Genomic DNA, 288,358 nt, shown 5'->3' on the forward strand with positions numbered 1-288,358 from the left:
AGTTCTAGAAGAATTTAAGCTATAGATGCATCCACATCAGTAAACAGAGAGTCCAAAGTGGACCTTGTTTCTCTCCACTGATAAAATCACAGGTCTGGATCTCTACCCCAAAATTCACATAATAACATATGCAGGTATATAATTCAAAGACTATGGTATAAAGATTGTATTTGGCTCTCCCCTGATTGTAACAATGAAGGTACTTAGTTCTTCCTTGATTGTAAGATTAAATTGTAATCCCCTGTCTATTTTTAGATTTTAATCCCCAAAAATGTAAGCACAGTACTTAAAGTTGAATATGAAGATCTACCCATTTTGGATTTTAACCACAAAAAGATATGAACACCCATTTCATATACTGAGTGGGAGGTCTGTGACCCATGTGTAAAAGAGTGGGCAATCCTAGAGTGAAGCATTGGCTATGATTAGTAGATGTACAAATTTAGGGGAAGTGGCACAAGAGAAAAAGGTCTTTAAAAGTGGAAACAGAGATACTTGAAGGGAGTTACTTGGAATGAAGACACTTGGAGTGAAGAGAGACTTGGAGTGAAGAGGGACACTTGGAGTTTGAAAGAGACACACTTGGAGTGGAGCCTGCTGGAGTTGAGGGTGATAAAAGAATCTGCTGAATAAACTGACAATGTGGTGAGTGTAAAGGCTGACTTTCTTCCTTGCCCTTTCTGGAGGCCTGAGCCTCCGGGAAAGGCCCGTTGTCTTGAGACTCCTTTCCCCTGGGGCCTTAGAATTTCTACTTGGCTCAATGGAAGCTGGAGCTTGCTCTCTCTCTCTCTGTCTCTGTCTCTGTCTCTGTCTGTCTGTCTGTCTGTCTCTCTCTCTCTCCTCTTTCTTAATATTTTCCCTCTATTGTAAAATAAACTACCATAAATTCCATTTGAGTTTAGTAATTTATTTTTGGGATTTAGTAATTAAATCCCTGGCAACCAATTAAATATTCAGTGCAACCATAAATTTAACACTATGGATATCCTGATATGTCCTGTAAAGTACTTAATTTGGGGGAGTGGGGGGCAGGGGGAAGATCAGTCAGATGAGAAGTACTGGGCAGAGAAACAATAGGCAAGAGTTTTATTGTTTACCAGTCTATAGGGATACAGAACAAAGACAAAGGTTTGGGATCACCAGCTTCTCTCCCTACTTGTTCTTTCCATTAGCTTGATTTCCATAGTCACCAAGAGCACTAAAGGAGACCAAAGGGGGAAACTTCATCACCCAAGTTCCATGTAACTCCAATGAGTTTTGTTGAGTAGGGTCTGAAAAGTGGTTTAAGTACATGCAGTTTGACACTCAGGGCTTTAATAGAATCATAGAATTATTGCTTTAGAGCCAAAGGGGACCTTGAAGGTCATGTCTTCCAATCTCTTTCTCCATACAGATGACAAAACTAAAGACCAAAGAAATTAAATGAGTCACCCAAGTGTATATAAGAGGAAAATGGTAGATCCAAGATTGACTGATAGCCAGGTTCTATGGTTGCAAATCCAGTGACCTTTTCACTGTACCATATTTTTTCCAAGTTAAAAGGAATTGTCTAAAACCTTGGTTAGACTTTTAATCAGTTCAGAAAAAGCTGGAAAGATCTGCAGGAACTGAGAAAGAATAGCAGAGAGAAATGTGCAGAACCGGGAGAACATTGTAAACAAAAGCAATATTGGACAATGGCCATCTGTGAAAACTTGGCTACTCTCAGGAATGCAATGATCTGGGACAATCCTGAAAGACTTGTGCTGGGGAATGCTATCTACCTTCAGAGAAAGAACTGTTGGGATCATCTTTCACATCAGTGTATTTTTGGTTTTATTTTGGGGTTTTGATTATATATGAGTTTGCTCTCATAACAATGACCAATATGGAAGCGTGTTTTGCATGACAATTAAAAAATGAAAAAAAAAATCCTTAATCTTAGTCCAAGGCTTTTTGCTGGCTTTTTCTGGCTGCCTGGCTAAATATGGTGACAAATAAAACTATGCTATTCACAGAAATATTTTTTTACACTCCTCTCTGCCCTTGCCAAGATTTACTTGTTGCTATGCTCCCAACTGATCTTAGGACATAACAAGAGATCTGAATTGCTGAAAACCAAAAGGTCACAGCAGAAAATAGTCCAATGACCAATAGAACATCAGGGGAGCCCAGAAGAAATTGATTAATAGATAAGAAGGATGAGACACCCATCAGGAAGCATCAGAGGAATACTCAATCACATCACCAGGGCCTATTGATGCCTCTATAGCAGAGATGTGAGTTGCCCTGATCACCTGTGCTCCTGGAGGGGACTCATCATGCATGTTCCCTAGCCACATTGTTCCTTACATATGTAGCCTGCATGTATGTTCCCTAATTACTCATGTTCAGTGTGTACATGCCCTCTCCCAGTGAAGGTATATAATCTGTGGAAGTCTGTTCCATATTGTGTGTATGACAGGGAGAAAATCTTTTCTTGTCGTTATGTTTTTTGTTTAAATGTATTTCACTTTGAATTCATGTATTCATTAACCTTGCAAAAGTAAAAACAATGAGGGGACTTCTGAATTATGGCTGTTGGTGGATAATGATCCATAAGGTACCTTGAACCTTGAATAACCTCAGGTATTACATTTTTGACATTGAATATTATGGTCCCTCAAAAAAAATTGTATACCATATTATCTATCCCCAAATTTATGAGGACTCTAATGGGATGGGATAACTTCTTTATTTCATAAAAATGTCTCCATTTTGAGCAGCTAGGTAGTACACTGGATAGAGTGCCAGGCCTGGAGTTGGGAGGATCTGGATTCAAATCTGACCTCAGGCACTTTCTAGCTATGTGACCTTGGGCAAGTCACTAAACCCCAATTGCCTAAGCCTTACCATTCTTCTGCCTTTGAATTGATACTAAGAATGGAAGGGTTAAAAAAAAAAAGCCTCCATTTCTCTAGCCACTATTTCATTCTATGCTCTCACTCATTTTCAGCAAAGCCATTAAATACATCATTATTGCCATCTCGACTCTAAAAGAGTTGCTGTAAATTAGCAACAGATTTAAATTAATCTTATTTCTTGAACTAAAAAAGATGTCTTGGTGAACAAAAATTCATGATACATACATATATATATGACAACACATAAAGATATTCATATCCTTGATCTTTCCACAATCCATGTTTCATTTCATGTTCATGAATATGAAATTGCTTAATCTGATCATATTCATTAAAAACATCTCATCTTTCTCTTTGCCCTGTGACCTTAAACTCTTTTCTCACTGTGACTTCTAATTTCTCCACACCACAGTTTTTTCCACAAGCCATCACCTCTTCACTGGCACCTCTCTTCCCTTCCTCATCTCAAGGCCTTGCTGAATCATTTCAACCCTAATTTCTTGAGAACCTTGCCTTCTTACCCTGCCACTCATTGCTCTTGCCCTGCCAATCCCCAATGTTGCATTACTTCCATAATACACTGCCTTAATTCTTATTCATGAGCTGCTGAATTAAAGGCAAGAAAAATCAGGAAATCTTGCTAACTAGATCCACAACAAATTCATCTTACAAAGACTCAATTGGGCCCTCACGGCAGTAAAGCAACCCTCTTATATCTCTCTAATGCCACTCACTATAGACTTTCCCAAATATTTTCAACTTCTTTCAAAACCTTCCAAGGCTCTCTCACAACTCTGTCAGTTGAGAACTTTATCTTATATTTCGCTGAAAAAATTGAATCTGTTCATCAAGAACTCCCTTTTCTCCCATTCTCCTCATCTCATACACCCAGATGACTTCCCTCATTATTTCTTCCTTTGCTTTTGTCTCATATAAAGAGGTGGGAATTCTCCTTGCCAGCGCAAACCACTCTACATGTGCAAGTGATTCCATTCTACCCCTCTTCTCCAGCACTTGGGCCACTGGTCTTTCATCTCTACTTACTTGCTGCTTCTCTACTGCTACATCCCTACTGCCCACAAACACGTACATATGTATCTTTGTCATTCTCAAAAATCCTCATCTATCCCTGCTCTTTCTCTCCTCCTTTTTTGGGCATAGATTCCTTGAAAAGACCATCTCTAATAAAGACCTCCCCTTCCCTTTCATTCCTCTCACTTTCTCCTTAACTCTTTGTAGTCTGACTTCCAAATTTATCATTCAACTGAAACTGCTCTCTCCCAAGTTACCAACATCATAGTTGCTACATCCAATGGCCTTTTGTCAGTCTTCTTCCTTCTTGATCTCACTGTAGCCAATCGATCTCTACTCCTTGATATTCTCTTCTCTCTAGGTTTCTAGGGCACTGCTTTCACTGCTATTCTTCCTATTGGCATTCCTGGAAGCTTCTCAGTTTTTAATGATCTTAAACCAGGTTATGACTCCTAACCATGAATGATCATCAATGTTCTGACCTGGATCCTCTCCTCTTCTCCCTCTATACTATTTTGCTCTGTGATCTCATTAGCTTCTATAGATTCAATTATCATCTTTAGGCAGATGATTCTCTGATCTATCAGTAATCTCCTTTCTTATTTTCAATATTGTATCTTCAACTACAAATTGGAATGCCACGAGCATTTTAACTGTGCCTTATGTGGGGCAGGCACAAGTTTTGTGTTTCATTCCGCCTTTACAACACACATATGAAGTCATCTCAAGCTACCTCGTGCCTTGTTAAGACCCTGGGCCTCCTCCTTTAAAGGGCTGCAAAGATGGGTCTCCACATGTCTTTAAATCCAGTCCCAAACTCTATTTTCCCAGCAAAGTAAATTGAGAGTATCCCCTGCCAGTTCCTGCCCTATTTCTCACATAGGAGATGCCCTACTCAGGGTAAGCTTTTTTTAAAGAAGAAACTCTAGTATATTTTTCTAATAAATACCTCTAACGGCAGAGAAAATCTGGTTCTCAGGATATTTTTTTCTTTTGTGGTCTAAAATAAACATGTCCATTGCTTTATAGTTTCCTGTAATGATGACATTCAAATGCAATTGCAAATTCTTATGACAGGCGCAAATATTTTTACTGTCTGCAATGATCTATAAAGTTCATTTGTAAGCAAGAGCTTGGAAAAGCCACTCTATGAGGACATGAGTATAAAGGAAACAGTAAGAGGCCCACTTTGGAAGATGAGGTAAACTCCTAACAGATATTAAGAGTTGGAAGCATTAGAATTTTTTGCTTAATGCTGAAAGGCATCTCAGGCCCACATTGAGCACCTATGTGAAGTCAATCAGAGGAGTTTTGTTGAGGATGGGGCTTTTGCCAACTGGTTAAATCATTTAGGCAATAGCTTTTTTAATGAGTGTTGAGGGGAAAAATGTACTTTGGGCAAAGCATTTAACAAAGTCAGTCAGAATCTAGGTAGCCAAGATGATTTAAATTCACTAGATAATGACTCAAAAGTTCACTTCTACTGAGTAGTTCTGGCCTAGTGGCTTTGTAACCATGATTGATACGCAAATAATGGCGAACAGAGACCTGTTGTATAGCTGGACAACAAATGGGATAACTTGGGGTCGGGTCAAGGAAGGGATAGAATTGAGATATTGAACAGCTAAAAAGAGTCTGTGATTGCAAAACCACACAACCAAATGGAGACGGAGAGAAAGACATCGTAAAGCACCACAATTTAATCACTATGGTAACTCGCAAAGTATTTTTGCAGAGCTGTTCTCACAGCTCCCCCACGTACAATCAAAACAAATATGCTGAACACTAAAATTTAAAGAGAATTGGTCATTTTATGTGTTGTATTAACACATTTAATAGTGTCATTGTACATAATGTGAAATTTATGTTAAATCCATATAATGTTATAGTAGTCAAGGCTACTTTTGTTTAATTTAATGAGCGTGTATCCCAACATAACATGACTCTAAACAATGTTTGTCATGATGCAATATAGGTAATATGAAAGAACACAGGAAAATATAAAGCAAATATCCCTTTCTTGGAAGAGAAAATTTTATATAGTTGTTTTACAAAAACCATGATCACACATATAAGGCCAATTCTTTTAACTATTCAAAAGCATTGAGTAGCACACCTTTTTGGAAGATATGACTCCAGAGTTATAATGATTCTCATAATAGCCCCATTTTGGAATCTTTTAAGATGTTTTCCTCCCCAAATTCTTTCTTGGGTGAAATTTTCCATACTTTGTTTCCAGAAAACTGAAAATGGTAGAAGCATTAAATTTTTTCTTTTATTTTTTCTTTCTTTTGCTTTATAAGTTATAATGTTTTTACTAAAACAAAAGATGTGATAAATTCTCAGGCCAGAACTTGATTTTTGTATTTCTGAAGCTCACTTGTAGTTATATGTCGATAATATATAGGTTTTCTAAAAATGTTTCCAGGTAACTGGCCCTAGAAGTTAATGGGAATCATTGGGAATCATTGGGAATCAATGAGAATCAATGGGAATCATGGGAAGGCAGTATAGAGTGGTGAACAGGATGCCAGACGTGGAGTCAGGAAGATACAGGTTCTAATCCTGCCTACAAGATTTAATTCCTATGAGACCCTTGCCAAATCACTTAGTTTCACTGAATCTGATTTTCTCTTCTATAAAACAAGGAGATTCTGATGGCTTCACAGGATCCTTCCATTTCTGAATCTGGGATCGTATGATAAATCTCCACTATAGTCGTAATCCATGTTATCAAAATAATCTGCTCACCATCCTCCCATATTCATCTTCACTTCAATGTCTCCTTATATTATTCTCTCATAATCATTTTGGAAAGCATTTTGAAATTATACAAATGAAGTGACTAAAACATTCTTATCTTTGGATTCAGAGATTTTACTACTGGATGAAGGGTTTGTTGTTAAGTCCTTGTTTGCACCAGAATAATGACAGCAGCATTTTTTTTTGGTAGCAAAGGAAGCAAAGTCAGTGCCCATTGATGAAGGAATGGCAAAACATCCTATGGATATGAATGAAATGCTGAAAGAAACTATATAGAGAAACATGAAAAAAATTACATCAACTGATGCAGAGTTAAGTAAGCAGTCATAAAAATGACAGACAGGATGACTACAATAATGTACCTGGAAAGAACAATAATCACAATGTAATTAGGAGAGAATTCTGGGGCAGCTAGGTGGCTCAGTGGATTGGAGTCAGGCCTCTAGGTCTTGGGTTCAAATCTGACCTCAAACACCTCCTAGCTGTGTGACTCTGGGCAAGTCACTTAAACCCAGTTGCCTAGGTCTTACCATGCTTCTGCCTTGGAATTGATACTTAGTTTTGATTTAAGACATAAGGTAAGAGTTTCAAAAAAAGAGAGAGAACCTATTACAAAAATAGAGAATAAACCCAAGGAAGAGATATAGGAAGATATTTCCTCCCCTTCCTTAGCAGAAGAAGGAAGTTCAGAAGCATTGAATATATTTCAGATTTTGTTGATATGTTGATTGGTTTTGTTGATTTTTTTCTCATTTTCCTGTCATTTTTTTAAATGTCACTAAGGATAACTCTACAAAATGGAGGGGTGGACAGGATAAAGGAAAGGTGATTTAGGCAATATAAAAACAAAAAAAATCAATAAAAATTTTAGTTAAAAAATAAGGACCCAGTGAGGAAATGATATTTTGGTCAGACGTTATTTGGAGACATTACACTGTTGAATTTCTGAGAAGGGACATACCTTCTGCTTTCTTTTGTAACTCCAAAGCACCTGGTGTTTACCATAAGTACTCAATCAATTTTAGTCAAAAGAATTTTAAATGCACAACTAGTTGTATGCCATAGAAAATCTTATTAGGTTTCAGGATACATTCTTATCCTGTGACCTTGAGCACCTCACTTCACTTCTAGCATTATTTTCCTCCTCTGTACCATGAGGGGATTCTTTTAGATGATTTCTAAAGACTCTTCCAGTTTTCAGATTTTATTCACTTCCATAATGATCCTATCAGAGAATACACACAAGGACAACGGAATTGCCACTGTGCTCCTGGATTTTCCACATACTTAAGGAGTAAGCCTTTGTGCTAGAAGTAAAATTAGGGAGTCCGTCCAGGTTTGTAGAACTACAACCTATATATTTCCCACTTAGAGTTCTTAACCCCAGGGCAATCACATCACTGCTATACATGGGATTTCCATCCTCAACTGCCTTCGTGTATCTCCCCTATGCTTGACATTTCCTTGGAACTTTGCAAATGGAAACTCTGCAAACAGAAAAACCTTATGCAAATAGCAGGAGTTCAAAAAGGAAGGTGAGATATGAACAAATGAAAAAAACAGCAAAAGACATTTCATTTCCTGACTATATAGAGACTAGTTAGCAGATTGTTCCTCAGCAGATAACCAGAAAAGGAAGAAGATTAGCCCATAATTCCTGGATTTCAGGTTACATGAGAGCCAGCAATAAGAGTAGAAAAACAATACTAATAATGCACCTGAATGTTTTGTCAAAAACAGGAATTCTGCAAGACCAGATGCCAAAAGAAAAGAAGTTCTATTCTGAAGTTTCCTGAAAGGCATATTCCTGTCCACTGGTGTTTTTCCTTTATAAACATGGAGGAGGAGTCTTTCTTCTCACTTGCCCTACTTTGTTCAAGACATAATGACAATCCATATTCTTGTGATGTGTTTGAAAAGTTCATCAAATAAAATAGAATGATGCTGGAAAGAAACACGGAGACATAAATGACAACATATATGTGTAATAATCACTTCATGGGGTCCAGAACACATTACAGACATGTCTCATTTGAACCTAGTGGCAATCCTGAGAAATAGGTAGTGCATTCATTCCACAGATGTGGAAATTGAGGCTTAGAGATGTTGAATGATCTGGCCCAAAGTCATGATGGTAGTAAATGGCATTTATGAGCGGCATAAATTCTAGCTCATAAATCCAGACAGAGAACAATACTGGAAAGAAATGCACATGCCAAGACTCTCTCAATGAACAAAAAGATAATGGGAGGACTTGTGGTGGAGATACCTAAGTAGCAGCATACTACCCACAAAGGTTTGAATATGAGAATGCCATAAAAGATATCAAGGTTACATATGTGCCCAGGAAAGAATCCTAATTAGTAATTTCTACATCTGAGGCAAGAAGCATGCAATCTACCCTCAAATAATATTTTATGACATGATTTTGAGAGAAGGGGGGAATTTCATTGTCTAATCATTGTTGTGTCTGATTCTTCTTTACCCTATATGGTGTTTTCTTGACAAAAATATATATTTTGGGGGGTTTGCCATTTCCTTCTCTGGATCATTTTACAGATGGGGAAACTGAGGCAAACATGGTTAAGTACCTTAATGAAGGTCACACAGCTAGGAAGTGTCTGAGGCCAAATTCAAGAAGAGGAATCTTCCTGACTGCAGGGCCTGTACTCTATCCACTGCAGCATCTAGTTGCTTTAGAGGAAGGGAGGAAAGGATCTCTCAGATGTCATATGGTCTCTTCTGAGGGGTACTCCACTAGAAGGTAGGGGGAAAGGAGTGAGGTTTAGAGCTGCTAAGGACCTCAGAGGCTATATAGGCCATTGCCCTCATTTTTTACAGTTGAGGAAAATGAAGCCCAAAGAGATTTAGCCACTTGCTGGGTTCAGAAAGAAACTCTATTGAGTTGTGACCAGTGAGCAGAAAAGTGCTATTTGATAAAATCTTATTTTAACTAAACATTCTTGTTATCCGGTGTTTCTGCCTACTTTAAATGCTGTTAGCACCTTCTGAGCTTAGGTGCCCAGGGATAAAACTCTTAATATCTCATACGAATTAAAGCTTTTTGTTGGGCTAAATCAGAAGGTGCGCTCATAATGTGGTAAGAATGAGGGACAGGAGAGGGGATACTCCAAAAACTACATCCTATCCTCATAATAGTAAAAAAAAATTAACTCAAAACATATTGAAAGGCCTCTATTGGAATATGCATAGAAAGACATGGATGATAAGAGTTGCTATTTAGGTTAATGGATGAAGGGAAGGAGAAGCCATAAACAGGAACTCATTGGTTATCAAGTAGGTGGTGTAATAGTGAGATTTGGTAAGGGAATGAACAAGAAGGAAACATAAAAATCAGGTTTATTTTTTGGGAAAGGGAGTAAGGAAAAGAGGTAAGGAGGATTATTACAATTAATCTTAAACCCTAATTTCTATAAACCTATCTTAACCTAACTTATTTAAGCTAAAACAGTAAGTTTTCCCAACACCAAGTCTCACAAGTGGAGTCCAATCAAATGGGCCAGGATCTTCAGATGAAAATTGTCCAAAGCAGGTCCAGTGGAGAAGTGGGTCCTCAGTCCTCTGTTCTAGCTGCCAGCAGCCAGTTCAAAAGATTCCTGTCTTCAGTTGGTATCACCAAAAGCCAGAAACCTGTTTTCAAACCTCCAACCCAAGGTCCTTCAGGAGAGACGTGCCAAGACTGTTGGGACCTTAGAATCTTTACCCAGGTCTTGACCCTTAGGCTCCCATGTGACTCTCTGTTAATCACTCTAACGTTTGCATTACACAGTTCTTTTGCAAACGTCCTCTCCCTATTACAGTGGTAGAGCAAATAAAACATCCACCCTGGAGTTAGGAAGACCTGAATTCAAATCCAGCTTCAGAAACATACTAGCTTTATGACTATGGGCTAGTCATTTAATCTCTATTTGCTTCAGTTTCCTCGTCTATAAAAAGGGGATAATAACAGAACTATCTCCTTAGGGTATTGTAAGGATCAAGTGAGACAGTAATTATGAAACTCTTAAGACAGTGCCTGGCACATATTAGGTGACAATAAATGTTAGTTATTATTATTAATCATCTAAATAATAACATTTATATATTGCTTTAAAGTTAATATGTATTATCTCAGTAGAACATCAGGAATATCCTGAAAGGTAATTAGATAGCCTGAATATTATCTTTATTTTACAGAGGAAGAAACATGGACCAAAACAAGTTCAGTAAACTATCTGAGGCCACATAGAGAGTAAGTGGCAGATCTAAGGCTTAACTCAAGGATTCTTATTTTAAGTCCAAGGATCTTTCCCCCTACACAAAACTGCCACATACAAGGGGTTGGGTGGCAGAAGAAAACCAAAAGTCTCACATAAAATAATACTGAATAACTTTTTTAAAAATTGGCTATCTCTAGAAAACACCTGGCATTAGCATCAAGAAATGTCTGGTTGTTAGGATAAGACCTTGTTAACAAGCCCAGTGGAAACCTGTTAAAGAAGTAGGGTTGCACCAAACTTTATTTTTTTAACAGGTCAATTATTTTTGCAGACATTCATTTTCTTGGAGTCTATTTCATTGTCCATTTTTTTTCACTCTACACACTAGGAGAGTTCAAAGTATCCAAACAAATAGTCCCTAAAAGAAAGTTGGAGGTTGCAACTTAAACAGACCAAACCAATTATCTCAGTTGAAGAATCCTTTTGCCATAAGGCAAAGTCCTAATGAATCACATCCTTATGTACTGGGGCACGTTTCAGTTTGTACTTAAGACACTCCAAATTCCATTTTTTAAACTACCCACCTGTGCATTAAAAAGTAATTACTTATAGGTGAATGGGAAAGAATATTAATTTCATCTTTTTCATCTGTGATAGCACATCACCAAAGACAATTGGAAATCGAGAATATTTCCTAAATTTGAGAGACAGATAGTGAAAAAAATTTGAGAGCTAGCAATTTTTAGCACCTTTCTAAAACTATCATAATTTAATCTATTAATATGTCACTGAGAATATTTTAGACTTCCCACTAACAAGTATAAAAACCACCACTTATTACAGAGCAAAGCCATTATATAATGGAAAGAGCAATTGATTTGGAACCAGAGATTGGTGGTCCAAATTCTGACCCTGCTACTATTTAAATAACCTTATACAAGTCTTCTAATAGAAGTCTTCCCTCTCCCCTCTTAATTCTAGTGCCTTCTTTCTATTAATATTTCCTATTCATCCTGTATGTAGTGCTCTATATGTATATATAAACATGTGTATATGCTCTCTCTCTATATATATATACATATAGAGCACTACATACAGGATGAATAGAATATATATATATATATATATATATATATATACTTTTCTTAGGTTGTCTCTCCCAGTAGATTGTAAGCTCTTGAGGGCAGGGACAACCTTTTGCCTCTTGTTGCATAGCATGATCTGGCACCCAGTTAGCATTTAATAAATATTGATTTATTGATACTGATTTTCAGTTCTCCAGAAACTATTCTATTCTATATCTCATGGATATACAATACTAGTAGAACATGAAGATTTTTTTTATATGAGCCTTTATTTCCAGGAGAAGGCTATGGTCATTAAAGAAGCTCTACAGTTTCCCAAAGGGAATCTAGCCCATCGTCCTCCTCCTTTACAGAGAGATAAACACCATAGGCTATCTGTTCAACTATATTTTATAATATGGGGAACAGATATCCTTTATCTACTTTGTCTTTCTTGTGTGGATAATCAAAGCAAACTCCTCTGAGAAGATAAGGAGCTTCCTCCTCTTCCAGGAAATTGCAATGTATTAAACCTTGATACAAGCAGAAAAATGTCATCTTTGAAATGGAGCATTATGAGGACCTCCCAATCCAAGGGAATCCATTTTCAATTTAGAATTTGTTTTAGATCTCCTCAGTTACAGTGCAAAACACCTGCATCTCCATGTTTCGGGCATCATCTGATATTCTGATCAGAAGGTGGTTGAACAGAACTATTTCTATCATATCTTTTAGGCAATCTTGAATGACTTTAATACACAGATGGGAGATAACAGATAGATGGGAGAGATTAACATATCACATTCTCAGTGGCATTAATAGATTAAATTAAGATAATTTTAGAAAGGTGCTAAAATTGCTTATCTTTGTTGGATGAGATATTTTAAGGTGATGTTCTGTTCTACCACATCAATGGACCTTATATTACTGATAAAAGACCAACAAGGGGATATCAATGATTGGACTCATATAATTATTTTCCCACAACTAGAAAATCCTTATGGGAATAATATATGTATATATAAAGGAAAACATTATACACATAGACATATATGTGTATATGTCTAGTCAAACATACACATGTATACACATATTTAATGACTTAGAAAAGAGGCTCTCTTCCCCCAAAATACCTCAACAAAGTCATTAATGATCCAGAAAGACATATTAACCCAGTTGTTAACTTTTTAACGCCTTTCCACTTATGTTCTTGACAGTGTATCTAATAAAGGACTCCACACAAACAGATAGTTGATTAATACTTTTTTGAGTGATGTAATGCTCTACTCTGATGCTTCATTATGCTCATCATAGTCTGAAGCAGGCCGTGTGGTTTTGAGGATGACATCAGCAGATTACAAACCCTGATGGGCCCTGCCAAGCTGGAAAGGCTTCAAATATTGGCTGGTGATAGACTATGTGCATCTGTTTTTGAGAAGCAGCCTCGCTGAGTGTGGAAAGCCTCAGTGCCCGAGGTTGGTCAAAACTAAGACCTTATACTAAGCCAGTGTTATGTTTTCTCCCAGTGAATGGTGTGCCCACACTAATAAAATCACAGACTTTTAAAACACTGATATAAATAAAAGTATAATCCCACTGCCTCAAGCCCTTACACTTTAAAGAATAGATAGTCTTCATAAGCTAGAAACTTTATATGACATATTAGAAGACATTACTTACAACTTCCAGGGGTCAAAAAAAAATACACCCAAATAGAAGGAAAGCATGAAAAATTAGAGGTTTTGTTTGCTTAAAAGAACCTTCCCATCTCAATTTATATTTATTACTTCCCAGATCCTTAAATTAAATGACATCATATAGCTATGAGAACTCAAATATTACTTGAAAAGTCAAGAAAAAAATAATAAATATAAAGATGTTAATAACAATCAAAATATATGCTCATCCTCCTCCCCTGAAGAATGGAGTATAAAACATCATCTGGGATAGAATAAGTGAAACATGCTTAGATACATTTGAAAATGGCCTGCTACTTAAAAAAATGACCTCAAAGGTCTCTTCTGGCTGTAAATCTATGTTACTATGATGCTATTATTCTATTGAATTACAGTCGAAAGGATAATTGACCTTTTTGATGGTGAGTGCACTTGGTTTTAACTCTAGACAATCAACTTTCTGGCAGTCATTTCTTCTTGTCAATGTCCACATTTTAATGGATAATTGAGGATTTCAAATTGCATACTCAAAATGATGAATCATGATTGACACAGTCCCAACTGCTCAAGTTTGGATCAATGGCAAATTTATGCTTCTGCACTCATCAAATATAGTTCTCTTATACAAAATATCTTCCCTCCTCTCCCCCCCCCCTAAAAAAAATTGAAACTTCTCTTCTTTATCTTACAGCACAAATGTACTTTTTGAATAGACTTGTATATTTGGGACTCTAAATGGTTTAAATGAATACCTGAATAAGTTAAGTGGCCATGCGCCTTACACACTCAATGAGGGACAGGAACAAAAGCACAAATGCTCTCCTTTGCATTTCCATAAGGAATGAGATATTGAGTATTCTAAAAGAAAAGAAACGGTCTATTCACAAAAAGAAACAATAATATCCTGTGCATTTTTATTTCAAAGAAAACTAACATCACAACAGCAAATGCAATGAACTAACTAACATTAATGAAACATAGCCTGACCATTGCTGAGCTGGATTAATCATTTCTAATGAGAGATGCAATATTGAATGACCTTCAAGATGGTCCTTTCCAATTCATTTTCTGCACAAGCATTATCAATAACAGATAGGAAATCTTATTTAAATGAGAGTAAATTTCAGTTGAAAAATAAATAAATCATTACTGTATGGAAAACTCCATGAGACAAACATGCATTTCCAGGAAGCCAATGATCACAATGACCGGGTTTGGTATACCTGAAATTAAATGCTTTGTAAGTGCTTGTTTTTTTTTTTTTTAAACCAAAAAGGCATATACCCAAAATGCTATTTTAGAATCAAAGAAATCTGTTCTGAATCTCATTTCACTATTTAATAGCGCAGCTGAAAAATGACTTAAAGATGTGGCCATATGGTGTGAAAATCCAGAATCAAGGAAAGAATGAAATACTGTAAACATGAACCTAATGTGAAATTTGAAAAGGCAATAAAAGAAGGCACCTCCAGGTTTGGTTAATGAAAAGCTGATGATGGAGATTGTCTTTTATTGATTACATTTGAGGACAGTGACTCACTGGTGATTTCCAAAACATGAATCCTGAATTTAAAGGGCCATTTAACATATTTCAGGGAGGTTCATCTGAATATGTTTCACTCAGCCTGCAATCACTTGTGCAGAAAATTCTACCCACGAAATATTGCCATACTTTCAAGCACAGCTCATCTAACTCAAAGACACAGGCAGGAAAGAGCTCCAATCTGGTAGCCTCAGACTAGAACCTGGCATTTTATTTGCTTAAACATTTTAGGGCATTATTATGCTGCATTAAAATTAAGGGTTCTAGAGGGAGCACAATAGGATGAAGTGTGAGGAGCCTAAAATGACATTCACTTTTGACTGCTGGCTCTGCAGGACGCCAGAATCATATGTTTTCATTTTGGAGACATTTTACAGGCTGTCTTTGTATGGAATTTTTTAAAGCATTTTTTTTTTCTTTCCATAAATGCTCTTTTAAAGATGAGCTGGTTTCAATGAAAAAAAAAAAAGAATAGATTTGAACCTTCACCCCAACCTTAGGTTAAGCCTACTTTTTTCTGATCTTCAGAAATTCTCCAAGGCCCTAGCCTCTCTCTCATATAGCTCTTTCTCTGATTTGATAAATATGATGTACAGCTAAGCACAATGCCATATGTAAGTACCTGGGCAAATGACCGCCTTCCATACCTCAAGGCAAATCTTTTTCTGGCCCAAAATCAGCATTTCAATTCAAATTAGGGAAGTCTTACATGGCCCAGTTCCAGGGAATAGTAATAATTAATATTTATCTACTACCAGGGAAGCCAGTGATATAATGGATACATCCCTGTGCCTGGAGTCAGGAAGATGAGTCTTCCTGAGTTCAAATTCAGTCTCACTTAACTTACTAGCTGTATGATTATGGGCAAGCCCACTTCCCCCTCTTTGCCTCAGTTTACACATCTGTAAAATGAGCCAGAGAAGGAAGTGGCAAAACACTCCAGTATCTCTGCCAAGAAAACCCCAAATGGGGTCAAGAAGAGTTTGACAGGACTGAAAAGACTGAACAACATTCTAGTGCTTTGGAATTTGTAGATCACTTTTACATGTTCTCTTAGGTAATTCTCACAAGAAACTTTTGAGGTAGATGTTACAGATGTTATAAATCTATTTTATACAGAAACTGAGGTTCAGAGAGGGTAAGTGGCCTGCCTTTATTTTCCTCATGGGGTCACAAATGGGTCCACAAAGATACAGATGCAACTGAAATGGCTGAACAACAATGAACCCAAGTATTCTCTAAGAATTTAAGCTATAGATGCATCTGCCTCGGTAAATGGAACCCAAGTCTTCTGGATTCTATCTTCAGTGCTCTAACACCACTACACCATGCTATCTCCAAACTCATTTCTTTGGAATATTTTAGAGAGACGCTTTCTTTGAGACAATCTCTTTGTCCTCTCTGAGTCTTAGAGGTCTTCTTTTCTCTTCATATTGTGTAGGTGGCGACAGACAGCCAAGTGGTATGCATAGCTTTGGGGAAGCTTCAGCTCTGTTCTGTGCCCTTTGACTGTCTCTATCATGTGGCAAGACAACAAAAAAGGAAGAATTATGTTAACAAACTTGAGGATGGCTCACACATTAACAGCTAGCTGCTACCCTCCAATGCACATGGAACCCATAGTCAAAGAAGTCAATGCTTGTAGAAGCCAGGGCAACCACATGTTAAATGCTGGTAGCTCCAAGGGCCATCAGTGATGGGTTCCCACAATTAAGTGATATCCTCCCAAACACTGAGTGCTGAAAGCACTGAGTGGCTGTGAAGATGAGCCCTGAACGATGAGTCCGTACCACAAAGAGCAAGAAAAGGATGCCTGAAGCAGCTGAAAATGTGTCAGGAAGCCCTGTCTCACCAAACTAATGCACAAGTCTCCAAGTCTCCTGACATTGCTTTCAGCCCAGATGCTCCATACTCAATATGGGTTTTTCTGGCCCTTTTCCAGTGGCAGTGCCCTAATGTGCTTCATATGAAAATAAAACAAAGGGCACCATTCATCATATTTTTCAACAACTACTTTCTTTTTCTAGATTGAAAGAAAAACTTGGCAATCGCAACACTAATTTTTTTTTTATATTTTTCCCTCAGATGTCAAAGTAAACTTAAAGAGGAAAGAAAATAGTCCATTGGTAAAGGAATGAAAATACACAAAACCCTTCAGGCCCAACAGGGGCAAACTCTTTCATTCATCTGACACCACACAGAGGAATGTATCACTGTGAATGTCTGGCAACCCAGAGAGACCTACTGCTTTCTGCTTCTGGAAGATGTGGCTACTTTGGGAAGCTCATTTTGGTTCCATGTTAACAGCTCTGCAGATTGGCATCACCCAAAGTGACATTTCCCAGATGGTGACATCTAGAAAACTTCTTATGAACTAAGGAGGGAAGAAGAATTGAGTCCTTAGACAATACATGCAAATAGAAATTGAATACATGTAGGTCTTTTCCTTAAGACGACCCAGTATCTGAAAATACTAGTGTAGGTAACACATATCCACATTCATCTTGTAAAGAAATTAATAATAAATGAGGACAAGAAGATAATAATTATTCACTAGTAAGTAAATAGACACTAGAAAAATGGCTAAGTTGTACAGACTTTTTTCCTTTTAAAATTGATTTCTTTTTAATTAATTAATTAGTCACATTAAAATTCCCAGGCATCTCCCACCCATATATATACATATATACATATATATGTATATATATATAAAACAATATAGATATTTTTTTTCTTAAAGAAATGGAAGAATGTGATAGTGATTCAATCAGGTATGTGATATCACAGATTATAGAAAGCTTACCCTTAAAGGGCCCAAAAGTAATAATCTGTGAAGATTATGTTAGAAAAAGGTAAAAATAAAAACTATTTAATGTATTATTTCAGATTATAAAATTTTAGCACCTACTAAATATCTAAAAAGATACAATCAAGTGGCTAGATGTTTACTACCTTTCATAAACAAGAAGACAAATCATCATATTAAATACTGAGCTTCCACTATCCTGAATAATTCAACAACAACAACAAAAATATCACAAGTTAATACCCACAACAACCCTAACCCAACACATATCCACATACATTTATTAGCAATGTTTTTAATAGATGTCACTATATAGGGACCAAAGTCTCATAATCTACAAATTACATAGAAAGAAAAGTTCTCAGAAAAACATACCTGGTAAAAAAAAAAAAATATATATATATATATATCAAAGCCACATTGGAATAGGAGGAAGTACGTATCATCCCTATCATCTTTTCTGTTACTGAAATTATTCCAAATGTACTTCTGTAAGCCCTTGAAATAGGACTTTACAACCCAACACTTTTATTATGTTAAGTTAAAAGGTGATCATTAATCAAATGAGAGTTTGCCAGATATAGAATAATAGTGGCATATCAATATGTCCCAGGCTTGTGTCACCTGAACGTTGTCAAATATGAGAACTAAGACACTGATAATTGGCCTTTATATATGACCTAAGACTTCTTGAATTGCTTTACCCAAAACTCATTTGATGTTCACTTATATTGAGGAATCATAATTAATTGATAATTATCCCAAACACAGAGATGGTTTATCTACAATGCTTAATTTTAAAACCTCACCATTTCTCTCCCTAAGAAAAGAGTTCTTATCCATTTCCATGTCCTGGCCAATTTTGGCAGTGCTATAAAGACTGACACTTTCTCAGAATGTTTTCAAATGTATAAAATACATAGGGTTATAAATGGCACTAAAAGTTAGTGAAAAGAAAGAGGCATTTTCCCCCCATACAAATAGACAGATAACCCTGAAATCTATCTACAGATCCATTGGGATTCCCAGGTTAAAAACCTCTGCACAAAGAGGAATATTATTATTCTATGCATATTCTTGCCTTAATGACTCTTGAGTCAAAAAAAGAAGTATGAAAGTATCCTTCAGCTAATGAAAATTGGTAGCCTAGAAGCCTTCAACTAGGTTCTGATTAATTCATAAGAGGCATCAAAATGTGTTAATTTTTCAACCCACCTAGACGTAATTCATGATTATATCACAACCTGTCTACTAGGTCAAGACCCTGTAACAAGGCATCAAATCACCATCAAATCATCAAGGCAACTCTCACCTGTGGCTCCAAGAAGCTGGAACATGAACAGCAGCCACATCCAAGCAATGCCAGGTTGATGATAACCATTGGGTCCCAACCCTATGGGTAACTATCTCCAAGCATGTGAAGACTTTGCTCTGATGGGAAGAGTGGATGAGAACAATGTGTTCCAATGGCGATGAAGGTGGTTGAAACAAGTGTTATGTGTGGAGCACTTAAAGCTGGGTCAGATATCGAAGATGCCAAGTTTATTCACTGTCTCTCAGGCCATCTTAATCATCCTGACTTTTGCTTGCCACTGGACTTCCATGATTGGTAGAGAGAATAAGACTGATGACTTTTTGCAACTCTGACTCACTAAAGTCCAATTCATATTTAAGTCAAGACATCACCCAGGGGTGTCTTAGCTCTTCTTCAAAACTGAAGGATGCATGGCAATTACCATAACAATAACAATTAAATCATATGGACCTTGAGCACTGGGTCTTGATACTGCCTGACTCATGAAAAGCTTTTGGAGAAAGGAAAGAGGCTTGGTGAGCAGGAGAATACTTCTCCAATTATCCCTGACTAACAATATCACCTACCCTGAAAGAGTGAACAAAGGAAAGTGTTGGCTAAGAGAACTTTAAATCCATGAGAACAGCTAAAGAGATGCCTGAGAAAAGCATTTTCTTCAACTACAGAGCAGGGAGGGGAGAAGCATCAAAGAGGGAATGGTTATTCTGTTGAACAAAATAATTCTAGTCACCTGGATAAGCTACAAAGGTATAGTGAGAGAACAATGCACTTTTACCACTTTGTCATGATATGAGAAGCCTGTGGAAGAATGATAATCCATCTGACCTCTCCTTGTTCATAGAGCCTGGGCTTTGGCATGGATAATAACTAAGGGGATACAACTTCTACTGCTGAAGAATTAAAGGGCAGTTAGATGGTGCCGTGGATAGAGCACTGGGCTAAGAGTCAGGAAGACTCAATTTTCTGAATTCAGATCTGGCCTCAGACACTTCCTAGCTGTGTGAACCTGGGCAAGTCACTCAACATTGTTTGCCTCAGTTCCTAATCTGTAAAATGAACCAGAGAAGGAAATGTCAAGCCATTCTAGTACCTTTGCCAAGAAAACCCCAAATGACATCATGAAAAGTCAAACACAACTTAAATGACTGAACAACAACCAATTATTTATAGCTTGCTACACATAAAAATAAATAATGAAGATCTAGACCAAAGCACTTTAGGAAATTAAACTGATGTGATGTTACTTGCCTAGTAATAAACCAGTACAGCTTAGCCTTGGGTTTTCATTATCTCTAGATAGTCCCTTTGGACCTTGTCTTGATTCCTTATTTTGATTCTGCTTCTACTCCCAAAACAACCTTACACTTGTGTCTCTTAGTTCCTTACTCATCAGATTGGCTCTTGATATTTGTTTGTGGACAGTACAATTCTTACCAGCAAGTACCTCCAACCCCATCCCCACCTGTCAAACCAGAAAGTGTTCAATCATCACAATTAGCACTATTCAATTAAAGCCTTTTATAGATCAGGGGAATATTCTAATTCCAACTGGCAGGGTTGGGGATGAGTTATCCCTTCTCCTGAGTTGAACAACTAGAAAGTTGCTAAGGGACAATTACGGAAATCTGTTTTATTTTCTTGGGATACTTACTTAAAGTAAGTAGCAGGGGGCTGTTAGGTGGCTCAGTGGATTGAGAGCCGGAGAAGTCCTGGGTTCAAAACTGTCCTCAGACATTTCCTAGTTGTGTGACCCTTGATAAGTCACTTAACCCTCATTTCCTAGAAAGAAGATGCTTATTTAAGAAGTGAAAGTTAAGTTTTAACTAGGGAGAAATAGATTTCTGAAGATTTTTGTCTTTTAAGTTACAAATGCCCAATGTAGTTTCATTCTTCCTTTCCTTTGACAGCATGCAGTTGCACAGCAAGAAAATAAGGGAATCTGAGATCAAAGTCAACAAATCAACAGACAAAAGTGAGCTATCCTTTCTGGATTGTAGTTCCTTTTATAGGCAGCAAGTGAAATTTGGAGGAGCAGACGTCTCATTTCGCACTCTGCACTCATTTGGGGCCACTTTAGTGTCTCCTGCCATTTCCTAAATAGAATCATTACTGGGAAATCTCATCATCTTGAAAGATCCTACTGACTTTGTCACCTGTACCTCACATCAGTACCTTCTGCCCTCTGATCACAATAAGAAGCCATAAATTCCTCTATTCGAGTAGGGAAACAAAACAGACATCTCCTCAGATATCTTGTTTCCAATCAGCTGTACTTTTTTGGATTTCTGCGGCTCTTTTCCAAAGGACCTTTTTCAAATTCCCACCCCAGGTCGTTTTTTGCTTTCTTTTGTGTGTTTTAACTTCTGGGGGCCACTAGATGACATAGTGGATGAAGCACTGGGCCTGAAGTCAGGAAGTCTCTTCCTGAGTTCAAATCTAGCCTCAGACACACTTAGTAGCTGTGTAGCCATGGACAAATCACTTAACTCAGCCTCAGTTTTCTCATCTGCAAAATGAGCCAGAGAAGGAAATGGCAAACCATTCCAGTATCTTTAAAAAAAAATGGGATCACAATAAGTGGGACATAACTGAACAATAAAATTCCTATAACAGGTATCCCTTCCACATTGGAACTTTCCCCATAGTGGTTTAAATATATCATGGGTCAGCATAAGAAATTAAATAGAAAAATTTTGGTGGGGCAGGGGGATTCGCTGAAGCTACAGATGACATGCAAAGGCCAATAAGTGACACAGGAAAAGTTTAGAAACTCAAAAATGCATAAAATATATGTATAGTACTTTAAATAGCCAAGAAAGAAAATAGACTTGTCTAATAGGAAGGTAGGACTGAAAATTTTTGTGTGAATTTTCTACATCTCAAGGGGACAGGTATGAGGAAGAGGCAGGATGTGGAAGAGATCCTTGAGGACAGGAAAGGTCTTTTTTGTATTTGTAACCTTAGCACTAAGCACAGTTCCTGAACATAGAAGGCATTTATTAAATGTTTATTCATTCACTCAATTGGTTTTATTTTTTATACTTAAGACTACCCCTATTTCTGCTTCTATTGGAACAAAACTTCATAATATCTGAAGGACAAAAGAGAGACATTCACAGCAAAGCAGCATGGGTGTTGCTGGGTGTCTTGCTTGTGTGTGTGTGTGTGTGTGTGTGTGTGTGAGAGAGAGAGAGAGAGAGAGAGAGAGAGAGAGAGAGAGAGAGAGAGAGAGAGAGAGAGAGAGAGAGAGAGAGAGAGAGAGAGAGAGAGAGAGAGAGAGAGAGAGAGAGAGCACAAAAGGAACTGCTTGTCCAGCAATGACACCTGGAGACTGAGGCAGATGTTGGTAGTGAATGAATCTATCACAAAGCAGCAAAAGCTCCATCCAAATTAGAGTTTTTCCTTCTTCCTTCCAGTGTTTAAATTTCATGGTTTCTGTCGAAGAGAAATGGAAAGATGTCCAAGAGAGCCCTGGAGGAAATAGAAATCATGTGGACAATTCTGAAGGCAATGTGCCTCAAGGCAACAATGGAAAGAAATTGAAAAGGCTTTTGACTTCAATCTATGCTATAATCTAGAGCTCAGTCACAGGTGAAATTTTACTCCAGATTGAGTTGATAAAAAAAATATTGTAATCAAAATTTGGTTGGCACAAAGGTTAAAATAAGTTGTGACCGACAATACTTAAGGTTTGGCAAAAATAATACTGGGATCTCATTTTCTTTTTAAAAAATTGCTCTCTATAAATCATCTTTATACAGTAGTGCTTGGTAGTATTATTTAAGTTCAGCTGTATTAATAAAGGAGTGTTTATTTTTAAAAGAATGAGTAGAAAGTTAAAGATTTAAATCTAGCTATAAAATAAAATATGTGTCTTGTGGTTGGGCAATGGACCACATGAAAGAGGAATGGCTCCCACCTGTTGGCAGTGTACCATAATTTCAGGAAAAGTACTTAATGGGGGGAGGGAAGCTGGATTTGCAAGCCTGAACTTAATAAGTTATAGCAAACGTCCTGGATATGGCGAGTCATCAGTAAGAATCTCTGTCAGAATGATAACCAGTTAACAAACTGTTAGTAATAAATAAATAAATATAATCCAGTAGTAAGCAAGATTTTACTCATTTTTCCAGAAACTAATATATAAGCACATAAATACATATATGTATGTATATATATATATATATACCCACATATATATCACAAATTACATCTGGAATCAGAAAAACTGAATTTAAATGGTGAAATGAAGAGACCTCTGGATGTGGAATCAGAGGACTTGGGTTAGAATCTCTTCTCTACCACTTGCTGCCCATGTGACCTTGTCAAGTCATTTAACCTTTCTAAGCCTCAGTTTCCTCATCTGAAAATAAGATAATTTGACTACATAGCCATGAGGTTTCCTTGAATCTTAATCTAGACTGCACTATTTATCAGCTATGAGGACTTAGGTAAGTTTCAGTTTCCTCTTCTGGAAAATGACCTGAGAAACCTTCTTAATACAAATATTATCAAACTATAAATATGATGATTCACTTTACTAACTCCTATTCCATTTATTAAATCCCATGATTAACACCTATTTACTGTCTCTTCACCCAATGGTTTAATAATTATTTGTGTCTTGCCTATATATCTTATGTCTTGTTTGTGTCTTGTCTTTAGGTCTTATTTTAATAACTAAATTCTGAGCCTCCTGTGGACCAAAACTATGTCCCATATACCTTGTATAGTATATAGAATAGTGTTTGATACATATTAGGGACTAAATAAATTTCCTCATTGACTGGTGAACCAATAAGCATTTACTAAGTGTTTATACTATACAAACCACTGAACTAGGCACTGGAGAAACAAAGACTGTAAAGGTTCATTTCGATTTTCTTTTACTTTTGCTTTAGCTCTTTTTTCCCCTCTCTCATTTGAACGCTCTGGCAAGGGTAATGTGAAGAAGAGACAGGTTGGGGAAAGCCATGGTCTTGACTTTGCCTGCTTATGAGGCACACACACAGTGCCTCACACACTTCTAAGGGACCGGATTACGGTGATGAGTCACCCCTCACAGCAGCAAGGGTGGTATCCACATCAACTTCCCCAGCATTTAAGGACCAGTAACTTTCTACTGAATGAAGATGGAGATATGGAATTAGAAGAAGACACAGGGCTTGCTCTGGGGCAGCTAGGTGGCATAGTAGATAAAGAGAAGTCAGGGAAGACTCATCCTCCTGAATTCAAAACTGACCTAAGACACTTATTAGTTGTGTATGTCCCTTAGCAAGTCACTTAACTTGTTTGCCTCTGTTTCTTTCTCTGGAAAATGAGCTGGATAAGAAAATGGCCAACCACTCCTGTATCATTGCCAAGAAAAACCCTAAAAGGGTCACAAGGAATCAGACATGGCTGAAAAATGACTGAACAGGGCTTACCCTAGCATTGTAGCTAGCTTCAGAAAAGACTGGATAAAGAAAGACAAAAGTATATGGATAGGAAAAGATGGGTGGAAGGCTTGGGGAAATATTTGAACCAGATTAATGAGGCTCTCCTTATTAACAAAGTGAGAATGCATCCAAAAGAGAAAGCTAGTAAAGGTTTCAGTAGACTGATGGGTTGATTCACAGGGCATTTTTGACACTACATGGCTATATCAATGAACACCTCAAGACTGTCCATTTGGAAGCCCTTTAGGCAAACCTCCATCAATATTTCTCCCCCTTACCTGAGAGAGAGAGAAGTCAGATACTGGATGGTTGAAAGGTTTGTAAAGACACAGATGAAGTGAAGAGAGAGACTGATAAAGAAAACATAGAAGGTAATGGGAAGCTGATGAAGAGAACAGACTAGTTGTCTGTCATTTATTAGGGACTCTGCCCCTATTTCTGTGTCTCTGCCCTCTCTGCTCAGACTGCTGGAGGGCTTGTTCCCATGCCAAGAACCTTGGAGGATAAACACTTTCTGGTGTTTAGGTCTCTGTTCCAACTTCCAAATCATGCTAAACTAACCTACATCAATGCTTTATGGGACCAAACCTTAAAATACACATAAATGAATAGGAAGCATCAATTGATCAAAATTCAAATGAGGTGCTCTGGGCACATCCCACATGCATAGAAATATTTGCTTTAACCATAGCTGAATAGTTACAGATGTTTTATTAGAAATTGTTCTTAGTAATTGTTCATACCTATGAAAAATAGATTTTCTTAAAAGCCATGTGCAGGCTTGCTTAAAACAATAAGCCTTTCTAATCCCCAGAGCACAACATGATATGGTTGTACAGTCTGGATTCTTATCAGACAAATTCTGTGCTATGCCCTGAAGTTTCTGTGGAAGTACAAACAACCAAGTCAAAGAAATGCTTTACAAAAGCGAAGGATTGGAGCACGTAGCCTGTCAGTGAGATCCTCATATTCCCACAAAGTAAACAGTAACACGAGAATATTTATACTAAACAAAACTATATATCAAGCCTGCCTTTGCTCAGCCAGAGGGAATGATAAATTCCTTGCAGATCTCTATTATAGTGGTCCTTTGTTGACCACGGACTCCACTTCCGAGATGGTAGAAACTAATTACAGTTCAAGGCTTTCTTTTCATGTCAAGCAAAGACGATCACTCCCTCCCATTTTTTTTTTGGCCTTTTTTTACAGCTACATTTTACTTAGCCTACCTTTCATTGAAGTGTTTTTATTTCTTATGATCCAATTCCAAAGTTGTTAGGGGAAAAAAATAGCACCCACAAAATATTTATCACTCCAGAATTTGCTTTCTTTTTCCTTGGTCTTCTTAAAAGTAATGGAAGTTTAAAGTTTTAAATTTGGCAGGGTAAGAAACCCCAAGCAGTTGATAAAGGGTAAATCCTCTATTTTGTCCATGTCAATTTGATTTTGTTCTGGCATGGGCACCAGTGATAGCAAAATGACCTGGGAGGCATTGGGAAGTAAGTGGGATGATTCCATCCTCCATATAATACCCATTATGTGCCCAAATGAAAAAAAAAAAACCAAAACAGAAGACTTAGGTCTACAGCTATTTTCACCTTTTATATAAGCAGTTAACACAAGATTGGGTATATATATCAAAGTTTAGATCATTTCAGCAGATTTTCTCCCATAATCACAATAATTGCTAAATACCAGACCAAGTAGGATGATCGTGATGGTAAACTCATCCCACCCCACCCAACTCCTTAGCATCATTGGAGGCTTTTGGGGGGGGGGGGTCAGATCTCTGTGGATAGACCTGGTAACATCTGTATCCAACTGAATGAGTCAGAGACAATGGAAAGTTGGTCTAAGGAGACTTGATAAAGAAACATAGTGAAGAGAAAGACAGGGAAAGGAAAAGAAGAAAAGAAAAGGAGGACCTGGGGGTACTTAGTTCATGTAGTTTATAAATCTACTAGTTTTGCAAAAGTTCTACTAAGAGGATAGAGAGCCAGGCCTACTGACTGGAGGTCCTGGGTTCAAATGTGACTTCAGACACTTCCTAGCTGGGTGACCCTGGGCAAGTTATTTAACACCAATTGTCAAGTCCTTGCCACTTTTCTGCTTTGAAATTGATACTTATCAATTCTAAGTCAGAAGATAGGCTAAAATAATAAGCTAATACAATATTTAAATGTACATAATCACCTCAAATTTTCAATTTGATGCAGAGAATGTATGTTTGTTTAGAAAAAATAACAAGTACAACTAAAACTTGCACACAGAGTGAAGTTAACTTAAGAGATAAAAGTAGAAAAAGGAAAGCTGATTTCTTTTGTCCATCTGTATTTATATGATTATATTTTATGAAGGAAGGATACATAATTTTATTAATAAAATTCCCTTATTTGCCATGATATGGTCCAACTGGCCCTGCTCAACAACAGCAACAACAACAACAACAACCAAAGGCAGTTTGGCATGCATTGATGTGGGATACCCAATCAGAGAGTCTGAACATCAATGAAAGATATCAAAAAGCAAATCAACTCCTACACAATTTGATATGATTTTTATACTTTTTAAATACCCAAATAAATTATTTTAAATACTGAGGGGAAAGGTCACAGCTCTAGAATAAGACAGCAAAGATTTGCTAAAAGAAAGGAAAATTAGGTACCACTCTTCCCCATATGTTACACCCAGAGGTACACTGGCCTATTGGGTCAATTAAAAAAGACACTTCATTCCTCACAGCTAGGAACACAAATTATTAACACATACATTTATTACATGTATATTAAATCATATTACAGTGTCATATATCAAATTTATGTTTAAATAATTTATCAAGGAGCTTTTATTTTTTTTATGTAATGGTCCCAAGTATGAACCCTCAACATAAAACAACATATATTCCCAGATACCATGACTGATCCACTACTTTTCCTTCCTCTTTTTATTTATAATGATAAATAATCAAAAGAAGACAAAATCACAATTCTGGCAAGAAAACCAAGTGGTTGGGTCCAAGACTTAAATACAAACATACTGAACATTAGGGTAAATAATAAGACTGTCTAAGGAATAAGTGAGTTCATCTTCTTTTGTAGTCCCTTCAAACAAATTCACATCATGTGCTGTTAGCAGACAAGTTCATAATCTTTCTTGTTAAACAAAGGTGATCAAAAAGTCTATGGGGAAATTCCATTCTTTTATGACTAGACAGGAGCACCATGGAAAATCGTGGGTACAATTCAATACAAGTTCTATGTATTTACAGACTCTCTCCAAGGATTTCAATACAAGTTCTGCCTATTTACAGAATCTCTCCAAAGATTTCAAAGCACTTTAGAGACACTAATTGTCACAAGAAGATGCACTCCACATGTTGGCTCCTTTCTCCTGAAATTTCTTCCAACAAATGCCATTCTCCTTACCCAAGAGCAATGCATTACTTCATCACTCAGATTTCTCATTTATATACTCCACATCACTTAAAATCAATCAATCAATCAATTAACAAACCTTTCTTCAGCACTTACTACATGCCAGGTATTGTGCTAGACATTGAGAATACACATAGAAAGAATGAAACAATCCCTATACATAAGCATAGTCTGTATGAGAAGCAGTATAGCTTGATGCCATCAATCCTGAGCATCAGAAGAACTAGATTTTGCATCAGCTCTGATGCTTCTTCACTGTAGGACTAGGAAGAAGTCACTTAACTCTCAGCCTCAGCTTCTGTACCTGTAAAATGGGGAAAATCAGACTTATTCTACCTATCTCACGTAGTGATGATGAAAAAATGTTTTTAAATTCATTTCATCCATAATCACGTATTGAGCTGTAAACTTTAAATCATTTATATTCATTTATAGAGGAGCTGTTTTGTTTTTGACATAATAGCCCCTAGGATGAACCCTCAACATAAAACAAACCCTGCTCTCAAGATTACCACCAGAGGACCCAAAATGCTATGATGAAGGACAAGACAAACATGAAAATAGAAAGTGGAGTACTCTTTTTTATAACTCTCCCAACCCCTCAATTATAAAATTACAGAGTTGGAATGGAGGGACCTCAGAAGTCATATAGTCCAACCTCTCCCCAAAGCCTGAGAATCCTGCCTACCACATCCCCTGCCACTGTTAGGTTATGTTAGGTTACACTATTCAGTGAATCACGTTTTTTAGTCTGTGAAAAACTCTCTCTATTCCAATGGTTTCTGCATAGAGTTTGTTTATTTTAGTATCTATCAGAACAAGATAATCACCTACCCTACAGATGGCCTGACTTACTCCCAGTAACCTGATAGGCATTTAGGTGGCATATATTGTCTGCCAATAGAGTACTGGACCCAGAGTTGGGAAGACCTGAATTCAAATCCAATCTATTAGGGGCTATTAGGAAGATAAAATAAAATTTTAGTGTTTTGCAAACCTTAAAGAGTTACAAATGCTAGCTATTGTTACTTCATTATTATGGGCATGAATATAGTTCACTTAGTGCCTAAAGATAGCAATAATAGCCAAGACTTTAATTTGTATAGGATAGTCAGGGATTTTATTCCTCCTCAACCCTATCTTCTTCCTGGAGAATACGAGTTTTTTGAGATCAGAAAATATATCATTTTTGTATTTGTAGCTCCAAAGACTAACAAGTATTAATAAAAGCCTGCTAATTGATTGCTAAACTCTACTCCATCCCAGATGTCTCACTGCATGTTATCTCACAACTCTTTGCCTTTTCATTGGCTATTTCCCTTGCCTGGAATGTTTTCCCTTCTGTCCATTGCCTCCTGGCTTTCTGGAAAACTCAAGTTAAATCTTATCTCCTATAAAAAAGTCTTTCTCAGTGCCCCTTCTTTCTTTATCAGAGCCTACTTCTCATTTAATGGCATCTATTTGCCATTATATATATAACCAATAATTATCCTGCCATTAAATATATTATACAATGTATAATTATACTGCCATATAGAATATATAACATGCTCTATTATGCTCTTTATCTGTGTATGTATATATTCTATATACTTAATTGCTTCCATGTTTTCTGATTTATTAGAATGTGAATCCCTTAAGGGCAGTGACCATCCATTTTCTTTGTATCCCAGCTATATAGCATAGTGCCTGGCATACAATAAATGCTATTATTGATGGGTGGACCGACTTTCACAATCTTTTCACCTTCTGGCACTTATCAAAGCCTGGCTTTTTCTTGAACATAGCACATCTTTGAAAGGTTGTCTGTTCTTTTTACCACAGCTCCTCTCATTCAAGGTTAGGAAGAGTGGTTGACATATTCCCTTCTCACAGTTTTGGACCCTCTTTCTGCCATCAGAACTCAGTTGTCCCTTTTCCTCCCTTAAAGTTTACTGCAACCCACATGTGGTTATCACTCTCATGCCTCCAGATTACCGTCTCTTCAAGAGTAATTCCAGTATGTGGCTTAGTCTTATTTTCTACCCCAATCCACCCCAGAATCATAGTTCTGACTCCTCAGTTACCATGATTTCTATAACCAATACTTCTCAACCACAGCAGTGGTCAAACCTGAGGTACCTCCAGTCCTCACTCAATGGGCCACTGATGCTGGAATTCTTAGTTATAGCTCTTATTTATGTAGTTTTTAAGGCACATTTCCTTCTTTTCCCATTTTTATTGTTGTTACATCACTTTAGTCATGTCTGACTTTGGGACTCCATTTTGATTTTTTTGAGCAAAGGTACTGGAGTAGTTTGCTATTTCCTTCTCTGGTTCATTTTACAGATAAGAAACTGAGGCAACTAAGGTTAAGTGATTATCCAGTCACACAGCTAGAAAATGCCTGGGAGCAGATTTGAACTTAGGAAGATGAGTCTACCTTATCTCAGCCCATTGCTTTGTCCACTGTACCACCTAGATGCCCACATAAAGTCACACAATTTTAAGGTTCATAAAGTGTTTTCCATATATTATCTAATTCAAGCATTACAACAACCTTGTAAAGCAGGTATTCTATTGTGTATTATTACCACTATTTGATGGATGAAGACTGTGGCTCACACAATTTAGATGATTTGTCAGTGGTCACATAGGAAATAAATGTCAGATGCAGAATCTGAATACAGGTCTCTCTTGTCTCCAAGACCAGCACTTAATCCACCACTATATTCAATGCTAAGAAAAATCAAGAACCACTGGAAGCAGAAGGTATTATCAAATTTTTAAGTGTTTAAGAATGAACAATTACATAACAAATAAAATCTATATTTGCCTTTATTCATTTCAATTGGTGATTATATTTCTATACATGATACATTTTTTCTTCTTCAAGGATTGATGGGGGGGTAGTTCTGTCAAGATTTTTCATGACTATCACACTAGCTACTAGCTACATGTTTCTAATAATCAAGGCCATTTTTGTCAATACTGTAACAGATACAATTTTTCTATCACGGCTGCAGCACAATCTCTGTGCATCTTCTTTTCATCCTTATTGAATAAAGAAAAGATTTTGGTAGAGGCTGGTGCTTTACATTAATGCAAAGAGAGCATTTGCTGGATTCACATGAAAATGCCCTCTCGTTTCTTCCAGAATTCTCCAATCTTTTCCCTTAGAGCATATTCAGCACAGTCTTTACACTCCTGGGGTGTAAAGCCAACCAATGCTGTCCCAATAGTGCCAATTCCCTGATCATGAGCCACTTTTTGAATGTGAGTTTCTAGAGCTTGAGGGGAAATATAAGAATAACGATGACCAAGAATACAATATGTCACATATTTTGTGTTTGCTAGAGTTTTTTGGTCTTCAAAACTCTCCACATTACATGCGATTTCTATTTTCCCATCATGGGGAAAAGCCATAGCCTGAACACCCTTTAGTCCATCCACATTGGAGCCTCTGATCGCATTTGCAATTGTTTTTCCTGTAGATAAGTCTTGAGAGTCAATCGTCACATTGCAGTTCATCACATATGGGCTGGCACCAATACCTACAACCATTAAAAAATTATATTAGTGAATAAGAACAAGTTTCTATTTGAAGTATTCCAAGAATCTTCTCTTTAATCTTTAATGATCATCAACAAAACATTTTCTTTAGCCTGATTTCACCATGAAATAATAAAGTATGCTACCATTAATATTCTCTCTTTTCAATGACTCACAACTTTCTAAAAGATTGTCTTTTTTCGTAATACCTGAGCAAAGTTCACGTAGCTTTTTGAGCTAACATCAGGCATAAGGAAATTAATTAAATTCATTTTAAAAGTATTTGATGGGCTTTTTCTTTCTAGATAATCATAAAACATGGGATACTTTCCAAAGAACTAAAGCAGGGATTCTTAGCCTGAGATTAACTGATACCCTAAGGGGTTAACAGATAAATTTTAAGAATCTATGAGTTTGGATGGGAAGAAAATGAAATAACCTTTGTAATCCTACGCATTTTATTTCATGTATTTAAAAATATGGTTCTAGCATCATCAAACTGCCAAGTGGGTCCATGTCACAAAACAAAAAAAGTTTAATACTCTCTTCTTTTTGTTGTTCAGTCATTAATTTTTATGTTCAACTCTTCATGACTTCCTTTGGGTTTGTTTGTTCATTTTGGCAAGAATATTCCAATAGTTTGCCATTTCCTTCCCCAGCTCATTTTACAGATAAGGAAACTGAGTCAGAGAGGATTAAATTACTTTCTCAGGATCATACAGCCAGTAAGTATCTAAGGCCAGTTTTGAACTCAGGAAGATGAGCTTTCCTGACCTCAGCCAGGCACTCTATCCACTTAGCTTCCTACCTGTCCTTGAGCTAAGGACAAAGGTGTGCCCCCCCCCACCTTGAATCTCTCTCCTTTCTAATCTATCCTCTACACAGCTGCTAAAGGGAGATTCCTAAATAATAATTGAAGTCACCTCCCCATTCAAAAGACTCCAGAGGCCCCTTGAAATATCATCAATAGCAAACTTTGACAAAAAGTTTAACTGTTTTGTCAAAACATCAAAAGTCATGTCTATGTGTGATTTTGAATGGAAAAAAGAAGTCATAGGAAGATGGACCATTACTGTGGATAAGGGGAGGTAGACAAGAATTTTGCTTTGGTTATATCTGAAGGTGGGTTGACTGCAGGTATATAAACTTCAGATAATCTATTCCTTATCATTGTTGATAAAGCTAACTCTTTCCCTGATTCCTGAGTGAGTCACTGCCCCCATACCAGCATCAGTCAGTCAACAAGTATTTTATGAAACCTAATGGATATTAGGCACTGTGTTAAGCTCTAAGTATACAAAGCTGGGTGGCACAGTAGATAGAGTGCCAGTCTCAGAGTTAGGAAGACTAATCTTCCAAACTTCAAATTTGAGCCCAGACACTTATTAGCTGTGTGACTCTGGGCAAGTCACTTAACCCTATTTACCTTAGCTTCCTCATATACAAAATGAGCTGGAGAAGGGAATGGCAAATCACTCTAGCTCAGAAAACTCCAAATGGGTTCATGAAGGGTCAGACATGACTGAAAACAACTGGACCTACAAAGAAAGACTTTCCATAGGATTTAACTCCTTCCTACAGGTGTTAACATTCTAATGGGAGAAATAATGTACAAATAATTAGGTATAGATGGAAAGGAATCCTGGAGCAGAAGGTAAGATTCGAGTTGAGTTTTGAAGGAAGCCAAAGGAACCAAGAGAAAAAGGTTAAGCAGGGAAAGCATCCAGGTATGGGGATCCAAAAGCACAGAGACTGTTATATATGATGAATAGCAAGTAAACCAGTATGGCTAGACTGAAGAGAACCTAGATGGGAGCAAAGTATAAGGTAGGGAAGGATTAGATTATGAAGAGCTATAAATGTTAAGCATGGAAGGCTTACATGAACTGATGCAGTGAAGTTAGCTCAGTCAAGAAGACAATATACACAATGACTACAACGATATAAATGGAAAGAACCACAAGATAATCAAATGTGGATATTACAAAATTACTAAGAACAACCTGGCACCAAAAAGAGATAGGAGAAGAAATGCTCTCTACCACCTTTCCCTGCCAATCTATGTAGTGAAATGGTGTAGATCTTTAGATTTGGGAACACTTGTGGATAAATTCTATTAATACAAATAAGTAAAATTGGCTACCCAGAACTGAAAAAATCTCTTTATATATGTTGTCAGATATTTTTGATGTATTGATTAGTTTTACTCCTTTTTTCTATTCTTCCTCTTCTTTTATCTTTTAAAAATGTTCTTTGTTATATGGGATGATTTCTGATAGGGAGAAAGAGAAGGGAAAATTATAAAAACAAACATATCTCTATAATTTTTTTAAACAGAGAGGAGAAAGTATCCAGGAAAAGAAAGTAATCAACCATATCGAATTGCAGAGGCCAAGAAGAATAAGGATTGAAAAAAATATAATTAAGAAATCATTGGTAACTTTGAAGAAAGTAATTTCACTTGAATGATGAAATTAGAAAACGGACTTCAGAGGGTTTAGAAGAGAATGAGAGAAAATCAAGTGGCAAAACTAGTATATAACTAGCTTTCTCAAGAAGTTTAACAACAAAGAGAGAGAGGGGTGAAAAGATAGCAGGGAGGCTGGGTTCAAGTAAAGGTTGTTTTATTTTGTTTTTAAGATGTGGAGACACGAGTGTTGTTAGGCAGTAAGGACAAAGTCAGTAAATAGGGAGAGAATGCTGACAATAAAAAGTGGGGATAGTAGTGGCAATGCTAAAGGGAAAAAAGAGAGGATGTAATTAAACACAGAGTAGATCTCTGAGTGATGAGCAAGGGAAATGGGAGAGCTCTTAGTGAATGGCTTCTGTGAGGTATATGTCAAGGCCCTCAGTTGAGAGTATTCAGGGAGAGATGCCCTAGGAGGCTTGAGAAGAGATTTGGAACATAAATCATGGAGCTTAGAATGTACTCTTTGAATATTTCTGCTTATAATGTACAGACAAAATATAAGTTAATGGATCTACAATCTTACATATTCCTCCCACCAAACTAAAACTTTCCCTGCCTTCTTGGCTTATAGGATTTTCACTTATTTCCTTCTGTAAAATCTCCATTAAGGATCACCGCAATATGAAGAATGCCTACTCTATTTCTTTTAAAATATTATGGATTGTGGTTGTTTAATCACTTTTCAGTAATGTCTGGCTCTTCATGATCCCATTTGGAGTTTTCTTGGCAAAAATTTTGGAGTGGTTTGTCAATTCCTTCTCCAGTTAATTTTGCAGATAAGGAAACTGAGGCAAACAGAGTTAAGTGACTTGTCCAGGGTCACACAGGTAGTATATGTTTGTGGCTGTATTTGAATTCAGGTCTTCCCAACTCCAAGCCCAGCCCTCTATCTACTGTGCCATCTAGCTGCCCCTATCTCATAGAATACCAGTGTTAAAACTACTGGATAAATATTGATAAAGATTTTAATATCTTAATCTGTCCATATACTCTCTTTCACTCTTCCTACATGATTGACCTACTATCTCTTCCAACCAGGTACATAGTTGTTAAAGTTTTCTATATACTTTTTGTATGCAAGTCAATTTGGAACTCAACTTCATGAGTTCAAAGCCAGACTTAGATTTTTACTAACTGTGTAAACTTGGACAAGTCACTTTTCCCTATTTGCCTCAGTTTCCTAATCTATAAAATGATCTGGAGAAGGAAATGACAAACCACTCCAAAGTCTCTGCCAAGAAAACCCCCCAAAAGGGGTCACAAAGAGTTGGACATGATCAAAAAATAACTCAACAACAACATTTTTAGTAATCTGCTATACCCATGCCCTTTGGGTACTGTGCAATTTTGATTTTTCTGAACTCTAAACACAGGGATTCTAAATATATAGTTTATTAGTTGGTTAAGTTAATGACAACATAATAAGCCTCAATTTTTTATGTTTTCATTTGGGAATATTTCTATTTCTAACAGTAAAACTTTCTAGGGGGTTAGTGAGGGTATAAGAAGGGTAAGTTAGGGGGAGTTGCACTTAACAATTCTTTAGTTGTTACTGATGGCTCATTTTGCTGTCATTTCTTCTTCTTGCTGCTTTCAAACATATTACTTGTGATATCAGTGTCCACCAGAGAGATGCCCACTGTGTTTTTTTAATATACTACTGAGATCTGGGTTTGTTTTGGCTTTTTTTTACTCACTGGATTGGCTACTCTCATAGTAATGGTCTCTTTACATGCTCAGAAAGACAGGCTTTACTGGAACCAGTTAAACTATTAAATAAGACACATTTCCTTCTTTTCCCACACATAGTCACAATGAGACATTTCAACTCCCACGAAAAAAGCAGGCCCCTTGGTACTGGGACTTCTGTAGGCATGAATCATATTACAGTATGTCTCTATACTGCTGATTTCACAAAAAATAATACATTTCCTAACAGTCAATAGATCTCTCTCTCTCTCTTCAAATCACACACACCAATCACCTACTCCAAATATCTGCGGGAAGTAAATCATTGTAACATTTTACAGAGTGCAGTTAGACATTCCTTTTACATGCATAAATCCTCATATAGTGTTGTTATGTGTGAACTTTGTATGGGCATCTAAGTATGGTACAGAGGCAGCCCAGTGCAGTATAATGAGGACTGGACCTTGAGAAGGGAGAGACTTTGCTTTATGTTTTGCTTTGGACACTTGTGAGTTATGGGATCCTGAAAGAGTTATTTTAACTCTCTGAGGCTCAGTTTCCTCATCTGCAAAATATCTGTAGTATGAGGTCGTTCTTTGTTTTGTTTTTATTTGCCTATTTAATCTGTCAACAACTTCACAAGCCTCAGAACACTTAGTAAACATCAGCTATTTTTATCATGATGTTTGTCTTTCTTTCTCTGTCTGTTTTTCTGTTTCTGTCTGTCTGTCTGTCTCTCTCTCTCTCACACACACGATATTCCATCTTTGTGTTTTCTTCTCCCGAAAGCTGATAGCCACACTGAATTTCTCACTCAATATTTTACTCTTGATTTTATATGAATCTAGAACTTATACAAGACCTTCTTACCATGCCTAATTAGGATATTAAACCTTAGAAGGATGTTTGTTTGTTTGTTTACTCACTACCACCAAGTTACTTCATGCTAGTAAGTGAACAAATGATCTCTAAGAATTCCAAATTTCCATTGTAAGAAGGAATTTACTCCACAGCAGACAATAGCTCTTTCCTCCAACAACAATAACAAAATATCTCTTCTTTTGCTTCAAACTTTTCCAGATTCTAGCATTCCATCCTTCACTACCAACAATGAGTGATAGAAATCAAATATCAATGAAACGGATCCTATACATGGACAGAATTTGGCCCTCTGTGCTCATGGGAACTATGTAAGAATTGTCAATGAAAAGAGGATAGCTGATCCCACTATATCCTTTAGTTAAGGCTGTCTAATTCAAATAACCCCATTCTTGTTTGGAAACTTGAAATCAGATGTGAACGTTTTCTTTTCAAGTTATAGCTTCACTCCCCTACTAAAGTCTACAACAGAATGGTATTCAGATGTTCTGATGGCAGAATGCAACTCTTTGCTGCATGGTTGAAATCACAATTTTATTCCAACACAACTGTCACAATGCCCTGAAGCAAGAAGGGGGGAAAAACTCTGCTATGATTTCATTTTCCATGTGTTCTTTAATGAGAAAATTTATCATTCTAAATATTGGTGTTTACTCCTATTTAAATCCTTTTTTTCTAAAAAGAAAAAGAAACTGAGATTGAGTTGCTATTATGTAGCTTGGAAATATAACAAGCCTGATGTTTTCCTGACAATTCTGCTATTTTCTTGTGTGGAAACACTGTATTTATCATATACTGTACGGCTGGTGAGTCAGATATTGTAGAGACCTTATGGTTAACTGATAGTGATATAAACTCTTTATGCCAGATTGTTTAAGCAGAAAAAAAAAACCCCAAATGCACTTAATTAACATCTGATGTGTAGCTTTTTCAAACACAAATGCAATATTTGTGTTTGAGCACTGGCAGTAATGACTGTGAACTCTGCTATTAATGTCTGGTTGAAAGACGCTTGTGGCAAGATCACGTCTGAAGCAACACAAATAAAAACTTGTGTTCAGACAAAACAATGGTGAAGAAAGAGCCCATTAGAAAAATAAAGAAGCAGCCATCAGAAAAGAAACATGCAATTTTTTTCTCCCTTTAGGAACATACTCACATATCAAAACTACTCTCAAGAATGGATCCAGAAACCATCATTTTCAATAAATCAAAGGTGAAAAGATTCCGTATATTCTTCCCCCTTATGCCCTTTTCCCCAAATAAGCTTAAATTTAATGAGGTTGGAAATTCTTTGGGAGTTTCTCTGTTAGTTTTCTTACTAGCCTAGGCATCTTCTTGAGTAAATTGATGAGCTCAGAGGATCATAAATTCAGAGCTAGAATGGACCTTAGATACTATATAGTCAAATTGTCTTATTTTTAGATGAGGAAACTTAATCACAGAAAGGTTAAGTGACTCATATCACACAAGTAGTAATTAACAGTGGTGGAATTTGAACCAAACTCCTATGACTCTGCTCTTTCCACTGTACCATGCTGAGAAAGGCAAGGATATAAAGTATTTAGCATCTTCTTTCTCAGGGATTCTTAGCCTGAGCTCTATAGATCCCTGATTGTAGATAGATTTCAGGAAGTCTTTGAACTTGGAACTTTTAATAAATGATCAATTAAACTAATTAATCATTTTATCAATAATCATCCATTTCTCAATTAATGACTATTGAATGAATAATTGATTAACTTGGGAATTTTTTTTAATATTTAATAACAGTAGTTCAATATAATTGCTTTCCTTTGTAATCCCATGTCTTTTATTTTGGACATTTAAAATCATTACTCTACAAAGTCCATAGGTTTTGCCAGGCTGCCACAGGGGTCCATGACAAGTAAAGTTGAAGAACCCCTGTTTTATCTACTTGAAGTAAAGGTTCCAGATAATAGGTTCTGTTTCAATTGCAATCTGATCACCAGATAAAATCCTGGAAATTTTTACCAAACTAGGACAAACACTAATCCTTGCTTCAGAGAAGCTCCCAGGGTAAGAGTGGCATCTGGGTACCTACATTCAAGTTTATGAGCAAAGAGTGAGTTATCACACTTGGTATACTAGTCATGAATACTTCAAAAATTGTAAGTGCATCCTAAAAAAGCAGAGCAACCACAGAGAATTTGATTAGACAATCAATATGACTCTATGCAGCTAGGAGGTGCAACAGATTAAACACTGGAATCAGGAAGACTCTATTCATGAGTTCAAATTCAGCTTTGGATGTGTGTGACCCTCGGCAAGTCACTGAACCCTATTTGCCTCTATTTCCTCATCTATAAAATAAGCTGGAGAAGAAGATGGTAAATTTCTCCAGTGTCTCTTCCTAGAAAACCCAAAATAGGGTCACAAAGAGTCAGTACAACTAAAACAACTAAATAACAACAACATGACTCTAATGTAATTAGAAAAGCCAAATATTGCCACAGAGGGAATGCAGGCTATCTACCCATGTCACTGACATCAGAGGTAAAGGACTGGTTAGCAAGAAGACAGACGCAGAGATGTTAGCAGAATCAAAGAAAGAAATATTCTAGTATTGTAGCCACTGACTAAGTATTGCTTTGATTGGATTGGGTTTCAAATTTAGTTCCTGATGTAACTCCCTGTATTTCTAAATAAAAGAAAAATAATATTCTCCTACTACAGAATAATTGTGAGTTCTAATCAATTAAAGACAGGGATTTGGGGAGGAATATTTCTGAAGGTGGTAGATGCTAGAATTAAATGATCATTATTAACATTAAAAATAGCATATTTATATAGTATTTCAGGGTTTGTGAAGGGCTTTATATATGTAAATATGTAAGTGTATATATATATATAAATATATATATATATATATATAAACATTGAACCAATGCACCAAAATTTGGGAGATATCATATATACATACACATTTATATAGAGTTATATATACATGTATATATATAGAGAGATATACATGTATATATACATATACATAGATACATACATAGATAATATTTGTGCACGTGTACATTATAAAATTTAAATTATATTTATAATAATAAAATATTATATTTTATTAGGTTTATTAAGGATTATTAGAAATCAAGGATACAAAATAAAAAACCACATGCCCATGGCTGATTAGCCCATTCATAATCCCCAGGCTTAGTTTACCACTACTCTTGCTACATCATTGCAATGGCAGAGAGGAGGTGTTACTGCCAGTTAAATACCAATTGTGATCTCACCAATGTGGAGACTCAGGTGAGATTATAGGGAATTCTGGGAAATACCAAGGACTTCTGGGGATTGAAGTCTAGGGTTCAAAATCTCCATTTTTACAACATATACCTAGGTATACGTACATGTGTGTACAAACACATGGATTCAAACATACATGTATAATTAAGGACTGAGTACCATGGAATGGATTCCAGAAATATTTGAGGACATAAATATGGACACATAAATATGCCAAAACTCAATTTTTTTCTAGAAAGTACAATTGTGCTCTTTTCTACTTAGCCCTCGTAGAGATAGTTCTCTCCTCATCTCCTCGAGTTTACAGTTGAAGTACTTAAGACACATTGAGTTTCAACACTTTGAAAAATGCTACTTTTCAGAAGATCAACTTGACTGAACAGTTAAGTGCAAGTAATGATGAAATGTGCTCCTTGAAGCAAACTTCTTTCTACAAATGGTAAATCATTTTCTAAGACGGGGCCTCAAGCTTCGAGAACACTTGCAGGTATCTCAAAAGAATCCTCATAGGAAATTCTTAGTGTGGGGTCACGAGGCACTATATACATCAGTTGGGTTTCTTGATGCCAAGAGCACGATTGTCTGATATGGGACTTCCTGTTTACAGTGGAGGGAATTGAGCAGGAGCAGATCTCAGTAACCCATTTAGAGAGCTAAATAGAAAGTCCATGATTCCAAGACTGCCATTACTCTTATCTATGACTCTTAAAACATCATATAAGATTAGAATTCAAAGAACACTTTTCTTCTATTTTTTAAACAATTATACACACATGCATGCTTTTCATACAACAGAGCAGACTATAGTGTTTAAATTACCCCATAAATATTTAGGCTTTTTTTTTATATGGTGTTTATTTATAGTTCTTAAACTATCAACCATTATTGCTCTATCCTCACTTACGTTCACAACAAGCTGGCCAACCAAGAACTTTTCAAAGGAATTTGGCTGAAAAGATTTTTATGTATTTGGCAGAGGCTGAGAATGTTAATCATCCCTGGACACAGTTTGTTCTCTCTTGTTTATAATATTCTTAAGGAACTTCAAGTTAGAAACCTGTGTTATTATTGATTCTGGTACCATTCTGGTGACTGTGTGAATATATTTGTCATTCTGGAATGTTGACATCAAGTGCTGACTTGATAGCAATGCTAATATTGTATTCAATTTTTAAAAAAAGAAATCAACATGGCAACAAGGTGTTGTTGATACTGAGTGGTGATAGAGCAGGAGAAGAATGCTAAGATTCCACATTTGTGTAACTTGAGATGAGTTGGGGACAGGGAATATTATATTTTAAATCTAAGAAACATAAAAGTATTACCATTATATGGATCCAAATTTATTCAAATGATAACTAGAGCTGATATATCTTCATGTTAGCATTATAGTTTTGAAGATGGCATTTTTTTAATCAGATTATTTCTGGCAAAACTAGATCAGGTTTTTTTATCCTAATTTTATTTTAAAATGAGATAAAATATAGTTAAAAACTAACCTGTACTTGAAGTTTACTATGAATCAGAGATTCCATTTATATTCTGATCTGGTATATATTAGAAGCTGGTAATTTATATAACTTTAAAAATTATTTTCCATTCACCTTTGAAAAACACTTTATTTGCTTGCTACCCAGTACTTGCACTGGACATGTTAAATGGATTGCTATTTTGGAATGGCCCTATCTAAGATTATGGCAAATTAAGCTTGGAAGCCCTTGCAATTTTCAAATTTCCTGGTTAAGAGAAAGTTTATACTGCTTTCAGGCAAGATTTATCAATAAGTACAAGAAACACCATGAGAAACGGTCTAGGTCCATTTTTCTTTTCTTTTTTTTTTCTATTACAAAAATATTTTAGATCTTCTCTCACTCCAAACTTCACTGAAATCAAAACCTAACTTTGAAAAATTCCAAACTGACTAATTTTGAGGAAAAAAAAAACTTTAAAAATAGAGGATAAATAAGGGAAAGATTTGTGTAGAAACCAATTTCTTAGAAGAGCTGAAGACCACCTCAACGTTCTCTAGATATATTTTTTAAACCCTTACCTTCCATCTTGGAATCAATACTGTGTATTGGTTCCAAGACAGAAGAGTGATAAGGGCTACGTAATGGGGGTCAAATGACTTGCCCAGAGTCACACAGCTAGGAAGTGGCTAAGGCCAGATTTGAACCTAGTACCTCCTGTCTCTAGGCCTGGCTCTCATCTCTAGATCTTTCTAGAGAGAACTGACATTCATGTAAAATAGCAAAGAAGATTTAAGAAGGTGGAAAATGAATTAACAAAAAACTAAGGATTTGGGGCAGCTAGGTGGCTCAGTAGATTAAGAGCCAGGCCCAGATAAAGGAGGTCCTGGGTTCAAATTTGACCTCAGATACATCTTAGCTGTGTGACCCTGGGCAAATCGCTTCACCCACATTTCCTATCCCTTACCAGTCTTCTGCCTTAGAACCAATAACACAGTATTGACTCGAAGAGAGACAGTAAGGGTTTGTTTGTTTGTTTTAATTAAGGAATAAGGAGGAAAGGCAAAAATATTCTTAATAAGATATATATTTAGAATGAGAATGATAACATGCATACTGTATTAAAGCAAAAACATTTCCTTCCTTTTTTGAGATTGGCCAAACAAGAATAATAAGATTAGTGTTTAATTTTTAGGTAATGATATTTAGCAAAAAAAGCTTGATGTTCCTAATAGGTAATTCAATTCAATCCAAAAAATATGCATTTAGTACATATCATAAGCAGGCGCTGGGGGAGATATAAAGCCCCTCATGAGATTGACAGTCTAGTGAAGATCTTACACTGTTAATGTCATACACAATAATATGTGGTAAGTACATTAAAAATGGGGAAATGCTCTGTAAGAGGTCCATGAACAAAGAGTCACTCACTCACTCTCACAGAGCTATGAAAATGAACAATTCAATTACTTATCCAGATATGTGGTCTACATGATGCTAAACAACTGATTGGACTATATGGTTTATTGAACTGACTGGCTATTTTGGCAACATGTAGATACAAGTTCAATCTGCAAAGCAACTTGAGTTCAAAGCGGGGATGAAGTTTCTAAAATTTTAACCATTAAATATATATATATACTTGCTCACCTGTGAGTTTAGTTTTGAGACAGTAAGTAAAGTATAAATAGGTTTCAGGAAGATAGTTCTTTCTACCAATCATTAATTTATTGAACTTATTCATGTACTGAAAAAGAAAGCATATTATCTTTTAATTCTGTGAGTTGTACATGTAAACATGATTTAACATTTAAGATTTATCATTTCTAGCACACGTGACCAAAAGTAAAGAATAAGACAGTATTAGCTGAACTTTAAATAGAATTTTCATGTTTATAGGCATACACACAAATATAAAACATATTTGTATATATACATACATACATACATATTTATATACATTTGTATGTATCTTTGATATGCCAGGTCATGAACCAAGAAGAGAATGAAAAAGTCCTTATTTTTTTATTCTTTTGGATAGTTTAGGACTTCTCTAAGCAAGGTACAAATTCCCTTTTCCTGAGTCTTTATTACCTCATAAGAATGGCCTTTTATTTGTAACTAACAATAAAATTCTTAAGTAAGGAGTTCTACCAGCTAGCATTTTTATCTTACATTGACAATTAAGCTTATACATTTAATCTGGGCCTTGGAAAATCCTGCAAGAGTCAAAGAAATAAGTCTATAGTGTTTGAGTTAGAGGTGGTAGGGTTGATAAATTAAGCAGAAGTCCATCTGATTAGCCGACTCAAAATTTTAGCAAAACTTTTTTTTCTTTAAACTTACTGAATGGTACCTAAAAAGAATATGCATATTTTTCAGGGTTCAGGCAGCTTTATAACAATTCACCGGAGAGAAGATACAAAGAACTCATAAATATAGAAAGGCAGAAATATCAAATACTTTCTTTAAAGATTGAAATGAAATTAAAATTTTAATTAATAAAGGGAAGTTTATAAAGAATTTTGAAATAAAGTTTAAATGATTCAGTCCAAAAAAGAGTCCAAAGAACCAGAGAAATAAATAATTATATCAAAGAAAATAATAACAATAAGAAAATCATAAAAAAATGTACAGAGTACAGCCAAAGCAGTTGATATAGGCAAAGTTATATCTTTAAATAATTATATTATCAAAACAGAGAAGGAGGAGATCAATGAATTGAACTTCCATCTTGGAAAATTAGACCATCAACAAAATAACCATCCATACAAAAATAGAAATTGCAAAAAAAACTTCTGAAAATAATCTTTAAATAGTTAAATTTGTTCAAACGAAAAACATAACAAATTAGATAAATCATTAGTTAATTTAATTAAAACAGAGATAAGGAGCCCAAAATTCAGGGAAGAATTTCCCCAGGCTATTTCCAATCATGCTTCCAACAAAGAGCTTTTCTAGTTCACTTCATAGTAAAAAGATTTCTTATAGGAATGACTCATAAATAGCCTAAACATGCCCTGCTTTCAGAGAACCAACACCCTTCTCCCAGGAGAGGGTTAAATGAATAAAACTGATCCTTCATCTCCACGCTACCAGGAAAAAGGGGGCAGGGGCGATTATGTTTCTAACCTGTCAAGCCACATCTTTTGTTAGGTGTAGTTCCTATATCAGGTTTAAGAGAACTGAATTCCCTCCTTGAGAACCAGCCCAGCTCCTTCCGTCTTTGGACAAGGCTTCGTTTCTCCGGTTGGTCGGCTTCCCCAAAAAGAAACACACTGCAACCAGGCACTTGAATTGTCAGCTTTTCAGCTAAGCCTAAGGAGAAGGGGGAGGAGATGGAGATGGAAGAAAAAAAATAACAAAAATCAGAATCCTTAAAATGTTCCAAAGTAGAGATTGCTGCTCATGAAATTCCATTTGGCTTTGGGAAAAGATAGAAATTTCTCAACAAGGCCTTGAAAGCCCTTTACAATCTTGCTCTAAAGTTTTGTCTAAACTGTCATTCCAGACTTGTTTCATCTTTAATACATTCTAAATCCTAGCTAAATTGACTTATTTGATGTTCCTTTTTATATGACACATCTTCACAATTCTTTACCTCTTCACAAACTATTTCCCATTCCTAGAGTACATAATCTTGTCACTTTTACTTCCTGAAATCCATAGTTTCATTCATATAATCATAAGTACTATATCCTGTTTCCTGATTACTCCACACACATCCACAATTATTAATGCTCCACCTACAAACATTTGCTTTGTATACATTCTGTATTTACTTATATATGTATGTCTTCTTCCTTCCCCCCTTCCAACCCAAACCCTGGGGGAACAGAAATCTTTGAGAGAAGGCAGTTTCCATTTTTTTCTTTGTATTCCTTGGATCACCAACAGTGTTTGAACTCAATAGACGTTGAATAAAGATTAAATTGAATCTGCAACAGAACTACCATTGTCTGTTTTATATGATGTGAGCTGTTTATTAAAAATAAACTTTTAAAATTTACTATGATTTTTCAAATATATAACTCCCGGGACACCCTCACATGTGAACTCCTAAAAAGCTGCCCCAAGTTTTAGTTTCTCTATAAAACAATACCAACTCAAAACTATGGCTCATGAGCCCCTGCAGATGTGTACCCTTTTTTAAAAATTATATATATATGAGGACAGGACCTACTTGTACAAAATTATTTATAGTAGCCCTTTATGTAATGACAAATAATTGGAAAGTAAGTGGATGTCTTTCAATTGGGGAATGGCTGAACAATTTTGGTACATGTTGGTGATATTGTGCCATAAGAAATTATAAGCAGAATGATTTCAGAAAAAGCTAGAAGGTGGGACAGCTGAGTAGCTCAGTGGATTGAGAGTCAGGCCTAGAGACGGGAGGTCCTAGGTTCAAATCTGACCTCAGACACTTCCCAGCAGTGTGACCCTGGGCAAGTCACTTGACCTCCATTGCCTCGCCCTTACCACTCTTCTGTCTTGGAACCAATACCCAGTAATTATTCCAAGATGGAAGGTAAGGGTTTAAAAAAAGAAAAAGAAAAAAAGAAAAAGCTAGAAGGATCTGCAGGAACTGATGCAGAGTGAAATAAGCAGAACTGGCAGAACATTGTACCAGTAATAGTAATATTGTATGAAGATCATCTGTTAAAACTTGACTACTTTAGCAACGTAATGATCTAGGTCAATCCTGAAAGACTTAATGATAGTGAATGCTCTCTACTGCAGGAAAAAGAACTGTTAGAGTCTGATGGATGTGTTATCAAAGCATAGTTTCTTTCTCATCAGTGTATTTGTGGTTTTATTTGGGGGGGGGGGGTTGATTATGAGTGTTCCCTTACGTCAATGACCAATGTAGAAGAGTGTTTTACATGATAATAAAAATTTCACAAGATAACAAAAATATATAAGAACAGATCACAGAATTTCAGAATTGGAATGGACATGTCCTTTCCAAGATGTCCTCAGGAAGGACATATAAGTTCAAAGTAAAAATAGTTACTCAAACATAACAAATTAAGTGATAAGAAATGCTCTCCACAATACCCATTGGGACAAAGTGTCCATAAGCAAATTATATCACCAGATACATATTACAATGTAAGTTTTTTTGAGTATAGAGACTAGCTTGCCTTTTGTATTTATATCCTCAGTAGTTGGCTCCTTGCACATAGTACTTAAAAAAATACTTTTTTGTTCATTCCCATACACAGAGAACATTCACTCAGCAGCAGACAAGTTTATTAAGAACTTAACAAGTGCCAGGCATCCTGCTAAGCCCTGAGGATACATTCCCTCCCTCCTTCTCTCGCCCTCCCTTTGTTCTTCCTTCCATCCTCCTTTCCTTCCTTCCTTTTTTCCTTTCTATTTCACTGAGGGGTGGAAAATTCCTTTGAACTTTTTCAGATCCCTGATGATCGGTCTATATCCCCTCAAATGATTTTGGAGACACCAGCCAACAAAATCACAGGGCTGAACAAAAGTTATCTATGAATGTCACTGCCCTATCAGTTTCCTCCTTAGATCCTTTCTTTTAAATCTGCCTTTATTATTTGTCTTTATTACTAGCAATAAAATCACTAGTCTGCTTAGTATTTCTGACAGCAACAAACCTCTCTAGGACCCCTGAAAATGCAAACTGAAGAAACTTTTGTGTCTAATTCATAAAAATAATATACACGTCTTCTGGAAGACAGACGTACTATATGTCTTAAGTTAGAAGTGAGAAGACCTAAATTCTAATCTTAGCTCTAATACTGACCTTGGGAAAGTCAATTCCTCTCTCTGATCCTTAGTTTCCTCACTTGTCCATGACCTATAGGTTTATAAGGAATATTTTCTTTCTCTGGGATTCCTCACAACTTATTTCTGGCTCAAATCTTCACCCAGAGTTTACTTTCAGAATACCTTGCCCCTGCCTAGAGATTCCCCACCAAATGTCATCATTTGGCTCACTCCTAAGCTATATAGGAAAAGAAAGAAGAAGGGGGGGGGCTCCCTTTTAATAGAAGACCAACAATAAAAGAGACCTGGGGGAGAAAAAAGCACAAAGGATTAACCCAATCCTACAGAGAGTTCAGATACCTCCCCAAACACTTCTTGTGGGCCTCTCCTTTCAGGTACCAATTTATAGTAGTCCTATGAGGAAGGCTACAACTGCTCTCACTGAGATCTCCTGACTCCTTCCTGCATCAACCTCCCATCCCCCAGGGAAAAGCACTCAGAACACCACAGAGTTAGCCCTTTTGTATTAAAGTGCATGTTTTGATCCAGCAATATCATTATTGGGTTTGTTTCCCAAGGTGATCAGGGTCAAAGGAAAAGAACTCATGTCCTTTAGTATTTATAGCAACTCTCTTTGTGGTTGCAAAACTAGAAATTGAGGGAATGCCCACCAATTGGGGACTGACTAAATAAATTATGGCTTATGATCGTGATAAAAATAATCAGGTTAATTTTAGAAAAGCATGGAAATGGGGCAGCTGGGTAATTTAGGAAATAGAGAGTCAGGCCTGGAGAGAGGAGGACCTAGGTTCAAATCTAACCTTAGATACTTCCTACTTGTGTGACCCTGGTAAAGACACTTAACTCTCATTGCCTAGTCCTTACTATTCTTCTGTCTTGCAATTGATTCTTACTATCAATTCTAAGAAGATAAGGATTTTTTTTTAAAGAAAGAAAGAAAAGCATAGAAAGACTTACATGAAATTATGGAGCAAAATAAATAGAATTATCAGAACATTCTATATAGCAATAGAACTATTCTTTGAAAAACGACTTACGTATATCTACCTCCAGAGAAAGAATTGATAAACAGAGAGCAGCAACATGGTTTTATCTATACATGTATCTTTTTAAAAATGGTGTCTTACCAAACCAGTCTGAGGAAATATGTGAGATACTTGAGAATTGTAATGTAACAAATAGCCAAATGAATTTTTTTAAACTTTAAAATAAAAAGTTAACCCTTTTCAATGGTCTTGCGCAGCTCCCATAATTCAGAGTACTAGTAGAGGTCAAGAAGCAGGTTCATTTCTCTCCATTATGGATTTGTCTCTTTTTTTGCAACAAGCATTTTTTAAGAATTAACTCTTTGCTGAGCATTATACTAGGCAGTGATAACAAAAAGATAAAAATGAGAGTCCCTGACCCAAAGACCCTGTAGAGGAAAAAATGTGCACAAAACTAACCAAATGTAAAGTATATAAAGAGTAAATATAAAAGTCATTCCAGGGACAAGGACAGGAGCAACTTCAGGGATCTAAGTAAAACTTGTAGAAGAGGTGACATTTGAGCTGAAGCCTGAAGGAAGCTAGGAATTCTTTGAAACCTCTCTGAGAAGAGAGTCCACTTCAGGTAGGGAGGCCAGTCTGTGCAAAATGCCCAGAGGTGGGAGATCATGTAGAGAAAACAAGTAGGATAGTTTGACTAGAAGACCAAGTGCATGAAGGGAATTAAAATGCACTGAGCCTGCAGAGGTGGGCTAGAAACAGATAATAAAGGGCTTTAAATGCTAGATGAAGGAGTTTGTATTTTGTCCTAGAGGCCAGACATAGTTGTGTGGACTTTTGTCAGCAGGGGAGTCACACTGCTATATTTGTGCTTTAATAACATCAATTTGCATGGAGGATGGATTGGATAGGGGTGACACCAGAAGCAAGCAGATGAATCAGGAGCTTCTCTACGTCTCTGTTCTTCCTGGAGTCTCTAGTCCTGTTGATACCACATGAAAGATGATTGATTAATCACACATAGCCTATGTGAACGATATGGCCATGGATTAATCAATTGTCTTTCATGTGGTATCAACAGGGAAATCCAGGTCAAAGAATTTGCAGTGATGAACCAGGACATCCATTACATATAAAATGAGGGGTTACACTGGATGATCTCTTTAGGTTCTTTCCAACTCTCAATTCTATTATTATTCTTTATAGCAAACATTTCATCAAATCTGCCAATAATTAACTAGTGGCTACAGTCCTCTCTGATGTATATATGCATTTTATTATATTCAGTCACAGAAAATTAAATGATTGAGTGAGGCTAAACTTTTTTAAAGCAGGTTGCTTTGAATACTTTCAGAGAATAGGGATTTAGGGATAAACATTGATGCCTCAAATACTTCTCCATTTTTTAACTCTGTCCAAACTGTGCAGATGTGTGAAGAAAAGAGATGTTTATTAAATACCTAGTGTTCCAGCCACTATTTTAAATACTAGAAATATAAAAGGCAAAAACAGGGAATATAAAAAGCCTTCAAGGAGCTTACCATCTAATTAGGGGAGATGACTTGCAAACTAATAATAAAAATAATAATAACAATAAATAACATTTATCCAGTGCCAGACTCTAGGCAGATGCTGGGAAACCTATAGTACACATGCCAAAAGGGGTGCTCTCCTCCTGCTCTTTACCAAATCTGAGGACATTTATCATGTGACCCATCACTCTGCCCAGAAGCCCAATGAGAGCATTTCTTCCCTCCCCTGTCTAGGGTTAGAGGGTGGCTCACATGTGGTATGAGGGTGCAGTTTGGGCACTCAGTCTTTAAAAGATTTTCCATCACTGCACTAGGCTAAATACTTTATAATTATTATTTCATTTGTTTCTTACAAAAACCCCTATAAGTAGGAAAATTCATAAATGAGGAAACTAAGGCAAACAGATACTAAGTGATTTGCTTAGGGTCACACACTTAGGGTCTGAGGTCAGATTTAAACTTGGATTTTCCTGACTCCAGAGCCAAAGTTCTCTCCACCACACCCAAAGCTGTCTAACTAGAATTTAGTTTCAGTATTTTTTGGAAAAGCAAATTATGGAATATTCCATCACAGATGATATGATTATCCAGTAGGTAAAGGGATCTGAGTGATGTGAGATGAGAAGGACAGAAAAGGGAGTTTTTAGCAAATGACTTCAATTTTTTCACTGAAATATGTCAAGATTCTCAGCTGAAATTGTGGGGAAAAGGAATCTATGAGAGGTTTCAGGAGGAATTTAAAAGTTTGAAAAAGTTCCTGTGGTGAATGGGATCAAAATTTGCAGATAAAGAATATTAACAAAACAAAAATTAGGTCAAATATTATCAACAGCATGTCAAAAGTAGCTATTTAATAAACTTTTTCACCTTTGTTTTACTTGGTCAGGTCTCTTAGGAATACTAGTTTATATCTTATTACCCCAAGTTCACCGTATAGTGTTGATATGCAGTCATTTCAGTTGTCGGACTCTTCATGACCCAATTTGGGGTTTTCTTGAAGAAGATATTGGGGTGGTTTGCTATTTCCTTCTTCAGCTCATTTTACAGATGAGGAAACTGAGGCAAACAGGGTTATGTGACTTGCCCAGAGTCACACAGCATAGTGTCTGAGGCTGGATTTGAACTCAGTCTTCCTTACTCCAGGCCCAGAGGTTTTTCCACTACACCATCTAGTTACCTGACCTCTAGTTCCTCAGCTCCAAAATAAAGGGGTTGTACTAAGGAGTTTCTGGGGTCCATGTTAGCCCTAGATCTATGATCTTATAAGTCTATGTCCATATGTTTCCCCATTATTGTCAGGGCTGAGGATCCCTCTCCTCTTTCCAGCTATATTTTTTAAGTTGATATCAATGCATTGACTGAGACTTTGAAGAACATATCCCATATAGCCAACCGGCTGCCCTCAGCTCCCCTTAGAAATGATTTTCTTTATCTACTCATACTCATTTGTTTTATGATGTTATTCTGTTTCAACTTTAGATATTTATGTAATGAGCTTGGCAATTTCTCTTTTTCAAAAAAGAAGAAACTAGTTTGAAATGAAAGGCTTGTTTATATAACAGTTTCAGCTTGATATTGTTATCACAAGTGTTTTTCTATAAATGTATACCAGACATGACTATGGTTGCAATGTAGTATTTTATAGAGAATTTACAGTAATAAAAGTAGTACATACGGATTGTGTTTAAGAATTGGCTTAATTGATTATATTTGCCTGCCTTGCTTCTTGTGTCTGGAGTATCACTTAAGATCATTCTTTTCAGGGGCAGCTGGGTATCTCAGTGGATTGAGAGCCAGGCCTAAAGATGGGAGGTCCTAGGTTCAAATCTAGCCTCAGACACTTCCCAGCTGTGTGACCCTGGGCAAGTCACTTGACCCCCATTGCCTAGCCCTTATCACTCTTCTGCCTTGGAGCCAATACACAGAATGGACTCCAAGATGCAAGGTAAGGGTTTAAAATATATGTTATATATATATATTTCTTTTCCCTTCTATTTTTCTTACTCTCAGAAATATTTAGGACTGCTAACAAGAACAGGGTGAAACTTTTACTTTTTTCCCCCTTAAACCATTGGAGTGGTACTGGGGCAGCAAAAAGAGCATAAAATGATAAATTCAGCTTTGTTTAACAGCCCTGTACTGGCCAATATGTATAGCCAAAAGGCAATTCCAACCATCTATTGCTTGTCCCCTATCCCCTGGGAAGAGGCAAAACAAAGGCTGTTTCCTCTGACATTCTAAAAGTAGCTGTGGTTCCCAATAGTTATCTCTAGCCTTCTTTACCAGATCTTTGATGATGCTCAGAGAAAACAGCACATCCTCTTGCTCTTATGTGCAAAGCAAGATTTTCTGCTCCTTTCACCTCATATTCGAAGAAAGAAATGTACCATATCCTTGAAACAAACAATAACGGTATCAGACCTGAAATCTAGGAAAACCAGGGCTTAAACTGAATCTGGCTCTAATGTAGGGTTCAATAACAGCTTTAAAAATATGTATATTTTGATGAGTGTATTTTATAATAACTGGTTTCTCTTGTGTCCTATGTGTTTTATTTCATGCAGTTAAAAATATTCTTCTGAGAAGGGGTCCATAAGTTTTACCAGACTGCCAAAGGGGTCCATGACAGAGGAATGATTAAAAATCTCTGGTCTGAAGGATAGTTTGGGGCTTTTAAAGGCAAAAGTTAAGAATTTCTACCAGGAGACCTAAAATATCCTCAGGTTACAAAGTATCTTTAAGCCTTTATTCTATATAAAATGTGCCCTGATCTTGTTTATTGAGATTTAATTCATTCTTGGTCTTTATGCTTTAATAGAAATTTTTCCTACTTGTTTGAAAGAATTATATGTGACAGAACTTTGTGGAAAGGAGATACTCAGGACTTTCCCCAAAAACCTCACAGCAGATTGTGAGGGAGTTTCCTAAATGACCAGATAACCATTAACAGATTGTGGACTATTTCTGTTTTCTAATCAAATTGAAAAAGTTCCTCAATCTACCTGATAGGATTATTGGAAATTAGCCATCAGATGAACGAAATTGATGAGAAATAGACTGTGTATGGCTGACTTAAGAACAACCCACATCTCTGATAAGATCCCTTATAAGAGTCAACTGTAAGAGAAGTTCAGCCTTCACTTCTTCCCTTGTGATGCTCTTGGAGAGTACAGAGTCTTGCCTCCTGGACATGCTTCTCGGTATAGAAGAGGAAAGATTCAGAATTTTCTTGACAGTGTGATCCCTGAACCTAGACATCTAGCAGAAACAAAGGAGATTTCTAATGGTGGTTGTGAAGTGTATTTGAGTTGGCTGGGTATACATTACCTGGAATAGAAGTTCTGTTCAAATGACAAGCTCCACAACTGCAGTGCTATTAAGACTCAGAAAGTTCTCATCACCAAAGTGCTTGTTCAACATTAGAAACTGATAGGATTTTATCAGTGGAAATAACATTAAAGAAGAGCCATTGCCACTTCTTTTTTGCTGCACCCTAAGGACTATGGCACCATTCCATCTGACTCATAGCTGAAACCTTTCATATATGTTGTTTCCCCAACTACAATGTGAACTCCTTGAGAGGAGGAGCTATCTTACTTTTCTATTTGCATCACTGGCTCTTAGCATAGTGTTTTGCACATATTAAGCATTTAATTATTGCCTTCATAATTTTATTTTTCCCAACTATATGTAAAAACAATTTTCACATTTTTTTTAATTCTAAGTTCCAAATTCTCTCTGTCCCTCTCTCCACCTTCCTTAAGAATGTAGGAGTTTGATATAGGTTATATAGATGCAGTCATGCAAAACATTTCCATAAAATAGACCAAAATAATTAAACAAACAAATAGATAGATGGGTAAATGAATAGATGAATGTAAAATAGAGTATGCTTCAATCTGCATTCAGACTCTGTCAATTCTTTCTTTGGATATGGAAAGCAGTTTTCATCATAAGTTCTTTGGAATTGTCTTAAATCTTTGTATTGCTGATCATCATAAAATACTGCCATTACTATGCATAACATTATCCTAGTTCAGCTTACTTCACTTTGTATCAGTTCATGTAAATCTTCCCAGGTTTTTCTGAAAGCTTAATGCTTATCATTTTTACAGCACAATACTACTCTGTATCAATCATCTACTGCAATTTGTTCAGCCATTTCCCCAATTGATAGGCATCCCCTCAATTTCCAATTCTTTGCCACCATGAAAAGAGATGCTATAAATATTTTTGTGCATATAGGTCCTTTATCTTTTTTAAAATCTCTTTGAGACAGACCTAGTGGTGCTATTGCTGGGCCAAAGGTATGCACCATTTTATAGCCCTTTGGGCATAGCTCCTAATTGCTCTTTAGAATGGTTTACTCAGTTAACAACTACCAACAGTGCATTAGTCGCCCAATTTTCCCACATGCTCTTCTACATTTGTCCTTTCCCATTTCTGTTATATTAACAAATGTGATAGGTATGAGGTAGTACCTCAGAGTTATTTTAATTTGCATTACTCTAATTAATCATGATTTAGAACATTTTCACATAATTATTGATAGCTTTGATTTTTTCTTCTGAAAACTGCCTATGCATGTCTTTTGACCATTTATCAAAGGGAGGACTAATCTCTTATAAATTTGACTCAGTTCTTTATATATTTGTGAAATAAGGCCTTGATCAGAAAAACTTGCTACAAGAATGTTTTCCCCAGTCTCCCTTTTTTTCTAGTTTTTTTTCCTAGTTTTCCTTCAAATCTTGGCTGCATTACTTTTTCTTGTGCAAAAACTTTTCATGTATTAATAATTGCTTTTTAAACCCTCTAGCAGTCTGGTAAGTCTATGGATCCCTTCTCAGAATAATTTTTTAAGTGGAGAAAATACAAAATAAATAGAATTATAAGAGAAACTAATTAGAATAAAATAGTCATATATATGTATATATATGCATATATACATATACACATACACACACACATATATATATAAACCAATTCAAAAACCTCTTGAGATCTTTCTATGGATTTCCATGATGGTTCCCTGGACCCCAGGTTAAGAGATCCTGGTTGTTCCATTTTATTAAATACCTTTCCTTTGAGCTACTTTTATCCTGTGGCTGACTATCAAGGGGCAAACATATTTGGAGAAGAGGGTTGTCATAATCTATAGTAATAGGAGTACAGACCCAAAGAAAACCTTGAACCTGGGATAATTACCCACAAACTGACAATCTGTGAATGTAAATCCTAAGCATAGTTGAGGGAGGAACTATACATATACAGTAAAATATTTGTAGCAGCACTTATTGTGGTAGCAAAACAAAAAACCAAAACCAGAAGCAAGTTAGTGTCTGAGTATGGAACAGCTGCATAACTTGTAGTGTATGAATGTTATGAAATATTATATTAATATAGAATTATAGAATAATGTACTATAAGAAATAGCAAGTATGAGGTATTCAGAGGAACAAGGTAAAACTTGTATGAACTGATGCAGAATGAAGAAAATGGAATCAAGAGAACAATCTGTACCAATGTCCATGATAATATAAAGGAAATAAACACAAAAAGATATCAGAATTCAGATTAAATGCAATGATCAATCATAGTTTTAGAGGACTAATGATGAAACATCCTTTATCCTTCTTGTTCATGGCATAATGGATTACAGGTTGGGAAATATTCATATGATATTAGATTCATTTGCCATGATAGTTGGGTTTTCTTGACTCTTTCTCTATAAGAAAGGATTCTATGGGAGATGGTTAGATTAGGAAATGATAAGAGTGTAGATAATAAAAATCATCAATAAAAACTTTTTTTAATACATAGCCACACACAAGTTTAACACTGCTACTCTCTACCTATTTCCTTTCCAATTAGGTTCCTACTACTGTTGCTTCCTGCATTATAAGGACAATTGAACACATCTATAGCACATATACTCCAAAATGCTTCAAATACAGATTTCTACTTTAAAAATGAATGCAACAGAAAGGAAGAGATTGCTACATTGCTGGGAGGCCTAGAGGCCAGCTCTTTGGGCATGTCAACATATTCAAACATCTATCAGTTAACTATACTATAGAACTTATATCTAATAGTAGAGATGTAAAACAATAATAATGAACCAACTTGCATAGGTATTTCGTGTTTTGATTTATTAATACGATTGGCTATGCATGCACATATGTATATACTCAAAGTATAACACAATACAGTAAAGAAAGACTAGATTTACAATCCAGAATATCTGGATTTGAATCACACCTTGGACACTTACTAGCTATGTGACACTGAGAAAACCTCTCTCAGCCTCAATTTCATCATCTGTAAAATAGGTTTAAAAATATCTATATTTACCTCATCCAGTTGTGGTAAGGATCAAAAGTGAAGATAATGCTTTTAAAGCATTTGCAAGCCCTGAGGCACAATTTAAGCATCTGTTATTATTAAACCTCAACTAAGCTCTTATTCCACTTTGCTACAATACTTCAAAAAAAGGACCAATATTAGAAAATAGTTTAAGCAATATGACAGTGAAAGTTTAATCAGTTTCAAATTTTGGAAGGCTGTACATTAAAGAAATAACAAGAATATAGCAATACTTTTAATCTTGGGAAATTACACAGCATTTTTTAAGGTTGCAATGTGGGGGGCAAGAGGGAAAGTTCTCTCTTTGAATGTCAAATTTTTCAAAAGATAAAGCATTACTTTTTCAATGTCTTCATTACACAGAGCTGTTAAGTATGGTCCCCCAATCATCCCCATAGAGTACAAAGCTAACCAGTATTCACCCCATATGCTCAGCTTTGAAGTGTGAAACTGTGACCATCCCACTAGTCTATGACTACCATCAAAGCCATCTCATTACGCCTCGTACTGTGAGTTAAAGCACAGGGCCCTAACCACTCCAACACAAACACCGCATTAACAAAGCAACCGCAATATTCCTCCCCCACATTACTCGAACTCAAAGAAATTTCTACCATATGTACACACACATGAGATATGAAAATTTATTGTGCTAGAACATCATTGAGAAGTACGTTAAGCATGTTGACTAAAAGGGGATGTTATTCTAAGGAAATGGAAAAAAAATAAAATGCAGCTGATCTTTATGATGAAAGAACAGAAACATTAAACTGAAAAATGAGATTAAGCACAATTCCTAAATTGCCTCTCTTCTGACACATTCTCCTGCCTGGTTTTTCTTGTGGGAGTGGAATACAATTTAAAGGGAGAAAACAAAACACTGTCACTCCATGCTGGGTGCTACTGTTTACTCTATCACATTTTACTTCTAAAATACAAATAAAGATACAAATAAAGATAAGCTGATAATGTCTTTGATTCTAAATGAACAGCCTTCTTTCTCAGGCAAGTAATTTCATTGGTAAGTCATGTTTTCATTTACCCTGCCAGCAAAAATAAAATAAAACTGTATAGTTATCTATAGAAATTATGAAGAATTATAAGATGTTAATTCTGATAGAGTATTTAATTAATGGGAGTAGAGAGGGAAAATAAATGCATTTGTTATAGCTGTGAATTCTAGTGAGGGTCTTAATCTATAAATTTTTTATGGAGACTGCCTTATGGAAATCTTACAAGTATAAATAAGGTTACAATGTACTGTCCTACCTCTCCTACTTACTCCTTAACTCCTCCTAAACCATTTCTTCCACCTACTTCTGTGCTACTGTTCCTAAAAGGCACAATACTGCTGAAAAAAAAATCACAAAAGCATTGATTAAATTCTCTATCAATTTAAGCTGGTTAATCTCTACTGGGTTTTCACAGGTTTATAACAAGTCATTCATTTATCTCTTATTGGATCTCTACCACATATTGGATAGTGACTTTTCTCTTTTCTATTCTCTTCGAGCCTCCAATTTTAATGCTTCCTTTCTTACTTTCAAGACAACCATTCCTCTTACTTTAGTGAGAAGATCAAAGTCATCAGTCATGAATTTTTCCATCTCCCCTAAAACTATACCTTCACTCATTCAATCACCCTTTCTTCCAGTGTCAGAGGATGTGGTGTTTCAACCTTGTCAAGGCTAATCTTTCTACATGTATCATTGATCCCATTCCTTCCCACTTCCTCCATGAAGTGCCTCCCTATTCATCTTAATCTTGCCCTCAACTTGAATTGATTTTCTATTATTCTTCTACTGCCTCTTTCCCTTCTACAGTGCCAGGATCTCATGAATATCTTACAGATTATATTATCTAACAGACACACCTGTAAAAATATCAGAAGATATCGCATGCGACAGTGTCTTTCTGTAAGGTCATCATCACCTAGACTTTTGATATGTTCCATGCCAAAGACTTTAAGCAGTTTTCCAGATAGGCTAATGTAGAAGACTTTTTCCGTGATCCAAAGAACACAAGGGACATAAATACAGACACACACACAGAAAACGATTCAGTTCTCATTGTGTTCTCTTGCTCTTCTTCCTATCAACACACTCCACCCTCAGTCCCAGTATAAGGGTATACTTATACACGGTATAAGAGACACCTGAGATCTTAACTGTCCCTGCTTTTCTGTGTTTCCTATATTCTACTGTAGAGCATGAGAGAAACTGAGATCTTCAGTAGGGAATATTGGTAGCTTCTGCTTTCTTGTTCCTGCCACTCAGCTGCCCCTGCTTCCCTGACTGTTGTAACACTAGCCACAAAAAAGTTCAGGTATACTTTGTCCTAAAAATATAATGACTGACCACTGACCCTGCATTCCACTCAAGCTATTTCCCTTTCACTTTTTGTCCTCCTTGCCTCTGCCATTCACTTCTTAATCCCTGCATTACTATTTTCCTCTTTACCACTCTACTTAACCCAGCCTATCTAAGGTTATCAATGCCCTCCTTATCAGCAACCAGAAGAGTATAGAACTTAAGTGTATAAAGAACTTTAAAGCTCATCTCATTCAAAAGACAATAAGGAACAGTGTTGTGTCATGGAGAGAGTTCTAGATTTGGGGTCAGAGGTTGTGGGTTTGGGTTTCAATTCAGAAAGCAAAAATTTTCATTTCTTACTATTTGTGCATGTAATATTGTGCAAATAACAAACTCTCTAGGTCTTGGTTTCTTCATCCATAAAATTAAGGGTTTGGACTAGATGATCCCTGGGTTCCTTGTGTAACAGAGGAAGTCAAATTCAGCATGCAAGAAAAGCAACCCAAGTTGGGGAGGAACAAGGGAAGACAGAGAATTCTGGGAAAGAACAGAAGAGCTGAGAAGATTCAAAGCAGTTAAGTTACTTTACTTCTCTTTGGGAACTCCTTCAGAGAGGTTGGTCTAAGAGAACTCTCTCTGAGCCTTGATCATCCTTCAATGAATCCAGACCCCTTGAATCCAGTGGAAGATAACAGGAATGGATAGGACTTTATCATAAAGCTATCCACTCAAGGAAGATTTCCTCTCTATCCCCTAAAGTGGTCCTTTGAACTTCATATTATATCTAGGACAAATTGAAGACAGGACAGCTTCCACAACTGACCCGTAATGGTCAGGCAGTCAGCTTGACCCTTCAGGATTTGGGGAGGGGGTCAATTGATAGTCTCTTAGGGACTTCCTATATCCAATTTTCCCATTGCCTTACCCAACAATCCCTCCTAAGAATAAATAGCTGTTTCTTTAGATCAAGTGCCTGCCTCATAATATCTAGGGAAAGAGACCTGAAGCTTAGGGAGGAGACCTAGACTTTCTCCTCAAAGAGGGAGAATCAGTTCAGTCCTGGACTTTACATCCAACCCAGTCTCTGAAGAAAAATAGTCTGTAACTCTGAAGACAACTAGTGTGGATTTTACTAAGGAAAGGGGGGGGGGGGACAATCTATTCCCCCTCTCCACTTTCTTACTCCATTCCATCTCTCTCACTCTCTAGCCTCAAATTAAACATAGGGGGTAGCTCCATTCCCCCATCCATTACACTTGCTAGCCCTCAATGTAGGATTCTATGACTTTATTTTTCCATCCTAATTTCTTTGACCCTCATTTCACACTCTTGGTTAACTGTTTTTCTTGATATTCTCTTTCCTTGGCTACTGTTTTACTGTTCTTATATTGTACTCTCCAGTCACTCATTCTTCACTAGCTCTTCTTTGTCATCTCATCACTTATTATTGGACATATTCCAAGACCCTGTCATTGTACCTCTTCTCTTCTCTTGCTACACTCTCTGCTTTGATTTCATTTAGTTCTATGCTTTCAATGATAACATTTGTTGTTGGTGCTCAGTCACTTCAGTTGTGTAAGACTCTTTATGACTCCATTTGGGGTGTTCTTGGCAGAGATACTGGAGTGGTTTGCCACTTTCTTCTATGGCTCATTTTATAGATGAGAAAACCGAGGCAAACAAGGTTAAGTGACTTGCCCAGGATCAGTCAGCTATTAAGTGTCTAAGGCCAGATTTGAACTCAGAAAGATGAGTCTTTCTGACCCCAGGGCCAGTACTATTAACCCCCATGCCACCTAGCTGTCCCACACAACTGCCACCACAATTATCACATAGTAGACACCTAATAAATATTTATCTATGATTTACCTTTTTTTCTAGAAATATATTTATGTAGGAAAATCCTTCAGTGTTGTTACTGACAAGAATGTTAAATAAACAATAACAACCTTGTTGCTGGCAGGTATGGATAATAAAGGCAGGAATGTAGGACAAAGGATGTAAGGCAGAAACTTGGCTTAGTTGTTTTGTTTTTGTCCAAATTTTTCATGGCAAAAAGAATCATTATGGGAACTAAGAAGAGGTTATAGTCTCAGTCTCACATACCTTACTTAAGGCATTTTTAGGGGGCATCTTTGCAATGGTTTGAGGGATTACAGATTTACAATTAGGATTTTGATGGGAGTTGAAAGGAATTTTCTAAGTCCAAGTCAGATAGTTGGCTGGGACCAGGGACTTTGAGCCAGCAGTAAAAGATGTAGCCAGATTGGATTTAATCTTAGCCTGAGGCTTCTCCTGGTTTTCATTTGTTACCTAGCTGGGTATGTTGGTCATTGCATTATATAGACTAAAAGAGCTTAACCCTCCCTTGCCTGGGAGGGGTTTACTAGCAACTAATATTCCAGATTCCAACAGGCTGTAGCAGAATACTCTTTAGGAACCTGGAGGCTCCCAGCAGATGACATGATACCCCCTAGAAGGCTGAGAAACAATGGCTACCAGATGGTAGCAGAGAGTGGCACAATGAAGGGACCAACATTGGTTCTTTGTAGTATCAGAGGTATGAGTTACCCCATTTACACATATGCCTTCCCATACATGTTGCTATATGTTTGTGACTTCCACATAGGAGCCTAGGTCATATGTGCTTTCTGTATGTATGCCCCTTCAAATGTCCTCCCTGTAGATGTGCCCATTCAAGTTTGTTCTCTATATGTATTTACAAATATGGCACAGTGGATAGAATGTGGACTTGGAATCAGAAAGGTTGATGTTCAAATCTCTGGCTCTAGGTATTTAACTAATGGTGTGACTCTGAGAAAGTCATTTGACCTCAGCCTCAGTTTCCTCATCTGTAAAATGGGAATAATAATAGCACCTATTTCAAATAATTGATGAGAGAATTAAATAATGTGCAAAAAGCTTTGCAAATTGCATGTTTAGAATTTTGTATGCCTGGACTTCATTTCCCAGAATCCTACTTTCATTCTCATATTGTATCCTTACCTTTTGTAGATAAAAATTTCTGTAACTCCACACTGTCTCTTCTTCCTCTGTTGTGGTCCAGGTAAGCTTCTCTTTACTCAGGCTCTTACTTTTCTCTACTTCAAGTGATTATTGATAAATCTTATAAAATATAATACTTGGAGTGATTGGATATTAATTTTTAATCTTGAAAAATGTCAAAGCATTCATCATAGTCACCATTATTATTATAACTATTTTTAAATCCTTACTTCCTATCTTAGTATCATTTCTAAAACAGAAAAGCAACAAGAGCTAGGCAATCAGGTAAGTTGCCCAGGGTCCAGAAGCTAGGAATTTGAGACAAGATTTGAACCGAGTCTCCCATCTCCAGACCTGGTGCTCTATCTACCATGCTACCTAGCTTCCCCCACCATTATTATTATTAGGAGGAAGAGGCTGGATAGCCATCGGGCATGTTGCAAAGATATCTTCCAACTCAAGGAGTCTATGATTTTTATGTTTAAATCTTTTTTTCTAAGCTTGACCACAAGTTCCTTATAGTTAAGAATTGACATTTAGTCTCCAGTATTCCTTAAAACACAGAGCACAGTGTGAAGAGCATGTTAAGTATTCAATAAGGACTTGTATTAGAGTTGTGCTCTTCATAGTAGTGTGAATGCTTGGCAGTTTGCTCAAGAAAGGACCTCAGTGCCTGATACTTTATCTTGTTGGCTGATTTTCAGAATCTTCCTAAGACAATTCAAATGGAAATGATTTCATTTCTGGACATGGGGCAGGTATACTGTCCAGCTTCCACAAGCATACAATCATGAGGTCAGTACAATGGCTCTGTAGACCTTCTGTTTGGTAGGCAGCCTGTGAAGATGGGATTAACTCTCTCCTGCCCATTTTTAGATTTAATCACCAGAAGTCTATATACCCCACTTATCCTTCAGTATGGGGAGATCTGTGACCCACATGAGTGACAAATCAAAACCCACTGACTGCTCCCTGGGCAGTCCTAAGCAAAGCTAAAGCTGCAATTGGTCCATGTAAAGTGGAAGGAAGGCACAGGAAGTGACAAAAGGAAGAGTCTTTAAAAGTGGGAGAAACTTCCTGTGACCAGCTCTTTTGCCTTTGAACTTGGCCCTGGAGGAGCTCCAGCTGGGGACTTCAAAGTGCTCTTTGATTTTCCCTTAGAACTACCACATGAGTGAGTGGAAAGACTAACTCCCTTTCCTGGCTTTTCTGGAGGTACTAGCCTCCGGAGAGGCCCCTTTTCTTGGAGGAGGCCTTGTGGCTAGAACCCTTGTTTAATTTACCTCTGGACTCCCTTTGCTGGGGTCTCTGAAGCCCTCCCTGCTTGAGACCTGGCCAGAGTAATTATCTACTCTCTGATTTACTGATTTTCCCTCTTTCTCCTTTCGTAAATAAACTACCATGAAAAGTCATCCTGACTTGAGTAATATATTTTTGGCAACCTCATTTTTATACATTTAGTCCAACTTTTTTATTTTAACCCTTACAAGCCTAATGCCTCTTCTCTTCCATACGTTCCTTCAGAGCCTCCCAAACACTGAGTTTGCTCTGGCAATGAGTGCATTAACCTCGTCTAGCCACTTTGCTCCCATGCCAAACATACAAAAGATTATTTTGTGGAAAACTTACACAAGGCAAGCACTCACACGGAAGACAGAAGAAGCAATGCAAAGACACTCTAAAGATCTCTCTGAAGAACTTCAGTATTGATTGTGAGAAATGGAAAACACTGGCACAGGACTGTTCTGCATGGAGTTCCCACATCAAAAAAAAAGATGTTGTATTCTGAGCAAAGCAGCATTTCAGCAGCTCAAAAGAAACAAAAGATGCACAAATTTAGAGATATTTCCATTCCAAATGTTCATATGGGCTATTTGTGCCCACTCTATGGTAGAGCCTTCCTAGAATTAATCTGATCAGCCACATTTGGGACATACTACACATTGACCCTGACAGAATGATGTCATTTTGGTCTTCTTCAAGTACCAAGGACAACCTCAAAGGCCAGCAGATTTGTTTCATTTACCCTCATGATGTTACTGTGTGCAAGAGAGGCTATTATTTAATATTATTTATTACTTAATACATAATATAATACATATTATATCTAATATAATATAATATTATTAATATATTATTTAATAGATAGAAAGCCAAGTCAAGGAGGAGTTGTTTGTTTGAGATAATAAAGGTTTTAGTGCTAGAGATCCCTATAGTAATCCAAGCCTCTGACTGTTCTATGCCTTGATCTAGCACTGAAAATAACTTCCATTTAAGAACCTTTATTCACCTCTTAAACCTCTCAACAGAAGGAAGAAGAAGTGGAAGAAAATTAAGTGCAGGAGAGTTTCAAGATAACAGACAAGTTTCAGGTAGTCCTACACAGTAAACCTGTTGCATCTCCCTCCTAGAGAGAGGAAGAAGGATAGTCAATGGAGTGCAGATAGACCCTTAGTAACATTCTTTTCACTTGGGCAGTTTCCCTATATCTGCTTTATTGATCTAGAATTGATGTTCTCAAAACTTTTCATATTATCACATCTTTCTCCATTTCTCTAAGGACTTTTGAATCCCAAGTTGTTGTTTGTCCTTTGTTTTCAGAAATGACCAGTGACATCATAGAACGATGTCTTATACACAAATTGGATTTAAGTGAGGCAGAGTTGCACAAACTTGTCATCCTCTTTCTCTTTCAGTCAAAGAAGTCCAAAAATAAAACAAAAATCAGAAATACTGATGATGGCCCAGGATTCAATGGCATCTGCCCAAGCTCCAAATGTTCCACAGCACCTGCTTCAGCAACCTTCATGGTTGTTGGAACAAATTGTTCTCATTTGGCCGTTCCACTAGGAGAAATCTTTACATGCTTGGGGTAGACACCCCTCCTAATTTACCGAAGGGTTGGAGATCTGTCAGTTACCTCAAGCCTGTCTGCTGAGACAGTTTTACCAGAGTTGGGTGAATGATAAGAGTGTATGGGGTATTCAAGGAGGACTAGTACCTCTAGGAGGAGGTTTTGCTGAGCCCTTTTCAGGGCTGCTCTTCCACCTTTGGTGATCACTTGAGTCCTAAATTACCATTCTACCCAATGAAAAAAATCATGTGGGCCAGATCAGTATCAATGGTTTCCTTACAGCAACTCAGATCCAATCTCTTTGACACTAAGGTATATCATAAACTCTAAGATGGAGCACAGGAGATATTCCTGAGATAGAAGAGGCTTGCTCGTCATATTTATATAGCCTGTTGTTAAAGACCATGAGCACTAAACTTCCTTCCATATACTTGTCTCTAAAACAGAGCACAAGAAAGCATCTCAAGGGAAAAATGAGGAAGTCAAGGAATCATCAAGGGCTCATCACTGAATTTATAGACCATTAAAAACAATCCCTTGGCTCAGCACCTTGGTGCTTTGATTCATTTCTTAAAAAGACAAAGGAAATTTTAGCTGTTGTTCTGGTTTTATGTTTTATTTTCTATACTTTAAACTTTTCATGTTGCTGACACTATTCTCTAAGAATGTCTGGGAATCTAACAAAGTTCAAACTCAATTAAAATGACTTGAAACAAAGAAGCTGATGTAAGCTTTGGATATTGCAGGGCTTCCATTGTAGGTCAGAGTTGGTGAAAGATGAGGAGAGAGTATCATTCTAATAATCCTTACTTTAAAACAGAGTATCCTATGAGGCCTCCATTGGGTAAAAGGGTAGAGAAGATGGGGACAGGAGTCAAACAACCATTTTTCATATGGAAATGAGTTTAGTAAGGAGAAGTATTTGAAGAAGTGTACAGAGTAAAGCAGCATTTAGTTGAATCAATTTGCTTCAACTAATTAGCAAGATGTTCCTAGTCAGTGGAAAAACACTTCTAAGTCACTTTCCATAAGGTAAGAGAAACAGTAATTCATGACTGGTCTGAATAGCCGAGAATTTCTAATTGGCAAGATTAGATTAATGAAAATAAAAATTATTACTATTAATTATATAATGCTTTATATTTTGCAATGAGCTTTATATACATTATTTCATTTGAGACTAAAATTGGTTGGCACAAGTAAACTGGAACAACCTCCAGGAATTGATGCAGAGTGAAGGGAGCAGAACCAGGAAAACATTGTACAAAGAGACTGATACACTGTGGTACAAATAGAAAGTAATGGACTTCTCTACTAGCAGCAATGCAATGATCCAGGACAATTCTGAGGGACGTATGAGAAAGATCCACATCCAGAGAAAGAACCATGGGAACAGAAATGCAGAAGAAAAACATATGATCGATCATGTGGTTCCACGGGAAAATAATTAGGATTTTGATGTTAAAAGATCACTTTACTGCAAATATGAATAACATGGAAATAGTGGAACTGCTTGTCAGCTATGGGAGGAGGAGGGAAGAGCAAGGGGAGGGTGGACAGAGATCATGAATCACATAACCATGGAAAAATATTCTAAATAAAAAAAAGTTTTTAAAAACTTTATGAAAACTTTATGAAAAAACTTTATGAAACCTTATGAAAAACTTGAAAAACATATTAATAAAGTGAAAACCAAAAAAAAAAGAAAGAAAGAAATTGATTGGCACTTTGGTTTTCTATTCTGCCTATTTCTCTTCCCTGTTATTAGCATCTTATTTTCTTGAAGTGGTAAAGAAGTTCTTATAGACGTCAACAAGCCTGCAGCAATTTGTACTCATTCGCTATCAAACAAGTTATCCTTCATGACTATTAAATCCTCCAAATTGATTAAAAACCTACCTCCATCACAAAATGATAATCCTATAGCATTTTGACATAGTGAAAATGGCACAGGGTTGGGACCAGGAAATCTGGCTTCAATTCCTTACTAGCTACTAAATTGGGTTTATAGTCATGTGGACCTCCCAAGGCTTCAATAGTATCTTCTTTAAAACATGGATGATAAACTTTGTCCTAACCAGGTCCCAGTGTGGCTATAAGAAATATGTCTTACAAAGTACAAGGTGCTATATAAATAGGAGATATTATATCATTTCACTCTATTTTATAGCTCCACTTAACTTTTGACCACTTTTTCAATATCTCCTATGGAATGTAGTACTCTCTGTTATAGGCTAAAATTAAATTTATCTATATGTCAAGTAAACCATTGTTTTCAGAAGTGATGACCATAGCATGACTATGGAAAACAGGAAAATAAAACAAAACCCAGACTCCAAAAATACCAAAACCTCCTATCCCTAACCAAATCTGAGGCTGCTTTCATATGACCATCTCCATAGCAACTGGAGAAGCAGAGTACATTGAAGCCTTGAAGTGAAAAGTTGTTCCTGATTTGCCAGATCAGCCTATGTTTTGACAATCTGTAATAGGTATTCAAAGGGTACCGAGACTACCATGAAATAGTGTTGATGCCTTGTGAATCCATGATGGCATCTTTCCTCTCAGCCACAAAAATACAAAAAGCACCATCCTCATTTTCTCCTATGGATGTTGATGACTGCTAATCAAAGTCATTGATATTATGTGTAGGTGTGTGTTGCATATTTTAACTGGATGGAGAACTCAAAAGTGAATATGGAGATACAGGCATCTTCTCTTTAAATGCCCTAGAGAGCACCTGGTCTCTCTAGCACTGTAATATCAATTCCATAAACCAAAAAGCAAATCTCCATGTGGTTTTATAAAACACATGGCTGTGCTACTGAGCTACCACTGAGAATTGTGCCCCTACAGTTTTGCATTTGGAAAGGGTTCACACATGCAGGAGCATATTATTTGCTGACAAGTGTTGTCAGATGGGAAAGGGATTAGATGCATTCTCTTTGGGCTCGTAGTGAAGAACTACAAATGATATGTGGAAGTTACAAAGAGAAAAATTTGGATTCGACATGAGGAAACATGTCCTAATAATTATCCCTTGTTGGAGATCTCTATAAGATTAGATGACCATTTGTTGAATAGGGTAGAGAGGGCATTCTTGTTCCAGAATGTGTTGGATTAAATGGCAACTGAGACTCCTTCCAACTCCAAAATCATGTGAGTCCATGATGCCATGGAAACTTTGAATGGGAGAGAATGGGAAAGGGTATTGTGCGTTGTAATGTCCAGAAAACCTTCAGAAAGTTCTCTGGAAATTTACAAAAGCCTACTCACAAACCCAGAGATTTAGAGGGATTAGTTTCAATTAATGATTTGGGTGATGGGCTAGAAAAAATATTGGGAAACTATGCTAATGATATCAAGAGAAGCTCCTGGGAGAAAAAAGTGGCAATTAAAAGTTTCTCTGAAAAATCAGAGAAGAAGGTGAATATAAATAGAACTATTATGTATTGGGAAATAAAAGCAAACTGCATAGAATTGGGATGTAGGGGTGGGCACTTTTGCAAAAGGTCAGTAATAGAGACTGTGAGAGAATGGAAAGAGCTTTAGATCTGGAGTGGGAGGATCCAGTATGGAAACCTAGGTCTGCCTCTCTTTTTGTGTAAAATCTTAGGTGAGTCAATATGGTACCTTTCTCATTGGTAAAACAGAGGGGCAGGAACAGATAATCTCTAGGGTTGTTTCCAGTTTTAAAATCTGATCCTGTAAATATACTATAATATTTTTGTCATTAAGAAACAACAGAGCAACACTTCAAAAGAGAATTAGGAACATGACATATGGAAATCATAACATAAACTTCCACTAGCTTCTGCTAGTGGTCAGGGTTTGCATGTTTTTTGTGTGTGTTTTTTAAAATGCTGTAGCCAGTTTGGGGTCCCTTAACTTGAGATACACAGTATTCACAGAGTATAAAAAGAACAACAAAAATAGCTTAAGGCTTGGGAATAGGACATATGAGAAAAAAGTGAAAGAGACTATCATTACTTAGCCTAAGGGAGAAAAAGACAAGAAAGAATCAAAGGAACACCGAATTTTAGAGTTAGAAGGGACCTCAGTGGCCATCTAGACTAACTTATGCCCCTGACATAATGCCCCCTTTCAATACACCCAATAGGTGGTCATCCAGTCTTTCCTTGTAGATGTCTAGTCAGGGGAAACCCACTATCTCCAGAGAGAGCTCATTTTCATTTACAATGGCAGTAATTAGGAGGAAATTGTTCCTGGAACCCTAAATTTCCCTTTTTCGGTCATGTTCATCTACTGCTCCTAGTTCTGCCTTCTGGGGACAGAAAAGTCTAATCCTCTTCCACATGATAACCTTTCGACATGACAACTTTTTTAAATGGTGTTAATATCCCCTACAAATCTTCTCCTATCTAGTCTAAATATAACCAGTTTCTTCAATTGATCACTTATGTTATGGTCTCATGCCTCTCCCTATTCTAATGGCTTTCCTTTGCTCATTTTCCAGCTTATCAAAAAGCTAAAATTGATCACAATATTCTAGATGTTATCTAACCAAGTAAGCATACAGCCAGAAAAACAATCACTTGAGATTATTCTCTTTTTTTGGCTGTCAGATCATAATGTAATTCATATTGAAACTAAAAACCCTAGATCTTTATCTCTTTTTTAACTATTTATAAATTATATATAAATTTATAACAACTCTTTGAGTCCAGCCATTCAGCTGGTTCCAAATCCATCTAGTTGTACTGAATCTGCATTTAGAAAGTATCTCTCGAAAATCTTTTTTTCTTTTTGTTATGTACTGTTTATTTATTATTATAATCAATTCTAAGCAAAAATTATGTCTCTGTTTGCATTATCTATGTGTGCCCATTTGTTCCCATGGGCATAAGTCATGTGACTAGAACCAATAAAACAGCAGAAAAAGGGCTCAGTGGGGTTTCATGTGGGTAGGGGATCGGGGATATTCTGTAAATTCACAACGACCATGCCCCTACTCTAACCAAAACAAGAGCAACCACTAACGAAGAAGCAGAGCTGAGAGATAAAAGGTCTCTTGGAACCAGGTAAAGCATCTCCAATTTCTTGCATGATTTAGGAATCTTGAGTAGTCAGTTTGTGGCTTCTTCTGGAATGGACCCAGTGTCCCATTTCTCATCACCATTGCATGGGAGCAGCACTGTTCTCAGGTATCAGAGTTGATTCCAACTGACATGCTTCTTTGGAATCTCCAAGGATTAAGATTTGCCACCAACAGTTTCAAAGTGTCATATCCAACCTGTTTCTTGTTATATAAGTGGCTTATTTGATAAGAACATTCATTTCCATGCTTAACTTATGGTTAGGAAAACCAGCTATGAAATACAGCCTCTTAGAGTTGTGCTACTCTGGCACCAAGAGGCTGTCTTGCTCTACCTCCATTCTTTCATTCATTTAGCCATCCACTTATTCCATAATTAATTCATTCACTAAACTCTCACACTTAGCTCTGTGATCACAGTCTAAGGGTGATTTTAGGGAGCTGGGGCCAAATTGTTGTCCAACTATGTCTTTCCCATATTTTATTTGTAAAGTCATTTTTATGAACCCAAATGCAAAATAATATAGAGGAAAGAACACTAGCTCTGGAATCAGAAAACCTGCATTCATATCTTGCCTCTGACATTTACTACTGATATTACCTTGATCAAGTTATTTAATCTCCTTGGGTTTCCTTTTCCTCATCTATAAAATGAGGAACTTGGACAAAATAGCCCATGAGATCTCTTCCAATTCTATGATCCTACATTCTATGACTCAAAATCAACTATATATAATTCTATTAAATCCATACTATTAGGTTGTATGTTCTAGTCAAGATTTATTTTTCATCCTGACTGTGTCATCCAGTGTATTAGTTATCCATTGTTGCCTTAGTTTCATCAGCAAATTGTACAAGGATTTTGTCTTTGCCTTTATCCAAGTCATCATAAAAATGATAAATAGCACAGATCGAAGCATAGGTGCTTAAGACTTTTTATTAGAGATTTCCTACCAAGATGAGATTTAAAAAAATTAAAACTACTCTTTGAGTCCAGCCATTCAACTGGTTCCAAATTCACCTATAGCCAACATCTCTCCATCTTTCTTACAAGAAAATCATGAGATACTTTTTCAAGCACTATGTGAAAATCAGACTATATCTACAGCATTCCTCTGTTCTATCCTTTAATAACAGTTAAAAATGAAATAAAGTGATTCTGGAATGATCTGTTTTTGCTGAAGTTAGACTAGTCTTTTATTATCACTTCTTCATTTTCTTGATGCCACTAAATAACATCCCTAGAATTTCCCCAGAAATTGAAGCAAAGAATAGCCTATAATTTAAATATTCTATTTTTCCATGGAAAAAAATCAGAACTTTTTCCTTTTCTAATCATTACCTTTCCTGTTCTCCAGGATCCTTTAAAAAATCACTACCATATTGATGATCCATGGACCCAATGAATTAAATCCATCAGAGGCAGGTAAGAACTCTCTTAATTATCATTTTACTTTTATTGGGTATCTATATCTTGTTAGTTATTTTTGTTCTGTCCTGTCCAAAAATCTAAAATGTAGCTCAGCCAAAAAAAAATGTATAGACAACTATAAAAATAAGAATAGGTAGATTTATGGAAGTAGGTTCATGGTGGTACTTCTAGTATTTTATGCCTGTGACAGGATATTCCCAAAAGAAGAGTGAATGTGCTTAAACTACATCAAGAAAGATTTAAGTTAAACACTAGAAAGTCTTTTATAACAATAAGCATATTAAAACACCAAAGTACATTGTCATGGTCAATTATAAAATCTCTTCTTGATATTTTGTTCAGAACTAGATTTTTAAAAATGTCTTTTCTGGATATAAAGGCTGCATGTGTTTTTAAGATCTCTTCTGGTATTATAATGTCAGACTTTCTCCTAAGATAGCAAGATTTTCTAAGTCATTTGGCAAATAATCAGATTTGTAAAACATAAGTACTCTGGTTTAATCTAATTTGGTATTAATATGCCAAAATCTGAACAATTTAGAGGAATTTTAAAAATCAGAGATTTATGATCAACCAGTTTTCAGTAGATATGTTACTCATCTTGCAGAGGAACATTTCTATACACACTTTGTGTTCTGTTCAATTTTATCATCCACAAGTATTTTTTAGGCTTTATTTTGCTCATGGAACCAAATTAAGCTATAGACATTTATAAGAAAAGATAATATAAGAAGTTTCAACTACAAAGCAACATAACTGATAAATAAGCTTTGTGTATCTAAATGACCACTGTCCCTTCCAAGTCATCTGCTATTGAGGGTTTAGAACTGAACAATGCTGCCATGGTTTGGAGCATTTTTTTTTAAATTTTTCTTCAGAATTGCCTTCAGAGATTATACTATATTATTTCAATATCCTCAATTGTATCCTCATCTTCATCCATGGGAGGTCGTTTTAGTTTTTGGAAAACAACCTAAAGGCATTCAGAGCCAAGTGTAAAAAGTAAGTTTAATAGTCATGCCAGGTCATGCTATTTTTTAAGTTAAATATGAAGTACAACTGTAATAAAGAGACAATTTTTTTTTGGTGAGGTTTAGAAGATGGCTCTGCAGACAACTGCCAAAGAAGAGTTGCAAAAAAACTGTTTGGAAAAAGATAAGCAGCATCTGAATAAGAGTATATCATTCAATAGTGATTACTTAGAGTGATGGCACTCATTTGGTGAAATAAGTTATAGTGTTCATTAAAGAAGAATGTCTCATTATTTTATAGCCAATATCCTATAATTACAGGATCTATTAAAGCTGGAAGAGTCCTTCCAGATCATCTAGTCTAACCCCTCTCATTTGCAGAAAAGGAATTTGGAACCAAAAGAGGGGAAGTACTTTGTTCAAGATCATGAGCTAGTTAGTACTTAAAGTATAATGGTAGTGATAAGAGAGGAGGATAGTCACAGTATTAAAAAGCATAGGACAGCTGGGTTGCTCAGTGGATTGAGAGCCAGGCCAAGAAAAGGGATTTCCTGGGTTCAAATATGGCTTCAGAAACTTCCTAGTTTTGTGACTCTGGGCAAGTCATTTAACCCCCATTGCCTAGCCCTTACCATTCTTCCTCCTTGGAACCAATATATAATATTGATTCTAAGATGGAGATGGAAAGGCTTTTTTTTAAGTATATACATACACAAAGCTATACATATGCACATAAATACATTATCACTAAAGCATAAATGACATCAAACCTCTACACACAGAGACAATTCATACACATGGAAGACAAGTCACGTTTGAAGGGCGGAGGAGCAAATACAGGGCAGATTTTATAGGACACATTCTTCTGAAGTCAAGAAGACTTTATATAATGAGTGAGATGTACATTGGCCTTTAAGCAGCAAAAGGATCACAGTTTGGCAGAATGGAACACATAGGCTTGGTTGTCTGCCTTTATCATCGAAGCAAACATAATTCAAACCAAAAGGTTCCTTCATATCATGTCCAGTAATGTTTCTATGCAGCACAACAGCAACGAGCATCTATTATTAAGAAAAAATGTCTAATAAATGTCAGGCAATGTTTCTGAGATGCAAAAGCTGGGGGTGGGAGGGACCCATTCCTGCTTTTAAGGAACTCATATCCTAGTGGGGAAAACAGTATGCACATAGAATATTAAATGCAAAACATATACAATGTAAATACAAAGGAATTTTGGGTGGAGGGTGTCACTAGAAGTTAGGGGAAATAGAACAGGTTTCCTATAGAGAATAGTGCCTAAGCTAAGCCATAAAAGAACCCCAGGATTCCCTAAGACAAAGGAGAAGAAAGAGGGTATATCCTAGGAATGAGGTATGGGAAGGGTTCTAGAGAGGCAAAGTCATGTATGGAGCACAGTAAGTAGGTTGATTTGTTTGGAACCTACGGTCCAGGAAAGAGAATAATGTGAAATAAGAGAGGAAAGGCTGGAGTCAGATGGTAAAGGACTTTAAAAAAACAAACAAAAGTTTGCGTTTTATTATGACAGTAAGTTTTGCCACTGGAGCTTCTTAAGGAGGAAATAACAAGTTCAAACTTAAGTAATTTTTAAAAAGCTATTGGAATTTTTATTTGGCAGCTACTTATAGGACATATTAGAAAGGAGAGACTGTGTAAAGGTTATTGCAATCATCCAGGTGAGAAGTGATGAGGGCCTGAACCAGTCTGGTGGCTGCATGAGTGGAGAAAAGAGTTCAGATGGGGATATATTCCAAAAGAACAATCAACAAAAATTGTCAACTAACAGGATATGTAGAGTGAGGAAGTGGAAGAGTAGGAGATTACTACGAGGTTGCAAAACTCAGTGAGTAGGTCGGTGGTGCCAGCATAAAAAAAAAAAAAAAGAGGGGTGGGTCTGGGGAAAGAAGAGTTCTATTTTGGACATTTTGAGTTTCAGATTCCAATAGGATATCCAGTTGGAGATGTTCAACCCACAATAGGCAATGGGGGTGGGGGTATAGTCTAGGACAGCAGTTGGCAAAGTATTTGCATGTGTGAAGCACCCTACTCATCCCCCTCTTCCCCCCCCCCCACTTCATTCCCATCATTCCAGTGCCAGAGGACATTTTTTGCATGCCTCCACCCTCTGTCAAGCAGCCCAAAGCAAGCACTTCCTCCCTTAGCTCTCTCTGGTAATGGGGGGATGGGAGGGAAGGAGAAGGGGAGGAGTCTCACAGACAGCTTGAATTTGCCCTTCACCAACCCTGGTCTAGGAGAAAGACAGACACTTGCAGTGTAGATACAGGAATTGCCTGCTTAGAGTTGGTAAGTAAACTCATAGATGCTGAGGAGACCACCAAGAGTATGGTAATGAGAGACAAGAAGGTTCAGGACAAAGTCCCAGAGTACATTTGCATATTGGACATAGATGTGGACATCTAAAGAGACTGAAATGGAACAACCAGTTAGTAAAAGGTTAGGAGAAAACAGTGGCAGACAAACCCAGAGAAGAGACAGTGTCTAGGAGACGGTGATTTTGTTAAATCCTACAGAGGTCAACAAGAGGATTGAGAAAAAAACATCAGAACTGACAATAGAAAAATCATTTGAATGTTATAGGAAGAAGTTTTGATGATAGTGCTGCAAATTGGGTTGCAAAGTGTTAAGAAATGAGAGGGGAGGAAGCAGAGACATTAAGTTTTTGGTTTTGTTTTTCTTTTTTTTCCTAGGAATTTGGGTATAAAAAGAAAAGATAGCCTAAAGGCACGTTGGGTCCAGGCAAGGCTTTTATAGATGAGGGAGATCAGGGCACATTCTTAAGAAGTAAAGACAGCACATTAGGAGAAATTAAAAATTACAGAATCAGAGGCAAGCTTACTGAGGAAATGGAACAGAATACAATCAAGGGCACAAAGAGAGAAGCAAGAATTTACAAGAAGGGCTACCTCTTCCTATGATATTGCAGCAAAGGAGGAGAGAGTTAGAACTGAAGTATATACACTATCTAAAGTATAGAGTTGGGAAGAAGAGAGACTTTGAGACATTTGGCCTTAAAGTCCTCTGCTGAGGGGATGATGTACTTGGTTTGAAAAGAGAAGATTTAGAATATATGCTAAGAGATGTGTGATAGAGATCAAATAAGGGAAGAGAAAAAGAATTAATGTTCAGTAATGAAGAGCCCGCTGAGATGGATAATGTAAATTTGTGGGGCCCTCAGCATATTTGTGTGGCTTCCTCCACTGACGTTCAAAAGCAAAGGAGCAGAACACAGAACTGAAGGTAAAAGTAATTTAGAATTAGTGTTTAAGAAAGGATGAGTGATGGTAAGACAAGGAGTCAAGAGATTCAAGGTAGAAGTCAGTGTTCAGTTGAGCTGGGTAACTATATGGGGTCAAGATTAAAAAAAAAAAAAGAAAAGGGAAACCAAGCAAAATGACCTTGAAAGGAAGGGACAGTTAAAAATACATTAATGAATGATCAAACTTTTAGCAATCCACCAATGATTTAATGATTCATGAAAATTCCCCTCTCCTTTTTTACCTCTCCCCTTCAAAATAAAAAGAAACAACACCCACACCTAATCACCAGTTTAAATGCTATGGTTGATTTCTTCCGGAAGGCTTTCCCTCTAAGAGCTGAAAATATCCTACCACTTCTCTGAGAACTTAAGTATTGTGGAATTTGAATAGCTCTGCTTTGTGAACATGCTGTTACCAAAAAATAAAAATTAAAAAAATATTGGAAGATATTAGTTGAACAGCTGTGTAGAAAGGGGAATGTAAAAATAAAAACTGCATGTTGGAGCATCAAAATAGTAACCGTGTACAGTATACGACTGTTTTTAATCAGAGGAAGATTGAAGCTATTACATTTCAAATCAAATGTTATAAATTAGTTCAAGAATGCAGCTGAGCTCTCATTTAATTAGAAATGTCCATGTTTAAATCATGAGGTACAGTAGCTGCCAACAAACCAAAAGGGTGAGGGAGGGGAAAAATACTGTAGCCTGGTCCTATGATACACAACTGTCTTCTATACAGGAAGAACATCTGGGGAGGCCTGGGCCTGTTGTAATGAAGTCCTTCATGTGTTAGCTAATTTGAGGTTTAATGTAATTGTCTATCATTGATTTGAAGACAATTAAAATCATTATCTGGTCTGGACATTTCTGAACACTTCCTTTTACCTCCTAAAAAACTTTCTTTTCCCATACTGAACCTTAACTCATTGTTATATTAAAAATGAAGTCAACACTGGCCCAAGTTTCCCTGGGAAATGGCTTCTCCAATCATCAGGTCACATTAAAATGCAGGATAAGCTGTGAAATGTTCTTTTGGAAACATAATCACGCTTCCTATTTGTAGCACTCGATGTATCTGTTACCATTTGTCTCATCTAAATTCCAAATTTATAGCCAAAATGTTAGGCAATTCATTATTTTAAAAAGAGAAAGAAAACATAATAAAAAGGAGATATGCCATTCCTACTGAAGTCATACTAAGAAGAATGCAATTATCCATAGACAGAATTTCCCCCAACTGTTATGAGCCTGTATATATTGTAATTAACAGTAGTTCAGCTAGACAGTCCAAGCAAAGGATCCTTTCCCCTCCAATTTACCTAATTCAAAAACACCTCAAGTGACATGGCTCAAAATTTCCAAATTAAACTCACCCCTGGGGCAAAAGGAAAGCATTTGACATTTTAGCTCCAAAAGAAATCTTACTGAAGGCAGTGGGTAAGTGAAAGCGAGAAAATCAGAGGCAAGGGAGGAGTTAAAATCCAAGTGGCTTTTTCAACCTCATCATTACCCCCTCTCAAAGAAAATAAGACACAGATGGGCAAAATACACCACCATACTGCCTTAATAGTTTAAGGAACTCATTAGAAACTACCGTTGTTGCCTCATTATCTATGGTGAGGCTTCTATGGGGAGGTAGGAACCCAATTTTTAATGGTCTTTTTGCCATATATTGCTTAAGTATCTGAAGTTGTACAACATCATAGAGAAGAAAAGAATGAGCTCCCCCAAAATGGATATAAGTGCTGCATGCAATCAAGGAGAAATACCTTGTCACAAATTATGGTCATATAATTCCTTAAAGCCCTCCTTTTCGGAGGGAGTCCCCAAGTGATTATTCTCTGCCACACAAGCTGTTTCGGTTTGGGAAACCTGTTTACATTTGGGAATAACACACAAGCCCAAACTTTTACTTACTTCTGGCCACCATTCCACACTCTTCTACTCCTACCTCCGAAAGAGGGTAAATGGGAATGAGGTCCACTGCTCCAAGGCAAGGGTGAATTCCTTCTTGAACCTCCATGTCAATCACCTGGAAAGCTTCCACACATGTAGCAAGAACAGCGCTGCCTAAAAAATATAAAATTGAGAATGATACTTAAATTGCTCCTAAAAGCTTAATTACTAGTTATTTTTCTCCAATAGTCTATTTATGAGTTGCCTCCATCCCACAGTAATTGAAAATAAAAGCCCCAACAAACATCACCCCACCCTCAGCTGTCATGAGAGGTTTTTTTAACTTTTTTACTCCAGGAAGGAGTGGGGGTGGGGGTGGGGTGGAATCATTTGATTTATCTGTCTAAACACTTACTCCATTAATAATAATAGATTTCTTTACATATTCCCCTGTTTGGCTAAATCAGGTAAACTTGATTAAGATTTCTATTATTCTTATGATGTTTATTTTTACAAAACATTTTAATAAATATGATGCAAGCCCTGGTCAGATAAACAATTTTTAAACTTTAGCAGCTTTGTAGTATAGTAGACACAAAGTCAAGACCTGAGTTCAATCCAGCTTCAGATATTTACTAACTATATAATCCAGAGTAGGTCATTTAACCTCTGATTGTCTCAGTTTTCTCAAATGTAAACTAGGAGTAATAAATAGCTCCTACAACCCTAGCTGTGAGGATCAGATGAGCATATCTGACACATAGTAAGTACTATCTAAATGTTAAACTATTATTATGAATTATTTCATTGGATCACACTTTTAGGTACCATAGATAGCCATTTGGTTGTTAACCTTTGTACTCATCTACAATCTAGTATGGTAGCATGTTAGGAGAAGTAGACAGGGAACTTGTTCCTTTTTCATAAAAATAAGTGTAATATGCTATTCAGAGTTATGAACTATCTTATCAAGATAGCACTTCATTTTTAAGGAAAATCAGCCAAGTCTAAAATTAAGTTTGTTAGGGAAAGTATATATGCACCCACACACATATCTGTCCTTTGCCAAATAATAAAACAACAGTATTTTTATCACATTTTTTTATTTCTAAAAGCTTGAACTGATTTGCAAAAATCTCTATCAACAGTGCTTGACACATAGTAGGCACACAATAAATATGAGTTGACTGAAAACATAAAACAAATATACTGTCCATTCACAAACTGAGGACAGTAAATCTCAAGCTACCAGCACAACAGAAGATGAAATTCCTGGTTTCTGCCTCCCATCCTGGGCACAAACTACTAAGCCTGCTTCATCCATGTCTGCTGAAATAGATGAAACAATAAAAATAGGAATAATCATTTTTATAAGTCTATCTCAAGCTCTTTATTCAAAGGCAACTATTAGCCACCATCAGTCTGAGACAGTCTTTCACATAAGAAAATCACTAATCTTAGACCCCTAGAATAAATTGTAAATAAAATGTAAACCATAAAATGTAAATTGTAAATACAAGTAAAATGTAAAATATAAAAGGTGTGATTGTGGGACCCTAGGCAAAATCACTCAACTTCCCAGTGCTCTAGCTAACTCACTAAGACTATTTATTTTATTATATATATATATAATAATAAGACTATTATAAGACTATATAAAATTACAAAGAAGGTAAAGATCTGTTTTAGTAGAGGGAGTTTCTTCATCCAGGAGTTTACTGTATCAGCTATCATAGATCCAGTCCCTATCCCTAACCTAGTATCTTGGAAATCTTAGGAAATACTAGTTTATTTGTTTGTTTGTTTATAGAATTGACTCTGTTTTAATGGAAAGAAATAGTATTCTTTCTCAAAGAAAGTGTACTCCACATAGTACACTAAAGAGTTAAGCAGGCAATCAGTGAAGAACAGTCAACCTTCTGTCTTCCATGGAAATACATCATATGTGTATTAAAAAATAATAAAAACTCTTACCCAGCTTCTCAATTGTTGCTGCTATTGTAATAACTGATCTGTTGTAATCATGATCAGAAAATATATTGAGCACTGTAACTTCAGAATATTCTTTTCCTTTGGGGAGGAAAAACACAGACTCTTAGAAATTATTTTAATGCTTTAAGAAAAAATAAAACTCAACATGGCATACTTTTTGACCCCTTAATTTTTCAAGGAATATATTTAAGAGAATCAACCAATGGGGAATTCTGGGATAAAAAACCTGGAAGTGACAACCTTCTGAGAATGAAATAGGTAGAAAATAAGCAAAACATGCTTTTTTGACTTGAGGAGCCAGATTGGGGTACTGTACTTCATTCAGTGAGTCTAAGATCTGCCCTTGGATTCCCTACGCAGTTGGTTCAAATTCTCTTAGCTCAAACTGAGACAATCTCTGGCTTTGATTCCAAAATCCCACCACTCCAACTGCTCCTTATCCATCTCCACCCTAATCCATATCTCTCAACCTCTGTCACAATCTTTCCTTGTCCATATTTCCCTTTCTTCTGACACCCTCAACTCAACTAGTCTGGGTCAGACTCTGACATCTGGCAAATCTGAAGCTTGCCAATTAGTGGTCTGTGTGATGTATGCACCTGTCCATTAGAGACAGGCCTGACACCATCAGCTCTTTTCAGAGACCACCGAACAGCCTTCAGATGTTAATGACTTCCAGTTTCCAGAGTAGCCACTGCTAGTGACTCACTTGAATGTGTGACCTAGAGGAGAAAGTTGCCACATCCCCTTACCAAAACTTTCAGCCACACAGTCTCGGTCTCAAAGTTATTTTGGAAGTTTACAAGCCTGAGTAAAAGTCTCTCTTAAGCCTACAAAAACAAATTCAAAGTGAAGGACAAAAGTTTTAGGCGGTAATTAAATCTTTAGTTCTTGCTATTATATACCTTGTCCCTGTATCCTCCTGGCAGCCTAACAATTAATCTTTTCAGAGCAAGGGAAAAAGAGGTTACACCCAGGAACCACAGTGCCTAAGGCAGCACTGTACACTTAATTTTAATAATGTGAGAAGATAAACATATGTCATTCACTCATAGCCAGACAAACATGCATAGAGCACTGCTTCAGTGATGAGTTAAGGGTTGACTTTTACAACCTGGGGTACTTTACCTAAGACCTTCTAAAGAAATGGAAATTTTCTTATTTTCCCTTAATTGGAAATTTCATTTTAAAAAGACCCCTTTAAAAAAAAAAACACTTTAAAATGCATGCTAGAAAAATGTTGAAAAACAATAGGTTCACTGTCTTATTTAATTTCATGTTTATTTATCAAAAACATTTAAATGGATAGTATATATGTTAATATTTATGGAAGCTAACCATCCATTCCTCCCTTTGTAGTAGCATTTTAAAAATATATTCTATCTTTTTGTGAGAGAAAATTATTTTATTTTTCATCCTCAATTTTTTCTGAAAAGCTTTCATTCTCAGTTTCACATGTTTCAATCGAATAAAATGCTGAAAGAATAAAACACTCTTTCCTGCAATTTCTTAAGCATACATATAGAAAAAAATTACTGCTGGCAGGATGAGCTGTCAGTATGAATCTCAGCAGAAGTAAATTGTTTGGTATTTGTAATGGAGCATAATAGCTATAATTCCATTTGAGCTGTTGCCACTAATAAGCTGATAAAAACTATGAGTCAAGACCTGGGCATCCATCAGTGTGTGGCTTCCACAAATTTCTTTGCATATTCACTTAATCACAGAGACAGGTAACTCAATCCCATTAAGTGTTGCTGCTTCTGACAATGAGGAGCCAGAACTGGCTCTTAAAGCAAAGAGAATGAAAAAGCACAGCTGCATACCAACTCCAAAGGAGTTTTCTTATCAGCATTTAACAGGTGTTTTCATAGATAGCCCCCATCTTCTGCCAGGATTCAAGACAGTAATTGAAAATGCATTGATAGCTAAAAACAGCTTAAAAAAAAAAAACAACCTCACATTCTGTTTAAATCAATACAGAAAACAAATGACTCCATTCAAAGACATCGGTTTAAGCATTATCTGGTGATGATGGCATTAATGCTCTTCTAGTCAAGGAGTGGCTGATTAATAATAATGTTATTTTACTATAAATCACTTTCAAAAGACTTGAAGTGTTTTAAAATATAAAACTATGATGAAATACCCATGCAATGCTGTATCTTCATAAAAATAACTCGATAATGTTTTTTGGAGGGCTTTTTGGGGGCGGGTTGTTTTGTTTTATGTTGGGTTTTTTTTTTAAGAGTATCATCCTTGAAGGTATTAAATTCAGGCTTTGGAGGTGAAAGATTAAGTCTTGTTTGTAAATTCTGCCAATGAATTGTTGGGGATCTTATATCAGTCATTTAGTTGCAAGGGCCTGAGTCCTTTTATAAAAGAAAAAAAAAAGGAATTAAAAGTAATACATCCTTCCCGTCCAAGAATTCTTTGAGAAAAAGCTGATTTATAAAGATTCTCCAACTCAGTGAGTAAAACATTCTATGCATACACCCTTCTATTAATGAGCAATCAGGAGACTAAAAAAAATGTCATCAAAAGGCACATTACACTAACATTAAGTCTCAAGAGTAAAGATTTCATCCTTCTGCACTCCATCAACATGCTATACAGTACGCTTTTCAGAAATATGGGAATTACAATGTCAGGGGTAAGTAGGCATTCTGAGAAGAGAGTACACTTAAACATATGTGTAGCTGATTTGTCTCAGTCTCCTGGAGTCCTGCATAATAAATCAGCTAGGAAAATACCAAAAGAGGCAAAGAGAGTGAAAGGAAGGAAAAAATTAAGCAAAATAAATGTTCTGCAGTTATTGTTTTCAGAACAGAAAAATATTACTAATAAACTACAATACTAACCTAAGATGATTTTTTTCTTACCATTTTCTTCAAAAAGAGCAGCTTTTGCTATTTTCTCAACTAAGTTTTTTCTTCTGGCTTCAGAAATGTTTAGTAAACAGACAGCCAAACGGAGCCCCAGTCTGCTAAAAGACATTGTAATTTCTTAAAAGAGAAAAATACAAATGATTATTCAGTTTCAATCCCTATGGATTTATTCACATTCTTTTTTCCATCTCTAGCTTTCTTTTACATGCTCATTCTTTCATTTTTTTCTTGTACAAGATGATATACATATATCTATATATCACATATATGCCAAAATACATATATATATTTACATAAACAAGGAAATAAAATTGCAATTATTATAGAATTTATTTCTGATGGTTGTTTCAACCTTGAAAAGCTACAAAATTATATAATTGTGAAATCAGTAAAGGTATTGATAAATATCTAGTGTTAATCCAGTTAAATAAAAAAAAAGTGTGTGATAATAATAAAGCCCTTTTTATAGCTATAATCACCTTCTTACCCCAGATTCAGCTATGGCAAGCAGAAAGGTAGTACTGGAGGTTATAGAATGGACATTATATAAACAAATGATTATGCTTTATTGTAACATTATTTTTGTATTAGATTTGGATATTTAAGTGAACAAACCTATCAACCCCTACGGTTTCTAAATCATTCTATAACAGTTCCAGGTGACTCTTTGGGGATCAAAGTACTTGGATACATATGGCTATTGTTCTTTATGGCCACTTTGGGGGCTCCTTTTGAAAGGATTCCATCTTTGAAGGCACCCTGACTCTTTCAGGGCACCAAAGTAACTAAGCCATTTCTTTTTTCATTCTAACAAATGATACTTTAATGGTATGAAGAACTTAAAATATCTCACTCAAAAATTAATTCTCTTTTCAATATCAGGCCATTATTTCATCTTGGCACCTCTTCAACTCTAGTGAGAAATGCATATGCTGTGAATGAATAATTATCTCTTCTTGGACAAAACGTAAATTTACAACTTTAAATCAAGCATGCTGTCTGGGGCAGGGCAGGGACTTCACTGGACATATCTGCCATATTTTGGATACTAAAACTGTATGTTGACCTAATCAACTTAATCTGGAGCAGTTCTGGAGCTTTGGGTCTGTCTTAAGTCTGTAGGCAGATCTTCACATTCTGACAGCCATCTCCTAATTGAAAATTCATAAAAACATAGTTATTAGATTTTATAGACATTAATAACATTGTTGTAATAAAGCCTCTCAGACCTCTCTAGTTACTATGTAAACAAAAAATTGCTTTGCACAAGGGGTGTAGGCGTCTTCTGGTTTTCATTTGTTTTCAGTGTGTTTATGTAGCTTAATTGTCTCATCAGGCACTTTCCCAACATAATTATGCTTTTTAACAAATGGTGTTTATGGCAACCCCTAGCAGTGCACAAGAAAGGATTAGTTTCATCCTCTCATTCCACATTTGGATTCCCTGTGGACAGCTAACTTACAGAAAGATGGTGTGAGAAAATCCACCTCCCCAGCAAAGACTTGGACTTGGTTATTATGCCAGGCATAGAGGAGACCCAGGGAGAAGTACTTGAACATGTGTAACCTAGTCATGTCTTTCCCTCATCTTCTATCTTACTGACACTAAATACTTTTGTGTCACCAACATAGCACTACGATTGTGTACTTTGTGGTTTTGAGGTTCACCTGCCTGGTTCACACATGCCCTTTGGGCCACAATCAGCCATGTTTTAAATGGTTTTTGTCAGTCATGCTGAGAAACCGTCTTTCTCCATCCTCGAAGGTGGAATCAAAGTGCTACTAAATGCCTGACATAGTGGACATCATGGAAAGAATCACAATGAGTCTCCTGACTCAAGTTATTGAACTGCTTTGGTTCTTAGTTTGCCATTCTGTCAAATGGGCAGGGTAAATAAATTAGATTATATTTTAAAGCTCCTTTTTGGAAGTCCCTTGGTATAGTGTATAGAGACCTGGTTAAAGGCAGGAAGACCTGGGTTCAAGTGTCACCTCCAACACTTACTGGCTGTGTGATCCTGGGCAAATTATTAAACCTCTCTGGGTTCTAGGCAATTCTAAGGCTGAAAGTTGAAGAGAAGGTGCTGGTCTGCACTTGTTTTATAGAAAGTTTTCTCACCTGGTTGTTGATTATATTAATGAAATCAGAGATCCAGTCCCTATGTTAAATCATCGATCCTAGAATAATCTAGTTGGAAGAGACTAAGAGATCAGTTATCCTGCCCTCATTTTACAGAAGAGAAAGAATCAGTCCCAGAGAGGGCAAGCACCTTGCAAAGTCATCTAGGTGCTAAATGACTGGAACTTAGGTCCCCTGATGCCAAATCCAGTACCCTTTCCACTACACTACCCAGGGTCCTTCCCACCAGTTACAGTGGTAGTCAGAGATCTGGGGCAACTTACAGTCAAAAATCAAAATCCTTTATCTAAGTAGAAGGAAGATAGCCTTTTCCCCTAGAAGAGAACTAAGAAAGCCAGTCTTGGTCTGGGAGCTAATAATCACATTTCAGATTTAAGGTTTTTAGCTGCACATGGCCTTGCCCTCCATTCATTTGGCCCCTTAGGTGTAAGCCACATAAAAGGATTCCTTACACTCCTTTCCCCAAGGATTTTTTATTCCTCTGGTCCCTAAAGCAGGGCATGAAGCCAGCCACAGCTGCAGTTAGGAACCAACAGCCTCCTCTTATGTCCATATCATTCCCAGGACAGCAGCAGGGACAGAAGCAGCAGCAACCTAAGTTCTGTCTGCCAAGACGCAGGAGAGTGCAGGCAGCTCAAAGGCATTCTGCTCCACCCTGGCTCTGGGTAGTAGAGCTCTACAGCTGTTCTCCAACCTTAGATTCTGCACTTGGGAGAGCCAGGAGCAGAGCTAAAGAAGGAGGGATGGGGTGGTAAACACACTGGATGCTGACACAGACCAAAAGACAAGTCTACGACATTTCCAAACTTGGCTTCCAGGTCTTTCTCAATGTCCTGGAAATTGATTGACCTAAACTGTAGGTCATTCTTTTTGCATTTTCACCCTGAGCCACTGAGCTTCCTGGAAACTCACAAATGAAGATAGTTTCTTTTTTCTTAGCATTTAAATTTTTGGTTTTGGATTTGCAGTTTTTCTCTCTTTTCTCCATTCTCATCTCCGTGTTTCTTTCAGTTTAAAAAATTGACCATTTTTAAGGTTTCAGCTCTCACCCATTAGTTGTACACCAGCAGGGGGCTCATTTCCCAACCCAGATTCCTAAGCCCTAGTTGGGGGAGAGAGGATTAATTAATGTCCCCCTGACTATAGTACCACAGCTGGGAAGGACCTGTATTTAGAAACACTCCCTTGTTACTACTTAGAATCAATAGGTCCCAGGTACAATCCAGACATGGATTTTCAAAGCCCAATTTAGTCCCATGAAGTTACAAAGGACAGGAAGCAAGTATTGCTTTTTCCAGGCCACTGTTGCTGGTACTCATTTGTGCTCTGAATTTCTCTTTCATTTTTCAGCAAGGAGTGAATGACACCATCTTGATAAAGTTCCCTGCTTGAAGTAATATAACCAAGCAGCAACTTTGAAAAGAAGAAATTAATTTTTAAATCTATTTTTAATTTCTAATTATAATTTTTTTTAAAAAAAACACAGATTTGGAGAAAGTAACATTTATGTGGACATTTGGTTTCTAGCCTAATGTGGCATAAAAATAAGTAACATAATGAGTGTTAAAAAAAATCAGGTTCATGATGCTTCTCACATCATCATCATTGTGCTTAGATGTCACAACAGTATTATGTGTGATTATGTCAGATTCAGCCTTCTCCATCTCTGAGTGTTGGCAGGTAGGAGGGCTGTTGGCAAGAGGAGGGGTGTTAACCTCAGGATCCTGGACTGATTCCAAGTCTGGTAATTACATTCTGCCAGCCAAAATTCATCCCATAATTTTAATTGGATAAATCCTTCCTGGCCTAAGCTACTGCTCTGCCTGTCAAACTGTTGCCACATTTCACCCCAGAGGTGTCTATGTTTCAGTGGTGAAGGAAGCAATTCCTTTGTGGCTTACATATCAGTTTAAATCTGCAAAATGCTTTGAGATCCCTTGGAATGAAAGAAACTATTTGTATATGTATGCCTTATACTGTATCTGCATACATAAGGCAATATATAGAGACATATTTCTAATGGGTGTACAAGTAGATGTTAACAGCAAAAAACTAAACTCCAGATAACTGTGACATCAGCCAGAGAACTCTGTAAGCTCCCACAGGTCACTCATGTTCTTTCTCCATGTACAATGCTGAATTCAGATCTAATTTCCCATTGCCAGAGATCATCTCATTGTCACAAAGAAAGTTCCCATGGTAGAGCACTGGAACTTTACTGCTCTATATGATTTCTTTGATCAGAGAATGGAAAACGAAGAGAATCGCTCATTTTCCCATTCTCCTGAACCTCCTCCTGCTTCCATTCATTTCATAATCATAGATCCAAGAAGAAATAAAAAGAAGAACTAGGGATTGCACTGGTCTTGGGTTAGCTATTGTCTCAATTAAACCTACTTCTCAATCTTTATTTTTTACTCCACACGCAATTCCAGTGGTGGAAAAGGAAACATGATATTCATCTCTTGACAGAGAGATATTTTTTAACTCAGTAAGTAGTATGAAACATATTTTGGGCAAAGCCCATAGGGGAATTTGTTTTGATTGACTATGCACATTTTTGTTTTTCCTCATATTTCAGTGGGGTTAGGTAAGAGGAAATAAGTCCTTGTTGATTAAAAATAAGATAAAGGTTTTTAAGAAAGACTATGATTCAAGGGGAAGCAAGGCCTTCCTTGGCAGAAAATACTGTTTTGCTGCTTGGACACAGCAATCAGATCATGCTGGAGAAAGAAACGAGAGAAAGTGATACCAAGTACAGTTTTAGCAATAATGTTAAAAATATGTACCTGTTCTCTACTAGACTGAAGGGCTATTATCAATATTCCCATAAATTCAGCTTTAGTGCATATACTATTACCAATGGCATAACTTCAGAAGATTTACACATTATGTCACATGTATATTTATGAATTAAACATGTTTTCTTTATTTTAAGCACTTTCGTCAGAAGGACTTACTTTCTGAGGCTGATTCTTAATAGTACAGGAATGAGTTACTTGGTTTCTGAATTATTTCCTGATTTCTGTTCTTTGTGTTCCTTTTGTTCTTATTTCTCTGATTATTGCACACATCCAAAAAGAAAGTAGGTGAGAGCAGAAAAAAAGAAATAAAACTTAGAAGTATCAATAACATTAGATATGATTGCTATTTTCTAAGGAACCATGGATTCCTTATGAAAACAAGCATATCAGAAAGACAGTTTTCTAGAATCTAAATTTCAATTTTTGTAACTAGGCGATGTTAATTCTTTGTGTAATGATCTTCACTAATCCAAATGAGTGGAGGGGAATGAAAAGAAGGGGGTGATATATTCTCCTGGGGTTGCATGAATCTACTATATCATTGACCAAAGGTGATGGTTGTGGTCACTCTCATTTGCAAATCCACAGTGTTTCTCACATAGAGATAACAAGGTCCCACTCTGTTCTACCAGGGCTCTCCCCTCTAGGTCACCAACTGGGTAGGAATCCTAAATTCTAACAGAAAAAGGGGGAACATTTTCTTTTTCATCATTACTTTGGAGAAAAGAGCATCCTGCTCTAAGGAAATTATTTCTTCTCTTCTTCAATGTATGACACATGTATCTAACTTATTCCATAGCATGGCCAGGCCTGATTAGAACTACAAAAACAATCTAGCCTATTTGTAAGTTCTATTTTTTCAGCAAAATAATGTTTTTTTCTATTATGCATGAAAAATATTTTAAAGGATTATATAATTTAAATGGGAATTTTAACAAATGCCCTTAATCAGTTTGTTCACATATTTGGCCACAAATAATTTTACTATCTGTATTTCAGGAAAATTTATAAGGCTATACTTATTTTAACTTGATATTGTCTGTATTCAAGGGAAATAACACATGAAGAACCATCCTTGGATAAGGAAAAATCAGATTTGTAGTACAGTTTTCATATATATCAATATTTTATTGATTTTTTTGAAAATGTATTCTGTCCAGAAGTTTACTTTTTCAAGAAACATCAAATCATGTATTCATTTATATAGAAAGTCAATCTGAAATATGACTGAAATTTGTTTTAAGTGGTCTTGGTTGGCATTTTAGGTTAATGTGGTGGAGGATGTTTGAAAAATGTGGGCTAAAGTAGAAGTAAAATATTTGCTTCTTTGCTTTATGTAGTGATAGGAATTCCATGTTCTGTTTGGACTTTGTTATAGTTAAAATTGCTTTCTAAGATAATGAATAGTTTTCAATGCTGCCTTGTTTAGTCGTGTGCTAACCTATTCATATTAATTAAAAAAACAAACAAACAAGGGTTTGTTGCCCATCAAGAGTGTATAACAAGTAGCAAGAACAGGACAAAGTAGCTTACGCACATGTGCCTTATTCCTGGCTGAAAAATGAGCTCTTTATATTTGCAGGTCTTGGTGAATAAGGACAAAACCAAAATGTAAAATAATATAACAAAAATTTATGAAGCATTTGCTGTAAGCAAAACACTACGTACAGTTTGGGGAAAGATATAAGGTTTAGATTAGACATGATCCTTGCCCTCAAAAAGCCCATTGTTTTTTGTTTCATTTTCAGTTGTATCTGACTCTTCATGACCCCATTTGGGGTTTTCCTGACAAAGATATAGGAAAAGTTTGCCATTTCTTTCTCCAGCTCATTTTACAGTTAAGGAAACTGAGGCAAATAGGGGTCCATAAATCTCACAGGATCACACAGGTAGTAAGTATCTGAGGCTGGACTCAAACTCTGTACTACCAGATTCAAGGCTCCCACATTTTTCTACTGTAATACCTAACTGCCTTAAACTTACAATCTGGTAGAGAGATAAGATACCAACACAGATATTTATAGTACAAACAATTATCTAAGTACATTAGAAAACTGCAAGGCAAAGTGATACAAGAAGTCTTTGGGAAATGTCATTATTTACTATGAACAGTAGAAAAGACATTGCAAAAAAAGAGTATTAGTTGAGGTTGGTTTTAAAATGACAGAGAAAACTTAAACAGATGAAGAAAAAGAGGAAAAGAATAGAGGCATGAGTGTGTAATTATGAGACAGAATAATACAGCTTGGCTACTGTCACTTCACCCTATTTGCCTTGGTTTCCTCATCTGTAAAATGAGCTGGAAGAAGAAATGGTAAATCACTCCAGTATCTTTGCCACCAAAACCCCAAACAAGGTCACAAAGAGTTGGACATGACTGAAACCGAACAACAATAACCCTGTAAAGTGTGGAGGAAAGTACTATGAATTAAGATTGGAAAGGCTAGGTAGCACCAGAATGTAGAGAGGCTCAAATGTCTAGTAAAGAGGTGTGAACTTAACACAGAAGCTAATAGGGATCCACCACAGATTTTTGACCAAAGGACATTTCCAAATCTATACATAGAGAAGATTGACATACAGGACAGACCAGAGAGGAGAGTGTTATGATGGAAAGACTCATAAAGAAACTATGGCAACTCCCTCAAATGCAGTTAATAATGGCCCCTACCAGATTGGTGGCAGTGGTAATTCTACAAAGGAAACAAATGTTAGAGACACAACTAAGTCCCTGAATTGAATGATCTTCTTTACTGGTAGTTTTTCCTCCCCTAGACTGCCTTCTTTATTATCTTACACCAATACAAGCATATTGTAAATGATTTCTGTCATAAACAGTCATTTTTTATATAATTGTCACTACCTCTACCCTTTCTTCTTGATACCACCAAAATACTGAAACCACAAATACAATATGCATTATAATATATATTATATATATATATATATATAATATATAATAGAGAATGACTGTGGAAAGAGCATGGAATCTCAGTCTGAAATGAACATGTAGTAAATGGACTAGGAGAAGCCGGGTGTACAGGAGGGGATCATCTTCCATTCTTTGTGGGAGATTCCCTTCCGTCTCAACCAGGACATCTTAAATGTAAGTTGGGAAAAAAAAATATCAGCTTCACAAGTGGAAGATGGGAAAGGCATGGCTAGATAGTATTTGTGTGAAAGAAAAAAATTGTGGGGGTTTTAATGAATTGAAAGCTCAATACAATAAATCAACAGTGGGGTATAGGTGGCAAGAGAGGAAAAGAGAGAATTTAATCCTAGGCTGCATTAAGAAAGAAATATGTCAGGGTCTGGAGGAGTGAGAGACCCTCTGTAATTTGCAATAGGCAGAATACATCTGGAGTATTATGTTAAATTCTAGGAAATGCATCAGAAAGGGATGTTAATCCTTTTGAAGAAAGACTTAGAGGAGCTTAATAGCTGTATTTAAATATTTGAAAGACTATCACATGGAAAAGGGATTGGATGGGGTCTGTGAAGTCCCAGAGAACTAAACTAAGACAACATATGAATGTTGCAAAGAGGCACATTTAGACTTGACTTAAGGGGAAATTACTTCCAACTGTTGTTAATGATATGCCAAAGTGGGAAGGGCCATGTTCAGATCACAGATCTACAACCCGAAGTATGTTTAGAGGTTACATAGTTCAGCCCCTTCATTTTGTAGATAAGGAAAGCAAGGTTGTGATTTGCCACAGGTCACACTGGAATGACCCAGTCAAGATTGAAAGTCAAATTCAGAACTCTTTCCACTGCAGCACACTGCCTCAGGTAAGATGTCTCCCTCAATGGAGGGCTTTAAGCAAAGGCTGGATAATCATTTGTCAGATATGTTGCATGAGATATAATTTGGATTGGACCATCTAGGTGACACACAGGGTGGGGAGCCAGACCTGGAGTCAGGAGGATCAGGGTTTAAATCTGGCCTTAGATACTTACTAGCTGTGTGACCCTGAGCAAGCCACTCAACCTCGTTTGCCTCAGTTTCCTTATCTATGAAATGACCTGGAGAAGAAAATATAAACAACACCAGTATTTTTGCCAAGAAAATCACAAATGGGGTCACAGAGAATTATTCTATAAAAATTCAAGAACAAACTGGAATTTATGAGGGAACATCATTTTCTTTTCATCAATGCTACTGGAAGTTCATATTGTCAATCACTTTCAAGCCAACCGCTAACAATTTTAATTGCTTGCTATGCCATTACTGGTTGGACTGATTTACATTAACATCCCAGTTAACCAGTGAAAGAAAGAATATTCAAGAACAAATGCTATACTCAGTTTCTTCCTACTCCATCCACTAATAAAGTACACAAAGAAAGTCTCAAATAGTCTAAGAATGTAAAACAATCATAGTCAATTTGGAAAAATATCGGATCAATGATACATTAATATATCTTTAAATTGATACTTTCTGCCTAATCTCATAAGCTAGTTGGTCAGGGTTTCATCTAAAAGCTGGGCCTTCCTAAATGAAAAAATGATCTGTTATGATTGCAGCCCCCTTGAAAAGACAAATTTAAAAAATATATTCAAGAATCTTTTCAGTAACTATTGCTTAGAATTATTATAAGCAGACATATTCAGTGTTGAGAAAATGTATGGATTTTGTTTTAAAAATGAAAAAGTAATATTATATGCAGGGTTATTAACATAATGTACTTTTCTCCCTCTAAATTGTGAATAACTCTGAAATTAGATATCTGGACCACCTAAATTAAGTTACAGAAATACCAAAGCAATCTATGGGAAGGTATACTAAAATCAGCATGGAAATTGTCAGAAACATCCAAGACTAAGATTGAAGAAGCGCTAAAACTTTGTCTAATTTTGTTAGTTCCATTTGACAGGACACAAAATTAATGAGCCAGTGGATGCTGTTGTTATAAGAGAAACTGAGAGACACAGTCAAGAGAGTGCCAGCCCTAGAGTCAAGAGGATCTGAGTTCAAATATAACTTCAGACACTTACTGGCTCTGTGATCCTGGGCAAGTCACTTAACCCTGTTTGTCTCAGTTTCTCATCTGTACAATGAGTTGGAAAATGGCAAACCACTCTGCCAAGAAAACCCCAAATGGGGTGACAAAGAGTTGAACACAACTAAAACTACCAGAAAGCAGTGGTAGATGATTTTTTCTTGATAGATCAGTTATAGAATTATTTTATTTATAGTTAGAAAATACCTTTGTAGATCATCTGGTCAGTCCAACCCCTTCATTAAAGAGATGAGAGAACTGTCCACAGAGTCCAAAAGTCCATAGAGATTAAATAATTATAACATCATCTGTGTAATAAGGGACAGAACTAGGATTCATTCTCAGAATTCCTTACTTCAAATACAATAGTCTTTCTGATTATCCATGTGGTATTTTCTCCATTTCTTCCTCTGTAAAAGCAGGGGGTTGGACTAGAGGATCATTATATTTCTCCTAATTCTAATCCTAGTTTCAATCTTATTCTCGGTCTATATTGTTTCCTTACTTTTATCCTTCCTATCTCCCAAAGCTAAGAGAATGAGATGAGCAGCTAGGTGGTACAGTAGATAAAGATATAGATGTGGAATCAGGACTATCTAATCAAATACAGTTATCAACAGTGTGACCCTAAGCAAGTCACATAACTTCTGTTTGCTTCAGTTTCCTCATCTGTAAAATAAAGATAATAACAGCATCTTCCTCCCCGGGTTGTTGTGAGGACCAGATAGCCTTCAGCACAGTACCTGGCATATAACAGGTGCTATATATGAATGTTAGCTATTGTTATGACAATTATCTGAATGGACTAGGACTGTCAGTATTGCTAGGAAAACAAGTCATCAAGTGTCCCTTGGCTGAGATTAGCTGCACCATTTTAGAGTAGAGATGGCACAACCTCATCACTTCCTGCGGCAGATGAAAGACCACTGAATTGACAATCAGGTTCAAATATTGGCTCTTCTACTAATTATGTGACCTTGAGAAAATCATTTTGATTTTCTGAACCCGTTTCTTAAACTATATGCTTCAGGGATTAGACGCTCGGATCTCTTGGATTCCTTCCCACTGTAAATTCTATCATACCATGACCAGAATGGGGTGAGAGAAAAGGGATAAATCTGCCTGTGTATTTTTTCATGGCACTAGTAAAGCTATGTAAACTTTTGATTAAAATAATCATTTTAAAATTTCCCTCCCATCTTACATTCTCCTTTCCATCTACAAATGAATGTTAATACCAAATGGAACCTAGAAGGGAAAGATGAGCTAGGTTCAACTTCTATGTGAAAGTGAAAGTTTTATGAGAATCAGAGACATTAAGTAGACTATTAAGTTTTCATATTTTAAAATTTAAGTGTCTAGAGGGTCCCTCTTGTTTTGAAAGAAATCCGGGGCAGCTAAGTGACTCAGTGGATGGACAGCCAGGCTAAGAAATGGGAGGTCCTGGGTTCAAATCTAGACTCAGACACTTCCTAGCTATCTGTCACTGTGTCATCAAGTCCCATTGTTGAGATTTTACTGTTCTTCTGCCGTAGAACCAATACTTAGTTAGGTAAGGGTTTTTAAAAAGAAAGAAGAAGAGGATCCCTTTCGGTTATTCACAAATTCCCTCTATTTTAAGGAACAGACCCTTTAGCATAATCACTTCTTTGGGTATGATAGCAACCAAAATATCATCTATCCCCCCCCCCCAATATTTTTTTTAAACCCTTACCTTCCGTCTTGGAGTCAATACTGTGTATTGGCTCCAAGGCAGAAGAGTGGTAAGGGCTAGGCAATGGAGGTTAAGTGACTTGCCCAGGGTCACACAGCTGGGAAAGGTCTGAGGCCAGATTTGAACCTAGGACCTCCCATCTCTAGGACTGGTTCTCAATCCACTGAGATACCCAGCTACCCCCACTCCCCAATATTTTAAACAGATTTTTGATGGACTTTTCCTTTAAATTTGCCCTGCAAATGACTTTTTCTTTAGGGGCAGAAAGGGAATTAAATCCATTTCATTTAAATATCTTACATACATGGAATCTTCTCTCATTTTCTCAGTATGTTAGTACATTGAGGAAAACTGAAAGAAAAAAATTAACTGAGACCCAAGATTGACAATGCTCCCATATTCCACGAGTACTAGAATTTATATTACCTTCCAAAGAAATAAGTGACTTTAAACCAAATGGATATATTTCTGTAGAACATATTAAATTAGAGATACATTACTGATTGTTCAGCCTAAAAATATTACCTGAGAAAAACTGGTACAGAGACCAGATTTGTCAATTCCATTGAAAAGCAGGATTGGAAATTAGATAATTATATGGAAAAAACAATTAAAGTTAAGAATGAAGAGAGTTTCAGGAATAGTGTCTTTAACCAGGCAGTGTGATTATATCGCATTCCTATATCCCTCTCAGTTGTTGTCATTTACTATATCAGCATTCTTAGTACTGTATTTTGGAGAGTAGTATATCCTACCTACCAGTTATATGGTGCTGTTCCTCTAGGGAGATTTCTTGGTTTATCTATTGTGTTTTGTGAAATACTATTTTTTTTCTTGCTTCCCTCCATCCCCTTGCCAGTCAGATCTTTTTTATTTCCATTTTTCTTCACCCAGTGTGAGCTGGGAGTTTTTATATTCTGTATTACACTTCGGCTCTTCCAGATGGAATTCTCTTCCTTCAGTTGGTGACATTTGCAGTTATAGGTCTGCCTGTAAAAGTGCTTTTGATTCCTCTGTGTTTTTACTGCTGAATATAAATATGACCAGTGTGAAATACCTGTTTTACTTCTTTAAATCTAAACTCAATTTCCATTTTATGTCCTTTGGTTGCTTCTAATAACTTTGCTGTCCTGAAATATGTGCAAGTATTTAATCTTATAGTTTCCTCACAATTTGGAAAAAGAATCTCTAAAGTTAAAATATTTTCATTCCATTAAAATGTATGTTTTTAAAGGCAATAAAAGGTTACCTTGAATAGCAAAACCAATTAGCTCTTCTTACTGATTAATGAAAATATGAATAGCAGAAAAGGCTAGAAAAATCTTGCAGAATAAAAGTATCCTTCAGGCAATCCCATGACCAAATGCTCTTGAGAATAATGAGTTCCTTTTTAAGTAATCAATATGTTAGTAATTACTGTACAGAAGTACTTGATCTTCTAATCTTATAGCAAACTTCAAATAATGCTATTTAGCAATTTGTTCTTAAGAAAAATAAAGAAATGCTTGAACCAATAGTTTGAATATAAATATGCATATAAATTCTATGTGGATTATTAACATTTTCCTAACACATATTCACATATAGGAATCATTCTTTCTTCCCTCATATATGTATATTGTGGTTTTCATTAATATTTATAATAAAAACACTATTTTTAAAAATAATTTTTTACTTTATAGTTCTTATCCTTGCCAATTGTATGAGAGCAGCATTAGGTCAAGAGAACTGAAGTCTCAGCTCAGTTCCTTTGCAAAATGTTGGAAACAAAAGCTGGGCTCACCAAGGAGTTAGTGAAGTAAACATGTCATAGGCAATATATGAGAAGGCACTGCCCATCTCTACCCAAATTCTATTGTCTTTTAAAATCATCACTAAACTACGAGGGAAAGTCTATGATTTTATGTGGTCATGTACTGCCAATTCTAGTACAGAATAGCTTTTCTAGATTCTTGTTTAATAAAGAGGTTCCTGGAAACAAGCATATTGGTATGATTAAATATGATCTAAACTCCACTTGACAGCACCATCTTGTGGCTCTTTGAGGAATTTTTTGCTTATTTCATTTTAGGTATATCTAAATAAGAATTCACATTTATGTACAAATTCGAAGTCTGAAAAGCACATTCTTCACAACAGCTCTAAGAAGTGGGTGATGATGCAAGTTAAGTTAATGATAAAAAAAGTATAACACTACAAAAATTGGAAATGTTCTCTACTTGTGTACTATGAAATTCTACCCTTGTTCTGTGGAATGAAGTGTTTCCTAATAACCTATTCCTGGGGAGAGTACCACCATCCTTCTAGTCACTCAAGTTCTCAAGACTGGAGTCACCCTCAGTTCTCTACTCTTGGTCGCCTCCCATACCCAGGTAGGTTTCCAAGTCTTGTAGATTTTTCTGACACAATATCTCCTACTTCTATCCACTTCTGTCCACTAACACCTTTACAGCTATTTATTTCGGATCTTCATTATCTCTTACACAGGCTATTGTAATATCTGCTTAATTTGTCTCCCTGACTCCAATCTTTCCCTTCTTCAACTGATCTTCCACATAGGTGCCAAAGTGATATTTCTAAATTTTTCTAATATATCTGACCATGCCATTCATGCCCCTCCTCAAGAACCTCATGTGGCTCTCTGCTTCCTCTAGGATCAAATGGGGGATTCTCGGTTTGGTTTTCAAGTTTCTCCATAACCTGGTTCCAGGTTACCTACCTAGGCTTACTGTACATCACCTCTTTCTATGCATTTTTGGGCCCAGCTAATTTAGTTTTCTTGTTGTTCCTTACTTCTGTCTTCCATCGCTGAGCCTTTGCACAGCCTGTCCTCTTTATCTGGAATAAACTCCCTCTTTAGCTTCGAAGAATCTCTAGTTTCCTTCAAAGCTCAGCTCAAGCATCACCTCCTTCATGAGGCCTTTCTGATTCCTCATTGGCTGATAGTGCCTAACTCCCAAATTTAGGCTGTATTTTGTTTATATATACTTATGTGGGGGGGGGGGGGGGGGCAGCTGGGTGGCTCAGTGAATTGAGAGCCAGGCCTATAGACAGGAGGTACTAGGTTCAAATCTGGCCTCAGACACTTCCCAGCTGTGTGACCCTGGACAAGTCACTTAACCCCCATTGCCCAGCCCTTACCACTCTTCTGCCTTGGAACCAAAACACAGTAAGACAGAAAGTAAGGATTTTAAAAAAAATACATACATATATATGTATGTGTGTACAAGTTGTGTTGTTATTTTTCACTCGTGTACCTTTCATGACCCCATTTGGGGTTTTATTGGCAGAGATATTAGAGTGGCTTGTCACTGCCTTCTCCAGCTCATTTTATAGATGAGGAAACTGAGGCAAACAGGGTTAAGTAGACTTGTCCAGGGTCACACAGCTGGTAAGTGTCTAAGTCCAGATTTGAATTCAGAAAGTTGAGTCTTCTTGACTCAAAGCCTGGTACTCTCTCCATTGAGCCACCTAGCTACCCTGTCACTTTATACTTTAAAAGGGTCTTTTCTATGCATTACCTCATCTGAACCATCAGCTTTCTGGCTGGCTATCCGCGCTCCCATGAATTATACTATGCACGCTGGGAAGTATGTCTGTTATTCTCATCCTGACTTTCTCTTCCCATAACAAGGTGCCTTGGGGTATCTGTTAACATTGATCTTTGCTTGAGTCTTGCATTTGTCATGCAATAACATGGGAACATTGTGTATCATTCTTGCCATTTCTCCAAGTGATTAAAGGCTTCTGCTTTGTGTATCTTGCTCCGGATGCTAATCCTGAAGCAATAATCATCACAGAGAACACAATGAAGTTGCACATCTCTATCTTTATGCACACATCACTCTAGGGAAAGAAGTAATGTGCATCGAAGGCTGAAAAGAATTCAGTCCTCCTCCTTGTGTCTTTTGACACATTATGTGTTCGTGCTGTTATTCTGATGGAATTCAGTTGGCTTTTTTATCCCATCCTAAGCCCCCCTTCTATTTTCTCTCCTCTTTTATTCTCTCATACACACAGAGCCTGATCATCACCCCTATTCCTTTCTTACACAGGGAATATCAGGAAGCGCCCAACAATGACCCTGTTATAAGATAAATTATCCATCTAGTTTGTGGAATAATGTTGTTTAGAGAAAAGTCGGATGGCATAGTGGATGGAGGGCTTAGGAAGACCTGGGTTCAAGTTCCATCTCTACCAAATATTGGTAATATGACAAGTCACTTCCCCTCTCAGTGGCCCAGGCAACTCTCTAAGACTCTACATTGCAGAGAAGGTGTCCATCTTCATTGGTAGAGAACACAGGAATTCTCTGTATTTGTGAAATTACATTTCTGAACCATTTCCCCCCCCCAAAAAAAAATAAATGCATAAAATAGAGCTATTAATGGTAGATTGGGTCCCTTCAATCTGACTCTCAGACTACTGAGTGAAAATAGATAAATTCTAAAAGCCTTTGGACCCAATTCTAAGTCATACGACTTAAAAGAATCCTGTCTTTATATCCTTAATGCTTAGTGCGCTGTCTGGCACTTGTGGTTGTTGTTCAGTTGTGTCTCACCATCTATGACCCCATTTGGGGGTTTCTGGGCAAAGACACTAGAGTGGTTTGCCATCTCCTCCAACTCATTTTACAGATGAGGAACCAAGGCAAAGAGGGTTCCGTGACTTGCCAACAGTGACATAGCGAGGAAGTGTTTGAGGCCAGACTCGAGGCTCATTGCTCTATCCACTGTGCCACCTACCTGTCTCCTCTATGTCTGGCTCATAGTAGAGGATTAATAAATGTTTGTTTATTGCTTGATTGGTTGACATCTTGGGTAAACATGAGAAAGTACTGTAGTAAGAGCTGAGAATCTAGTCCTGACTCCACAACTGTGACGTTTCTAAGTCTTTTGATTTCTGAGCTTCCATTTTCCCATCTATGAAATGTAAAGGTTTGACTAAATGAGCTCTCATATAATAATAATGTGCAGAACTGGACAGCTGAGTACTGAAATGCTACCAGGAAAAGATCTGTTCCCATAGAATAAGGAGCCACTGAGCATGAGACATAGAAGAATGTGCAATAGAGAATTTCATCACAAAATGAAATGGTCAGAGTAAGGACCAGAAGCTCCCTGCAATGTTGGAGTAAGAATGTTTTGGGTTTTTTTTCTTAATCTAGTCTTAACACAAACCACTGACACAGAAATAGTGTACCAAGTTCTGGAAGCAGAATGGATTGGGCTTAACAAGTGTGTCAAACAAAAGTCAATGACAGCAGATGTAGTATTTAGAATCAACATTAGTTGTAATTTGGATTTTAACTGTAACATTTATGATAGAGAAATATCATATATATAAATATAGGTATATGATATATTATATGTTTCATGTATATGTTATATATAGTAAAAGTTACTAATATTTTATTCAATTTATAGAATATACTTGATTTTCCCCTATAGGTTACCTTAAATATATGCATATTAAATATAAGATGCATTTTATATAGAATGTGTTGATATATTTTTGATATATTGATATAAATGTGATATATTTTATTCATGTATAATCTTTCTGCAGTTGCCATTGTATATTTAAAAATTCACATAAAGTTAACTTAGTAATATGGGTATCAAATGTAACATATACATATATGTTCTACATATATTTTACATTTAATATGCATATACCTGAAGCATTTCTCTGTATACATATGTATGCATATTTTTACATATGGATTACATTTAATACACAACTACCTAATACAACTTATAAAGAAAATCAACTATAATCTATTAAGTGACTAAAATATTAATAAAGTTTAATATAAATTATCATTAAAAACTGATTGGGCAAAATATTGCCAGTAACTATACATTAATTGATACAATTAAATGTCATCCCAAATAATTCAGCATTTTGTACCATATAATCCTGATAACTTCCTTATAATAAAGAAATAATTTCATACTAATCAATATTTTCTCACTTGGCCATAAATCTATAATATTTATCATAAAATATTTACATATTAAAATTTTATTAGGCTCCCAAATCTATTATTATTATTATTAGATAAATTTAAAAAGTCTCTAATCAGTTTTTTTTTTTCTAAACCCTTACCTTCCATCTTGGAGTCAATACTGTGAATTGGCTCCAAAGCAGAAGAGTGGTAAAGGCTAGGCATTGGGGGTCAAGTGACTTGCCCAAGGTCACACAGCTGGGAAGTGTCTGAGGTCATATTTGAACCCAGGACCTCCCATCACTAGGCCTGGCTCTCAATCCACTGAGCTACCCAGCTGCCCCCATCTAATCAGTTTTTAATATTTAAAATGAGAAATAATTTTACTCAGAAAATAGACAATTTATAACCAAAAAAAAATTTAGAATAGTATCTCTTTTAAATAAGTAACGCATACTTTCTTCCCCTCCCTATCCTCCAACAAAGTGAGTTATTTTTAAGTTATTTTTAAGATTATATTTAAGATTAAGAAAACTATTTTTCTTATTAAATGTCAAAGCAGAATATGTTTTATATGTATAAGCAGTAAAAAAATTCTAGTTGGACTGAATATTTAAGAGTTTGGTCTCCAGGAATTCAATTACTAAAATTCCCAATAAATTACTCAAGTCAAAATGGCTTTTATGGTAGTTTATTTACAAACAGAGAGAAGAAAGTAAGGAAAAGGAAAAAAAGAAAAAGAGAGGGAGAGAGAGAGAGAGAGAGAGAGAGAGAGAGAGAGAGAGAGAGAGAGAGAAGGTAGGAATTCAGAGGCCCCAGTGCTGGGGAGGGGGGTCCAGAGGATTAATTTATCATGGCTTCTAGCCACAAGGCCTCCTCCAAGATGAGGGGCCTCTCCAGAGGCTGGTGCCTCCAGAAAAGCCAAGAAAAGGGAGTCAACCTTTTAACTCACCACGTATCAGTCCAAAGGGAAGCAGTCAGAGATCTCAACCGAAGGTTCTTCAAGGCCAGGTTCCAAGGCAAAGACCCCCCTCACAGGATGTGGTCACCTCAAAGCCTTCCTTCTACCTTTACCTGTACCAATGGGGTCTTAAAGTTGGCTTTGGACGGCCCAGGGGGCAGTCAGTTGTTTCTGATTTGTTAATTGCTAGCACACCTGGGTCATAGATAGACCTTCCCCCATCCACACTTAATCCTTAAATTGGGGTGTATGCATTCCTGGTGACTAAAAATCTAAAGAATAAATAGGGTGGAGTTATACCCATTTTCACAGATGAAGAATCTCTTTGCAATCACAGCTTCTAAGGTAGGGGAAACAAACTCTTTTTAGCTTAAATTTTACTTCGAGTCAAAATTACATTTCTTAGTCCCAAAAGAAAAGGATGATGATAAACCTCTTTTAAGTAGATGGGTTTCTGGCCTAGCTGGAAAAAAGTTTTTTTAGATCCCTATGGTATATTGTATACATACTTATGTTAAAGTGAGTTTTTAAATGTAACAAAGTTTGCTTAATTTGGAACTCTTTCCATTACAGCAGATGGTCTGCTCATGGAAAAATAGTTATATAATTTTTATTGTTCTCTTAATTCTAATATTTTAAAAGGTATAAGTTTAGCCATATAGGAAACTCAAACTATCTTTTCTTTCCCCCTAGGGAAGGCTGCACAAAGCAATAGTAGTAATAAATAATCTTTATTGTCTGCTATGTACAAAGCCTGTCAATTGAAAAGATAACTAAGATACTCTTTTTACCATCAAAGATTTTATGATTAAATATATCTATTTCCCATTAAGTTCTTTGCCAATGATTCATGACATTGAATCAGTCCTTAAGTTCTCACTTGAAAAAAGCTATCATCATATCACTCATGACAAAAACAAAAATGAGCTAATTTTAGATTAGTCATGTAATATCTGCTAGACATTACCATTATAGAAGCATAGAATGTGAAGAGACTCATAAAAGTCATGTGGTTTCTTCTTCTGTCTCTAGCAAGGCCAGTGTATATATGGGAGATAACTTTTATGTTAGAACTTTCTAGAATAAAGGCCACACAAGTTCTTTTGATAACTTATTCCAATGATAATCACAGGATCATAAGTCATAAAGCTTTAAAAAGAGCATTAGAAGTTATCTTATCTATTATCATTTTACAGATAAGGAAACAAGCTCATAGAGATTAAAAGAATTACCTAAATTTATATAGACTTTAGTAGGAGGCAGAGCCCAATCAGATGGTTTAGCTTAACTTGGAATGATTTAAACCTATTTTTTTCTTGTTTAAGTACCCTAACCATTTGCACAGAAATTATTCCTGGGTCACTTTCACAAAAATTCTCTTTAAACCTGTTCCTCCTTACTTTCTTTTTGATTGCTCTTCTTGAGACATTTTCCAGTATTTCTACATTTTATTTCAGACAATAGACAATGTTCTTTAAATTTAGGTCTGAATGACTTCATGGCTGAAGACAGTGAGAAGATTATTTCTGTGTATGTGGAGATCCAACCATAATGTATGTATAAAGTGAGGATTATAGTTTTTATACCTTATATTAAGTTTGATCATTAACTTTGTGTTAAGGAAAAAGTCACATTTTAAAATGAAATTTCACAAGGCTCCAAACCAATAATAGAGCTTCAATTATTTGCAGCTTTTCCAGCAACTTTAAAACAAGTAATACTGAGAAGTAAATGATTGGAAGCCATTACAAAATATTTTAAAATAAAACCACAAAGGTTGGCCATTGTTCTATACATTTCATCAGTTTTGTTCAAGATAGAACAACTAAGTATATATACATGTAAAACAAATAGCTAATTCATGATTAACCAAAGAATGTATCAAGAAATTATGATAAATTTTTATCATTTCCTGTACTACCATCTGGAGCAGTTCAAATCTAATCACAATGTGTCAGGAGTTGAAAAACTCAGATATATACAAGAGGATAGGATATTAGAATATTTTGCCATTTCATAGTACTGTCATATATTGGTAGCTGCTACCCAAGAATGGTTCTTTCTCTTTAACTATACAAGACTTGGACCAAGCAACAGGGACATTAAAAGATTGATGAGCTCTATCTTCTTCAGGTGTTGGAAGATTAGAACAAATTTATTTTGTTTCTCAATCTTAGAATTGAAAAAAGTACCTACCAAGAGTAGACGATATCCCCAAATCCAGCTTGCACATTCCCATAATGTTAATTCATTACATAGAGTTTGAGGAATCAACAGATAACTGATGTTCTTTTTATCTTAGAAAAGAGCAGGCTACTCAATGAGTCAGGTTACCCTCTGAGCCAAACTAACCCAGAGCCTATCCATGGACCACTCTTAAGCATCTTCAATGTATATTCTTGCTATAGCACTCCACTAATGACTAGCTTCCCATAATGGCGGGTCTTCAATATTTCTACAGCTATTGTATATTAGACAATCAGAACCAAGAAGTATCTGCTTTTTTCCCCTTAAATCACAATACTTTCTGGCATTACTGTTTCTAGTCTGATCTTATTGTGAGTTTTGAATCTACTTTTTTTTTTCATTCAATTGAGCTTATTGAGCACATATTGTGAAGTGTGAATCAGCCTTGCTTTGTCTAGCATCAGCTACTTTAAAATCAATCAACCAAAACTGAAAATACCCCTACTTAATACTTTGTAAGCCATCAAGTAATAGAATTCACAAGTCACTTACTTGGAGAAGTAAGAGAATTCACAAGTCACTTACTTGGAGAACTCCACCCTTTTAACCCAATCAATCAGAAACCTGATAAAAAGTTGACACCTTCAGAAGCCTACGATAAGAGTTTACACCTTCAGAGGATGAGAAGTGGATCCAACAGGCACTGTACCCCTGGGCAGTGCTAGGCAATTTGGAAGCTGTGATTGGCCTCTGTGAAGAGGGGAAGGGACAGGAAAGGACTATAAAAGTCCTGAACTTTTTTGGCTAGAAGTCGTCATCTTTGATAGTCATCCTTGACTGATGACCTACCTCTTGGAGGTAACTTGGGACTTGGACTGCCTCTTGGGTGAATGATTATCTGGCCTTCCTTTCCTGGTGTCTGGAGAGAGATTAGTTTTAGAGAGACCCTCCCTTCTTGAAGGAGGCCATTTGGGTGGAACTCTGGGTCCTCTGATTGAGGGTTAACAAGCCCTGCCGGGTTGAGCCTAGCACCAGAACAATATTTAGTGTGATAGGCTAGATATCTATCCTCTTTTTTATTTCTCTACTTTCGTTCTTTCCACCCTTTTGTAAATAAAAACTATTAAAAGTCATTTCGACTCGACCTATGATATTTTAAATCAGTGACCTCAAGATTATTTTAGAATCCTCTACTTACAATATTCTATAAAAGATTAATAGGTCACAGTGGGCCAAAAGCCTGCCTCAGAACCAGGAGGACATGGGTCCAAGTCTTGCCTCTGACACATTCTGTGGTGTAACCCTGGGTAAGCCAACGTCTCTATGCTTTAGAGCTGAGCAATTCTTTAAGATAGCAAAAAAGATGCTGGCCAACACTAGTAAAAAGAATTCCCTTCCTGCAGCTCCTAATATGTATGAAATAACAAGTCCTGTTCCAAATCCTATATGAAAGACATTGTGCTGGGTGACAAAGATGCAATGACAAAAATTAAATAATAATCATCCTCAAAAGCTTATATTCCATAGCTGGTGTTTGGGAGGAGACTGTTAGTTTCCACAGCTATAGTGTTAAGACAAATAAATGCAAGGTAATTTAAAGAAAGGGAAAGTATTAACAATTAGAGGTGTCCCACTTTTGTCTCTGTGCTCCCAGTGTCTGGGATGTGATAGGTCTGATGGCCTGTTCTAGCACTCATTCATCTGGACCTCGCTGCAGTATTTGCTAATAGGGACCACACTTTCCTACTGAAAACATTTTATTCATTTTGAAATAGACAAAATAGGATATGATTATAATAGTCCAAGATGCAATTGATAAAGACCTTAATAGAGGCAGTGGTCATGGGAATTAAGGAGGTAGATGGATATGAGATGTTATAGAATAAATTGCATCGGGTAACTGATTGATAGGGGCAGTGAAGTAGTTAGAAGAGTTAGGATGTCTCACAGGTTATGAACCTGCATAACTATGAGGAAAGAGGGTCATGTTGGGGCATCTCCACAATGCAAGAAGGCAGAAAGTGAAGCTAGAGGAGAATGTAGCCGTTACAAAGCAAGCCACCAAAGTCTTGATATTTTCTCCCTGGAAGACACTTGAATTCATTATCAGATTGGAAGTCCATTGAGGAAGACTCTAAAAAGCCCAATGCCCGACATTCTCTAGGTCATCCTGGGAAATACATGTCCTATCCGATCTAGCCCAAGAGAAAAAAGAGACTGTTCCTAACAAGATAGTTAATTACCATTTGGGAATTATAGCTAGCTTCAAAAGGGAGAGCAGCCCACAGCAGTAAAGCAATGATACTGTGTCCAGGCATAGTTCAACCAGATCTTCCAGTATTTAAAGAGGGAAAATACCCAAGAAGGTACCCAGGAGAATCTACTCATTAGCATTCCCTTAAAAATTTTATTTTGATATATTTACTATAAAAATTTTTATTTTATTTGCATTGATATCTTTATTTTTTATTTTGAATATATTCTCCCTCTTTCTCTATCTAGCAAGCCATCCCCTATAAGAAAAATTTTTTAAAAAGAAAAAAATCTGTTTATTTAAAAAAGTACAGTCAACAATGTTGGCATACTCAACAGAGAAAGGAAAGTTTCAAGGTGGAGCAGGTCCCTTTTCACAAAATCCTACCTCAATAAGGAAATCAATTAAAAATGGCTCTCATAAGGTCTTCTGTTATAACAATATGCCTAAAAAGGGAACTTTGCCCAGTAGACTCACTGAAAAATTCTAAGACTCACTCAAAATAAATATGCTGAAAAAAGAAAGCAAAGTTACCATTTAACTAAATTCATGGTTTTAGAATGAAATTTCCAAATAATTAGATGACAGCATTCAGAATATATGTATAAATCCCAAACATAAGACTGGCATATAATTTGGTGAATATCAAGATGTTATTTTCCCAAAATGAATAGTCATAAGACAAAATTAGTTCTCTCATATCAATCACCTTACAAAACTGAACTCTAGAGTTGCAAAATGTATTGTGGTTTTGCTATTGTTAAAATAACATATAAGATTAAAATTCCTTTGAGAAGTCCATTTTCAGTACTTTCAATTTTTACTTTAAGTTAAAACTAACATTCTACTGAAAAGGAACATAATATGTATAAAAAAGTAAAAATCACACAATAGGTATCTGCTGTAACAAAACTTTTAAAAAAGATAAATGATTTAAAAGGCTGTGTTTTATTAAGATGATTTACTACCTTGTCAGCATAGACTGTTTATTTTTTAATCCCTTAAATCAAGAGATGGCTTTTTAATATGCCACAATATAAGACACTTTCCTTCTTTATCTCTTTTGTGGAGGGTGGAGAATAGGAATGGTTTCTAATTTTGAAGATCCAAAAGACTTAATAACTGGATGAATTATATCTTAACATTCCCATTAATTTGTCCTCCAATAGGAAAAACCCACAATTTTGAGAAACTTATTATTATGGGAGGAAAGGCCCTGATGTATAATTGTAACCAAATATGAAAGCCCAGATTTTCTAAGCTAAATATTGCATGTTCTTCAAAAGATTTACAAATTCTCATAGACACAGAATTTGGAGAATGAAAAGATTATAATTTGACAAATTATAGATTTCATTGTTTCTTTTTTTGATGTGTGAAACCTACAAACAAATATCAAGAGATTGCATTGCAAGATTGAAAATCTCTTGTTTAGCTTTGCAAGGGACAGTGTCCTATGTGGCTTGCAACCCTGCCTTAAAAGAAAATGCAGTGTAATGTAAAAGACACTCTAATCACTACATCTAATTACAAAGAAGAATAACTCACTAAAATTTTTAAGGATCCTTGGGTGGGAGTGCGGTCAAGTGGTTAGATCCCAGGACTGCAAGTCAGTAGTCTTGGTTTCTATTTTAAACAGTACCTCTAGCTTTCTCCATGACCTTCAGTAAGACATTTAACCTCTTTGTTTCTCAGTTTTACTCATGTGCCAATCATAGTTAACAAAGTCTATTTCCTGCACAATAAATTGAGATCTTAAAAAAAAAAAAGCAACTGGAGTTAAATGATTTGCCTAGGGTCAAACAGTTAGGAAATGTCTCAGGTCAAATTTGAACCCATGACCTCTCATCTCCAGGTCTACAACTCTATTTATTAACTTACCTAGCTACCTCTAAAAAACTGAAACTGGTCATTTAGTTTTTCAAAGTGCTCCAAAATCCTTGATCATGAGTTCAAATCTTGATTCTACTTCTTATTGAGCAAACTGCTTAACTACTCTGGGTCTGTTTCAATAAATGAAGAGCTTGTCCTTAATGATCTCCAAGTCACCTTCCAGTTCTACATCTTGTGAGCCTCTGGACTGAGGTAGGAGTTGTTGCTCTAGACAAAAAGATGAGGTGCATTATTCTAAGGTATTTGGATTCTGCTGCATTGTCACACTTTTGTATTTTGTTGAGGTGTGGTGGTTTTAGAAGACTCTCCAAGTAATAAATGCAAATAACCATCTACCTTTTCTCTAAACTACTTTAGAGGTGTCTGGAGTAAATATAAGTAAGGGATTAAAATCCTACTGTACCTCCATGAATCAAAAGCCATGGTAGCTCTTGCTGAGAATAATTAATATCTAAATTCATTAAATATGGTTGACATGAAGATAGTTATTCTTTTCTTTCCTTAAAAAAAAAAGAAGCAGGACTCTATTGATTTTTCTGAGGCAAATAATGATTCTTGTTCTCCTCTCTGTCCCAGTTTTAGGTCATCATCTTTTAAACCAGGGAGTAAACCTTACATTCAGGAGATTCTATAATTTGCCAGGATACAACAGTACACAAATCCACAAAAAAGAAACATCAGGAATTGATGTTAGAATTTTAATCCAACATGTAATGAAGTTCTGTAAAAAGTGGCAAAATACTCAAGCTCTACCAAAAAAGCTCAATGTATGATCCAGCACAAACTGTTCTTAAAAATGCAATTAGCCAAGACAATGCATCATGAAGCAAATTAAAATAGTTTAAGGAAGATTCTATTGAATTTATTTGATTGGAATGCAAGGTTGATTAAAGCCTAAGTCTCAGGTTGAGAATCTTTAAGTCAAAGGTAGAGACATTAAGGGGTCATATTTGTCTTTTTGTCTTTCCGTGGTTAGTTAATCCAGAATTGTGTTTTGACTAGGCCAATCCCATCAATAAAATTATACAATATGAAGTGATTATCTGCAGTAATCACCCCAGAATATATCAAGTTGATATTAAATTAGAGAATGAATATATGAAAAAGCATTTATTTTATTAACATCTTATTTATTTTTCAATTATTGTTATTTTCAACAGTAATATCCCCAGTTGTCCCTGTCCAAAAAATGTACATCTCAAGCTTTACTGAGTCTATCACCTCTCTGTCCTGGAGATAGCTAGCATATTTCATCATGAGTCCCTAGGAATTATAGCTGGCCATTACATCATTCAGAGTCTTAAATCTTCAGAACATTGTTGTTATTTTATAAATTTTATATAAATTTTATAAATTTATAAATTATTCACCTGGTTTTCCTCACTTTACTTCAGTTCATATAAGTCTTTCCAGGTTTTTCTGAAACTATTCCCTTCATCTTTTCTTTTAATATAATAATATTCCATCACATCCATACCCCATAATTTATTCAGTCATTCCATATCTGAAGGGCACTGTTTTAGTTTCCAGTTCTTTGACATTAAAAAAAAGAGCTGATATATATATATATATATATATATATATATGTATTTTTACATATTGGTCCTCTTTTCCTCTTTATTTGATCTCTTTGGAGCATAGACCCAGTAGTGGCATTTCTGGGCAAAAGTTTAATAACTTTTGAGGCATAGTTCCAAATTGCTTTCCTGAATTGCTGAACACAGCTAAGTCAACAATGTATTAAAGTACCTGTTTTCTAATAGCCCCTCCAGCATTTGTCATTTTCCTTGTTATCCAACTTTGCTAACTGAGACTGTGAAGTAGAATCTTAGGGGAATATTAATTTGCATTTCTCCAATCATTAGTGGAACATTTTTTCATACAGTTATTGACAGGGTTTCTTCTGAAAACTGCCTCATGAAAATGTGTTCTTAAAGGTTTACTATATGACAGGAACTATATAAGTCAAATAAATATGATGGAAAAGCCAGAAACCCTGAAGAAATAAGTGATTCATTTTCAAAAATCTAAAAATAATCATATCCCATTCTCAGTTGCTTCTACATATTCATTTCAAATTTTCTACCCTTCACAAACCTTATATAAGACAAATAGAAAACTATACAAAAATCAAAAAAGTTTTGTCATTATAAATTTCCTTTTATTTCAACAAATATTTATTAAGAATCTATTTTTCAAGTCATTATACCAGGAATTGGGGGAGATAAAGTTCAGATAAAATGGGATTGCTATTCCCATGGAGTTTACTTCCCCCTTTAAAATCCATGGTTTTTTTTTTCATCCTTTATTGACCCTCCCTCCAAAATCTATCTCCTTTACCCTTCCCCATCAGGTATGATCTGTGAAAAGATTTTAAGAAATCAAACTCCTTACTCCTATTCATAAAGGAAGAATAATGTAGTGGAACAAGTACTAGACTAGGTCAGAAGTTGGCTCTTTCAGTCTCAGTTCTTCAGTTTATAACTGATGACCTTGGATAAGTCACTGACCTCTTCAATCCTTTTTTTAATGATAAAATAGGGAAAAAATATTTCCTTGACTACCTCATGGGATAGTTGTGGCAATGAAAAGAATATATATTATCTCTGTTTATATAATATATATTTATATTATCATTATATTAATATATTACATCTATTATGTACATTAATTATATTAATATAATACATCTATTATATACATATATATCACATGTATAAATATATTAAATTACTTCAAAAGTTGAACATCACTCTACAAACATGCTATATAATTCTGCCCTCATGTGGAGAATAAAAATAAAAATGAAGACTTTGATTGATATAAAAAGGAAGAAAATAAGCATCAGATGGGAGAAAATAGTTCTGTACTTGTGTTCAAGAATCTGTGTTTGAATCTTGCCTTATAGGTAACTATGAAGCCATGGAAAAGTCATATTGCCTCTTAGAGTCTCAGTTTTTCACCTATAAATTGAAAATAATACTTATACTACTCATCTCTTAAGGCTGTTACAATGAAAGTAATTTATAAACTGTAAAATGCTATATAAATATGAGTTATTCTTATTAATACAAAAACAAGCTCTTTCATCTCAAAAAGGTTAATTTTTAAAATTGTAAAATTGGAAATCTTACTTTCTTTCTCATATATACATTACCACTAATAGTGTCTTATAATGACAGAAACACCTGTAATTTATATATGGTTCTTTTAGTCATTGCTGCTAGACCTTTGCTCCAATCCCAGGAGTCTCATCCCCACCAATCCCAATTCTGTTATATAGTAGTTCAATGTAGCTACCCTTCAGTAATCCTAAATGTGCTATAGTGCTTTATGGAAGGGGAAGGAGTTGGTTTCTTTCATTTAATCTAGTAAATAGATTAAAGTCTCTGAAACTTGGCTAGAAATTTTAGGAAGGCAAGGAGTTCCTGTAGCATGTCAAGGTATTACTTATTCTATATAATGACAATTTCTTTATTTTTGACAAAAAATAAAATGTTACTATAAAATTAAAAACAATGATCTTACTAATTGTTCTATGTCATGGTCATCTTCCTTGGGTTTATTTTAAATTTGATGTCTGCAATAAATAATTCTTTTGTTAGGTTGCTAATGACAAACATATGTTTTTAAAGAATTAAGATGCAGTATCCATACAAAAAGGCAGCTAAATAATATTGTCAGTAAAATGCTAGGTGCTCACAACGAACATTAAGTTACTCGATGACACAAAACTACTAACATTATAAATGCTGGTAATGATACTCATCTTGCCAGATATAACAAGTTTTCAATCCAAGAGACAAAAATCTTCCATTTTTAACGTAAAAAAACTATGTGGTATTAACGGAAGAGGAAAACACAGTTGAATGTACTTATATAAGATACACATAACATATACTATATTAGAGGGTTGAGAGTACAATATACTCAGTTCTCTCTAAGATTTTAATTGCAGAGAAAATGCTGCCTTGCATTGGGTAAGGAGTTTCCTCATCTGTGATCACAGACCTAGAGCTAGAAGGAACCTTGGGAACTGTCTAGTTCAAATCCTACACATTATAAGTAATGAAACAGTCTGAGGGAGGTTAATATATCTATTATTACATATAATATATATAGAGAGACATAATATATCTATGACACACAGGGAGTGTCATAGGTGGGATTTGAACCTAAGTCCTCTTATTCCAAAACTAATTAAAATGAATTCTACTCGACATTCCTTCCTTTATAACATATCTTTTATGCATCCCTTTCCCTTTACTTACTCAGCTCTCAATTCTTTCCCCCCACCCCATCCATCCTCCATGCAGGAGGCCACAGTGATCTTCCTAAAGCACAGGTCTAACTGTCAGACCCCTACTCAATTTCAATGGCTTCATATTACTTCCCAGAACAAACATAAGATCATGTTCAGCATATAAAGCACTTTGCATCCTAGCCCAGTGATGGCGACCCTTTTAGACGTAGTACCCAAACTGTGCCCTCACACCCCAAGTGAGCAGACAGGGGAGGGAGGAAGGGCTCCCTCTGGGCTGCTGGGCATGTCCTCAGGCATGGGGAAGAGAGGAGGGAGCAGCCCCCTCCAGCTCACTTCCCATAGGTTGACCATCATGGTCACTCTCCTTACCTTTCCAGGCATCGTATACTTTACTTCCCTCCACACACCCTCTGATTCGAGGGTCCTGGATTATTTCCTCCCTCCACCTTCTTCTTAAGTGCATTCTCCCTGACTGTCCTTCTCTCCCATAAAACAACAAAGAGGAAAACAAAGGTTGGACAGAGGTTGGTCAAAGCCATAATAATAGTCCCTACATGTTGGAGTTAGGGGTTTATACTCTTATTAGTAATGAGGAGTCATTATAAAGGGTTTAGAACAATAAAAATGAATAGCACTTATATGGTGTTTCCAGGTTTAGAAAACCCTTTATGCAAATGTATTTCGGTCTAACAATAACACTGGAAGATAGCATTGTTAACACCCAGTTTTTAAACAGTTTGTTTTTAAACAAACAATAAAGAAGATGAGGCCATTTCCTTTAAAATAAAAATGTTTATTAAGAAATGAATGTGTCTGCTAACAGAGAATGGATCTTTTGCCTGCCCCTAAGTGAAAAGATGCTCAGACTTGACTTTCACTTTTATAGGCACTGTATCCTCTTCTGGTTGGCCTGACAGCGTGTCCCTTGGACTTCCTTTGGCAGTCCCTATTGGTTGATTCTGAGAGAGGAGAGAGACCCCAACTCCTCCTTCCCTACATCATAGAGGCGGTCAATCTTTGCTTATATAAGGCCCCTGTACCATTTCACCAGTCGGGGAAATAGAGATGTAGCTGCCCCACTTTGCTTTCAAATGAGTCAAAGTTCAACATGGCTGACCCACCCTACCTTCAAATGACTTTAATCCTATCAAAGTCTTAACAAAAGTCCCAAGGTTCCAGCCCAGTTGACTGCTTTGGGGCCTGGGAAAGTACTTTAGCTTGGAAGCAGGTTGTTCTAGCCTGAACTTAGAAGCCTAAGGAAAATAATTTCATATAAAAATGTTACTAATAAATAATATAATTCAATATTAATTTTCCTTGATAGGTGTAGAACGGGTGCTTTGCCCATGGCCACATAGTTTTTTAAGTCTAAGACAGGATTCAGACTGAGATTTCTCACTTGACTCCAAGTTCAATTTTCATTTTACTACATCATTTTTCCTTTTGTAAAGCAGAGAAGTGACATGGTATTATCAGAGTATTAGAAAGATACAATGACAATGAAGTAGAAGGTGAATTAGAGAGGTGATATGCTAGAGACAGAAAATCAATTAACTACTATAAAAACACAAGTGAGAAGAGGATCATATTTTACAGCCTAAAAAGATCTTAGAGAGTTTCATCCTTAATGTTGCAGTGCATATGTGTCTTGGTGTCCTGGTTGCTGAAATGATGGCCGACTTGCACTGAATAGAAAAGCCCAAAACAAAACGGGTGAAGAGATTCCTTGAGAAGAGAGAGCCTAAACTCAATGAAAATGTTAAAAATGCTATGCTTATTAAAGGGGGAAATGCAAATGCAATAGTTACTCAAGTACTTAGGGATGTGTATGCTTTGTAGAAACCTTAGTGTTTTATATAAAAAAAATATTACAAAACCTTTTGAGGATCAGACATCACTGGAATTTTTTTCAAAGAAGTCAGACTGCTCCTTATTCATGTTTGGGTCTCATAATAAGAAATGACCAAACAATCTCATAGTAATGTAAAGATTAAAATTTTGGGAAACTGAAGCAGTTGGAAATTAGTTTCTCTCTGCAAGGAATATTATTTTTATGAGGTTTATTAAAGATTAAGGATTAAAGAAAATACAGAATAAGAAAGTACGTGTCTAGGCCCAGGGCCTAGACAACCTCACCTACATTATGAAAAGAGCCACATTTGCTTGCAAGCAGAAACAGGAAAAAAGAAACCCCTGCCATGGGCGGAGAACCTTTAAATAAAGATTTGCTCTCTGCGCATGTGAGAATTCAGTGAGATTACAAAGCATTTTGGGGAAGTGGAGCAAGGATTTCTGGGGATTGAAGTCCTGGATTCAAGTCCATTTTTACAGTAAGTTGTATGTATAGGATCATCATGTCCTAGATATGGTTGAGCTGGGTATTGAGAAGTTTGTCTCAATTAAAGATTTTAAGAACAGCAAGTGCCCTGAGGGGAAAAAAAAAACTATTGTTAATATTTTCTGGTGATGCTTTTGATGTAAGTTAAGATTATAGAAGATTGAAAAATCTTCTTACTGATTATTGTTGAAGAAATCAGGTTGCAGAACACTACAAATTAAGTTGGAAGAAATGGGACCATCGCTGGATCTGATCATGAGTAGAACATATTTGGCATCAGATGATCTTTATAAGTTATCTATGAAATTGCCTAAAGTCCTGAAGCCAAAGAAGAAGAAAAATCTCTCCCATGATACTTTTGGTACAATTTATGGAAGAATTCACATGCAGAAACAAGATCTGAATAAATTGCAAACCCGGAAAATGAAGGGGTTAAAGAAAAGACCTGCAGAAAAGTTAACTGATAATCAAGAAAACAAATCTAAGAAAATTAAGAGGAGGAAAATTGATTGAATTTAGTCTTCAGTTGTTTGCTATTTTCTTTTGCAGAAAAGAACTGTCAGATGTAAACAATTCTATAAAATTTATTACATGTATCTTTTATGGGTTTTTTTGTTAAGTAGTAAATTTTTAATTTAGATGATTAGATTGTAAACTACTTGAGAATAAAAACTAATTCATCTTTGTATCTCCAGTGCCAATAGAGTGCCTTCTAAACAGTAAGATACTTAAATGTTTGCTAAATCAGATTTCATCAGGATCATTCTTTTGATATAGAAGGAGTATGTTGGCATATAGCTTAAAATAAATGTAGTTTGCTTCAAAAAAAAAATCTTAGAGACCATAGAGTTCTGCCTGCCCCCTCATTAAACAGATAGAGAAACTGAGGCATAGAAGTTATTTGCCCAATGTCAGGATTTGAACCCTGACCCCAGGTCCAGTTCCCCATCTACTAAGTTTTCCTGTCTGATGAAATCTTGAACTAGGGTGGTTGCAATGGGAATGGAGAAAAACAGTGGATGTAAGAGATGTTGAAGAGGTCAAAATGGGAGGACTAGGCAACTTCTTAGGAGAAAGTTATGGGGGAGGAGGGGGAGAAAAGAGTTTATTGTGACTCTTAGACTTAATAGAATCACTGAATTTCAGAGTTGGAAGCCACTTAGTACAATTAACATCTAATATGAGTCCCTTCTACACTATATCCAAAAAAGTAATATTCAGCCTTTGTTTGAAGACCTTCAGTAGGAGGGAAGCTGATATTTCCTGAGGCAGAAGATTCTACTCTGGGATAATTCTAATTATTAGAAAATGTTTTCCTTATGTTACATTTAAATTTGCCTCTTGTCAATTCCTAACCCATGATCACTAGTCCACCCTCTGGATCTAAGTAAACAAGTATAATACCTCTTACACGTGATATAGAAATATCAATATTCTTATATAAGGAGCTAGCCATTTTCCCCTTTTAGACTAATTTTTGCCAGTCTCTGAAGGTTGCTTTATTTGTTTTAAACCTCTTCTGTTCTAGGAAAGATAACACCAAAAGATGGTATATCTGTCCCCTATCTTTATTTCATATGAGAAACTAGTATACTACAGGACCATGAAAAGCATTAGATAGGTGAGGGGCAAGAGAATAGAGGAAAAAAGATGGAAAAAAACAGATATCACTTAGTCGCAACAGGCTGGGAGCCTTCAACGAGATAAGACTAGATCTATGGGGGACTTTCCAAAGGCAAGCCCTCAGGCTTACATACATCTTTGGAACTAATTATTTAATAATTGATTTCTCGTTTCCATCCATATGATAATATTTTATCCTCTTTGTTGTTGTTGTTCAGTCATTTCAGGTATGTCCAACTCTTTGTGACCCCACTTGAAATTTTCTTGGCAAAGATTAGAACGGTTTGCAATTTCCTTTTCCAGCTCATTTTACAGATGAGGAAACTGAGGCAAACAGTGATTTGCCCATAATCACACAGCTAGTAAGTGTTTGAGGGTCATTTTATCCTATAAATAAATATTATACAAAATATCGTGAATTACATGCCTGAAGCAAGGAGCTAGTTTCATGACATTGGTGAGTTTAGGAATATATAATGACCAGCACTTTTGTACATGCAAAAAGACTAGGACTACCAATTTTATTTCTAAAAGGTATACATCATTAAGGCAGTATTAAAAAGCAAAGGTAGCAATTGATAAAGCTGTCAGCTTCACCTAGTCAGGTTAATTTTTTACCTATGAACCAGAAGCTTTATTAGAGTTGAAGGATTCCTCATCTCCCAGACCCAAACTACTCCTGTATTGTGTTTTGGGGTGTAAAATCTTCAAAAATGGGAGAACTCAGGCTCAAATGGGAGATAAATCAAGAATCTGACAGAAATTAGAAGGAATTTTCCAACCCCAAATTCTGAGTAGCTTGGTGGGACCAGGGACTTGAAATGAGAAAACTAGAAGGTCTATGGAAAGGGCAGACAATGTTAGCCTGGAATATCTCTCTCTATTTTTTGTTTGTTACGGCTAAAAAGAGCACTTGCCTCTTCCCCAGGAATGGAAGCTCTTAGCAATTTTTAGCCCTAGCCCTACGCAGCAGGTAACTTTAAAGAGGCTGCAACTCTGGAGAGTTTACCGACTTCCAGGTCTGCACAAAGGAGCTCTGCAAACACTGTCAAGGAAGAGACCTCTAGTGGAGATAGCTACCGCCCTGAGAAGTATAGCAGGGAAGACCAAAGCCCTGTAAAGACATGATAAGACTCACAGCACAGAGTAGCTATCCGCAGTGTCAGAGATATGATTTGCCCCCATCACTTCTGGTTTGGCAAATTGTAGGAGAGCATACCCAGTGTGAGTATGCTGTTTAATTAAATGTGTTTTGCTTTGAATTGTGTTCCTCTAGTTGGTTTTAAAAAAATTAACATGTTAGTGGATTTTTTGGTTCCAAGAAGTTGCTGATCCACGTTAAATCTTAAACTTGGAATATTGGGATAACTTTTCTAGGGTCCTAAATGAGGGGGCTGTGGTACAGAATCTTGAGCTTCCTGGCTAGTCAAGAGGATAAGAAAAATTTCCCCAAATGAACCTGGACCTTAAAGATTGTGAAAGAAACTGGCACGAGGGTTATTATTCTAACATTATGGTTCATTAAACATTGCTAGTGATGCCTTTTGTCGTCCATGAAAAATATAATTTTACCCTCATGTATTAAAACATTTTTAAAAACTCATTTTTCCTCCAATTTCCTTTCACTTCAGTCACATATGATTCCATTTTTAAGTGTAGAAATTTTAAATTCAAAAATGACCTTTCTGGGAGAAATTGGGGACAGTATTTGCAAGCAGCTGTTAGAATGACTCACTTTAGGAGATAGTTGCTTGAAATCAGAATATTATCCCACTCTTAATATCTTAATCCATTTTTCCATTCTCATTATTTAACTATATCTACAAATATAAATAGGAATTGGAGGAGAGAGAAAAAACTGGAAGGATTGAGGAAAAAAAGTCGCATAGATTAACCTTGACTGAAAAAGAATGTTTCTCATAACCAGTAAATTTTGCTATAATTCAATAGTAAACTCACAGCTTAAAATAAAAGAACCCACCAAGGCATAAACATCACAGATAAAAAATATTAGACAAATTTCATAAGCAATCAAAATAGACATGATAGTGACCACTAAGGCCCATTCTTCATAAAAAGGTGGAAATGGCAGGTAGTATTGCTTTGACATTGGCAGATGGCAGAGTAAATCAATACAGCTATTAGCAAAGCAATAAAATTGCATCGTTAATGGTTATTTTGACCTAGGGGAATTATAAAGTCATATAAGTGATTCATAATGCTAGGATAACTGGAAAAATACAATATAGAAGTCCACTACCATAAAAGCATAAAATAATAAAGAATAAAGTAAATAATCATTTGTGAATATGCACTTTTGAGAATATAAGTGGTTTATAAAAAATTACTGAAAATAATTATAAAGAGAAGACAAGCAACTCAGAAAAAATTAGTCAATTATGCTGTTCTAATGCAACAAAAATGGTTTACAGGAGCTTGTGTTGAGTCCCTATAATTATACTTATTATATTTAGCTTTTACCATATAATAAAATAATTACCATATCATAATTCTTAAGAATGAGCTGAATATAACAGTGGAAAGAGAGCTCATTTTGAGTCACAGGTCCTGGGTTTAAATAATGTTCACTTAATGTCCTACGTGACTATGAGCATGGCACAATCTCTCTGGATCTTGATTTTTCCTGTAATATGATAGAGGTAGAATAGAGAGCCTTCTGAGGTCCCTTTCAGCTTTCAATCTATGCCCCTAAATGGAAAGAATACGGTCTCTAGAGAGGCTTCAGGTTCAAATCCCACTTCTGATACTCTCTATGTGACCTTGGTAACCTCCCCAAGTCTCAGGCCCCTCATCTATAAAATGGAGTTGGACTAGATGGCCTCAGTGCTCAGGGGAAGATCTCTTTACCAGGGTGCTCTTTTCAGTATCCCCAATTTGTTATGAAAATATTATTTATCTCAGGGATCATTGTGAGGCACATACGGCAAAACTGTGGTGAGGATAAAATGAAATCACGTTTGTGAAGTGATTTGTAAACCTTGGAGTACTGCGTACATGCTAGCTTAGCTTTGGGGGACAAAAGGGCAGCTGACAGAACTTTCCTGAGGACTGACACTCTCTTCTAGTCTTTGGCCTTTTTTTCAGTCATGTGGGGTGCTCCAGGGGAGCATATGTGCACTTGAGCATATGATCAAACAGCATGTAGATGTGATGCTTTTCCCTCCGTCCATTTTGCCCTTGAAATATGAACTGTATTGCCTTCTTTGTCAGGCAAAGGTCTGGATGCATTTGGATATTGATGGACAAACCTGGGTGACTAATGGTTGCTCAATGGATAGAGTGTGGGGCCTGGAGTCAAGAAGATCTGAGTTCAAATTCAGCCTAAGATACTTACTAGCTGTGAGACCATAGACAAGATATTTAATCACTATTTGTCTCAGTTTCCTCATTTGTAAAATGGGGATTAAAAATTACGCTGACTTCCCTGAGTTGTGGAGAGGATCCAATGAGATAATAATTGTACCGTGCTTAACGTAGTAAGTGCTATATCATTGTTAGCTTTGGGCTATCATGTAAGCTGGTGGTGATGAACACAGGGACTTCGGTCTGTGGGACCCCGCTCTCCAATCGTTCAAGAGAAAGACTTCCTAATTCACATTCTCGTTCAGAGGCAAAGAAAGGTGGGGCGTCCTGATCTGAAAAGCCGCGCTGCAAAGAGCTCCTAAGACCTGTTTCTGTCCATGAAGAAATCTAGATTGGACCAGGAGCTCACGCAGCTAATTAGGAAGCAGTGCTTAGCCAAGTGCAGAGCTGGGAGAAGTCAGAGCGAGGCTGAAAGGCCATGAGGAGGCTGGGAGATCATTCCAGACTGCTGACGTGCTTGCTCGCGCTTCCCTTTATTCCCGTGTAAATAGTCCCTGATCCTGTAAAGAACTAAGAAACTCAACCTCTTCTTTCATCTCTCTCATAACCTGTAGGAGATCTCAAAGAAATGGAGGAGACGGGGAAGTGAATGGACGAAGCTTCCCAAAACGGTGCGGAACTTGGCAATTTCTTGGCTACTGGACTGGACCGTTTAGCCACAGAAAAGTTTATTGGCTGTGATTGTCAATTTAGAGGGCCACTAGAGCAGGAAATGTCCACGAAGAAGGCTTGGAGACGGAGCCCCAGAGAGCTACATATCTTAATAAACTGTATTTGTATGTCTTACTTAGATTCATTCAGAAGCTGAGTCGCTGAAGATTTTTCTTTGCCCTGCTACCTGAAACCACTTTGATTGGGCTTCACAGACATGTGAGCAGGGGGGATCTTTTGCAAGTGCATCCGGGCTAATGGGTCCACTGGGCTGGTGACTGGAAGAGCCTGCCACCTGGTGGTCAAAATGGTGCATTACTATTCATTGCCACTTCCTGGAAAAGGTATCTATCTATAAGACCACTGAAGGCTGCTTACATTAGCACAATACCCTAAGGAGCACCTTGAACACTCAACAAGTATAACCCAGAGCCAACAGCATTTTTAGAAAAAGAACATTAGAATAAGAATCAGGACTTCTGGTTTCTCTGTTACTTACTTGCTTTGTGTTTTGGGGCCACTTGTTTTTCTCTCCATATGCATCAAATAGGATATGAGCTCCTAGAGGAAAGGTACTATAATTTGTGTCCTTGTGGACTGAACAGCTTGCATTGTAGCTCACACTCAGAAAGTATTTGATCAATGTCTGTTGAAGTGAAGTGAATTGAATTGAGTGTCTCTTTTTTTTTTACAGCTATAAAATAGAGAATGAAATAGGAATCATATGTCTTACCTACAACATAGGAATATTATGAGGATTCTTATAAAATATTTCAGATTTGAGATTGTTGCAAAATAGAATAAAATGACAAGAAAAAAATCCAAAAGCATTAGCAATATTGTGCAGAGGAGGAGTCAGTAAATGTGTAAAACTGAGGATAGTTTTCCCCTTTGCAATAGTTAGAGGCCTGGTGACTTCATTGAAATTCCTTGATGAGAAAATATGGAAATTGATCAGAAAATAAATCACATTAGGGAATTAGAAATGGGAATAGAGGAATTAAAAAGGGAATAAGTAGGAACTAGGAAAGAATAAAAAGAAAAGATCAATAGTATCTCCCAAACTTTTGTGTTATCTATTTAATCTCTTTAGGTCTCAGAAAAGAAGGAAATTCCAGAACTTCTAAAAGGATGAATAAGAAACAAAGAACCATTAAAAGTATGCTTTGTTGTTGAGATAGACTTTTAAAGATAGCAAACATTCACACAAAGATTCCATTGTAGGAAATGTGATTATAAAGTCACTAGGGATAATTTGAGACATATTTGGAGTGACTCAAGAGGCTAAGATGAAAACATGACACCGATTTTGAGAGAAAATTTATGACTTATTTTAGAAGAAATATCTGGAGACAAAAATTAATTGCTAGCAAGACTTTGCAAGGACTACTGATAACAAATAGATCAAGAATATCAGCATAATAATTCACATTTATGCAGTGCATTAAGGTTTACAAAGAACTTTTTCCACAACAGCTCTGTAAGGTAAGTAGTCCAAGTGCAATTTTATTGTATAAGAAGTTAAGGAAGTAGAAGTACTGATTTGCCAATACCCTTCTTATAATTCCCACTACTAAAACATCCTGTTCCATTTTGTAACCTTTTAACAAAGTCTTACAAGTAGTAATTCTCTCCACCTCCAATTAATAATTTATACTGCGAACAGATTTATAATCTTTATACATAGATTTGTCTATATTATAGGTAGGTGGCACAGTGGATAGAGTATTAGGCCTGGAGTCCAGAAGACCCGAGTTTAAATACAGCCTCAGACATTTACTGGCTGTGTGACATGGGCAAGTTACTTAATCTCTGTTTGCCTCTAAGTTTTGTCTCATAAAAAGGAGGTTATAATAGCCCTTGTCTACCAGAATTGTTGTGAGAAACAAAAGATAATTATAAAGCACTTCGCACAGTGCCTGGCACATAGTAAGCTCTATATAAATGTTGGCTATTATTATTAATCTTTTCAAAACATTTCAATGGCTCCCAATTGTTTACTGAGTAAAGTTTAGGCCCCTTTTAATCTGGCACTCAAGGTCCCCCAAGATCACCCTAACTTTCAAGCCTACAATCACCTCTTTTCTCTTCTTTAGCTGTTGAATTCCTCATTGGTTTTTTTTTGTTTTTCAAAGAGAACCAATGACATCATGGAAGCAGCCCTGAAAGGGATCAAGCATGCTCTCATACCACAGGTACTAGTTCTCCATGAACTCAATTTCTATAATCTCAACTTTCATTCTTTATTCTCAACCCAAATTTTATATTCTCTAGAAAGTAATTTCTGGTCCCCCAAATCAATGACCTTTTTTTTCCTTTAGACTTCATATAGCATTATGTTTGCACCTATCTAGTTTCAAACATTATTTTGTAATATAGTAATTTGCATACATGTCAAATTACTGACCTCCTTAATCTTAGCTAGGCTTAACTCAGTCTAGTTCTCTGATAATTGAAGTTTGATATTGAATCAAGATGTGATACTCACAGGTCATTTAACAGTTAACAAAAAGATTTACTTAGCCAGAGCTGAAGAATATTAAAAAAAAAAAAAGACATTGAAGACACCTCAACTGATTCACTTGAGTGATGCTTTCTTGTATGAGTTACCCATCAATCCACCAGTCAGATATTAGAGCCCTTGAAATTCTTCATGGTTTCCTTTTACTCAGATGGTGAGGAACTGATGTTAATAGTCTAAGCCAATCAAGTCTCAATGACTTTTAAAAATACTTTTAAAAGAAAAACTAGCCCAACTTGCAAGGGGAAAGAGGGAGAAGTGGTAAGGCATAGGGTTAGCATCTTGCTCATATTACATTCCTGAATGCTTTCTCCAATCTTAATAATTAGACAGACAGACACATACATACACACATACATACAGGTACACACATATGTAATGTTTATTACTGCCCCCTGTAAAGATTGGATTTAGCTATTTCCTGATTGTAACAATGAAGATACTTAGTTTAACAAAATCAGGAATGTCTTGAGAACTCTAAATTACTCCACCCTACTTAGACCATACTTTAGGGGAAGATTAAGTTGTAATCTTCTGATTGAACAATGAAGATACTTAACTCTTACCTTATAGTGAAGCTAGAACTTTAAGCTAAGTCTATTTTAAGATCTTAATACAAAAAGGTGTTAAGTAACTACAAAGGTTAAATTAATCACAAAAAGGTTAAGTAACTCACAAAAGGTGAATTTAACAAAGAAGTGTTAAGTAACTCTAAAGATATAATCTAATCAAAGAAGATGAGAACTCTAAAAAGATATGGGCATTTAGAAGAGGGGACACATGGGTAAAAGATCTATATATTGGCTCTTTTTCTCTCTCCGGTACCTTTTGCGGCGGAGAGTTAGCTGATAGCAGCGTGCTGGGCCTTTCGGCATCTTAGAGTGGCTACAAGCTATTGTCCGGTTTGGTGGTGATTTTCTGGCTGAGTTTCCCTCCTTTACTTTTCCAACTTTATCCTCTTAGAAGCCTCTAATCTTCTTCAGAGACCTAGAGGTGGGAATTTTAAACTCCCCCTGGCACAGGTCAGGCAGGAGAAATTCTATATCCTCTTTCCTCCTTCTCCTTAAATTCCTTCTCTCTATATTAATTAAATTATCATAAATTTCCAAACTGACTCAGGTATTTTATTTGGGATTTCCCCTGGTAGCCAATTAAATCTAGATTTTAAGTCACAACCCTAAAATTATCTTCACACCCCAAAATACAAGTTTAGGTGAAACAATATGACATAGATTCAAGAAAGTTAATCTGTGGAATTCAGCACAAACTTGGGTTGTTGGAGATAGTTTAATTTTCTTGGGCAATTACCTAAATGTGTTGGGATAGGATTAAGACCCTGTAGTTATAAAGGAAGTCTCTATTGAGAAATCTATCAAATTCAATAAATAAGTAATATTTGCTAATTACCTAATTACACTTACCCCTAAACCAACCCCTTATAAACTTACTTATATCTGTCAAAGTCATCACTATTTGTCTAGTTTTGCAAAGAGTCAATCTCAATTCCTTACTCTCCCTCACCTCCCTCATATCAGATCAGTATCCAAGTTCATTCTACTTTCATAACATTGCTTACATACATTTCTCCTTGACAACTTACACATAATCACTATCCTATACCAGACCAAGCCCACATTACCTCTCAAATCAACTACTTTAATAGGCTCCTTATTGGTCTTTTCTCCAATTAATTCTCCTGTACACTGTACAATTGCCAGAGTGATATTCCTCCAGTACAGGTCTGACTATGTCACTCTCTTGCTCAGTAAATTCCATTGATTACTCATTACTTCTAATATCAAAAGGAAACTCTTTGGGGCAGGGAGGGTAGTATTTAGCACCCTTCACAACTTAGATCCAACTGAATTTTCTAGGCTTATTATACCTTCCCTCTCTTCTGCCTGGCAAGAAAAGCAGTCTCGAGGGCAAATAGGAAGAGGAAGTAGTGAGAATTAAACATACATTCAATTGGTACAGCCAAACTGGCCTTCTTACTATCTGTCACACTCCACCTCCCATCTTTGACAAGGTATCTATCACCGATGCCTCATTTCACCTCTTAGAATTTCTGGCTGCTTTCTTTTTTTTTTTCTTAGAACATATAGTTTATTTTCTTTTTTTTTTCTTTTTCTTTTTTAAAATTTTATTTAATTAGTCAATTTAGAACATTTTCCCCTCCTTACAAGGATTATGTTCCTTCCCTCCCCTCCCCCACCCCCTCTCATAGCCAACGTGCAATTCCACTGGGTTTTATATGTGTCCTTGATCAAAATCAATTTCCATATTATTGATATCGATCACTAGGGTGATCATTTAGAGTCTACATCCCCAATCATATCCCCATCGAACCTTGTGATCTAGCACTTGTTTTTCTTCTGTGTTTCTACTCCCTCAGTTCTTCCTCTGAATGTGGATAACGTTCTTTCTCATAAGTCCCTCAAAATTGTTCTGGATCATTGCATTGCTGCTAGTATGGCAGTCCATTACAATCGATTGACCCACAGTGTATCAGTCTCTGTGTACAATGTTCTGCTCCTCTCACTCTGCATCAATTCCTGGCAGTCGTTCCAGTTCACATGGAATTCCTCCAATTCATTATTCCTTTGGGCACAATAGTATTCCATCACCAACATATAACACAGTTTGTTCAGCTATTCCCTAATCGAAGGGCATCCCCTCATTTTCCAATTTTTTGCCACCACAAAGAACACTGATTTCTATTTTTTTTAAATCCCTTCTTTCTTAGAATTGTACTGGTTCTTAGGCAGAAAAGTAGTAAGGGCTAGGCAATGGGGGTTAAGCCACTTATCAGGGTCACACAGCTCTAGCTTTTTTCAAAACTAAGCTCCAGTGCCACCTCATTCTCTGCTTAAAAACAAACAAAAAACATTTGGAGTGTGCTCCCTTATCTTTGCGAAGGAATCTAGCTTTATATCTCATCTTTGCTCTTAGAAGTCACATACTTCAAAACTACTTCCCTACCTTCTCAATTCTCTTTCTTCTTAACTCTTAACAGATTTTGCAATCACAATTATCATAATTTCTTCCATTCACCACTGATCACCATAATTATCCTTCTCAACTGACTCCTTCCTTTCTATCTTCAAGTGAACTCAGGATTCCTTTATCCAAAAATAAAAACTAAACTTACAGTTCTATTGTGTTCTCTTTTAACCTCTGAACTTCTCAATTGATATATAGCTGATACCTTTATATCCTTACTATTCATTTCCTCAATTTCTTGCAATCTCACATTCATTTTAAACTATAGTATTAAAGGTCACCAATGGGCACTTTCTAATCAAATTAAAAAGAATAAATTTGTCACTACTCAATTTTCTTGACTACTTGGTAACATGTGACGTTAAATCATTCTTTCTTTCTAAAAATTCCCCTTTGCTTTGGCATTTATGACTCTTCATCATCCTGTTTTTCTTCTAATTCTTAGGATTTTCTTGGTCTCAATCACTGGTGTGTTTCCTTTTCCCTCCTGCTAATCCTGGGTATCTCTCAAGGCTCAGTATTTGGTTTTCTCTTCTTTGTTTATACTGACTCAGCAATGACATACTTTTTCAGGACTTGAACTTTCACTTTTGTACTGTTGACTCCCAAATCTACATCTTTGGTGCCAGTCAAGGTCCAGTTCCGTACTTTCAGCAACCCCTAAGTATTTTTATTTGACGGAACACTAATAAATGAGTTTTTATTTAAATTCCTACCTCATAAGTAAAGTAAGAGATTACCAAAGGATTCCACAAACTATTATTTCATAGGGTATAAAACCAAATTGAATGTCAGAAATGGCTCTGACATTGACTTACTCAATAACAAATCCTTTCCTCACTTTATCATTACTACTCTTATCTAAAAAATAGGATTATCAAAATTAATGAGGCTTTTGTTTTGTATAGATTAATGATTGCCAAATGTTCTATGCATGTTAATAATATAATTTTCTATGCTACCTCTTAGTCCTTGCTGCTATATTATACTTTTCTTCCCTAGTCTTGCAGCAGACACAATACCACATCTGTTTTTCCAACTCTTCTGTTTTCTGTGAAGGGGCACCTGCTTAGAAAGTACCTAAGGAGTTGCTTCTTTTTTGTCTTTTGAATAATTAAAGCTCTGCTGTGGTGTTGGCTGACATCTGGATTCACTTTGAAAGACTTGGCTATGCTTTTCTGGCTCTTGGGAGGTGCACATAGGATAATGTCATGGATGAAAATGTGGTGATGTGCTCCATTTTGCAGTATCAATTTTATTCTTGCTTTGTTATTTCCCCATTGCAGTGAGTGAGGGATGCCACTTTGCTGCTGCTGCACTGAGATTATGGGAAAAGAGTCGAGCTCCAGAAATTTAATGTGCCATATAATGCCTGGCTTATTTTCATCCTGGCATTGGCTTGAATTGATGCAACTCACCTGGGATTGCTTTGCAGAAACAATATCAAGGGGCTTGGAAAAAAATTTTATGAGCTCATTCTGAAATAATTTATTTTGGGAGAGATAAAAGTCAGAAGTCTAAACTATTGCCAGTGGTAATGGAGAAAGGTGAACTATGCTAAAATATTTCAGTGCCACTACAACATCACTTTCTATGAAAGTGGCACATTTTCATCACTATGGCATTCTAAATTCTTTTCAGGATTTTCAAAAATGGATTATAAGTTTTTATTTAAGATAATTGTTATATGAATTGCTTGAGAGTTCCATTGGTGTCCTGAAAATAAGAAAATAAATAGAGGACGACTGCTAGTATGACACAGCATGGAGTGGTCTCATTACCTGTCAATTAAATGTAAATTATAATGTATTATTGCTGATACTGGCATAAATCATAACAATCATTATTACTATCATAATTATAAGTTGACATTTGTATCAACCAATCAACTAACAATTTATAAGTTCCTACTATGTGCCAGATATTGGGTATCTATGTAGATAAATACTTTTTAGGCTTTCAAATGTATGTTAAGGTTGTATGAAGTTGCTGATAAATGCAACAATAGAGATTACTCAGTTCAATGATCATCTGACTATTATCATTAAGCACTTATTCACTACTTAGTACTGCACTTTGCATAATAGTAAGCATTTCATCAATGCTTTTTCATTCATTCATTTGAGCAAAGAATGTACACTTATCAACATTTTCTCCACTGTAATTATGACCTTGATAACCTTGAGAAAGATTTAAAAAAGTGATTCTAATACATGTGTTTGTAGATGATACTGTGTTAATAACACTAAGCTTCAAATGGCTTTTAGAGCTATAGTGTGGGAAAGAAGAGGAACAAAGGGAGGATAAGACCGCTGAGGAGAGAAAGGTCAACAATAACAGGAAAAAAAGGTAAAAAGTAACAATTATTTGGCTTCCTTTTTTCACTGTTCTGAAGAATTGTCTTTGCCCTGAAAACAAGAAAACAAAAAATGACTTACTGGGAGTTGATACTCAAGATAAGGAGATAGTATGAATTTATTTGTCTTTGATAAATGAGGCAAGATGCAAGCAGCTAAGTCTATGCAGTGTATAGAATTCTGGGCCTGGACTGAGGAAGACATGAGTTCAAATCTCGTCTCAGACACTTCGTAGCTGTGTGTCCCTGAGAAAGTCACAAGGTCTGTCTGTTTTTGTTTCCTCAATTGCAAAATAGAGACAATCATAAAACCTAGCTCCCAGTGTTGTTGTTAAGTACCAAATGAGGTATTTGTAAAGTGCTTAACATGGGGCCTGGCACATAACAGGTACTTACTAAATACTTGTTTTCTTTTTTTTTTCCCAGATGAACTACATCCTTAAGATGCTGAATGGATGTGTGTTCATTTGAAAAATTGTAGACAATGGGAAAGGTATAACAGGACCAGAGAAAGAAAAATATTTAACTTATTTCCAAAAACAGGAGATATATAGTTTACAAACTGAAGGTCAATGAGCCTGACTTCCATTCCTAAGAGAATTATAGAACAGATTACTTAATATATGAATCTATGCTGTATTTACTTCTCTGTAAACATATTTCACCCCCAAGAGAAGGAAAGCTCTATGATGGCAGAGACTATTTAATTTTTTCTCTGTATTTCCAGTGCCTAGCACAGTATCTTATACAGACACACTTAATAAGCTCTTGTTAAATGAATATGTAATGGGGATCTGGTTAATGGAATACCCTCCTCAGAAGATATAGAACATTCTCTGACTGTTACTAGTCCATGTGGATAAGGCTGGGAACCCTGCTTCCTGAATGAAATGATAATATGTGGTAGAAAAGACATGGCATCCAGTTCAAAACATACACAAAGTATATACTATTTCAAGTCCCTTTACCATGTGAAAAAGAGGACCTGAATATCAATTGGCTACTAAACCAGAACTGAGAATTGTAAGAGTTAAATGAATGTCCAAAACTTCAAGTATTGGGAGGCAGAGTCAAGATGGCGGCTTAGCAAGCAGCAAAAGTTCAGACCTCGTGGAAGACCCTTCCTTACCGATACAGACTGAATGCTCCTAGGGCACCGAAATTCAAGCTGAACAACCAGACAGAAGTGGGAAACACTCCTTCTGGACTCAAATCAAAAGGTAGGCCCCCCAAAAGCCAGAATCTGAGAATACTCAGGGCTAAGGGGAAGGCAGAGCGAAGGTCCCAGGACCCCTCCCCCACAACCCAGAGGGCTGAGCCTCCAGCAGCAGCGGGAACCTCTGAGCAGGCAAAGATGCTGGTTTGAAGGGTCTACCTTGTGAGCAGTGGGGCGCTGGGCTCGGAGCATCCAGCTTGGACAGCGGGGAGGAAGCCAGGGAAAGGCAGGGCTGTGGCTGGGTCCCTCCATCGGGCTCCAGTCTCACCATTGCCTCGGGGCACATCCAGACCAATCCAGTTGAACCTAATTCCATCAGAACTCCTCAGAGTTTAGGGAGGCGGGAAAAGGCACTTGTGGACAGCGGAGAAGCAGCTGGAGAGAACTGGAGAGAGCCTGGGAAGCCCAGCCTTCCAGGAGTCTTCAGAGCCTCAGAGCTTCATACCACATACAGCCCGACCCAGTTGGACTCAATCCAATCAAAAGCCTCCAGAGGACAGGGAAGCTAACATTCCTCCCCTAGAGACTGTACTAAGAGATCTGACAAAGCTCCAAGAGGGGAGACTGACAGCCCCAAAACCAAAACAAAATGAGAGGAGCAAGAGCATAGCCAAATACGGGGAGCAAAGAAGGGGTAAACTCGAGCAAACAACAGAAAAAGAAGAAAGAAATTACAATAGACAGCTTCTGCACAGGTAATGAGCAAAGAGCGAATGAATCAGAGGGGGAGGGATCAGCAAAGGAAAAATCAGAAATCCCAGCGAAGTGGATACAGGCTTTGGAAGAACTCAAAATGCAATTCAAAACACAATTAAGAGAGGCTGAAGAGAATTGGGAAAAGAACTTAAAAACTAAGATAAGTCATCTGGAAACAGAAAATAGTGTCTTGAAAGCCAAAATCAACCAGCTGGAAAATGAGGCAAAGGAGATGAAAGATGAGGCAAAGCAGATGAAAGATGAGGTGAAGAAGATGAAAGATGATCTCCAAAGAAAATCCGACCAAAAGGAAAAGGACGACCAAAAAACTAAGGATGAAATCCAGTCTTTAAGAACCAGAATACAACAACTAGAATCAGGTTACCTCACAAGGCAGCAGAACACTATAAAACAAAACCCAAAGAATGAAAAAATTGAGGAAAATATGAAGCATCTCATTCACAAAACAGAGGATTTAGAAAATCGTTCAAGGAGAGACAATTTAAGAATTATTGGCCTACCAGAAGACCATGATAAAAGAAAAAGTCTGGACATTATATTACAGGAAATTATTAAAGAAAACTGCCCCGAAATCCTTGAACGAGAGGGAAAAGTGGAGATTGATAGAATCCACAGATCACCTCCTGTACTTAATCCCCAACTGACAACACCCAGTTGTTATATCCAAATTCAAGAACTATCAGATCAAAGAAAAGATATTACAAGCTGCCAAGAAGAAGTCATTCAGATACCAAGGAACCACAGTGAGGATAACTCAGGATCTGGCTGCATCCACACTGAAAAAAAGAAAGGCATGGAATACGATATTCTGGAAAGCAAGGGAACTAGGTTTACAACCAAGAATCAACTACCCAGCAAAACTGACTATATTCTTTCAGGGGAAAGTATGGTCATTCAACAAAATAGAAGAATTTTAAGAATTCGTAAAGAAAAGACCAGACCTGAACAGAAAATTTGTTGTACAAATCTTCAAGTATTATTTTTATAAAGTTTATTATCTGACAAAAGAGAATCACATGACTAAGTTAATCTGCCTGCTCAAAAGGGCCCACTCCACCAAAGCTGCCAACAGGAAGGGAAAAAAGCTAAACAGGAACTCAACCCAATTTATATCCTGTCTACATCAGCATGGAACAACAGGAAGAGAGTAGGGTTCTGAGAACCATAGTTTTACTAGGGATTGTAGTTTTGAGGGTAACAGATTCCAATTTCACAGAATAAATTCCAAAGACATTAACTGGGGGAGGTGGGGAGGAGCTCAACGGCAGGGCAAAGACATAATAGCAGCATAGTAGAAGGTAAATCTTGGAGCCACTCAGTGTTTTCTTATAAAATGATCATTACAAAGGGTCTCAAAAGAACAGAAGTCAAAACGACATGAGTAAAGGGTCTCTTCCACTGGACATAGCATGAAAGGTAGGCAGTGAGAGGTGATTCCCATGCTATAAGGGGGCAACGCAGCACATGGAAAAGCATTGGCTTGCCACAGTCAGACCTAGGGCCAGGGAAATCTCAGAATTCTTGCGGACTGGCTGGAAGCATCATAGGCTTACCCCTGAGGGCTGTGCCAGGTCTGGGCAATGAGACACAAGGAATAGCACAGAGATCAGTCTAGCAGCAGGGGCTGGGAAGATAGCCTCAGGGCAAATTGTTTTGTGTGCTACACCATAGACCCAGCATTGAAAATACCAGCCACAGCTCAGAACTGCTTCAGCAGCAGCAATTGAGGAAGATAGCCTCAAGACAAAATGCTTTGAAGCAGTCTACATAAAAAACATCATAGATCTACCCATCCTCACTCAGGCCTCTGACAGGAAAGGGAAGATAGTCCCAAGGCAAAGCCCTGGGACACAGAAACCAAGATAGCAATGACCACCAACATGTAGGAATCCCAATCATTCATCTGGAAAAGAATTAAACAACAACAAAAAAAAGCTCTTGACCCTAGAAAATTTCTTTGGAGAAAAAGAGCAAAATATAGAAGCAACAGAAGAGAGTAAGAAACAAGAAAATACATGTGACCTCCCCACCAAAAATGGAAACTGATCACAAGCTCTGGAGGAATTAAAAAAGGAGTTCAAGAACCAAAGATATTAACTGGCCAAGAGGTTTCCTCTTTCCTACTTAGCTATGTTAGAGTGAGAAGACCATGACTGCAAAATTCCCTTGTTGGGGAAAGAGACCTTAGGATTTTATCTCTCTACCTGGGCTACTGCCATGTGACCTATAATCTCATGGTCCTACTTGTTGCTTCTGATTCTTTTGGTCCAGAAGAGATTTCTGTGACTATACTGAAAAAGAGAAAGTATATTAGATATGGCTATGATTTTATAAGTTTTGAAAGACCAGAATAGTGAGCACCAAAAATCTAAATGCTGATTTGTACTCTTAGATTTGTAGGAGACTGAGTAATGTGTGAAGTGGCAACAGATAGTGTGAGGAGCACATGACCAGACCAGCAGTAGCTGAGACCCAGAATCATGTAGTACTATGTTGCTTTTGGAAGTGGACCTATGGAAGCAAATATTTATTGAAACTGTTTTCAATTGGAGCCCACTCTCCCTATAAAATAAAGAGAAGGCATCCAAAGGGGAGTAGAAACTGTGTTCTTGCTATATATTTTTAGTAAATATACCTTTGTAAAAGTTAATTGATGTTAGTCAAATGATAATGGAAATCTAATCACTGGTGACTGATATTGGGGAGAATACATTGGAATGAAGGTTTTAGCCAGAAGCATCACTCAGATCCTTCAACCCTATTACACATGGTAATGAGGTTGAAATTGAAATAGTCACATTAGTTCTTTGGATTATGAACCTTATGTGTCATTTGCTTTTGATGAAACCATCACAGCTCTTTGTCATCACCAATTCCCTTCCTAAATGTTAATTAACCATCTCTTCAATGTATTTGTAGTCCATATAAAATGCTAGGTACTCTCATCCCAATTAATATTCATATTGATGAATCCAGTCCCCCAAACAAAGTTTATATCCCCCTCAGGTATCTTTTTTGTTATCAGTGTTCCTCACATTCTACAGGTTTTTCAAATAATGAAATAAATAAAGCATGTGGTTCTACCTGTAAGGACCAGCTGCATCAAATGATAGATATGCTTAAATACTTTATACTTCTGTTGTAAATTTTTTTAAATGCTCCTACATTTAATAATACAAAATTAATTTAATAATTACATTTAATAATACAAAATAATACAGCTCTGTTGCATCCTGTGAACTTTATGTTACTCCACCCTACTTAGTCTAACAAAATCAGGAATGTCTACACCCATACTTAAGGATTAAGTATTTAGGAGGATGGCCTTTGATAGACATGTGCTAGCAAATGACAAATCAGAAACAGCTGACAGACCCCTGGGATGTCCTAAGTCAAGTTTAAGCTACCATTGATACAGATGAAATGCAGGAAAGTGATGCAAAGCCATCTATATATTTCACATCACTTCCTCTCTTCAGCCTCTTTCCTCGGAGAGGTGGCTCTGGCTGTCAGCGTGCTAAGTGTTCTGACATCTTGGCATGGTGGCAGCTATTGTCCAGTTTGGCAGTGAGTTTTCCCTTGATACTCTACTGGGAGAAGCTGAGTAGCTAGTTCAGGTTCAGGCATCTTAGCTGAGCCCTATTGGAGTTTAGGCTGATTCCTTTCTCATTTACCTTCCAACACTATCCTCTTAAAAGCCACTAATTTGAACTCCCCCTGGCACAGGTCAGGTGGGAAAAATCCTACACCTTTCCCTCTCCCTTTGCCTTAATTTCTTTCCTCTATATTAATTAAAATCGCCATAAATTTCCAGCTGACTTGGGTATTTTATTTGGGATATCCCCTGGCAACCAAAATTAATTTAGTTTAGGTCACAACCTTAAAATTATCCTTATAATCCTTAATGGTAAAATATCTAGAGGGAATCTAATGAATAGATTTTAGAAATGAGAAATATCCCATCCAACTCATTCAATGGCAAATTTTCAGATAGACTTTGATCATATTAATGCTACAACTAAAATGAATAAAGAGAGAAAAAAGTATTTCTTATCTGATTCCATCAACAATATGTCTATCACTGAAATTCCTCCAACAGCTGACATTCTCAAAGGTAATGAGCAAAGTGATTCTTGTTTCATCCCAGTTATTAATTTTTAGCATAGCCTAATACATAGTCTACAAACTGTGTCTTTGAGAAAAGTTTTAGTTCTTTTTTCTAAATTTTAATTTCATTTACTATGAGCTAATGCTTAGAAATATTCAGAAATGTACAAATGCTGAGGGCCAATGAGTGGCAGGAAATGCTAATTTGTCTATTACAATATATGAATTAGAAAGGTTCATTGGTCTTATCATCAATTGTGGTATTATTAGTAGAAAAAAAAACTACCCCTGAAAAATATGTGAAAAGATATTAAGGGAGTCTTCTTTCTATAAAGTTGTGCCATGAGATGGATTCCTAAATATGATGAAGTGATGACTTTATTCTGAAAAACTGAAGGAAACTTAATCTATCTCAGGACAAGTTTTGTCTAGCATCCTTATTATGGAATACTTTTATTGGGAATTGTCAGAGGACAATTATTCCAAGTGTGCATATAATGATCATTGAGCAATTACTACCTTGCAAGGCATGGTATACATTTATTCAGTATATATCAAGCAAACCTGAAAAATTTGTCTTAAAACTTTGCTTCATAGTAAACCCTGAAAACCAATACTTGTTCAGTGGATTCCCTTATTTAAAAAAAGATGACTCTATAAGGAACAATACCAGTATATCTACAGAAATAATATTAAAGCTCATGAAACTATGGTTTAACCTAAACTAACTAAACTGTGTAACCTGTTACAATTATTTTACATCCTTTATTCTTTCCTTAAGACTTGAAAAGCAAAAGTGAAGTATAAGTAAGGCTATTTGTCAGGATTATACAGAACTCCCAGCAGTCATAAAGACACATAGACTACTGAATAAAACTCTTTTTTTTCAAAATAGAGAAACCTACAGTGACACTGAGTTCATACCAATGTAAAGAATCCAAATCTGTAATTATAATGAACAACTAGATGTTCAGTCTAGCAGAAAACCCAAAGCAAATGTTGAATACTGTCCTATTTTACAAGAATAAAGTAGATGTTCTTGACTAAAAGGAAAGTTGTGAAAGCAACAATGAGGAACTCCTCATACATTTTCTATGGTCGTCTGGACATAGTCTTCGTCAAAATCTGAATGTTTTTGTAATTGGACACTAGCCATCAAGAATAAAACCAAAGGTGAATGAAGAATATACTGCAGATTGTCCAAGTGACAACTCAAAAGCTATAGCAACCATGGTTGAAGATACAGATGCTCCAATCAAAATATATAGTATTTGTAATATTTACAAAGTGCCTTGATGAGACCACAAATATATATTTAATTTGCTTAAAAAAATTTTTGCAGCAAATAACATACAAAAAAATGCAAATGCAATTATCAAATAAATTATTACAAGGAAATAATTTGATAAGAAATATTCCCTTCTGCTATGTTCAAATACATTTTAAATACAAATGACTATGAGTAAATATAATTTTATTTTGAAATTTTTTCATCCATATTTTTTGATACTTTATATATTATAATAAATGGATAATCTGGAGATATTTCTAGTTGTAATAAAGGAGATACTAAAGGAGATACTCTGGAATAAGGGATACTAGAGATATTGGAGATACTCCCAGAGGGTGCCTATTGATCACTACTAGATGGCTTATAGATCTATATTAGATGGCTTATGGATCAAGATTTTGCCTACCCTCCTCCTTCAAATGCCACCCGTTTTTCCACCCACTCCCTCCTGCCTTCCTTCCCCTCCCCCCCTGTTAGTCAGCTATCTTTCTATGTAACTCAAGGTGAACTGTGAGGTTTAGAGAAGATACTTTTCTGCTCTTTCTCAAGTAAGAAGGCTTATTGGGGAAGGTAGGACAGGATGGAGGATAAGGTAAGAGGGATGGGGTAATTCTCTAATCTATACAAAGAGTTAGGAGAGTATTGGGAAAATGGCAGTTCTGTCACAACTGTGACTCAGAGACAGTCAGAGAGAGATAAGAGGACAAATATTGTTTTCTTCTTTCTTCTTTTAATCAGCCAGCCAGATAATATCAGCTTGATTAATTCAAGTCCAGAGACACAATTAGCTCTTCAGGTTCAGCCACACAAAAATCTTCTTTCTTCCCCTCTCCCAAGCCAAGAGGGTCTCTCAGCTTAAGACAGAAGCTAAGAGGGGTCTAGTCAGAAGCCTCTCAGCCTGGCTCAAAAGCCACCAGGGTCTCTCAGTTCAGCTGCTGGTTTTTCTCCAACTGCCTCTCCTGGGAATATTCCAATGGAATTGTCACTTTTGATTGACTGATGAAGTCCTTTGCATGCAATGCAGATTCTCTCTTTTACAATATTATGCATTCTGATATATACTATCATATATACACTATGATACTATATGTATATCATATGTATATATATATACACATATATATATATAATGCACTACATGAGTTGACATTGGTTGGTCTTTTAAAAGTATTCTCAAATTCTGTTCCTTTTACTACTATAAAATGATAAGTTTGGAATGAAAGAAACAGTGGTTTTTCAAGTGGTTTTTGAGCTTCTCCACCCAGCCCAAGCTGGGGTACTTTAAGTTATTGCCAACCAAAGTGTTAACTCCAACTAGGCAAAGAGAATAAAGGATTACCTTTTTACAAGTGTAAATTCAGAATAGGCAAAGAGGACCAAGAATTTTCTTTCACAATCACTAATATGGATATACTGAGGCAGATCACAATTCATCCATATCTATCCAACTTGGGTAATTCTCATCTATGCCTTCTTATAAGTTCACTTAGTTAGTCTACCCCAAAATGCTGGCAGCCTTCCTCTAGATTGAACAACTATCTCTTCTACAGTTATCCCTCACTCTGACCATATACCTGTCCACTGATTTGGGGGTGATTCTCATAATTCTTAAAAGACTATGAGGTATTCTATAACTCATAAATATATTGAATTACCTGTGGAATAATTTCTTAAAGGATATGCATTTAAAAAGAAGCTTAACATCATTAAAAAAAACTGCAGTTTTTCAAAGGCAATTCAGTTCATTCTTTCCTTTTTGTTCTACTGTAGGATAGCTTGGTGTCTATATGCAGTCTCTGTGAAAGATATATTTATTGCTGCATCAGCTCTAGGGGTTACCATTCTCTGTCTACACAATTTTTCTCTAGCCTAAAACATCAAGTTTCATTAGTTGCTCAGGCCATAATTACTTCACTCAATGCTCTCCTCTATATTCTCCATTTTCCCCCAAACTTTTTCCCATTGTGTCCTGCCCTCTTTTATTCAGCTCCCTTTTTTGTTTTATCTTCTCTTATTAGAATGTAAGTTCCTAGAGACAATTGTTTTTGCTTTTTTTTTTCCCCACCAGTAATGCTTAGGAAATAATAAATGCCCTATCCATCTATTTATCTCATATGGATAGTTGGACTGAATTCCATCAAGTGATTAAGTGATTTCATTAAAGAAGATCTGCAATATGTTGGGGATGTACGGTATATCCACAAACAAGAATACCTGAAAGACTTTCTTCTATAAGAAGTCTTTCCTTTTCCCTTTAATGTTATCTTTTCTCTAAAATTATTTCCAACTTATCCTGTTATTTTATTTATTTATTCGCATGTTGTCTTCCCCAATGAGTGTGAGCACCTTGAAGGTAGGGTTTGGGATTGTTGTTGTTGTTTTTGCTTTTCTTTGCCTTACCAGTGCTTAAAACAGTATCTAGCATGTAGTATATGTATAATAAATGGTTGTTGACTTGACATAAGAAGACACTTCCCGAGTCCAAGGCCTTAATGTCTTTTCCATTTAGGCTTCATCTTGGTCATAGAAGATGATAGTGGAAAAAAGCATTGGTATGCATCTCCTTGTTTCATGCCTCATTTGATATTAATAATCAAAGGGTCATTTAGAAATTATTTTTGTTATGCCTTTTAATAAACTTTGAATAATTTGAGCACATACTAGAAGAGAACATTTTTTTAAAACATTTTACTTTAGTATATAATTTTTTTTTGTCACTGGGCCTTAATTTCCTTATCTGCAAAATGGGTATATTGGACTAGATGGCATAAAGTTCCTTTTAGTTCTAAATCTAAATTTTCTTCATACTAATGAATAGGTTTTTCCTCTAACCTTCAATGAGGGCATTTTTTTTATATATACCTAAATTATTCTCACAAAGATTCTATAGACCTGAAAAAGTATTGATGTTCCCTCTATTTTCTGTGAGACCTGTTCTCTTCCTTCAGATATCTTGAGAAAAAAGCCCTTCAATTCCTTCCAAGACCAACTTTCTCTATATATACTTGATTCCAGCTGTTCTTATTTTTTCCCCATGCCATTTCTACTTCCTCATAGAGCACATCTGAGACTATGAAGCTAGAGCACAAATGTAGCTCCACTGACATTGATAATAATCTATTATAAAATGTATAGTTGTTCTTTTACTTTTTCACCTGTTTGTTGTACACCTTCCGCTTTTACTCTTAAATTCTTGTAGGATGACCACTTTATTTAGTCCTTTTGCTAGAATTTCTGAAAAGTTATTTATTCTTCCACTTTTTTATGAGGCAAAACTGTTCATAATTTTTCACTATTGTCTAAACTTGTTTCTAACAGGATGTTGTGACACTTAGCTAACAAATATGCTTTGCTAGAGGTTTGGTGGCTGAAGCATTTTATAGGCCCTTCTATTCCCATGATTGCCATTTTTAGTCAGTATGCATTTTAACTGCTTACTTTGTACAAGATACTGTGCTGGACACTAGATAATTTAATTGTATAGACTTTTATTAAATTCCTACTCTATGTAGAGTAGTACCACACTAGGCTTTAGTGGATGATTAGAATTTTAGGTTAAACATAGTCCCTGTCTTAGTGTAATTTAAAGATTAGATGAAATTTGTTAAATCACAGAATTTCAGAATTAAAAGGTCATTTAATCCAACTTTTATGTGAAAGATTATTCTTTAAAATTTCTTCAATTTACTCATTCACACTCTACAACATATCTGACAAGGAGACTTTAAGAACAATGCATTATAGCAAGAGCAGCCTACTTATTTTTCAAGTGTATTACAGCTTCACAAGATTTCCATCTCACCTCCACCTCTTATATTCCCTGACTCACTACAAGACTCAACTTGGATTGCAAGTTCTAGACAAGTCCTTTTATAATTCCAATAGCTATTAATGTTCTATCACTGTGCCCCACCTCCACTCCCAGATTACCTTGTATTTGTATTTGTTGATATGTACATATTGTGTCTCTAAAGTGAAATATAAGTTCCTTGAAGAGAAGGGCTGTAGCTTACTTGTACATCCCTGTTTCTAGTATTTTGTGCAATAAGAAGTGAAATAATTATAGAATTATAACCAGCATTTATATATAGCCTACTATGCTAAACACTTTACAAATATTATACCCTTTGATCTTTACAACAACCCTAAAAAGTTGGTGCTATTATCCCTATTTTACAATTGAGGAAACTGAGGCAGGGGTTAAATTACTTCACTAGGGTTATATTTCTGGTATATATCTGAGGTTGGATTCAAACTTTGGCCTAACACCAGGCACTTTGCTTTATGTACTATGCCAACTAGCTGACTATGGTACTTAATGCTTTCTAAATTGAACTAGAAAAAAAATGGTTGGAAGGCATAAAGAATCAAATTTAAGTTCAATATAAATAAAAATTTAGTAATAATTACAACCATTTAAAAGTGGAATGGGTGGTTTCAGAAGCTATAAAGATCTTCCCCAAATACCAATGGAAATAGGGTAGATTATTTTCTAATGACCCATCTCAAAGGGAGGAAGTCCAAAAAAGAATGTATTAACCATATCCTTGGCTGAAGGAAGAATAAAATCTGGGAAGATACAATCTTACTCCCAACCTGAAGACCATTCGAGATAGAATGGAAACAATAAAGATTTCTAAAAAGATAAATGAAATGGTGAGAGAATTTAGATCAAATAAATGCCTTTCCTCTTTCCCTTCTTTCTCTATCCGCCTCCCCAAACTACAATTTTCAGAGATGTATTCTGAGATACAACAGGATTTTGTATAGTTAGGTAGGCATGAACAATAGATAGAGTGGCATGAACTTCATATAATATATACAACAAGAGTACTTGTTCATTTTCGTTTACAAAGCCCCAAAGGCTTCTGTAACATTTGCAAATAAGGCTGTAATATGTACAAATAAGGCATATATCAGTATTATGCATATATATGTATATCAGTAGACAAGGTTCAACAAAAATTGATTTCTCATATAGGTTTAAAGAGCTCTATAGTAAAAATACAGAACCCCATTTTTCATAATCTGATGAGTCCTTTCAAGTATACACACACAATTTTAAAAGGCAAATATTTGTTGGTTGAGAGCTGTAGGTTGAGAGCTGGCTGAGGTCAGATTTATGAGAAAATATGCATTTTGAGGAAAGGCTTATTTCCTAAAGTAGGACTGAGGGTTCAGGTGATTAAGTCAATAGTGTCCTTGTCACAAGACTCTGAGCAGCAGAACTATGACCTCATTAAGTTATTTTTTATATAATCTCTGACCAAACTTCACTTTACTCTTCTGTAGGAAAATTTCAATAGTATCCTGTTGTTTTCAGTGCCAATCAATACATTCATGCATAGTGCATTTCCCTTTCTTTGCGAATATCCCATAATGATTCCTTCCCATCTCCACCTCCCCCTAAATGATTTACCTTGGCATCTGATTATAGTTCAGATACCCTGGGGAACATCAGTCTATTTATATCTAATCAAATATTGTGAAATTGGTTTCAGGATCAGAATTTTTCATGAATAACCCTGTTCATCTGTTCCAAACTTCAAGTCCTTGTGCCTGACATTCTAATGATGTTACTTTTGCTCAGCTAAGGCTGGTCAAGTACCAGCAATTGATTGAGTTAATTACAAATTTGGGAGTGGAGGGATGAGTACATATTTGAATTGATCATCAGTATATAAGCTGCTTTAAAAGACAATCTGAGATTGGCAGAGGGTTATCCAGCATTGATGACATTTTCTATTGATATTCAACGGTGTGCATTTAAATATCTTTGAACAAAGTAAAATAATAAAATGTATGAACTTAAACCAAAACATTACAACTTTTTACATCTAAAAAAATTTGATACACTATACATCTTTCCTTTTGTTGGTCACCCATTTTATACTATTTGATAATGAGATGACAATATTTTTGACACAGGTCCTTTAATTCATTATGAACCCATACTTTTATCACTTTAAATATTAGATGTCTGATTAACACTTCATTTTTCCAAGTCTAGCCTTACAGTGCATAGGTTTTTAATAGAATGTTAATCTGGCAAGTACTCAGACCACTGGAACATGTTTATATTAATCCCTTGGATAAATTTTTTTAACCTTTTAAGGCTTAAAGCATAATACAAATTCATGATTCAATATTCAATCTTCATTTGGGGAATTTCTGTAGGGAAGAATTCTGATTTTCAGTATGTCAATATATTTATCAAAGTTCTCTATTTCCCCAATATATATTTAGGGCAACTATTAATTTAAAAAATACTTTTTTTTTTTCAGTGAGAGGACAAAGGTAGATGTTTTCTAGTATGATCAAGATGACTAGATCTTATAGGCTCAATTGTACTACCTCTGATTTTGGTACAACCTAAAATGAAAATAGGAGAACTGTAAAGTCAAGTCACCTTTCCAATCTTTAGCATATCAGTGTATTGTATTGTCTTAGCCATAACAAACATATTTTCATGGCAATGATTAGTGGCTGGGTTTTATTTTTACTTTCAATTTCAAGAACCCCAACTTGAGTACAGAAGTGATAACCCCTTTAAGTTAAAGATACTTCTGAAAGTCTTGACTTGTTTTCTGTGGACTAGACTCTTTTATTAAGAATGTTTTGTTAGTTCTTATATTTGGTTTTAATTTTTTACCATACTTTCCTTTGAATTTTTTTGTGAGCTTGAGTGATCAATAAATACTTGTCTTCTCCTTACCAAAAATAATTGTAATATTGCTGATTAAAATATGCTCTTTTAAAAACTATAATTTTTGCACATTTTTTTGGAGTAATTTCTATTTCTTTTTAAAAAACATATGATTAAAAAGACAACAAAGAGTGATGAAGTATCTTTTGCAGGGTCCCAAATCCCAAATTCACCTGACAAAAATAGTTAAAGGTGGAAAAACCAACTAGTTCATTTTTCTCAAATGACACTGAGGTAACTTATCTAAGGTAACACAGGTACAACTTGGCAGTCTTAGGTTTGAACCCAATGCCTTTGACTTCCAGATTTAATATGCTTCTATTTGACTTGGCAATTCCTGAAACCATCAAGTTTCTTCTTTACCGTGACCATTTCCCCCCTGCCATTTCCACCTCTTGTTCGAAGAACTGTAATCAAATCAGCATTACCACTGCCTTTGGAAAAGGCATATGGTTGATTGCCCTATTGTTTCACACTAAATCCTTGAGATTTCTCAGGCTACAACTCTCTTTCTAGGTCTCCCTTACCTGTGTTATCTTCTTCCATTAGAAACTGAACTGCTGAGGACAAAGGGACTGCCTGTCTTCATTTTATATTTGAATCCCCAAAGCTTAAGAGAACACCTAGCATATAATACTGATTTGGCAAATGTTTTTCATTTATTATATAAAACGATTATTAAACATTAAAGCACTGATTTGTTGTCTGGTATTATGTCTGGTATGAGTATGAAGTTATCTCTTCAATATTTCAGTTGGGTGTAGGGAATTTGTGAGGGGCTAGACTGTGAGAGGTGGAACTATATTTAGAAATTACCTTATGTTCTTTTCAGGGAAGTGATCAAGTGATTTTGTTGTCTGGATATGGGTGGATGGAGGGTGGAGAAAGGGAAAAGAGAAGATAGAAGAGATTCCAGAATAGCTTTCTCCATGCTGTTAATTTGGGAAAGGAAAGGGTTGTCCTTGTATTACTATACTTCTCTCAACTGGTACTCAGATAATCTGAAATGTCAACAATATATGTCAATAATATACATAGATTTTGATTTATGTAAATTCACCAGAAGGCTAAGGTTCAAGTATTGCCTCTGGCACATACTAGGCTGATTATCCCAAGACACATAATTTCTCAGTGTTACAGGCAACTCTCCAAGACTTATATAGTTTTAGAAAGAATCAGTTACATCATCAGTGAAGAAAATTTTATCAAGAGTTTCCTATACAAATGATTACAATTCTAAAAAAAACTATTTGAATGTTATAATTTAAAAATGTATTTGATTTATAATCATTTGCAATTTTACTGAAATTAAAGATGTTATTCTTTGTAACAACATTTATCAACTGGCTATAAAGGATATAAAACAAAATATAGGCAGTTTGTATAGAAAACAGAATTTGAATTTGTAGTTTTGAGAAATACTTGATTCCTTTCTCCTGCCCTTATTTTCTCTTCCCCACCCCCTTCCTTCTTCTGTGCTGCTTTAACAGCCTGTTTAGGAAGAGTAAACCATGGACAAGAAGTCCTAAAGTATAACAAGTTTAGGTTTCATAATTCACAACTTCAATATGTATGAAATTCACATTTGTTGGTGATGGTGATGAAAATCTGGTAGTATCAATTTGTTCTTTGCTCTTGTTAGTTCCTCTTCTTTTTGTGTTTTTGATACTATTTAGAAAGAATTATCCAATTATAAGTCAAAATCCTTGAATGAAAAAGCCTGCTTTCTCATGATTATTAAGAGTTGAGAATTTTAAGGAAAAAGCACTGATGTTCAAGAAATAGTTTTCTAAGTCTAACTCAACTTGGGGACTACCTAGGCTGAAGTCCTGACCACAATACTGGTCCCTCACAGTATCCATGTTACTAGGCCCATCCTTTTTGGGGACTCTATCCTACATATATTTCCACTGTACCTTCTGGAACCCATTTTATGGATAACAAAGTCTCCTTTTTGTTAGACCTGTGAATTCCCTCAGAAATTAGGACCATAGAATTAAAGCTGGAAGGGGACCACAGGGGCCATTAAGACTAATAATTTCATTTTAAAGATGTACATATATCAAAAATTTGCCTAGGTATACACACATTTCCCCTAGAGAATATAAACTTTATGAAGTCATGACCTGTTTCTTTTTGCCTTTGTCTCCCCAGTAACTACCACAGTGCCTGACATATTGTTGAAGTAGCCTGCTTTTCTGTAAAAGTACACTGTATATTGAAAGATTCTTTGGTTTAGTCTCACTTTTCTATGAAAGCCTTTTAACAATCTGGCCCTGAATTTACTCTTCCCACCTTCTTATATATTACTTCCCCTTCCATTTTCTCCATTTGGCCAAACTGGCCTTACTGTTTCTCAAATATAACATTCCTTCCTCATGACTTCATAGTGGTTGTCAAACAAGCCTGGAATTCTTACTTTTCCCTTTTGGAATTCATTGTTTCCCTGAAAACTCGTTCCTCAAATTATACATTTTACATTAAACTGATCTTACTTCCTACAATTGCTAATGTCTTCCTGATTCCAAATTTCCTTTTATATATGCACACATACATATTTCTGAATATGCTATCTCCTCTGATATAATATAAATTCCTTGAAGGGAGGAATTATTTCATATTTGTGTGACATATCCCCTGTGCCTAGAATAGTGACTAATAATCAGTGAATGAGGGTTAGCATATATTTGACTGGTTGATTTATTTTTAGGGAGATTCATTTAGCAGCAATATACAAGATAGAGTAGAATGGGATGGAGGAGGTGAACATTTTGGAAACTGGTGAATCAAAAGGAAGATTTTGCTATAATCCAGTCATGAGGTGATAAAACCTAGACTAGGGTAATGGCAGTATAAGGGAAGAGGAAAGGGAAAAGCTGAGAGATCGTTTGAAGGGGAAAAAAGGAAGCATATGTAAAATCTGGCCTATATGCAAATTGGCAGATGGGGCCCTAACCAGAGGTAGAAAAAAATATCTTGGCTTCAGTTTTAAAAATAATAAAGTTAATTTTAAATGTATTTATGTATATGAGTTTTTAAAACAACAAATTAAAACAATTAAACTAAGATTAAATATGATTGAACCAAGTTAAAAACAATGATATTCTTTTTATGATTGAGATTATTATTTTGATTTTGAATTCAATGTCTTTTAAAAATTAACTTAAAAAACAAAACCTCTCTTACTGTTGTTATACACTCATTGGGTATTAAGTTTTGTTGATAACCAAACTATTATTAATAAGCTAGTATAACTATTATTGATAATATTAATAATAATATTGTCCAGTTATTATAATAATCTAAAAGCTGTCAGGGTCAAGCTGGTTTCAGGTGGTGGATGGATGGCAGGAAGCAGTTTGATACAACTCTTCTTTATTTCTATAAGGAGAGGCAGGAACAGGAGACAGCTCTCAAATGAACAGTATCTAAAGTAAAAATCTACTTTTTGTGTTAGAGAAAAGACACTGTCTCTAATATAGATAGTCCAACTGCTTTTGTAGTAATCTTTGTCCTTATAGTGTCCTTGAAAATAGTCCAGTTGTTCATAAAAATAGTGTCCCATTTTCCTTGTAGTATCTTTCACTCTTGCTTCTCAACTTCAACTGATGGTACTCTCTTTACATTCTTGGTGGCAGCTTTTTTACTTCAAAAAAAGTTCCTGAAATTCCTATGACATTCATGAAGCCTATTGAATTACACTTTGAATCAGGTATAGTCATTAAAACCAATCTAGATGCACCAGTATCTAATGAACAATCATAAAGAGTATTCCCAACTTTATGCGTTCTATGCTATTTGGGGGAGAATGAACTGGGATAATAGGTATTAGTATCTCTGGGTCTGAAAATTGAATTTTTTCAGTATCTGATTCTATAGTTCTTTCTCCCATTATACCTTCATAATGGACCATGTGCCCCTTTCTGGGATTCTTCTCTTTGAGAATAATTTGCATTTTGATTTTGGGTATTGTGTGGGCATACACCACTCCTAACATACTGTAACAATTCATTTACTTCATTCTGGCTATAATTTATAGCATATCCATTTCCATTTCTAAAACTGCCTTGGTTGTAATTATTGTAATTATTATTGCTGCTGTTACTGAAATTATTGTTGCCCCTAAAGTTGGTCCCATCCTCAAAATTCCTAAAAATTTGGTTCCAGTCCAATTATACATTAGATGTCCCTTTTTGCCTCACATATAGCATGTTAGTGCTTGGTCATTGTATTGTCTTTGATTTCTAAATTGTCTTTGATCCCTGACAACAGTTAATGCAATAGTTCTCTCCTTTCTCAACTTTATCCAGTTCCTTTTTAGTGCCCTTATTTCTTTCCCTAATTCTTCCACTAGTTACATCATCTCATTTTTCTTGATGCCCCATGTACACATACATAGCAACTCGCTTTAATTCATTGAGTTTCATCTCTATCAAGTTGGGACAATGAAGTTTGAAATGATTTTTGACTACCATGCAGCAGTTCTTTACAAACTGTCTGAAAATGTCCCTTTATTCTGAAATGTCTAGACCTATGTATCTTTCCCCAAGCTCTAATAATCTATCTATGAATGTAGATGGATTCTCTCCAATTTTCTTGACTTAATATTTCAAACTTATTCCATGTCCTTGGCCTGTCTGAGCATGTTCTCATTGCTTTAATAACTGCTTGCCTAACCTTTACCAATTTCTCAAAATCTTTGTCATTATTTATATTCCACACTGGGTCTCTGTCTGGCCAATCTGCTGTGCTCCAGCCTTCATTACTTTTTTTAAACCCTTACCTTCCATTTTGGAATCAATACTGTATATTGGTTCTAAGGCAGAAGAGTGGTAAGGACTAGGCAATGGGAGTTAAGTGACTTGCCCAGGTTCACACAGCTGGGAAGTGTCTGAGGCCAGATTTGATCCTAGGACCTCCCATCTCTAGGTCTGGCTCTCAATCCACTGAGCTACCCAGCTTCCCCCTCCAGTCTTTATTATTTACTCTAATCACTTTCTCTTTTTTCCATTTAGATAAAAGTTTATCCATTAAAAATTCAAAATCATAAAGAGCTAAATCAATTGTACAAAAAATCAAGCCATTCTCCAATTGATAAATGGGCAAGGGACATGGATAGGCAGTTCTCAGATAAAGAAATCAAAACTATTAACAAGCACATGAAGAAATGTTCTAAATCTCTTATAATCAGAGAGATGCAAATTAAAACAACTCTGAGGTATCACCTCACACCTAGTAGATTGGCTAACATAACAGCAAAGGAAAGTAATGAATGCTGGAGGGGATGCGGCAAAGTAGGGACATTAATGCATTGTTGGTGGGGTTGTGAACTGATCCAACCATTCTGGAGGGCAATTTGGAACTATGCCCAAAGGGCGACAAAAGAATATCTACCCTTTGATCCAGCCATAGCACTGCTGGGTCTGTACCCCAAAGAGATAATGGACAAAAAAACTTGTACAAAAATATTCATAGCTGCGCTCTTTGTGGTGGCCAAAAACTGGAAAACGAGGGGATGCCCATCAATTGGGGAATGGCTGAGCAAATTGTGGTATATGTTGGTGATGGAATACTATTGTACTAAAAGGAATAATAAAGTGGAGGAGTTCCATGGAGACTGGAACAACCTCCAGGAAGTGATGCAGAGCGAGAGGAGCAGAACCAGGAGAACATTGTACACAGAGACTAATACACTGTGGTATAATCGAATGTAATGGACGTCTCCATTAATGGCGGTGTAATGTCCCTGAACAATTTGCAGGGATCCAGGAGAAAAAAACACTATTCATAAGCAAAGGATAAACTATGGGAGTGGAAACACCGAGGAAAAGCAACTGCCAGCATACAGCGGTTGAGGGGACATGACAGAGGAGAGACTCTAAATGAACACTCTAATGCAAATATTATCAACAAAGCAATGGGTTCAAATCAAGAAAACATGTAATGCCCAGTGGATTTACGCGTCGGCTATGGGGGAGTGGGGGGGAGGAAAAGAAAATGATCTATGTCTTTAATTAATAATGCTTGGAAATGATCAAATAAAATATATTTAAAAAAAATAAATCTATTCCCCTACAAAAAAAAATTCAAAATCAATCCATGCTGGGTTATACTGTTTTCAATTCCTTTCTTTTTTATAACAGCTATCGGTTCCTCCTCAAAAGAAGTACTGAATTTGAACCCTTCCATGTCAGGTAGAATGAATGACCTATGTGTGGAAAGGAAACTAGACTGACAGTTTGTGGGGGAAGGGGCCAACTGGGAGTGGCAGTTGGGTCTTGTGACTAGCACTTCCTTCCTGTTGGGAGTTGGAACTTGCTTCCTGGTGTTGGAGGAGGGAGAAGCTCATTCAGCCCAGTCTGGAGTGGTGAGCCTCTTCTTGGTTTAGTCAGAAGACACAGGCTTCTCAAGGTTAGATCTGTTCTTGTTTGCTTTCTGTCTACTGCTAAGATTCTGAATTATACAAAACTGGACTGATATAGAGTAGACGGGAGTGGGAGAACCCTCCGCCAGCCTCTGGGGCCTGGCCTTATACTCTGAAGCTAAGGAAAAACTCCAATTCCAACTGGTTATTAACTTTATATTATTTGAATTCACAGACAGATAAGTGGACTATCTTTTCTGATCATAGAGGGAACTGCACTTCAGTTCACTCATTCCAGGACAAAGAGGCCTTATCGAACCCCTGCTGCTTCTTCTCAGCAGGGGGGATCTCCCTCCCTTGATTCACCAAGCAATATACACTCTCTCCCCTTAACTCCTCCATACCCCATACACACCTCCCATTATCCCCATTTTTCCAATCCTATTTCTTTTCCCAATAAATATAACATATGCTGCCTAATGTAAGGGGTAAATTTAGGGGGTTTTGATTAATATATTATCCTTATGGTCACCAGGGATTAATTCAAATCCCGATAAAAATACTCAAGTTAGTTTGGGAATTTTATGGTGGTTTAATTAATAGAGGGAAGGAATTAAGAAGAAGAGAGAGGGAAAAGTGTATAACATTTCTCCAGCCTAGCCTGAGCCAAGGGAAGTTCAGAGACCTTCCAGGCACAAGGCCTCCTCCAAGATGAGGGGCCTCCTAGGAGGATGGCATTTTTAGGAAAGGGAAAGGGAAAAAAGGAATCAGCCTAAACTCTGAGAGAGCTCAGGGAAGATGCCTCACCTGAACCATGGTACGAAGCTTCTCCCAGTTACCTCATCAAGGATGCTCACCACCATACCTGGACAATAGCTGCAGTCACACTAAGATGCCAAGATACCCAGCGCGCTGCCACCAGTCACCTCTCCACCAAAGGAGGCCAGAGAGAGGAAGTGACGTGAAATATATAGACCGTATTTAACATCACTTCCTGCGTTTCACATGTACCAATGGTAGCTTAAGCTTGACTTAAGACAGCCCAGGGGGTCTGTTGTTTCTTATTTGTCATTTGCTAGCACATGTTTGTCATAGGCCATCCTTCTCAACACTTAATCCTTAAGTAGGGGTGTAGACATTCCTGTTTGTTAGGCTAAGCAGGGTGGAATAAATCTAAAATTCACACTAAAACTTATGAGCTCATGCTCAGAGTAAAATTTGGCACCTCACAGAGAGGGAAAAAGCAAATGACATTGGCATTCTTTAGTTTTTGCTTAGTTGTTGTGTTGGCAATAGTGTTAAAAGCAGTATCCGTGGTGGAATCCGTTTTGAGAAATTTAGTTAATACATAATCTCATATTGTTTTGAGATTGTTTTGGTTAACTGGGCAATGAACTACTCCAAATACATCAGCCTGACTTGCTGGTTTTTTGCTTATCATTTATCTGTTTCTTCTTGCTGTTATTAATAACTGAATATAGATGGTACCCCTCTAATAATACCACTATCATGATAACTGTATATATCGGTATTAATTGTAATATGTCTTTCATTGTGATATCTAGCATCCTATTAGTAGTTAAAGGCAATGGAAGGTGCTGGAGGTAATTTAGTGAATCATGGTCTGAAATACCATGGTTCCTGTTTGCTTTTTGTCTATTTTTGATTCTTGGTTCGAAAATCCTGTTGCTTGCCAAATGTAATAGGTAAACAATAACTGGTGTATTGATAACCAAACTATTATTAGTAAGTTGTAATAACTATTATTGATAATATTAATAATATGGTAAAGACTAGTGTTCATGGTGATTTAGAAGGGTGACTGGGATTTTATTTAATCCAGTCTGGAGGGATGATCTTCTGAGGCTCAGAGAGCTAAATGGCTTCTCTCTGTCCAAGACCAGTAGATAACCAATATGACTCCACTTAAACGATAACAGGGTTTTATTATAAATTGTTGATTGGGATAGGGTTAGGTATGTGGGCTGAGTGATTTCCCCAATACTGATTGAATCTACCTTTGTCCTGCTATCTGACTTTGCATAAAGTCACTTCAGTCTTCAGCAAAGCTGAGGTTACACTATCTTCCTCTCTGCCTCAATTCTCTCCATCTAATCTGAACTAACCTAGACTAAGCCCACATAGAACATAGTCTCTAGAAAAAGTTGCATATTATAATGGAGTCAAGTGCCAGGAGTGACCGAGACCAAAGCCCCACAAGGCAAACTGAGCAGTTCAGGTCACTGTTGTTTGAAATGCCTGCTTGAGACTTCTCCAGATGTAGTATCAGAGTATAGAATCAAAAGATATTCAGGAACTGGCTGGGTACTTTCAGGAACAGGTTGGATGTCAAGAGGAAGGAGCTGAGTTTTGGAGATCCTTTCTTCTCCAGAGTCTCAACCCAACTCCTTGATGGCAGTTACTTCCCTCATAACCTCACCCTTGGATTCTGAGGGCTTCTTCTTCACTTCCTGGTTTCCTTCATTCCATCAACTCTGTCTCTTCACTCTGGTTCATTATTTCCTTCCAAAATTCCCCTTAACAGGTTGTCCCCTTTCATGAATTGAACATGAATCTTAATACTTACCTTCAAATCTTGTTCTATTCTCTAATCCCCCAAAACAGTAAACTCTCTCTACATTTTCCTATGCTATATCCTACCTTAACAATTCCTAATATTGGACATCCCCCAGGAAAGAAAATAAGATAAGGGTAGGGTTTACACAATGCTAACAAAGTTTCAACACAACAGAACCTTTGTACATTCCCAATATAGCAAACACCAATATTGCTTATCAGTATTACAAATTGCAAACTCATAGAACACCATAACACTAGAACAACTATTTCTAAATCAATTACCACTTACTCTTATAATACTAAACTAATGCACAAATCTTTTTTTCTATAACTACTAATATACCAGAACAACATTTAATAGTTAAAATTTTCCACAAAACACAATTTCAGCCATAACTTTTACAACAAATTTCATTAAAGGAAAAAAATTTTCTGATAGTGCAGTTTAAAACTCTAATCTGAATAAATTCAAACAGTCTTATCCTAGTTGCTATACTAGATCTTTATAATTAAGTTGTTACATTAAGCTTAGAACTAACTTTTCTATCTTCTTCTATATCTAGTCTTTATACAGTTACAGAATTACAATATTTATATAATTACAAGAATTTTATTTTATAAATATGTATATATACAGATTTATGTACATATATCTACAAAGTATATCTTCCTGTCATCATTTTTTAATCCTCTCTATGCCCTGATATCAAATAGAAAATCTACAGATCCTTCTATTCAATGAATACTTTATAAATCTAAAATTGACTATTTACATATTTAGGATTATATTTTCCTTCAAAAAGACTCCCATTTATCTATATGTGGTCAGCAAAATATATACATTTTGTGAACCATGTGCACTGTTTTATATATAGTGTTGGATGCAATACTTAGTGTCATACTTCAGAATTCCACTTCACAAGTTGACTGATGGAAATCTCTTCTCTCTTCCATGTATGTACATGTTGCATGCCCTAACATATGAATATGTGGGTCTGTCTTTCAGCACACTGCATCTTACACATGTGCTGTTTCCCATCTGTCTTCCTCACATTTACAAATTTTCACAGTCTTTCCTGTCTTTATTGTTCTTCTAGCTCCAAAGTCTCTTCTCTTTCTGTTCTCAAGTCTTTTCTTCAAGCTTTCCCTCTGGGCTGGTATATCTGGAACTTTTCCTACTGCTAGTCTATAGTTGCCGAATGTATACTTGACTGACATTTCTCAGCTTTCTTCTAATCAATTTCAGGAATTTCTGTCTCCCTATCTTCTAATTCTGGTTCTGCCTGATTCTTTTTCTCATTTTCATCATTCTGATCACCATTTTTACTCTGATTTCCCCTATTTCTGTAAGTTTTTTGGATTTTCCCATGGGAATAGTGAACCCAAGCATCCTTCCCTAAGACTTTTATAGATGATGGACTTGTGAGCAAAACTTCATATGGACCCAACCACTTCTCTTCTGTGGCTGATTATTTATTATTATTATTTATTGGTCAGAATTTTTAAGAAAAACTGAATCCCAGGGCTTTATGCTATGTAGGGAATAATCCAATGGTGTGGATTCTTGGATTATCCCCCTTTTCATGGAGGTCTCTCAGTCTCTGTTGTAATAATTTTACATAAACAGCCAGTTGACAATCACCTCCCAACACAGAAATAAAACTAGGTTGACACATTCTAGCTTGTAAGGGGATATGGCCATGCAGCATTTTGAATGGAGAAAAATGTAAATCTTCCCTGGGTCTTGTTCAGATATAGAAAAGCAGTAGGGGTAATATTTCAGTCCATTTTAAATGAGTCTCTGAACAATCTTTCCCGATCAAAGTCTTGATTTCCCTGTTCAATCTTTCTACCTGTTCAGAGCTCTGTGTATGGTAAGGAGTATGAAAACTGGCTTTGATACCCACATTTCCATATATTTGTTTCAAAATGGACTAAGAGAAATGTGATCCATGGTCAGAATCCACAAAAGATGGCACTCCAAACTGCAGTATTATTTCTCTCAATAGTACTTTTACTACAAACACTACATTGTTCTTATTTGCAGGAAATGCCTCTGGCCACCTTATCAGCCTGTCAACTATTACTAGACAATATTTAAACTTCCCAGATTTAGACATGTTGATGAAGTCTATTTGTATGCTCTCAAATGGAGTAAAAGCTAATGGTCTACCTCCAAAACCTCTCTTCTTAAACACTTCTTGATTATATCTCATACAAATATTACATTTTCCACAGACTTTAATAGCAATTGATGTAATTTCAGGTGCTAGCCAAAATCTCCAGATTGTATTGATCATAATTTATGTCACAAAGTGCCCTTTCTCATGTACAGAGTTGCACACATGATAAAAACACTTTTTAGGCAAGATGGGTTTCCCTGTGTCTGCAAACCAAATTCCTCCAATCTCCTTGGCACCAAAGTTCTTTATCCATGTCTGGACTTTCAAATCATTATAAGCATTAGTAAAATCTGCTTCTTCAATGACTGAAAGACTTAGAACACGAATCGGTCCTTTTTGGGCAGTGAATTTGGCTGTTACATCTGCCCTATGATTTCCCTTCGACACAAAATTTGTTCCAAAGCTAGGTGCAGAACAGTAGATCACAGTAACCTCCTTAGGCAGTTGTATTGCCTCTAGCAACTCTGCAATGACTTTGTCATAGGTTTTTCTCTTTCCCTACACTCGTTAGAAACCCTCAGTTCTTCCAGTTTTCCCCTGTTGCATGGACTACACCAAATGCATATTTGGAGTCTGTGAAAATATTTACTCTCATGCCTTTCCCAATCTTGCAGGCTTGGGTTAGAGCCACAAGCCCAGCTCCTTGAGTGCTGACAGTTGGGCAATGATCCATACCACAGCATCTCTGTTTCTGTCACCACTGCTGCTCCCATAAATCTCTTCCCACCATGTATATAACTCAAACCATTGGTAAAAATCTCTAAGTTTGGATTTGTCATTGGAGTATCTTTCAAATCCATCCTATTTTTTTCTACCAATGATATTACATCTACACAGTTATGAATTGGTTGTCCATGGAGTGGTAAATCTGTGAGAAGCGTTGCATGATTCAACATACTGTATCTTTTCAAGCTGATGTTCTCATTACTCAGCAACACTATCTCATATTGTGATAGTCGTTGCTGTGTAAAGGCTTGCAAATTGCATCTTTTCAAGATTGCTTCAAGTTGGTGAGCAGAATATAGGCTTAGTTTCGATCCCAACACTAGATCTGTTGACTTTTGGATCAATCGAGCTATAGCTGCAATTGCTCTTAGACATGGAACCATACACTTTGCCACTGAATCTAATTGGGCACTGTACTATGCTACAGGTCTGAAATTTGGTCCTACCGTTTGTACTAAGACTCCTGAAGCTATCCATTTTGAATCATGAACAAAAAGATGAAATTCCTTGTCAGAGTCAGGTATATCCAAGGCTGGAGCTATTAAAATTGACTCTTTGTTTTGCTAAAATTTACAAATGTTCTGAATTCATTCTCAATGGTTCTGTTACGTTATTTTTTGTGAGGTCAGTTAAGTACTTTGTTATTTCACTATAGCCTGGAATCCAGTGTCTACAGAATCCTGTCACTCCCAAAATAGCTCTCAGTTGCCTCTTGGTCTTTGGCACACTGAGTTTTTGTATGTCACTTATTCTTTTCTTAGATATCTGCCTTTTCCCCTTTTCCAATATGAAGCCCAAATATTCTACCCTGGGCAAACACCATTGTAATTTTGATTTTGACATTTTATGCCCTCTCTCATATAGTTTTTTTTTTTAAACCTTTACCTTCCATCTTGGAGTCAATACTGTGTATTGGCTCCAAGGCAGAAGAGTGGTAAGGGGCTAGGCAATAGGGGTCAAGTGACTTGCCCAGGGTCACACAGCTGGGAAGTGTCTGAGGCCAGATTTGAACCTAGGACCTCCCGTCTCTAGGCCTGGCTCTCAATCCACTGAGCTACCCATCTGCCCATCTGCCCCCTCTTATATAGTTTACACAGCAGTTTTATATTGTCCTTAAGACTAATCTTTGCATTTGGGCTTGTTAATAATATATCATTGACAAAATGAACTAAAGTACTTTCTTTGAACACAATTGTTTTTAGATCTTGCTTTAAAATTTGGCAGAAGATACTTGCAGATTCTGACCAACCCTGGGGCAAACAAGTCCAAGCAAACATGGTTCCTTCCCAAGTGAATGCAAAAATTTTCTGTCTTCATGAATGGGAATTAAAAAATATGCTGAGCACAGATCAACAACTGTATAATATCTGGCTTTGATAAGGATATTTACAGGGCTTGGAATGATTGGATGTGATTTTATTAGGAAATTATTCACTGCTCCTAAATCCTGTATAAATCTCCCATGTTGTTTTGCCGTGGCTATCTAATTTTGCTTTCTTGATAGGCATTATGGGTATATTTATACACTGTTGGAACAATTATTTTTTGGTTCAGGAGGCTCTAGATAATTGGTTTTATGCCCTCAACAGCTTCTTTACTTAGTTTATACTGCAGTTTTCATGGTGGTGTTCCCTGTTTTGTCCTCACTTTTACTGTTGAATGCTTAGCCCACACCCTGTCTGGTATTTCATTAGGGATTGCATAGATTGAGTTTACTTTCTCTTCACCTACTATTACATCTAAAAATAACAATGGATAGGCTTGCAATGCATCCTTTGCAAGATGTAGCATAATTTTCCCAGAAGGATCACATTGAATAGTTGTACCTAATTTACATAGTCTCTACCCATAAGATTTGCTGGACATTCTAGAATAAGCAAAAAAGCAAGATCCATGGGTAAGGGACCTAGGATAACCATCTAAGATTGTAATCTTGGAACCTTTGTTCTACCTGTAGTCCCCATTACTTCTACAGACCCAACTATTTTGCTATTCTCAGGTGTTTTTAGCACTGACTTACTAGCCCCTATGTCAAGTAAGACTGAAAAAATTTCCTCCCCAACTTTAATTGCAACATGAGGTTCACTTGTATTAGGAGGTTCAAACATTTAAACCACTGGTGCTTCTAATTCAATTTTGCTTAAATCCCAATCATCTGCTGTATGTGCATTAACATTAGCTACTCCACTTTCCCCTAGAGATTCAGCTTCCAGCCCACATTCCTCTTTTACTGTTACTATACTTGCTCACATATAAGTTCTCTTTAAGCTCACTGTTCCTTATTTCTATATCTTTGCAATCTTTTTTCTGATATAGTATTGCCCACTATTAAACTCATTTCTTGCTCACTATTTACTATAACATTATCTTCATGCATCTCCCCTTTATTAATATGATTTCACTCACCATTTGCTTCTATCACTGTTCCATTTAGCTCACAGGTTTTTGCACTAATATTTTCTTGCCTCATTAACTTCTCCTTATTTGCATTATTTTCATTTCCTATATTCTTTTCTAATATTAGTGTCACTATCTCTTTCACTATCTCCATTTCCTCCATTCCTTTTGGTAATACTTTTTATTCCCATCTCCCCATAACATGGCTTCATAATTGACCTTCTTGTTTTATTCCCCTAGCTGCTATTGAGGAATACTTAGGTCGCGCACCTTCCTGAATGAATTTCTGCATTGCCCTAAGATTTGGGTCTAGGATTCCTGTGTCTGCCTGAAGACTAGGTATATCCCATAGTGGAAGCATTGACATTTCACCATTACTTTGTTCCTGATCCCCCTTATTGTCATTTTCCTTCACTAGTGTCTGTTGTTGTTTTGCCTTGTTTTTCATTTCTTGTAATTCCCCATTAATTTTCTCTAGTTTGGTTTCCATGTTTGCTATTTCTTTTTTTAGAGCTAACATCATTAACTTTAATTTGGTCTCATCTTTAACTGTACCTTTTTTCCTAAATAGCTTGCCCATAATTTTTTCCCCAGTACAATAAATCTTTTTCAGTATGTACGGCAACATTAGAATCACAGATATGTATGATAGAGTTTTGTCTGTTTCCATCTTCAGCCATTTCACTTTCCCATACAAATTCATCATGACATAAATGAAATCAGCAATCATCACAAAAAGTAAGTGATAACAAAGAAATATGGCTTGGTATAAGCCAGCTATAATTCCCATTATGACAACTACTTTGTATCCCTTTGTATTGTCTCAAGCCTCAAAACAGGAAAAAAATGTCATTTAATACTGGCCCTTTAAGAATTCTACTCCTCAGGAATGATGGTGTCTTCTGATAGGGTAGTCTAGTTGCTAGGTAGAATATGACAACTAGAGCTCAGAAATTTCTAATATGGCCACTCTACTGTTACACAGGCCTTCAAGGCCCAAATCTCTCTGTGACCAAAAATCACTTTTTCTGTCCTCAAATTTGTTCAGTGTGACCAGATTAAAATCCTAGCCTTGCTTGCCAACTGTTAAAGGTGATTTAGACAGGTGACTAGGATTTTACTTAATCCAGTCTGGAGGGATGATCTTCTGAGGCTCAGAGAGCTAAATGGCTTCTCTCTGTCCAAGACCAGAAGATAACCAATATGACTCCACTTAAATGATAACAGGGTTTTATTATAAATTGTTGATTGGGATAGGGTTAGGTATGTGGGCTGAGTGATTTCCCCAATACTGATTGAATCTACCTTTGTCCTGCTATCTGACTTTGCATAAAGTCACTTCAGTCTTCAGCAAAGCTGAGGTTACACTATCTTCCTCTCTGCCTCAATTCTCTCCATCTAATCTGAACTAACCTAGACTAAGTCCACATAGAACATAGTCTCTAGAAAAAGTTGCATATTATAATGGAGTCAAGTGCCAGGAGTGACCTACTTCACCTTGATGAGACCAAAGCCCCACAAGGCAAACTGAGCAGTTCAGGTCACTGTTGTTTGAAATGCCTGCTTGAGACTTCTCCAGATGTAGTATCAGAGTATAGAATCAAAAGACATTCAGGAACTGGCTGGGTACTCTCAGGAACAGGTTGGATGTCAATAAGAGGAAAGAGCTGAGTTTTGGAGATCCTTTCTTCTCCAGAGTCTCAACCCAACTCCTTGATGGCAATTACTTTCCTCAGAATCCTCATCTGCTGATTCTAAGGGCTTCTCCTTCACTTCCTGGTTTCCTTCATTCCATCAACTCTGTCTCTTCACTCTGGTTCATTATTTCCTTCCAAAATTCCCCATTATACCAGTTAATATAATCAACTAAAGCTGTCACAGCCAAGCTGGTTTCAGGTGGTGGATGAATGGCAGGAAGCAGTTTGATCCAACTCTATTTACTTATTTCTATAAGGAGAAGCAGGGACAGAAGACAGGATTTAGGAATAGGGCAGGAATCTCTTAAACCTAACACTAATTTTTTAAAATGAAACAACCCCCACAAACTATTCCTCATGGAGCTTCTTCTTGTCCACCAAGGTGGACCTGCACTGATCTATACTCTCTGACTAAAGATGAAATTTTATCTTATTATCTTATCCTAAGCTAAATTATAAAATCTTAAATTGATATGAATTCTTCATCATCAAACACCTCCTTAAAATATTAAATCAACTTTCAAATATAATTGTCAGTTAGCCTCTCTCCTCAGTTGAAAAAAACCTGTTCTTCAGCTCCCCCTCTGGTGAAGAGGAGAAAAGCTCTCAGTTAAAATACTCTTCTCAGTTTATTATGTATCTCAGATCTCAAGTAAATAGTATTTAAAGTCACTAAAATCTTTTTTCTGTCAGAGAAAAGACACAGCCAGCAACTGTCTCCAAAACAAATCTGAAAGACCCCCTCAGAACTACCAACTGACTATCTTTATGCTAGGTCTCTTAAAGTGACCACTGCAAATTTTGTCTTCCCTCTTAAAGGGGGCAGCGTAAAAGTGGACAAACCCTTTCTCTGACCTTAAACCTGTTCTTAATGAAAGCTAAATAAATTCTTATCACAACTGTTTACTTGTTTTATATAACCAGAGCCATTTTTGTAAGCATTTAGATGGAAGTAGCTAACTTGGTACCAGTAAATATAAATTTATGCTTGCTTACTTCATTATGATGTTGACTGTGATACAATGATATGGCTCAGAAAGGCAAATTTACTCTACCTTTTGCTGTGATGTCACTCACTGTATACTGAGCTATACTTGTAAGAAGTTTATTACAAGTTTATTTTCATACATGTAATAATAACCTGACAGCTTATGTTAGAAGCAGCAGTTGTCTTCTGTTTATGTTTCTCCATATAGGTCAAAGAAAATATTAAAAAGTCATAGAATTACCCTTTGGGAAATACCACATATCTAAGATATAATAGGAACAGTGGTTATACAGCATATTTTCCTTTATAAAGCCTGACATATTGTTGGTACGCAATAGATGTTATTGTAATAATAGTTTTAAAGTTAATTACCATTGTTACTTCACGATTGGAATGGATTCAGAATACAGATTGTAGGTGCATATTTGAATATTTACAATGAAAAGTGCTTACTATCACTCTTAGGAATATCACCAATGTATCTATATTGATAGCCAACTCTCAAATTAATAAAGGATGACTTGTAACCTGGAATTTTTTCCTTCATTCCTAGTCATACTATGACATGCCATATGCCATACTGTAATATTCCTTCAAGTACCACAATCAAGAGGTGATTGTAAATCTTAACCAGTTTAGATCAAAGGTAGGTTATTAAAATGCCATTTTCTAACATCATTCTCATGGTACACTGGAAGCAAACCATGGATTTGAAGAAAAATGTGTTTGCATGTTAGCTCTGCCACTAACTACTTATGTAACCCTAAGTCATTGAACCTGTAAATCTATGATCCTACATACTCAATATAGTCTAAATTATATATAGATATCAAGTTTAACATAGACTCTGGTTTTGCAACTTGCTGAGTTAAGAGTTGCTGGGTTCAGGAGTGTGGGAAAGGGAATAAGAAGTATGTGTTAGAGGAAGAAGTTGAATTTAGATCTTTGGGGCTGTCAGGACATTCTATTCAATGATACTTTGCAGCCTCCCCTTGAAATGACTACTTGTAAAAAATTAATTCCAACTCAAACATTACTAACAGGAGTATTTCTCAAAAGATAATTTTAATATCAAAGGATTAAGTTAACTTAGAAAAACTTTTTTTGTATAACAACTTTTATTAAAGTGTTTCATAAGTTACAAATGAAGTGCAGGTTATGTTATCATGTGCTATCATAAAGCTATCCGGAAAAAAAAAAAAACTCTTGATTCTTTGTTTAGGCTAAGAAGGAGCAAAGAAGGAGCATTTTCAACTACAATCTAAATTTTGTTAAAAACAAAATAAGTATCTTAATAGTTTTAGTTCCATTTCTCAAGAAGTCTAAACCCAAACTTTTAAAACTATGCAATGTTGGTCCCTTTTATAAAGGGATTCACCTCATGAAGTCTTTTTGCATCATATTGATAACCCTCAAATGATCAGGATATCCTGTACAGAGGGACTTGCCACAAATTTGTCTCCTAGAGAACTAGGAGTTTGAGTCACAGGTTCTGGGGTGGATGTGACCTTGGGACAATCTGCTTCACTTAATTCTAATTACCTCTGTTTCCTCATTGTAAAGTGAAGAGGTTGGAAAAGGAGATTCCCAAATTGTAGTACTACCCATGCTAAGTTTCTGTAACAGATTGGTTTTTGGAGTCACCTACCAAGGATTTACCTACAGAAGTACAACTTGGCCCTCGGAAAAAATGAATTCTTCAAATAACATCGTCATGAGGGCTGAACCTCCAACAATTCCGAGGAGCGATGGAAGTATATACTTATCGCTCTTTTCTTTCTTGACCCTTTAAGAGAAGTCGTTTTCTTCGTCCAGTCACAAACTAAACTTGCAGAAGTAAAACAAACTTCGTCAGCTCAGGGAGACCAGGTTTTACTCCGAGCCTGCGCAGACACCAAAGGGCCCGACTTCCCAAAGGAAAGGGCGGGAGCTTGGAGGAAAAACTGAGGGCCCGCGCCAAAAGACGGGCTCTCCATACACGAGGCCCGCACACGAAGCCTAAGTCGCAGGAACTGCATACTTTTGAGGACCCGAGGACTTAATTAGTCTCCCATCGAAACCACAAGCCGCGGGACATTGCCTCAGATAAGATTCGTGCCTCACAATCCCAGTCTCCGAATTGTTGGAGAGCTACTATTACAGCCCGCCCCAGCTAACGCGCATGCGCCGCAACGGAATTAACGCCCACCCCTTCTCTTTCGGTCCCCGTTTCCTTCCCTTCCCCCTCCCAGCCCGAAGACTTTCTGACACTTCCGTTTTGAACTGCCCGGCGAGACCCAAGCCTACCAATAACAAACTCTCTTCCTGAAGAAACGCCCCGTCCCCGCCCTCCGGCCTCAATAACTAGACCCTTTTCCCCACCCCTTCTCTCCACCTCTACTAGCTCCCTCTATCGGCTTCCTCTTACGCACGCGGGGCGCGCGGACGTCGCCTTCTGACGACAGCGCCAACGCCACCGCCGCCGCCGCCTCCCGTTCCCCCTGACCGGCGGTTGGGGTTGGCGGCAGGTGTAGTGGCTACGGAGAGGGACCTGCCGGAGCAGCCGCGGGCGGCGGCGGCTTCATGAGCCTCCGGCTGTCGCCGCCCCAGTCGCTGACTCTGCTGCTGCTGGTCGTGACGAGGGGCAATTGTGTCTTCCTCTCCCAGACAAGGGTCATGTACGTGTGCAGCAGCAGCACCACCAGTAGCAGCGGCTGTGGGGGTCGCGCCACCCCAGCCGTGGGCTACCAAAGCGTGGTGGCTGACAACCAGTGCCTGCGGCTGCCTTCCGTGGCAGGCGCAGATCCCCAACGCTGCAACGAGCTGCTCTTGTTGGCGGCGGCGGGACTCCGCGAGCAGGAGAACCAGCGGAGTAGCCTCGGGGAGGAGAAGCCAGAGACTTCCGCGGAGGCAGCCCCCCAGCATCACGTCCTCTACTTCCCCGGAGATGTCCAGGTAGGTGGCGACCGCGGCCCTCCTCCTCCCCCTCCCCTTCCCCCTCTCCTTTTACCGTGCTCCTAGGATCCTTTGCTTGGGCTGTCACTGGGATCTAGGTGAAGGGCTCCTTGGCCTGTTCCTCCCCTTCTAAGCTGCCCGCCCTTACGCGGGGCACTGCAGTGAGGAGAGGGGAGACCGGAGAGTTTGCCCTTGGAGGTCACCCCTGAGGTGTTGACCCTGTCGTCCAAAGCTCCCGACTTTCGAATGGCCCTTTAGGACTGTGAGAGGAGAGAGTGTTGTTGAATTAACTGTGTGTAGTGTTTGTTTCTAGGAAAGGCTGCCAATTACTGGGAATCCGAGGCAGCCAATGGTATACTTGACCCAAGTGACAGTGTTGGGGGGGGTGGAAGGAGATGGGGAGGGAGAAAGTTCTTACTATAGTAGTACTTTGATGCTCACTTGAGTTCTAAATCCTTAATTTTATAAGTAATATTTTACTTGACAGATTTTAAGAAAGTGCAGGGTTCTGGGAAGTTTGGAAAATAGACCATGAAAAGCCTCACTGACCTCTGTCTTTTTGCCAGATCCTCCTTCAGATATCGGTGTTCCCAGGGTTCTGTTTTGGGGCATCTTTTCTACTTTATTTGGTAATCTCATCAGCTTCCTTAGATTTTATCATCATCTCTGAACTAATGAATCTCAGAGTTACCTATCCTGTCCCAAATTCTTTGGTGTTGCTCTGCTAACATCCAATCTCAAATTCCTATCTACCCTTTGGTCTTCTCCAGCCTGATGTCCAGGAGACACCTAGTCTTTCTAACTCCTGGCCCTGTACTCTATCCACTAAACACCTAGCTGCCTAGGCTAGGGCATCACTATTCTCCTGGTCCCCCAAGCTAGCAGCAACCTTGTCATCGTGGTCAACTCTTCATTGTCTTTCATCTCCCATATCCAGTCTTGATTTCCTCTTTACAGCATCTCTCCAATTAACCTTTTCTTTGATACTGCCACTACCCTAGTTGGGAGTTGGATTTGGGGAGTAGGAGATACATTTATATCGTACCTACTATGTGCTAGTTACTTGATAATAAGCACTTTACAAATATCTCATTTGATTCTCAGACAACCTTGGGAGATAGGTGCTGTTATTATTATATTGTCTTCATTTATAGTTGAGAAAACTGAGGCAAGGAAGGTTGTGACTTGTCCAGGGTCACACAGCTAGTAAGTGTCTGAGGCTGGGTTTGAATTCAGGTTTTCTTGACTTCCTGACTGGTTCATGCCTTTATAACCTCACAAATGGGACTATTGCAATAGCCTGCAGATGGATCTGCCTGCCTTGTCTCTCTTCTCCATCCTTCAAATCTATTCCTCCAAAGTAATTTTCCTAAAACACAGGTCTAACAAGTCACACCCTTCTCAATAAACTAATGTTTCCCTATCACTTCTATAATCAAATTCAGAATCCTCTACTTGGTGATCAAAGCTATTCATAACCTAGCCTTCCCCTCAAATCCCTATCCCTTCTAGGCTCCTCCATCCAGTTACACTGGCCTTCTTGCTGTTCCACCAACAAGATACTTTGTTGGCTTTAGGAATTCTTTCTGGCTGACCTCCATACCTGGAATGCTCTCCCTTCTCATCTCTGCCTCCTGGCTTCCTTCTCCCAGCTAAAAATCCCTTCTTCTACAGAAAACCTTTTTTTTACATTCTTCTCTATGCCTCCCCTCTCTTAATTATGTTCTATCTAGCCCAAGTTTAGCTTGTTGATGCCTATTTGTTTATTTTGTTGTCTCCCCTATTAGATTGTGAGCTCCTTGAGGACAGAGACTGACTTTTGCCTCATTTTATAGTCATAGTGCTTAGCCCAATGCCTGACAGCTTATAGGCATTTAATAAATGATTAGTGACAAATGGCAAAAATAGGTATGGTTTGAAGCAGCTAAGTTTAGTGAATAGAGAACCATGCCTGGAAAGAGGTCCTGGGTCATATTGGCCTCAGAAACTCCCTATCTATGTGATCCTGGGTCAAGTCACTCAAGTCCAGCTAGCCCTTACCACTCTTTTGCCTTAGAACCAATATTTAGAATCCATTCTAATACAGAAGGCAGGGAGGAGATGGAGAGGGAGAAAGGTAAACAGTATTCATTCAAGAAAGGATATATATATATATATATATATATATATATATATATATATATATATATAAAACCAGTTTATGTCCAAATATAAATTATTCCTTTCTGGAAAATATACCGTAATATAGTATTTTTTTTCTTTTTTTAAATTAAATTAAATTAAATTTTTTAAATTTTTATTTGGTCATTTCCAAACATTATTCATTGGAAACAATGTAATATAGTATTATTAAGCAAATATCTAAAAGCTATGCATTTACCTAATATAGTATCACAGAATTTCAAAGTTGAAAGGAAAACTCAAAAGTCATCTATTTTAACTTATACTTGAACAAGAAATATCCTCTAAAGTATAGTATATCTAACAAAGTGACCAACTAGCCTTTGAAGACCTCTCATGAAGGGGAACTCTTTTCCCCATTTCATTTTGAATAGTTCTGATTTTTTCAGAATTTTTTCTTATTTCAAGCCTAAACCCATTTCTCTGCAAACACGTCTCTGTTGCTTCCAATTCTGCCTTCAGGGACCTAAAAGAACAAGACTAATCCCATTTCTACCCAATAGATCTTCAGATAATTGAAAACTGTAATTCTGTCTTTGTCCAGTTTCTGAGGTCACTCTTCTCTATCCATCCCTGACCATTTCCCCAAAATCTTTTCCAGACTGAACATTTTCTGCTTTCAGGTAATTCTCATTTTGTCATAATTTGATGTTTCTTCACCATTTGATGCCTTTTCTTGGAGAATCTCCAGTTTAATATCATTCCTACATTGTGTCAACTCAAACTGAGAACAACACTCTAGACATAGTCTGACCAAGGCAAAGTACAGTATGTGACCTGTCACCTCTCATCTTGGATACTATATCTTTCATTTTGTTCTAAAATTTTGGTTTTTTTTTTTTTGCTTACATTGTTGATTCACATTGAAACTGAAGGTCCACTAAAATCTTATCTTTTTCAGATGCACTTGTGAAGTTGATTTTATTCACTTTAAATTTCATATTACTGTATTATATAAAAGCACTTTAATATTTCAAGTTAAACTTTGAATGTATTGAAGATAAGTTACTGTGACTTGCTGACAGCTATTATGATAAAGAAAATGGATCAAAATCTATGGATTATTTGTAACATTAAAATAATTCATTGTTCCTTATTGCTTTTTTTGGTCTAAAAATTATTAAAAGCTAACGGGCTAGTACCTGGATGAATTGTGAGAATGAATAAAATAGAACTAGACAGGAAGTCTTCAAAAATCACTTGGTTCATTTCAAAGAATCATAGACTATAAGAGATAGAAGGAACTTTAGAAGTGATCCAGTTCAATTTTACACCCAGTACAAGTTCTCATCCACATTTGTACTTAAACTCTTTCAGGGATTCAATATATATACATTTATTAAATGCCTATACATCAGGCCACTTACAAAGCAGCTTATTTAATTTTTAATATTCTTATAATGTTATTCCTCTTTTCTGTCAAGGGCACCAGAATTTTTCTTGTTACAAAGCTTTAAAACCTTAGTGTCATCACTGACTTGTCATACTCATCCTATGGAGTCAGTCAATTGCCAAATCTTATCCCTTCAATCTCCATCTCTTCACACAGCTGCCACTGTAATTTAGATGCTTATCTTGTCTTACCTGCAGTATTGCCATAGCCTCCTGATTTATATTCCTGCCTCAGGTCTCTCTATGCCATTCTATCCTTTACATATCTACCAAGGTGATTTTTCTAATGCTTGGGTCTGATTATGTTACCACTGCTTAGTTAACTCCAGTGGGCATCCTGTAATGTTTAAAATCAAATGTCAACTCCTTTTTGATATCTAAAGTTTTGACTTCACCTGACAAATTGCCTCTTAACTTTCCAGTCTTATTATATATGACTCCCCTTAACATACACTTTGGTCTAAGCAAATTGATCTCATGTGGTACCCTATCATCCATTTCAGTGACTTTGCCCTCATTGTTTCCTATGCCTAGAATTCACTGTATCTCTGAATCTGTAGTTTTCTTCAAGATTTAGTTCTACATGAGGCCTTTTTCCTGATACTCTAGCTATTGGTGAATTAATGTTGTCCTCAACTCAGTTGTCGACTCAAGAGCAAGAAGTATTTAACTTTTGTCTTTGTATCCTCATCACCTGGCATTTAATAGGTGTTGGGTAAATGCTTGATTTTGATTGTTGACTTACCTTGAGCTGGAATCAATCTCCCTATGATGTCTACTGAAAGGAACTAGGCTAACCTAATACATTTAAAAATCTACTAATCTCATACATGATAGTTCTTCAAATAAGCAATTTAGATGCTGGGTTTGGAGGGTAGAGGTAGGGATGACAGAGGAGGCAAGGAGAATTCTGTCTATATATTTTTCACTTTGCCCAGTGGTTTCTCTCCACTCTTTTGCACTGATAGGCCAGTAAATATTATGTGTCCCTCATCACCTTCAGGAACTAATATCCAGCCTCTTTATCCATAATTAGTTGTGGTGGGTTAGGGGTTATAGGTAAGCTTGTAATAAGACTATTGTAGAAGGCCTTGCTCATTACATCCAAGTTGGTATAGTACCTGAAGTGTTGGTGTAGGTCCTTAATAAAATCTAATGTTGATGCCACATGGAGTTGAAAAGGCATTGACAGATTGAAGCAAACCTGCCAACTACCCCTTGGGTTGTTTTGGGGTTTTTTTTAGGTTTTTTTTTTTTTTTTTTTGCTGCTCTAGTAACTGCCAGAAGGTCTTAAACAGGCTTCTGTGGCTTAATGCTGGGCTTTTGCCAGGATGTGTAAAATGAAAGTTCAAGGACCACCTGAGACAGACCCCATCTCCAGTATGCACACCTTATCTATGTGGAGAGTGAACAGCATGCATATACAGGCATTTGATGCCTACCGCTGCAGATTAATTCTAGTAGTGGTAGTTGAGGTATGGTGGCTATAAATATTTCTATTTTAATTCAATAAAGATTACCCCCTAACTTTCCAGACTAAGATTCCTCCTTTTGTAAGAGTCTTGATCTGTTCTTGACCCCTTTTAATGCTAGTGCCTTCTCTTTAAGATTATTTCAAATTTATCCAATGTATAGCATGTTTGTACATAATTTGCCTCTGTCTTTCCCATTAGACTGAGCTTCTGTTTTTTGTCTTTCTTTGAATCCTCAGTATTGTGAATTTTAAAAGTCTCCATCTTGGTCTAGCACCCAAAAATTGTGCACACCCACACTACACAGGCATGCGCTAGTCAATGACAAATCAGAAATAACTAACTGCCCACCTGGGCTGTCCTAAGCCAAGCTAGAGCCAACCATTGGATTTGTGAGACACAGGAAGTGAGGTAGGGAACAGCCTCTGGAATTCGCTCACTTCCTGTGGAGAGGGCTAGAGGGAGTTGGTGTTAGGAGCTTGGAGAGGGAGGACGCCCGCAGACAGCTTTCCTTCAGAGCGGTCACGTGAGTTAAGGACTGATTCTTTCCACCTGGGCCCTTTGGGCCTAAAACTCTCTCTGCCTTGGTCAGAGGTTGAGTAGCCCCTTTCCCTTTTCTCCTCTCTCCTTCTCTCCCTCTCCTTTCCCTACTCCCAGTGTGATTAAACCTCCATAAACTCCATTCTGACTTGAGTGTTTCATTTTAGGAATTTCATAAGTAAATTCCTTGGCGGCCATTGTTCAATATTACATAAAACCTGTAGCCACATTTGTAACCATTACAATATTATAATCTCTCCCAGAAGCCTAAATTTTAATCTTTACAGTATTTAGTATAATGATTAGCATGGGTAGGCACTTAAAATGCTGCTTGAAATGATTTGATTTGGAAATAGTATCCAGTTATGTTCATGTACCAGTTTTTTCATCCATTCTACAATTGATGGGTACCACCTTAGTTTCCAATTCTTTGCTACTACAAAAAGAATTGCTGTAGATATTTTTGTATATGAGGTTCTTTTTTCCTCTTTTAGAATATCTTGCATGAGATCAGGCTCTCTTTTTATCAAGACCAGATTATATATACCTTGAAAGTTCAAAATTTTTCTTAAACTCTTAACTTCTCTCTAATAATCAATATTCAATTCTAAGGCAGAAGAGCAGTAAGGGATAGGTAGTTGGAGTTAAGTGACTTCAGAGGTCACACAGCTAGAAAATGTCTGAGGCCAGTTTTGAACCCAGGGCTTTCCTACTCTAGGCCTATCACTCTATCCACTGAACCACTTAACTGCCCCTGAAAATTCAGCTTTGTGAATAACAATTACTGGCATCGTTTGCAAAACGCTTTATAATTATTAACTTCTTTGGGCCCCATAACAGCCCTTTTAAGGTACATGACTGTCTAATTCTCACTTTACAGGTGAGAAAATTGAGGTTGAGATTATGAGGGTTAGTGCCTGTGCTTAAACAACATGTGTAAGTATCAGAGGTAGGATTTGAATGTAGGATTTTCTTACTCCAAGTATGTGTTCTTTGTATTATATCATATTACCTCAGTATACATATCTGCTGGTCCGTCACATCCATCAAGTTCTACTCCTGGATGATAATAATAATATAACAATAATAATCATAATAGATAACTAGTTATGGCAGAGTCTAGGCTTCTAATTTTCCCTTTTTGATGACTAGAATGGGAGTTCTGGCCAGGGAGATAGAAAGTTGGATAAACCCTTTCTGGTTCTGTATCTTTCCTAAGAATGTTGATAGGGCTACAGTCTCTAGTCTGATTGATGAATAGATCCAGCTGGGATTATAGCTTCTTGACCCAGATTGATTCCACTATGAGACTATATTGCCATGCTAACTTCTCTTCCTTGTTATTTATAAACATATCCTATCTGCCTTGAGACTAAGGAGAGAATAATGGCCTGCGATCTAGGTTGAGGGCAGTTTTGTGACACTTTGGGTAATGCTTCAGGCAATCCTCAAAGCAAAAGGTAACATTTTCTGAGGATTCTGCCTTAGGATTGTTGGATTACTCAGTGTATCTGCAGCAGTTAAGAGGACATGAGCAGATTATTATTTTGATTGGTTCCTAAAAATGTTTCATTATTTAGATGAAATATATCTTCTAGATTCTAGGTTGGGGCATGGTCACAAGTTTAGATTAGAGTGGGCACCTATTGATTGTTTTAATAACCACTAAGGTGGCACAAAAATCTCCTCTCTGAGTCCATAAATGAATCCCAAAATATCCAGTCTGGAAATTTTATCTTGAATATCAGAAATGGATGACCTATAAGCAAAAATATAAAGTGAGTTGTCTGATAGTGAGGAAGAAAGGAGGAGGTCTCCATATTTTTCCAAGACTTTTACAGACTGATCCACACATGGCTCTCTGCCTGTATATAACTTGTGCCTAGGTAGCAGGAAAGGGATGGGCAACAGCAGAGTATAATGGGAAGAAGTCTGGACTTGGAGTTAGAAAGCTTGGAATCAGTCATTTTATAACCATTTCTTAAGTACCTACTCTATGCCATGAATCATGTGAAGTGCTGGACACAGTGATAAAAATAAACAAAAAAGTCCCTTTTTGGGAAAGCCAGTGTGTACATTTGCACATGTACACACACATAAATATCTATTGTACGTCTACATGCATGAAAATGGTAGGAATTGAGGGATACACTTCCTAGTCTTGTATAGCCATGAAAAAGTTACTTGACCTTTTTGAAAAGTCTTAGTTTCATCATCTGTAAAATGGAATTGATACCTTCATGTTGTTTTGAAAGAAATGTATTATCGCATAAAGTCATAATACTGCCTAAAGGTTTCTAGGTGGCATAAGGGAGAGCATTCTGGTCCCAGAATTAGGAAGGCCTAAAATCCAATTCAGCCTCAGACACTTACTAACTGTGTGACCAAAGGCAAATTATTTGACCTGTGTTTGCCTCAATTTCTTCACCTGTAAAATGGTGATAATAATAGCACTTACATACCAGGATTGTTGGGAGGATTAAATGAGATAATATTTAAAGTTGCTTAGCATAATATCTGGTACACGATAGGTTCTTAATAAATGCTTATTCCTTTTTACATAAAATATTGGTCACAAGTTGTACTGTTTTTTTTCCTATTAATGTACAACTAGCTTTCCTTGGATGGCCTGCAAGAGTACTAGAACATCTGCTACACATTTGGGCATTATTATCTAATAGCAAGGTCTAATCATTGTATACATATTGCTAAATAAGAATAGACAAGTTGATATCTGTATGAATCTTGGGTAATTCATCATGTATGAACGTGGCTAAGCCATCTAAAATTGAACTAGACAGAACAAGGGTATCCTGTGTAAAATATTGATTATGAGTTTTGAAAGAACTTATTTCTGATAAAGCTTGTGAATATGCTCATTAGTAATAATTTTAGTCATAAGAGCAGTGTCAAGCATCCCCTAAACACCAGAAGAAAACATATCTATTGTAAGGATAATTTTTAGTGTTTTGACTTAAAATCTAAATAAGTGGACGCCATGGGAAATTCCCAAATATGAAAATACCCAAGTCATCTGGGGATTTATGGAGATTTTAATTAATAAAGAGAGAAGGAATTAAGGGAAGGAGAGAGAGAGAAAGAATTAATTTAAACTGCTCTGGCTCAGGCTGAGCCAAGCAGTAGTTAAAGGCCTAGGCCAAAGTGGTCTCCCTGAGTCACAAGACCGTCTCCAAGCAAGCTCCAGTCCTCCACTGAATCTCCTGAACTGAGTTCAGAATCCAATTCCACTCAGAACTCACTTCCAAAAACTCACTTCCAAACTCAATTGCCTCCTGACTTTTTACCTCTTCCTTTTAAAGAAATTTTCTCTTATGTCACCTCCCCTAAATTTTCACATCTACCAATCACAGTAGACGCTTTTTTCCAGGACTGCCCATTCTTAGTTCTCACCTTCTTTGGTTCTCACCTTCTCTGGTTAGATTATATCTTCTGAGTACTTCACATCTCTTTGTTAAGCTTGCCTTTTGTAAGTTACTTGACCTTTTTAGGTACTAATTTAACCTTTACAGGTACTTAACACCTTTTTGTATTGGATCTAAAAATAGACCTATCTTAAAGTTCTAGCTTTACTATAAGGTATGAGTTAGGGACTTTCATTGTTCAGTCAAGAGTTTACAACTTTATCTTCTCCTAAGGCACTGTCTGAGTAGGGTGGAGTAATTTCCAAGTTCACCCTACATAATCCAGTAGAAGCTATTCATTCAAGTAACCCAATTTTGCATATGAAAAACTGGAAATAACACACAATAAAATCAAGCAGGGAAGCATGACTGGACTGGACCAAATATACAGAGAAGAATGCAAGCTGGATGCAATTCTATTTTGAAGGCACCTAGATATGTTTTTCAAATTATTTCACAAGGAGAGCATTATCAAAGAAATGGCAAAAAAAAAAGTCATCACTCAAATTATTGCCTCCAAAGTGATAGAAACAACCACCAACTCCATACACTTACTTTCTTATTGCTACAAAATATTTAAGAATGATCTGCATACATGTTGATGGGTATCATCAATGCATCTGAGAAAGAAACTTCTAAGTAGGCATTTGTAACTTAGCACAGTTCCTGGTACATAGTAGACACTTAATAAGTGTTTATTATTGACTGATTATGTGCTACAAAAGTCTTCACAGTTAAATCATTGAGTGAAAGGTGTGGAGAATGTAACATCTTTTTTGGCAGGTTAACAATATTTTCTTTTTTAACCTTACTTTTTACAATAAATAAAAATCTGTTTAAACAGAAATCTGTTTTTCTCTTCTTCACCTCTTTTCCCACTGAAAAGAAAAAAAACAACAAACGCTGGTAACAAATATGATTAATGAAGCAAAATATTGCCACAATATCCACATCCAAAAATATATGTCAGTCTTACTCTGAGACCATCACTTGTCTGAAGATTGGTAGCATGCTTTCATTAACAGTTCTCTGGAATCTTTATTGGTGATTGTGGTAGTCAGAATTCTTAAGTTTTTCAAAGTTGAGAACATAAGATCTTAACATGTTTATTGTTTAATTTCAAAAACTGAATAACTCTTGCAGCAAGATATAACTTTTATCTCTAACAAGGTTGTCTCCCGTGCATAAGTTAAAGTCATATAAGATAGTTTGAGACAAATTGAGACAAAAAGAGACAGTTTTGTTTATTGATTCTTAGATTAACAATACCAACTGAAATATAAAATAAAGATGAAGGCTTGCCCAAGATATTCATTACTGTCATTTAGGATGTCCTATGTAGTAGATTTTGCAGATGACATTATGGTGCTGGCATTAAGCCCCAGAATACTATAGGATCTCCTCAAAGAAAGCAATACCCTCTCAACAGATATTGACCCAACAATCTACATTTAAAAAAAACCAAAACCCAAGTGGATGAAGAATAATTGGTTAGATTATGACATTCATTTGGGTGAGTAGCTCATATTGCCCTTCAGTACATGGCATGGACAGTGAGCTGGGCCCAAAATTGAAGAAGCAGAAGAGTGGGCTGAATTGCATTGGTAAAATTATGCAAAAACATGCACTAGGAAAACAATGCTTTCATTGTTCTCTAACACAAAAACTTCTTAATACCAGTAATTTTTTTTAGGGATTCTATTTGGCTATGAGTCATGGATCAACATCAGAATTTCAAGTCACTCCAAGATTATTGTTTAGGAGGCATAAGTTGGCTAATGCGTAAGAAGAGATAAGAGGTTATCACTAGAGAGATGACATGCATGATAAGAAACGGTAGTGAACTGGTAATGGCATAAGATCATAGAGACAATAAAAATGTCAAAATAGCTAGACTAAGACCTTCAACAAGTTGGATAGATCATCTGTGGAAGATATATGGGAGTACATAAATGCAAATTCTTCCAGTGTTCTAAGGGATGAATGAGTTGAGATATGCATTCATTGAGGGATGATCCATACAATGAATTCATGTTATCTTTAAGCATCAATGTATTAATGAATTGGCCTAGTAATTACATCTCCCACACTAAATGGAATACCACAAAAGAATACTTTGATTTTTAGTTCATGGGAAATCCCTAGAGGTAGAGGCCCAAGCCTCTGGAAGATGTACTATACTACATTTGGCAAATAAGTTTGACCGGTTCCTTGTCCTGATTGGTCCAGCCTGAAGAATTCTACTCAAGCCAGAAATTAATTTTCTTCCATTACAAATAGTCCTTCTAGATAAGTCCTTAGAAATTTGGAAAAATAGTCACCTCAGTCTATGATCTCTGGAGACAGTGATGAGTATCTTGAAGAAAATAATCTCTGCCATTATTTTCAGGAAATCTACTTTGAGACTGAGATAGTATTGTGGTTTACTCCAGGCAAGGCAAAAAGTAAAATAAAATAAAATACTAGAGGTTAGGTATTCATCCTGACTTGGGAAGGGTTTGATGGAGAATGCAGAGGTATAGGGCAAGGTATGGTTGCAATTAAAAGAGAAGCACAGATAATTTAAAAAGCTGAGCGAAGTTACTATTAGATAATTGACAAAATATTAAAATCAAAATTGTTGGAGCCGATAGAGCAGTGGTTCTCAACCTTTCTAATGCCATGACCCCAAAATACAGTTCCTCATGTTGCAGTGACCCCAAACCAAAAAATTATTTTGGTGGCTACTTTAAAACTGTAATTTTGCTACAGTTATGATTCAGAATGTAAACACCTGATATGCATTATATATTCTCGTTGCTACAAATTGAGAGGTTGAGAACCGCTGCGATAGAGGGAGAGCATGACTGAGGCCAAGAAGTCAGTATCAGCTAAAAAGTCAGGAGAGAGAGCTTTGTTCTAAGATGCTATTACCTGGAAATTTCAGGGTTTTTTTTTTTAGTACCTATCATATTGTGTTTATGGTCCTTGGTCTTAAGTCATGACTATTGTCCTTTGCCATGTTTCCTCTTGATTTTGCCTCAAATTAAGTTGTGGACATATATTGTTACATAACAGGATTTTTGTTAATCACTTTCTCAATCAGTTCATGTCAATCAGTTCATGTACCATAGAATCATTGATCTAGAGCTGGAAAGGACCTGAGTCCATTTTACGGATGAGGAAACTGAGAGGCACGATTTAAATCTAGATTCTCATACTCCAAGGACCAGTGTTTGTTCTACTGTAGCAAGAATTTCAAATATATATCATAGAGCTCCAACAAGGCATATTATAATTATAATTCTTCTGTTGTCAGATTCTTTCACTCCTGACATCTTGACAATATAGATCCTAGTCTCTTTCTTTTGAAAAGCATTTTTTTTTTACTGCTTCCTTTCTTGGATTAAAAACTTTTTTTTTTTTCAAAATCTTCAAACTTTCCAATAAACCTGAGTTTAGAGATGCATTCTCAAAGTTTTCCACCAACTTGAACAATATGTCTGTCTTTCATTCATGGTGCACATAAAGTTGGTGAGTCCCTTAGACAGAAAGTGTGAATTTCAAAACTACTCCACCCTATTCAGATCATTTTTTAGAAGATCGGATTTAGCTATTTCCTGATCAATAACAATAGAGATACTTGGAATAACAGAATCAGGTCTTGGAAACCCACGTTCTCCATCCTACTCAGTGTAACAAGATTAGGAAGGGCTGTATCAAACTCAAGATTTAATTATTTGAGAAAATGACCTTCAACAGATAAGTACAAAAAGAGGACAGACCTCTGAGCGGTCCTAAGTCAAGCTTGAGCCACCATTGGCACGTGTGAGATGCAGGAAATGAGGTAGAGAACAGCCTCGGGAGTTCTCGGGACTTCTTGTGAGGAGGGCTAGAGTTGAGTTCGATCCTGGAGCTTGAGCTTGGAGGAGCCCCGCAGAAAGCTTTCTTTCAGACCGGTCATGTGAGTGATAAGGACTGACCCCTTTCCCTGCCTTCGCTCTCCAAGGCCTTAACGTCCTCTTTGGTTCAGCCTGAACCAGAGTGGTTCTGAGTTAAACTCCTTTCCTTCTTTCCCTCTCTCTTTCTCCCTCTAATATTTTCTTCCTCCTGTTGTAATTAAATCACCATAAAAATTTGGCAGCCGACTTTGGTATTTTATTATTTGGGATTTCCCTTAGCAACCATTTAAATTTAGATTTTTTCAGTCTCAACCATAATTTTCACCCTTTACAAAAGCCAAGTGTAGGCTAGTCACTGACAAAGAATTATAGAGGATGAAAACTAAAAAGGTCCCTGGAAACACTATTTAGTGTAATATCCTTATTTTACAGATGAAGACACTGAGAACCAGAGAGAGTAAAATAACTTAGTCTCTCAGTGGTAGAACTGGGACTTAAAATAAAGTCTATATTTTTTCTACTATAACATTTTGCCTTCCAGTTCTCTTTGTTTGCATCTCCTAGATAAGATTGCCTAAATGCCTTGAATTTCCCTGTAAACTTCTTTTTCTTATTTGTCACTGGACTCCTTGTCTGTTTTCTTGGAATGTTTACCTTTAAACCAATTTGGGTGTTCTTTCTGATTCTTAGTTAATTAGCACAACTATATTGGCTAGATGTTAGCTCATACTCCTTGAGCAAACTTGAAATGCTAACATACTTGAGCCAAATATTCAAGAAAAGATTATCTCTTTGCCCTTTTGATGATGTGGCCCTACTGGACTCCTAGTTTTTCCTTGCCAACAAATGTCTGCAGCTACAAACTACCCTAAATAAATGAAACCTATCTGTTTTAAAGACTCATACTATGGAGAAATTCATCTTTATATCTGATTTAAAGTTTTATGCTTTGGGGTAAGCATTTCTTTTCTTTTTTCTTTAGTTGGTATTAAGGGTCCATTTGAACATGATGTCAGAGGACTCTGAGAAAAGTATCTACATTTTCAGTTCAGTGTTATTTGGTATAATACTAGAAAAAAAGATAGGGATTCTAATCTCTGCTATGTTACTAATTTAATTGGTGACCTTGGGCAGTTAATCTTGTCAGAATTTCTTTTTCTATGCAGTATAGGAGCAGAATTATAGTTGGTCACTAAGATAGGTCCCTTCATGGTTTTTCTTGTTTTTTTTTCATGGTTATTCCTTTGTAATAATAAATAATTTTTATTACAATTTTTAAATTTTTTATTAAGAAAAATAATAAATTTTGAAAAAATAGTATGTAGTATTATCTAATGGCTTCTAGATTTGAATTTCTTTTCAAACTAGGGTGATGCATTATTTGGAAAGGGAATTTCTTTTAGTTATTATGTCTTTTATAGGTTAACATTGGAATAGGACAGAGCTATCTGCTTTCTTGATTAGGGACTTGTTCTTTCACATTTTTAATTCTTCTACATTTTAAAATGTAGAAACTAAAATTCTTACTTTATCCTATTTTATATTTCAGTTAAGGGAATGGAATAATAGATAAAAATAATCAATAAACATTTATTAAGCACCTACTCTTTTGTTTGATTTTTTGGCAAATGGGGTTAAGTAACTTGCCCAGGGAAACATAGCTATGAGGTATCTGAAGCCAGATTTGAGCCCAGGTCCTTCTGATTCCAGACCAGGCCCTCTATCCACCAAGCCACCTCCTTGCCCCATAAGTAACTACTCTTGTGAAAAATAAAAACTAGTACTTTGGTTCTAAAAATAGCACTGTTCATATCAAACTTCATATTATACAGCAAGGGAAGTAGTTGTATTCAGATGTTGTTAAAGTGAGCAATATGGCAGGTATCTTATAGGAGAGAATTCTTATACTCATTTGCTTTTGAAAAGAAAATTACTAAAGTTTATGCTAAAAATGCAGTCGGTTAAACTTCTATCTATAGTAGTACTAACTTAATTTGAATAGTGCTTTAAGGTTTACAAACCAATAAAACAAGAGAAGTTGAATGCATGCATGATAAATGTACAGTTTATTAGTTATAAATATTTCTACTTGGGGCAAATTAATCAACCTTCATTTTCTACTTAGCAATCCAGAATCCTAAAGTCTTCCCTTCATTGCCCCATGCAAAAGAACAAATAAAAACTGATAGCTATATTGGGACAATATTTATGTGTCTCTATTTGTAAAAATGATTTTGTGATGGTTCTTCTCTTTCAGAACTATCGTGAAATTATGGCACGCCATCCTGAGAATTTTCAGTGGGAAAGCTGGAGTCTAGAAAATATTGCTTTCCTTCTAGCACACCACTTCACCAATAGTTATATTTGGGTAGTAAAGAGCTCCCGAATGCATTTGCACAAGTTCAGCTGTTACGACAATTTTGTGAAGAGCAACATGTTTGGTGCCCCAGATCACAGCATTGAATTTGGAGCTTTTAAGCATCTTTATTCCTTGTTAGTTAATGCATTTGCCCTTACACAGAAAATTGTCCTGTCAAAGAAGAAACAGCATGGTTTAAGAAGAGAGGCAAAGACTTCTAGCTGCTGTAGAGCAAATTCATCTCATACTTCGAATGGCTGCCAGGGAGAAAGAGAAAGAAAATATGAACAATATGATGATGCTGCCACCAACTTTAATCCACCATCTTTTAAAGATGCATCCTTTACTTTGATTGGATTCAGTAAAGGATGTGTTGTTTTGAACCAACTGCTTTTTGAGCTGAGAGAAGCCCAGAAAGATAAGAACATAAATTCCTTCATCAAAAACATAAGAACAATGTACTGGCTAGATGGTGGTCACTCAGGAGGAAGTAATACTTGGGTTACTTACCCTGAAGTGTTGCAAGAATTTGCAAAGACAGGGATTGCAGTTCATACTCATGTTACTCCTTACCAGGTAAATGACCCCATGAGGTCTTGGATTGGAAAGGAGCACAAGAAATTTGTACAAATTCTCGAGGACTTTGGTGTGCAGGTGACTAACCAGATTCATTTTGAGAAGGAACCTCCTTCCATAGAAAATCACTTCAGGGTTCATGAAGTATTTTGAAACTTGAAGCGTAACAATTTTACTTTACTCAGTTGAAGAACAAAAATACTGTTGTGAAATCAAGTGACATAAAACAACATTCACTAGACACCTTGAATTGTTAGTTTGAGGAAAATAGAAGCAGGTTACTAAAAATTGGTATGATGCACTGATGGTATTCCTTGAAAGTGAGTTCCAGCAATTATTAATCTGAGTTGAGTTAGAGTTTCAGGTCACTTTGATATTAGTGTGATTATTGCTATTCCTTTGGTGTAACTCTTGAAATTAGTGAAAAACTTGTAACTAGTGTTTCAAAGGCATATGTGATTGATTAAAAATATAAAACTATTATTGACATTTAAATAATTGGAAATTTTGAATAATATTTACCCCTTACTTTAAATTAATCTTGGTAACAATAAAGAAACAGTAAGTATTTTGGCACCCTTAAGATTTAAGATTTGATTTCACTATATACTTGGGTGGAAACATTCCCTTTGTCTTATTCTTTAGTAGAGGCAAAGGTATGATGATATTTTCTATTGCTTGGGAGTAACACCATTTTGTGCCTCATTCTTGTCACTACAAAAAGGATATTTACATAGCCTTATTGATTCATCTTGTAACATCTGTCAAGGAATAACCTTTTCTTCTAGGTCGTATAAAATATTAAACAAATGCTTTTTATGTATAGAATAATGACCAATAATATTTTAGTGTACAATTGGCCATTAAGTTTTATCATTCCATCTCAGCTTTAGAGTTCGATTTTTAATTGAATATTTTTTGACAAGACAATACTAAAATTCATTTTGTTCAAAAACTTATTTTTTGGGAAATTTGTCTGAAACCATATAGAATTACATATTTGTATTAGCTGATATGTACTCTGGTTAGATTTAAACATTTTATTTCATGAATCTTATGAAAGAAATCAACATGGGTGGTAAAAAACCTCCCCCAAAAATCATTGCTCCACTTATTACTCTCCCTAAAAGAAGACAAATTCTGCAGTTCTAAATCACTGGTTTCTTTCCAGAAGTGTGATTTGCCTGCCAAAAGCTAACAGCTCTCTTTGGCCAAAATGCAAAATTACACTGCAGAAAGAAGTTAGAAAGGAAAACTTAAAGACAAAATTTAATTTTGGCTTAAAAATTGAATTTTGTTAACACTGCTGCATAACTTAGGTGAAGGCCCCTTCTGCTATTTTTTTTTTTACTTGACCTAAATAAATACATTTTGAGAAAACAGGATACCAGTTATCGATGAAAAGAAGTTGATGAATATAAAAAGATTTTTTTTATCCACCTATCAGAATGGATACTTGTTGCAGTTACCTTAAGTAGTTGTGCAGTAAACATAAGTGAGATTTAAATCTTGTGATTTGAAAAAAGAGATATAGAAGTCAAATAACTTAGTTACCAAACAGACAGTTTACTCCCTGAATAAATAAATCTTATTTACTCACTGAAAACTTAAGTCAGAATAGGATGAAGATAATTACAATCTTGATTTCAGTTCAAATAAAATAATTTCATAGGAATGTCCTACTTAGTATTGTCTTTTCACAGTATACCTTTTAAAAACCATTTGCTACCAACACATTCCAAATGTTCAGGGCTTAATGGGACGTGGGATCATTGTCTAAAATTTTCACTGAAAAGGAACTACTTAAGCAGAAACATCCCATTTTGTTATAACACTTAGTTCTGTATAGAAAAACTGTATTTATAACCTCCTCTTGGATCTTTTTAGGGGGAGAAATATAGTTTTGTTGTCTATACTTTCTTTAAATAACTAGTTTCTTTTGAGACCAAAAATTCCTACCAAAAAATTCCCTAACCCACTCCTAACCTTAAAAAAAAAAACTACAAACAAAGCAGTTGATACAATAGGTCGTAGTTACCGCTAATTACCTAAATGTAATGTTTTTAAAAACCCCTCATTCCCATATGTGAATTTTAAATTACTATGCTTAGATTAATGAGTAAAATGCGGGGTTTATTTTCCATTGAGATAGAAATGAGGCTTAGGGTAGAAAAGTTCAGGGGAGAGTGTTTTTCTACATATCTTTAATATTGAGATTATAAATAAACAACTTAAGTACTTTATGTATCAGTGTTTATGTGAATGATAAACCATAACCTTAAAAATGTCTTTATTGAACATTTCTGGATAGATACTCTCTGGAAATCAAGAGAATCAACTGTCAGGCTCCTAGTCCTACTACAATATCAAAGTGTTATTTTTTTCTATGCTAGAGATAAATTTCTCCTGAGTAGTGTTTAATTTTTCAAGAAATTGGCCTGTGTTTTAATGACTAGTTATTAGTATTTTAAAGCAAAAATTTTTGTGACAAGTTGTTTTCTACTTTCATAATTGTAATAATATATACTTTTCGATTGTGCCTTGTGTCACAAGTTGAAAAACAGACATAAAAACAATGTAAAAGATTGATCTCACCACAGAATTAATGTATAATTGTATTAAAATTAGTAATTCATAAAACATTTTTTGAGTATGTTATACATACAAATAAAAAGGAGTTCATGAATGTTGAGATCTTTGAGCAAAAGCTGCTAATGTGTCAGGTTAAGTTTGAAAATGTGAAAGATTATTAAATTTTCATTTTCTTTGGTCAACCTACGTTACTTGTCTAAATTCATTTTGAACATTAGTTGTAAAAAAATTAGTTACATAATCTCCTATGAGAGCAAAATTTTTTTTCCCAGTTTTGAATTACTTAACACATATAATATTTTTCTCATTGTGATGGATTTTATTTTCTAGGATGGGCTAGATTTCATAAATGAATTTACTGTTATTCTTAATCTTCGTAATTTTTAGTTTTATTGTCTCAGTTCTTCTGGAGTGGTGTTTATCAAAATGTTTAGAACTCTACAAGAGTTTTTAATGTAACATTTTATTTTTTGGCATGAGTAATTTACTTTTGGTATCTATATTTTATCACCATCCTTAGTTGGGCAAATTTTTGTGATATCAAGTGCGAACATGTAGTATCTTTTGCTGTGCCCAAATGGTCCACAAATAAAAATCTTGAGGATTTAATAATAATTCAGTCTCGTGCATGCATTCACTTGCCTCAGATGCTTTTATTCACTTCCAAAAGTGCCTTGCACACTGGAATAAAGGACTCTGAAATGATTAATTTAGAATGTTGAATATTATGCATAATTAAATTCTTAAAGAATTAAAATTATCTAGGAAAAATTGTTTAACTTCATATTTTACTATGGTTAGAAAGACTTTCATTTGCCTTTTTGAACCCTCAGTTCTCATCTATATGGAATTACAATGGGACCAGTTGAATCCCTCTATAGACTTGATATTATGCCTAAGTATAGGTTCTGGCTATAATTTGGTTATAATCTAGTTAACCTATTAGATAAAGCACACAACAGAAAAAAAGCATACTTCAGCTTAATATTTTGGGTTTTTCATTTCAACAAAGGAAGAAGCCATGTTTATTCACTTCTACCTTTCTGTTGTACCCAATAATCTGAAGAGGAATGAATGTCAGCTTAAACAATATAAAATGATAGATACTGTAAATTACAATTGGAACAAGGTGTTCATATTTTATAACAGGATCTTTCTCAACCTCCAGAAACACTCTTATTCTTTACTTTGTCCCACTTCTTTCAGTTTCCCAATCCCTGGCTAGATTGCTTGGATTATAATATGATGGATGCATAATGTTCTCTACATGTATTAATATTTTCTACTATACCTGTAGGGGAAAAAAATGTCATTGATAGGTCTGGACTGTCTTGCAGTATTCCTCTTCATACCCACAATTGAATTTTACTGCTTTGGCTTTGGATGATTGCTAGTCTAGATTTGCCCTTGGATATCTACTCTAGTCTCAGGAAAATGCACCTACATTCCTTTCTCAGTTTGGGGCCAGGGCAATTGCTATATCACAGCTCCAACCTCATTATATCCCTAACAATACTTCTTATACCTTTCCATGGATATCTGCCCCTTTCTGCACCTCTCTACTAGCAACTTTGGGGAGAAAAAAGCTAAGAAAATATAAAGGCCCTTCAACCTGTACCTGCTAAAAACTATTAAAAAGATGTAAAAAATAGTACTTTTCACACCTCCACAAAATTTAGAATATGAAATGATTATTGACTAGGAATTTAAATGAATCCTTTTGAGATTCATTTTCGTCAGCCATAAAATGATACTTTTGTTCTTAATGTCCTATGACTTAAAATGCTCTTTTCCAGTATAGAAAGATCAGAGTAAGAATTTATGAACCCTACCTTTTTATATTAATTTCCTTAATGAAAACTGCTCTTTAAAATTTGATGTTTATCCATTTCCTAACTAGGATATAGCTAGACTATTCCTGAGTAGTTTTGTTTTCATAATCACAATGTCCCCATAATTTATACTTTTTTTGTTGTTCAGTCATGCACAACTCTTCGTGACCCCATTTGAGGTTTTCTTGTCAGATATTGGACTGGATTGCCATTTCTTTCTCCATCTTATTTTATAGATGAGAAAACAGGCCAACAAATGACTTACTTGCCCAGGATCACATTTTAACTTAGGAAGATGAGTTTTCCTGATTCTAAGCCCAGCATTCCAGCCACTGTGCCATCTACTTGCTTTTTTAACTATGCTTTTATGGGTATTTTAAGGACAATATATACAATAATAGGACAAGTACCAATAAAGGATGATTCGTGTTAATTCATGGCCAAAACACACATTTGTTATCCTTTCTACAGTGAAGTAGCATTTACTAAACCATCTTAATAGGCTTATCATTTATTTAGAAATAGAAAAGAACTTATATTGCCATATATTGCCAATTGTATTTATACAAAGAAAGCTTTCAAAGAGTCCTCCTCAAAGAAGATGACTAAGTAGAAAAAAGTAACTTTTCTTAGTAAGTGTATTCTGGAGCTGGATTAATATAACAATAGTTAGAAATGAAGATAGCCAGGAGCCAACTGAGTCATAGATATTTCAAAGCAGAGGTCAGAAGTCTGCAGGCAGGGGCAAAGCATGTTAAATATTGTTATACACATCTTTCAATTATTCCACTTAGTCTTCATCAAGCTATGGTATGGTCATGTGAGCTAAGAAATTATTATAGATTTTTTTTTTAAGAACTGAAAAAACTATAGGTAACTGAGAAAACTATGGTTAGGGGAAAAAATCTGTTGATGGTAGAAAATTTCACACGTTCAGTTTGACAGATTTTTAGAATGGCATTGGGTCCTGCTTGGGGGAAAAAAAGATTCCAACTTAATCCTTTCTTTGATAGGTATCTAATAATTCATTAAGTCAGTAAGGGAGCTGACAAAAAAACAATCAGCCAGAACTGTAACTCTGAAAGAACAGAAGCAGGGAATGATGGCTAAAGAACTTATCTGGGTCTTCGTCATGGTAGTACTAACAGCAAAAACAACCCCCCCACACCCCAATCTAAACTTGCTTCCCTTTCTCGCCCCAGACCCCTTAATACTTTTTTTTAAATATATATATATATATATACCCATGTCTTTTGTCTTAGAATTGATATCAGTTCTAAGGTAAAAGGGTTAGGCAATTGGGACTAAATGACTTGCCCAGGGTCATACAGCTAGGAAGAGGCCAGATTTGAACCCAGGATCTCCCAACTCTGGGTCTAGTTCTCTATTCACTGAACAACCCTAGCTTCCCCTCTCTCCTTAAATACTACGTGAACTTTACAAAAGTGCATAGGTTCTTTCTTAAATGCTTTGTAATCATTGAAAATAGATTACTAAATGCTTAAATAGCTTTAATTTGTCTAAATAAACTCAATGTAAATCACTCATAGAATCTAAAAACTGGTATGGACCTTGGAGAATATATGTGAAATTTTAATCTATAAAATAGGCAATTTCCAGTTATCCATGGTAATAGATATCATTGCAGGATAGCATCAAGAAACCAATGAATTCTAGTTACTGTTTCAATTCTTATTTTGTCTCGTTAGCATATGGCCTCCATACTTCAGTTTCTTCATTTAAAATGAAGGCATTAGATTAGATGGATCTTAAAACACCACTTCTGCCCTGAAGTTCTATCATGTTTATTGTCAATGTCCTAATAATATTGATTTATTTTGGAATCTGGGATATATTACATACTTTTTTCTTTGCTCAAGCATATTCACTTTTCTAATTTTGTCAGCTAAGGCTGTTATACATCTCAGCATGGCAAGACAGAAGGCAAAAAACATCTCTAAACTAGGGTAGGTGGAAGAGACACTAATCTTGCATTTGTACATTTGCACTGAATAGAACACAAACTGTAATAATCAACTCAGACAAATCCTAAAAATGTTCATTTAAATATTTCTAAAGGTTTATAAAATATCACTTATTCAAACTTATTTTGCAGATAAGGAAAATAAAACCCAGGTTAGGAAACTTGCCTAAAGACATATGACTAAATGGTAGAGCCGTCTCCTAACCACTTTCTACTGTTCTTAACACAATTTGAAAATCCTTTGTCAATAGTCAAACTAGGGCTATGACATTTTCTCTATTTTAAAAGAATAAGGAATCTTTAACAATTTAAAAAATAATTCTTATTTAATATTTCTGTACATGAATTTTCTAAGTAGTTTCTTTTGGTGCACTATTTATTCATAGTTAGAGCTAAAAGCTTTGTCTTGAATTCGTAAAACCATCCGCCGTGCATAGAAATCCCTATACTCCTCAGGTAGTTCATCAAGTGTTTTTAAGGCTCTGTCCAAAATCTGTATAGCTCTTGAGGCTGCAGTAGGATCTTTGTTTCCATAGGTGTCTGTCTTATCATAGCACTCAGAAGAAAGGTGCTTCCAAAAAACATTCACTCCTACTCCAAACTCTTCTGAAATCACATTATGGAACCATAAAGCTGGAGAAAGTTTAAAAAAAGATAAGTTAAAAATAAAACTTGCAGTTAAAAAAAAACAAAATGTCAGTGAAATATCACAAATTGAATGTAGCCAATGTAAGAAATAATTCCTATATCAAACTTCCTTCGTTAGCACACTCACAGCCTTTAATAGCATCATGTTAACTTTTCTGGAATGCCAACCAATTTAAAGTGTCAATAGCACAGTCCTTACTTTCCAAACCTTTGGCAAAAGCAAATTTTCCTTTTAACTTAAAAGGCATAATAAAGTTATATTTGTTTTGTAGTTCTGCAACTGGGGCCTGTGGTTCATATTATTTGTTTATGTTTCTCTAGTCTTGCAACCACATCAAAGCTCCTACTTTTTGCAGTCAGGACATTTCCATTATTTGAGGAGTATCTTTGACCTCAGATTCAGTATAGCAACCTACTTTTGTTCTCAAAGATTTCCTGTTTTTGCTATAATTTGGTTTTTGGAACTTGGTTAAATTTGCATTTAATGTACCCTTCTTAGTTTTATATTTGTTGCAATTATAATTTCCCTCCTGTTTTTAGATAATTTAAAATAAAAACCAATGGTAAATCAAATTTTTTTGTGGGGTGGAAAGGATGAATGAAATTTCATTACAATCTTATGACTAAAGCATTTTTTGTAGTCTGCTCCTTCACCAAATGGAAATGAGGTTAGCTGCTGGAATTTCAATTGAGCCTTAAAAATTCAGCACTAAAGTGTTATAAAAATGCTAGCTCAACATCATCCTAACCTTACAATGACTATTATAAAAATAATTAGGATAAAATATATTTTAATATCTGACTATTATAAAAATAATTAGGATAAAATATATTTTAATATTATGAAATTGAGCCCTCAAGAGCTCTTAAAAAAAACAAAACATAACATTTCTGCTGATGCTACTTTTAAACACTTTTTTGCTACACCAAAAGATGAAAAAATACACAACACAAAGTCAAGACTCGATGTTCAATGTAAGGGAAATTAAAAAAATTTAAATCATGTTGTAAATACTGAGGAAAATATATAATAAAAGTGCTGCCAGCAGAAAGTAAATGTACTAACTGGTTCTAAGGAACTGGCCTTCCACAAAACCACAGATGTTTAAATTTTTGGCAATACTGACTTTGTATATGTATATGTATATATATATATTTATTTATTTATTTGTCACTAAGAACATTTTTCATGAAATATTACTTCAGCTATATAAAAGATACAAAACCAAAATTTGCCAAAAATCCTAAAATTTTTCACTCATGAAAATTACACACATAGTAATTATTCACTAAGTTCATCAAAATGGTATGGATTTAAAAATTAAAGCTTGTTTATTGTAAAGAAATTATTAATGGACTATAAAATCTACAAAAATAATGCATACCAAAGGTACCAGGAATGTTATAATTAGAAAAGAACAATATTAGACATAAGAGAAGAATTCATGGTCTTCCACTAATTTCCTCTACAATAAAATTAACAATAATTGTTGGTAAATAAATTATATTCACCTACTATGTAGAAAATTTGTAGACTACATGATTTTTGAAAATCCAATTATTTTCCCTTAGTTTTTACCAAGCTGCTAAAGATAGTTGTACATAGTCTTTTTTTATATGATGAAATAATTTTACTTACATTTCAATTAAACTAGTATATGAAAAAATGAGATCATTAATTTTGGAAGCTTCTATCTTATCAAGCATCTAGGAACTACAATGTAAGAGACAATTTTGTACTGTAAATGCAAACCAAGAGTGATGGACAAGCTATAGTGTTTATAAATAGCATCTTAGTAAATTTTAGAAATCTTACCAGGAATGAACAATACATCTCCTGCTTCAAGGACACATTCAAACCTCCTGGCTTTGAAAAATAGTGGATACTTACTCAGATCTGGGTTATCCAGATTCAGCACCTCTGATTTAGTACCTGAAAAGTTATGAAAAAGATAATAGAGTTAACAAAGTTGTAGGGTTTGTTTTTTTTTAAAGCAATCACCAATACAAGTTTGAAAATTTGTTCTGTACTATATGGTGCAATTATTATGTTCACATCGGGAGAACAATTACTATTCTGCTGAAACCTAAGACAATTTTCAGTGACCTACCCTCCCATTATATCCACTGAAGCTCATGTAACATAATTAAAGTATGAATCCAATAATCTAGTTCTTCATATAGCCTATCATTATACATGTACTCTTACACAAAGGACAACACAATGAATCATAATTAGAAAGAAGCTCCAAGATTTTTTCTATTGAAATGCAGATTCAGACCTCTAAAGAACTATAACTGAATAAACTAGACAGCAAAAATGTTGGCTTAAAGTATAATAGAATACATACCCGATAAATACAAATACTGGGCATCTCGAGGACTGAACAACACAACACGTTTTTTTCCTGTCACTTGAATTAAGAAATTATCCATGACCTAAAAGTCAATAGATAATATCGATCAGTATTTCCTAAAATAAAAAAATAAAAATGTGGGGCTAAGGACTTCAATGACCAAATCAAGAATTTGTTCCAAAAGTAGTCTTCAGACCAAAGTTCTTTTTTTTTTTCATGCTTCAAAATACCTGAAATTCTTAGGTTGGTGTCAGTACAGTACAAATGAATCTGCATCCAGGATACAATAATTCCTATAACAGTCTATGACAGTTTTTCTATTTACTAATGTGGGGCAATTAGTACTACTCTACTACCTAGGATGCAAAATGAGGGTAACAAATTCAAATAATATGTGGTAGAAAACAAGTTTTTTCATAAGTATTAAGTTTACTGGATTATACATAAGAAATCTGCCTTTAAATCTTTAAATAGTATCGTAAGAAGGCGATCTAGGGTTTCTAAATTCCTTCTACATGAAATCAGTCTGGAAAATTCATCAATATAAATGTTATTGAAACTAATTTGCAGTGTCTTATTGATCCAAGTTATCACTTTTTTTGGTGTGAATCATTAAAAGTGTTAAGATGCAAAGTAATGGATTTCACATCTAAAGAATTCCTGGGAAAACAAAACAAAAAAGAAACCTACAATACAATTAATATCACCTAGCTATCTAACCATTTCTTTTTCAGTCAACCAAAGGAACATTAATCTTTTCACTCACAAGTGCATATTCATTTTGCAGTACTCTGGTAGTATAGCTTAAATTTCCCCAAATTTTTACTTTAAATTTAAATAAAACTACACACTGTAATTACATTACAAATTTACATTCAGGTAAAGATTTAGTCTGACTATAAAGTTTAAAACATAAATTCACAAGTATAATATAATTATTTGAAACACTTTTAATCATGACCAACCACAACATTTTCCCCACCACTACAGCTAAGGACAGAGTGATCTGTGCTAACATTCCCTTGACTCATACCAAAAATAAAAATATATATACTCTAACTTTGAAAAGTAACTGACTCTCCTTATAAAATCTTTAAAATAGAACAATTTAGGGGGCAGCTGGGTGGCTCAATGGAGTGAAAGCCAGGCCTAACGATGGGAGATCCTGGGTTCAAATTTGGCCTCAGACATTTCCTAGCTGTGTGATCCTGGGCAAGTCACTTAACCCCCATTGCCTAGCCCATACCACTCTTTTGCCTTAGAACCAAAACACAGTATTGATTCTAAGATGGAAGGTAAGGGTTTAAAAAAAAACAATTTAGATTTTAGAATATCATATGAACATGTGAATATTTATATATTCAGACAGAAGAATGCTACAATTTACCTGAGAAGTCTATAAGCTGCCTTTAAAGCAAATTTAAGGTGACATGATACAGGAAATTCCATTCCCTTATAACACTGATTGCAAAACTTATTACATAATCAATTATCCTCTTGTCCTGTCTAAACTGAGCTCCACCAAATTAAAAAAAAAAAAACCCATCAGATCTTCTTTTTTCTGATTGTTCTTAGATAGGCATTTTTAGATGAATAAAGTGAGATTTAATTAACTACCCAAATTTGTGTCTCTGTGTCATATTGGATTGCCTTTAGTTTTAGATTTCATATTTGTGTTGTATACATACATCATAGTGAGTCCAAAGCTGTAATCCTGGTGAACTAATACGAAAGACACTAGAAAAGAATTGTTCCTTTTCAAAGAAGTCTGGAATTTTGATGTCTCCTTCTAATAATGGAAACTGTTTTCTGATGTCTGCAATATCCTGAATTGAAAGAGATGTTAGCAAAGACAAAATTTAAATTAAAATAAACATACAATATAATTAAGCTTTCTTAAGCTATCTGTAAAATTGCATTCTTATTTCTTTCTTTCTTTCCTTTTTTTTTTAAACCCTTACCTTCCATCTTAGAATCAATACTGTGTATTGGCTCCAAGGCAGAAGAGTGGTAAGGGCTAGGGCAATGGGGGTCAAGTGACTTGCCCACGGTCACACAGCTGGGAAGTGTCTGAGGCCAGATTTGAACCTAGGACCTCCCATCTCTAGGCCTGGCTCTCAATCCACTGAGCTACACAGCTGCCCCCTGCATTCTTATTTCTATTAGGACAGAGAATGTAAATACTTCATATTCTCTAGTATTACTAACTAAATTCCATTAGGAGATTTCAGAACTTCTTTTACTGTAAAGATAAAACTAAAAACTACAGATGTTTAATCTTATAATATAAATCTTGTTTTCTAGCACCCTCTTACTCTCCAAAAACCTTTTAGAAAATTATACTGCTACAACTATAGAGACTTGCTCTACAACAAAGCACTAAAAAAAAAACATTATCAAGATTACTACTTTGGCTTCCTATCACCAAACCCAGGGATCTTTCTTTCTTTTTCTTTTTTTTTTCTGGTCCTCATCTACCTCCCCTCCTTTGTTTGCCCTTTAAAAATATATATACTTCCAAGGGTTCTGTCCTGGGTACTCTTCTCTTTGACCCTTTACAATGTTTCCCTTGTTGTCTCCTCCATTTCTGTTGCTTCATGTCTAATATTATGCAAATAACTCCCAAATCTGTATATCTACTCCTAACATCTCCACAAAGTTCCAGCAAAATATATTTACAATTGCTTAGTGGATATCTCCATTGAGACATTCTTGGGATGTTTAAAATAGTCCTTATCACATCTTTCCTAAGTCTTTTCTTCTGCCTGACTTTTCACATTAAGATAATGGCATCAACAGTCTTTTCCAGTTTATAACAGATCTTTGTCTTTCCTCCTCCCTCACCACACACATCTAATTATTTTACAAATCCTTTGGTTCTACCATCACATCCTTCTATGTCCAGCCCCCTCTTTACTCCGACTGCAGCCCCCCAAGTTAGACCCTTATGATATCTCACCTAACCTCCTAACTAGTCCTTCATGTACTTAACCTAACTCTTCTTCAATCCATTCTCCCCAGAGGTATTTTACAAATCTTCCTATCAAACCTCTATGATTGTATCATTCCTTAATTTGAAAATCTTCAGTGGACCCCAAAATAAGGTACACATTTCTACTATGGGGTTCAAACCTCAACCTCATATTATTTCCCTATATATTTCTACATTCCAGCTACTGTCCTTTCCCTGTCCCAGTTCAATTCCTGCCCTCTTCAGTCTGCTTTTGCTTGTACTAATCAGACAGAATCATAGCCTCTTAGTTGTGTCTCCCTTTCCTCAGTACTCATCTAAAATTCACAGCTTCTCTGGATTGTCCTTTCCTCATCAAATTTATAAGTGCCTTGAGAACAAAGATGGTTTACCATCTAACTTTGTATCCCTTAGGCCTCACTACATGAGGCAATTAATATTTGTAAATTTTAATCATCTAAATCACCTCAGACAGAGTGACTACAAATAGTCAGCCCCTATATTTGCTGTGAATCCAAACACCAGATGGCAATACTGAGTTAATAAGAGGAACTGGCAGGCTTTGCACAAAGGGAGAGAGAAGACTAGTTGAAATTCAACAATCTCAGGTTGAAAGTAATGAATAAATCATGGGGAAGGATGAAAAATAAAAGTACTTTATTATACTTAAAAGGAGTGGAACAACAAATTATGTGGCTGGTTGTAAAAAAAAAAGAGAATACTCATAAGCTTTATGCAAAAAAATCTATATCTGATGATCAAACTTCAGTCTTTGCATCTCCTGATTAAATATATAACCTCTCTAGAGCCTTTCTCCAATTTCAACAAGTTCTAAAAGAATCCTAAATGCTCTGATTTAGTAGAAATTATTCTATCCTTATATACAAATGGAGTATTTATTATATAGTAATTAGTACTCTCCTTGAATGGTAGACCAAGTTTTATTCTTTCAGTCTGGGAGTTACAAAGTTAAATATCTTTTGTTGAGACAACTTAAGAAGGGGAATTTTGGTCCATACAACTAAAAAGTTTGGTCAGTTTTTCAGACAATTGGACATAAATGTCATGGACAACTTTAAATAATCCCAAACTCACATTAGTTAGTAGTTTAGCCAAACCTTCTACTAACCAGAGACTTTAAGTTAAATGATGAGAAGGGCCATGCTTTAATGATCTTTATATTTTCCTTTTTCTCTTAAATTTTATATTTTCTCCCTTTCCTACCAAAATTTCCCAGTCCCTATCTGCCAAAAAACTACTCCAATATGCTTTTTTTTACAAAAAGTATCCCACCCAGAAGAAAAGTATAAAACGGATTCCTAATCCATTTAAAATAAATCCCTAAGTCCAATTTGCAAACACAAAAATATAAATTGACAACAAAAACTTTAACTCATGTATGTCTTATTTCCTGAAGCTAAGTTCACAAAGAATTAGACCACAGCTTCATATGTGTACATATGAATGGAACTAAGCACTTGGTGAGTACTTGGTAAATATTAAGTGACCCAGCAAGATATCTCTCTCAGAAAGAAGAAACTAGTGTAGTTCAATTTGTCCTCCCTCACTAAACACTTTAGTGGAGGGAAATTTCTTTCTGTCTTAGTATCATTTTAAGACAGAAAAGTAGCAAGAGCTGGTAACTGTGGCTAAGTGACTTGCCCAAAGCCATACATCTAAGAACTATCTGAGGCAAATTTGGATCCAGGTCCTCCTGACTCCAGGCCTGGTGCTCTATTTATTCCCTGTGCTACCTAGCTGCCTTGAAGGAGATTTCTTACTGGGAATTTTCCATACCAAGGAGGTCAGAGGCCTACATCAAAAATAGAACCCTGCTCCTATCTCTAAAGGACTTGAATACTCTGGATATCACTGCTAATGTGATTGTTAAATTGTAAACTTAATATTGCCCTTTTTTTTACCATTTCTGGTTAAAAACCCTGTTAAAATCTATCAGATACCTGGTCTGAATAATATCTTCCTATCCTAACGGTAAATAGGACCTCTAAAGGGAGACATAGAATGGAGGTGGTATAGTACAACTAGTAAGTCCTTTAGAAGCCACTAGCTATAATCACAAGAAACAATCTTCCCATAAATACATGGCAAATCCTACTAAAGCCAACTATTTAGAGTCTAACCAAATATTTGAGTCTTCAACTGAAGAAGAATATGCTAGAATTAAATTTTGCTTTTTGATTGAAGAATCATGCTAAATTGATTATTTTTAAAATAACAGTTGTAGAAGGGATTTCTGGAAACTTAAGTTCAGAACTAGATTAATCATTTCTTTTAGAGGAAGGAGCCATTCACTAAAGACATGGAGAATAAAATTTGCAAGAGACTGGGATGATTCTTGGCCACAAGTTCATCTAGCAAAAATAGGAGATGATTTTTAACAAAGAAGTTTGATTGGGCTAAAATATGTGAAGAAAAGAATGTTTCAAGGGGCTGATCAGCTGAGAGATGAAGCAAAGCAAAAGAAAGAACTTCCAAAAGTGGGGTTACAGTGTGAAGTTGAGATAGTTAAGACTCAGTTCAATAAAACTTTGGAGTCCAGAGAGGGACGACTCTAATGCCGAGAGTTTGGAGGCAGGGAGATTACTTTCCAGAGGTGAGGGTAATGTGTTCTTGATAATGATTAAACAAAGAGGTAGAATAAATCTGGTTTATATACCTGAGACTTCCAGGCTAACTAACTGAAGAAGCAGATTGTAGAGATGAGTACCAACAGCTTCAGCTAAATCTTCCCTAGCATTGGAGTCAAAACTAAGTTTATGAAGAGGCAAAAACCATACAGAAAAAAAGTTAGAAGGCTGGGGATGTTACATGATTGATGCGGAGGACCACAACTATACCTTTGTAACTTGTGAAACTTACATTTTGCACCTGGTCCACGTCCCTACCATGACACCATATACTCCCCCCCCCAATATTACATAAGTTGTCTCTATGCACTATATAGATAGGCAGGAAAAGGGAAGTGTCACAGAAAAAAGCTCTGTGGTCTGGACCCTGAAGGTCTGGAGTTTACAGAGTCCTAGAAATCTAGGGATGGTTTCTTATCTCCCAGCCATCCCTCTGTGCCGCTGCACTAGCTATACCCCCATGCTGGAAATATACTCTCTCTTTACTTCTGTCTCTTAGAATATCTAGTTTCTTTCAAGACTAAAGAGTAATCTTCTACATGAAGCCTCTTCTGTTCCTCTCAGTTGCTAGTTCCTCCTTCTGCTTCATTACTTTTTATTTTGTATATACTTTTATATAAAGTTCGGTATAATGCTCAAGGGCACTGCCTGTGTTAGAAAATTTTCTAAGTGAAGTAATATGAGATGAAGAAGAAAAATAATTATCACACTGTACAGAAATTTTAGCATTGAAAATAAAGTTTGTTGATATTTACAAAGCCTATTTATAATGCTTAGAGCAAATCTTCAGTAGTTAATTGTTGCCTAGAAAGTAAGGGTCAAACCTTTTTTCCTGGAATTAGGTCCTCCCTTGCCCTTACCCACCAGCCTCATGATCTGGTCCTGCTCCTCTGCTAGCCATATCTTATTTTCTTATATGTCTCCAAAAACTAAGTTGTAACCAAACCAATCTACTTTCTACCTGCTTAATTTGTCCTATGCTCTCTCACTTCAGTGCCACTGTTTAGGCTGCTCCCTGTCCCCATAATGTCCTCTTCTTCAATTGCTGAATTTCAATGCAACCCATTCAGATGTCCTCCCAGATTAGTCACAGCTTCCCTTAAGTCCTCTTAAAAACAAACTTTTTTTTAACTCTTTGGTGCACTTAACATGTAAGCTTGTGTAATATAGATTCTATTTTTGTGTTGTTCCCTTCTGCACTAAAAGATTCGTGAAGGAAGGGAATGAGTCAGTCTAAATTTACTATTTCCCCTTGTTCCTAGCACAGTACAACACTTAAGGAACACAGCTAAATTACTAAATGAACTGCTCTTTTGATACAGAAAATCTCACCTTTCTAGGATCTTCACCAAGTGATCTCAAGTAGTACTTCTCATCCTTAACAGACACCCCCAAAAAAGAAATGACACTGACATTAATTTTGACACTTGAATTGGAAGATAAAGACATTCTTTCATTAGGTTCTCTTTAAAATTTAATCCAGTCAAATGGCTTCTATTAGTCCATCAATTTTACCATCTTACCCCCTGCCCCCTTTTTTTGCAGCCTTTTGCTTTCTGGTGGCCATTTGTAGAAATGTAAAAATCAAATCATACTAATGAATGAGTACAAGTAATACTAAGTAAAAGAAAGCCATCAAAGAAATTGAAGTAGGATAAAATCAGTATTCCATTTAGAGATGTAAATCATAAGTCATTAACCACTTTAGTAGCATCACAAAAAATTACATTTCTACTTATATAGATCAGTTTCAAAATATTATTAACACATTTAAAATGCTAATGACACATCAGAAATAACAAAAATATTTTTGTATTTTTGCCACGTTATATCAAGCACTTAGTACAGATCCTAGAACAAAGCAGGTACTTAATACTTATTGTAGTTAAAATATATTTTTTAAAAACATGATTCTTTATATTTTAGTAAGAATTTAGAACACTTCCAACCACATAAATCTCAAAATGTATAACCACCAATCAAATGAGAAATCAAGAATATAGCATTTCCAGTATTAAATGCCAGAAATATTTTGAATCTGTTATTATTTATTGCAATACATATTTAGCCTATTAGTTAATGCAATGAATTATATTAAATAGAAAACATTTATCATTGCCTTAATTTATTTCATAGTTAACGATATTGCTAATGTAGGGGCAAGTTAATAAGCAATTCAGTTTCAGTGTTTAGCCTCTGACAAAACATAAACTCATATCTTATGGGAAATTATTTCTAAACACCATAACACTGAATTGAAAAAGTTAAGGATCCATCTTAACATTTGTAACTTCCTCTTAACAACTCATCATAATATAAACCAGACATAAGTTTATTTAAGTATATATTAAACCAATTTATATTTTCAGTTTGTACAGCTTACCTATGTACTCTCAATATTTCAAGTATAAGTAGTAACCTACCTATTTCTAATGTTCCAGGATTTGGTGCACTAAATCACATTTCTCCTATCTCTATATCTCTAATAATTTTATATATTTTGTGCCTGCCTCTGTTCTATGACATGTAATATTTCCTCAATTCATACTTTCATCTTATTTCCAACTCTTCCTCATCTCCATGCATATATAAAAATGTTCTTTTTACATACACATACATGCATCAAAAGTAATTAACTTTCTTGGATGAATCACAATTGTCTAATAGTCTTAATTCTACTACATAAAGATAATGCAGTGGGCAATTAAGTAGACAACGGCATTTCTGCTGGGATACCTTAAGAATTATGCTAGTTTTATACAAAATATTCTGCCTTTAGTAAACACTCTGTTGGGTTGTTAGTTCAAAACAAATTCAAATGAAAAAGATCACTCATTTTATAATCAATAAAGGTTCAGTGAGCAAATTGTAAGTTGAAAAATTAGATTCTTGTTTAACCTCACTAAACAATCTTCTCAGTATGTAAATACTATTTGATAAAGAAATTGGTTTAAAAGCAATTACCTCTGAAATAAAGTATGTGCTGTGTTTCTTTTCTGCTGCCCTCTGTATAAACTTGTCAAAAGGCAAAGTTCTGAAATACATACAAAAGGACACTTGAAATTAGTCAAAGAACTAATAATTATCTAATAGCCATATGACAGGATTTTAAATATTAAAAACTTCTATTTTAAAGTATATGATAGTTTAAGATACAAAAAAGTAAAATCTTAACAGTAGGCAAGCAATGAAGTGTACAGAATTTTTAAATCAGGGAACAAATTTGGGTTATATTACCCTAAATTTTAGAGCTTATGATTCAACTAATTATTTTCTTTCTTCTTTCCTTCTCCTCTTCCAACTTATCTACTGTAATAATTAAAATAGTATATGGCTTAAACTGTAATAATTAAAATGGTTGAGGTTGTAAACTGTAGTGAGTAAAATAGTGGAAGATATAAATTGTGATAGATATGAGTGGGTGAGTAGATTTGTGACCGCAGAAAATGTTTTTCACCACAGTGTCTTGTTTAAATCAAATATTTAAGGTGGTTGCCAGGGAAATATTCCCAATTATGAATATACCCAAGTCAACTGGGTTTTATAGAGATTTTTAATTAATAATACAATGAGGAATCAGAGAAAGAGAGAAAAAGGAAATAAGTATGAAGGGCCTTAAGCCAACATGGCCTAGACCTGAGTCTTAAGAGAGAGAGATCAGTTAGTCAGTCTTTTATCACTTACCACAAGGTCTGTCTAAGCAAGGATTCTAGTGACAAGAGTCTCCTCAGAGAGAGTTCCAGCCAGAGTGCTCCTCAAAGAGCCTTCCAGCCAGAGACTGTTTCAAAGGGCCTCTCTCAAGAGTCTCCAGAGGGACAGAGTCCCCTCAGAGGAGCTCCAGCGAGACCTCCTTAGAGATTGTTCTCCAAGAGCTTCCCTTCTCCAGAGCCTCTCTCAAGAGATCCTCCTCAAGCGATATGTCCAAAAAGATTCCTCATAAGAGATCTTCCTCAAAAGGATTCTGCTTTTTCTTATATAGGGGGTTTTCTCCTATGTCACCTCCCCTAAGTTCTTCCATCTACCAATCACAGTAGACGTTTTCCAAGGGACAGCCCATTCTGAATCCACTGCTGGGTCGACTAATCCCTTTAGTAAGTTTGAACCAGAAAAAAAACTTCTGAATAAGTTTTCACCTCTTTGCTCCTGGCAAATTTACAAGTTGCCTGACCTTTAATAGGTACTTAGCACCCACTTCTAAAAATAGGCATGGCTTAAAGAACTTTTTGCCTCATTATAAGTATGGGTTTAAGTACTTTCATTGTTTAGCAAGGAGTTTTCTCCCCTAAAGCAGTCTTAAGTACCGTGGAGTAGAGGTCCTCCCATTTCTGATCCAAGTAGAGTTCTCACTGTCAAAATGGGGAATGTTCCCAGTAGGGAATTGTTCCAATGGAGAACATTCCCCATTGTGGAAATTTTTAACATTCACAAGTCTGAGAAATTTCAAGATTTACACTACCTAAAGAGAATAGGTCTCCACCACTAAAAATGTGTATATTTACAGTCCATGGCTCCTATTTCTTTTTTCTGCAGCAAAACAAGGCCCTATGGTGATTGCATGACACGTGGTACAGAAGGACCTCATTTTATGTGAATTCAACGCACATGAATTCAGATATACACAATTGGCATAAAAAAGTCAGAAAAATACATAAAATATTTTAATCACAAGCGAAATCCACACAACTTTCCCAAGCATCATAAAATCTCACAGCCATTCTTGCTCTGAAAGGTATCACCATGAGTCATTAATTTTTTTGTGCCACACATTAGCTGCTAAGTCTTTGTCCAGAGTTCTTGCTTATAACAAGTCCTTTCTGTGTCAGAGCAGTACTTTTCTGTTTCATTAATGCTATTAATGGCTCCAACGAGTAATGATGCTGATAGTTCTGATGAACCTAAGAAAAGTAGTAAAGTGCTTATGTGTGTTCTTATAAGAAATATTTACATTAAATAATGAGGTTTGCTTTTATATGTGATTTTCAACTTATGCAGAGGATCTTGGAACTCATTGGTCATGTCAAATAAGATTCTACTGTACTAGGAAAGTGGTGAAAAAGTGGTGTTTCAATGAAGATGAAGATCCCCTTTTGTTACTTTTGCAGGACAGAGAAGCCAATCTACAGGCTTAGCTTCCACTCTAATTCCCAGACTGATACTTCCCACTTCCTTCATCTTTTCAATAGCCTAAAGCAGGCCCTGTCATGACACTAAAGTCTCCACAAAGAGAATCTCAAGTATCCCACTGCTATCTATGGTAGCCACATGTGTACTGAGTGCTAAAGAGTCCAAAATACAGTGCAGGGTAATTGCGAAGAAAAGTGCCTTGGCAGTGGTTCAGACCCACAGAAGCAGATTTTGCATTTCTGGGTGGAATATTCTACTCACTAGCTGGACTGAGACTGGAGAAAACCTTCCAAAGGAGGCTAGTCATAGGAAAGAGAAGAAGTTCAGTAGATTCTTCTCCTCTACCCCTTTCTAGATATCTCTCTTTTAAAGCTTTTCCATGTATAAATCCATCCATGTGAGCTGTAGTTTTCTGCCCATGTGCTGCTGCTGCTCCCACAGCATCATTATCCTGCCATGCATTCAGACATATTAGGGTTCAACAGCACCAAAACCATGCACAAAACCAGAATGCCCAATACATTCACTGCCATGATCACCTCCCTGAAAGGCACCTAAAACTCCTGTGTGGCTGAGAGACATTGGGGCTGAGGCTTGCTCACCTTTCATTAATTGAGCAACTTGTGAGAGGGTTCCTTACCATTAAGTACTTGACATAGGCCTAGAATCAGCAAGATGGCAGGAATAAGACAGCAGTCACTGGCAGAAACTTGTGATGCTTGTACTATCTTTGAGTTCTTTGTTTACCTGCTACCAGAGTAGCAATGGACCTGTCTGTCTGCATCATCCTAGGTGCTGCTGAGGCAGCAGGAAAACCAAGAAGTATTTCTTTTTGCTTGTTACAAAATTACTCATAGTTTCTACAGAGCCTTCCACTTTGATTACCAGGATTAAAATAAAATAGGCAAAAAAGAGCAGCCATGACAGTGACAGGCTGACAAAAAAGCAGCTCCCTTTCTTGTCTGCTCTTCTGTTATCCATATATAGGTCTCACACAGAGAAGACTCCTCTATTTGGCTCCACTAATCCCAGAAAGCACCTTTAGTTTCACAAAGGTAAAATAAGCTTCAATATTTATGGAAAGGCAGTGGAGGCAGCAAGGTGCTTAATCCTATCTTGACTTTTCATGACCTCATTTGGGATCTCTTGACAAAGATACTGGAATGATTTGCCATTACCTTCTATAGATCATTTTGCAGATAAGGGAACTGAGGCAAACAGGGTTAAGTGACTTGTGCAGGTTCACACAGCTAATATTTAAGGCTATATTTGAACTCTGGTTCCCCTGATTCCAGGCCATTCTTCTAACTACTGCACCACCTAGCTACCCACAATCAGGAAAATCTGAATTCAAATTCAAACTTAGACACTAGCTATGTGACACTGAGCAAGTCACTTAACTGTATGTGCTTCAATTTCCCCATCTGTAAAATGAGCTGGGGAAGAAAATGGCAAATTACTACAGTATCTTTGCCCAGAAAACCCCAAATGGGGTTACAAAGAATTGACTAACTGAAATGATTCAACAACAACAACAAAAATGGGGATAATAACAGAAGAAGCCATCTTCCAGGGATGTTTTGAGAATTACATGAAAGATAATTGTAAAGTGATTAGCACAGTGCCTGGCATATAGTTAGTACTTAATAAATGCTTTTCCAACCCCTTTATTTCCTATATGGACTTTTGACTAGTCATTTTTCCCCCTAGAATACATCTAATCAACACAACAAGAGATAAACTGCTTTACAAAGGACATCATTTTGATAACAAAATTCATAACAGGGTATTGTAGCATGAATTTCCTTATACAAGTGGGATTCTTGCTTGGCAGTTATCTTAACATTGAATTTTATTAACGATGGTATTTTCTAACTTTTCTTTCCAAAAAGCACACAATGAACTAAAAATCATTAAATAGAACATGATGTCTTCATTACTCTAGACTTTTTCTAGTTTCAAATTGCTATGAAAATTTGAAGGTACAGCATAGTAAAAAAATTGCAATTGCCAAAAGAAAACCTTTTTTGTGTTCCATTACCAATATAGCCAATTTTCAATCATTAGAAGCCCTCTGCTTTTCCACTTTCTCCTCCTGTATACTATAACTAATACAGCCATTTAATTACTTATTAGTATTGTCACAACAACAAAATGCTTTATTTACCTGAACTCTTAGAGGACTTAGGAGTGCTCTTATATTGGGTCCTTACCTTTGTTACTTTCTTAATAGGTTTTTAATGTTTAATGCCATATAGTCTTTAGAAATTTTCTAAAACTAAGACATTTTCCCCCACCTCCCTCATTAAAATATTTTAGTACCATACTAAATGTTAATATTTCTTCTAATATTAAATCATGAATAATGTTCCTCATATAAAACAAATGAATTGAATACAAATTTGAATGTACTAAAAATTAGGATATATAGTCAAAACACAATTCTAGTTTTGAAACAACGATCCAGATTATAGTAGTACTGAATCATGGCTAAGTCAACAGCAGTTTACAACAAGAGAATAGCTATTTGAGGTTAAACAATTATAGATTTGAAATACTGCTTTACATGCTACAACTTCATAATTAAATGATAAATAGTGAAATATATTTTCATTTTCAGACTGCTTTTTTTGGACAAATCAGAGGCAGATGGAGTATTTACCTATGTTTACATACAGTGCCAAGGAAATTTAACTATTTCTTAATAGCTCTGGTAAATGGTTTGATAGGGGGTAGAAACTTTTGGTCAAAATTATGATTTTAATTACTGGAGAATTTCATTATCTATACTTTATTATAATGGATAATGAAGACTTAACTCTACTGGTTATGTATGATTACATAAAAAGTCATACATGGTCAAAAAACAAATAACAGGATTTTACATGTTTTTAGAATAAGTTTCTAAGCAGCTTAAAAGATCTGACAAGAGGTGGAAAAAATTCAAAATAACCATGTGATTATAATTTTGGCATTTACCCCTCTTGAAAATAAACATCATTAACTACAGGCTACAAACATTCATCATTCCAGAAGGATTTTTGTTTTCTTTACTCGTTTAAACTAATGAGAAGTGAACAGTGCTTACTGTTACTTAGAGAAGCTTACATCAATTAAATCCAATTTGTGCCCCATTATAGATCAAAACCAAAATGGTGAGATATTGAAAGGCACCAAGGATTGAAGAATGTTTTGGCAGCTTCTATACATATTCTGGAAACTTCTAATGAGAAAGGAATGGCCCAGGACATAAGAAGCTTTGTATGACTGTCTCTAAACCAAAGTCTTTGTGGACCTTCATGGTATTTCAGGAGCCTGGGAATTTTTACATGCTCAGAATTCTAAATTTATGTATTTTTTAATCTGATGTTGTTAGTGAAAATCATAGATATAAATACCATGTTGAATCTATACATGACAGCACGTAAAGCTTTCAAGTTTGGCTTTTCCGTAGCATTTGCCTGTGCAAAATGTGAAAAACATCAACAAAATGTTTTGAAATTAATTCCTTCCCATTTTTTTAACAATGGGAAAATTTACAAAACTTCTGTTATGAAGACTACTTTCTTTTCTTTCTTTTTTTTTAAACCCATACCTGCTTCTTAGAATCAATACTTGGTTCCTAGGCAGAAGACAGGTAAGGGCTAGGCAATAGGGTCAAGTGACTTGCCCAGAATAACATGGCTAAAAAAGAAGTGTCTGAGGCCAAATTTGAATATAGGGCTTCCCATCTCCAAGTGTGGTTCTCTGTCCACTGAACCACTTAGCTGTCCTGACAACTTTCTTTTAATAACAAATTAAAGGCTGTATTTTGAAATATCCTTCCCCATGGTATGTAGAAACTAATATTATTACTTGTGGTTTTTTTCCCCTGTTTCCAGGCCAAGAAAATATCTGATGACTCAGACATGATAGTCCAATCCTCTAATGCTTCTGAGATGTGTAAAATTTAAAATGGATTTTAATTCTATTTTTAAGATATAGTCAAGCTGGCATAGAATTAATACTTCTCCATGCTACTTGAGTTTAAACCTGAAACTTCATCCTTCACCTACATTCCAAAGAAACCTGCCTAAGATCAAGCCTTTATCTTTTAAACTGATGTTCAGTTTTGTTCAGTGACTCTTTGTGACCCCACTGGGGGGTTTCTTGGTAGGTACTGGAGTGGTCTGCCATTTCCTTCTCCAGCAGAGAAGAGGAAGAAACTGAAGCAAACAGAGTTAAGTGACTTGCCCAGGGTCACACATTTGAACTCAGGAAGATGAACCTTCCTGACTCCAGGCCTAACACTCTATACATTATGCCACCTAGCTACCTGTCTAGTAATTACTTCCTTTATTATAATTATAATTTACCTTTATTCTAGTAATCTCTATCTACCTTTGTAATCTTATCTACAATCCACTTGACCCAGAATCTAGTTGATTCAAACCAAAACTGCAGCAGATTACTTCCAAGTCTGCTTTATAATACTATTATCTGAGGATTATGTCCATTTTATGAATAGGGAGGGGCTAAGGTGACTCATCCCACCTCCTCAGTAAAATGTCTTCTAATCAAAATTGTCTTATTTTTGCCAGAAGAGGTTAAATGATGTACTCTAAGGCCAATAAGAAGGAATTCAGAGGCGGAGTCAAATGGCATCATAGAGGCAGCGAAAGTTCAGACCTCTGAAAACCCTTCTTCAGTGATTAAAAACAAAATGCTCCTAGGGGACTGAAAACCAAATCTAACAACAGGACAGATCTAAAGAACTCTCCTGCTGTACTCAACTTAAAAGATATGTCCCCAAAATGCCTGAATTCTACAACACTCGGTTTAAGGGGAAGGAAAAAGGAAGGTCTCAGAATCCCCCTTCTCCCTCACAGTACTGAGACTCCAATAGTGGCTGGGTTCTCTGAGCAGGCAAGGCAAGGGCACTAGTCTGGAGGGAGTATCTTGTGGGCAAAGTGGTGCCAGGCTCAGGGCTTTGAACACAGGCTGTGGGGAGGCAGTTGGAGGATAAACCAGAGAAGGCAACCACAGCCTAGATACCCCATATTGTGAGGTGGCTCCCTCTACCCCCCCTCTCCCCTGTTGGCCTCAGGGCACATCCAGCTCTGCAAGAACCACCCTGACTTAATCTTATCAAGCCTTCAAAGAATTGGGAAGCTCAAACTCCAACACCCCTCCCCCACAGATTGCTCTGAGAGCCTTACTGATCAAGCTCCAAGAGTAAAAAGGCTGCAACTACTACAGAACACCTTAATAACAAGGAGGGAAGCCCAGCTTCTCCTGATAGCTGGGGAAGATCTGATATCAGGACTCAACCTGAACAATCAGCAGAGCAGAGAAGAAGTCCCTTCAGGACAGAAAAGCCCAAACCCACAGATCCAGCATATAATAAGAGGAACAAGACTACAGGCAACTACAAGGGAGAAAGAAGTGGCAAATATGAGCAAACAACAGAAAAAGAAAAAAAGAAATTACAATCGACAGCTTCTATCTAGGCAGTGAACAAAGAGCAAATGAAACAAAGGAAGATCAAGGAACACCAAACAAAAACACAGAAACTCCAACGAATTGGACACAGGCTTTGGAAGAACTCAAAATACAATTCAAAACACAATTAAGAAAGGCTGAAGGCAACTGGGAAAAGAACTTAAAAAGGAAGATAAGTCACCTGGAAACAGAGGCACTTGAACTAAAACGAGAAAATAGTGTCTTGAAACCCAAAATTAATCTGCCTGAAAATGAGGCAAAGGAGATTAAAGATGAGGCAAAGAAAATGAAAGATGACCTCCAAAGAAAATCAGACCAGAAAGTGAATAATGACCAAAAAGCCAGGGATGAAATTCAGTCCTTAAAAAACGAGAATACAACAGTTAGAAGCAAATGACTTCACAAGGCAGCAGGAAACTATAAAACAAAATCAAAAGAATGAAAAAATTGAAGAAAATATGAAAATACCACATCCACAAAACAGAAGATTTAGAAAACAGGTCAAGGAGAGACAACTTAAGAATCATTGGTCTACCAGAAGACCATGACAAAAGAAAAAGCCTGGGCATCATTGTACAAGAAATAATCCAAGAAAACTGCCCCAACATTCTAGAGCAAGAGGGAAAAGTAGAGACTGAAAAAATCCACAGATCACCTCCTATACTTAATTCCCAACTGACAACACGAAGAATTGTTACAGCCAAATTCAAGAACTACCAGACCAAGGAAAAAATATTACAAGCTGCTAAGAAGAAGTCATTCAGATACCATGGAACTACAGTTAGGATAACACAGAATCTGGCTGCATCTACACAGAAGGACAAAAAGGCATGGAATATGATATCCTGGAAAGCAAGGGAACTAGTTCTACAACCAAGAATCAACTCCCCAGCAAAACTGACTATATTCTTGCAGGGGAAAGTATGGTCATTTAATAAAATAGAAGACTTCTAAGCATTCATAAAGAAAAGACCAGACCTGAACAGAAAATCTGATGCCCAAACACAGAACTTCAAGAGAATCATTAAAAGGTAATTAAGGGGAAAAAAACAAAGAAACAAAAACGCCTTTTTTTTTAAGGGACCCAATAAGTAAAAATGATATGTATCCCTACAAGAAAAAAGGATATTGGTAACTCTTAAAAATTGTTATTATCACCTGGGTAGATGACTATCTATATAGATATATGTATGCATAAATCTTTGTATACACACACACACACACACACACACACACACGCATATATAACTAGAGTTAAAAGAGGTTAACACTAAGAGAAATGGGAAAAGAAACAAAATGGGGTAAATTTATGTCATAAAGAAGCATATGGCTGGAGTGGGGGAGAATACCAAGACACTAGAAGGGTACAGAGGTTGGAGATAGGAAATACTCAGTTTGTTACGTACATTGAAATGGACTCAAAGAGGGAAGAACAATCAAATCCATTGGGGCAGAGAATTGATTTGCACCCTATTGAGAAGTAAAAGGGTAACAAACGGACTAGTGGGGAGGGAAGCAATATACAAGGGAGGGAGAGGATGGGGGGGTAGTATAAAAAGACTATAAAGAAAGTAAGAGGGGAATAAGAAGGGAGGGGGGATAGAAAGGGAAGTAAAATAAGGGTGGGAATTAGGGGGAGTGATGAAAAACAAAACACTTGGGTAGAAGGAATTTTTGAAAGAAGAAAGGGCAGGACTAGGAGTGAAAATCAAAATGCTGGGAAATACACAGCAGGTTATCATAACTATGAATGTGAATGGAATGAACTCATTCATAAAACGCAAGCAAATAGCAGAGTAGATTAGAAGCCAAAATCCTACCATATGCTGTTTACAAGAAACACACATAGGGTAAAAGTGAGAGGATGGAGCCAAATCTTTTGGGCATCAACTGATAAAAAGAAGGCAGGTGTTGCAATTATATCTGACAAAGCCAAAGTAAAAATAGATCTAGTTAAAAGAGATAGGGAAGGTAATTACATCCTGATAAAAGGTAGTATAGACAATGAGGAAATATTAGTACTCAACATGTATGCACCAAAGGGTATAGCATTCAAATTTCTAAAGGAGAAACTAGTGGAGCTCAAGGATAAAATAGATAGAAAAACTTTACTAGTGGGAGACCTGAACCTTCCTCTATCAGAACTAGATAAATCAAACCAAAAAACATAAAAAAGAGGTAAGAGAAGTGAATGAAATCTTGGAAAAATTAGAGTTAGTAGATATGTGGAGAAAAATAAATAGGGACTAAAAGGAATACACCTTTTCAGTAGCACATGGTACATTCACAAAGATTGACCATGTACTAGGGCATAAAAACACTGCAAACAAGTGCAAAAGTGCAAAAATAATAAATGCAACTTTCTCAGTGTGGTAGAGGCTGGAGAGAGAGAGCTTGTAAACCAAGATGCAAGAACATGGAGACCTATCTGTCAATCAAAATAAGGAGTTTCCAAAACGGAATGGTCCCAGGAGTTGGCAGTTGAGTTGAGAGGGGGAGGGGACTGGACTTGGAGTCACTCTCTCTCTGGAGGTTGAAACCTGGCTGAAAGACCCTTCTGGGGCTGACTTGTTTTTTTGCGGTTCTCTGGCTTTGGACAGTTGAAGTTGACAAGAAGGAGAAACTTGTCTTTGGCGTTGGTGGTCTATTTGAGAGTTGTGCTGGCCAGGAGAAACTGATGGAGAGATTTTGAACTTTGTTTCTCTCTGGGATTAAAGCTGAGAGACCTTACTGATTTTTTTTTTTTTGAAGAAGATCTTGAAAAGCTGTTGTCCTCCATCTCCCTAATTATCTTAGAGTCACAGTTTGTGACTGGACTATTTCCTCAAACCCTCCTAAAATTATCCTTGTAGTTTAGGGAAATCCTCATCCCTCTCACCTCAGTTTCCCATCCTGTTATCCCAATAAACCCCTTGACTTGAAAAGAAAAAGAAAAGAATATTTTTTAGTCCACTCAGGGGGGAGGGAGGAAGCCAAAAGCTTCCAGAAGAGGATGGTTAAGGGAGGGAGTGAAGGAGGAAGGAGGTTAGGAAATAGATTGATCCATCAGCCATCAGTAGGGATCAATAGGCAGAACCCCAGAGCATTCCCCAGAGTAGTTCCCCTGTGTACCTTCATCCTTTTGTGGCAGCATCCCTCAGCATTTCTCATTCCTACCTCCATTACAAATAAGCAGCCTCAGGTTCCTATAGCAGCTCTCTCTAGTCAAAGCCAGAGAACAGCAGTCATTGCAGAAGAAACAGTTTCCCCTCAGTTTACCTTTTCTCTATTTCAACAAGAAATACTTTCCCCTCAGTTTACTTTTTCTATTTCATCAGATCTCAGTGCAATGAAAATAATAATTAGTAAAGGGTATATGGAGAGGCAAATCAAAAATTAATTGAAAATTAAACAATACAATTCTCCGAAATCAGTTAGTCAATTAACAAATCATAGAAACAATTAATAATTTAATTGAAGAAAATGATAATAATGAGAAATCCTTTCAAAATCTATGGGATGCAGTCAAAGCAGTACTCAGGGGGAAATTTATATCCTTGAGCTCATAGATTAACAAATTAGGGAGGGCAGAGGTCAATGAATTGGGCAGGTGAATTTAAAAAACTAGAAAGTGAACAAATTAAAAATCCTCAGATGAAGACTAAATTGGAGATCCAAAAAAATCAAAGGAGAAATTAATTAAATTGAAAGTCAAAGAACTATTGATTTAATAAATAAGACTAGAAGCTGGTACTTTGAAAAAACAAATAAAATAGACAAAGTACTGGTCATCTAATTTAAAAAAGGAAAGAGAAAACCAAATCAACAGTATCAAAGATGAAAAGGGAGACCTTACCTCTAATGAAGAAGAAATTAAGGCAATCATTAAAAACTATTATGCCCAATTATATGGCAATAAATATGGCAGACTCCTGTCATCTGTTTCAGAGCAGAACCTGCCTGAATCACAATGTGGCTTTCGATCAGATCGTAGCACCATCGACATGGTCTTCATGGTGAGGCAAATGCAGGAAAAATGCCTTGAGCAAAACCTGAGTCTCTACATTGTCTTCATAGACCTGACAAAGGTGTCTGACACAGTGAACAGAGATGCATTGTGGGTGATCCTTAGCAAGCTCGGTTGCCCAGCAAAATTCATCAAACTGATCCAGCTCTTTCATGTCGATATGACAGGGGAAGTTCTATCTGGTGGAGAGACTTCCAACCGCTTCAACATCTCCAATGGAGTGAAACAAGGCTGTGTCCTCCCTTCGGTACTATTCAACCTATACTTCACCCAAGTATTACGACATGCTGTGATGGATCTAGACCTGGGTGTCTACATCAAATACCGACTGGATGGCTCACTATTCGACCTTCGCCGCCTGACTGCAAAAACAAAGACAACAGAGAGACTCATCCTGGAAGCTCTCTTTGCAGATGACTGTGCTCTCATGGCCCACCAAAAAAATCATCTCCAAACCATTGTGGACAGGTTCTCTACAGCAACAAAACTGTTTGGCCTGACTATCAGCCTCAGCAAACCAGAGGTGCTGTTCCAACCTGCACCAGGGAGGCCAACGAACCAGCCATGCATTACAATCGACGGCACTCAGCTTTCTAATGTCAACACTTTCAAGTATCTGGGCAGCACCATTGCCAACGACGGGTCCCTAGACCACGAGATTAATGCCAGGATCCAAAAGGCCAGCCAGGCACTCGGGTGGCTGCGCTCCAAAGTCCTCTGACACAGAGGTGTAAGCACTGCGACAAAGCTCAAAGTGTACAACGCAGTGGTCCTCAGCTCACTCCTGTACAGTTGTGAGACATGGACACTGTACCGGAAGCACATGAAACAGCTGGAGCAATTCCACCAAAGCTCTCTCCGGTCAATCATGAGAATCTGATGGCAGGACCGTATCACCAACCAGGAAGTCCTCGACAGAGCCAACTCCACCAGCATCGAAGTAATGGTCCTCAAAACCCAGCTACGATGGTCTGGACACATCATCCGCATGGACCCACAGCGAATACCAAGACAGGTATTCTATGGTGAACTGTCAGCTGGACTCAGGAAACAAGGCCGACCAAAGAAAAGATTCAAGGATCAGCTAAAGTCCAACTTGAAGTGGGCTGGCATTATACCAAAGCAACTAGAACTTGCTGCCTCTGTCAGAAGCAGCTGGCGAACCCACATTAACCATGTCGCCACCACCTTTGAAGATGAACAACGTCGACGTCTTGCCGCTGCGCGTGAACACCGACACCAGGCCACAACTGCACCTCCCTTAACAACTGGCGTCCCCTGCCCCATGTGCCACAAACTCTGCGCCTCAGCCTTTGGACTTCAAAGCCACATGAGGGTACATTAATAGATGATAATGCACAAAGACAATCGTCATTCTCGGTCACTGAGAGACCACCACTAACTAAATATGTCAATCTAGGTGATATGTATGAATATTTACAAAAATATGAATTGCCTAGATTAACAGAAGAAGAAATAGAACACCTGAACAACCCCATATCAGAAAAAGAAATTGAACAAGCCATCAAAGAACTCGTAAGAAAAAATCCCCAGGACTAGATGGATTCACAAGTTAATTCTGTCAAACATTCAAAGAACAGCTGATCCCAATACTATACGAACTACTTGGCATAATCAGTAAAGAAGGAGTTCTACCAAATTCCTTTTATGACAGGAATATGGTACTGATTCCAAAGCCAGGCAGGTCAAAAACAGAGAAAAAACTATAGACCAATCTCCTTAATGAACGTATATGCAAAAATTTTAAATAGAATACTAGCAAAAAGATTCCAGCAAGTGACCACAAGAGTTATTCATTATGGGATTTATACCAGGAATGCAAGGATGGTTCAATATTAGGAAAACCATCCACATAATTGACCATGTTAACAAGCAAACCGACAAAAATCACATGATTATTTCAATAGGTGCAGAAAAAGCCTTTGACAAAATATATCACTCATTCTTATTGAAAACACTAGAAAGCATAGGAATAGAAGGGCCTTTCCGAAACATAATAAACAGTATATATATATATATATATATATATATATATATATATATATATATATATATATATATATATAAACCACCAGCAAACATCATCTGCAATGGGGATAAACTAAAAGCTTTCCCAATACGATCAAGAGTGAAACAAGGATGCCCATTATCACCTCTATTATTTAACACTGTACTAGAAACACTAGCAATAGCAATTAGAGAAGAAAAAGAAATTGAAGGTATTAAAATAGGGAATGAGGAGACCAAGCTATCACTCTTTGCAGATGATATGATGGTCTACTTAAAGAATACTAGAAAATCAACTAAAAAGCTAGGAGAAATAATCAACAACTTTAGCAAATTCGCAGGATACAAAATAAACCTACATAAGTCATCAGCATTTCTATATATCTCCAAACCATTTCAGCAGCAAAAATTAGAAAGAGAAATTCCATTTAAAATCATCCTAGACAATATAAAATACTTAGGTATCTATCTGCCGAGATAAACACAGGAACTATATGAACACAACTACAAAGCACTCTCCACACAATTAAAATTAGATCTAAATAATTGGAAAAAACATTGACTGCTCATGGGTAGGATGAGCTAACATAATAAAAATGACAATCCTACCCAAATTAATTTACTTATTTTAGTGCCATACCCATCAAACTACCAAAAAACTTTTTTACTGAATTATAAAAAACCATAACTAAGTTCATTTGGAAGAACAAAAGATCAAGGATATCCAGGGAAATAATGAAAAAAAAAATGCGAAGGAAGGTGGCCTTGCAGTGGTCATCAAAACAATATGGTACTAAGAAACAGAAAGGAGGATTAGTGGAATAGACTTGGGGTAAGTGACCTCAGCAAGACAGTCTATGAAAAACCCAAAGACCCCAGCTTTTGGGACCAAAATCCACTACTTGATAAAAACTGCTGGGAAAATTGGAGGGCAGTATGGGAGATATTAGATTTGGATCAACATCTCACACCCTTACACCAAGATAAACTCAGAATGGATGAATGACTTGAATATAAAGAAGGAAACTGTAAGTAAATTAGGTGAACACAGAATAGTATACATGTCAGATCTTTGGGAAAGGAAAGATTTTAAGATCAAGCAAGAGTTAGAAAAAAAACACAAAATGTACAACAAATAATTTTGATTACATTAAATTAAAAAGTTCGTGTACAAACAAAACCAATGTAACCAAAAATAGAAGGGAAGCAACAAATTGGGAAAAAAATCTTCATAAGAAAAACTTCTAACAAAGGTTCAATTACTCAGATTTATAAAGAGTTAAATCAATTGTTCAAAAAATCAAGCCATTCTCCAATTGATAAATGAGCAAGTGACATGAATAGACAGTTTTCAGATAAAGAAATCAAAACCATTAATAAGCACATGAAAAGTGTTCTAAATGTAGGCTGGAATCTTGGCACTGCCAATTAGCTAAATAGCTTGGTTAATTGGTTTCATTTTCTTGTATCTCAGTCTTCTCAGCTGTAAAACAGGAATTTAAAAATATCTGTAGAACCTTCCTTACAGGACTTTTGTGAAGATTAAATGAGATAGTGAATGTACATCATTTTGAAAAATACACAGTCATATGCAAATATCAGCTAATATTATTTACAATACCAACAGTCTAAAATTTCTGGAAATCTTCATAATTTGTGGGCCATATTTGAAAATGTCTACAGTCTTAATTGACTCTGTGATTAGAAGTAGGAGGCATGCTTTATCATCAGAGTTCTTGAATGTTTCAAAGATTTTTCCTTTAACCACATTGCAGTCATTTTACTAATTTATTGTTCTCCTCCTGCTCAGTAGACTTTGCATTAGTTTATACAGGTTTTTTCAGGATTCTCAGGTCATAATTTCTTTTAATATTTATTTCTTCCTAATTACATGTAAAAATAGTTTAAACATTATTTTTAAAAATTTTGAGTTCCAAATTTTCTCTCCCTGTCTACCCTCCCCTTCTCACTGAGATGGAAAGTAATTTGATATCAGTTGTATATATCAAGCAAAACATTTCAATATTAAGTCCTATATAATAAAAGTCAAAAAAAAAGAGAGAAAAATAAGGTTTAAAAAGTTAAAAAAAAAGGAATTAAAAGATGCCCCCTCTCAGGGTCTTTGGTCATTGAGGCATAAAGATCCCAGATTATAGGAAATTAGTGTTCCTGAAGTTTGTGGCATATTTTTAGACCAATATGTCTGTCCTAGTGAATGGGGAGACAAAAGTTAGCAGCATCAGTTTTTGGTAAATGTTATCTTTTATTCTTATTGTAAATAATTTTTAAAAAATTATTTTTATAGTTCACAAATATTTCATAGTTCTAATTCTAAGCCTCAATCAGCAGACTAGCCTAAGCTAGTCCAGAACAGTAATAAGCACAAAAGATGTTATGGAGATAAAAATGACAAGATCAGCAACTGACTGGACATGTGGGGTGAGAAATAATGAGGAATCAAGGATGACTCTGAAGTTGTGAGTGATTGGAAGAATAGTAGTACCCTCAGGGAGGAGTAGTATCTCTGGTATGGAGGGCTTGTTGTGCCCTCCTAGGGCAGCTCTCCAGTCTCTGACCCTCACCTGACACCCAGCTCTCACTTGTGGCTCCCAGTAGCTGCTAGCATGTGGCAGCGGCCACACCCCAGGCAACGGCTTCAACAGGCCAGCTAAACCTTGTGAGGGTAGCCATCGGGTCTTAGACCCCTGGTGAACCAGGGCTTTGCTCACTCAGCATGTGAAGACTGCTTCGGCAGAACAGACGGAAGAAATCAATAAGAAGGTTCAACAGCTGAGATGGCGACACAGCAAAGCATTGTGGAGTGCTTTAGGGCGTGATGGAGCATAAAAGACAACATGGCCATCCAATGCAGCTGAGGAAGTCTCCAGGCATAACAACTTTTCGTGCCATTGGACCCAGGCTTCCAACACCGAGAGAGTGGGACTGTCTCTGTGCATCCACTTTTCCACTTACATCTCCTTCATACACAAGTGTCTTTGTGCACACTCATCTATCATAGATGAAAACACACAAAGACAATCGTCATCCTTGGTTACTGAGAGACTACTAGTACCCTCAACAAAAATAAATTTGGAAAGGGGAACAAGTTTTTGGGGAAAGGTAATGCATTCTGTTTTTGACACGCTTAAGATGCTATGGGACATCCAGCTTAAATGTCCACTATTTGAGACTGGAACTCAGGAAATGAGATTGGAGCCAGAGACCAATCAATCAACCAGTCATTAAGCTCCTACTATATGCTATATATACTATATAGCCAGGCATTGTGCCAAGCACTGGATGAGTTATCTGCATAAGATGATTAAATCCATGGAAGATGATGAACAATAAGACAATATAGATAGAGAAAAGAGTACAGGATAAAACCTTAGGATATACCTAAAGTTGAAGACTAATATTATATGAATAATCCAGCAAAAGAAACTTGTAAATAGTAGGCAAACAGATTGGAAAGCAACTGAACAGTGTGATAGGAAATAGTATCTGGGGAAAAAAAAGTGGTTAACAATGTCAAATGCTACCAAAAAAGTCAAGAAAGATGAGGATTAAGAAAAGGTCATAAGATATAGCAATTAGGAAACCCCTGGTAATTATTTTGAAGAGTTTCTGGTGAATTATGAGGTTAGAGAACAGACTGCCAAGGATTATGGAATCAGAGGGAGAAAACAGAGCAAGAAGACTAGTTTTTGTATTTTCCCTCTTGAAGTTTAGCTATGAAAGTAGGAAAATATAGATCTGTAATTTGATTGAATAAGAGGATCAAATGAGGGTTTTTTTTTAAAGGACAAGAGAAAACTGGTTATGCTTACGGGTCTCAGAACCAGTTGCTAGGGAAAGACTAAAGACTAAAGAGAAGGAATGCAACCTGCCAGAAGAGACAGGAAAATACGGAATTAAAAGTACATGCTGAAGCTATGGCCTTGGGAATAAGTAGGGCCACTATTCATCAGAAACTGAAGTAAGGGATAAAATGTAGGAAACTCATGGGTTCTGAGATGTTTAGATGGAGGAAGAGGAAGTTCAGAGGAGAGAACTCATTAATCAATGTGATTTTCTCAATAAAGTATGAGGTAAGGTCCTCAGCTGGGAAAGTAGTGTGGGAAGCTTGAGGAAAGATGAAAAAATTTAGAATAGCAGTTGTGGGTGGCTCTAGAGAATCAATAAAGAAATAGTAAAAGGACTGCCTTGCCTTGCTTTGCTACAATTCCCTGAAAGAAATTTTAATCAGAGGGCAGCTAGGTGGCACAGTAGATAAAGCATCAGGCTTGGAGTATGGAGGCCATGGGTTCAAATATGACTCCAGATTCTTCCTAGCTGTCTCGCCCTCAGTAAGTCACAATTTTTTTTTAATTGCCTAGTTTTGTGATAAGGGATTGCTATTAAGACAGAAAGCAAGGGTTTGGTTTTTGGTGTTTTTTTTTTTTTAAGAAATCTAACCAAAGAGTATTCCCATGAAAGAATTATTGCAATTTTTTTAAAAAAGTGAATCTTTATAGGGCATAAACTTAGATGTTTTTAAAGTCTTGACCGTGAAAAATCAAACATTTGTAGATACAAATAATAGTTTATTTTTTAAAAGACCTCAAAAAGCAAAAAAATCTTAGAAAAATTTCCAAAGTTATTTTCCCCCCCACAGTAAACCTTAGAAGTGAATACCTATATACAAAGTTCTTACTGATGAAATCCATCTGTGGAACTGCAGAAACATGAATTTTCACTTCTTTATTTCCTCCTACTTGACTGAGATAATCCACTGTCCATTTGGTAGTACAGGTCCCAAGATCAATTCCTTTCAGTACCACTGGCTTTCTCTGTTGATTACCAAAATAATAATAAAAATGAATAATTATATGATAGTTTAATATCATTAAAACATGATTAGGTGCAAACATGAATTATTTAATGATATTATCAATTGTATATAATGATATAAAATAAATTTCATTATATTGAGTACTCTTATCTTTTAAATGTTTTCATTAGAAGCCTGTACACCATGTAATATTGCCATAACCACAAACTCTGTCGTCCCATTACTATTTCATTGTAACATTATTTGTTCCATCTTCCATTCATAACACTTTTCCTATGGATCTATCTTGTGTCATTTCTTTTAATATCTTGTGATTTGGTGGTATGAATCAATTATGTCAGTTTGGGTATAACTTTCCAAATCGCCTTCAGGACAATTTTACAAGACAGTGGCATATTATAGAATTATTTTAAAGAAAAGGCAGTGAAGGTCACATAGCTAATGTTTGTCAAGGGGTCCTAATAAACATTCAGGGGTCCAAATGGGGTGAGGAGAATGAGACATGGTGAGAAGGATGACATATGTCCTGATATTCCTCCCTGTAGGCTTAATTCCCCTGCCACAGGGTGGGGGTGGAGGTGGTTGGAGAAGTCCAACTAACCTGGTATGCCTTTCCTGCTCTATGAATAATGCCCTTATCACTGCAGGGAAAGGTTCTCCTTATCTGCAATTCCTCAATATGCCTCTGGGGGAGGGGGCACATTGGGTGTCATTTGTCATGGGGTCCTAAGGGATCCTGACAAACATTCAGGGATCCCAAAGGGGTGAGGAGAATGAGATGTGGTAAGAAGGATGACATGATTAAGGAGGGGCCACTGAAGCTGGTAGCAATCAGAGGCAAGGTTTATTAATCACAGCTAGTATTTCATAAAGTGACATAGGCCAAGGGATTAGGTTAGCTTTTTACATGGACAATGGTTAGTAATGATTTAAATCTTAGTACAATGACTTAGTTTACTTCACCAAAGCTTAGACAGAGTTTTCTATAGGATAATAAATCACAGGTAAATATGTAACCATCTAGCCTAAATTCTCAGGGAAATATTTGCTTCAGTGGGTTTGTCAAGAACAGCCAGTTATTACCAAGTACAGCAGAGGGGGATTGGAAAGGAGGGGTTTGGGGGGCTTCACGTGATGCCTGGGCTATGTGTTTGACTGTATTTAAGTTATGGCTGTGATTTTACTGGGGCCTACTCTCACTACTGGGAGCTACAAATGTTGGTAGTGTGGAGCCTGAACCACTACACTGCTTTCCAGTAAACTGCCTTTACTTAACTCAAGGGGAAAATGCAATTGTGCCCCATATTCTTATCTGAAGTACGAGAATAGCATTTTAATAAAATCAGAAACTACTCTAAGTACACGCAATGGTGCTGTAGCAAGAATACTCCAGTTTCTTCATCTTTAAAAGGAAGGATTCTTTATTAGATTATTTCCAAGATCCTGTCTATCCAAGTTCTATTAAGTCTATAATTCTAGGTTTGATCATGGCTTTACATTCAAAAAAGAATGTACTTAGGAATTAGTAGCTGATGCTTATATAGTACTTAAGTATTTTAGATACAATCTAATGGAGGAAACAACATGTGAACAAATAGGAAACAAACTATATGCAATATAAATGGAAATAATTAATGGAGGGAAGGTACTAGAATTAAGAAGGGTTGGAAAAGGTTTCCTGTAGAAGGTGGGATTTTAATTGGGACTTAAAGAAAGCCAGGGAGATTAATTTTTAAGTTTCTCAGGTTTGAAAATAATTGTTATCTGTCCATCTAGGAGGCATTATCTAAAGTTTGTTTTTTAAATTGTCATCTGTCTTAGAATCAATAATAAGTATTGGCTTAGTAAGGCCAGTAAAGGATGGGCATTGGGTTCAAGTCTTACCCAAGATCACACAGCCAGGAAGTATTTGAGACTAGATCTGAGTCCAGAACTTTCCATCTCCATGCCTGGCTCTATATCCAATAAGCCATCTAGCTGCCCCCTGTTGACTTTTTTTTTTTAATATGACTTAAAAATTAAGTTAGGATGAACTGTTTCAAAAGGCATCAACATTCTCAAAATCCCATGTCCAACCTTGTCTCATTCATTGGAATATGGGTCAAGAAAGGTAGGCCAGGTAATTAATAGAAGCCAAATGACAGAGAGAAAAAATGGAATTGAAGAGTAAAAGTAAGATGAGGACAGAACATGAAGGCTACAATGAGAGCTAAACAGGATGAGTGATGCCAGATAAGTTACTGACAGAAGCTGAACAGCAGAACATTAAGGTTTCTAATTAAGGTATAAAGTCAAGCACCAACAACAGTTTCATAGGATTTTCCTAAAGCTAACCTTTTCATCTCATAAGTACTGTGTTTTATTAAAGATTAATTTCTTTTTTTACATTTCTGCCATTTTCACATCTTGGCACAGGAATCACAGTATTTTAAATATCAAAAATGATCACTGACATCTTCTACCTAAATATATAGGGCACACTGTCTGACAAACTCTTCCAGTAGAAATGATGAAGAAGGGAACATGCCACCCCCTTCCACTATAACCCTCTTCCAGATACTTTAGTGGAGAAGCATCTTCAGCAGCAAGTTGGACACCAACCCTTTGAACTCCATAATTGTGAATCTGTGACCTTTATTTTTCATCTGTCACCTACTATTCCCCCCTATGGCCTCTCTCAGGAAGATTTGACTTCAAATCTGGTCTCAGGCACTTACTAGCAATGTGATCCTGGGCAAGTCACCCCAATTGCCTCAGTTTCCCCAACTGTAAAGTGGAGGTCATAATAACATCTACCTTGTGGTAGTTGCTGTGTTACAAATGAAGTATTTGTATAGGCCTTAGCATAGTGCTGGCATGTAATAGGCACTATATAAATGCTTATTTCCTTTCTTCTTGACCTCTATCTTCCTCAACATTATCTCTGGGATTTTGTGACATTCCTCTTTCCTTGTTCTTCTCCTACCTGTTTAACTGTTCTTGGCTGAGCCAGCTATATCATATTCCTTAACTGTAGGAATTTCCCAAGGTTCTGCCTTGGGCTGTCTTCTAATTTCTCCCTTCTCTCTCGATAACGAGCAGTTTCCATGGATTTAACTATCATTTTTATGCAGGATACTCACAGATTTATATATCCAACCTCAGCCTCTCCCCTGAGCTTCCATCCTGCATTGTCAATTGCCTATTAGACATTTTAAATGTCTAATTTAATGTCTGGAGTTTTAAGAAACATAGTAAACTAGAGTTGTCTTTCCTCTCAAACTAGTCCCTTTTCCAAGTTTCCTTATTTGGTCAAAGGTTCCATCATCCTTCTAATCTCCTAAATTCAAAACCTTGGCATAATCCTGGATTCCTCATTCTGCTTCACCCCATATATAAATATATATTTCCCCTTCCCTCTATTCACAAAGCTATCACCTTAGCTCATATCCTCGTTCCTTCTTTTCTAAATTATTGCAATAGCCTCCAAATTGATTTCTTTCCTTCCAAGTTTCTAACATTTCTAATCTTACAACTACCACCAAAGTAACTTTTTTAAGTGGAGATATGACTGTCATTTTCCTACTCATTCAATCCCATAGCTCCCTGTTGTTTCTGTGTTAAAGTACAAATTCCTTTATTTTTTTAAAACCCTTGGCCTCACCCCATCTTCCCAGCATTATTGGACATTACTCTCGCTCCCACATTTCTCTACCTACCCAAATTGGCATTTTCTCTCTTATACATAACACTCCATCTCACATCCTTTGAATTGGCTGTCCCCCAGGCCTGGAATGAACTCCCTCTACATCTGGCTCAGAGGTAGCCTGGTGCAGGAGAAAAAGTGCTGGACTTGAAAGATTTGGGTTCAAATCCTGCCTCTGCCACTTTTTACCTGTGAGGAGTTTGGACAAAAGGCCTTTGAGGTCCTTTTTTTAGTTTTAGATCTCAGATCCTTTCTTAGCCACAGCTGCTAATGCCCTCCTCAAACTACCTTTTACTTAAAAACTTTATATTTATCAACTTTAATTATTCTGTTGTCTTCTCCATTAGAATGTAAGCTACTTTCACAAAGATATCATTTTGTTCTTTGTATTTGCATTCTAACAGTAAGAAAGTGCCTAGCACAAAATAGGCACTTTATATATGCTTGCTGATCAACTGATTCCATGCCTAGAAAGTTCTTCCTCCTCTGCTCTGACTACTAATCTCCCTAGCTGTCTTTAAGTCCAAACTGTAAGCATCTTGAGGGTAGGGGCTGTCTTCTGCATCTTTTTATATTTCCAGAACTTATCAGAGTGCCTCATAAATAGCAGAGATTTAATGTTTATTGACTGATTATAATTTTAAATCCAGTCATGTTTTTTCTATCACCACCTACTAGAACTGCCTGCTTTAGTACTTACCCAATCACTCATGTTTAAAACTTCAGAGACATCCTCAATGTCTCAGTCTCACTCAACTCTACTTATCCAATCAGTTGCAAAATCTTGTTTCAATATTCATGATATCTAACATCTTTTATACTTGCGTAGTCATTCCTATGTAATAGCCTCTTATTTGGATTCTCTGTCTTACTTCAATTCATCTTCTACATAGCTTCTCAAATGATTTTCTCAAAGTATAGGTCTGGTCAGATTGTGTCTGTCACTCCCACCTACCCTTCCTAACAACTCTATAAATTCTAATGGATCCCAATTATTCCCCTAGAATAAAATATAAACTTTATTTTATTTTAATGTAAAGCTCCTCATAAATTGGTCTCTTCTTGCCTTTCTAGTCCTCTCACAAATTATTCTTCCCTTGGAACTTTGAAATATAGTTATATTGGCCACTAACAAAACACTATATCTGATCTTCCAGTACTTGCTTTCATTGTTCCTAGTCCAGGAATACACTCCCTCCTTACTTCAGTCTTTCAAAATTCTCAATTTCTGTCAAGACTTACATACTGACTCTTCCGTGAAGCTTTTGCTGATACTCTCACCTACTGGGGCTCCCCTTCCCAAAATTACTTTGTATTCATTTTGTATACACTCATGGATACATGATGTTTCCCCATTTCAAATGCAAGGATTGTTTCATTTTTGTCTTTGTATCCCCAGGGCTTAGCTTAAATGTTTACTGGCTGATGTGAGTACAAGTGCTACCTTAACTTATATATGCAAAATAAGTCCTGATTTTGTCAGTCAACAAATATTTATTTACTTTTACTATGTGACAGGTTCTATAGTAAGCCTTGGGAATATAAAGAAAGGCAAAAACACTGATCCCTGCTTAGAAGGAACTCATATTCTAGCTGAGGAACAATTTATAAGACATTTAGAGAATAAATGAAAAATAATTTCAAAGGGAAGGAATCACAAAATTGGGGAGGGAAAGAATTATCCCTACCTAAGCAACAGAAGCTAAGACTCTTATTACATATGAGAAAAAGAAACTAAGTCAGATAATAGTAACAACTAGCATGTATATAGTACTACCTTGGCAATGTGCATGAGAAATATCTCATTGTAGTCTCATCACAACTTGAGAATTAGGGTCTGTTATTATCCCCACTTTACAAATGAGGAAACCCAGGAAGACAGCAATTAAATGACTTGCCCAGAGTTATACAGTTAGTGCCTGAGGCGGGATTTAAACTCAGATCTTATCGCCTTTGGGTCCATCCCTCTAAAGAACCATAGATGTCAGCATCTATGTACGCACGACAGTACGAACTTCGAAAGTCCTCAGGGATGTCCAGTGCGCCCCAAACTTAAGGAGCCTGGGGGCTAATATGTCTGGAAGGGAGACCTATTTATTGTATTTGCAGTTGAGATCGGCCAGTGAGGAGGAGGCGGCAGAGCGCTCTCCCCACCACTAGGGGGAACCACACCACGCCACGACGACACCGGAGCAGCAAGCTCCTGGCCAGGAGATATGAACATGGAAAGCTGTTTCTACATCGCATTATGGCCTCCAAAGCACTTTACACATGTTAGCTCATTTTCTTTAGCTTTTTTTTTAGCATTTTCTTTAACAACCAGAGAAGGCGCTATTTTATTTCCCTATTTGTTTGACAAATAGGAGAAATGAGGCGCGGGGAGATTAAATGCTTTGCCCAGCCAGTAAGTCCCATTCGTACCACTCTGGCACTCGATTCACCACATCATACCAAGAAAGTGAGGGTGCTTCTACGGATCGAAAGATAATTACGTAATTAGTTCGTTAAAAGAGCCGCCGCTTTTCATACCCCCAGCATCTTTGCCCTAAGGTAGGGCCTGCGATGTCAAAGCCCAGGCCGAGCATGGAGGAGCAAAATCAGCGGCTCCTTCTTACTGCCAAGTCGGAAACTGGCGATCTCACCTGTGGATAGATGCGCTGCAGGAACTCGTCGCGCGTGACGCCCTCGAGGTGAAGGACTGGGACGCGCCTCTCCATGACAGCGGAGTGCCGGTTCCCGGCTACCTCTTTACCTCACTTCCGGCTTCCGGCCTCTTCCGGTCCTTTTAGTTCGCCGTGAAACATTAGTAGCAAGAGAAAAGGTCCGCGATTCGGCTGGTACCTCAGAGAGGTAGATCGGCGTCTGGCAAAGGATCGATTGAGGAAGAGGTTCTATCGCCATCGCTGCTTCTGTGGGGAGGCAGAGCCGCGAATGGCGGGTCCTCTCCAGAAGCAATCGCGACAAAACCAGGCTGCTGCTGGCAAGTTTCCTGCCCGGTCCACTCTTGTTGTTGCACCAGCCAGGTTGGGGTGAAAGGCCGGCAAGATGGCGCTGGCCATTCAGCTGCCCCGCTCCCTGGTCGCCCGGTTGCTGACTGGCAGAGCTGCCCGCCCGGGCCGGCTCGGGCACGCAGAGGCGTGGTCGCCCAACCCTGGTCGCTGCTGTTACTGTCGTCTCAGCCTCAGCTCCGCAGCCTTCTCCGGGGCCGGCTGGGCTCTGGCAGCAGCGACCCCTCGCCTCAGTCGCCGCCGCCCCCTCCTCGGCCCCGGTCCCTGCCCTGCGCCTCCTGAGCGGGGTTACAGTAGCGCAGAGGAGCAATCGCCGCCGCCTCGCCAGCAGACCAAGGTGATGTACCTAGGACTGTTCAATCCTGTCGTGTGGCTCCGCACCCGAGTCTACGCCTTCCTCATCTGGGCCTATTTCGACCAGGAGTTCAACATCGCGGAGTTCACGGTGGGAGCGAAGCAGGTTTGTCCACGGCATCTTCCGCCTCCTTTGCAGCTCAGGGTCTCGCGACTTAAGTTGGGCCTAGGGGGAAAGGGGCAAGGGTGGTGTGATCTCGGGTTAGTCCCATCATTCGTCAGTGCCCTCGATTTCATTTGGATTCTGAATCGGAGGACCTGTATCCAAATTGGTTTCTCCTAATTCATTACTTATCTTGGGGCGTGAATCATTTAACACCACACCACTCTCAGTTTGCTCATTTGCATTACGAAAGAGTTGAACAGGTTTATGAGAACTCTTAACTCCAAATTCTGTGATCCCGCTTGTTACTCTTTAGTGGGATCTACGTGGATTGGGATCAGATGAAACTTTTGTAAAGGTTATTCATTATTTCAGGGACTGCTTCTAATGTACGACTCCCTCCTCTCTCCTGCTTTCTTGCCCATTCATGATTGTATCGGGTGAGCATTATGATAATGCCGGTCATACCTTGAAAGTTAGTGTGGCTCTAAGAAGGGTGGCTTCTTTAAGTATTCCTTGTTTTGCTCATCATTGCCTTTCTCTTGATCCAAATCAACTAAATGGACCAACATCAGAACATTCAAACATGAAAATTTGCCATACTTCTTTGTAGTAACTACAATTTTAATTAAGATGTTAAATATTCTTGGAATCTTAGTAAATTAGGTGATTTGGTCACTTGTCCTGTTTCTGTTTATTCAAATGATTTTCTTTCAAACTTCAGTCAGTAAGCTTTTGTTTATTAAGCACCTACTGTATGTTCCTGTTCTGTGCTAAATTCTAGGAATAACAAATACAAAGAAAGGCAAAACAGCCCTTGTCAAGGTGCTTATAAACTAAAAGGGGAAACAACATATGCATGTAAATATGTGATTATACGCATGTGTATACATTTAACGGACTTAGTATATAAGTAATTTATAGCTAGAGCTGAAAGATACCAGGGTAGTCATAGAATAAATTTCTTTCATTTTCCAAAAAATGACTTGGTTTCAAATCCCATCCCTGAAATTTACTATTTCTGTTGCTATAGGAAAATTAATTCACTTCTTGGGCCTTCAGTTTTGATATGGTTCAGATATACCCTCTATACAGGGGTTAGAAATCTTTTGGGTATATATGCCATGTTTCTTTATCCCTTTACAGGGCTAAAGAGTGATTCTTAGTGCCACTGGTTAGCCTCTGATGTATTCAGGAGGCATGGAAACTGGAGGAAAACAAAAAATATATAGATAACCTGGGGGGGGGGGGGGGGAGAAGAGAAACATAAAGGATACTTATGTTGGTTCTTAATTGTGCCACTGACAGATTAGACTGTCCTTAGAAAAGTTGTCAAAGAATACTGAGACTCAAGAGAACTGATTCTTTTTTACTCTTGCTGTATATAACCCCTTGGGCAAGTCTCCAAAACCTTCAGATCTGTTTCTCAATTGGTAAAGTGGAGATAATAATGCCTGACTTCTCTGAGCCAGAGTATACTTGGATATTTAAATAAAATGATACGTGTGAAAGGTTTTTTACATTGAAAAATAGAATTTTTGAGGTAGAATGGACATAGATTTTATCTGGTCAATACCTTCCTCTTTTTTGTTGAAGAAATTAAAGTAAAGTTTGAGGTTACAAAGCTACCTAGCTAGTAGCAGAGCTGGAAGTAAATCCATTTCTCCCATCTTCCTATCATGTGTCTTTTCTATTATACCATTACTTCCCTCAGATTTATACATATTTAACAAAATTGTGTTATATTCAAGGCAAGCAAGGTGATTCTACCATTTTCTTGAAGAAAAATGTATGAAAATTATGTAGCTAATATTTCTGTATTTAGAAATATTTCCATATTTAGGAAGGCTCAAAAATTAAGATGAACATCTAGTATGTAGTCCTATCCTAAGATACGAAGAAGTATCCCTTCTTCAAGAAGCTTATAGTTGATATAAGAAGGTGAGACATATACATGAAAAGCTACTGCCTTTCCCCACAAAAAAATAGCCTAGACTTGTGATCTCACTGATGTAAGCAACTTCTAATAAAGAAACTTCCTCTATCAATGTTGATCAACAGCCACTTTGAAACTTGCCCTGGTCACTCAAATCCAGGTCCTCTGATTTTACCAATCAAGAACACCTACCTAAGTGGGGTGGTGGATTGAATGTTGGACCTAGGGCTAGTCAGGAAGACCTCAGTTTAAATAGTTGTGTGACCCTAGGCAAACCTTTTAACCTGTTTGCCCTAGTTTCCTCAAAATGGGGATAATAACCACATTAACCTTGAAGGGTTGTTAGTAGGATCAAATGAGATATTTGGAAAGTGTTTAGCATTGTGTTGGCACATGGTAAATCCTATGTAACTGTTCATTTCCTCCCCTCCCCACTAGACCATGTAGAAATGGACAAATCCAGATGTTGAGGGAAACCTAGATGATCTTTTTTTCCCCCCAGATATATGATTCTTTGCAAAAGTCTTACTTCTATTCCCATCCTTTTCAAGTGGGAATACCATTAGCAACTTTTCTCAGCCCGTTTTTTATTCTATGAATCAAAGTCATGTCCAATTTGCTTAGCATACTTTTGACTCGGTTCCTTTTGTAAAACCTCATGTTACATTTCTAATGTTTATTGTGTATTCATGTGTAGTATAAGAGGAAAAGCTTCTTTTCATGATATGACATCTAACTTTTTTCCCCCCTTTTTTGCTAAAGGCTTTTGCTCATGTATCTAAGCTGCTTTCTCAATGTAAATTTGATCTTCTGGAAGAGCTTGTCACCAAGGAGGTAAAAATAATACTTTTACTTCTTTAAAAAGAAATTTATACATTGATTTCACATTAAGCTACTAATATATTTGAAGTAGAACAAAATATTCTTTGTAAACACAAAGAAGTCTGTACATTTTGTAAACAATAAATACTTACTATTTAAGTATATTAGCAGCTAGGTAGCAGTGGAAGAGAGTGCTGAAGTTGGGAGTTGGGAAGACAATTCAAATCCTACCTTTGACACTAACCTTAACCTATCAGCCTCAGTTTCCCTACCTATAAAATGTAGATAATGCTTCTTATAGGATTGTTGTGAGGATCAAGTGAGATAGCATAAGTAATGCACTTTGCAAACCTTAAAGCAGTGATGGCAAACCTTTTAGAGACAAGTGTTGGGCCCCACCTCCACCCCACCCCACCCCAGACTGAGTGCCATGGCCACCCCTCACAAAAGACTGAGTGCTAATGCTGTACCTCCCACCCCACTCCCACCCCCCTTGTGTCAGGTGCTCTTTGCCCTGCCTTAACCCACACAGGGGAGAAAGGAAACACTCTCATTAGACTGCTGGGCAGAGGAACAGGTGAAGTGAGGAATGTCTTTAGGGAGTGTGTGGAGGGGGAGGGACCTGGGCACTGCTTCCCAGCTCTGCTGCCCTGAGCCACCCACCTTACCTCCAGTGCACTCTTATTGGGTTTCTGGGCAGAGAGGTAAAGGATATAAAAAAATCTCATCAGGCACAGTGGAGAGGGGGAGAGGAGCAATTCCCCCTGAGTCCCTCTCCCTTTCTAGTAATGAACTCTGTCAGGGGGTAGGGAGAGGCAGCCATGTGCATGCCATCTTTGGCACCCATGCTATAGGTTTGCCATCACTGCCTTAAAGCATGACATAAATGCTATTTTTAATTACTTTTTTGGGAAGTGTCAAAGTGGTGAATTCTTGACTTTTCCGCACATGTAAGATTAAGGTAGTTTGGTACTATTTATGTGCTTCCTCCAATGGTAAATTTCATAACTCATTCATACCTTCTCATTCTCTGCAACTGTTGTCCATATCTTCCCATAAATCTTTCATAGCATATTGGGGTGATTCCTTGAAAATCTTTGTGTCCGAGTGTCTGAGTACTATTGGAGCAAACAAACTATGTATTTGTTATTCTTCACTCTGATTCACATGACTAGCTGATTGCCATATTTTTTTATATCTTTGATGTTGCTTCTTTGTCACACATAAAACAAAGATGAAGGTAGCTAAATTGTAACATATTTGTAAATTCAATTTGCATGTTTAGCTCATTCAGCTTTGGGTCAAGAACATCTGCCTTAATATTTAGAATCTTTCCAGCCTACTTCCATGAATGTTGTTGCCAAATACAATAATAAAACTTAGAAATGAAAAAGAAAATATACCTTTTTTTTTGCTAAGTACTTTGAAATCATTATTTAATTGATAAACTCAGTAAAGCTATTAGTTTGATTCTTCCAAATCCAGGTACTCCAAGTGTTGAAGGAAAAAGTTGCTGCATTGCCTGACAACTATAAAAATGCACTTGCTGCTGAAATAGATGAAATTGTATATACCGCAACTGGTGACATCTCCATTTACTATGATGATAAAGGTATAAATAAGTTGACATATACATCTGAATTATTCATAGTGACAAAAATGAATTTGCATTTAAGCAGAAAATTCCAAAATTACCTACATTGCTTTTGAGTAATTTTCTTGTGTGCCTTTGATGTTAAACACTAGTCATTCAAACATAATCACAAAATAGAATTAAGCCAGAGAGGCTTTCCAGTCATCTGAAATAGATGTCACAAAACTTCAAAACACTAAAGTCCATTTTCTTGTCTTAGAAGTAATCAGACCCTTAGTTAAAATCGATTAATTTATATTTTCCTGGAGCATAATGATTGAGACCTCAGGAAAAGGCCTAGCCCTCATCCTTCTAAGGCCCAAAATATAGATATCAAAAGAACAAGAGACTAGAATCTAGTACATTTGAAATAGAACCAAGTGCTTTTAACACTTTTGACTAATTCTCCCTTCTAGTCATTTTTTTATCATTTGGCACCTATGATACTGGGCTCTCCTGGTTTTCTATATGTCTGACTACTCCTTAGATATCTTATTTGAATCATGAACTTTCTTCCCTATTACTGTGAGATTCTGCCAGGGACCCCTTTTGGATCCTCTTGTCTTTATACTCTTTCTCTTAGTTCTCTTATCTACAGATAATATTGTTTAAATCTATGAGTTAATTTCTAAATCTATGTATCCATTTTTAATCTCTCCTAAAAACCAGTCAGGTATCACCAATTTGTGTATTGTACATTTCTTGGATGTTTCATGTTCATATTACATTCATCATATCTAAAACATAATTCAACTTTACCTTGATGGGAACCCACCTTACCTCTGGACTTGCTGATTTTTTTTTGATGATGCCGCTTTTCCTATCACCACACCCCTAATCAACCAGGTCACAATATCTCCTGACAATTAAAAAGTCATTCTAATGCAGGCCTTCATTACCTCTCATCTAGAGAGCCTGTTCAGTTGACCTTTTTGATTTTAGTCCCTCCTCTGTCCAGCCTGTTTTTGCCACAGCTGCCAAAATAATTGTCCTGAGACACAAATTTGACCTTGTCACTGCTCCCCCCACCACCCCCCAACTTAACAATTCTTCACTTTTCTAGGATAAAACAAAAACTCCTTAAGCTGTTTTTAAAACTTTACCTGGTCTGATTCCAGTTTACTTGTCCAACGTTATTTCAGGCAACTCCCCCTTGGGAATTCATATTTCTACTAAATTGGATTATTAACTGTGCTTGGGTTTGGGGGGTTTGTTTGTTTGGGTCTTTGTTTTGCCAGCACCTAGACGAGTGCTTTGAATTTGACTGCAGTTTAAATTTCTAACTGAATTGAAAGTCTATTAACTATTATCTTGCTACCAATTCTAACAAACATATTTCTCTAGTTAGAAGGAATAGCAATTCTGTTAAAGGAAGAAATGCAAAAGGAGGATTCAAAAATAAAAGCAATAAGCACAACTAGAAAAGCATAGCAACAGGAAGTTATTTGGTATAGGGGCAAACAGCTCAACAATTCCCAGAGGATATTGTTGCATTATGGTAGAGAATAATAATGGATGTTAATGATAATAATGTAGAAAATATGGTTTTATTACATATTATCTGTGGCAGGCTTTTTTTTAATCAAGAGTGAAAAAGTATTTCATTAGAAGAAATTACTGAGAGATGTCACTGGTTTTCTTTTTCTAAAAATTCAGTTTCATTTTCAGCTCTGAATTCTCTCCTTCCCCTTCATTGAGAAAGAAAAGAAAAACATTGTAAACACATGTAGACAAGCAAAACAAGTTCCTGCATTATCCTTGTCCAAAAAACCTCAAATGCAACATATTCCTCAGCCTTTAATCTGAGTCCATAACCCCTTCATCTGGAAGTGAGGTAACATGTTTCATCATAAGCCCTCTGGAATTGTAGTTGATAGGTTGATCATTGTGTTGATCAGAGTTCCTAAATCTTTCAAAATTGTTTGTCTTGATAATATTGTTTTTACTATATAGATTGTTCTAATTTTACTTTCTTTACTTTGTATTCTTAAAAGTCATTCCAGTTTTGTTTGAAACCATCCCTTTCATTCCCCAGTTGATGGGAAACCCTTCAATTTCTAATTTTTTGTCACCACAAAAAGGGCTGCTATAAAAAAATTTTGTATATATGGGTTCTTTCCCTTTTTCTTTGTTCTCTTTGGAGTATAGATTTGGTTGCAGTATTGCCAGGTCAAAGGGTATGCACAGTTGAGTAGTTCTTTTGGACATAGTTCCAAATTTCTTTCTAGTTCACCAGTTCACAGCTCTACCAGCAGTACATTAATATGTCCATTTTCCCACACCCTTTCTAGAATTAGTTATTTTTCCTTTTCTGTTATCTTAACCATTCTGATAAGCAGAAGGTAGTAGTTTCAGATTTGTCTCAATTTTCTTTTCTCTAATTATTAGTGACTTAAAACCTGTTTTCATAATCTAAATTGTCTGTTTTACCTCCTATGAACTTTTCTATATCTTGTTTGGTTGGAATTCTTTATCGGTACATCTGATAGGCATTCCTTCTATGCACCTCTAATTTACTTGTGAGATCTGTTTTAAGAAAGAAAAAAATATGTAATAGATTTCAGAAAGATTTTCTTTTTGTAATTATTTTTCAATTTGCATAGTTGTGTTGCTTAAAAATATTTATGAAAAATGCCACATTCTCTAATCTCAGATAATAATTTATCTAATTATAAAATGTTTCCTTTAAAAACAACTCTGGTGAGTATAAACTGATATTTATATAGTGATTTAATAATTTTATAGTACTTTACAAATATTCCATTTAAATAGCACAATACACTTTGAGAGGTACTATCATCCTCATTGCAGATCAAGAAATTGAGGCACAGAGAGATTATAAAGCACTCATGATTTGCCAATGATTATAGCTAAGTAAGTATCAGAGACAAGATTTTGGCTTGATGTTGCATAAAAATCTTGCTTCTTTTTCCTATAATAGACCTTGGCTGTGGTACTATTTCAACACAAATCACAAATTCAGGAAGCTAGCAGGAATTAGAAAAAAAAGAAAGTCTTCTGAGTTTATTAATTGCCAACACTTCTGCACATGCGTGCACACACACATACACACACAGAGTTTGAAGTTATTGTATATTTGTTATGTTGGTGTACCTACTAAAAAGTACATTAAGCAAATAATGTTTTCTCTATGCATGTTCCCAGTTGAAGTCCTGCTATTTTTAATGAATGCTCTTTACTTATTGTTTACTGGGTACAGCAATGTAAACTACCTTAGCTCATTCCCTTTCATTTGTCTGTTTGGGCTATCATATTTTCATATTTCAGTTTCTTTTACACTAATATTGTCAATGAAACTTTGTATTCACTCTGGTCTTGTGTAATTATAGTAACCTGGAGAGGGAGGTAGTTTTATTTTTCAAAAAATAGAGTATGATGGTTATTAAGGAACATTTATTGGAATTATATCTTTTTTTCCTGTTCTTCACTGGTTTCTTCCATATGTACCATAGTTATATAAGTCACCAATAACAGATGACCTCTATAGTATGAATATTGGCAATATCTTGTAATATCTTAGATATTTAGCTTATTGTATATTGCCTTTTTTGTTTATTTTTTTCCTCAAGGAAGGAAGTTTGTTCATATCCTGATGTGTTTTTGGTATCTAACCAGTGCCAACCTCCCTGAAGAGACATTAAGTGGAACCAAAATATTCCAAGTTCAACTAGGGGATCAGAATGTAGAAACAAAACAACTTCTTAGTGCAAACTATGAGTAAGTCTCTTAAGATTTTTTTGTTTCTTTTGAGAGGGGAGGAATTATACCCAGGGGTAAAAATTAGATGGTATTTTTCAGAATGAAAAGATTTGAAATTTTGCAAATAATTTATAAAAGGGATAGAAAAATATACTAACTTAAGAACAGATTTTTGATTTCTAAAATTAAAGAGTTGATAATGATGCTGAAACTTAGCTTAAGACTGATCCTGGGTCAAAATATATCATTTCTTAATAATAAAATGCTAACATTGTATCAGCAAGGCTATGAAATATCTGCTTTTAAAAAAAAGACCAGTAATGGAAAAAGTAGTTAGATATTTTCAGAGGTAAAGTAGTTGCTATATTATTAATGACACTTTTTAAAATTAAATTTTTATTGATAGCTTTTGTTTTCACCTTCATTTTTATCTATAGCTCATATAACAAAGAATAAAAGAGAAAGAGAACAAAAAGCAATTGAACAATATGAAATATATCAGCCATATTTGATAGTATATTTGGTGTCCTTCACCTGTAAAGAATTGAGAGAGTTTCATTTTCTTATTCCCTTGTCAGCAACCAGGTTGTTGACAGTTCTTCTTAAGAGGATTTATATTCTCCATTTCTGTTTCTTTGAAGTCTGCTTTTCTTGTGTTTAACGAAAAAACATTCTATGTTTTAAATGAAATTTTTCCTTTTATTGTGGTCCTCAGCATTTCTTATAAAAAGCATAACTGAGTTTTAGAGTCTTCACTCTTTAGTAGTTTTGAAAGCATTGTTACTGTCAATATTGATAGTGTACTTTGTGATAATAAAATAGTGATTATATTAACAAATATAATGCCTGTGTAATTGGCAAAATGCAGATGAAAAATTGAGGTTAGATCAGTGAAATATGTTATGGTGCTGGTGTTCAGTATGTTAAATGCTTATCTAAGTGTTGAGTAGGTTCAGAATCCTTTTCACCACCACCCAAGTAGGAAGTATTTCCTTGGGTATTGAGAAGCAAAGAGCCAAGAGAAAAAAAAATCTGCTAATATTTGAATAAAAGTGAGAGAGATGCTTTAAAGCACAGTGCCAAAAGCAGCAGGATAAAGACATTCATTTGATTGTAAATTCCAAATATTTGCCAATCAGCTTAAGTGTCTATTAATTTCCTGGAGAGGATTTACCATTATTTTTAATTCTCCAAAGTTGGAATCTGACCCCAGGAGGTGTAGAGTCGGTCATAAAGTGAGAAGACTGGTCACCTCTTACCTTCTGGAAGTAGTTGTAGGGCTTATCTCCAGCCAACACAACCACCCTTACCATTTTCACCTAGCATTTCCCACTCTTTCTACCTCCTATTTTCAAACTCAACTTTCCTAATATAGAAGGTGAAACAGGAAATGTTGGAGAGGTAGAGGGATTATCTCCCCAGGAAGATTTTAACCACTACACCCAGTATACCCATATACCCTCAGTAGCAATCCTGCAAGTACCATTAGGAAAATTTCCATGTTCTGTCAGTTTCCCCCAACCCTCCTAGTACTTTGTAGCTCTAAATAGGCATTCCTCAGATGGTGGACCCTGCATTCTGGGTCAGCAATCTGTGAGTATGATCCTCAACATCCCCAATTTTCATTTTGGCTGACTTAAGTTATTTTTAGTAGTGGCAGACTCTTTGTGATTCCACTTGGAGTTTTCTTGCCTAAGGTACTGGAGTGGTACCATTTCCTTCTACAGCTCATTTTAAAGATAAGGAAACTGAAGCAAATAATGTTAAATGATTTGCTGAGGGTCACGCAGTTAAGTTAAGAAGTGTCTTGGGCTGGATTTGAACTCAAGGGGATGAGTCTTCTTGACTCCAGGCCTATCACTTTATCCACTGCACCACCAAGTTGCATCACACACAGATTTTTGAATTGGGTATTAGAAGTTGAACTTTCATGAATGGATTGTGTTCTACTTTATTGATCTTATTCCCTCTACACCTATTCCTCTTCTAAGCTTCCCATTAACTTTAGAGGGTACCACAATCCTTCTAATCACTTGGGATACTTCTTACCCTACATATCTAATCAGTTGACAAATTTGTCCTTTCTACCTCCATGACATTTCTTACATCTCCTATCTACTCACATAACACCCATTCCCCTTAGTTCAAGCCCCCATCACCTCTTGCCTGGGCTATTGCAATAGTTTCTTAAATCATCTTTCTCCCACAAGTCTCTCCCTATTCTGTACCACCTTCTACCTAGCTACCAAAGTGATTTCCCTAAAACAAATCTGACTATGCCTCTTTTCCTTTAATTAAATGCTATCAGCTTCCTAAGATCAAGTATTATCTCAGCCTTTAATTTCTGAGGATTTTTTTTTTATAATGTATATAATGATTAATATAGTGGAGCATATATATAAGTTATGAAATATATAAATACTTACATTGGAACTATTTACTTTTACTGAAAGGAGTACATAGTCATAAAATTTGGAATTACTAATCTAGAGTAATAAGTTATTTTATAAGAATGACATAAAAGTATAAAGATTAAATTCCTCAACTTTAACATTTGAAATATGTGTAATAAACTTAAACCACATATGGTGAAATATGAGCCTATAGACATATAAGAGTAAGGAAAAGTTAATTAAAATTTTAATTGAATAGGAAGAACAACTAACTTTACATAAACTATTTACTGTCAGATTTTGAAAAACATCTTTTTCCTACATCTGCTATATATTTTTATGCATGAAACCTACTTGCATGTGTATATAATGAAGAAATTGTTGTTTTATCATTTTTTTTACTGAGGCATGTTAAATAATGAAATATCTAACTTTACCTTGGCTAGACACCAGAAAATACATATTTAAAATTTGAACATACCTTTGACTTATGTGATTGTATATTTGGTTGCTGATTTGTAAAATAAAATGTTTTGCTGGGACAGGTTCCTTATGTTTTGTTTTACAGTGAGCATTAGACAGATATTTGGCAAGTTATCTGGTTGTTTTAAAAATATCTATAGCAATTATAAATTATATAATTATCCAAGTTTTGCATGGATTGGTTTTATTTTTAGTTATTATGCTATCTTTTCTTCCAGATTTCAGAGAGAGTTTACACAAGGAGTGAAGCCTGACTGGACGATTGCAAGGATTGAACATTCAAAATTATTAGAATAATCATCTTTCTCTTTGAAAATCAGCTTTTGGACTTTCGAGAACTGCTATGACAAACTAAAAATAGAACTTTTTGGATTACTTGATCTTGGATTAATTTTGTATTACTTTGAAATATTTACAGTATCTTGATGTGACACAATAAAAAAAAATTTCCATAGATCTTCATCACCTTATATAAAATACTTTTTAAAAAATAGAACTTGATTTTGTAAATGATCACTACCCATATGCCATCTGGCATGGATTTCCTGACCCTATAAAAGAGGTAATACAGAGGAATTATAAAATCCTAAAGACTTAAAGATTTGGTGCTTAACTCACTTATAGTATTTAATCAGGTCCAGTATAAGGGTTTTTTTTTTTAAGGCCTAGTTTTGCTGAGAAATTCACACAAGTTGTGACTTTGAAACAACTGAGTAATTTTCCTTGGTAATTGATGAGACATTGGTTGCCAAGAGAAGATATATATAGCTGAATCACCACTACCTCTCACAGGCAAAGAAATGCACAATCAGTTTAAAAGCCTGGAGTCAATCCACCAACCCCTAAACCTTAAATAATTAAAATTTTGGAGTTGGAAGGGACCTTAGAGCATATCTAATTCAAAACCGTCATTTCTACAGATAAGAAAACTAAGACCCAGTGAACTTAAGTAATTTGTCCAAGGTTACACAGCTAGTTAATGGCAAATTCAAAACAGGAACGCACAGTTTGTGATACTCAGTCCAGTATTTTTTCCACAGTGACATTGGCCTGGGACCAGAATGATTTTCAGCTGTTCAGTTATAGCAGACTGTTGCCAAGTTAAAGGCAGGTCATATCAGTTTTCCAACATTGCTTCTTTCTGTTTTTCTTTTTCTCTCTCTCCCTCCCTCCCTTCTTCCTTTCCTTCCTCTCTCTTTTTCTCTTTAAGATTGGGTGTCCTTATTTCACTCATATACCAGAAGTATATGAACTACTCATGGACCTGATCCCACAGCTTTTTATCTCTACTCATCTCTACTTCACTTAAGGGCAGCTTAAAGACCCCTTCTCTCTGGACCCCATAGTATTGGTGCTGAGTGTAATGTGGACAACCAATTAATTGGCTTTAGCTCACTGTAACTCAGAGCACCAAACTGAAGTAGTCCACACCAGCCTCAGCTTCCCCCAGTAGCAGGGATTACAAGTATGCACCACCACTCCCTGTACTAATTGGCCTTAGCTTTCTTACCCAAAATTGCTTTGTCATTTTCATAAATATTTGATCAATTTGCCTTTCATATTTTCCCCAGGGTATTTTATGCTCCATGGATGAAATAAGGCTGTCAATAGAAAACCAAGAACTCCATGTTTTATCTCATTTCAAGGAACTTTAAGTGGCTGTTGCATTTAATGTGGTAGGTAGGCACCATTCTAAACAACCAAGCCCCTCCCATAATTAAAACCAAATTCATAATTTGGTGGTGAGTAGCATTCAGTTGTGTCTACTATTTTATCCCTGACTATCCTTTACAGATTTGTGGTTGTTCAATTCTAATCTTTAGAGTATGATAATGATACATTATGTATTGTTTATTTTTATAGCCTTTTTAAAAATGAGTAAAAAATCCTGGAAACATTTTATTCTGGCATATACTTTACTATTGTTTTCTGTCTAGGAAAATCTTTAAACTCAAAATAATGTGCTTATATCCTTGAAATGATCCTTGCCACTTTTTTAGTTTAAAAAAAAAAAGAAAATGGAAATATTGTTTTTATCTGACACCTTCTTGGTGACATTACTCAAAGATATGAAGTATGGTTCTCAGATTCCCTTTAAAAAATAAATGGAAATGGAAACTACAACCTTTGATAAGATTTTATTACAGTGTGTGTTTTTATTATTTTCAATTTTAGGCTAAGGTTAGTTTACAAACTATATTTTTACTTATATAACATATAAAGACCAAAAATATCTTGCTAAAAATGTGTTGTGTAGTCAGCTAGTTTTAAACCTAATAATATATGTGCCTTAAAAAGTTTCATAGTTAGGGGGCAGCTAGGTGGCTCAGTGGATTGAGAGCCAGGCCCAGAGACAGAAGGTCCTAGGTTCAAATCTGGCCTCAGACACTTCCTAGCTGTGTGATCCTGGGCAAGTCACTTAACCCCAGTTGCCTAGCCCTTATCACTCTTCTGCCTTGGAACCAATCCAAGACAGAAGGTAAGGGTTTAAAAAAATAGTTCCATAGTATAAATTATTTCAGTTACCCTCAGCATACATTTGGGACAAAAATAAAAAGTATGCCAATTGGCCAGAATTTCTCTCCACTAAGATCAATAAATATTGATTCCACATCTACTATTTGGTTAGCACTGTGCTAGGTTCTGTAGGAGATGCAAAAGAAGCCAAGGAAAATTTTTTCAACTAATTTCATTTTGTAGTACCATTGTTAATATGTCATTTATAACACTGTTCTTATGTTACTGTTACTTGAAACATTGTTTTACTACCTAACATTCTTGTGGAATTAATTAGAAACATTACATAAAGTGTACCTATAGAAGACATGATCTAGTTTAGAGAGATAAGGCTAACACATGAAATAAGAAGTAAACCAATTAATTGACAAAATATAACTTAAGTGCCAAAATGCTGCTAGAAAAGTGGAAAGAGTTTTGGGCCTAGAGTCAGGAAGACATCTTCCTGAATTCAAATCTAACTTCAGATACTTATTGGCTATGTGACCATGACAAATCACTTAATCCTGTTTGCCTCAGTTTCCTCATCTGTAAAATGAGCTGGAAAAGGAAATGGCCAACTAGTCTAGAATCCTTACCAAGAAAACCCCTAATGAGGTAATAAAGAATTGGACATGGTAAGAAATGACTGAACAATAGCAACAAACTGCTGTAGTCTTAGTGCTATAGGAATTATAAAGTATAAAATCAATAAGAGCTACAATAATCCAGTATACTTTTTAGGATTCTTTTCCTTCCACTATCCAAATCCTTCTCATCCTTTTAAGACCTATCTGCTTTTTGAAATCTTCCCTGCTAATCCTAGCCCTTTTGAAAAGCATTATGACAATGAAAAGAGCAAAAGACTAGGAATCGGGGAGTTTGGGTTTATACAATTTTTTGTATATCTTTATATATACAAATTGTAAATCGTTACATTGGGAGCAAACAACTCATTTAATTTCCCTAAGTATTGGCTTCCTTATCTGTAAAAATGAGGATAATATTAGCATATTTTTAAAAATCCTAAAGGAAGACCTTCACTGCCTTGTTTATGATCTTCATCATGGATAAGCATAGGATGGGAGGGTGTTTAATAGGTGAAGATTCCACTGGAGGAAATGCCCACTTCAGTGGGATTTAAGGGATCTCCTGAAGAAGCAACAATATTTGCATTACCTACCTCACAGGGTTGTTGTGAGGAAAATGCTTTGTAAATCTAAGCTTTATGCAAATGGAAGTCTTTATTAATAAAGAAAGGCTTTATATCAATTCTTCTAATGGACTTTTAGGTCTACATGACAAAAATATTCTGCTATTTGAAATTTTAAAAATCAGTTATGCTGCCCACATGCCACCTGTCCCTTTTTTTTTTTTTTTGCAAACAGCAGTCATGTGGTACAGTGTGACCAAGATATGGTGAATCAAGGACCTGTTGTCCAATGGCTAGGTATAGCAGTTTTACCGATTCTCAAGGAATATGTCATGACCTCTTTTTCTTTCTTTTTTTTTTGGGTGGAGGGACATTATATGATTCAGATGGTAAGAGAAAGAAGAGCTTAAATTGTGTCTTTAGTTCCAGTAACTTGGAGTGGAGGGTGATGGTGTGTGGCAGTAGAATATTTGGACTTGCTTTGAAATTCCCTTGGAACTTAGGAGGAGGAGATTTAGAATGTCTTAGCCACCACTGCTAATAAATGCATTAAAATACAGTATAAAAAGAAAAACCTCTTGAGGATTGTAAGAATTCTAAATCAGACTAAGAAATAATTTTGTATACATAAATATGAGGTTGTCTAGAATTTCAATGTCTTTTCCTGTTTTAAAGTGCAATTTAAAAAATTATCTTAACTCATAATTATTTCAAAATCAGGAATCAGAGAGAGGAATATCAAACTTTGTACCATATTGGTCCAAATATATAGGCTTATCCTTTAATATAGATCTTATTTCCAAAATGAAATTGTTTTGAAAGGAAAAGAAATATATTCAGGCATACCCTGAAAAACAACTAATTGTAGGCTGTAGTCAAGTTTTATACAAGCCAGATTCAAAGAGAATAGCTTGTATTAAGACTATGTTGTGTTTGGAAAGAATGACTGACAAGGGGTCTCGTTGGTTATAGTGGGAGATCCTGGGTTCAAATGTGGCCTCAGATACTTTTTATCTGTGTGATGTTGGATAAGTCACTTAACCCCAATTTCCTAACCCTTAATGCTCTTTTGCCTTGGAACCAATATTTAGTATAGATTCTAAGGCAGAAGGTAAGGGTTTCAAAAATAAAAGAATGACTGACAAGTTTTGATATAACACCAGCATTTTCTGACTGCTTTTTCTTTTCTAGGCTCAGTTCTTTACCATTGCCCTTGGAAAATCCTAAATTTAAGATTGGCTTAACCTGGATGAGTTTGTTAATGAAAAACAGTTTGGGGAAATTTCATGTCATCGGGGGAAGGTGTTACCATGTACTTAGGGGCGTTTGTTAAGCTACACCAAAGCCTATCTTTATTTTCACTTCTTTTGAATGATCATCTAAAGCAATGAAACACTTAGCCTTATCTCCACACCTTTGCTCACCCCATATACCCAGGCACTGAATTTTGGTTTCTACCTATCTTATACCCATTCCATTCTCTACTGTAATAATTAAAATAGTGGAAGACATAAATTGTGGCAGATAAAAGAGTGGTTGCCTTAAATTGTAGTAGATAAAAGAGTGGATGAGTAAATTGTGACTGCAGAAAATATGTTTTCAAGACAGTGTCTTGTTTTTAAATCAAATATAAGGTGGTCACCAGGGAAAATTTCCCAATTATTAAATATACCCAAGTCAGCTAGGTTTTATAGAGATCTTAATTAATACAAATGAGGAATTGAAGAAAGAGAGAGAGTAAGAGAAAATAATAGGAAAAGGACTAAACCAGCTTAGGTCAGCCTTAAGAGAGAGATCAGTCAGTTTTTTATCCACTCACCACAAGATTTGTCCCAAGCAAGATTCTAGTGTTCAGAGAGACACCAGGCCAGCTCCATCTCAGCTGACTCCACCAGCTGAATCCCCTCAGCTGTTTCCCAGCTGAACGATCCCCAGCTCTATCTGAGCTCCTATTTAAAGGGAATTTCCTCCTATGTCACCTCCCCTAAATTCTCACATCTACCAATCACAGTAGACCTTTTCCAAAGGACAGACCATTCTTAATTTACACCTGAGTAGACTTTAAACCTTTGATTAAGTTCACACCTGAAAAAATCTCTGAGTAAGTTCTCACCTCTTTGCTCCTTGTAAATTCACAAGTTGCCTGACCTTTATAGGTACTTAGCACCCTTTTGTATTAGATCTAAAAATAGGCACAGCTTAAGAACTTTTGCCTTACTATAAGTATAGGTTTAAGTATTTTTCATTGTTCAGCAAAGAGTTTACAACTTTATCTTCCCCTAAAGTATGCTTAAGTAGGGGTGGAGTAGAGTTCTCACATTCCTGGTCAAGTACCTTCATTGTTTAAATGGGGAATGGTCTTAACCAAATCTTATGAAGTAGGGTCTGAGAATTTTTAAGGTTCACAATCCCCCTTGATGATCATTGGGAGACTAGTCTCCCCATTGATCATTTAACATAATCATCTTGTAGTCCTAAATGCACTTCTAACTATAGATATACACAATATTCAATTTTCTAAGAGGAAATTAGAGTAGTGAGGGAGGAATAGAAAAGAAAGTAAGCAAAACCAGTGTTTTGCTAGGTGCATTGACAGAAAGCCAAATTAGGGGCAGTCCCTTTTGGCATAAATGTGTACATTTACAATAAACATTCAATCAAACTTCAGTTCAATCAACCATATCCAAAGTTCATTCTTGATCTTCTTGATGTAGTGTGGATTTTCCAGAATCTTTCTGCAACAGTTCATTCTTTGGATTTAGGAATTAGCAAGCTTCTTCCTTGAAGATCTTTTCTCGAACAAAATCAAAGTTTTGGATTTTTATAAAAATACAGTCTCAAAAAATAAAAAAATCTTGGATTTTAAATTAAAATACACTACTCATACAGCTGCCACTCATTACCTGTCATTGAGACTTGATATAACTTCCTAATCAGCCTTCTTGTCTTCGGTCTCTCCAATCCATTCTCCATATAACTGGCAAAGAGATTTTCAAGTGTGAGGCTAACCATGTCTTTCTCCTACTCGGTGTACTCCAGTGTTTCCCTATTGCATCTAAAGTCAAAAGCAAACTCCCCTGACAGACATTCAAAACCTTTTACAATCTGGACCCAACTTGTCTTTCCAACCTTATTATAAATTATTCCACTTTCCACTTTCTGTGATCCAATTGAACTGACCCTACTCAAATCTTCAATCACTTCTCTCTTACAATCCCTAGTTTCCTTCAAAGCTCAGTTCAAACACCACCACCTTCTACATGAGGCCTTTTCTGTTCTCATATCCACCATAAGCAACAGATGCCTTTCCCCTAGATGTAAGGATTTTTATATTCACTTATTTCTGTTTGTTTCCCCCTTCAGAATCTAAATCTGTGAGCAGGAATTGTCTAAGTTTTACTTTTGTATCTAGCACCTAGCTTGATGATGATCATTAGATACATGAATGCTTGCTGGCTGGTTGACTTCTAAGTACATAGTTGGGGGAAATGGAAATAATAGAATATTTCACTTGTTGAATTTTGGATTTTCTGAGTTCAAACAATTTAGTACTAGATCTTTAAAATAATTTAGTCCTCATTTTATAGACAAAGACCCTGAAGCTTAGAAAAGTAAAAGAATTTAACACAATTTACATTGTGGTAAATCTACAAAGAAGCCCCAGGGGGAATAAAATAGCAATATTCTTAGCTCCTCCTTATTTGTTGTTCAAAAGATGAGCTATGTAGGTTCCAAACTTTATATGTTCTGCAAAAACAGTTTTCCTGGTTCTGTCCAAATGAAGAAACAAAGAAGGCGGGGGGGGGGGGTGTGTGTGAAGGGGAGGGTAAGTAATTTAGTATATATTCCTTTTTCTTTCACTTATTAAAGTAGAATTTAGTAGATATTTCTCGATAAGACAATAAGTACTACTCACCTACTGCATGGCAAGCATTAAGGATACAAATACAATAAATAAAGTAGTTCCCACTAACAAGATGCATATATAATTTTATCCTAACTGAACTTTGCATTCCCTTATTTAAGGCAATATTTCTGTTCCATAAATGTAAACTATGTTACTAAGACCATAGAGATGTTTTTCCTTTAGAATGTAATTATTTGTATTATAATCAGTTTGCAAAAGAAGTAGAACTTTTTACCTTTTTGATCAGAGGTTATATAGTAATAAAATTAAAAGGGACCATAGCCAACTTCTAGTTCAGGAGTTCTTCAACTGGATTTCAGGATTATATTTTCATTTTTCAATTCTGATATCTTTCAGTATAATTTGTTATCTTTGTAGTACTATGTATTTTATGAATTTAAAAACATTATTCTGCGAAAAGACCAATAGTATTCATCTGCCTGCCAAAGGGACCCATGACACAGAGTTTAAGAAATCTAGGCCAGTGGTTCTCAACCTGTGGGTCGCGACCCTGGTGGGGGTCGAACGACCAAAACACAGGGGTCGCCTAAAGCCATTGGAAAATATATATTTCTGATGGCTTTAGCCGCTGAGAAATAGCACTACTTTACAGCAAGATCTTGGAAAGTACAGGGACCCTGCTGCCCGCACATTCTACTAATATTAGTTACCTATCAGCAGCCCTTCCCCTATGAGGGGCGATGGATTTTTTTGTTGGATGGATTTACCCTGTTGCCTGGAGACCATACTCAAACAGAGACCCAGAGAGAACACCTGGGCTCTGGCTCTAGAGGGGTTAAGAATGAGTCCTGGAGCGGATAATTCCTGGAGTGGATAATGGAGCCAAGTAACCCCAGCAAAGTGAAGCCTCAGCTTGAGCTGGAGGGAGTCGACAGAAAGAAGACAGAGTCTACAGACCCCCTCCCCAGGCAGGACTTACCTCCCACCCCAGCGCTCAGGATGCTTCCTGCTGGATTAATATTTCTCAACATATAATTAAATATTGTTTTTGTGATTAATCACTGTTTAAATTATGTTTGATTTGTAACAATGAGAATACATAATGCATATCAGGTATTTACATTCTGAATCATAACTGTAGCAAAATTACAGTTTTGAAGTAGCCACCAAAATAATTTTTTGGTTTGGGGTCACCGCAATATGAGGAACTGTATTGCGGGGTCTTGGCATTAGAAAGGTTGAGAACCACTGATCTAGGCTAGCCCCTTCATTTTACAGATAATGAAACAGATACCCAATAGGATTAAGCGACTTGCTTAGTGTCATACAACTAGCAAGTAGTTGGGTCAGGATTTGAACTTGGGTTTTCTAATTCCAAATGAAGTCCTTTTGTACTACCTTCTATAATCTCCTGATTCCATGAAGTTTGTCCGAAAATGTATTTCTGTTTTTATAGTTAATGAAATAATAATGTGTGAACTATTTATTTACTAGAGTATCTTGGAAAGCTTTGCCTCCAACTATAAGCAAGCCAATAACCTCTCTGGGCCTTATTTGCTTCATATATAAAAATAAAGGGATCAATCTAAATCTTAGGCATTCAAATGGGACCCATCTGACCGCTGAGTATAGACTGATATTTTTAGAATGCCTCTTCCAAAGTTCACTTAGCTAACACACATAAGAACTAATAGGTGTATGGCCTATTATAATATGGCCTAACCTTGTGTTTGCTGTGTCTTTTTGAAACTGATTGACATCAGATGTCATACAAGGCAGCTTATCTCAATTAGTCATTGCTATTGAAACCAAAGAATAAGTTATATAATTAAATTCATTTGACCACCATATATTTGGGTTTCTGATCAGGTGGTCTAACATTTAATGTATATGGATGAACCATTTTCCAAATACTATCTAGATTGGATATAATTCCACTCATGGTAGAATGAACCAGTAACAATGAGATTTTTTTTTAACTTTAGAAAGACTATTCCCTCTATACTGATCACACAATAGACAATACTTAATTGATTCAATGACATTATATGAAAAGATAACATTTTTCTTTATAGACTGAGGAGAGAACAAGAAAAATGTCTTAAGTTGCAGCATAAAAGAAAGTTTACACATAAGGATGAATTTTTTGCCATTGAATTTTCAGACTTTAAAATGGACAAGAGAAGGAGGGTATGGACTTGACTGAAAGTATTTAAAAGCCTCTGCTGAATTCCTCTTCTGAAGTCATAACACTTACTATCTACATTTCCTTTTATGCTGTCTTATATCATTTCTTGTTTTTATTAACTATATTTTATATCTATGTCTTCTTTCTCCAAATAAACCATAAGTTCCTAGAAAGCAAGGTCTAGTTCTTTTATTTTTTTTTAATAATACTGTACCATGTATTTTGTAAATACTTATATGCTTAAGGGAGAGATTGAGATGTACTGAATAATATTGAAAGTTTCCTGCTACAGACATTCGGTTTTGCTGTTGGAAGATGAAAATAAAACCATCTCAGATGAAGTGATCAAACTCCAAACTATAACATCATAAAACCTCAGCTTCCTTATCTTTTAAAAAGAGCATATTGAATTAATTGATCTTTAAAGTTCTTTCCAGTTCCAGCAAGTTCTGTGAAATAAATTATTCTATTCTATGTCTCCTTTAAAACCTTGAAAGAGGCAAATTAACATAACAGATCATCTTATTAATGAGATCAGGTTTTTATCTTTTCAGTTTGTTGAGACAAATTTGAAGTGTTGCTTTATTTTGGGAACCCTTTTGTTTTTCCTTTCTCTGGCTTGCTTAGTTATTTCCCCTTGCTTCCTCTGTCCCATATGTCTTCCCCTCTTTAATAGAGAAAAGCTGAAAATAACCACTTTTAACTATGTAGAACCTGATGGATTAGAAGATACACTTTTTTGAGTGTTTCTTTGGATTCCATTCACTGATTTCCTCTAGGTTGAAATGCTGTGCATGACCCTTAAAGGAGAGAGCCATATCTGGAATTCAAGCAATTAAACAAGCATTTATTAAGCATCTACTCTATATCAGCCACTATGATAATGAGCATACATTTAAAAGAATAAAATGGTTTTTACCACCCCAAGGAATTAATATTCTATCAAGATGTGAGATGGAATCTGGGTCTCTACATACTGTCTCAGCCTTTTTATTTTAATTTTTACCCTTGAATACATCACAGCTAGAATTCAACTACCATTGTCCAGGATAATGAGCAAATTTTCATAGATTGGATGGTTTGGAGACATGGGAAGTGTCAGCATCCTAGGTAGCCTCAGGAAAAGCTCAGCAAATAGTTGGCAACTAGAGGTTTACTTGCTCCTTTCTGACCTCTTCTTTCCTGAAAAGTGCAAGAGATTACCAAGAAAATAAATGCCCAGAAGGTTAGTCAGTGACCCTGCAGGAAGTCTAACTTCTATCTACTTTGTTGTAATGTTTCTCATTAAATACCACTTTCTGGGCTCAGTAACTGTTCATTAACTCATGGGGGCTGGCTCTTTAGTTATGGTTTTGTTCCAAACATATAAGACACAACAATGCTTTTGTCTTTTTCTGCTCTCCCAATTAGTGTATGTATAGCAATTTATTCCCTAAAGTCCCATTAGTCCAGGCCAGAGAATATCCCATCAATCTCCTGGACACTGTCACTCTTACAGACTCCAATAACTATGGTTAGACTATAATCTGGAAGGAGCTGAAACTTCTGCATTTTCTCAAGGATGGATACAGCAACACTAACCGATTTATCAAATCTTCAATGTGCATCATGGGGAGTTGCCTTGCCTGTTTGGCTATGCTAATAGTCAACAGAGGGAGCTCCAGTTTTAAGTATGAAAATCAGCACTTTTACTTCAGATCAGAGTGGTTATTCAGTAAGCATTTATTAGGCTCTTATTATGTACCAGGTGCTGGGCTAGCACAAACAGTCCCGTCTTTGTATTCATGGGGAAGAGAAACAAATATGTACATGTAAGATCTATTGTCATTTAGCTGTTTTTAGTCATATCCAACTCTTAGTGACCCTAATTGAAATGTTTTTGGCAAAGGTATTGGAGTAGTTTGTCATTTTCTTCTCCAGCATACAATAGATATGCAGGATAAATTGGAGGTAATTTCAAAGGGAATAGACTAGCATTAATGAGGCCTGGGGAAGGCTTCTCCTAAAAGGTGGATTTTAGCTAGGACTTGAAGGAAGCCAGCGAAGCAAGGAAGAAGAGATAGAAAGGGAGGGTACCAGGAATAGGAGATGGCCAATGAAAATGCATGTAATTTGGAGGTGGACCGTCTAATGTAAGGTACAGCAAGGAGGCCAGTGTCATTAGATCATGAAGTGCATAGAGGAGAGCAAAGTGTTAGAAGACTAGGAAGGTAGGAGGAGGCTGGGTTGTGAAAGGTTTTGAAATCCCAAGGAGATGATCTTGCCCATACTGAAGAATTCTTGTCTGTTTTAGAAAAATAATGTCATTTTTTCAATCCAGTCCACTTGATGGATATTCTGATTTGCTTCTTTTGAATCAATATGGATTCTAAAGTGGCATTATGTAAGCATTCTGTTTTGTTCATGGGGAAGAATTATCTGTAAACAACAGAGCCTGGAAAAAGAATCTCAGGGGCTCAGAAGTTATACTCTTATCCTCATGACATCAAAAGCAAGAAAGGTAGATAAAGGGATAAGGAAGAGCATGGGATTTTGAGTAGTAGAAAAAAAGGAGAAAATTCACGTTATTTTTTTTTCTGTTGTATAAACAGAAACAAATATCCAGAATAAGAAGGCAGGCAAGGTAGCTACACACATTAGTAGAGGGACTATCAATCCAAGATTAAATCCAAAATCCTTAGTGCTGAGTAAATAAATGCCCAGAAGGTGAACCAATGATCCTGCAGGAATGCTAACTTTTATCTTCTTGGTAATGCCTCTCATTAAAAACAATTTTCTGGGCTTAGTGCTGCTCAAAAAGCAGCTACTTGGATCCAATCATTTCTAGGTCCCATTGTTCTAATTTGGCCAAGTGTTTGTGAAGGATCTGTCGGCCAGTAGGTGTCCTCCTCCAAAAAAAAAAAGGAAAACTAATCTCTTGCACAGAATGAATCACACTAGGAGTTAAGCCAAGAATTTTTAGTATTATTTTGAATGTTAAACCCAGGCTATAGATGATTCTAAGGATGGTCCCCAAATGGTTTCTAGGACAAATAAATTGCCTTCAAGGGACTTCTTGTACCTAACAGCTTTTATCTTGGACTTGACTTTTGTGTTTTTCAATCTTTTCAGGTGACATAAACATGCTACATTCAAGATAGAAACTATTAACCTTAATGCCTGATAGTGCCCAAGAATCACACCATCAATATCAAACAACTTGGTTTCATATAGTGTGAATTATGTTGGCTGACCTGCTGTTTATTTTACTTTTGTAGTCATCATTCTTGGAATTGTCTTGTGTTTTAAGTCAAGGGACACAAAGTCCCATCTTTTTAGACTCCTTTTTGTTTTCCATTTTGCTTATTTGCTTATTTCCTTTTTCAGGAATCTTTCTGTATTTCTGAGGTTTTTTTCCACTGTTCAATGTAAATCTTACCTAAAAAAGAACACTGCAGGCATTTGAGGGAAGTAAGTTCTTGAAATCTCCCAACTGGGAACTACTCTACTATTGTGATGTAATAACGACTGCATATAGGGGGCAACAAGGTAGCACAGTAGATTGGAAGCTAGACTTAGTGATGGGAAGTTCAAACTTGGCCTCAGATAATACCTAGCTGTGTGACCCTGGGCAAGTCACTTAACCTTCCTTGCCTAGGCCTTACCATTCTCCTGCCTTGGAACCAATATACAGTGTTGATTCTAAGATGGAAGATAAGGGTTGTTTTTTGTTTTTTTTTTAAGACTGCATATATAATGAATTGGTGTGGCTTAGTGAATAGAGTACTGACCTTAATGTTCAAGACCAGCCTCTAAGCATCATTAGCTTTGTGACCACTGGTAATTCACCGAGCCCCTCCAAGGCTCAGGCATACCTCAACAACTTTGTTATTTATCTCTTCTTTGGGGAAAACTGAAAATACCCCCTCCAGCAAATTTATTGGTAATTGACATATACCCAAGATATGTGCAATAACTATTATATCTCCTCTTCTTATTTTCTTTCCCTTCTCTTAGCAGAAAGTAGCGGGTATTAGATGGGCAGACAGGTCTGAGTTGAAGAAGTCTGACAACTATACCTTTCCAAATTGGTCCTGATATCTTTATTTACTGTCTACCTATAGCATATGTGTCAAAAATAACTTAGCAGAAAATTTTTCAGTGGCCCATGAGCTTCCCTCAGGGGCTTGGCAAAATTGCAAATTATGCAAAAGTTTATCTTTGGGCCTTTCTCTCTTGACAATTTTGTCAAGCAGAACCCTACCCACTGAAAAACGTAGAAAAGTATTAAGGCTATGCATAAATAAAATATATAGTCAGTCGATGGGAAAGGGAATAAGCAATTATAAAGTGCCTACTAAGTGCCAGGTACTGTGCTAAATGCAAACATCTCATTGGATCTTCGAAACAACCTTTCTTATTATCTTCCTTTTATAGTTGTCCTGAGATTAAGTGATGTGTGCAGAGCCAAACAACTAGTAAATGTCTGAGACTAGAGTGCTTAACCTTTTTTTGTCAGGGACTCCTTTGGAAGTCTAGCAAAGCCTATAGACCTCTTCTTGAAATAATGTTTTAAAATATTTCTAGGAAATGGCTAAATTTCAGTTAGAATTTAGTGAAAATAAAGATACTTTTTTTTCTCTCTCTATGTTCACGGAACCTCTGAAATCTGTTCATGAACCTCAGACATGGACCCCCAAATTAAGAACCCCTGACCTAGACCTTTACTTTCCCCCCAGATTTTCCTCTCTTTTTTTTATAGGGGTTCTGTACTCCCAGAGTACTCAGTAAGCATGTTTATTTGCCTAGATTGGTAGAATTTATACCATTAACATTCAAAGTCAGAAATAACCTTCAATGGAAATTCTGTTATAAAAAAGTATTTTCTTAGTAATTGCACTACTAATATACCAATAGGGAACGAATGACAGAGAGTTTAGGAACTTCTGCCAAGTCTGCAACTTGAGCACCAGACCATATCTTGTCCTGATCACATTAAGTAGACAACTGCTAAAATTTTGATAACTTCCAAAAATTCCCTTCACTTCATTCTGTTAAGGTGCATCCTATCACACAAGACTATTTCAGAGACTCATTCTTCAAAAGGAGCAGAGACGATTGTGGAAAGGAAATTTAGACTGACAGTTTGTGGGGTAGGGGCCCAACTGGGAGTGGCAGTTGGGTCTTGTGACTAGCACTTCCTTCCTGCCGGGTGGGACTGGCTTCCAGGTGTTGGAGGAGGAAGGAGCTTGTTCAGCTCGGTATGGTATGGTGTGCCGTCTCTTCTTTGTTCAGCCCGAAGATTCAGGTCCATTCATCTCTGAAGGTCAGACCTTGTTTGCTTTCTATCTACTGCTAAGATTCTGAAGTATACAAAGCTGGACTGATATAGAGGAGACAGAAGTGGGAAAACCCTCCTCCAGCCTCTAGGGCCTGGCCTTATACTCTGAAGCTAAGGAAAAACTCCAATTCCAACTGGATTATTAAACTTTATATTATTTGAATTCGCAGTCAGATAAGAGTACTATCTTTTCTGGTCATAGAGGGAGCTGAAAATCAGTTCAGTCATCAAGGCAATAAAAGACCTTGTTGGACCCCTGCTGTTTCCTCTCAGAAGGGGGAATCTCCCTCCTTTGCCTCTCCAAGCAATATACCCTCTCTCCCCTAAACTACTCCTTACCCCCATACAAACCTCCCATTATCCTCCTGTTTTCCAATTCCCATTTAATTTCCCAATAAATATTACAGTTTTTGGCGAGCCAGCTAGGAGACTAACCTAGAATCTTCGGATTAATAAAATATATACAAACTTTACAGACAAGAATAACAGAATTGCATGAAATGGGCTTGATACAACAAACAGTACCCCTGGATTACAATTTGCACAACATCAACCCAGGAGACATAGTATACTTAAAAAATTTTCAATAGAAAATTGGCTACAGACATAAAATGGACTGGACCACATGAAGTATTGCTTACTACCCCAACAGCTATAAAACTTGCAGGAAAAGACTCATGGTTTCACTGTTCCCACGTGAAACCAGAAAAAGTTCAACACCACTGTAACAGACATGACTGAAAATCAGTTCAGTCATCAAGGCAATAAAAGACCTTGTTGGACCCCTGCTGGTTCCTCTCAGCAAGGGGCATCTCCCTCCTTTGCCTCTCCAAGCAATATACCCTCTCTCCCCTAAACTACTCCTTACCCCCATACAAACCTCCCATTATCCTCCTGTTTTCCAATTCCCATTTAATTTCCCAATAAATATTACACCTTGGGGACATGGAATACCTTTAGGACTTATACAGTGTCCAGAGATGGTGAAACAGTCATATGATCTGATGATACCTTGTACTTATCTTGGGATTTTAATTTTAATTTGATGGCTTAGAAGTTCATCAATGTCAGTATTCTTCATCTGTCAGAATTGAAAGGTTGATAAGAAGTTTTTTTTTTTTTTTAATAATAAAAATGGAGTTTTTTTGTTCATTTTTAAGTAAGGTCAATTTTTTGAATAAGTTCAGACTAGACTTGCTAGCCCTGAAAGTGTCACTTTAAAGAAAACTCATCCAAACATCTAATCCCAGAGCAGTCCTAACTTGGTGAATGACCTCAAACAAATGACCAAACTTCTGTGCCCATTGTTTCCTCAGTTGTGACAACATTCTCCTATCCAAAACAGTTGTATAGCTAAAAGAAAAAGAAAACAAACAAGAGAAAAAAGACCAAAATATCAAATAACTGAAGTAAAACAGTCACTTTCAAAAAGGCAGCTTTTCCTCCTCTAGAAATACTATAACTCTAACTCTCTTTAATATTCAACTCAAGGGAAATTCTGGGAGTGGAGCTAAGATGGCAGAGTAGAAGCAGGGGAAGTTTTAACCACTCTGGGAATCCTTTCCAACCACCCTTAAAATGATGTTCAAAATGAATACTGGAATGAAAGAACCAACAAGGAGACAGAGTGAAGCAACTTTCCTGTATAAAACAACTTGAAATATAGGCAGAGAGAGTCTGGTTCACTGGGGTGAGAGGGGAGTGAAATCTGCATCAAGGCTACACCAAGAGTGTCAGCACAAGTCTATAGCAAGTCTCTCCACTCCACATCTACTGTTCTAGGTCCTAAACCTGAGTTCATGCCAATTTTGAGGCCCTGAGACTGTTTCTAAGCCAACAGCAGTGCAACTCAATGCACATCACTTTAAGTTCTAAGCCCTAGCACAAGCCTGCTGTGAGTCCTGAACTAGTACAAGGCAATCAAGCTGAGAGTAAAGCTCTAAGACTTTGCCTATGCTCAGATTAAGGCCCCAAGCCCTAGCACAAGGTGGGTGGCAGGGTACTGTGAATTTTAAAACTATTCCACCCTAATCAGATCATTCTTTAGAAGATCTGATTTAGCTACTTCCTGGTCAATAACAATGGAGATGCTTGGAATAACAGAATCAGGTCTTGGAAAACCCACATTCTCCACCCTACTCGGTTTAATAAGATTTTGAAAGGTCTGCATCAAACTCAAGAATTAATTATCTGAGGAGATGGCCTTCAACAGACATGTACAAAAAAAGGACAAACTTCTGGGCTGTCCTAAGTCAAGCTAAGTCCTCATTGGTACAGATGAGACACAGAAAAGTTATGTAAAAACATCCATATAAGGCACGTCGAGACGGCTCTGGCTGGTAGTGTGCTAAGTGTTCCAACATCTTGGAGTGTTGGGTCGTGAGTTTGCCCTGGAGCTGATTTCAGGTTTGGGTATCTTACCTAAGCCTCTTTGGAGGCCAAGCTGATTCTTTCCTCCTTCACACTCAAACCCTTATTTTCTAGAACTCCTATCTTCCTGCCTGGTATTAGCCCCTTCTTTCCTCCTTCTTCTTAAAATCTCTACTATATCAGTTAAATCACCACAAAAATTTGGCAGCTGACTTGGGTATTTAATTATTTGGGATTTACCCTTTACAGTACCTAGCAGGTGCAAAACTAGAAGGAGGCCCAGAGCCCCTACCCAAACCCAAAGCAAAGTACCAAGCTCCAGGTGAGGTAGTCTGCAGTGTCCCTGACCTGTACAAGTCCAGAGTGAGGTACAAACCACATACCCCAAACCTGAGACTAAGTCCTGAGTTCCAGCACAACAAAACTCACAATGCTCTAAGCTCTGCAAACCATTAGCAGTCCCTAGAGGAGACTGAATCAACAATGGGAGGTAGCTGTCAGAGCTCCCAGTCAACAGACCACCATATCACCTTGGAAGAACTGAAACTTGCAGAAATCAAAAAATAAATCTAAGGGTAGCAGCAAAGAAAAACTGAAGTTTAAAAGAATGCCTTGACTACCCTGAAAAAAAAAAAGAGTCCACTTTTAAGGTAAAAATAAAAGTCAAGAAAAAAGTTGGGAAAATGAGCAAACACCAAAAAACAAGTACCCACCTAACCACAGAAAATAGTTATGAAGAAAACAGAGAGCAAGACACAGACTCAGAAGAGTAAAGCAGCTACACATAAAACTTCAAAGAAAAATATGAATTGGTCTCATGCTCTTGAAGAACTCAAAAAGAATTTCAAAAATCAAGAGAGGCTAAGGAAAAATGAAGAAGGGAAATGAAAGCAATGCAAATCAGAATTGACCAAAATGGAAAAGAGGCACAAAAATCCAATGAAGAAAGAGTTTTCTAAAAAGCAAAATTGACCAAATTGAAAAGGAGGTTCAAAATCTCATGAAAGAAAATTGTTTCTGAAAAACTAGAATTGTGCAACTAGAAGCTAATAATTTAATGAGACATCAAGAAACAACAAAACAAAATCAAAAGAATGAAAAAAATAGAAGAAAACATGAAATATCTCATTAAAAAAACTGACCTGGAAAATAGATCCAGGAGAGTCAATTTAATAATTATTGGACCACTTGAAAGTCATGATTAAAAAAAAAAGCCTAGATATCATATTACAAGAAATTATCAAAGAAAACTGCACTGATATTTTTTAACCAGAAGGCAAAATAAAAATTGGAAGAATCCACAGATAACCCCCTGAAATAAGTCCCCAAATAACAGTCTTCAAGAATATTTTAGCAAAATTTATGAGTTCCCAAGTCAAGGAAAAAATATTGCAAGCAGCAAGAAGAAACCATTTTGAACATATTGTTTCCCACAGTAGAATGTAAACTCATTAAAGGCAAGAGCTGTCTTGATTTTGTATTTGTATTCCACGATTCTAGCCCAGAGTTCAGACATGTTATAAGGTTAAAATGTGATGTCCACAGTAAGTCTGACAGCCTCTGAAAGCAAGGAGCCATCAAATTGCTTGAGGAGGAAATTCAGAATTGTAACTGCAATGAGAAGTAGAGAGAAGGAAAGAAGGATAGAAGGAATGGAGGAACAAAGTAAGGAAAGAAGGAATGAAAGAACAGAGGAAGAATAAAATATTTTACAATTACATGTGAGAAAAAATTTTAGCAATCATTTTTTTAAATTTTGAGTTCTAAATTCTCTCCCCTTCTCCCCACCCTTCCACCTCTTTGAGAAGCAATTTGTCATTAATTATACTTGTAAAGTTATGTGATGTATTTCCTTATTAGTCATGTGGCAAAAGAACAAAACAAAACAAAACAAAACAACAAAATTTAGAGTTTGTTTTTTTTTTAAGCATTTCATTTTGCATTCAGAGTTCATTATTTCTTACTACAAAGGTGGCACTTTTCATCATGAGTCATTTGGAACTGTCTTGGATCATTGTCTTGATCAGGTATGACAATTTGTTCAATCATTTCTCATTTTCTTTCTTTTTCATTCTTTTGACTTCGTTTTGTTGTTTTTTGATGACTCGCAGAGTCATTAGCTTCCACTTGTCCAATTTTAATTTTTAAAGATTATTTCCTTCAATGAGATTTTGTATTTCTTTCCCCATTTGGCCAATTCTGATTTTTAAGATGTTATTTTCTTCAGTGTTTTTATGTACCTCTTTTACCAAGCTGTTGTCTTTTCATAATTGCTTTCATTACTTATTTTTTTCTCTACCATTCTTATTTGTTTTTGAAAATGTTTGTTTTGCTATTCTAGGAATTCTTGTTGGTCATGTGCCCAATTCCCATTTTTCTTTGAGGCTTTGCTTATAACTATTTATTTTCTTCTGAGTTTGTGTCTTTTTCTCCTCTGACAACATAATATATTTTTATAGTCAGGTTCTTTTTTTGTTGTTTGCTTATTTTCCCACCCTATTTCTTGATTTGGACCTTTCTGGTAATGTGGTAATGGAGGTGCATTGTCTCAAGGTTCAGGATTTTTCACCTTACTGTTTTCAGAGCTAATTATGAGGGCTTAGAAGCTGGTGCTTGAATGAAGTGTGATCTGAGAAGATGTTCTCTTGGTCTTCACTCTGGTCCTTACCTAGGAAGGGCCCTTGATTTATATTTATTTATTTTTTATTCCTTGGAATCATAAGTGATATTGTACCTGAGGGTTTCCACTTACTGTTGACAGATGTGTACCTCTTTGCCCTTGAACTATAATCCAGAAGTGGTTGTAGGCAATGGAGTTGCCAAACAGCACCTGGTTCTGCATCCAGTGCTAACCCAGGGGTACCTGTAATCTCTTTCTGACCAGTGGCCACGTCCTCTTACCATCTCTGGCTTAAAAGCTGAAACTGCTACTGCTTCTGTCACCACCACCACCACCACCTAATTCCACTACTAGTATTTTATTCACACAAACTCTAGGTCAGCCTCCTTCCCTGTATTACAAATCTCTTTCTGATCTTCTGTGTTCTCATGGGTTCGAAGAATATCTCACTTTGAACTTTTGTTGGTTTTCCTACTCCAAAAATTTATTTGAGGCATTATCTCCCAGCTGTGTATGTTACCTAAAGATTTGATAAGCATTCCATTGATGGCTTTGCCCAAAACATTGATAAAACATCTAAAAAAAGAAAAGGGCCCAGACTATTTCATTGGAGTACTCTGGTAAAAAACAAACAAACAAACAAACAACAACAAAAACAACTCCATTGGATCTTAAATCCGTTTAGCTTTAGAACAATGTGTTCTCCTTTTGTCCCTAATTGAAGAGCACTTCATCTGGTTCAGTTTCAAACCATGCTTTACTTTCCCATTTCCTAGCCATTGTTTTGTTACCCTTCCTCCTGCTTTCATGTTATATGATAATAATCATATCAATACTGCCTTTGCTTCTAGAATAGGTGTATCAGTCTACAACTCTAAAGCTTTACTTACTATGCCTGTAACTTTCTTATACAAAATATTCCTTTCCTAATCACTACCCCCATCTCCTTTCTCCCTATTAATATGCCAGATCCTTGAGATCAGGGATTCTGATTTTATACTTTGCACAATGACACACAGTAAGCTTTTAATGTATTATTTTTATTTTATTCATTCATCTAACTTTTAAAAAATCTTAGGACAATTATTACTGTCTAAATATAGGTCAATAATAAGATATTGCAGTCAAAAAACTAATGAAATCTTAGTCTGCTTTAAAAAAGACTAGCAATGTGATGGTTCAGTCAGATCTTATCTTTGTTAGATCACATTTGGGTCATTTTGCTTAGTTCTGCATACCAGATTTTAGAAAGGTTGTTGAAAAAGATGATGATTTTGGTCATGGGAATTAAGATCTTGCTAAATGAGAGTCACTTGAAGAAATCATGGGACTTTTGCCTAAAGGATAGGAGACATATTTGAAAGATTGTTGCATGCATGAGGATTAGATATATCCTACTTTGGAGGCAGAGGATAGAACTAAGGAAAGTTGAAAATAGGCCAATTTAGGATTAATGGAATGAAAAATGTCCAAATAATTAGACCCATCCTAGTATGGCATTGCCTTGTGAGCTAGTAGATTCTCCTTTAGGGTAGGTCTTCAAATTGTAGGGCCTGGAATTTTTAACAATAAATGATATGGGGCCATTTCCCTGAGAAATAAAATTGTTTAGTAATAGGGTGTGTGGTCTGTTAACAAAGAATGCATCTCTCTCTCCCACAAAAGATTCCTCATGAACCCTGGCATCCTCCTTTATAGGAAGGTATGCCTTCATTGTGATTGGCCTTGGATCTTCCCTGGCAGACCTAGTTGGTGAGTATTCAAAAAAAGATAGTGGATTTGGAGATCTGAACCCCTTCTCCATTACTTCATCTCAGAGGAGGTGGGCTTTTACCCAAATAAGGGAAACATTGACCCACCTTACTTTTGAATGGGTTAGAGTTCACCAGTGAGAGAAACATGGCTTACTCATTTTTCTCTGGCATGTTAAGAAATTGAATGCCAGGATGCTTATGAAGCTCAGGCTGGTCTTGAGGCCTGGACTTTTTTCAGCCTCACCTTGGAAGACTGAGATACTTGGGAAAAATGAATGATTTCCCATAGAAATGTTATTGATAAATAATACAACAAAAATTTTCTTCAAAATGGCTTACTACTTAAGAATAGTGTTGGTGGGAGAAGAAAGGATCTTGTTTAGGTATGTGTCAGAGTAGTAACCTAAACTTGTCATTCACATACAAATTTTGCAATTTTTGCCTAAAAGGTATTAAAACTGATCCCAATACTTAATTGGCTCATAGAACAAAAGACTTCGTCTAGCAAAATCACTTAAGTTACTTTCTCATCACCTGAGGACAAAACAATCATGAGAAATTTCAGGTGTACCCTTATGTTTGACTGGGGTTGTGGGTGGGGTCTTCATGTGCAAGTTAGGGATAGGGAAATTACTCAACTAATTCAAATCATAAAATCCACAGTACTTATCCTTGTTTAATATCTTTATTCAGCTTCTATAGGTAATTAAATTTCCTTTTGTTAAGAGCTGAATGGCATTTTGTTTCAATATCAGATTGAAGTTTCCAGGAAAAATGGCCTTAGTTGAGCCTAGCCTAGAACAATATGCTTTGGAAGAGATCAGGGATTCTTAGCTTGAGGTCCATTAAAGCACCCATGTATACCCAAGGGATCTGTGGATATGTTTCAGGGGGTTTGTGAACTGGGATGGGGAAAAAAATCACATTTTAACTTTCACTAACGTTTGGTTTCTTTTGTACTTGTGTGTATTTTACTTTATATAAAAAACATCATTTTGGGAAATGGTTCTTAGCCTTCCTCAGAGTACCAAAGTTGCTCATGACACAAAAACAGTTAAAACTCTGGGTCTGGATCGATGCCAATGTCTTATCCAACCCTTAGATTCTCAGTGAATTTCCTTTTTCCATTTAATTAAGGATTTATAAACTTATTGTTATTCTTTAACTAAAATGGAAGTTTAAAGGTTAAAAAAAAAGGGGTTCTTAGAGATTGGTGAACTCAGCTTCCTAGTTTTGTAGATACAGAAATGGAGACCTAGAATGCTTGACTAACTTTCTCAAAATCACACAATGAGTGACTTGGCCAGTAGTAGACTCATCTCCAGTCTGGCAATCAATTGCTCTTCTCTATACTTTGCTATTTCTTCAAAGAAAATTGATAAAGAGGACAGAAGATCCTTTCTCTACCACTTCGAATGAGGGCTTTTTATACTCATAAAAGAAAAAAGTGAAACTGGAATAGCTGACCGACTTTTGTTTGCTATGTTATAAGTGAATTTCTGGCCTAACTTTCTTATTGTCATTAACTTAAGATAAAACTACCTAAAATCTGGAAACCAAGCTGAGACATCAGCTATAGCCCCAGTGTTAACCAGTTAGTCCCTGCTTTAATTAAGTCTGCAAATTCAAGCTTGAGGTATCAGCTATAACTGCTGTTAACTAGCTAGTTTCCTGTCTTACCTGGTATAGATTGTTCCTTTTTCAATCTATGCATTGGTCTGTAAATCATTATATTACCTATATGATCTTTGAAACTCCTTTGTGTTCACATTAATAAAGTCCCATCTAAACAACTGGAAGAATATTACTTGCTTATGGCTAGGTTGAGCCAATATAATAAAAATAACAATCCTATCTAAATTAATCTATTTATTAAGCACCATACCAATAAAACTGTGCAAAAATTATTTTAAAGAGCTAGAAAAAATAATAACAAAATTCATCTGGAAGAACAAAAGAGCAAGAAACAGCAACAGAATCAAAGGAAAATTTAAAAATGTGACAGATGGTAGCCTCACTGTACCAGAACTCAAACTGTATTACAAAGGTGTAATCATCAAAATAATCTGGTACTGGCCAAGAAATAGAATGCTGGATCAGTGGAATAGATTAGATATACAATAGATGTAGTAAATGGCCATAGCTATTTAGTGTCCAATAAACCCGAAGATCTAAACTTTTGGGATAAGAGCTCACTATTTGACAAAAACTTCAAGGAAAACTGAAAAACAGTATGGCAGACACTGGGTATAGATCTCACAACATAGACCAAGATAATGTCAAATAGGGACATGATAAAGGGTGATACCATCAGCATATTAGGGGAGTATGGAATAGTTTACCTGTCAGACCTATGGACAAGGGAAGAATCTGTTTAGAATTACTAAACACAAGACAGAGAACTTTATGATATGTAAAATGGATACTTTTTGTAATATTAAATTGAAACGATTTTATTTAAACAAAACCAATGCAACCAAGATTAGAGGGAAAAAGCCAAGCAAAAACCAAAAAAACAAACACCTTTTACAAGTATCTTTGATAGAGGCTCCATTTCTCAACTTCATAGAGAACTGAGCCAAATTCATAAGAATACAAAGCAGTCCCCATTTGACAAATGTAAAAGAATATGAACAGGCAGTTTTCAGATGAAGAAATCAAGGCTATCTATAGCCATATGAAAAACTGACCTAAATCACTCTTAATTAAAGAAATGAAAATTAAAACAAGTACCTCACCTATTTTAGATCGACTAATATGACAGAAAAGGAAAATGATAAATGTTGGAGGGAATATAGGAAAATTGGGACACTAATGCACTGTTGGTGGAGTTATATACTGATCCAACCATTCTGGAGAGCATTTTGGAACTATGTTCTAGGGTGGTTGTGACAAAAATTGTGATAAAACTTGTAAAGCACTTTGTAATTCTTAAAATACTATATAAGCGCTAGTTATTATGATGATCTCTATAATGCTATCTTAGGATTCATGCTATAGGTGGAAATATAGATGCAAAAGCTTTATGAGATACTTTTGTTTAGTGGAGGGTGCATATTTATATTTGTCAGTTGCTAAATACCATTAAATTAATAAATATTTACTGAGGATAAATAAACATTTATTGAGTGGTACAGCAGAAATTTGGGTTTTGAGTCAGAGGAGACTGGTTTGAATCCCAACTCTGTCAAGCTACATAAGCAGACCACTAGGCCTCCATTTCTTCATATGTAAATAAGGGGATCATATTAGACAATCTCTAAGGCCCCGTCTGGTACTAATCATATTGACTAATAAAAGTAGGTCACTGTTAGGTGCTATGGTGAATACAAAAAAGATAAGACATAGTCTCTCTTCTAAAGAGGTTTATAATCCAATTGGAGGAGATAATATTGCAGTACTTCAAAAGGTCCACAGTTTAAGTGCTGTGAATATTCCTCCTAGTGGTACAGATCATAATCACTCCACATCATTGAAAATGGGTCTTTTTGAGTTACTGCACGCCCCTCCCCAAATCATCACTGGGAGACCAGCATTCCGGTGATGAGCCTCTTTTAGTCCTCAGATGACAGGCATTAAGGACATTATTCAGCCTCTATTTGAAGGTTTTGGGCTCAGTAGGACCTAAACGAGCATACGTTCTGTTAGCATGGTCTTAAGAGCATGGAGAGGACAAAGCATGAGAGTTGGGCTTGGATGGAAGGAAGAGCCAGCTGAAGACAACAAGTATTTAGTAAGTCCCTTCTATGTAGGGCATTGGGGTAGGCCCTGAGCATAGAAAGCTAATGTGAAATAGTCTCTACCCTCAAGAAACTTATATTCTAGCAGGGAAATAACACACACAAAGGTAAGTAAATACTAGGTAATTTGAAGAAGGAGAGAGTGATGATTAAAGCAAAGAAAATTCAAAGAGGGATTTCTTTTGAAGGAGGAATTGTACTGAAACAGGCAGAGGAAGGATTTATGACTCAGCTGATGCTAAATTAAATATACACATACATATGTGTATCTGTATATATATACATTCCCTTCTTGCTGCCTCTCAGTATTTTCATATATACATGTTTATTCAAAATTATAAAATATATTATTAAATATATTTGTATAATGTTACATTATGTAATTTTATTTTTATATATGTATGTATAGGCTATATATGTGTATATGTATGTGTATATATGTGTGTGACTATATATGTATGTACTGAGAGAGTGAGATTGATCCTCTGACTTTAATTTCACTTGTTAGTTCCATTTCTGTCAGATCTGAGACTCATAGATTATGAATATGTGAAGTGAATCCCTTTTCAGCCTTGTGTGATATGAAAAAGGATATTCCTTCTCTTCCTTCTTTACTTGTGTAAAGAATTGGCATTTACTGCTATGTCCAAATAGCCTTCATAAATCCCCTTGCTTCTTCTCTGGGGCCTTTTCACCTTTTCCTAATTCTGAAGATTCCCTTACCCATTTTCACTTCTACTCATTCCTTGTAGAGAATAACAGAATCTGTTTTTATTCTTTGTTACTCTGAATCTGGAACACCCACCAACCCTGTTCTAAAGTGCAGAGCCAGGCAATCCTGTTGTATTATCTTCAGTAATGCCTTTAGATTTTTTTAAATATCTCAATTCTCATATAAATCCCCTCTTTGCTGACCAAATGGTAGACAGATGCTGATTTTGCATGATAGTAGGTAGCAATGTAAAGTATGTCTCCTTTGAGTCTCTTTATCACTGGACTGCTCTTTGCTCTACCTTTTCCATATTTATATCCTTATGAGAGCTGTGCACAGTATTTCAAATGAATTCCAGTGTTCTTCATGCCATGATAAAGTATTGACTGTAATGTGATACCATAGCTCAAAATTGGTTTTTCAGGATTCTTTTTTCTCACTGTGGGTAAAATAGCTCATCCTGAAATGCTATGACTTAAAATTTCAGATTAGAGTTTTTACATGAAAGTTTTCCTGAAATCCATTTAAATCACACAAACACACACACACACACACACACACACACACACACGTATATGGAGGGTGGGAGAGAGAGAGAGAGAGAGAATTATAGAGGTGACTTCAACCATCACCATTTTCCTTTGTAGTTTTAATCTAGAAGATTGGTTGGACATAGTTTCTACTAAGAATCCATGCTGATTGCCTTTTAATTTATCTTAACTTTCTCAGGGATTGTATATTCTTTATATGGTTTAGCATTTAAAAAAAAATCTTCCTCCGATGTGAACATTAAGTCAATAGTTTTCTAGCTCTTCTCTAAATCCTGTCAAACTGGAGAAACCACCATACTTTCTGTTCAATTCAGTTGTCACTCTTGGTATTTTCTGAGACATTTTCATTGGCTTAGTTAAGTGCTTAGTGACTCTTAGGGAGGAGGACCTTGGTTCTTGTTAAAGTTTAGAAGGCTCTTTGTTTCACAATTTGTCTGTTTCTAAGAATGCCACATTTTGATTTCCTGTTTTCATTATGCTCTCATCTGTTTTTGTTTTCTAAGTCACTACCTACACAGTTAGCCCAGCTAGGAGAATGCACATGACCTACCCTTGCATTTCTTCCTTTCATGCCTGCCTCTTATTTCAACATATAAGAAGTGTTTCTGCACCATCATCGCCATTTAGATCTTAGCCTGAACCATAGCTTTCCTTATGTTAATGCTAAAAACTTAGTTTAGTTTTTCTAGTGCTTTTGTGTCAGAACAGCTTATAAAAATCCTTATCCTGGTGTCTTATTGAAGATTGTTACTCTCAGATTAGTAGTTTTTAATTTGTTTATTGGAATTCAACATTGATTTTTAAGGCACCTATATGTAGATTGTTCCAGATAGTATGTTTGTTTAATACATGCTGGTTTATAAACCAATCATTTACTAAATGTATCATGCCTGTGGCACATTTTGATTCACATTCACATACTGAAGTCACCCATAATTAAATCCCACTGCTGTTGCATGAATTATTTTATCTAGTTATATTTTATTCAGATCCTTTCTCTTTGGAAGTCTAGTAAGTTTCTTCATCTTTTTAAAAATGTTCTTTGTCTAGATTTCTAAACCAGTAGCTAGATTATTTATTGTGTTTGTAGTCCTTTTTTTAAGTAGTACCCAAATTAAGAATGACAGCCTTTTTTTTAGCCAATCCAGTTATATCATGTATTATAAAAATAATATGTCAATGAATTGATTAGTGAGTATAAACTGATTAGATACTCTGCTTGTTGTGCTTAAAAAGGATCTTCCCTTTATATAATTGAAGGAAAGCTAATAAGTGAACTTCTCTTCAGGGACAGGTGCAAAGATGCTAAGGAGACTCTTGTTATATAAAAATAAACTATTTGTTGAGAATATAAGGATAAAAAAAGATTTCTAACTCTAAGGGATTCTAATTCTACTCAAATAAAACTCCCTGGTTCCACAAGGAACCACTTCTCCTGTTTCCACAGGCTACACTGATCCTTCCTGATCTGACTAACCCAAATTTTCACTATTCCACAATAAACTAAATACTATTATCCTTATATGAAATATATAACTCTGAACTCTTTCTCCAAGTTATAAAAATAACAAAGGCTAGTGGGCTGAGCCTCAGCAAGAACCAAGTTAGGACTGACTGAGCCTTAACAGACTAAAAGTCCAAACAGAAGACAAGGTCTTTCTTTGATCTTCTCAGATATAAAAATAATTTATGAAACAGCAATAGACAGTCACTAGTGTTTCCCAAGTTGGAAAAAGGGAAATCACTTAGCTCCTTCAGGTTTTTCCCTCCTTTCTACCTCAGACAGTGAGGAAAGAGAAAAGGTATCACTTACTCCCAGCACTCTGAGAGAGAGCATCACTCCCACTCCCAGAGACCTACTACCACAGAAAAAATGTCACCCCCTCCGCCACACACTATAAACATTTGAAACTGACAGTCTCAAATCTACTTCAAACTCCAATTATTTCTCAAGCCAGCTTCTCTACTTCTTATCTCTAAACTAATATAACAAGACTTAATTTCTAATATCATTCTTATAATTTCCCCCCTTCGGACATATAGAAGAGATAAAAAAATCTCCTTATATGCTCCCTATTCTATGTAATTCTAAAGCTATACAACCTTATTATTATTATATTCCCCCCCGCAAATAGTCTTAATCTTATCCTTATCTTATCCTATTCTTATTGCTATACCTTATATATGCTAACCTGTACTAGGAATATCAATCAAAGAAAAGAAAATTTCAATGAAAACATACTTGCACAAATGCAAGTGCAAAATATACAATTACAGAAATTCAAAATATAAAGTACAAAATGAAAACTTTTGAAAAAAATTTGAAACAAAATACAGTTATAAAAACCAATTTAACTTATGTTTTACAAAAAACTAAAGTCTTTATAAAATAACTATGCAAAACTCATGCAAACTACTTTTATAAATCCTATTTGAACAATTCAAATGAAACTTTTTACTGAGGTAAGACATCATATTGCTAATACAGAAAACCCAAACTAACTTCATTAAAACTCAAAATCAATTTGCTATACTAATAAAATCAAAACTTTGTGACAATTTAACTATATACACATCTATATAAATATACAGATCTGTATAATTTCTATACCTATGTATGTTATGTACAAACTATCTACATGTTGTAGGAGGAAAATAAACTCCTCCCCCCTTAAGACAGTCTCAGAAAACCTTAAAGATTTTCTTTAGAAAGATATGTATGTTCTTCTGAAGTTATCTCCTAGGAACACATAAAGTGTTTCTGTGAGATAAGATCTTATTAATTTAATGTGTACAATCATTATTATCTTCCCAAGTTGCTTTATCTGTATTTATTTATTTCCATGACTACTTATCACCTGGTTATGATGTTGCCAGGTTTGTGAGAAATGTGTTCTATATGTGTATATTATTTTGTAGTGACAAATTACCAATTCTTCAAAGTCACCTCCTCTGCCACTGTTTTCTGTCTTTGTGCTGTTACTATGTAGTGTTTGTTTGCAACTGTAGTGAAAACGTGTAATGTTAGAATGGCACAAAAATCTTAATAGTTCATGTCCATAATCAGTCTGTGCTTCTTTTTTCTGTGTTGATTTTTTCTGCAATGTCTTTGTTATAGTTCAATTGTCCTTTCCTCTGTCATCTTCTCTGTTTTTTGTATGTTGTCTTCTCCTTTGTCTTGATCTTGATCTCTGTCTCCATTTTCTTCTTCTTCTTGAAAAATTTATTCTTCTGATATCTTTTTGACTGCAGCTGTGTTGTCTGATATAATCTCTTCTGCTGCTGTTGCTTTTTTCACATGTGAGAAATGTAGTCATAATTTTTTCTCTAATACACAAACAGCTGAATGTGTTGTCAAAATGATGTGGAAAGGCCCTACCCATAATGGTTGTGTTGCATTAGTTCTATAAAAGTTTTTGATGTAAACTGAAGCTCCAGGTTTTCTTGTTTGGAATGCATAATCTACCAGACCCCCCTTGAGTTAAAATTCCCATTTCCTGTAATTCTCTAACCCTGTTTTGTAACTCTGTGATATATTCAGCAAGTGCAAGATCTCCTCTAAGCATAGATACATGAGCTGTCTTAAAACTTTTTGCCAGCAATGGTCAATGTCCAAATAACATTTCATATGGTGAGATATGCACATCTCTTCTTGGTCTAGTGCACAGATAGAACAGTGCTAGAGGCAAAATCTCTGGCAACTTCAAATGAGTTTCTGTACATATTTTCCCAACCATACTTTAGGTTTCTCTGTTTAATCTCTCCACCTGACTAGAACTTTGTGGGTAATATGGGACATGAAATTTTGGCATGATACCCAGATTCTCATAAACTTGTTTTAGAACTGAATCTATAAAATGGCTCCCTTTGTAAGAATCTACTTTCAATGGTATACCAAATCTTGGAATGATCTCTTTCAAAAAGATTTTGGCTACAAAGCTTGATGTATTTTTGCTAGATGGAAAAGTTTCTGGCTATCTAGTTAGTTGGTCCACTATTACTAGACAAAATTTAAATTGTTCTAATTTGGGCATGTTGATGTAATCTATTTGCAAATGCTCAAATGGGATGTGAGCTAGTAGACGACCACCAAAAACTTTTTGCTTAAATATGCTTTGATTGAATTGTACACATACAGAGCAAACTGAGCAGATTTTATTTGCCAGTGCTAATTCCAGGAGCTATCCAAGTTCTTTTGACAGCATCAATTAATGCTTGTGTCCCAAAATGACCCTTTGTGTGAGTAAAATGCTTTTGGAAGAATTGGTTTCCCCATTGATGCTATCCAAATCCCATTTTCTTTCCTAACTCCAAAATTTTGTTCCTATTTCTGAATCTCTTTGTCATTGTATGTTTTTTCTAAATCTGTGGTATCTATAACAGAGAGATTCATAATGCAATTTGGAGCATTTTACACAGCATACTGTGCAGCCATATCCACCCTACAATTTACTCTGGCAATTATGTCTTGTCCTAAAGAATGCCCTTTGCAGTGAATCACTGCCAAAGTGGTAGTTGGAGAGATGACAATAATTCTTGAATTATTTCGGCATGCATGATTCTTTTCCCACTAGATGTTAAAAATCCTCTCCGAAGCCAGTGGGAAACCAATAGCATGGCAAATTCCAAATGCATACTTGGAATAAGTGAAAATATCTGCACACTTTTCTTTTGCAAGATTGCATACATGTTTTAGAGTGATTAATTCTGCTCCCTGAACACTTAGGTTCCTAGTTAGTGAAGCAAACCATAGGGTCTCAAATTCATTTATTACTATAGCACCTGTAAATCTTATTCGATTTTGCATATATGATGATCCATCTGTGAATAAGATCAGGTCAGGGTTGTCAAGGGGTGCGTCTGACAGATTTTCTCAAGGTCCTTCTATTTAATTGTACTATAGTTTCACAATCATGCAATGGTTCCCATTGTGTTGGTAAATTGGATAATAATGTAGCTGGATTTAAGGTGTTGCATTCTTATATGTTCATTCCCCAAAAGCTCTATGTCATATTTAGCCAGGAATTGATCTGAAAATGCCTGTGTTCTGAACTTTTGAAGAAGTGCCTCAACTTCATGTGAATAATAAACTGTCAGTGGGAAGTCTAACACTAAATCTGCAGATCTGGTTAACAAGCAATGTAGTTGCTGCCACTCCTCTTAAACATGGAGCTATTCCTGAGGCTAAGGGATCTCATTGACCAGAATAACATGCAATAGGATGGTGGTTTGGTCCTAAGCTCTGTGTCAAAACTCTTGAAGCTATTCCTTTTCACTCATGGACATAGAGCAAGAATGGTTTTAAATAATTAGGGATACCAAGAGCAGGAGGAGATAATATTGCTTCCTTTAACTTTGCAATTGCTTGCAAATGTTCTAGTTTTAGCTTCAGTGTGTCTTTCTCAGTGTCTGTCATTAAAGCAGTCAGTGGTTTTGTAAGTTCAAAGGTAGACAGAGTTGATTTTAAAATTGCACACAGAAGAGTATTGGCCAACCACACCCCATACCTTACTAGGTTTGCTTCCTTTACTGAGCATGGGTTAACTTTGAGATCCCAGGACCCAGGCTACACCAACAAAAGAGTACCTTAGACACATCCCTTCAAGTCTCTGGTCCTGGCACCAGCCTGTAGTGAGGCCTGTCTATAGCACTGAGCCCTTTCAAGCCTGTGCTGCTTTGTTGAAGACATAGCCTCAGGACAAAATAGTTCACAGTGACAATCCCTACAAGCCAGTAGAGGAGAAAGGATCATCAAATAACTTTCATAATTTTGAGTCCATTGGCAAAAAAAAAAAAAGACTGAGAAAGGGATCAGACATCAAAAGAAACATTTAACACTTGAAGAATTTCTATGGGGACAAAGAGCAAAGCACAGAACCAAGAGGGAATAGTGAGATCTAAGCAACCACATGCAAATCTTTTTTAAAAAGGGGAGGGGGATTGGTTTCAAGTTTTGGAAGAACTCAAAAAGGAATGCAAAGATCAGATAAGACATGTCAAAAAATGAAAAAAAGAAATGAAGGTAATGCAAAAAGAAATAAACACTTTAAAATACAAAATTGGTCAACTGGAAAAAGATGCACAAATATCCAATGAAAAATAAAGTTTCTTAAAAATAAGAATTGAACTACTGGTAAGAAAGAAAGAAAGAAAAGAATGTCATAAAAACTAGAATGAATGAAATGGAAGAGGAAGATCAAAACAAAAGGACATGGAAGAAATTCAGTCTTAAAAAATTCATATTGGGGAATAGAAGCTAATAACATGAAACATCAAGAAACAAAACAAAATCAAAAGAAGAACAAATAGAAGAAAATATGAAATATTTCGTTGAAAAGACAATTGACCTGGAAAAAAGGGAAAATATGGTCATTTAATAAAATAGATTTCCAAGCATTCCTAAATAAAAGACCAGACTTTAAACAGAAAATTTAATGTCCAAATATAAAATACAAGAGAAGCATAAAAAGATCAATAAGAAAGAGAAAAGAATGTAAGGGCTTCAAATGTGGCAAATTATATCAAAATATTCATGGGGGGGATAAAACTATTATAGTGCAGGGGAGGAGGAGGAGGTCCCCTGGCTCAGAGAGGGAAGAACATCCAGATGCATTGGGGTATAGAATCCTATCTTACTCTAAAGAGAAGTAGAAGGGGAATAAGAAAGAAGGTAATGGGGAGGGAGGAGAGTGACTAAAAGGAAAACATTGGTGTAAAAGGAGAAAGGACAGGATTATAAGAGGAAATAAAGATGGAATAAATGGAATAAAGAGAGAGTAACTCTAACTGTGAATGAAAAATGAGTTGAAATCACTCATAAAATGGAAGCAGAGAGCAGAGTGGATTAAAAACCAGAATCCTACTATATATTGTTTACAAGAAACACATTTGAGGCATTTGTGGAAAGGAAACTAGACTAACAGTTGGTGGGGGAAGGGTCAACTGGGAGTGGCAGTTGGGTCTTGTGGCTAGCACTTCCTTCCTGCCAGTGTGGACTTGCTTCCTGGTGTTGGAAGAGAGAGGAGCTTTTTCAGCCCAGTCTGGTGTGGTGTGCCACCTCTTCTTGGTTCAGCCTGAAGATTCAGGCCCAATCACTTCTGAAAGTTAGACCTGTTCTTGTTTGCTTTCTATCTACTGCTAAGATTCTGAATTAGACAAAGCAGGACTGATATAGAATAGATGGGAGTGGGAGAATCCCTCCGCCAGCATCTGGGGCCTGGCCTCACCTCTGAAACTGAGGAAAAACTCCAATCCCAACTGGTTATTAAACTTTATATTATTTGAATCCACAGTCAGATAAGTGGACTATCTTTTTGGATAGAGAGGGAGCTGAACTTCAGTTCAGTCATTCCAGGACAAACAGTCCTTATCGGACCCCTGCTGCTTCCTCTCAGCAGGGGGGCATCTCTCTCCTTTGCTTCACCAAGCAATATTCTCTCTCTCCCTCACCTCCTCTATACCCCCATACAAACATCCCATTATCCCCCATTTTTCCAATCCCCCCATTTACTTTCACAATAAATATTACAGTAGACACATACAAAGTTAAGGTAAGAGCAGAATCTATTGGACTTTGACTGAGACAAAAAAAAAAACAGGAGTAGTAATCATGATCTCAGACAAAGCTAAATCAAAAATAGATTTAATTAAAAGAGATAAGGAAGAGAATTACATCTTGATAAAGGGCAATATAGACAATTAATCAGTATTAGAACTTAATATATATGCACCAAATAGTATAGCATCTATAAAAATGGATATTTCTTGAGGTTATAATAAAAGGTTCACTTCACTGATAATAGTGATATATCAGTAAAGTATTGAAGAGGGCTATTAGAACAGGAATAATGTGAGAGGGAAGGAGCCTAGCTAATATAGATATGGCTGCTGTCTCTCTCCCTCTCCCTGTGATAATGGGCTGTCAGTTATTACACTGTGCCCCTTGAGGAAATGGCTGAGGGGATTTGATGACAATCTCCCCTGTCAGCTCCACTTGTGGATGTCTTCAATGCCTCTTCCTCAGAAAAGGATCTGGAGGTGAGTCCCAGTAAGGCATCCTGCCACAGAGGGAATGGCCTAAAATAATCTTATTGAGGTCTTACTCTAGTTCTAGAAGTAACCCCTTTTATCTTGTATTGAGAGAGTTGGCAAGGATCTGACTGCTTATAATATTTAATAATGGAATTCAGGTAAGTTGGGTGAAGGAAGATGGGGAGAGGTCACCATAATATTTCACTACCTGATCCATCACTTGAAGAGTGAAGTTTTTGCTACCTCAAGCTTCTTTGGCCCTTCCCAAATTAATCAAACCCCACTATTACTTCTATAACTAAATGGCCCAAGCAACTACATGGGGAAAGGGGCTAGGATGCTGGAAGGGCAGGGAGCAGAGCTCTCTCCCAGAGAGTCCACAGCTCCCCCTTTTTGGGTTTGAGATATCTTTTCTGTTATGAGGTGGTAGGAGGAATCAGATTGAAGCCAAATCAATGGTAGGGTTGAAATTAGGAACTGGATCTTCTCAGGTGGCTTTGGTGAATCCTCAGCCCCCCAAAACTGGTCTTGACAGGTCCAAGCCCCAGTTAAGAACTCCAGAGACTCCTCAGACCTCTCCCCTGATCTGTTTGTTCCTCCCAGAAAGTCTTTGTTCCTCAACTGCCACTGGTTTTCTTTCAGTCCTCATTTCTGGGTTCCAAATCTTCCCTGCCCCCATCTTTACACATCCTGATTTTTAAAGGAGAAACTAAAGGGGTTGGTGGAGGAAATATAGTAAAATTATTCTAGTTTCAACCTTCTCCTATCAGAAGTATATAAATCTAACCAAAAAATGAATAAGAAAGAAGAGTAAGGGAAGTGAATGAAATTTTAGAAAAAGTTAGATTTAATAGATATCTCAAGAAAATTGAGTGGGAGTAAAAAGAAATATACCTTCTTTTCAGCCCACACGATATATACATATACATATATATGTATATGTATATATACATACAATGATTGACCATGTACTAGGGCATGAAAACTTCATAATGAAATTCAGAAAAGAAAAAATAATAAATGCAACTCTTTCAAATCATAATGCAATAAAATTATAATCAATAAGAGTTCATGAAGAGACAAATTAAAAATTAATTGGAAACTAAATCTAAATTTTCAAAACTGTCAAAGAACAAATCATAGCAACAATCGCTGATTTCATTGAAGAGAATGACAATGAGGAAACAACATCTCAAAATTTATGGGACACTGGGCATGCACCTAAAAAAGAACTAGAAAAAGAACAAATGAAAAAGTCCCATTTAAAGGCTAAGTTGGAAATCCTAAAAATCAAAGTTAATTCTAATTAATTCTAATTCTAATTAATTAGAAATTAATAAAATTGAAAATAAAAGAACTATTGAACTAATAAATAAGACTAGTTGTTGATCCTATGAAAAAATAGAGTATTAGTTAATTTGACTTTAAAAAAGGAAGAAGAGAATTAAATTATCAGTATCAAAAATGAAAAGGGTGATTTCACTTCTAATGTAGAGGAAATTAAAGTAATTAGGAGCTATTTTGCCTAATTATGTGACAATAAAACTGATAATCTAGGTGAAATGGATGAATCTTTACAAAAATATAAATTGCCTACACTAACAAAAGAGGATAGAATGCTTAAAATCCCATCTTAAAAAAGAAACTGAATAAGCTATCAATGAACTCCCCAAGAAAAAAATCCCCAGGACCAGATGGATTCACAAGTGAATTCTATCAAACACTTAAAGAACAATTAATCCCAGTACTATACCAACTATTTGGCAAAATAAGCAAAAGAGTCCTTCCAAAATCTTTTTAATAACATAAATATAGAGCTGATACCTAAGGCAGAGAAAGCAAAAACAGAAAAAGAAAATTACTGATGAATTTCCTTAATGATCATTGATGCAAAAATCTTAAAGTAATAGCACAGAGACTATAGCAATATATCACAAGGATTATTCACTATGATCTGGTGAGATTTATGCCAAAAAAGCAAGGCTAGCTTAATATTAGGAAAATAATCAGCATAATTGAACATATCAGTAATCAAACTAACAGAAATCACATGATTATCTCAATAGATACAGAAAAAGCCTTTCACAAAATTTAATGCTCATTCCTATTGAAAACACTGGAAAGGCTAGGAATAAAAGGGTCTTTTCTTAAAATAATAAGCAATATTTATTTAAAATTATCAGCAAGTATCAGCTGCAATGGGGATAAGTTAGATGCCCTCCAGTAAGATCAAGAGTGAAGCAAGGCCATTCATTATCATCACTATTATTTAATATTGTACTAGAAATGCTAATTTTAGTAATTAGAGAAGAAAATAAATTTAAGGAGTTAAAGTATGCAAAGAGGAAACTAAACTACCATTCTTTGCAGGTGATATAATGGTATACTTGGAGAATTCTAGAAAAATCAAAAAATGAGTTGAAATAATAACTTTAGCAAAGTTTCAGGGTACAAAATAAGCCCACATAAATAATCAGCATTTCAATATATTTCCAAAACTAACAAGCAAGAGTTAAAAGAGAAACTCCATTTAAAATCACTCTTGATAATATACAATATTTGGGAATCTATTTGCTAAGACAAATGCAGGAATTATATGAACACAATTACAAAACATTTTGCACACAAATAAAACTAGATCTGAACAACTGGAAAAACGTTAATTGCTCATGTGCAGGCCAAGCTAACATAATAAAATTATAATCCAACCCAAATTAATTTACTTATTCAGTGCCATACCTATCAAATTAAAAATCTATTTTATAGAACTAGAAAAAAAAACAGTAACAAAATTCATCTGGAAGAACAAAATGTCAAGAATATAAGAGAACTAATGAAAAAAATGTGAAGAATGGTAGCAGTACCAGATCTTATAGTAGTAGTAGTAGTGGTAGTCTCTCGGTGATGAGAATGACTATTGTCTTTGTGCAGTTTCATCTAGGGTGTACCCTCATGTGGCTTTGAAGTCCAAAGGCTGAGGCACAGAGTTTGTGGCACATGGGGCATAGGACTCCAGTTGTTATGGGAAGTGCGGTTGTGGCCTGGTGTCGGCATTCACGTGCAGTGGCAAGACATCAATGTCGTTCATCTTCAAAGGTGGTGGCAGCATGGTGAATGTGGGTTCACCAGCTGCTTCTGTCAGAGGCAGCGAGTTCTAGTTGCTTTGGTGTAATGCCAGCCCACTTCAAGTTGGACTTTAGCTGATCCTTGAATCTTTTCTTTGGTCAGCCTTGTTTCCTGAGTCCAGCTGACAGTTCACCACAGAATACCTGTCTTGGTATTCGCTGTGGGTCCATGCGAATGACATGTCCAGACCATCGTAGCTGGGTTTTGAGGACCAGGACTTCGATGCTGGTGGAGTTGGTTCTGTCGAGGACTTCCTGGTTGGTGATTCGGTCCTGCCATTGGATCCTCATGATTGACCGGAGAGAGCTTTGGTGGAATTGCTCTAGCTGTTTCATGTGTTTCTGGTACAGTGTCCATGTTTCACAACCGTACAGGAGCGAGCTGAGGACCACTGCGTTGTACACTTTGAGCTTCGTCGCAGTGCTTACACCTCTGTGTCAGAGGACTTTGGAGCACAATTGCCCAAGTGCCTGGATGGCCTTTTGGATCCTGGCATTAATCTCGTGGTCTAGGGACCCGTCGTTGGCGATGGTGCTGCCCAGGTACTTGAAAGTGTTGACGTTAGAAAGCTGCGTGCCATCAATTGTAAGGCACGGCTGGTTTGTTGGCCTCCCTGGTGCAGGTTGGAACAGCACCTCTGTTTTGCTGAGGCTGATAGTCAGGCCAAACAGTTTTGTTGCGGTCGAGAACCTATCCACAATGGTTTGAAGATGATTTTCTTGGTGGGCCATGAGAGCACAGTCATCTGTGAAGAGAGCTTCCAGGATGAGTCTCTCTGTTGTCTTTGTTTTTGCAGTCAGGCGGCAAAGGTTGAATAGTGAGCCATCCAGTCAGTATTTGATGTAGACGCCCAGGCCTAGATCCATCACAGCATGTCATAATACTTGGGTGAAGTATAGGTTGAATAGTACCAAAGGGAGGACACAGCCTTGTTTCACGCCATTTGAGATATTGAAGAGATTGGAAGTCTCTCCACCAGATAGGACTTCCCTTGTCATGTCGACATAAAAGAGCTGGATCAGTTTGATGAATTTTGCTGGGCAACTGAGCTTGCTGAGTATCACCCACAATGCGTCCCTGTTCACTGTGTTGAATGCCTTCGTCAGGTCTATGAAGACAATGTAGAGACTCAGGTTCTGCTCAAGGCATTTTTCCTGCATTTGCCTCACCGTGAAGACCATGTCGATGGTGCTGCGATCTGGTCGGAAGCCACATTGTGATTCAGGCAGGTTCTGCTCAGAAACAGATGACAGGAGTCTGTTGAGTATAACACGGGCAAGGATCTTTCCAGCAGTGGAGAGTAGTGAGATGCCTCTGTAGTTGTCACAGGCTGCTTGTGAGCCTTTGTTCTTGTATAGGGCTACGATAGAGGCATCTCTGAGTTCTGGGGGCATGTCTTCCTCTTCCCATATGCTGGTCAGCACTATGTGGAATGCTTGGAGCGCCTTTCCATTTAAGGCCTTGTACACCTCGGTTGGGATCCCGTCTTTACCGGGTGCCTTGCCTGCACTCATTTGTTTAATGGCTTTTTGGATTTCCTCTATTGAAGGAGGGACATCAAGTTGTTCAATGGTGAGGTTTTGGGGGATCTGGTCAAGGACGCTTTGGACTGAAGAGGGTCGGTTGAGAAGCTGACTGAAGTGTTCTTTCCACCTGTTGCTGATGCCTTTTTTATCTTTTATGAGAGTGTCACCTTCAAAGGATAGCAAGGGAGTGGTGGTGGGTTTTAATGGCCCATAGACAGTCTAGAGGGCACTGAAAAATTGTTTGTAGTTTTTCGTATGGTGAGAAAAAAAGGCAGAAGAAATCCAGTACTTTGCTGATACGATACTGCGTCTCTGAACTGGTTCCATTTCTCGGTTGAGCTTCCAGTGAGTGGTCCCTTGGAAGACAGCTTGTTGTCCAGGCAGGACTGGAATGTTTGCAAATAAGATGGATCTCTAAGAGGACTCACCTTGTAAAATGCGCAAACTGTCTGGGCGCGTTTTGTTTTGGATGGTGAGGCACAATGTGCATTTGAAGAGTCATTCTAACCAATTGGTGGTCTGTCCAGCATTCAACTCCTCTCATGGCTCTGGTGATCTGTACATCCTGGATGTCTCACCAGCGTACAATGATGTAGTCAATGAGATGCCACTGCTTTGATCGTGGGTGCATCCACGTTGTTTTATATTTGTTTGCCATTCTGAACACAGTGTTCGTGATAGTGAGTTTGAACTCTGAGCATTTGCTGAGTAGCAGTAGGCCATTGTTGTTCATTTTGCCCACGCCGTGTTTGCCGAGCACTCCTTTCCATCTTTCATGGTCCTGGCCAACGCGGGCGTTGAAGTCTCCCAGTAGTATCAGCTTGTCATTGGTGGGCACTGAGTGCAGGACGGCACTCAGGTCAGAGTAGAACTGCTCGATGGTCTCCTCTGTGCTGGTCAGTGTTGGGGCATATGCGCTGATGATTGTGGCATACCGGTCTTTGCTGAGAGTTAAACAGATCTTCATGAGCCTCTCGCTGATGCCCACAGGCAAGTCTGGCAGCTGTTTGAGCAAACTGGTCTTGATGGCCAGGCCAACACCGTGAATTCTGTCTTCATTTGTGGCTCTACCTTTCCAGAAGAAGGTGTATCCAGTGGTGGGTTCGCTGAGTGATCCCTCTTCTGGTAAGTGTGTTTCACTTAAGGCTGCGATGTCGATGTTATATTGCGCCAGTTCTTTACCGATTAGAGCTGTTCTTCTCTCAGGTCTTGGGGTATTCTCTCTGTCAAGTAATGTCCTGATGTTCCATGATCCTAGTAGGAGTTTCTTTGTATTTTGTTTTTTATTTCGACCGCTTAAAGCGATGACCTGCCAGCTGCGGTGTGCTGACCGGGTGTTTGTAGGGCAGGCAATGTTTGGGACACCTTTTCTAGTCCCCTCCCTTGATTAGGGTGAGCAGTGCTTTCCTAGAGAGGGCTGCTCAGTCGCCCAGGATGCTGCCGAACATCCCTGCTGCCCACAGGGCCGAGTGACCACTGGTCCGTGGGCCGCCTACGTGCAGGATCATGATTACAACTGCCAGTGGTCACCTCCACCTGTTGCGTCGCCACTCCCCCATTGCCGCAGGTCTTGAAGAGGGTGGACGGGGTTAGGATAGATGAGTGTGCACAAAGACAGTTGTGTGTGAAAGAGATTTAAGTGGAAAAGCTGATGCACAGAGACAGTCCCACTCTCTCGGCGTTGGAAGCCTGGGTCCAGTGGCATGAAAAGTCGTTACGCCTGGAGACTTCCTCAGCTGCATTGGATGGCCATGTTGTCCTTTGTGCTCCAACACGCCCTAAGCACTCCACAGTGCTTTGCTGCGTCGCCCTCTCAGCCGTTGAACCTTCTTATTGGTTTCTTCCGCCTGATCCGCCGAAGCAGTCTTCACATGCTGGGTGAGCAAAGCCCTGTTTCACCAGGGGTCAATGACCCAATGGCTACCCTCACAAGGTTTAGCTGGCCTGTTGAAGCCGTTGCCTGGGGTGTGGCCGCTGCCACATGCTAGCAGCTACTGGGAGCCACAAGTGAGAGCTGAGTGTCAGGTGAGGGTCAGAGACTGGAGAGCTGCCCTAGGAGGGCACAACAAGCCCTCCATACCAGATACTACCCCTCCCTGAGCACCCCATACACCCCTCCAGATCTTATACTATACAGTAAACCAGTAATCATCAAAAGTATCAGGTACTGGCTAAGAAATAGAAGGGTGGATCAAAGAAACAGACTAGGAGTAAATGATTTCAGCAATCTGGTGTTTGATAAACCCAAAAGATCCCACATTTTGGATTAAGAACTCACTATATAACCAAAAAATTTCTGAGAAAATTGAAAAACAGTATGGCAAAAATTAAGCTTAGATTAATATGTTACACCCTATACCAAGAGAAGGTAAAAATGGTTATATGATTTAAACATAAAGAATGATATTATAAGTAAATTAGGAGAACATAGAATAATTTACTTGTCGGATCTATGGAGAAGTGAAGAATTTATGACCAAACAAGAGATAGAGAACATTTCAAGATGTCCAATGAATAATTTTGATTATATTAAATTAAAAAGGTTTTGTACCAAAAAATGAAAACAATGCAACCAAGATTAGAAGGAAAGCAATAAACTGGGAGAAATTTTTATAGTAAATTTCTGTGATTAAGGTCTACTTTCTCAAATATATAAATAAGTTAAATTCATGAGAATCCAAGTCATTCCCCAACTGATAAATGGTCAAAGGATATGAATAAGCAGTTTTCAGATGAAGAAACCAAAGCTATCAATAGTCATATGAGGTGTAATGTCCCTGAACAACTTGCAGGGATCCAGGAGAAAAAAACACCATTCATAAGCAAAGGATAAACTATGGGAGTGGAAACACCGAGAAAAAGCAACTGCCTGAATACAGAGGTTGAGGGGACATGACAGAGGATAGACTCTAAATGAACACTCTAATGCAAATACTATCAACAAAGCAATGGGTTCAAATCAAGAAAACATCTAATGCCCAGTGGACTTACGCGTCGGCTATGGGGGGTGGGGGGGAGGAAAAGAAAATGATCTATGTCTTTAACGAATAATGCTTGGAAATGATCAAATAAAATATATTAAAAAATAAATAAATAAAATAAAAAAAATAGTCATATGAAAAAATGTTCTAAATCCTTCTCAATTAGAAAAATGCAAATTAAAACAACTCTGAGGTACCACCTTACAACTATCAAATTGACCAATATAACTGTAAAGGAAAATAATAAGTGTTGGAGGGAATGTGGCAAAATTGGAACAAAAAGCATTGCTGAGAGAGTTGTGAATTGATTCAAATATTCTGGTGGGCAATTTGGAATTATGCCCAACAGGCTTGAAAAGAATTCAGACCTTTTGATCCAGCAATACCACTACTGTATCCCAAAGGGATATATTTAAACATTTTTTAAATTTAATTTTAAAATTAAATTTTAATTTTAATTTTTTTTAATTTAAAAATATCTTTAAAAAAAGGAAAGGACCAATTTGTATAGAAATGTTTATAGCTGCCCTTTTTGAAGTAGTAAAGAATTGCAAACTAAAGGGATATCCCTCAATTGGGGAATGGCTAAACAAAATGTGCTATATATGATGAATGAATAGTATTCTGCAATAAGGAATGATGAACAGGATGATTTCAGAAAGAACTGAAAAGATCCATATGAACTGATGCAGAGTGAAATAAGCAGAACCAGAAGAACATTATACACAGTAAATGAAACATTGTGGCACAATCAATTGTAATAGATTTTACTACTAACAGCTCAGTGGTCCAGGACAATTCTGAGGGACTTATGAAAAAGAATGCTATTGCCTCTACAGAAGGAACTATTGGAGTATGTGATAATTAAAATGTTTGGGAGAAAGGGAAATATATATATCAATTATGACAGTTGAAATATGTTTTCTACTGTGTCTTGGTTTTATATAAATATAAGATGGTCGCCAGGGAATATATTCCCAATTTATGAATATGCCCAAGCCAACTGGGTTTTATAGAGAAATTTAATTTATAATACACTGATTAATCAATAGAAAAAGAGAGAAAGTAAGAAAGGAATAAGAATGAATAAATCAGTCAGTTGGTTTTATCACTCACCCAAGATCTCTCTAGGTAAGGCTTCTCATGCCAACCTCAGGCTCCACCTTCAAGAGAGCCTCCTTTCAAGAAATGTTCCAGAGAATTCTCCTCCTGACTCCTCCTGAGTTCTTCTTCCACAGCCTCCTTCAAGACCTTTCCAGGAGCTCTCCTCCTTCAGAGCCAGCCTTCTCTCCTGGTCCCCCCACAGAGCAACCTCCTCAGAGCAAAACCTCCTTCAGAGCCACCTCTCAGAGCAAAAAACTCTCCTCCTCTGTCCTCAGACCCCGCTATCTTTAAGGAAACCCTCTAAGTCCCCTCCCCTCAGTTCTCACATCTACCAATCACTGTCCATGTCTCCCCTGTGCCAATGGTGGCTCTAGCTTAACCCAGGACAGCCCAGAGGTCTGCCCCTCTTTGCACATGTCTGTTGAAGGTCATATTCTCAAATAATTAAATTTTGATCTATGCTGCAGCCCTTCCTAAATCCTGTTAGACTGAGTAGGGTGGAGATTGTAAGTTCCAATACCTGGTTCTGTCATTCCAAGTATCTCTATTGTATCAATTCTAAAATCAATCATGACTCAAAGAACTTCCTGTTCTTTGCTTAAGCATAGGTCAAAGCCCTTTCCATTGTTTAGCAAAAGGTTTTTGTCCTAAAGTAGTCTTAAGTAGGGAGGAGAAGGACCCTCCCATGCCAAGGGTTTTCACATTCCAATAGAGTTCTTACTATCAGTAGGAAATTTTTTCAAGTATGAAATTTCCCAATGGTGAAATTTCCAACATTCATAAGTCTAAGAAATTTTAAGGTTTACAAGTAATAAATGCATATGAAATGTGATTTATTACTTATTTAGTTGGGTATATGATTTGGGTTTTTGGTTTTATAAAATTAGTCACTTATAAAAATTAATAATATGGGAAAATGTTTTGCATGATAATACATGTATAACCCAGATTGAATTGCTTGTCAACTCTAGGAGCAGGGAGGAAAGATGGCAAGGGAGGAGGGAAGAGAGAAAACATGAATCATAAAACTTTAATAAACTTGTGTGTAAATTTGATATCAAAATAAAATAAAGATAAAACTTAAAAGCAATTTAGAATGTGAGACAAAGGGGGCATATCAGGGGCAATAGCTACAATGCCCCAGTAATTAGATATTTGAAAAGATCCTATCCCCTTCTTTTTCTTTCAGTTTCCAGTTAATTCTTTGGCATCATGTAAAACTAACTAAGCTTACCATTCATTGTTTGTTGACATCTTATTCCATCTAGTTGTACTCAGTTCTTTTTAGTATCTAAGGAAAGAAAATACAAATAGAAAATGTCCTCCTGGAATGCATTCCAGAACTCTTAAGTGAGGAGATTTTTAGGTCACATTATGCCCATCAAGAGTAATCTAGAGTTCCTTTGAATCTTTCCCTCAGGATCTGCCCTTCATAGAGAAAAAGGTTGGACTTTAAGTGGAAAAGAAAAGAAACTAAAATTTTTTGACCTCCACTTTTCACTCAGTCTGTAATCCTTTGCTTGTCAGCCATTTCTGGCTTATTGCATATCCTAAGAAATGGGAAGATATAATGTCAGTTATGGGACATGAATGGATATGCAGAGAAAGAGAATGAATAAATAAATGAATAAGCATTTTCATTTTTCAAACCTTTATTATATACCAGGCAATGTAAAAACAAACAAACCAACCACTTATTAAGTATTTACTGTGTGCTAAGTACTGGGGAAATAAACAACAACAAAAAAAGCCCTTGATTTCCTGGGGTTTATTATTTGATAGAAGACAACAGACATACAATACCAGAGGACCACGAAGGATGTTATAATCAGAGATACCATATATATATATATATACAGTAGTAGTCTCTCGGTAACCGAGGATGACTATTGTCTTTGTGTGTTTTTGTGCACAAAGACACTTGTGCATGAAGATTTAAGTGGAAAAGTCGATGCACAGAGACAGTCCCACTCTCTCGGCGTTGGAAGCCTGGGTCCAGTGGCATGAAAAGTCGTTACATATGGAGACTTCCTCAGCTGCATTGGATGGCCGTGTTGTCTTTTGTGCTCCAACACGCCCTAAGCACTCCACAGTGCTTATATATGGGATCTTGGGATAACTGACTGGCCTATATCATCCAAGAAGGGCAGTGTGATTTTGATTACTGTTCCCTGAGCTACAGGTGGAAAAAGGAAAAAAAAAACATTCAGCAGAATATTGTGAACTCTACCAAGAAGCAGTAGCATCATGGTGGGATTTGGATTGGGCTAGTTATGGAACCTAAAAGCTGGTGTCATGTGGAGGCCAGAGGGCAGGAATATGACATGAAGATGAATGTAGTAGTGGGGACAAGAGCTAGTATTAAGTAAAGGCAAGAGAGAAGGAATAGGAGAAGATGAAGAAAGAGTATATCAGAGCAATTTGCACTTTCTGGAAGAGGGAGCAGAAAATTCCTTTTTTTATGGCAAATTTTTTAAAATTAATTCAGAATAATTTTCCATGGTTACACAATTCATGTTCTTCCCCTCCCTTCCCCCTCCCCCTCCCATAGCCAACATGCAATTCCCCTGGGTTTTGCATATGTTATTGATCAAGACTGATTTCCATATTATTAATATTTGCACTAGTGATCATTTTAGCGTCTATATCCCCAATCATATTCCCATCAACCCATGTGATCAAACAGTTGTTTCTCTTCAAGCAGAAAATTTCAAGTCATTAGAAATAGAGGTTTGGAACTCCTCCTTTGATACCTCATATCCTGGAACTCACCTCAAATGGACAGGTTCCAGCTGTCACCACTCCAGTGGAACTCTACCCTGGTTCTCTTTCTTTTACTTTTTAGCCTCATACCAGTCCTGCTTTCCTCCCTACCCTGTGTGATTTCTGCTTTTGTGTAAGGGAAGAAGAGGCTTAGAATAATTTGCAGCACTCCTTCCTCTCTATAGCTCCATCAATATTCTTTTCTCACCCCATCTGTTTGTACAAATGTAATAGGTGGGTTAAAATATGGGTTCAAAAGTAACTAACTAACTAACTAACTAACTAACTAACTAACTATATATATATATATATATATATATATATATATATATATATATATATAATAACAGGTTTATTTAGCTAAAGGGTAAAGGGGAAAAGGGAATTAGGGAATAACTCTTAACCCAAACAGAGATTAAACCCCTTATACCTTCTATAATTATTCTAAACAAAATTCTTAAATTAGTAATTAAGGTTAAGGGGGTTTGGTAGGAACAAGGACCAGGGCCAAAGAATCTCACAACATAGGAGTCCTCTTTGATTCAAGCAATAGTCCCAGTAACAGCTCTGTTGAAATCCACTTGACATTAGCAGCAACAGCAGCAACAGCAGGCAGGAACAGGCAGAATATCAAGAAAGCCAAAGAAGAGGGAATCACTGGCTCTCTGGATTCACCCCAGAAATACCAGACAGAAACCCTCTGGGGTCTCCTGACTGTTAGAGAAAAATGCAGCCTCTCCTTCTTTCCAGAGTCCACCAACCATGTGCAGCAACTGCCTGTGTGTTCAGTTCCCCAGCTTCTCAGAGTTCTGTATGGAATGTTGGTTTGCAGGATCTCTTGCTTCTTGCTTTTGCTAAAAGCTAATCCTTGCAACACTACTCAGCCTCTCTCAGGGAGTAAATTACAGATCAATTGACTTTTAGTAGCATTCCCTTTAACGATGCAATATTAGTAATGGGCCTGATCCGCCTTTATGGTAACAATTCAATGACCCAGTATTATTTTTTTTTCTGAATCATTCAGGACATTAGGTTGTACTTACAACAAGAAAAAAACCTGACTTTAATCTCATCTTATATCCTTATACTTTGCTTTGGGCTCTAGGGAACAAACTCTTATGTTCCACAGTTAATCTAAACATGACCTTTCAAAATTTTTCCTCTGAAGAGAATGGTTTCAGTCTCTTTCCATGGAAGTATATGGCCCTTTTTTATTATTTTCTTTATTGTTTCCAGGGTGGAGGCAGTTTCTTATGTGTTCAAAGTTTTTCTTTGAAAAGATGATTCCAACTTTTCCCTCTGGTGACTTTGCAGCCAAAAGAAGGTGGTTGTGTATTGCTCTGTTTTGCTTTATATCTAACTAGAACTTGAGATAAAGTGGAATACTTACAATGGAGTGAAGCTCAAGCACTGTTTACCTATTTAATAGTTTATGATTTGCTTCACATCTGATTCAGACAAAAGTTGCTGGTAGAATCTATTGAGGCTTCACTAACTCTATGGGAACCCTAGCAGCCAACTCTGATATTCATGCATAGCAAAAGATGCCCTTTGAGATGCTACAATTCCTTTGCCACCTCTGGGCTAAATGTATAACTTAGTGGAGGCTAGAGGTCCTACGAAGACTCTAACGTGTACCCCAGGTAAAAGAGGGGGACTGGGACAAGGGTAGGTGAGACTCAAGCTCCTACCACACCACTCTGACCAGGCACAAGAGAGCTAGACCTTGCTGCTAAGCAAAAAGAGTCTCTTGATGTGAATTTAAATACTGGTTCTGTTCCATGCCCCATGTACTTAAGCAAACAGGTTACATTACCTGTGTTGCATTTTTCCAAATATAAAATATAATAGATTTGAGCTGATGATCTCTAACATTGCTATTCCAGCCCTAAAATCAATTGTGTATATATGAAGCTCCAATACACCTTAAGCCATTCTCAAGAGCCTCTCATATGTAAGGGTGTTGGATTCCATTTTAGAACTACAGACTATAAGAAATACATAGCATCTAATAAGCAGTCATATAGTACTTTTTCCTCATGTTACCATTGAGGAAATTGAGGTCCAAGAAATCATAGATCAAGTGACTTTTGAGTTTTAAGTTCGATCTCTTTATTTCATAAATGAGGAAACTGAGGACCAAGAACATAAGTGACTTACTCAAGGTCATATGGATAGTAGTAAATAGTAGAGCTAGAATTTGAACCTATGTCTTTCCTCGTGGCTCCAAAGTCACAAGTCTTTCTACAGAACCACAGCAAAATCACACAGAGAGTAAAAGGCAGAGCCAGAATCTGAACCTCCATTCTTTGTTTACGGTTCTTTCCTATTTGTATAATGTGTCACTGTCATCAATATGAATTTTCACCTATAGCATGCCATTTGCTCTTTGAAACAAATGCCAGGAGGTGGATGAGACAAATCTCTTTATACCTACTTTACAACCGAGGAACCTGAGGCTCAGAGAGATAGGACCTTGCCCAAGGTGAGACAGCTAGTAAGTCATCAGGCGTCAAACCCAAAGTTTCTGCATTTTTCATTGGACTTCATTCCCTCCTTAAACACAGAAACAAAAAAAAAGCTAAAAAAAATTTACAGCCTTCATTCTCTGGAAGCAGTATGTGAACTATATCTGGTCAAAGGCTGAGGGTTTTATTTATAGGATTTCTTTATTTCTGCCTGGTGAATTATGCTTAACTACATATGCTTTGCAACAGACCTGAGCAATAGGAAAAATGCATATGGGTTGACTAACAACATGTAATTTTGTAAAATCCCAGAGCTTCAGTGAACAAAGCAGATCTATTACATATTTCATAAGATGGAGGTGAAGCCAATCCAACACAAAACATCTTTAGAATGTCAACTGAAGCAATTACATCTTAGGGGTGATGGATTTAAGATTTTTTCCCTTTTGATTCAAGATCAGATCACATCGCCAAACCAAAAACCTTCATTCAGGAATTGGCAATTTAGAACAAATAAGCCATTAGAGGGGGTCAATGTGACTTTTAATAAACTGGCACCTTTGATGTCTCCAATGCATCAGATCATGAAATTTCATGGAGTACCAACTGTACCATCTCCCCCACACCATTCGAGTTGCTTCAGTGCCTTACTACTGATGCTATGCAGTGATCCATGCCTATGAAGATTAAGGAGTACTCTTTGCTCTAGTGACCCAAGGTGACAATTATATTTGAGTTTTCTGCTTCCCTTTTCTTAGCATTCCATGTTCAAAAATATGCTGAAGGGAATGACCCCTTTACTTTTGTTCATTCCTCTGTTGGCACTGTCCTGAGCAAAGCTCAACAAGCCTCCTTTAGCAAAATTTTATCAGTTGGTGCGGTGACATTGCAGCCACCTCACAAAGGTAATGCAGATTTTAGGCAGTTCATTTCGGAGGATTAAAAATCCTTGTCCTTATCAATTAATTAATCCAGAAATATTTATTATGCAACTACTATGTATAAAACATTGTCAATGCAAATATGTAAAAGATATGATCTTTGTCCTCAAGCAGATTACTATAAGAATACACATAATATTGCTAGTGCCAACTCTTTGTCTCTTTCTCCAGTACTCAGCATAGTGATCTGTACTCAGTAGACATTTAGTAGATGTTTGATGAATTAATAGGTGAATGATGTAGAGTGTAAGTGCTCTAGGAATTTAGAAGAGACAGACAGACCGACACAGGCAGAGACAGAGGGACAGAGAGAGAGAAATCGCTTTGGTCTATGGATATTAGGCAATGACTCTTGAAAGAAGTAGGACTTGAATTGAGACCAGAACAATAAACAGAATTTATATGGTAGGGGAAAGACCTTCTAGACTAGTACAAAGATACAGACATGAGAAGCCACAGGAATTTTTGGAGAATAAATAGGCTATAGATAGAGCAGATGCTCCATTTTGATGTCTTTGAATACTGATTTAATTTAAAAATATCAGCTACTAGTATAATTTACACATCTAAAAACATCATGAGAAAAGGAAGTTTAATAATGAGTTTAACATTTTATACTACAAGGAAAACTCATGAGTTTGGAATAATTAAGGGAAGATGATCCAAAGATAGGCAGTTTTATTACTTTCCCTGTTTCAGAATTATTTCAAAGAAGGCTAACGAAAACATCTATGTTTTCTCCCAGCTCAATAAAAATATCTGTGTTTTTACCCAGCTCTAAATTTAAGAAGTCCTTAGGAGAGAGACCTGCTTAATGAAAGGGTAAAAATTATTTGTAATTAGCTGATTTGTTATTTATAGGTATAACCAACAGGTGTTACTCTTGGGCAAAGTTTGACTGAGTACTTTTCTCCCCTGCCTTGCTCCAATTCCCCCTTTTTAATAGATAAGGGGAGGAGATTATCACTAGACTACCCTGTTCCTTCCTTTTGTTTAGTCCCAGGGCATATTTCTACTTCATCCTCTTCCCTTGGAGACAGAAGATGTGCTTGCAGCATCTGAGTCATCAGTAACTTCCTCTACAACAGTGGTTTCAAAGTTAAAAAGAAAAGGAAACCATTAAACCATAGACAGGAATTCCTGTGGACTTTACATTGATTTAGAAAACTGTATGTTAACATTCTCATTGTATTTTTTTTGTTAAGTACTTCCTAATTACATTTTAATCTGGTTCAGGCTCACTCTTGAGTGTATTCCTAGAATGTTTGATACCTCTTTTCTATAAGTTCATTATTTTAGCTTAAGGCAAAAAAAAGCACCTGATCAAATATAGTTCTGCTTTTTCAGAAGTGTATAAAAAATTACTAACAAACTATCATCACCAAAAGATCTCATGTAGCTACAAGTTAGGAAGCCACCCTAACATTTGAGACAGAAATTCTCTGACTTGGTTAAATTCTGTATATTCTAGACAGTCACTGTCATCTTCCATTTGCCCTCCCTTGTTTGTAATGAATATAAAGATACATAAAACAAAGAGGTTATGGTCAATCATATATATTTTTATATGAAGCAAAATTATGAAATAGAAGCATATTAAAGAAATAATAAGAAAAAATATTATAGTAGTGCCTGCTAACAGCAGTCACTAGGTAAAGAAAGTTAGGAAAAATTAAACCTCTCAATAGCACTTTGGGGTGTGTGTGTTTTACAAAGAGGATTACAAAGAGTAGCCATGGCTTAGTTCTTTGTTCTAATTCTAGTTCCTTATATCTGTTGATTATTTCAAATTTTTCCTGTATCTAGCTTGTTGGTACATAGTTATAACAAGTAAGTTAATAAAGATAGTCCAACAAAATAAACTTACAAAAATGTTTTTATTTCTCTCCTTCATTATATCATGAGTTCCCAGAAAGTAGGGATTATCTTTTACCTTTATATCCCTAGTGCTTAGCACAATGCTTAGAATGTGGTAGGTACTTCATAAATATTAACCAACTGACTCCATAGTGCAGAGGCTTAGAAGCTAAACCCATACTTCTATGATTAGTTTCTAGTCTTGAAACTCATAATACAAGATGCCTCCAAGGACCTGATAACCAATTTATTGTTACAACTCCCATATGGTCTCCTTTCACCTCCATGTCCCCTCTCTTTTAAAGATCATTTCAAAAGCTTCTACCCCATAGGAATTGCACCTATTGGCTCTAACCTAGTGGTAGTCCCAATCTCTCTAAGGGATGATGAGAGAATCTCTCTCCGGGGATAAAATTTCTAGAGTTGACATCTATCCTGTGAATACTACCCCGTCAACATGCAGAAGATATATTCCTTTTTTTTTTTAAATCCTTACCTTCTATCTTAGAATCAATATTAAATATAAATTTCAAGACAGAAGAGTGGTAAAGGCTAGGCAATCAGGGTTAAGTAAATTGCCCAGGATCACAAAGTCAAGAAATATATCAGGTCACATTTGAACCTAGGACCTCCTCTCTCCAGACCTAGAAAGTCATTTAATTCTCAATTCTGTTCTGCTTTATAACCGATATGGAGTATTGATTCTAAGACAGATGGTAATGGTTAAAAACATTTTTTTTTGTTTGTTTGTTTTAAAGAGTTGCCTGGGAACACTTCAGAGGTGAAGAGACCTGTCAGGGTCATATATCCATTATGTAGTCTACTCTTTCCATTTTACAGATCTGAAAAATGAAACCTATGGAGCTTAAATGGTTTCTACAAGGTCTTATAGGTAATAAAAAGCAGAAGTGGTATTTGAACCCATGTCCTCTGACCCCAGAATAAGCGCTCTTTCATTATACTTCCTATCTAAATGATTGCAAGTTTCAAATTGGTAAAGTTCAAATTAATAAGGTTTTGTTGCATCTATCCATCCCTTAATTTTGAAAAAGCAACTAATGCATGCAAAACAGTACATTTGAATAAAATTCACAAATTGAGTCCATTTTTTAAGTATTTTTCATCTAACAAGTAAAATGGTAAAACCTGATCCTTATTTCTCATTTTAATATGAAAGTGTCATAATATAGTCATCATATTTTATAAGTTAGGAATAACATTTTTAATTAAGGTTTATCTACCAACTGTAATTATAATTACCTTCCTCACTCACCCAAAAAGCTGATATGAGCAGAAGTATGATACTAGATTTTTGGTTAAGTTCTCATCCTGAACTAAGGGATAGAAGTTATGAAGAAAGTGGAGCTTCTCTTGACTTCTTAGGATTGAAAGAGCATAAGGGTGCAGGAAGATAAAAATATAACATGAATTCCTCTTCCAAAGAAGGCTTTGGTTGATTTGATTGTAAATACTATGGGATGACTAGCCTCCAGAGATAGAACTCTGTCTAATCTCCTGGGAGAAAAAGAGATAAGATGCATTGGTGTAAAAAGGAATTTTAAAATTTCTTTAACAGGGGACCTGGAAGTCCTCTTACCATAGAGATGTGTAGGGATTAGCCAGCCCACAGTGACAGGAAGTAGGAACTGAGGCGCCCCCTTCTGAGTGAGAGTCAGTGGCAGAATGTCAGTTGCTAATAGTTAGGAGAGAGTTGCTGACAGTTGGTCAGGACAGTTGCTGAGAGTTGGTTGGTCAGTTGCTGACAGTTAGGACTGGCAGTTGTAGGGAAGTTGGTTGCTAGGTGATTTGGTAACTGGGGGTTGGCAGTGTGGGTTGGCATTTAGTTGCTGGAATATAAAGGCAGGCCTGAGCTTAGCGAGAGCGCTTTTGACTTTAGCCTTTAAAAGGCTTTTTGCCTCTGGGAGCTCTAGAGAGCAGGAGGTCTGTCTCCTAGGCAAGGATCTATTGTCTGTTGCCTACTGACAGTTGGGCTACTATAGAAAACTGATTGAAGGAGTGAGTGGTGGCTATCCATTAATTTAGGGAGTTAAGTAGTTAGTGAATACTTTATAGACAGAGCAGGTTAGATTAGGCCTGGGTTGTACCAGGCAGAAGAAACTGTCCTCAGAAGACAGAGGTAGTATTAGGAATCTTAGGTGTATTTATATGATATAAGATTAATAATCTCTCTTTCCTCTTTTCCATCTTTCCCTCCTTTACTATATTCTTTTACTATCTCTATTTTAATTAAACTAAATTGTTAATTGTTAAAAGCTGCTAGAAGTTTTATTTTCTCTGACTTAAAGGGATAATATAAATTTACAACTCGACTATATTCTCATTAAAACTTAAATGATTAAAAGCTGCTCTCTTATTTTATCAAAACCCCTATTTTAACACTTACATTAGTCTGAGAGAAGAGATAGGAATCATCCCCTTAATGTTTTCCTGGTTCTGCTCATTTCATTCTGATTAAATCACACGGGTCTTTCCAGTTATTCCTGAAATCATCTTGTTCATCATTTCTTATAGCACAATAGTATTCCATCACCATCATATACCACAATTTGTTCAGCCATTCCCCAATTGAGGGATATCCCTTTAATTTCTAATTCTTTGCCACCACAAAAAGGGTAATTATAAATATTTTTGTAGAAACAGATCCTTTCCTATTTTTTAATTTTTTTTGTGGGGGGGGGATACAGACCTAGTCGTGGTATTGCTGGATCAAAAGGTATGCATTCTTTTAATGCCCTATGGGTATAATTACAAATTGTCTTCCAGAATGATTGGATTAATTCACAACTCCACCAGCAATGAATTAGTGTCCCAATTTTGCCATGTCTCCTCCAACAGAACTAATGGTTCTTTCAAAAGGCACTAGTCAACTTAGCTCCTTCTCTTCTTTTGACCTTTTCCCTTTGTGTGAGTTCTTCCTTGCTAATAGTGTCTCTTTTCTAATGCCACTGGCTATAATCCCTGTTCTGGGTATGTTTTCCCACTACTGTTAGCCTCAAGTGATTAATACCACTGTCCCATTTAATCATTTAATGCTAATAAGATTTTACAAAGGGACATTCACTGTGAAGATATACTAAAAATAAAAATACACTAATTTTCTCTAAATATTTTAGAACAGTGATGGTGAACCTTTTAGAGATGAAGTGCTGGGTCCCACTCCCACTCCCCCAGACTGAGTGCCATGCCGCCCATCCCAGAGATCATGTGCCATTACCCCCTTTACCCCACACAGGAGAGGGAAGAAGTACTCCCATTGGGCTGCTGGGAAGAGGAGCGAGTGAAGTGAGAAATGCCCTCAGCAAGTATAGAGAGTAAACCTAGAATTCCCCTCCCCTCTCCTCCCTTCCAGCTCTGCTGCCTGTGAGCTGTCTATCTTACCTGTTGTGTGCTTCCATTGGGCTGCTGGGCAGAGGGGTGGGTGATGTAAAAAAAGTCATTAGGCATAGTGGAAAGGGGGAGGGGAGCAGTTCCACCTGAGTCCCTCTGCCTTTTTAGTACTCTCTCTGGGGGGTGGGAGGAGGGTGGCTGTGTGCTCACAGAGAACACTCTATGTGCCATCTTTGGCACCCATGCAATAGTTTCACCATCACTGCCTTAGAACATACTCTTGCCTATACTAATAGTCTCTGAGGAGACGACCTCATATTTAATTCAGTTTCTATAAAGCTTTGGTCTCAACAATTTTACCTCCAAATGTGACATTACTTTGAATGAGTCTTCATCTCAGCTACCATTAGGCTGGGTCTTGAAGGTTGTTCTCTTGTGACAAGGATGCTGGACTGGCTAGAAGACTTGGTGTAGGCTTGATTCCCTTACTCCTGAACTTCAAGTGTCTCCCTCTCCTGACCATTCAGAATCCACAATGTCATTGTTTCTGAATTAACTTACTCTATCTTAAATGAAAAAAAAAGTGCAGAATTAATGAAGCAAGGCTAGTATTCACAGATCATACTAGATCTAGAGGGAGGGGGCCTTAAGCCTTTTCCTTTATAGCATCTAAATCATACAAAGGGAAGGGGTAAAAAGAAAAGAAGAAATTATATTCACTAGAGCCTTTTGAATGCACTACTAATTCCAGATGCACAGCTGCCACCAATTACAGAAGAGCTTCTTCATCATGTGCTAAGTGGACTAGAACCAGCTACAGAATGTCTGGGTGTAATACAGTCTCTACAAAGCACTTCCATTATAGATCATCATAATGAATTGAGTACTAAACTTCGAATTGAGAGATTTGAAATGGAATCTCACTCCGAAACTTGTAGGCTCTGTCAGTTAGTTTCTCCAAGAATTAATTTTCTCATCTGTAAAACGGGGATAGTAGTAGCACTTACTTCAGGATTATTGTGAATATTTCTCTGCACCCCTACCCCAGATGCAGTGGGAGGTATTGCCTGTGATCAGGAAGCCACAGAAACAAAAATCTTTATCTACATTGTAAGGAAAGACAGGACTCATATCCAAGTCAATAATTATCAAATATGTTTCCCCACCCCTTTCAATGGACCACTTGACAGGTCCTTTGGTAGTTCCCATGATTTACAGTGATACCTGGGGAGTAGAGGATGGAAAAAATTAATAGCTTATTGTATGATACAATGGGACCTCCTGAAAACAACACATAAAAATTCAGTTTAATCTAGTGGCAAATTTTAAAAAGGCAGAAAAACACATAAAATAACATTTTAAAATTATGTGCTCAATTGGTACCATTTTCCAATGTGACCTGTATTCTCACAATAATCTGCCCAATCACACTCGTTCTTGCTATGACCAAACTGGTTGTGAGTCATTACATCACTTTGTGCCAGTCATTGGATCTTCCATTGGCGTTCCAAGAGAGTTCTCTCCTTTGTGGCATATTATGTTCACTTTGGAGCAGTGCTTCTCTTTGTTTCATTGGCGCTACTTGGTTGCTGGCAGTAGCCCCAAGATGCAAGAGCAATGATGATGGTGGCTCCGATAAGCCTTGGGAAGGTCATAGAGTGTTTGGGTGTGCTTGCATAAGAAGCATTGTTGAATTGCTATTATGTGCAATATTCAACTTGCACTGAAGGGGTCTTGGAACATATTAGTCATGCAAGATGAGGTTCTATTGTATTTTGCAGTGGGACACAATGGTCCAGTGATTCAAGAGAGAGGCATTTCCCATGACTACTTTGAGAGACCCATTATATGGGTAATGGAGCCGTGGGACCCCTATTATGGAACAAAACAGAAGGTATAAATATCCCAGAAGCATTCAATCCTCAAACTATAAAAGAACCATAGGACCATAAGCTGGAATTCTAGTGTAAACTCTCCACAACTCAGCTGCCCGAGATCTGGCAGCATTACCTGAGGAAACCCAAATAACAGGGAGAAGAAAGTAGAACTGAGAACAGTGACAGTGACATTGGAGAGATAGGACTATGATGCTTCCAGAGGAGAAGTATTATTGGAAGAATGCACAGTCTTGCTGGGGACAGAAGACATCAGCAAATCCATGGATTTTTGGTGAAAAAAAAAGTATTAATGGA

General features: G+C 36.5%; 3 protein-coding genes and 1 pseudogene across 9 annotated transcripts; 2 read left to right on the plus strand and 2 right to left on the minus strand.

Moving 5' to 3' along the window:
- Positions 1-30,972: 30,972 nt before the first annotated feature.
- On the minus strand, positions 30,973-161,963 carry FTCDNL1 (formiminotransferase cyclodeaminase N-terminal like). 2 transcript variants are annotated; one of them, XM_056794167.1, is made up of 7 exons: positions 161,334-161,963; positions 160,840-161,044; positions 81,828-81,950; positions 78,928-79,023; positions 76,975-77,127; positions 44,623-44,808; positions 30,973-31,706 (listed from the first exon to the last, which is right to left on the minus strand). In XM_056794167.1, the coding sequence occupies exons 3-7, from the start codon at positions 81,940-81,942 to the stop codon at positions 31,279-31,281; spliced, it is 978 nt and encodes a 325-aa protein (XP_056650145.1). In that variant the 5' UTR covers positions 81,943-81,950; positions 160,840-161,044; positions 161,334-161,963; the 3' UTR covers positions 30,973-31,278. The 2 variants fall into 2 exon arrangements, with proteins under 2 accessions (XP_056650145.1, XP_007494643.2); XM_007494581.3 differs by lacking the exon at positions 161,334-161,963 and having other exon boundaries at positions 160,840-161,098.
- Positions 112,693-113,948, plus strand: LOC130453743 (ribosome production factor 2 homolog; annotated as a pseudogene).
- LOC100029874 (mitochondrial protein C2orf69) lies at positions 160,112-233,373 on the plus strand. 3 transcript variants are annotated; one of them, XM_016433763.2, is made up of 5 exons: positions 160,249-160,784; positions 222,961-223,032; positions 224,506-224,632; positions 228,244-228,391; positions 231,468-233,373. In XM_016433763.2, the coding sequence occupies exons 1-5, from the start codon at positions 160,413-160,415 to the stop codon at positions 231,544-231,546; spliced, it is 798 nt and encodes a 265-aa protein (XP_016289249.1). In that variant the 5' UTR covers positions 160,249-160,412; the 3' UTR covers positions 231,547-233,373. The 3 variants fall into 3 exon arrangements, with proteins under 3 accessions (XP_001379502.1, XP_016289249.1, XP_001379521.1); XM_001379484.5 differs by lacking the exon at positions 160,249-160,784 and adding an exon at positions 219,843-220,265; XM_001379465.4 differs by lacking the exons at positions 222,961-223,032; positions 224,506-224,632; positions 228,244-228,391; positions 231,468-233,373 and adding an exon at positions 175,930-179,814 and having other exon boundaries at positions 160,112-160,784.
- On the minus strand, positions 181,527-219,575 carry TYW5 (tRNA-yW synthesizing protein 5). Of its 4 annotated transcripts, none has more exons than XM_007494578.3 (8): positions 219,440-219,575; positions 212,956-213,110; positions 194,604-194,673; positions 192,972-193,016; positions 187,709-187,846; positions 186,015-186,102; positions 185,555-185,596; positions 181,527-183,648 (listed from the first exon to the last, which is right to left on the minus strand). In XM_007494578.3, exons 1-8 carry the CDS (start codon positions 219,512-219,514, stop codon positions 183,392-183,394), a joined length of 870 nt encoding a protein of 289 aa, XP_007494640.1. In that variant the 5' UTR covers positions 219,515-219,575; the 3' UTR covers positions 181,527-183,391. The 4 variants fall into 4 exon arrangements, with proteins under 4 accessions (XP_007494640.1, XP_001370058.1, XP_007494639.1 ...); XM_001370021.5 differs by having other exon boundaries at positions 185,480-185,596; XM_007494577.3 differs by lacking the exon at positions 219,440-219,575 and adding an exon at positions 219,327-219,419 and having other exon boundaries at positions 185,480-185,596.
- Positions 233,374-288,358: the final 54,985 nt, after the last annotated feature.

This window comes from Monodelphis domestica, chromosome 4 (assembly GCF_027887165.1).
Source record: "Monodelphis domestica isolate mMonDom1 chromosome 4, mMonDom1.pri, whole genome shotgun sequence".
Lineage (NCBI taxonomy): Eukaryota > Metazoa > Chordata > Mammalia > Didelphimorphia > Didelphidae > Monodelphis > Monodelphis domestica.

What these genes read in the sequence shown, in the direction of transcription:
- LOC100029874 (XM_001379465.4), top strand. Translation starts at nt 160,413, where the DNA reads ATGAGCCTCCGGCTGTCGCCGCCCCAGTCGCTGACTCTGCTGCTGCTG. An exon ending in ACTTCCCCGGAGATGTCCAG is followed by an intron (nt 160,785 to 175,929) that starts GTAGGTGGCGAC and finishes CTTCTCTTTCAG; the next exon opens with AACTATCGTGAAATTATGGC.
- FTCDNL1 (XM_056794167.1), bottom strand. Translation starts at nt 81,942, where the DNA reads ATGTCTTTTAGCAGACTGGGGCTCCGTTTGGCTGTCTGTTTACTAAAC. An exon ending in AGCAACAATTGAGAAGCTGG is followed by an intron (nt 77,128 to 78,927) that starts GTAAGAGTTTTT and finishes TATATTTTTTAG; the next exon opens with GCAGCGCTGTTCTTGCTACA. An exon ending in CAAAAGATGTGGCTTGACAG is followed by an intron (nt 31,707 to 44,622) that starts GTTAGAAACATA and finishes TAATGGTTGTAG; the next exon opens with GTATTGGTGCCAGCCCATAT.
- TYW5 (XM_001370021.5), bottom strand. Translation starts at nt 219,514, where the DNA reads ATGGAGAGGCGCGTCCCAGTCCTTCACCTCGAGGGCGTCACGCGCGAC. An exon ending in TGCAGCGCATCTATCCACAG is followed by an intron (nt 213,111 to 219,439) that starts GTGAGATCGCCA and finishes GGTAATCAACAG; the next exon opens with AGAAAGCCAGTGGTACTGAA. An exon ending in CCAGTATTTGTATTTATCGG is followed by an intron (nt 185,597 to 186,014) that starts GTATGTATTCTA and finishes ATAACTTTTCAG; the next exon opens with GTACTAAATCAGAGGTGCTG.